The sequence below is a fragment of the Zosterops lateralis genome, assembly GCF_965231275.1.
Source record: "Zosterops lateralis genome assembly, chromosome: 19".
Taxonomy (NCBI): Eukaryota; Metazoa; Chordata; class Aves; order Passeriformes; family Zosteropidae; genus Zosterops; species Zosterops lateralis.
In genome coordinates this window covers 10,216,954-10,505,311 of record NC_139779.1, presented here as the reverse complement: position 1 = coordinate 10,505,311, position 288,358 = coordinate 10,216,954, and the positions used below count along the sequence as shown (strand labels likewise).

Below are 288,358 nucleotides of genomic sequence, written 5' to 3'. Positions count from 1 at the left end.
AACTACTGAACTAAACAGAAGGAAATTTTTACACCAATTTCCACCCCTAGACATTTCATTTCAACTACAATATACAATTTCCACTATCATTCTATTTAACTTTATGACCTGAATACTTGCTTTGCCCGATATTTCTCCCAAGCAATCTTTATCTCAAAGCTGTCATTAGTTGCCTGCATTCTCCACCAAAAGATTCTAAATGATGCAAGCATTTTGTCTCTAGGTACATAAAAATCTTTCGTTATCTGGGAATAAGGAAAATATGCACATATGCTTGAAAAATGTGAACAGGTTTTTGCTTTGTGAAATCAGTGTTGCAGTGTTTTCAATTTGTGTTTAAAGTAAATGGAGTACAGGAAATTCAAATATTGTCTTTTAACTTTCAGGAGCTGATATAACAGATCCTTCACATTCAATTATACCTCCATCTGGAAGGTGAATTTAAAATAATGTAGATTTTTTTTTCTTTAATCAACTATCTATTTTCATGTTCTTATCTTTGTCTTCATGTGCTTTTTCTGCCCAGCTGGCCTTTGAATACTTGGCATTATAAAAAGCATGAAACTCAATCTTCTCTTTGTTTTGATCATTATTTGTGAGGAAACTGTTACAAGTTAAACAAATGGCAAAGTTTCTCCTCAGTTTAATTAGCCCAATAGGTGTTCTTAATTCACAATCTGTTAGTCAGGAATAAATTTGCCACGATTTATGGGAGGGAGAACAGATGTAATGTTGCTTCCTTCCCCCTCCTCAATTTGAAAAAAGTGATTTTATTTTTATTAGTTAATGAAGTTAATATATCTGTAATACATCAAAAATTTGTTCTTGTGAGAACAGGTATCAATTTTCTGTGCTTCTGTTTGCCTCTCATTAAATGCTAAGCATGATCTGAATATTCTGTATGCCTCAAAAAAAAGTAGGAATAAGAGATTGCTGGCAATTGACTTGTGAAAAATCAGATAAGCCAATATGTGGGGTTTTTAAATTTTATGTTCTTGTTAGAAAAAATTCTGAGAGATTTATCTTGCTTAACAAGATATAAAACTTGAAGAAGTTCCAAGAAATCTAAGAGGTTTTTTAATAATGTTTTTCTGTTTGATTTGTTTATTTTTATAGTTGTCCTCCTGTTAAAGTGAAAACGGAATCAAACAAGGATTCTGGTACGTTCAAAATTTTGCCTTAATTTGCAGGGAAAAAAAACCCAACAGATTCTGTTCAGAAGACTGAACTTAAGCAAAGATAGAAAGCTCAAAATAAAAGTAGCAAAAAGACATCATTGGCGAGATGGAAAATCTTTTCTTTCCTTGAAACTGCCCATTTTTCAGTTGGAGTTTTTATCAAAAATTGAACCCTAGCCAAGGACTTCCATTTCAAGAGGGAGGAAATTTGTAAGCTTCTTCCCACAGAATATGAGCAGGAGCTTTTCCAGGGCTTTCAGTACAACGAGTGATAAAATATATTTTTTCCTGTGGTAGGAAGCAAAGAGGGAGGTGCCCTGTTTAAAAATACTCTTCAGATCTCAGAACTCATGTGCAGGGAAGCCTAGTTTGTAGGGAGGTATTTAATCCTAGATCCTTCCTGGGGGTGACCAAACTGAAACATAAGAAAGAAGCAGGTCACTTTGATACCATTGTTTTAACTCAACAAGTGTGTAATGTTTTCTTTTTCTTTTCTTTCTTTTTTTTTTTTTAATAGAGATCAACGAGGATCTTGGTGGGTACTTTTGATTGTTTTGTTTTGTTTTAAGAATCTGCTTATTACTACTTTCCATATTTGATTGCTTTGTTGCTTCTACAGGAATTTCTTCCAAAACGCCATCAATAACAATAAAGCAGGAAAAAGATGATCCTAACTACTATCAAGTTAATACTCCAGGTAATGATACCACTTTTCATATGTGTTTATCTCATGAAAGGATTTGTTGCCTAAGTGTTGATCTCTCTCTGCCTCTATTTTTACTAATTTTTCGTCATTGAACATGCAATTATGTAGCTCTGTTAAGGATACAGCATTTCCATGCTGCCTGTCATTTGAGTTATCATGAAGAATATCAAAAGACCTAAAGAACAACTTCAACCCAAATCCATATGTGTGTGTTTGGTCTGAAGACATTCCAGGAGTCTTTTGTGCTGCTTGATGTATTTTTCTTAGAGTAGATTGTGCAGATTTTATAACTCCAATGACTTTGTTAAACAGGAAATAAACCTTTATAGTGATGCTTTCTATTTTATTTCTATTTCTACTATTGTGATTCAAGCCAAAGGTTGTCCAAACTATAAAGAGCTATAAATTCTGGAGGCGCATAGGTGTTTGTGTGTGGGTGGTGGTGCTGTACAAGAAGTGAACCTTAGATAATTGCAGTTATTCTGAGGGGTGTTCTTGAGAAATGACGTTTTTTGCCCCAGCATTGCCTTTGGAGAGATATGCTACAAAATAAGGAAAATAGATAAGGTAATAAATTTTGCTAAAATAACCTACAGCAAAAGCCAGGCTTGTCCATTTCCAAGAAGAAACAACTTAAATGTTAGAGAACAGCAATCTGCTTCAGGCTTCCTGGAGAAAATGATTCACTGATAAAATTTCATGGTTATATTTTTTCTCTAAGTGCTTCCTCTCAAAGATCTGTAATGCTGATCAAAGTACTGCATGCCTGGGTGGCACACTAACTCTTCCTGCTTATCAAAGAGGGAAAATTACATCTGTAGGTGGATGTTCTTTTCATCTTGGTAGAAGGTTGCACCATTTGAATGTTGCCATGAGTTAATACTGAATTACTAAATTTAAAATTGTTTTAGCAGTACACAGTAAGACAACTGAGAAATAGGGACTCAGCCATCTAAAACTTCATGTGGGGTGTATTGACAGAGAATAAGGAGCAGTTTTCTGTCAGTGGGCACTAGCGCTGTCTTAGGCTACAATGTAAGACGTAACCAAAAGTATCTATTCTATTACCATCTTCATAAGCTGTTAAAAGAGGTGGGGCAGTGTTCCTTATCTCTGCTCCATGACTTATCCCTGATAACTCTGGAGGCTGTCTCTGGTGTTGGGCCATCGAGGCTCACTGTGTGACTCATAAAATTACATCATCCCATTGTGAGATGCTCCACCCAGGGGGGCAAACAAGCATTGGATATAATCTGAGATTTGGAACACCATGGTCAGCCTTACCTACTGGATTCCCATAGGACAAGAGCTACATAACTACCACTGGACCTTCAAAGGAAGACCAGACCCTTCCACAGGATCACCACTTCAACAGAAACACATTTATCACTCCAACAGGACTGCAGCCACCATTTAATGGGGCTGCTACCACCACTCTGACCAACAGGGTGTCAAGTTGTATTCTGACTCTGTGTAATGGTTTCAAGTTTGCCTATTTCTGTTTCCCAGCCAATGTGCCATTTTGTTGTGGTTTAAGTGCCCATTAGAATTATTTACTCTTTTTCTGCTGTGAGGTAGGATTAGGAGAAGAGCAAAGCAGGCTCAAAACTTAAAAGGGTATAAAGATAGCTTTATTAACAAAGCTACAAGAGAGAAAAAAATAATAAGAATGAGAAAGAAACCTTCAAAACACTTCTCTTCCCCAAAACCTTTCCTTTCCCTTCTCATGGACAATGTATAGAGACAAAACTTGGAACCCATGGTGAGTTTGCCACCTATAAAATAGTCTTTCACCAGTTCATTTAGAGAGAGAAGTCTGTTTTGATATGTTATGGTAGCTTCCCCACAAGAAAAGAATAGTTCTCTTGTGGCTTTTTAATTCTCACAAAAGCAGCTGCCCAGGAATCTGCAGTTGTGAAGTCTCTCCCATATCAAGCAGCCTTCCCACAGCTGCTTTATGGGCTGTGTACTCATGGGGTACCATTTTAAAGATGAGCAGTTCCAAAAGCAAAGGTTTTCTTCATCTCTAGGAACAGAGATCCTTTTTCTTTCAGGGGGCAAATCTTCATCTTACTTCTCTCTCTCTCTCTCTGTTCAAGCTTCTCATAAAATCATAGCTATTTCAGTGTTTGCTGAGTCCACCACAAATACCTTTGCTCAGGTTTACAGTTTGAATACTCTTGTCTCCCCAGTGCATATTTTCCACGATTTAAAGGGATATTCTAGTATATCACCGTCCATTACCATGGCTTATAAAAGACTTTCAGCCTAAAACCAGGGCATCTTCTCATTCTCTTCCATCTATGCCTCAACTTCTCCCTTCACTGAACAACTATCCTTTCTCAAATCTTTTCCATCATGGTCTGGTAGTTAAGATTTGGCTGTCTCACTGCTGCTACCTGAGTTTGATTCCTAGACAGAAAAACAGCAAAACACCACCTAAAGAAAGACTGTTTTGAGAAAGGATAGCTATTTACCAAAATTGTTTTGAGAAGAAGCTTTCTTGAGAAATCTTTCCTTGAGAAAAAGTTAGCAGCTGCTAGCAGGCTAAAAATCTCTCAGGCCCTCTCCCGCAGCAAGGAGGGACCCAGGCCCTTGTCAGGCCAGAAGGGAAGAGAAGTTTTCCCAGGATTCCTCTGATTTTTAACCTGTGTAGTCTAGATGTGTATCCCCATGTTTAATTGGTTAATCAATCTGTCAGCATTCAAAGCCAGTCACTAATTGTTTTTTGCCACAGCTTTCTTCAATCAATGCAAAACCAGCATACTCTGCCAGTTTAGGCCAGTGTTTTTTCTTTTTATTTTAATTGTCCTATTAAATGGCAGTTCTGACTTGGAATCTCCCACTGGTGTGCTTTCAAACTAGTACAGGCACTATGGCCATGGGTATTTTCTTCCAGTGTCCAGGACAAGTGTGAAGGTTACTGCAGTGTTAAATTTGGGGGACCAAAAGGCAACCTGTTTTGGAGGAAAGGTCTACATTTTGATGATTAAAGGACTAAGTATTGATCATCAAGACTAAGTGACACATCCTGGAGCATTCCAGCTACGTTAGCTAATATTCTTACATGTGCCTTATCTGTAAGTATCAGTTACAATGGCTCTTACGAGAAGAAACATAACTGAAAATGCTGTTTCTTGGTTTAGTGGTTTAAATACAATTTAGTGTTTTTACTAAAAACTAACAAATTAAATAATCATTTCTCCAGAGTAAGATGTATTTTCAGATTTGAGAATACCCCATTTATCCTATGTAAAAACAAACCTTTGGGGTTCAAAAGTGCCACATTGCTGAGTGAGTGCTGAGTGCCCTGTGCTTTATCATCACAGGACAGGATAAAGCAGGGTTTTTTGGAGGCATAACCTATACAGAACTGAATTATTTGCTGACTTACAACCAAACACTTTGTAAAAGTGGCATGTTACTGTGTAAATTTTGTGAATGTAGGTCTTCACTACCACTGATGCCTTGAAGTTAAAATGAAGAAAAATGGAAACAGAAGGAAAAGGCTGTAAACAGTCTGTCCTGTGAATTGGCTGGTTCAGTTTATAAAACACCTGGAAGTGAGTAAAAAACTGCCTAGCAGCTTTTCTCTTTAAAACACCATGTAGTTGAACACTGCTGTTAGTTTTGTGATTTTTGACAATGTCGATGAGGCAGTTAAAATACGTTGGACATTCATCCAAACCCAAATGAGATTGAACATGTCTTCTTTTACAAAAGAAAAAGCCCAAAATGTGAATGTAAACTTTGCATTTATTCTCACTCTGAAACCTTAAAAGGAATGAATGTCTTTTAGTATGTCTCTAGCTAGAAAATATTTATTGTTTGGAGATCTCTCAGAATACTAGACGTAATGTCCCTTTTAATGGAGCTAAAGCTGTGAAGCCAGGCTGGCATGTAGTGCTGAGTATGCAGATGTTATCTTAAACCAAGAAGTTCGATAAAATATATTGAGCACAATGTTGTGCTTCTTGAAGGGAATTGCTACTATATGGGTAGCCTAAAAAAAGGCCAGAAAAGTGAGCATTGCTGGTGATGCTTATCCATGAGGTGATAAATCCATTACTTCTGCCAAGTGCCACATGTTTGGCTGTGTAGTGTTAGGACATTAGGACATAATCCATTAGAAACTGAGGCTGAAAGGTTTGGAATCAGTGTAAGTAAATGTGTGGGTGGTTAGACAGAAAGAATAGCTGACTTTTGAGGGAACTACATCTACTCTTGTTTTTAATGGAATTGTTAAAATGTGAAAAATCACCTATTTGTAACAGGCAGTTCAGTTTATGTCAACAGTCATCTCTTGCAGAGGTTCCACTGCACTGTTGAATCCCAGACCAAGCACATGCTTTGGGTGCAGTGATTTGTCATGTATTTGGCTGCTCATGAAAGACCAAGTTTTGATCTGAGTGTTAAGAGAATTCCCAAGTGTCTGTGCTGTGTAACAGAGCTGGCTGTTAGCTGAAGAACACACCTCTGCTTTCTCTGCTTCAAGGTGAAACTGCTTAGCTCTGCCTACAGATCAGACATTCAGATTCCATGACATAACCATGCTGCAAGATTTTACTTCTAAGGTGTCCTGTGGTTTTAATAATTAAATCTCCCACTTCTGTGTTTATCCCTTCTCCAACATCCTACCTTCAGAATTTAGTTCTTCTCTCTTGAGTTTTCTTACTTTTCTATTTTGTGATTTTTGTCATATCTTTATTTTTGAATGGAACTTCTTTTGATCTGGTTACCACTGTACTTGAATTTTGCTTTCCTTGTTTATGTCATGTCTGTGTATTTCTGCCTGTTGTGTGCATGAAGGCAGTAAAGTGGAAATGTATTTGTTTTTATTAATATCTCTTGGTGGTAGAACTCTTTTAAATTTAATTTTCTAGTCTTTACTAAATTAAGATAGTAAAATCTATTGTTTGACACTTTTTAATTTCTGAAACATTTTTTTCATACTGCTTTTTCCTTTGTCCAAGCTTTGTAATATTGAAACAATGTTCAAGTTTCATGAAATAATCTGTGTTGATCACTTAAAAAAAATCTTACTACATGTTTTACTACATGTACTGTAGTTTTTATCAGTGTTAAAGATAAAAGGACTGAATTCTCTGTGCTTAATCCCAAAGTCTGTAAGTCTACTAATTTTATATTTTTAACTAGAGAAGTATTTCTTCAAGTTTAAATGTGTGAAACACTTACCATTTTTCCTTTTTTAATTGCTGTCACAACATGTATTTGGCACAAAGATAACGCAATAGAGAGAATACTGCAGAATATGTGGATAAAACAATCCTGTCAGAATTTCTGAATTCAGGAATAAACCCAAAACTTTGTGCACTTTTTGGGATATTTGGTTATAGTGGGATGCATACTTCTGTATGTCAGTGCCTTATGAACGATAATAATTGCATGTTCACAGGAGTTCTTAGGAAATGACAAATCTGACTGGGTGCATCTGCTGACTATGCTAATTTAAATAAAAGTATATTTAGTCCATGGAGACATTTTTAGCACACTCAGGGGGTTTGTGTTCTATTCCCACTCATCCCTAACAGTTGCCGATCACACTACTGATATGAGCATTCTTTCTGGTGGGGCCCAGAGGACCAACAGTGTCTCTGGCTGTGCCTTGCTCCTTTTCCTCCTCATTTTTTCTCATCTTTGGACTATGGTCTTGGCTGTGCCAACACCAGTCTTTGTGGAGCTGTATCTTGACCAAAATCAGGGAGCTCCTCTGGAGTAAACAAATAAATATTAAAAAAAAAAAAGGCGAGGAGTGGGGAAACAACTTCCCCCAGCAAAGAAAAGTGGCAGGAGCAGATCTAAGCAGCACTTGCTGAAAGAAATGTGTGTCAGACAAAGAAGCTTACATAGGTTTCTCACTTGAAATGCTGTTCATTTTAAATCTCTTTGAAAATCTGAAATAATCAAATTAGGCAGAACTGTTGAAGTTAGCATTTTTGAAACCACCTAATTATCATTATTTTAATACTTAAATATTCACTTATTCGATACTGCATATGTTCCTTCAGTTGACTGAAATACTTACAAAGTCTGATTGTGACAATAATCTTTTCTGTATTTTCTTTCTTACTGTGCAGATGAAATAGAGTTTAGAACGTTTCGTTACCTTATTAATTATCAGTAGCTTTTCTGTTGTGGAATTATTAATACTCTTGCTGATACACTTATGAACATCTCTCTAAACAAGTAGAATTTCTGGTGAGCTCTATGAGTTTCTGCAGATTGCTTTTGCAAAAGAACAGAGGAACTACCGGATTTGCACAGAACAATTAGTTCAAATAGGTCAGTTCCAGTTACTCCTGTTTGCCACACAGAGGCAAGTTTTCCACACCTGTGCTATTTCTGTGATATAGAATGGCCTCTTGCTCAGTGTGGTGTTGTTTGTGCTGTAAGCAGCTCACCCTTCTGGCATAGCTGCAGGAGAGCCAGAGCAGTAAGCAGTAGGATTTTAGGAGTGTTAATTTATTATGTTAAGTGTAGTTTCTGTGCTGGTTTCTGCACCAGTCTTCTTTAACTGGTCTGTCTGTAGTCTTCAAAAGAACTGTTGTAATGAAAAGTAAACAGCCTTGGAGTGTCATAAATTACTTTAAGCTCTGTGAATATATGTATTTAATGTAGGTAGGAATTTTGAAGTCAAGAAATACTCCTTAGAAATATAAACTTCAATTAACAGGAAAAAGATCTAGCTGATTGAAATGTCATTAATAAAAGTCAGAAGCATGAACATTTCTTTTTTAAAAATTAGTTTATTAGTTGAAAGCCTGCTGTTCAACACGACTGTTCAGTAGTCCAAGAAATGCACAATGCTGCCACTAACCCCATTTTTATTCTGTTGAACCAAGTAAGTAAGAATTTATCAATATTTAGTATTTAACACAGTCTTTTCAAAGTTCAACATCACAGGAAGTATCAAGCGAGCATGTACTATGTGAAATCAAAAGTTACTTGGTAAATTCCTCTATGCACTGGAAATCTGTGTTTGTTGTGAGACATCCTTAAAAACTGTTCTCTCTGCTCTCCAGCAGGCCCTTCCAAAACATCAGAGCCAGATGACAAAATTGATCCTGGAAAAAACAGAGGTAGGTTTTTTGCTTGTATTTTTCCTCATATCTGTGTTAGAAATTGAATGTGTGAGTTTTGATTTTCACAGCTTTGCTACTTGATTTGCCATAAAACTGAGAGTATTGGAACTTAAGCATGAACAGAAATGAAAATTATGATTGCTTTAATTTCCAGCTATCAGAGTAGAGAGACATGTAGACAGGAACTTAATTTCTTCCTTTTGATCACTCTGAAGGACTAGTTATTTGTATGAGTTGGTGTGTTTCTCAGGAAATTCAGTCTGTTTCATAATGGCTTATAAAGTTTAACAAAACTCTGCTTTATAAATTTACAATCCAACTCAAGTATTTTTTCTGTCCAGTGTGTGGTGAATGAGCATATAAGGAAAAAAATAAATGGAAAGTGTGTGTTAGGGGAAACAGTTCCTTACTGAAACTTCATAGAAGCTCAAATGCCTTTACAAAAAAATTGTGCAATTTTTTTCAACTGTTTAGAGTTTACATTAAAAATACTAGTTTTGCCATTTGCAAAGACTAGGAAACACTAACTTGCATTTAACACCATGAATTTTGTTGTAATGTCAGAATGTTCCTGCTACCATACGAAAACAGCCTTCTGAGTGTTGTTCATGTAAACAAAAAAATTCTGGAATTTGTACTATGAAAATTCTTACTTTATCTAGTAAGGATTAAAAATTGTGAAAATTTTCTTACAAATTTTTTCTGTGATAAGCTTTTATTTTATGTTTGTAAAGGAAACCATCAGCTTGGTAAAATACTCAAGCATAGAGAGATCTGAATGAAGATGCTTTCCAAAATGCAAAAGCACAGCTTTACTCTGCTGGAATAATTAAAATCTGTTCCTTCACGCACAGCTACTTAATTTTGATATAGTTTCTGATACAATTAGCTTCACTTTCTTTAACTGTAGTGCAAATAAATTTAAACTACTCTTTCTCACACCGAATATTGATCAGCTAATCCTGTTTGTCTTGTTCTTGCACTCTGCCTGAACAAAAGCATTGTGACCATGAATTTCCCTCTCATGTTTCATTGTTGGCCTTGTAGCCAAATCATCATAGCGCAGCAACCATGAGTGTGTAGAGATGTAAAAAGACACATTATCTTTGGGGACATGCAGCCTTTGTTTATGTTTCCAGTAATCCTGAGTAAGAGAGGGGAAAATAGTTATGATTGTATTAACCCTACAAAGCCAAGACTATGGAATTTCTTTCATAGCACCAAGTCTGCACTGCTGCATGTGCAGTTTATCAAGTGTAATGCTCATCTCCTTGCCTTAGTCTGGAATTGCTCAAAGGCTCCTGGTACCATATCTTTGGTTCTATTTTTGTTGCATGTTATGAGTGCAAGGGGCTTCCTTGACAGTGTTGGTTTAAATGCAAAGGCATGGAGTGTTTGGTTGAAAATCTTATCTGTGTCCATCACTCACCAGTTCTGGTTTTCCCTTTCAGATCCCTCCCAGCCTGACTCATCAGAAACAAGTGAAGATTCTGAGGCTGAATTCAGTAACGGAGGTCAGTTCTTCAGGTCACTGATTTCAGTCTGTTGGACAGTTTTGTATCCAAAATGTGTTTTCCAAACCCGACATTACTTGACACTGAATGAAGAAAACTGTGTGCCTGTGTTGACTGTTATTTGATTTGTGCACTGCTTGGTAAATGAACCTGGTGGAGAAGTATTAGAAAACCACAATATACTGCTGGATATGGGACTGACTGGGCTAGATTTGAAATGATGGCAGACAGAAATTTGTATCTCTTGAGTAATTTTTAAGCATTGGTAATGAGATGTACTAGTGGAATGCTATTACTTCCAGTTATCTGAAGAAGGTAGTCCCTTTCTGCACAATTTATTTGGTGCTTCCTTTTGCTGTTGCATGGTCATTTTATGATGATGCAATGTGCAGTCATGTTTCAGAAGACATAGTTGTTTTCCTTAGGAAGTAGAGAAGCAGCTTTGTTTTTTGCTGTCTTGTGCTTTGCACAGGCCCTTTTGAAGGAACAAGTTGTTCCTTCACAGGTAAGAACAGGAAGGAGCTTTCTGAAGTTTCTCAGGTGAGTAATTTATTGCAAAATTTGGTGTCCAGATTAGCAGAATTCCTTGTTTGTCTTAGAGTTTTTTAAAATTCAAAGCAATTCCAGAGCTCCCAGGGAGTTTCCTTGGAAAAAAAAAAGTGATTTTTTGTTGTTGTTGTTTCTTAAAGATGATGATGATGATGAATACATGCCCCCTAATGAGCAAATGGAGAGCACTGAGTCAGCTAATGAAGCTGCCAATACTGTGAGAAGAAACATAATAGAGTCCAGTTTTGGTAAGATGAAAATTAAAGATTTATTTTATCTCCCTTCTTTGTTTTATGAAAAGGTTGTGGGTAATTTTGTGATGCAACAAAAATCAGTATGATTGCAAAAGTAACTGTAACATCAACTGATTATTTAGAACCTTTTTGACAGAATTAAGGAAGCTAAACAATAAAAGATACACAGCAATTTTAGGATTTCATTTAAGACCCATGGTCTCTGTGTAGGCAAATTGCTGCAGTATAATCATCATCATAGACTACCTCTTTTTTTTTTTTTTTTTGTTAACTGATTTGACGACGTAAATAGACACACAGACACTGTCCATCATTCAGCAGTCCTGTTTTTCCCTTTCAGATTCCTCCCAGCATATTGTTTCAGCAACTGAGAACCCTGAAGTTGAGGTGACTATTGAAGGTCAGTATTCCAGGTCATTAATTTCACTTTGTTGGACATTTTTATATCCAAAATGTGTTTTCCAAAGCCTACATTAACATGACATTGAATGAAGAGAATTGTGTGCTGGTGTTGAATGTAGTTTGGTTTGTGCACTGCTTGGTAAATGACCCTGGTGGAGGAGTATTAGAAAACTAAAGTATACTGGAGCATATTGGACTTACTGGGCTGGTTTTGAAATGATGGCAGACAGGCAATTTGTATCTTTTGCATATTTTTCAAGTGTTGGTAATGAAAACTACTCATTGAACTGACAAGATGTTGTAGCATTCATTGATTGTGGAGAACACATTGCTTTGTAAATACACTGTAGTTGTGTGTAATATTTGTAGTTCACACTAGCTTCTGGGAAGGATGGTACTGGAACAGAAAGGCTGTTGTTGCAGGTGGTGTAGAGTGAAGCCTCCAGGTGTCTGTGTAATATTGATAATGATGAGATACAAACCTTTGCACTTAGGACCTCCCTTTCTCATCTAAATGGCTCTAGAGCTGCTAACCAGTGTCCCTGGTGTTCTCATGTTAGGATCTTGGTAGGAGATCAGCTGTGTTTCTTGTATTTTTGAGTTAGTGTTCTGTAAGTGCTTCAAAAGCCTGCTGAGATTGGCTTTTGCAGTGGTTGCTTGTGGAATTGGATTAAGAGCACCCAATTGGCAATTTGGAAAGCAGTCAGGGCAAAGTGGGACTTCTGGCATTTGGTACAAAGGGGACACTTGTGGCATTACCTTCCCTGTCTTAAAATGCAGCACGGAAATAATTCCAACACTACCTCAACAGAACAGTCATGAAGTTCTACATATATTTAGAGGCCTTTCCCACAGAAGTAAAAGTGCTGGGTAAAGGTTTCCTTTGACAGAATGTAACAGAGCTGTATAGGTACAAGTTATGTCACTATGTGATATTTATTCTTGCTAAGTGAACCATAACCTTGATGACGTTGGTAAATGTTTTTCTGTATGTGAAATTAGGTTTTTTTGTCTGCTCTAAGCATTTGCTTCCTCTGAGGTTGGAGGTATTGATAATTGGTAATCTAAAAAAGGTCATTACCATAAGGCAGGGCTGGATTGGGGAGTGACTGACTCAGTAGCAGCTCTGACCAATGGCGCAGTTTGCTGTTCTGTTATCTGTCCACCTGTGTGTGTTTAAGGTTGAGTTGACCTGTTTGATGAATTTCATTGGCACCCATTAGTAGTTTTGCTCTGGTTTGAAAGTGTGTTGAAAACATTTGAGATCTCTAGACAAAACTTACATACTGTCTTTTGAGATCTACTAATGGAATGCTATTACTTCCAGTTATCGGAAGACAGTAGTCCCTTTCTGCACAATTTATTTTGTGCTTCCTTTTGCTGTTGCATGGTCATTTTATGATCATGCGATGTCCAGTCATGTTTCAGAAGACAATGTTGTTTGACTTGGGAAGTAGAGAAGCAGCTTTGTTTTTTGCTGTCTTATGCTTTGTACAGGCTCTTTTGAAGGAACAAGTTGTTCCTTCACATGTAAGAATAGGAGGTTTCTGAAGTTACTTAGGTGAGTAATTTATTGCAGAATTTGATATCCTGATAAGCACAGTTCCTTATTTTTGTTAGAGTTTTGAAATTCAAAACAGTTCCAGTGCTGCACATGCTTTCCTTGCAAAAAAACCTTTTTTAAAATATTTTTTTTAATTTTTATTTTTTAAAGATGATGATGATGACTACCTGTCCCCTGACAAGAGACGGAGCAGCACCAAGTCGGGTAATGAAGCTGCCAATACTGGGAGCAGAAAAGGTGAAGCGTCCCACTCTGGTAAGATGAAAATTAAAGATGATTTTATCTCCCTGCTTTGTTTTATGAAAAAATGTTATGGGTTGATTTGTGCTTCAAACAATTCCAGTATGGTTGCAAAAATAACTCACTTTTCCTAATTTTTTATATCCTTTTTGAGAGAATTTGAGGTGCTAAAAAATTTTTAAATACACAGCAGTTTTGGAATTTTATTTAAGAGCCATGGGCTCTGTGTAGATGCATTGCTGCAGTATAATCTTCATCGTGGCCTACCTCTGTTCTTTCTTATTTGGTGTGATGATGTAAATAGATGCACAGAAAGTTGGAATCTTTTGGCTGTGGTCTTTTGTGATCCCTTAAGTTGGGTTCTCCACAGAAATGCATCCGAGGGCTTCAGTTTAGTCTGGTTAAAGATGCTTTGCCTGTGGTATTTTGTGGTCCTTTACCTCTACTTTATTCTGTGCAGTAATTTTCTGCTTTTGTAAGGTTCTGTGCTGTCTGAAATGTTTTTTACTTTATATTTTTGAAGGCATCCACCAGAGTTCATATAGCATTGAAGGAAGAGTTGTGGAAATATAGTCCACAGCTTTGAGGTGGGAAATGTGTTTTGTGAGGATAAATTAACATCATTGGATATTTTTTCACAGAAATATTTGGAAAGATGACCAAATAGCCTGTGTCTATTATTCAGCAGTCCTGTTTTTCCTTTTCAGATTCCTCTCAGCACGACTCTTCAGAATCAAGTGAGGATTCTGAGGCTGAACTCACTAGTGAAGGTCAGTTCCCCAGGTCATTGATTTCAGTTGGCATTTTTATATGCAAAACGTTTTCCAAAGCCTACATCACTTGACATTGAATGAAGAGAATTGTGTACCAGTGTTGACTGTAGTTTGGCTTGTGCACTGCTTGGTAAATGAACCTGGTGGAGAAGTATTAGAAAACCACAATACTGGGAGCATACTGGGCTTACTGGGCTGGTTTTGAAATGATGGCAGACAGGCAGTTTAAATCTTTTGCATATTTTTCAAGTGTTGGTAATGAAAACTACTCATTGAACTGACAAGATGTTGTAGCATTCATTGATTGTGGAGAAGGCATTGCTTTGTAAATACACTGTAGTTGTGTGTAACATTTGTAATTAACAAAGTAGCTTCTGGGAAGGATGGTACTGGAACAGAAAGGCTGTTGTTGCAGGTGGCGTAACTGAAGCCTCAAAGTTTCTGTCTAATTTGCAAATTTCATGACAAAACTTGGGTACTGTCTTTTGATATCTACTAGTAGAATGATATTACTTCCCATTAGCTAAAAAGGGTAGTCCCTTTCTGCACAATTATTTTGTGATTCCTTTTGCTGTTGCATGGTTGTTTTATGTTCCTGGGATGTCCAATCATGTATCAGGAGACACTGTTGTTTGCCTTAGGAAGTACAGAAGCACCTTTGTTTTTTACTATCTTGTGCTTTAAGCAGATGCTTTTGAGGGAACAAGTTGTTCCTTCACAGGTAAGAACAGAGGCTTTCTGAAGTTACTCAGGTAAGTAATTTATTGCAGATTTTGATGTCCTGATAAGCATAGTTCCTTAGTTCTGTTAGAGTTTTGAAATTCAAAGCAGTTCCAGTGCTGCCGATGAATTCCCTGGAAGAAAAAAATCAATAATTTTTGTTGTTGTTGTTGTTTCTTAAAGAGGATGATGATGATGAGTACCTACCCCCAAGCAAGAGACGGAGGAGGACGAGGTCGACTAATCCAGCTGCCAAAACTCGGAGAAGAAAAGCAAAAGGGTCCAATATTAGTAAGATAAAAATTAAAGAAGATTTTATTTCCCTGCCCTGTTTTTTGAAAATATTTTGGGTAATTTTGTGGTGCAGGAGTGAGACATGTTAGTGCAAGCCTTCATTTCAAAGCCATGGACTTTGTGTAGATGAATTGCTGCAGTATAATCATCATCATCACTGGTTGCCTCTGTTGTTTTTCTTACTTGAGTTGACAACATAAATAGACACACAGAAAGTTGGTATTTTCTGGTTGTGTCCTTTCATGGTCCCTTTTGTTGGGTTCTCCACAGAAATGCATCCATAGGCTTCAGTTTACTCTGGTTAAAGATGCTTTGCCTGGAATATTTTGTGATCCTTTACCTCTCCTTTATTCTGTGGTTTGGTTTAGTTTGGTTTGTAGACACATTAATGTGTCTGCTTTTATAAAGATCTATGCAGTCAGAAATATGTTTTTTACTTGATATTTTTGAAGGCAGCCACCAGAGTTCTGATGGCAGTGAAGGAAGAGTTGTTGAAATACAGCTAGAGGCTTTGAGATGGGAAATGTGTTTTCTGAGGATGAATTAATATCGTTGGATATTTTTTCACAGAAATATTTTGGAAAGATGTTGTGTAATATAAATTGTACATCTTCTCCAACCATTCTCTTTTCATGTTTCCACCAGGTTTTTGGGAATTTGTCAATATTATGAAGCAATTTAAAGTGTACAGGGCTTTGGCCACCCTACTCTGCAGGCTTTTGTGATTTTTGTTTTGGTTTGGTTTTAATCTTCCAAATCACACCACTCTGGGGCTTACTATATGCAGATTGTGATGGGAGCAGTCATTATTTTAAGTCATGAAAGGCATTTGTAAGGTGCTTGTCTCCCAAAGTTTAGCGGTTTGATGGGATGTGAAAAGTCCATCATTGTCGGGGTGGCTTTGCTGTGAGCATGTGGCTCTCCAGCCTTGTTGTGTGCTTTTGAAGCCAGGTTTTGCAAGCAGCAAGCTTATCCTTGCAAATCCAATTAGTTTTGCTTTGGAGGCAGCTACCACTATAGTTAAGGGTACCATTACATGAAATTCAACAGCATTTCTCCTAAAAAAGAAGAAGGAAGTGTTGAGATAGTTTCTGATACAATTAGCTTCATTTTCTTTAACTGTAGTGCAGTTAAATATTAATTGCTCTTTCTCACACTATTTGATCAGCTACCTCTGCTTGTCTTGTTGGTGCACTGTGCCCTGCCTAAAGCATTGTGACCATGAATTTTCCCTCCCTTTTGTTTCATTGTTGGCCTTGTAGCCTGTTATAGAAATTGTCGTAGCACAGCAACTATTAGTGTGTAGAGATGTAAAAAGATACATAATCTGTGTGAACACACAGCCTTTGTTTATATTTTCAGTAATCCTGAGTAAGAGAGGGGAAAATAGTTATGATTGTATTAACCATACAAAGCCAAGACTATGGAATTTCTTTCATAGCACCAAGTCTGCACTGCTGCATGTGCAGTTTATCAAGTGTAATGCTCATCTCCTTGCCTTAGTCTGGAATTGCTCAAAGGCTCCTGGTACCATATCTTTGGTTCTATTTTTGTTGCATGTTATGAGTGCAAGGGGCTTCCTTGACAGTGTTGGTTTAAATGCAAAGGCATGGAGTGTTCAGTTGAAAATCTTGTCTGTGTCCATCACTCACCAGTCCTGTTTTTCCTTTTCAGATCCCTCCCAGCATAATGTGTCAGTAACAACTGAGAAACCTGGAGTTGAGGTCACTGTTGAAGGTCAGTTCTTCAGGTCACTGATTTCAGTCTGTTGGACAGTTTTGTATCCAAAATGTGTTTTCTAAACCCGACATTACTTGACACTGAATGAAGAGAACTGTGTGCCTGTGTTGACTGTAGTTTGGCTTGGACACTGCTTGGTATATGACACTGGTGGAGAAGTATTAGAAAACCACAATATACTGAAGCATATTGGACTTACTGGGCTAGATTTGAAATGATGGCAGACAAGCAATTTTTTGCATATTTTTCAAGTGTTGGTAATGAAAACTACTCATTGAACTGACAAGATGTTGTAGCATTCATTGATTGTGGAGAACACATTGCTTTGTAAATACACTGTAGTTGTGTGTAACATTTGTAGTTCACACTAGCTTCTGGGAAGGATGGTACTGGAACAGAAAGGCTGTTGTTGCAGGTGGTGTAGAGTGAAGCCTCCAGGTGTCTGTGTAATATTGATAATGATGAGATACAAACCTTTGCACTTACACTTGTGGCATTACCTTCACTGTTTTACAATGCAGCACAGAAATATATTCCAGCACTACCTGAACAGAAGTGTCATAAAGTTCTACATATATTTAGAGGCCTTTCCCACAGAAGTAAAAGTGCTGGGTAAAGGTTTCCTTTGACAGAATGTAACAGAGCTGTATAGGTACAAGTTATGTCACTATGTGATAGTATTCTTGCTAAGTTAACCGTAACCTTGGTGGCGTAGGTACATGTTTTTCTGTATGTGAAATTAGTTTTGTCTGCTCTAAGCATTTGCTTCCTCTGAGGTTGGAGTTATTGATAATTGGCAGTACTAAAAAGGTCCTTACCGTAATTAAGACAGGGGTGGGTTGGGGAGTGACTGGCTCAGTAGCAGCTCTGACCAATGGCTCAGTTTGCTGTTCCGTTGTCTGTCCACTTGTGTGTGTTTAAGGTTGAGTTGACCTGTTTGATGAATCTCATTGGCGCCCATTAGTAGTTTTGTTCTGGTTTGAAAGTGTGTTGAAAACATTCGAATTCTCTAGACAAAACCTATGTACTGTCTTTTGAGATCTACTAATGGAATGCTATTACCTTCCATTTGCTTTCTGAAGTTACTCAGGGAGGTAATTTTTTGCAGAATTTGGTGTACTGATGAGCACAGTTCATCATTTCTAATGAATATTTCTAATATTTCAGTTAGAGTATGGAAATTCAAAGCAGTTCCAGTGCTGTCCATGAGTTCCCTGGATAAAAAACCGATTTTGTTTTTTCTTTGTTACTTACAGAAAATAATGGCTACCTACCCCATGATGAGAGGCTTAAGAGCTCTGAATCAGCTAATCCAGCTGCCAGTACTGAGAACAGGAATGCAGAAGAGTTCAATTTTGGTAAGATGAAAATTAAAGATGATTTTATCTCCCTGCTTTGTTTTATGTGAATGTTCTGGGTAATTTTGTTCTGCGACATATTGTGAGAGCATGGGGCTTCTTTGACAATGTTGGTTTAAATGTAAAGACATGGAGTGTTTGGTTGAAAATTTGTCTGTAACCATCATTCAGCAGTCCTGTTCTTCTCTTTCAGTTTCCCCCCAGCATAATGGGTCAGAAACAAGTGAGGGATGTGAGCTTGACGTCACTTTTGAAGGTCTGTACCCCAGGTTATGGGCTTCAGTTTGTTGGCCAGTTTTGTATTCAAAATGTGTTTTCCAAAGCCTGCGTTACTTGACACTGAATGAAGAGAACTGTGTGCCTGTGTTGGTTGTCATTTGGCTTGTGCGCTACTTTGTAAATGAACCTGGTGGAGAAGTATTAGAAAACCACAAAAAACTGGAGCATATTTCACTTACTGGGCTGGATTTGAAATGATGGCAGACAGAAATTTGTATCTCTTGAGTAATTTTTTAGCATTGGTAATGAGATGTACTAGTGGAACACTATTACTTCCAGTTATCTGAAGAAGGTAGTCCCTTTCTGCACAATTTATTTAGTGCTTCCTTTTGCTGTTGCGTGGTCATTTTATGATCATGCGATGTTCAGTCATGTTTCAGAAGACAAAGTTGTTTTCCTTAGGAAGTAGAGAAGCAGCTTTGTTTTTTGCTGTCTTGTGCTTTGCACAGGCCATGTGCCCAAGTTGTTCCTTCACAGGTAGGAACAGGAGCTTTCTGAAGTTTCTCAGGTAAGTAATTTATTGGAGAATTTGGTATCTTGATAAGCGTTGTTCCTTAATTCTGTTAGACTTTTTTGATATTCAAAGCAGTTCCAATGCTGCCGATGAATTCCCTGGACAAAAACCCTATCTTGTTTTTTCTTTCTTACTTAAAGGAGATGATGATGAATACATGCCCCCTGACAAGGAACTGGAAAGCACTGAGTCAGCTAATGAAGCTGCTGAGAGTGGGAGCAGTAAAGCAGAAGAGTTCAATTTTGGTAAGATGAAAATAAAGAGGATTTTATCTCTCTGCTTTGTTTTATGAAAAGGTTTTGGATAATTTTGCACTGCAGTAGTGAGACATGTGAGCAAGCCTTTATTTCAAAGCCATGGACTTTGTGTAGATGAATTGCTGCAGTATAATCATCATTATCACTGGTTACCTCTGTTGTTTTTCTTATTTGAGTTGACAACATAAGTAGACACACAGAAAGTTGGTATTTTCTGGTTGTGTCCTTTCATGGTCCCTTTTGTTGGGCTCTCCACAGAAATGCATTTACTCTGGTTAAAGATGCTTTGCCTGGAATATTTTGTGATCCTTTACCTCTCCTTTATTCTGTGGTTTGGTTTAGTTTGGTTTGTAGACACATTAATGTGTCTGCTTTTATAAAGTTCTGTGCAGTCAGAAATATGTTTTTTACTTGATATTTTTGAAGGCAGCCACCAGAGTTCTGATGGCAGTGAAGGAAGAGTTGTTGAAATACAGCTAGAGGCTTTGAGATGGGAAACATGTTTTGTGAGGATGAATTAATATCATTGGATATTTTTTCACAGAAATATTTTGTGTGAAAGATGTTGTGTAATATAAATTGTACATCTTCTCCAATCATTCTCTTTTCATATTTCCACCAGACCAGGTAGAAATGGGGTTTTTTTTTCCCAGGTTTTTGAGAATTTGTCAATATTATGAAGTGAATTAAAGTGTACAGGGCTTTGGCCGCCATACTCTATGGGGTTTCACTGCACATTCACCCTTTTTGTTTTTCAAGGATAGACTTCAGTGTGCCATGGGCATGCATGGCTTGACGTGTAGGGGAGTAAGGAATACTAGTGTGGTGTGAGACACCCCAGATGTATAGAAATTGTCGAGTGTTTTGTGAGACATGTGCTGGGCATTATCAGTTTTGATGGTGGGGAATGCAGCAAAGGCTGGTCCCCAATGTGCGATGGCATCACGGCTTCTTTCTGCAGTGTGGACCGAGGCTCATAGGGCAGATTAAAAAGCGTCTACAGAAACATCCACATATTTTAAATGACCAAAATCAGAAATGTGTGTGACATCCGTCTGCCAAACCTATAAAGCTCATGGACCCCAGGTGTTACCCTCCATCTGCAGTGGCACAGTGTGGCTTTGAACCCCAGCAGCTTCTTCTATTTACAACGTCTAGACCATTGCAGCAGTGCCCCATTCCAGCAGCTCTCCCAGCTGCTCTCCTCCACTGGGCTGCTCTCTCTGCTGCTCTTCCCACAGCCAGGCTCCTACTGATCACGTCGGGGTCACCAAATGTCACAGTTGAGACGGACATGACATGACATGACATGACATGACATGACATGACATGACATGACACACCAAGCTTCATGAGGCAATAGCAAATTTTATTGTTAACAGCTTTCTTTTGTATGGTTTTCAAAGAACCTTGTATTCAGTCTTGATCGGCTAGAAATTTTTTATCACCCACCTCACTGGACAATACCTGCACACGTTCATGCTCCTCAGGGATTGGCTGGCATCTACTGCTTGTGTTTGATCTCGGCCTCTCAGTACTTTATTCATAGAGATGTTTACTTCTTTTCCTTTACTGGTATGGGCTGGTTGACTTATGGTCAGGGTCGACTGTGAGGCCTCCAGGCCAGCTGTTAGCAACCAGTTTTCCATGAACTGGATGATGTATTTGACGTAGTTCAAATATGAACCTCCAGTTATGGTGTCCCACTAGATACAACTGAATTTCTGCTATAGATGACACATATCAAGTGAAGAGAAACCTCTGAAACAGAGATACCTTCAGACTTGCTCCCAAGGTGATACCTTACTGCAGCTTACAGAGATCTGAAAGAAGATACCCTTCCAAATACACAGGCGCAGATTTATTCTGCAGGAATCACTGACATATTTTCCTTCATGCACTGCTACTTAATTTTTATATAGTTTCTGATACAATTAGCTTCACTTTCTTTAGTTGTAGTGCAGTTAAATTGCTCTTTCTTACGTCAAGTTTTGATCAGCAAATCCTGCTGGTCTTATTGGTGTGCTCTGACTGAACAAAAGCATTGTGACCATGAATTTCCTTCCCACCTTTCATTGTTGGCCTTGCAGCTGGTTATGGAAATCATCATAACACAGCAACCGTGAGTCTGTAGATATGGTAAAAGACACATAATCTGTGTGAACACACAGCCTTTGTTTATATTTTCAGTAATCCTGAGTAAGAGAGGGGAAAATAGTTATGATTGTATTAACCATACAAAGCCAAGACTATGGAATTTCTGTCATAGCACCAAGTCTGCACTGCTGCAGGTGCAGTTGATCAAGTGTAATGCTCACTTTCTTGCCTTAGTCTGGAATTGCTCAAAGGGTCATGGTAACATATCTTTGGTTCTATTTTTGTTACATGTTGTTAGTGCAAAGGGTTTCTTTGACAATGCTGTAGTATTTGTTTGAAAATCTTGTCTGTGTCCATCATTCACCAGTCCTGTTTTTTCCCTTTCAGATTCCACTCAACATGTTCCAGAAACAACTGAGAACCCTGAGGTCGAGGTCACTGTTGAAGGTCAGTTCTCCAGGTCATTGATTTCAGTTGGCAATTTATATCCAAAATGTGTTTTCCAAAGCCTACATTACTTGGCACTGAATGAAGAGAATTGTTGACTTTAGTTTGGCTTGTGCACTGCTTGGTAAATGACCCTGGTGGAGGAGTATTAGAAAACCAAAGTATACTGGAGCATATTGGACTTACTGGGCTGGTTTTGAAATGATGGCAGACAAGCAATTTTTTGCATATTTTTCAAGTGTTGGTAATGAAAACTACTCATTGAACTGACAAGATGTTGTAGCATTCATTGATTGTGGAGAACACATTGCTTTGTAAATACACTGTAGTTGTGTGTAACATTTGTAGTTCACACTAGCTTCTGGGAAGGATGGTACTGGAACAGAAAGGCTGTTGTTGCAGGTGGTGTAGAGTGAAGCCTCCAGGTGTCTGTGTAATATTGATAATGATGAGATACAAACCTTTGCACTTAGGACCTCCCTTTCTCATCTAAATGGCTCTAGAGCTGCTAACCAGTGTCCCTGGTGTTCTCATGTTAGGATCTTGGTAGGAGATCAGCTGTGTTTCTTGTATTTTTGAGTTAGTGTTCTGTAAGTGCTTCAAAAGCCTGCTGAGATTGGCTTTTGCAGTGGTTGCTTGTGGAATTGGATTAAGAACACCCAATCGGCAATTTGGAAAGCAGTCAGGGCAAAGTGGGACTTCTGGCATTTGGTACAAAGGGGACACTTGTGGCATTGCCTTCACTGTTTTACAATGCAGCACGGAATAACTCCAACATGACCTGAACAGAAAGGTTTATATGTGAAGAATCATGAAGTTCTTCATATATTTAGAGGCCTTTCCCACAGAAGTAAAAGTGCTGTGTAAAGGTTTCCTTTGACAGAATGTAACAGAGCTGTATAGGTACAAGTTATGTCACTATGTGATAGTATTCTTGCTAAGTTAACCGTAACCTTGGTGGCGTAGGTACATGTTTTTCTGTATGTGAAATTAGTTTTGTCTGCTCTAAGCATTTGCTTCCTCTGAGGTTGGAGTTATTGATAATTGGCAGTACTAAAAAGGTCCTTACCGTAATTAAGACAGGGGTGGGTTGGGGAGTGACTGGCTCAGTAGCAGCTCTGACCAATGGCTCAGTTTGCTGTTCCGTTGTCTGTCCACTTGTGTGTGTTTAAGGTTGAGTTGACCTGTTTGATGAATTTCATTGGCACCCATTAGTAGTTTTGCTCTGGTTTGAAAGTGTGTTGAAAACATTCAAATTCTCTAGACAAAACCTATGTACTGTCTTTTGAGATCTACTAATGGAATGCTATTACTTCCAGTTATCGGAAGACAGTAGTCCCTTTCTGCACAATTTATTTTGTGCTTCCTTTTGCTGTTGCATGGTCATTTTATGATCATGCGATGTCCAGTCATGTTTCAGAAGACAATGTTGTTTGACTTGGGAAGTAGAGAAGCAGCTTTGTTTTTTGCAGTCTTGTGCTTTGCACAGGCCATGTGCCCAAGTTGTTCCTTCACAGGTAGGAACAGGAGGTTTCTGAAGTTTCTTAGGTAATTTGTTGCAAAATTTGGTGCCCTGATAAGCAGAGGTCCTTATTTCTGTTAGAGTTTTGAAGTTTAAAGCAGTTGCAGTGCTGTCCATGAGTTCCCTGGACAAATAACTAGTAATTTTAATTTTTTTTTAATTTTTTTTTTTCTTTTTTAAAGATGATGATGATGACTACCTGCCCCCTGACAAGAGACGGAGCAGCACCAAGTCGGGTAATGAAGCTGCCAATACTGGGGGAAATAAATCAAAAGGGTCAGATAGCGGTAAGATGAAAATTAAAGATGATTTTATCTCCCTGCTTGGTTTACTGAAAGGATTTTGGTAATTTTGTGCTGCAGGAGTGAAACATGTTAGTGCAAGCCTTCATTTCAGAGCCATGGACTCTGTGTAGGTGAATTGCTGCAGTATCATCATCATTATCATAGGCTACCTGTGTTGGTTTTTGTTATTTGACGTCGCAACATAAATAGACACACAGGAATTTGATATTTTCTGATTGTGTTCTGTCGTGATCCCTTATGATTGGTCCTCCACAGAAATGCATCCATGGGCTTCAGTTTATTTTGGTTAAAGATGCTTTGCCTGGGATATTTTGTAGTCCTGTACTTCTCCTTTATTCTGTGGTTTGGTTTAGTTTGGTTTATAGCTCCATATGCTGAGTGTGGCCCTTTGAATCAGTCTAAGGTTTTGTTACACACCTGTTTCTGATACCTGGTATTCTTCACAAGTTTCGGTAAGAGAGGTGTGGAAAGTTGTATCATCTTTTGCTGAATATTGTGAGGTGAAGGTCCAAAGTGACACAAGGTCCCCAGGCAGGTGCAAAGGACAGCTGCTTTATTGTAAAAACATGGCCTTTTTTAAGCAGGTAGTGTGTTATCAGTTTCATATTCTAAATCATAACAAATGTAAATCAACAGGCCACATCATACACGATGTGAACATGCCATGGTTACATAAAATGTTTTTCTACCTCTAACTCAGCTAAGTCACTTTCCCCTAGTCCTTTTCTGCTTAGCAGGCCTAAGCAATGATTTTATGAGGCCTTCCCTTTGTAAGGTTTCGCCTATAGCCAAAATGGAATAAATCTGTTGTGTATGAAAGCTAGTATTTATGAGAAGGTCTAGAGGTAGTGGCTGAAAATTGTAGATCCTGTTTTTCCCTTTCAGATTCCTCCCAGCATGACTCAGCAGAATCAAGTGAGGATTCTGATGCTGAACACTCTAGTGAAGGTCAGTTCTCCAGGTCATTGATTTCAGTTGGTTGGGCATTTTTATATCCAAAACGTGTTTTCCAAAGCCTACATCACTTGACACTTAATGAAGAGAACTGTGTGCCTGTGTTGACTGTTGTTTGGTTTGTGCACTGCTTGGTAAATGAACCTGGTGGAGAAGTATTTGAAAACCACCATAAACTGGAGCATATTTGACTTACTGGGCTGGTTTTGAAATGATGGCAGACAGAAATTTGTATCTCTTGAGTAATTTTTAAGCATTGGTAATGAGATGTACTAGTGGAATGCTATTACTTCCAGTTATCTGAAGAAGGTAGTCCCTTTCTGCACAATTTATTTGGTGCTTCCTTTTGCTGTTGCATGGTCATTTTATGATCATGCGATGTGCAGTCATGTTTCAGAAGACATAGTTGTTTTCCTTAGGAAGTAGAGAAGCAGCTTTGTTTTTTGCTGTCTTGTGCTTTGCACAGGCCTTTTTGAAGGAACTAATTATTTAATTTATTTAGGTAATTTAATTAGTTTAATTTATTTATCAGGGAATTTATTTATCAGGTAATTTATTTCAAAATCTGGTATTCTGATAAGCAGAGTTCCTTAATTCTCTTAGAGTTTTTTAAAATTCAAAGCATTTCCAGTGCTGCCCTCAAGTTCCCTGGACAAAAAAGTGATTTTTTTTTTTGTGTCTTCAAGATAATGATCATGACTATGTACCCCGTCACAAGAGACAGACCAGCACCAACTCGACTAATGCAGCTGCCAATTCTGGGAACAAAAAAACAAAAGAGTTCAATTTTGGTAAGATGAAAATTAAAGGTGATTTTATCTCCTTTCTTTGTTGTATGAAAAGGTTTTGGGTAATTTTTTGCTGAAGGAGTGAGACATGTTAGTGCAAGCCTTCATTTCAGAGCCATGGACTCTGTAGATGTGTTGCTGCAGTATAATCATCATCACAGGCTACTCCTGTTCTTGTTATTCGATGTGACAACATAAATAAACACACAGGAATTTGACTGTGTTCTTTTGTGATCCCTTATGTTGTTCTCCACAGAAATGCATCCATGCACTTCAATTTACTCTGGTTAAAGATGCTTCACCTGGGATATTTTGTGGTCCTGTACTTCTCCTTTATTCTGTGGTTTGATTTGGTTTTTTGACACGTTTTCTGTCTGCTTTTATAAGGTTCCATAATGTCAGAAATATGTCTTTTAGCACAGTATTTGTGTTTGTATTCAGAATCCTGGAAATTTATGTCAATATAAAAATTCTTATGATCTCCTTGTAACATGTGTTTTGCATGACAGATGTCAGTTTTAGCAAATGTGACTGAAATTTTGAGAGCTGTTCTTAAGAAATCATTAATGCCAGTATGCTGAACATGTATCATTCTTTTTTGTTTGGTTGAGAACATCAATACAGCATTACTAGAGGAGACCATTAAGGAGTTGGTGCTGCAGAAGCTTTTGTTAGATACTTTCTCTCAGTAGAAAAATCACCTAAGGTTTGATTTCCAGCAGTGTAGAAGTGAAGAAACATTGAGTTTGAGTTCAGATGGAGAGGAAAGGGAATAAAATATTAGGGTGATAGAAGTTTTAATTGAGGTTGCAATATGTAATCTCCAGTTTTAGACTGTCTCAAGGCTTACCTGCTCAGTGTCATGCTGAGTTGACTTAATTTATCTTCTCTGTGCTGTTTTTTAAGAAAATTTCATTTTGAAATAGCCAGTGTGTAATTAGATTACAGTGATTTGCACTTCACTGATTATTCAGATACCTTTACTTCTGAGCTTCCTAAATTGTATTGAGGATATTGATTCTTATGTTCACTTTGAGGTTCACATACATAACATGGCATGTCTCTATGTTATTGCAAGACCTGGTTAAAATGCAAAATGAATGTGAGAAGTTTTGGGGAAAGACCCTTCATTTGCTCTCATGAAAAAAGAGCAGCTTTTGGTAGTTGTAATGCTGCTGTTTGGGCATTTCAGAAGACTTTGCACCTTTATTATTGAAGTCAAATATTAGATAATGAGATAGGAGAAAGGTGGTGACAAATCTATCATCAGTAGCTTCAGAACGACAAAGATTCATTCATGCACTCAGAAAACAGAACAGATGCTTGAGTGAGAAATCTGTCTCACAAGGACTTCAATATTTTACATAACTGTGGTAGTATCGAGATGTTTGAGTTGGAGGTCCTTCCTGTGTGTCTTGATTGAACAGGTATCTGAAATGGCCTGAGAATAACAAGCTGTTCTCTTAGTTTTTTGGAAACAAAAAAAAAAAGTGGAAAGCAAAATAATTTTAACCAGTCTCTGGTAAAATGTTTGATAGATATCCTTAATCTCTGGAACAACTGGAAGTGTAATAGCTTGAATGGCCTAATTTTTTTAACCTTTGTAGTTACTAGATTCAAGTCTTTGGAGTAAGAAGTAAGTTTTAAGTACACCTGCTTAACTCTTTCTTAGAACACCAGACAACAGCTGGTACCATCTACTAAAGAGCTGTGGGATTTTTGTAAAAGCATGGAAATAGTACAAAAAAACAGTCAAAATGTGTACTCTGTTACAGGCAGAAAATTAGATGTTAAAATTCTGTTACTTAATCCAGCTCTCCATGGAACAAAGGTTTGGATTTGGATAACTTCTGTCTTAAAGCTGTATTTTCTTTCAGAAATAGGATTTATTGGGAGTATTGTGCAACACCAGAACTTGGAGAAATACTGGATAAGGTGAAGGATGGCAGATGCCTCCTGATCCATGTAGTTGTACAGATTTGCACCAAAACAACTCCATGTACTTTCTGTAAGATTTATCAAGCTTTACTAATTAAGCTTTTCAGCACCCAAATTTAGATAACTATCAACAGCAGCTATATACTGCCTTTACCCCTGCTGACAGTAAGAGCTACTGACTGAGCCATCAAAGAGAGAAATAATTTTTGGAAGTTACTTTAACCTGGTTTATGTTGTGGTTTTTTTAACTTCATTTAATATGCAAGTTTGGGACTTAAGCATTTTTCTTTTGTACTTTTGTACTTTTCATTGTACTTTTCTTTTTTTTCTGAATGTATCAGTGCATTTTAAGGTGTAGTCTGTACTGTAGTAGGCACTGGTTTCCAAGTGAGCAGTAGAAGTACACATTTCATATTTAATTTAACGGTAACACAGATTTTACAAGAGATTCTCAGTTTTGTTTGTAGTCTGACATGTCCTCCTGTTTTCTTTGCAGACAAGTGGAATACGCGAATTACAGACTTGAGAAAGGAAGTTGAAGAGCTGTTTGAAAAAAGATATGGTACGTGTTACACACCTTTCCAAGCCATTGCCTGTAGTCCTTTGTCACGGCAAGTGACTGACTGCACTTTGGCATGCATCTTGTTGGCTCAGCACACCAGAACTGACAGCACCGAAGGGCTAAATACTGTTAGAAGACATAAAATTGAGGAAAGTAGCTTTTTTGATGAGCAAAGTAATTTCAATATGGGATATCTGTGTTTGGCTCCAAAGTGTGAAACTTGATTTTATTTTTCAGTTTTGCTCAGTCTCCTGGAGCACCTGCATGCTCACATATTTTGGGCATCCACATTTGAGAGAGCTGTCCTTTTCTCTGCAATTACACTGAGTCCTTAAGTGAAAGTATCTTTAGAATGGCACTGAAGAAATTGATTCATTGATTGTTAATTTTTGATTATGATTGTTTTGCAGTGAAGCAAAAATTACATATGTTAATGGCTCTTGAAAATAAAAAGCAGCAGATGTGTTAGACTTTGGAATTTGTCTCCAAATGCTGCACTTAGTGTGTCCATATATCACAAACTAAAACAGCATCAGCAAAGATTTAAAAATAAATGCTGGTGTACCTCTGCCACAAAAAGTGGAAGTGCTTTCAGAATAGACCTTGTGATTGGGAGTTTCTACACGTTTGGGATGTGACTATCATCTGATGTTTAAAGAGCCCACTGAAAGCAACTTGCACTAAGGTAATACAGTTCAGAATTCACTGTATTTTAATTGCTTTAGAAAGAAGCATAATTTTTAGTGAATTGCTTTAATTTTGGTGTTTGCATGTAGCAAAGTTCATGTAAGAAAATTAAGTCTGTTTAAGACAATTTAAGAGGTAGACACTATGGAATGAGTTACCTCCCCTTATGGTATTAACCAATCCCTTTTCAGCAATACTACACTTACTAATAGGTGTAAGTGAAAAAGTAACAGTCTAATAAACAAGCAAAACAGCAGCAGGCAAAAAGTAAGAGTAAATAATGATTAAATACAAAATTGCTATATGTCTGGAAGTCCATGGCAACAATGGGAAATCAGGAGTGGTGGAGTATGCTCCTCCCTTCTCAAGATGACAGCCACCATAACCAACCTCGTGGCTTGAAACACTGAGGGGTAATGGCAGGAAACCCTCCTGGGAATGGAGGAGCTCATGAAGCAGTTCTAGTGGCAGGTGGGAATCCTGGGGTTGTCTGGGGAACTCCAGCCCTCAGTGTGCAGCTCCAGTTCCTTGTGCGTCCTTCTGCCACCCACTGAGCTGTGCTGGTGTTGGTGCTGCTGTTTGTGAGCTGCAGCAGGAACAGCAGCCTGGCCCGGCAGGCTCTAGCCCCCTGCTGCTTCCAGGAGTTACAAAATTCACACTGAAACAGTTTTGGACTGCTCAGTACAGTTCCTGAGTTGCTACTGTTGCAGCAATAAAACAGAGTCAAGGGGCCAAAGGACAAATGGCAAGAGGGAGCTTCTCTGCCTGAGGTAAAGACCAAGAGGCCAGAGAGGCAAAAGCCAAGACAAAAAGAGCCTGAGCTGACTGGGAGAGCTGACTTTAAAAGCACCCACGGCCAGTGTTGTTTTCTGGCTGCAGGGTCTAAAAGAGACAGATACATATGGAATGCAATAATATTTTGGATTACCCACAACACCAGCCTAAAAATCTCTTGTGGAGAGTCTGTTGAATGCTGAGCTATTCCTGATTTTCCATAGCAGGCCATGTCATATTAAAAAATTATTTCCTTTTCCCTGTGGATGACAACATTTTGTTGATTCACAAAATCATTCCGTATTGGACTATCTTTTTCTATCTGTATGGACATGCAGTCTCCCATTTATAGAAATGAGTTATGGATGTCCAGAATTCCCAGAATGGTTTTCAAATTTGTTGGCTTCTCTAGCTCCAAAGTATTCTAGCATTATCAGCTACTGTAATCTGTTACAACTGACATGTCTGAAAACATAGCTTTGTGCTTTAAGTGACAACTAAGTGGGATTTCCTTTTAGTGACTCACAAAAATAAAGCCTACATTCAGTAGAATTCCTATGTAAAAACGTGTGAGATTCCAAATCTAAGAAACCTCACTGCAGGCTGTGATGCTGATGGTGTTCTTAGGCTCTCCAAACAGTATTGGCTGAAACATTTACTGATTTAAGAGAAATAGAGACTTTAAGAAAAATAGAGACTCTCACAAGTGAAAACTTACTTGTTAGTTACTTATTTAAACAGGCAGGATTTTTGTTACTCTGAAGCTTTTCTTATGGATATGCTGGTATATTCTTAAGTTTATGCTGGGTAAGAATCTGGATTTTAGTGACATTCTTGATCTGTTGCCCTGAGGCTTTGTCTACTGGATTGGTTGAGCTTTTACCACATGCCACAGCAACCTCCAGGACTGAGAAAAATTTTTGTTAATTTCTTGAAAGAGGTACATGACTGGAATAAAAATCTGTGTTGATGAAGGACTGGTGTGATACACAACAGAGCTGTTGGTGATTGCTCTGGAGCTCCTTTGGCGCAGGTTTGAATAGGGTTTTATTAGTGTATTTGTTAAGAGTCACCTTCGGGTTCATGTCCATCTCTATGAATGAGTTTTCTGTCTTCAGTTTTGGCCATCTTATATTTGCCAGTTGAAACCAAGTCTAGTTGAAACACCATTCTTCTTGAAGTTTTTTAAGATTTTGATACTTAATTCTGATCAAAATAGAAGACTAAGATGTTTTTCAAAAAACCAGTGTTTTCAAAGCTTCCCATTTTTGTGACAAAAGTCCCTAGAAATATTCCGCTTTCAGGTGGTTGAATGGGTGTGTTACCCAAATACCTTTAGCATCCAAATTGTTTTATTTCATTTAAGAATTTGCAAGTTAATAAGAGCATTTTGCATAGACAATATCTCAACCGTGGGCCACCTGAATAATATATTAAGTTGCTTGAAAAGGTGCCCTGAATAGTTCTACTTTCAAAAATGCTGCCAGAGCATCACTGTACTCTAATTTTGCCTTTAGTTGGTTTTTCTCACCTCAAATAATTTTTTGCAGCTAATTTCTCATATGAAAACATCAGAGTGTACCAAACTGCAGACCAGTCTATGGTAATAGAGTTCTTGTTGCCTGGCCTACACAATTAACGTACCTTGCGCCTATAAAGAAATCAGCCCTTGTGGTATTTCCAAACTATTGTGTCATTCTCCAGGCTTTCTTGCCAGCCTGATAGGTATATCGATACTAGTGTGATTAAAGAAATAAGTTGAGGTTATTTTCCAACTCTAGCTGAGTCAGTTACTTGCTTTTCATTTTCAAAGATTTCATTATTAGGGCCATGCTTTTTTCAGCAGTGTTAAAAGTGTATTTTTTATTACATTAGTGGTTCTTTGGATTTCTAAAATACATGGAAACTTAAGGAATTCACTGAAATGAAGGGACGTGTTCCCATACTCCAAGGCATTAATGACTTGTAACCAACAGTAGTAACAAATAATATCAGAGCTAGTGAACTGAAACATGCTTGGTTTATCTTTAAGTCTAGATTACTTGATCTTTCAAAATGCTCTATTAAGCAAAACCAAAATAGTGAGAATCTTCACTCTGACAGGTACAGTCACTGTTATTAAATGTTTACATAAAGGGGAAACAGGATGATTTGCATATGTGTGCAGGGCTGCAGCTTGTTTACTGTGAAAAAAAGTGATTTTGCTTTCAAAGTCCCTCACAACATGAATGCTTGCATGTTTAAATGTGCTGAGGGGTTATTGCCTGTATGCTAATTATAATGTTTGCCAAAGTGATATCAAACAGGTAATTGAGTCTAGCTTAATGTGTTTATTCTCCTTTTTCCCTAAAGCTGAAGCCATAAAAGCACAAGGTCCCGTGACTATCCCATACACACACTTCCAGTCACATGCAGAAGACTTGTACGTGGAAGGGCTGCCAGAAGGGATTCCCTTCAGGCGTCCCACCACGTATGGCATTCCCCGCCTGGAGAGGATCCTGCTGGCAAAGGAGCGCATCCGCTTTGTCATTAAAAAGTAAGGGCTTTTGCATTTGTGTCCCTACATTCCTCATTGTTTTCTGCTCGTTCCACTTTGCTTCATTTTTCTTCAAGGAATCCCAAACTGGTTTCTACTGACTTATTAATTTACAGTACTAAGAAGTAGTTTTTAGTTGATGTTCACTGATAAATTCAGTTTATCAGACCAGTGGAACACTTACAGTGGTGGTGGAGTTTTCTGGACAGATCTTTTCAGTATTTTACACTTCTTGTCAGGGGCAGATCTCTTTGTTCTGTTCAGATCTCTGCAGCTGCAATACATGTTGAAAACATTGATTTTGGGATATTTGATCCAATTTGAGGATCCTGGCCTAATTTCAGCTTATACTTTTTTTTTTTTTTTTTTTTTAATTTGCTGGAATGTTGTATGAAAGTGTCTATGGCTGTATTTGTATAAAGTATTTCCCAGGGCAAGCTCGAGGCCAGCACATAGCTACTGGTTCCTGTGGTTTAGTTGGATGTGTGTCCTTGGTGTGTCTGGAGGTAGATTGTGTAGTGTACATGAAGGAGACCTCAGATAGAGACTGATTGAAGTTTAAAGGAAACTTCAGTGAGTAACAGCTGATGTGTTCCTGTGTTCAGTGGTGTAGGGCGTAATCCAAGAGTTTTTGAAATGGACAGGAATCTGCTGATTGCAATGGTCAGGCTCAGAATTGGGGGTAGTGGCAGTCCCTGCCTCTGTGCATGCTGCCTTTACCATGGGTGCTAGTTGCTTATATTTGAGAGGAACATGGTCAGTTTCTATCATCCTAATGCTTGCAGGTAACTAGAAGAGAGGAAGAAGTGTAGATCTACCTTTTGTCTCACTTAAAATCAGATATCATACATAGATTTAATTGTTTACGCAATGCTGGCACCTGATTTTGTCAAATATGTCTTAGTTGTTAACAGAAATTAGTAAGTGGTGTTCATTGATTTTGAAATGTGCAGCTAAAAAACTAGTTTGGCTCTGTGATAAACATCAAAATGTTTAATTTTTTGTTTGTTCAGCTGTGGATAAAATTAGATATATTTTTGGAAACAGAAGCGTCTCCTTTGAAGTTTATTTTTTAGAGATTCAAACTTTAATTTGGATCTTTGTTTCTGATTAAGTGTATCTTAGAACTCAGAGGTAAATTGAATGGAACCTGTATGTTACCATGAAATGTTACTGCTCCAGCAGATGTGGGTATTGGGCACGAAAAATGTTTTGTCAATTGGGATCCAGCCAGCTCTTTAAATACTTGGGTGTTAGCTGGAATTCAGTGCTGGGGATCATGATGTCCCCTGTGAGGTTTTTTGGTTTCGATCTTTCAGTGAGTCCTAACTTGAGACTGTAGCTAGAGGTTAGTTTCTCAAAGTGTCTGCCACTGTTGAAACATGTATCTTAAATCTTTCAGGCCTGAACTTCTGAAGTCAGATGTTCCAGCAAACAAGTTAACTTCAGCCGGTAAGTGTTCAAGTGTGCGAGTTGTACAAGCACAGTATGGTACTCCTATTTGTCAGTCTTAGTGGTGGCTACAATTTGCTTCTACCAATAATACATAAAATAATATAAATTTTCTTTAGCTTCTTTAGCTTTTCTTTAGAGTTTTCCATTGGTTATCCAAGCTAGTGTTACTGTCAGTGGATTTGATTCAGCTTGGCAGAAAGATAAACAATGAACCTAGCTAGGTGTTCATCTTGAGATACAGAGAAAAGGCAAGTGGAATTTTCCTTTTGGAGGTGGATGATGAAAGTATTGCAGTTCTTCAGGCCCATACATTGTGTGTATTTTGTAGGAAGACTGATGTCACTGGTCCAGTGGAGTTTTGTCAGTTTTAATATTCTGTCATTATTTTATGATTATTTTTTCTAGTTCCACATTGAATCCATATTTCTTACACACAGCATTTATGTGTTACCTGAAAATGCAGGATGATTATCCATCATATAAACTGAATAACTGAAAATATAACCAAATTAATTAGGGAATGTTGTTTTTTTCTGTGTCAGCCCCAAATACAGTGAAAGAAGAGTGGTATGTCAGAGTCACCAAACTGAGAAAGACAGTAGATCAAATTTTCTGTAAAAAGTATGGTAAGTACCGTATTATTATTTTCTTTTCTTTAGGGCTTTGTATTTCTTGAACGTTGCTTTCATTCCTTTCTTTGAACATCTGTGTGAATGAGACTTTTGTTCAGATTTTTTTCAAGTATTTAAAATGCTGGAAGTTCAATGAAAAAGAATGTTTTTGTTACTGCTTATACAATGTAAATTCATAGTTAAAAAAAAAAAAAAAAGTCTTACATATACGGCTCCTCTTATTGCTTTTGATTCGTTCCTGTTTGGATTTTTTCCTTTGGTGGTGAATAAAACAGCTGTTCACTTATATCCACTGCAATATCATCATAGTTAGTATTAAAACATTTCTGGGTGAAGTTTTATGTTCTGTCCAATATGAAAAAAATAGTCAACTTCATAAGAGCTAGAATAAAATTTTTCATGGTACTCTATAACAAATTAACAACTTTGAATAAAACAAATGTATTATGCCCCAGTGAGCAGTCCAGTGTGGTATTGTGACTGCCCAATAGCAACATCATACAATATAGCCATTTTTTTACATTTTTATGTGCAGAGTTGGGTTCTGTTTTGTTTAAATGTCCACATTCTGTTGGATTTAAATGTCCATGTTGTTCCACATTTTAAGATCACAATTGCAACAGCCTGTGGAATTGGTATCAGCTAGCTTTTAATGAAGGTTGATTGGCCAATCTCTCCAGTTACTGGATGTATTTTGTTCCAATAGGCCAGGCTTTGGGGTGCAATGAGCCCAAAGCTGTTCCATACAAGAAATTTGAAGCTAATCCAATGGACCTCTGCGTTGAAGGGCTGCCAGACAATGTTCCCTTTAGGAGTCCTTCCTGGTATGGAATCCCTTGCCTTGAACAAATAATTCAAGTGGCCAACAGAATAAAATTTGTGATCAAAAGGTAAGTCTAAAAATGGAGGGTTTTTAAAAAAAGAATCAAAACAAACGCCCTGTGTGTAGTCAAGCACTTGGTTTCATTAAGTCGTGGAGCATTTGATCTCTAGTTACCAAATAGGCAAATTAAATGTTCTGCATCATAAAGTGGGCATTTGCAATCCTGACAAATATTTCAGAATATGTTTTGTGTATGTGTTAGCATGTTGACAAGTGTGAAAAACATAACAGAAAAATTCAAACTCCTCAATTCATGTCATAATAGTTAGTAGTATTTAATTTATGTCAGGACTAAGCAGATTGTTTGTGTCCTCATTTCAGGCCAGAGCTTCTAACTCACACTTCAACCGAAGTTGTTCATCTCAAGTCGAGCAGTCAAGGTAAGACAGGTACCATCTCCAAGTGGAAATGAAGTGTTTGAGGGGGAAATGCACCTAGATCAGTGCAGCATTTTTCAAGAAGTAACCCATGTGTGATGAGTGTGCTGGCATGTGCTGGCATTCTTCATGAGGGTTTTAAGGAATAAACTGATCACTGTGAACATGGATGGTTTCCTGGATTGTGAACTCCTGGTGCATTCCCAGCTGCCTTTGAATAACTGGGACTGGGTCACCTTCAGAGCCCCAGAGAACTGGAGTTTCTGTCCTGGCCTGAATCAAAGGTCTGGAGTCCCTTGGGATTTCACAGCTGACCCTGGGCTCTTTGAGGTCTCTCTTGGTAAGGGATTGTAGGGATTTCTTGAAAGCATGAGGTGCCTTTAACAGGGAGAAGAATCAGTTTGGGGTTTATTTCTGAATGCCCTGAATTAAAGTGTCTTGGTGCTTTCTTACTACAGGAATGTACAATCCAGACCTCACTGGGGTTTTTAGGAGTCTGAATCTGCTTGTGGTAAGAACACAAGCCAAGATTCAGGGCTTCCTATGTTTTTACACACACACACAGCTTGCTGGAGAAAAAAAATTAAAAGAAAGGATATGATTTAATATGATTTACTAATCATGCAAGCAGCAGTCACCTTACATCATCACAATGTGTTACAGCTTTTTTTTTTTTTGTGTCTTAGGAAAAAACTCATATTCAGTAAGAGGGTAGTTAAATACAAAAAGCTGTTTTTCTTGTGGAGCAAGAAAAAGCAGCATCAAGTTTGGGTTTTCTGCCAAGTCGTAACAGCGTGTGCCAGTGACAGCAGTAAAAAAATCCAGCTAATAAAATCCACTTTCTGAAAGAAAAGGCGAATAATGACGATTCTTGAACCTGAGACTGTTGGAATGTACAGAATACTTACTTTTTCTACTAGATATTCTACTGTATTTTTCACTAAGTTATAGGTGATTCTGGAATTACCATTGCCCACCATGCTTGCTGGGGTCCAGGGTCTAAGATCAGAGAGATTAACACAGCAAATGTTCTCCTGGACTGAGAGCCCAGTGAAAACCACTTTCCCAGACAAAGGATCTTATAACTGCAGATACAAACTTAATGTTGCTAAAGAATATTAGACTTTTTCAAGCAAAATATTATTATTTTGGAAAACAGTAATCCTGTGCCATCAACAGATAGTTTGTTAATAACAATTTTTTAAAATAAATTAGTCAGTCTGATTCCTTTGCCACTAGGACTAAAACATGTGAGTAAGTATAAACACACGTGAAGGGTGTTAATTACCTGTGAAATCTATCAAATAAGTGTGCCAGACTGTTAAAAAAAAATAATGCATCTTCCCATGGAAGTATAAGACACTAGAAATAAGCAAAATAGATAATAAATTAATCAAAAGTATGATTTGGAAACAAAAAAAAAAAAAGATATAGCTTTCCTCCTGCATGTCTCTGACAGCTTGGAATCTGTTTGGCTCAGTAGCAGTTAATTGTTATTTGTCAGTTGTAATGAAAAGTAATGAAGTATGATGCCATGGGTTGACATTGGCCAGATGCCAGGCACCCACTGCTCACTCACTCCTCTCTGTTGCTGAACAGAGGAGAGAAAATATAATGATGGGTTCATGGGTTGAGATAAAGACTGGGAGAGATTCCTCATTAAATACCACCATGGGCCAAACAGCCTCAACTTAGAAATATAAGGTGAATTTATTGCTAACAAAATGAGAACAGGATAATGAGGAGTAAAATTAACTCTTAAAACCACTTTCCCCTCACCCCTCCCTCCTTGCAGCTCTGCCTCATACCCCAGCTGTGTAGGAGGATGGGGGCCATGGTCAGTTTATCACCCATAGCTTCTCCTGCTGCTCAGGGAGAGAAGTCATTGCAGCATGGGATCCCTCCCACAGGAGACACTTCTCTGACATGGATCCATCTCACGAGCACCAGTCCTCCCCCAGACTGCTGCAACACAAGTCCATCCCACAGGCAACAGCCCCCCTCAAACTGCTGCAGCATGGGTCACTCTTCCATGGGGTGCAGTCCTTAAAAGACAGGCTGCTCCAGCTTGGGAGCAGGGCCCCTCTCTCCATGGGTCTCTTACAGGCTCACAGCCTCCTCCAAAATCCACCTGCTCTGCCATGGGCTCCTCCATGGGCTGCAGGGGCACAGCTGCCTCTCCATGGACTGCACCATGGGCTGCAGGTGTTAGTGTTGAAACACATAATCACAGAATGATTATATGCAGGTGCTTTTATTGAAGAGCTCAGGGAATCAGGGGTACAGGACACAGACCTAAATCTGATCCGACATGGATTAGAAATGGACGTTTTTATACCCTTTCATTATATAACTATATAATGTTAGTTATTAAACTCATATTGTTCTATTGTATACATTGATGTTATCCAAGCATGAATTTTGTAAATATTGTTTCTCATGATTTTTGTTTAAGATAATAACCATATTTAATTACCAAACAATCGTTACAATTAACAATCATATCATGCATCATATCATGATTATGCAGGTGCAGTTTCACATGGCCTAGTAAAGAAAAACCTAACCTTTGTTTCCAGGGCCTATGTGTTAATTACCAACCACAAAAATCACTCTCATCCCCCCCCTCCTCTGATTTATTACCCAGGCAAAGTCATACTTGATTTGGTTAAGACAATAACATGAAAATACCATCCTGGCTACAGTAAAGCTAACATTCTTTTCTCAAGGCCTTGCTGTCCAGAAATCATTTTAACCCTGTACTATCACAGGGGAATCATGGCTTTGATACCTGGAGCAGCTCCTCCCCCTTGTTCTTCACTGACTTTGGTGTCTGCGCAGTTGTTCCTCTTACATGATCTCATTCTGCTTTTCTCTGGCAGCAACTACAACTGCACCACCGCTTTTTTGGTTCATATTTCTTCTTAAATCTTTTATCACAGAGGCTTTGCCACCATTTCTAATTGGCCCAGCCTTGACCTGTGGCTTGTCCATCTTTGGAGCCACCAGGGCATGGAAGAAGCTTCTGGCAGGTTCTCATGGAAGCCACCCCTGTGACCTACCCTGCTCCTATAAACCAGGCCATGCAAAACCTTTACAATGCAGTTTGTTAGAAAGCAAAAGTGCTTTTTATTGGACATTCTTTTCTTCTCTATCTAAGCTACAAATTGTCTGCACTGGCTAGCACTCCTATAATTGACTTTTATTTACAATAGGGAATAGGACTGAAGATGTTTTTTTAAATGAAGATGATTTTTTAAATGCTAATCAAAATGTTTAGCAAAACATTCTTTAAATCCTCATGTTCTACTCTAAAGAGTGTTATTATACACTATGATTAATTTGTCAAATTCCAGTTTTGTAAGAACCACTAAAATAATTTCTTCCTGCATCTGAATAACAAGATGTTCTGTTAGGGTCAGAGTTTGAAATTTGTAACTACATTTAACCAGATTTTTGATTATGTAGAGGTAATTACATAAGCTGCTATTAATTATTTAAGCTGCTATTAATAATCATTACTCATTGTGTGTCCCTGTCTAATCAGATGTGAATGTGTTGTTAGTTTTCATGTTCTCATGTTGAAAGAAGTACATTCAAATGTACCTCTGTATCTAGAGCTGGGTGATTCTCTGATACCTATTTCTGGTTTTCAGCGAAAGATGATTGGAATGCCAAGATCACAAAGCTAAGAAACCAAGTAGAAGATATATTTCGTGTGAAGTTTGGTAAGTTAAACGCTAAATGAACTGTTCTGTAATGCTGCTGCATTTTAAAACTCATCTGTTAAATGTTACTGTATTACTTAAGCATCTGAAGTATACTAGGACAGGTATAGAAATCTTGACTCCTCTTACCTATGTTTTACTTACCCTTTCCTATAACTGATGTAAATGTTTTTGTAAGAGCATCCTAAGCCGGAATATTTCCAGTTGTGTGATGAGATGACTGTACAAAAGCTTTGGATGAACTTCTCCAAATAAAACGTTAGGCACTGCAGGCCTATATTAGATATTATCTGTAACAAGATGGGCCAAGTTCCCATTTGCAGTTACTCTACTGAAAATAATAGGCAATCTGTTTAAATGTATTTAAATATTTCTATTTTTTTTGCAGGAGGCTTGTTAGCTTTGAGTAGCAGAGTCTTAAAATCACATGAGATAAAATTCCACCCATTAAAGTTTGTAATCTATCGTTTAATCTTTATTTTCAGCCGAAGCTCTGGGATTTTCAGAAGCTTCAAAAGTGAACATTCCCTATGCTGTATTTGAATCAAACCCAACTTCCTTGGTTGTTGAAGGCTTGCCAGACGGAGTCTCCTTCCGGAGTCCTACGTGGTTTGGAATTCCACGCCTTGAAAGAATCATCCGTGGGAGTGACAAAATCAAATTTACTATTAAGAAGTAAGTTTGTGATCCAGTTACTTTTACCTCTGATTTTGAAGTTATTTGACTTCATTCCCAGAAACTCTAGGCTTTAAATGCTACCTAAACTCTGCTTCCATGAAGCACAAAGAATGTTTTCCACATATGTTTGATCTCATACAAGGACATACATTCCTCATTAAATTTCTGTAGATGTATAAATTGTGCATTTTGTACATCAAGAATTGAGGGAGGGAAATGGTCTTGTACCTGGAAGCTTTGTTGCTTCTTTTTCTTTCCTTTTTCTGTATCTTTTTTTGCTTGAAGTAAACCCAGAAGAAAATTGCAGAATAGAAAATACAGCTTTATGTCTTCTATTTATTTTTGTGGTTATAGTAGATGGAGAGTCATCCATGCTTCTAGCAGAATTTCATTATAGGGAGCTGATGTTATGTGCATTGGAACTCAACTGAATTCCAAGAAATTGGTAACATTTTGCTGTATGACTTGTCTTGCAATTGATTGGATTTGTTCTGCTCAATTTCTAGGCCTGAGCTTATCATTCCCCATTTGCCTCTAAGACTGGCTAGTAAACTAAAGACAAAAGGTAAACGATTAAATACTATTTGCTGCTGTCCATTTGTAAATACTTCCCTTCTGCTTCCCTACCAGACTGAGAGATCTTTGTGGTTGAAAAATAGAGGTGTTGTAAATAAAAGGCATTATTTAGGATGATCTAGTGTAGTAGCCTCTAAATCTGCTATTTTTTGAGAAAGACACTCAAACCATAAATGTATTCGCTTTTTTCCTTGACTGTTCTAGTACAGAAAAGGAAATTTACTCAGTTTTGACAGCTTTTATTTCACTTTTAATGGCTTCAGTAATTTTGAACTGAGAGTTGTGAAATGCAGTAAATAATAATGGGTTTTTATAAGAAAAGAATAAAAGAATCTTTTGTCTGTAGAAAATTCAGATGTTAATAATTTTTTGGGGTTTTAGATAATGAAAAGTACCAAAACTATCCTTCACACTTAGAAAAAACAGTGTCTTATGTTCTGAGTTAGTGGAAAATCTAGGTATGTCTTTTTCAAGAGCACTAAACCTACTTTTTAATATTGAGAATGTCACTGTACTGTTCAGGTTTTACTGTGCAGACTCTTCAGTCTGTTAGAATTCTTAGAATATATCTGTTCCTTTGTTAGGTGTGCAAGATTTGTGCTTACACCTTATGTTCTTTTGGCTTCCAGGAATTACTCCAAAGAGTTCCAGAAGGTCACAAAGTTCTTCAGAAAGTTCAGGTGTTCCAGAGATTGAAGTTACTATTGATGACAGTATGGAAGAAATATCCTTAAATATTCTTCTGATGTTCTTTTATTATATTTTTCTGATATTTTCTGTTCTTCTAAGCTTTCATAGCCATTAAGTAACATACATCTCATGTAGCAAACTCTGTTACACTTCAAGGCTCCAGATGCACTTCAGTGTAAAACAACTTTATTTTTCATTTCTGAAACAAACTGGATACTGTGTAGATGATGCTTAGGTAAAATGTTGCAGTTTGACAGCTGGCTTGGGCCATTATTCCAAGCAGAGATGTGGGAACTGATGTAGTCCTGAGCAGAGAAATTATAGATGTGGTCAGTAGCATTAAATGCTTAAATACAACTCTAGAACTTCCTAAAGGCTTTTTAAAAAATTCTATTCTTGTTTCAGAATTTAAGATTTCTCTAGTAATCAAGTTTGATGCATTGTTGTTTTTGTTTGATGTCTTGCTTCTGCTCTCTGAGTTATATGTGTAATGTATCTTCATAGGTCCTAAAAAGGCACAAACAACAGATGCTCAACCGAAGCCTCAAAACAATGGCCCCACGACAAATGCAAAGCAACAAGGAAGAGAGTTTTCTTTTGGTAAGTGTTGGGGGAATTAGCACACATGCATTCTTTTAATGTTGGTATGGAACATCTAGATGACATATCAGATGTATGGATATTCATGTTCTGATGTACAGTTAGTTAATGAAGTTCTCACTTTTGTGTACATTCAGTTCTTCATTATGTGGAGTGATCTGCAGTAGAGAAATCCTGGATGATATGTTGAGTATGCTGATCCATTAGATCTTAGTGATTCAGGTGCAGAGTCAGTTTTAGATTTTTCCTAGTCTGTTACTGTACAATGCTGCAGACCCTTTAAGAGCTTTCCTGGTGCGAAGTGCATAAACACAGCTGAGATGTGATACTGTGCATAAATTTCATAAGCCCTCCACAAATTTGAGATACTGACATCAGTGTGCAGAGATACCTAGGTGGAATGTAGGGACCAGGAAGGATTTGAACTAACAGTAGTAAGCCATGACCTGTCTGAGGTGATTATGCATGATTGCCGTGATTGACCTCTCCAGTTCTGGAAAATCAGTAAAGGAAAAGCTGGACAGGACTGAAAGTCACGTAGTTGTGTTCATGAATGTAGGCCAGAGCTTTTTGGCCATGGAGGTCCAGGCCTGTTAGTGCAGTGCTCTGGAACTGAAATCTCTAATTGAAAGCAGGGTCAATTTGCAATCCAGAAAAATTTTTCATTGTCAAGTGAGATGAGTGACTGCATTCAAAGTAACTGTAAGTAGTTGTGTCTCGGTAAAACTTTTTTTCTGCATACTTACATTCTGAGTTTATTTGCTTATGTTCGTGTAGGAATTTATTGTTATTTGCTTTATCCTTTTTGTTCCCTATGCTTTATTTTTAGCTGTGTGGTCATAAAATATATAAGAAAGGAATTATTTACTCCTACTGAGCCAGTTGAGAATGAATGAGATACTGATTTGGCACGAGTGGTATTCATATTCAGAGTTGCATATAGTTTTCTTGGACTTTCCTGTTGCTGTTAGACCTAGGCTTTTTTATTTATCTGCAACTTTTTTAAACTTTAGACTGAGGTTTTAGTTTTGTAGACCAGCCATGGCCTACTTAGTGCAGCCACAAGTAAACCAAGTTTAGTAATTGCTCTGGTGGCTGTCAGAAACAAAATGCCTGTTTAGATGGACATTTAATTTCACCACTAAAGTAGAAACTGTGCTAGAGATTAAAGTTCTCAGGAAAGAGGCATGTGTTTCAGGGCTGCATCACTGAACATATGAGGAACCTTCTGCCACTATTTTGGGTGCTGGTTCAGATGAGTAAATTTTATGCTATCTGATAGTAAATTTCACTTTTAATCACCTTTGCTTTATCTATTGGCAGTATCTTTCAAAGCTTCAGGAAAATGAGGATTGATGTGGATGTAGTTTTGCAGAATGGAAGCCATTTTTTAAAAAGCACATTTACTGCCATAGTATATTGGTTATCAAGCATAATAATTTACTAAACATTTATTAAAATGTTATTCAAAGACTGATTCATTGTGAGACTGTTGTTCTAATTCTTCCAATTTCTTCCTGGCAGAGGCGTGGAATGCCAAAATCAATTACTTAAAGGAGAAAGTTGAAAATCTTTTTTGTGAAAAATATGGTATGTTTATTGATTTTTTTTTTTTTTTAACTGATATGACTTTCTTACATGATGCCTCTCATACATGATGTATGAGAGGTGCTCATATGTTTATTCCAGAGGTCCTGCAATCCTTGTATACCTTACAGTTTCCCATCTGAGTTCATTCTCATGTACTTGCAATCCAGTGTCACATTTCCACTGATTATTTTACTTGGGTTTGAAAAGGGACAACTTGTAGTTGGATTACAGTTTTTTTAATGATCCACAGACAGAGTGATTCCACATACTGGCCATCATTTTAAGCTTTCATCACTCTGCTTATAAATGGGACTTTGTATGACTCTGCATGACACAAAACAGGTTATGGGTAGTATCTGGAGAAGTGTGCTCCATTATATTCCAGCACTTCTTTTAGTGCAGGCTCTTTGGAAACTAGTGATTTTTGGAAGTAACGTAACTTCTCTTTACTCTTCTGAGTGTGGGTTTTTGAAGAAGTGCACTAATCTCACCTGCCTTTGGTGCTGTTCTCTAGAACAGAAAGAGGCAGAATGCATTACCTTCAACAAAGTGGCCTACAAATAGGATAGCCTTGTATTCAGACCAAGCCAGTGGCATGAGCTGGCTGCAAATTACTAAATTTCAGCAAATTATGGTGAGATTTACTGCAACAGAATGAGTTACATTTGAAACTGTTGATTTTCTTCCTGCATCCTCATAGCTGTCACCAAAAAAGGCAAAATGTGCTGATTCTACCTAATAGAATATGTATGTGCCAATTACTCTATTTCATTTATACCAGAGATATTCTATTTCTATGCACATCAGTTACACACCTGGTGCCTTTCCTGCTCTGTTTCATTTCAGGGGAAGCGCTGGGACTCAGTGAGCCGAGGAAGGTGCCCTATGCACTGTTTGATTCCTCCCCTGATGATTTCTACGTGGAGGGATTACCTGAGGGCGTGCCCTTCCGCCAACCTTCAACTTTTGGGATTCCAAGACTAGAGAAGATCCTGAGAAATAAATCAAAAATAAGATTTATCATTAAAAAGTAAGGCTCCCATATGTCTTTGGTAATCTGTTCTATGAGAATTGAAATGTAGACCGAAAAATGGAATTGTGTTGCCAAGTTGCTAAATTAGTCTATAAAACACACACTGGAATATTTTTAGTACTTGATGAAATGATCAGAAAGCTCTTGAGCAAGTGGAACAAGGTACAATAATCCCTTTGTTCTGAAAGACTCTTAGACTTTATTGTGAGTGGAAGAGCAAGTCCATATTTCTTAATCCATCACAATTATCAATCACATCACTAGTGTAGTTCCTACTGCAAGGAGCACTAATGGGCTACCCATAAAGTTTGCTGGTTGTGTAGTGAGAGCTAGGAGTGGAGATTATTTTAATGAGGGCTCTAAGAATTTTCTTTTGCCTGGAATGGGTTTAGATACTCCTGTGCCAGTGCAGAGACAGCGGCAAGAGAAGTTACAAGGACATGTAGTGATAGAACAAGGGAGAATGGCTTTAAACTGACAGAGAGCAGGGTTAAAGTAGATATTTGGAAGAAATTTTCACTGGGAGGGTGATGAGGCCCTGACCCAGGTTGCTCAGAGAAGCTGTGGCTGCCCCATGCCTGGAATTGTTCAAGGCCAGGTTGGATGGGGTTTTGAGCAACCTGGTCTAGTAGAAGGTGTCCCTGCCCATGGCAGGGGCAAGAAACTGTGTATGGGCTTTAGGTTCCCTCCAACCCAAACCAGTCTAAGATTATGTGAAGTTATGGAGCCTCTTCAGTCATTGCATTTTTGACTGTCTGTTTGGCTGAGAGGATATCACTTAGTTACCGTTCATAGAAAATGGGATTTTCTTTAATGTTAATGTTATAATTTCATTATTGTATGTAAAATGTTCAATCTGTTTGCAGCCCTGAGAAGCTCAAGAAGGCTGACAAAGAAGGTTCTGATTCAAGCCACCAAAGTGAGTTTTGCAACTGCTTAACTTTCTAGATAACAGTTTATTTCAAAGGTTAGATTTTAATTATGAGAGCAGCATGGCATTAATAAATTCCTGAAAGATTTATTCTACGTTGCAGTTGCTTGGTTTGTTTGCTTGTTTGTTTTTAAGATTGTAAAAGCACTTACCAGTTACAGCTTAAATATAGCTCTAACAAGGGAGTATTAATTTTTTCAAGTTATTAACAAATAATTGTGCCTCTAATGTATTCTTTACTACATTCTTTTAAAATGTAACCAGTAATGTAGGATTCACAGGAGTTATTCAGGTGTAGAGATAAATTATTTGCTCCTAGTATGTAGATCATCTAAATGACACATGCACCAGAGACAGGAGTACAGATAGCCAGTAGAAAGTTGTGTCAGGTAGGTAGGTTATGAAATAAATGCTCCCATTTTGAAACTGAAACTAGGTCCTCTTTGAAAATTTTGACAATATTTGTTGTTTTGCAATATTTTCTTTATAGATGAGACTGAAGATTTTGAGCTCTCTATAAATGTTTTCTAAATTAATCCTCTTAGGAAAAAATAATTCCTGCAGTAAAGCCAATACAGCAAGGACCTCAAAAAACACAGTAGTGAACAAAGCTGAAGGTGTTGAAGACCTAAACATCGTTCAAGTCACCATACCAGGTGTGTATACTGGCTGGTTTCACATCAGACTACTTGTGCTTATATTCTCCATGATATCTGTTTAGTTTGATAAAGTTTTTTCCTAGTCAGGCTAGTTTGCTGAAATACAGTCAAGAAAGAACATAAGTTACGTTTTGGTTTTTCTGAGATGTTAATTACCTAACACTCATTAATATATCTCATCAGTGACATCTCTAGAATATTCTTAGTTCAACCACCTGTTAAGAAGTATCCACATTTCTATGATGCAATAAATGAAATACTGATTTGCAGTTCTTGGCAACTTCCAGATGTCAGTACTTGAACTGAACTGAATCACCATGCAAGCTAAACTGCTTTGTCCTAACACCAATTACTGCTTTTTTTGTTGTCTCCTATGGCCATCTACTGAATGATCACTTTGCTTTTACCTTTACATACCATTCTATCTTCCGTAAGAAAGTAAAACACAATTTGTTGGTTTAATTTACCTCACAAAATCATCTCTAGACATCTCTAGATTCAGCTCTAGAAGTGTTCAGGGCCAGATTGAATAGGGCTTGGAGCAACCTGATCTAGTGGAAAGTGTCCCTGGCCATGGCAGGGGTTTGGAACTGGATTATCTTTAAGGTCTCTTCCAAACTAAACCATTCTAGGATTCTGTAATTCTTTAGCAACCAATCTATTTTTGTGTATTTCTGCAATTCGGTGTTACTACTAAAATGAGGAACAAAAACAGTGCTTGTTTAGGAGCTCTTACTTGCTTTGAGTAAACATGCAGGGATAAACAATCTTCAGGGGGGAAAATTTGTGCTTAATTTTCATGCTATTCTAACAATTTCTTCCAGGTGATGAAAGTGAGCGACTGTCAAGAGTAGAAAATGCCAGACAATTGAGAGAGCAAGTAAATGATCTTTTTAGCCAGAAATTTGGTAATTGCTTCTTACTCCCCATTTTTATATAGGTGTGAGTGCAATTAATGTTGTTCATACTGAAGTTACTGTATGAATATTCCCTCACAGTGAATTATATATATGATCATTAAAATGAACAAATTTGAGAATTGTGTATGAATGTTGTGCTTTGACTCCAAAAAGAATTTTTTGTAAGTGATGTAGGCAGTTTGGTGTTTTAAACAAAGTTTTAAGTCCTTAGAGTCTAGATTGCCTCATGGTTCCCCTTCCCTTTTCCTGTTTTCTGTGTCAGCATGGATGAAGTATTTATTTTGCTGGCAGTCCATGGTGCTTCTCAGGGCTTCCTAATCCTGATCTCTTAATACTTGGGATTAGAGTAATTGTAAATATGCTATTTAACCTTTTTGCTGGGTATAGTTTCATTTGTTTTTGTTTTTTTTTTTTACTTTGCATTGTACAGTAGTAATGACTTGGGTTTCCTTATCTGAAATTCTTTCCCTTGTACTGCATTAAATTGTTTTTCATAGCATTGCAAGAAATGCTTTGTTTTCCTTCATGTAGCTATCTCTTTTTTATGTTCTGTTCTATACCATTCTCTAAGACCAGAATCTGTGTTCTTCATATGTTGAACTGTCAGTGTTGGAGTTGTGACTAATGCTCTCATAGTAATATTCATGAGTGTAATCCAAAACCTCATTTATAACACTGTCATTGTTTCATTTTCAAGTGAATTTTCATAGTTTTAGATCTGATAGAAATTGTTTTTCTTAATCATCTGAGGACTTTTTCTTCAGTGTAATCATAAATACGGTAGGCTTGAAAATAAACATGACCTCTCTCACTTAGGTGAAGCCATTGGTATGAATTTTCCTGTGAAAGTTCCATACAGAAAAATCACTAACAATCCTGGCAGTATATTGGTGGATGGAATGCCTCCAGGTGTGGCATTTAAAGCACCCAGTTATCTGGAAATGAACTCAATGAGGAAGATTTTGGAATCAGCAGAGTCTATCAAGTTTACTGTCGTTAGGTATGTAGTTGCCATTAATTAGATCGTGAATACAGCTCCGTAGCTGGAATAAATGCGAGAGAATAGAAGTTGTAGTACATCTTTAAATAGGTGTTGGCTCTTTTTGGATAACAATATATCAGGTCAAATGAAGCCCAGATGTTCCTAGCATGAATGAAGGAGGACATGTCCAATTTAGTATGACAAAAGGCATATAACTAATACTGCATATTACAGCAAGCTGTATTTTGAGTTAAAATCTAATCATAATGTGCACAAAAGTCCTAGTTTCCTGGGCCTTGCTCTCCCAGACATAATACCAAGTTTTGAGACAAGTCCAGAGCTCATTGGTTTCTATTCAATATTTAAAAATAGAATATTGTCCAATTACAGTATAAGGGAATTTCATTTGTATGTGTATATCTCCATAGGCATATATAGACACACACACACATCTCCAGTGTTAATTTGTATGCATGAAGCAGATCAACCTTGGAATCATTCTAATGAGGAGCTGAAAATAAAAATTGATCAGTTCCTGTAACTTCTCAAATCATAGATAACTTCATAAGAGTTAAAAAGTTTCAGTTTAACTTTAGAGAGAGAAATTTCTTAAATAAATTTTACTAAGGGATCTAAATTCCCAACCCTTAATCATGACATGTTCTAACCAAAAGAACTTTGATATGTTTTTGAATTAAACCCTGAAGAAGAGGTGACCCCTTGCTAAGTAGCAATGACTGAGGGAAGGGTTTAGCTCTTCCCATATATGTTACCTTTCAAAATGCTAGTTTTGAAGAGCCGAAGTGCCCTAGAGCTGCTATTCCTTCTGTTTTAATTAACTTTCTTTTAGTTTTTTGGCATGACCTCTGTTATAGAAGATATGGGGAGGTTATATTGGGAGGAAACACCATGCAGTGCATTTTAGAATCTTTTTTTTTTTTCCAGACCATTTCCAGGACTGGTGATTAACGATCGTAAGTATTTATGAGACACTGATGACAAATGTGTTTTTGTAACCTACCAAGATTTATTTTCTACATTGTGTCTTAGTAGCAGAGGCCCCGAGTTGTTAAGGTCTCTGTATAACTCTTGACTATGTATTTCTCATTAGGATTTCCTGACTAAACATGTATGTACAGTTAACTTGAGGGCAGCAGAGTAAATTTACATTTAAACAGCATAAGATTAGCATTGACTTGATATGAAAATGCAGGACTCTGATTTTGTATTTTTCAGCTGCAGAGGTCCAAACAAATTTAGGATCGTTACTGAGCAACACACTTACATGAGAAGTCCTATGTTGCAGGTTTAAATCCATCACAGTAGCAGTTAGTAAGCAACAGCTTTCCAGTACCTGCAGAACCCTGTTCCAGTGAAAAATTCTGCATTCTGCTGAAACTATAACTTTTTAGAGAGGCAGACTGTAGTTAGCTGAAGTGCCATGACCAATTTTGCCCTGACAATGAAATTGTTTGGGCTAGTGGGAGGGACAGGCATAGTATTTTGGTTGCTAAAATAATTGTGACCTGGTTGTTCAATGTAATTTAGGAGGAAAAATAAATGACAAAGACTTGTCACTACAGTGTCCCTTGTGTCATGTTCTTTGCAAGCCAACGTCAGATTAGAAATTCAGAAGCCAAATAACCTGTCACAAACTGGCCTTACCCAGCTTGAGCCTTGGCAACTCAGTGTTTCTTCAAATACATTCAGCCACCAGTGTATTCCAGCTAACAAGCTGAGGTCTATGCACTGCAAGTATGAGATGTTCTCAAGATGGTGTAGCCAGTGACTCCCACTGACGTGCTCACAGACCTAGGTGCATTTCTGAGGTGAGAGAGAGGTCTCTTAGCAAGGGGGAGCCTTCCAGGCAAGTAAATGTGTAATAGTATTTCCAGGGAATTCACGTAGAAATGAAAGAATACATTGAAGTGTTGTCAGTTCAGCTTAAGTTGTCAACTGTGTTGGGACTGGGGGAGCAGATTGGTCATGGACCATATGAGGTTTGGGCATTATCTGTGTTCACTAATTATGATCAAAATGATCTTATACTGATAGATACCAAGATAAATGACTGAAAGGCTCTGAGCCAACTGCATATAAGTATGATGTTTTATTCTTCATCTGAAGAACATGTGGAAGCTTAAGAGGAAATTTTTGGTGCTCACAGGCAAGACAGGGAATGTTTTTCTTGTAACAGAAAAATTGACCTGCATCTCAATCAATTCAGTGTCAGTAACCTGTTCATGTGACAAGTTTCAGGATTTGCAGATTCAAACATTATCCTTGTGTTGCATGTTAACCATTTTCATTGTGAAGTAAAACAATGATCGTGTCTATTCTTAGAGCTGCTAGATGAAGTTGAAGCAGAAGCACCATCATCAGCACCAGCAGCAGCCACAGTACTACCAGGTGATGCAGAGTGTGACTCGTGTCCTTGCAGGAGGGGTGGGGTATGGAGTTCTGCATTTTATTGGCAGATGTCACTAGCAGTCATGTCCTAGGTATAAGGTGCTCATGATGAGCCATTTCATTTTGAGAAATGATGTGCAACCCTTTAATAGCTGTTAAACATCCATGGAAAGTGCCTCTGCTTTCTTCAAGCTGGTGTCATTGGTGTGGTCCTTGATTTGATTTTTACAGATGATGAGTGAACTGGGCAGAAAGATTAGTGGGGGCAATGTGTAAAGGCAATTCAGTATCTGTTTATTAATATAGTCTGCTTAACTCAAATGTGTGCATGTCTGCATGTACAGCCAAGTGAAGTTTGCCTGCATAGCTGGCAGTGAGGTCTGGATGGAATTTCTGCCTGAGAGCAGCAGTCCTATTAATGCCAATTTTATTTCCATTCATTAAGAACAAGACTGCTCTAAGATCCTAAGCTGCTTTACATTGCAGTGGAAATGGTAATTTCCACAGAATCGGATTGCAGTGAATGTGCTTTTATTTATTATTATTAAAATTAAAAAAGATATTAAAAAGATAATGAATGCTTCTCATGTTTTTATAAATTTTTATTTAAGTACAACAGTAACAACATTGGTAGGGAAGTTCCACTTTTTTCATTCACTACTGTTTTTTCTTAACAGATAACACAAAAACAGAAGAAAATTCTCACATAAAGCAAGATCCAGACCTGCCATCATAGACCTCAAGAATACGAGGTAAAAGAATTACACCTGTCAGGTGGAATAATATTTTTATACTTTTGGCTGGGGAAAGGAGAGATGAAGGTGCTAGTTGGAAGGTGCCAGTACTTTTGGTTGTGAATTATTTTATGTCTTAGTTCTCACAAATAGGATATCAGATGTTTTGCACTTTCTTATCCAAAGACAATACAAAGCACACTGTGTTCAAATTTGTGAGGAAGTCCTAGAAAAATGTGGCCTAAAATGTGTGATGGTAATCACATACCTCAGAAGCAGAGCAACTGAAAGCTGAGGGAATTAGTGTTTATGAAAAGCTCTGCTATGGTTGTGTGAAAAAGCATTATTATTCTTGGTAATCACATATATTTCCAAATTATAATTGAGCAGGAAAGCTCTTCACTATGACTGCAGTATTATCTGAACTTGGGATGCTCAGTAAAACTATTAACTGTGATGACAAAACAACCTCCTCTAAAAGTTTTCTTTCTATTCATAAATCAAACTTTTATGAAAAACTTAGTTTAATTTACAGTGCCCAAATGTCCTAGTCTTTCTCTTACTCTATTTTTAATGTCACTTTTCCCTAAAAATTATGATTTGTGATGATTTTGGAGAGCAATTTTAGCAATGCTATCATCACCAAATCTAAAATGCTGACCCACATGGTTTGGAGTCTCTGTGCTTCATTCAAAGAAAATGCTAGTACTTCTTCCCATTTCAGTTTTTTGGTAATACTGAGACCCAAATATCTTCCTCATTATGCAGTGTTTGATACTTCAGCAATTTGATTTGATTGGTATAAAGTAAAATGAATCGTTGGCTAGGGGAGCCACTCTGAGTTTCATTCCTGGCACCATCTAAGTTTTTGGAGCTGAGGGACAGCCTTGGCCCTCCTTCGATAGAGCATGAGCACAGCCCAGGACACAGGAGGTGGCACTGGGACAATAAAATGATGTGGTAGAAAGTTCCATGAACTGACAGGCCAGCATCCCAACTGCCTGTGCCTTGAGCACTGCAGGCACTGCAACAGTGGTTTTACTAAATCAGTGAAGTCTGTGTTGGAGGTGTTTGTCATAAAACTGAATGTGGCAGGATAAAATATACTAAAGGAAAAACTTTGATTCATTATAGGACTCACTGCAGCCAGTGAGATATAGAAAAACACCTCACTTGTCAATTAAAGGTCACAGAAATGTTGTCTGAGCAATGGCTGCACAATTTGATGCTGCCGTGGTTCAGGGTTTTGGATGCTTTAGGCCATCCACTGAATTTATACTAAAATAATTATTTGTTCTAAATTCTGACAGAGACCATTGAGCACACATTTAATCTCATATTTATTGAGAGCAATATTCAGCTTTGGCATGCTTGCTGAATCTAGGCCTGAAGAAAAGGAAAATAGAATACAAACTGCTCATAGCTGTAATAAGACTATGACAAAATAAGGCTTCAATGAAACTAACTTACGTTTTTTAATTTCTCTTACCTAGTCAGAAGCTTCCTGTTCTGAGAAGAGTCTGCTCGGCCTCTCTGGAGCTGTGTAATATACCTGTATAAGAAAATATCTTCTATACAAACCGTTTTGTACTGTTATATAGAAATGTCTACTTTTTCAGCAGTTCTGTGAATTGACTTAAAGCAACGAATGACTGTAGATTTGTAATGTCTGAGTTTACTTTGGAATATATTTTAAGGCCTAAATTTGATGCAGCAATGCTGGGGAGATGACAGGGATTAAAATCAACAGGGACTTAAGTGAGGCTGCTACATTTTCCAATAAGGTTGAATTTCACTGTACCTGAATGCACCCTAACTTTTGTAATGAAAAATTCCTGCAAAGATTTCCATTTGTTTACTTTGGAGGGAAAAACCCTCCACATTAATTTTCAGCTATTACTTTATTGGTGCATTGGACAATAGTATCTGTATATTTGAGCTAATTTTTCCTACTATATCTATGACAATTCATATGTTTTTCCTAAATAAAAGATAAACTGATTTACTTGGTGGTTAGTATGCATTAATGAGATAGACTGAAATGGTCAGTACTTCAGTGTGTGGATTAGGAACCAACTGAAATTAAACCCCATCATAGTTTGTTCTGTTAATTCAAAGAAGGAATTACATGTTATATCAGAGTATCACAGAGTTTATATATGATGGGTTTGGTCTTGTAGTCCTACCACAGGCAATAATTGTGTGGACTTGTGTGAGAGCTTTTCAGCCGAAGGCTCTGGGTGATGTTACTCTGTTCATCTAGAACTAGTTATGCAAACATACTACAGCCTGCTCCAAGTCGCATTATGTCAAAAACTCAGAATATTCTGTGAATACAACAAGTAAATTAAGTCCCCTGTAGTCCTGGTTATCCGTCACAACACATAAGAATCATGTACATCTTTTTATTCCAAATTTCACAAACTATAAGAGATGTAAAGTTCTGGCTATATGGTAATCTCTAAAAATGCAGATTATTTGTAAAGATTTCTCTTTTACTGGCATGAGTGTGAGATGATTGCATTATGCACAAATGGTAAATCATGCTCCCTGATGAAGAAATAAAAACCTTTTTGATGTTTTTCATGACTGTCTGTGCATATACAGTTATGTCTTTTACAACAAATCAAGTCCTAGCAGTAATTCTGTAGGCAGGTAGAATGTGCTGCAGCATTGTTATTTCCTGCCAGCAAAGAAGTATTGTCCAGTCATGCCTTTGAGACTGAAATCTAGCTCTGGGTGGGTGAGGTGGTTGTATCTTCAAGGAAAATTTTGAAGCCTTAAATTCAATAGAGTGCAGTGGCTGTTTCCTGGGAGCAACATGAAATTCAGCAGGTAAATTCAGAGCAGCACATTTCTGTCATTCTGGAGATGAGGGAGACCTGCAGGACATCTGCTTGTGTTTCACAACATGCAGATAGATGTAGGTGCTTTCACTTCAGTACTGGGGCCTTGTGCTGGTGATGTCAGCAGGGGCAGGGTTAGCTCCATGCTGAGGCATTTTGAAAAAGCTCATCCTGGTCCTGCCTTCCCTCTCTCCAGAGAGGAGCTTGTGGTGCCTGGTGCCATGCTGCCTTCCTGCCTTCCTGCCTCAGCAGACTGCTGTTCCCAGACCCATGGAATGAGCCCACCTGCTCTTACCTATTAACCCAGCCATGTGGGCACTGTCCACATTATAACCACCAACACTTTGCCTGCTGCTCACTGGAACAGACACGCTGAGCTGATGAACCTCCAGCAGTAGTTCAGGACCAGCTTTCACACTTGCTTCTGGATATGTTTAGAACGGGGAAATGAGATAATGCAGCTTTCCCCAGGTTTCAGCTGGCTTGACTTCCCCTTCTGCAAAAGCAGGATGGTTCATCCCTTCTTTACTCACAGCCCTCTTTAGGAGGCACTTGTAGCACAGCTGCCTGCCAGCTGTCTATTGCTGGTGGAGTCATCAGTGCTCACTCAAAATGTCACAGCACTGTCACAGCAAAGGAACTGGGAAAATAAATAATTCCAGGGTATTCTCTGGTCAAGTGTGTAACAGCAAAGTGGGTCTACTGAAGCTTTGTATGAAGGAGCTGAAAGAAAAATGAAGTCAAAGTGGTTGCAATGGTTCTGCTGAAAGGACTGGAGTTTTTACATGGTGTGCATGGTGACTAGCCTACTGCTGGGTGGGCAGTAATGCTGATTTGGCAATGAGTTGGCACTCAATGCTGAAGGCTCTTTTTGGTCTCAGACATTTTGAGAGATATCCAGTTGAGAGAAATTAGTCTGATAAAATAATTACCCCAATATTTATACTTCCCAAATATCAATTCTATATTAAGAAATTTATAGTCCTAACAGTAAGCAGACTTTTAAGATGTTGACCATGTATGAAAATCTCACTCATTTTCAAACTAGTAGTACATGACATGTGCCCTAAAAAGCCTTGCTTGTACTAATAAATAAATGCATACATGAAATTCCAACAACTTTTAAGAGCTCTGACTAGATTTGTCCAAACTGGGAAGGTTTGTGGTGACGAAAAAGCAGACAAGTATTTACTTCCTTTGTTTTACTGAACTTTAAAAGCCTATTCTGTGCAGTTGACTGCCTCCTTTCTCTTAAGTGGGAATTTTGGATCCAAGTAGTGTAGGACTCAGGGTGTCCATGGTAGAACTGGGCATTCCTCAGATAAGGCACCCTGGCTTTTCTCACAGCACAACCACCAGCTGAGCTCCAAAATGTCTGTGATGCAGTTGCTGGCCAGTGTTTTTCTCTTGGGAATTGAAGTTTTCCACATATAAAATTTGAACTTCTTTGTTTCTTTTCATGTCTGTCCTGTCAGAGACACAGAGCCAAGGAGGAGACCAGGCTCTCATTTCTGTGATTGTGTAACAGCTGTCTGCTATCAGTGACGTAAGAAAGGCCTCCCTTGGCTTTGTAATGAATTAAGCTGAAATTTAAACTACCAAAAATCAAAAATTCCATTTTGAATAAAGATTAGGGTGGCATTCCTTCCACCTGCTCTTATATTCTGAGAGATTTTGGTACTCATTTTAGGTAGAGCAGTGCCAAAAAGAGGATAATCCATTTGCCTAAGAGACTCTTAACCTTCTTCACCACTCCATCTTCAACAACCTTGATGAAAATCCATCCTTTGAAGTCCTGTGTGTGCTGTTCCCACTCCAAAGCAGGGGGGCCTTGCTGAGAGCACTGCGACCAGCTTGGTCTGGAGGACGTGGATCTTCTTCATCTCTGTCAAAATGGGATCCTATGTTCAGATCCCAGCCTTGTTCCCCAAAACATGAATCAGTTCGTGAACTCAATAAACTTACATTGTGGTTTGACGCTGGCCAGATGTCAGGCACCCACAAAAGTCGCTCACTTGCCCTCCCCTGCCACAGCTGGGCAGAGGAGAGAAAAATTTAATGAAGGTTTATGAGTTGAGATAAGGACTGGGAGAAAACACTCCAAGGGCAAAACAGGCTTGACTTAGAGATACAAAGTGAATTTGTTACTATCAAAATTAGAGGAGGATAATGGGAAGTAAAGTACGTCCTTAAAAACACCTTTTTCCCCTCAACCCCTCTGTCCTTTGCACTGACTGTGCAGGGAGATAGCACATGGGGGTTTTGGTCAGTTCATCACCGAGATTTTCTTCCACTGCTCTAGGAGAGGAGTCCTTCCCCTGTGAGACCATGGGGTGCCTCCCATGGGACAGACAGTTCTCTGAGAACAACTCCAATGTGGTTCCAATCTCACAAGCAGCAGTTCTCCCAAAACTGCTATAATGTGAATTCCCCCCACAGGCACACAGTCCTCCCAAAACTGCTGCGATGTGGGTTTCCCTTCCCACAGGATGCAGTCCTGCAGGGACAGGCTGCTCCAGCCTGGAAGGGGCCCTGCTTCCAGGGTCTCTCTCCGCAGGGTCTTCCACTGGGTCACAGCCACCTCCAGGCATCCACCCACTCCAGCGTGGGCACCTCCCCCATGGCCTGTGGGTGGATCTCTGCATCCCCTGTGGGTCCCCATGGGCTGCAGTGGCACAGTTGCCTCACCATGGTCTCACCACAGCCTGCAGAGGAATCTTGGCTCTGGCGCCTGGAGCAGCTCCTCCCCTTCTTTCCCCACTGACCCTGGTGTCTCCATGTTGTTTCCCTCACATGTTCTCACCTCCTCTGGCTGGGAAAAACTGTGTGCCCCACTTTGTTTTGATTTTCTTCTTAAATCTGTTATCACAGAGGTGTTCCCATCGTCCCTCATTGGCCCAGCTTTGGCCAGCAGCAGGTCCATGTCCAGAGCCATCAGAGATTGGCTCTGCTGGACATGATGGAAACTTCCAGCAGCTTCTCACAGAAGCCACCTCTGTAGGGCCCCTGCTGCAAAAAACCAGACTCTGCAAAACCAACAGAACTCAGCTTGTTCAGATGGGATGTTCCTCTTCTGAGAATTTTCTTCAGAAATCATGCTGCTGGCCACGTCTTAGCTGTGAGACATTTGATGGAATGCTCAGCAGTGCATCACACAGAGTTATGGGTGGTGTTTCACTGTGAACTAATCCTTCACGGACAGCGGCATCTAAAACCTCTCACTTCTCACATCACAAGATGAGGAATGAGGAAACAGGAAGAAACATGTGAATTAGGTGGTTTCCTGTAATGTACTGTCTGTAATTCAGCTTTAATTTTAGTACAAACAATTGTAATTTTGAAATTAGCTTTTATGACAAAGTTTATGGTGTTCTGTATAAGCAGGAGTTACCCGGTGACTAACAGAGCAGAATCCAAACAGCCCTAAATGGATCTTTTTTAATATCTGTGTTTGTATCAGTTTTCCTTGCATATAGGGAAGTCCCCATGTTAAAATAAAAGAAACTAAAAGTAAATTACTTTTTCCTATAACACAGCTGCAAGTACCACAGCCAGGTTCCAGGGGAGGGCTATGGTTAGTATTTGATGGTTTTAATGCAGCCAGAGCAAGCTTTTGTCTTCACAAGCTGCCAAGGGCATTGGGCTGATCCTGTGCCAGGGTTTGCTGCTCCTGGTCAGTGGGGAGAGCCCCTGTCAGTTCTGCTGTGGTTTGGGGCTGCTGCCTGCCAGGGTCAGAGCACAGGGGTGCTGCCTCTGCCTGAGGCACCTCTGCCCCTGCCTAAGTATGGGGCTGGGTTTGCTCTCACACCCAGCCCATGGTGACATGCTGCCTGCAGGAGACGTTGGCTGCACTCGGGCACAGGGGATGGAGCACAGTCGGGGATGGAGCTGGGCTCCTCCAAGGATCCTGTGGACAGCAGGGCCTGGCTTTGTCAGGTGACTGCCCATCTCTGGTGCCCATTGTAAATTGAGGGTGCCCTTGGTGGGGACAAAAGCACCCCTGGGTACACCTTTGCTTGCAAGCAGTGTGGAGTTGATCCCTGCAGCTCTCACATCCCTTCAGGTTTTTCTGCTCAGGGCTGAGGATGGAGAAGGAGGAGGACATGAATGCAGCTGGTGCACTGGCATTTCAGAACGGCTTAGCAAGGGACTCTCCTGCTCTCCCAGTGGGACACAGGGCTCTGTCTCCAGCCCACTCTGGGGTTTCCCTATGCCTAGGGTCCACTCCCATTTAGCCCCGTGCTCAAGTAAGGTGGTGAGCAGGGCTGCGATTGTCTCAGGTCCTCAGGGACCTCAAAGGAACCTTTTGGTGGCAGATTTTGGGGAAGCTGCAAATGACTGAAAGGAAATGGTGATACAACGGGGAGGGGCTCTTGCACACTGAGCCCGTGGCTGCCCCATCGTGGCTGTGCTGTGCCTCACATTCCTCACCTGCCATTCCCAGCCACACAAAGACAGTGCTGCCATTCCTGGGGCTCAGGGAGTGCGTTACATGCTTCATTCAGCCGTTCCAGCTCTGACAGAGAGGGTAAAGGCGCCTCTGGCACCTGTCCTTGACCCTGTGCTGCAGCACCCTGTGCCATCGCAGGGCAGCAGTCAGGGGAGCCCTTTGGCTATCAGGGCCTGGCCCTCATCCTTCACTGTCCTCTGATTCCAGAGGTCCCTCCAGGGTATCCCCAAGGCCTCCCAGCCCATCTCCTCCCCAGTCCTGGAGGCACGGAAGGGGCTGTGCTGGGAATTTGCCACGGGAAACACCGACTCAGTAGAAACCACAGCGAGTAAACAGTTACGGGTCGATTGCAGCCAGAGTTCCGCTTCCCCAGGGCTTTAAGCTGAGGCAGAGCTGTGTGAGGGCAGAGGGGAGGGGACAGCACCCAGACAGGCAGGAGCAGCAATGGGGGACGCCTTCATCCGGCACATCGAACTGCTGGGCTATGAGAAAAGGTTTTTCCCCAGCCAGCACTATGTAAGTACTCAGCAGCATTCAGGCATGTGAGGACTGAGGACTGGTCAGAGTAAAAAGTCTGGGCAACAAATTTCCTTAGATAATTGTGACTGAGAGCCTTAATGCTTCCTTTTAATGGGGTCATGGCTGATAACATGAGCTGGAGGCAGCCAGAGACTAAACTGTCCTGAACACACAAGACTTTGGCCACCTCCTTTGCAAGCCCTGGGTTACATTGCAGTCTTGAAAAGGGCTTTTTCCTCTTTGTTTCCCACCCACCTGCATGTTTCTCCCCTCTGTCCATTCCAAGCTTCCCTAGTGCTCAGTTTATTTGCTGGCAAGGCAGAACTACTTGCATTGGGGTGGTGGAAAGAAAACATTCAATTTTAACTGAAACTGGACCATCCACAGGGCTCACCCCAGGCACAGTGGGGTGTGGTGTCCCACTTCCCTGCAGAACTGCAGCCTCTGCTTTGCTCCTCAGGTCTACATGTTCCTGGTGAAGTGGAATGACCTCACTGAAAAGGTTGTCTACCGCCGCTTTACTGAGATATACGAGTTCCATGTGAGTCCTCCCAGGACACACAGGCTTGGGATGGGGAAAAAGGAGGGAGAATGCCATCTGAAATTGCCTCAGAGCAAACCTGGTTCAAAAGAGGCTCCTGGGTCCAGTCCTCCAATCTGTTTTGCCCCTTGAAGGTGGGAGCCGTTGGCTCTGTGTCCCTGGGCACACAGTGCCGAGGTGTGGGATCCAGCCAACACATGTTGGTGGCAGCAGGGCGAGCACCAGGAAAGGAGTCAAGATAGGGGCAGAGGAGTGGGTGTCACAGTGTTCCCCTGGTACCATCCTCACTGTTGTGCCTGGCTCTGCTCTGCAGAAAGCGCTGAAGGAGATGTTCCCCATTGAATCCGGGGACATCAACACAGAGAACCGGATCATCCCACACTTGCCAGGTGAGGGGCAAGCACCGTGGCCGGGGGGAGGGAACAGAAATTGCAGCTGGGAAATTCCCTGGTGGGTTGAGCTGTGCTGGCTGCCTCCCAGACAGGTGTGTGGTGCAGTATTTGCTGTACACAGGCTTGAAATCAAAACCCCAGAAAGGTCTGAGCAGTGGCAGCAGTTCTCCCAACACTCAGCAGCCCTGCAGACCCCATTCCCTCCTCTCTGAAGGCTGGGCACCCCAGAGGCACATCCAGAAGAATCAGCTGTGACCCCCATGACCCCTGGATGATATAAAGTGTCGGCTTTTGGGGAGGCTGAGCTGAGTGGAGTTGAGCTGAGCCCTCTTTTGGTGACACCATCACTGGCGTTGGTTTAATGCCCTTATGGCACACAGATACTTTGTAAGAGGAAATAATGCAATATATCTTCAATGACAGAGAATGAACTCCTGATCCAAACAGCTGATGCTTTGTCTCTAAGCAAGGTGCACGCCAGAAAACTTCTCCATTTTATTTATTTTCCTGCTTTAAAGGAGACAGAAGGAAGTCTGAAAAAGAGCTGCAGTTGTGGTCAACATCTCTGAGGAGGAGTGAGCCTGCACTGTGCAGTACTGTGGGTGCCAGTCTGGGGCAGGGGGAGCTCATTGCAGCTGGACTAACACCACCATGACGGGGCTGTTCAAAACATCCTTATTCCATTTGGGGAACTGAGAGCACTGGGCAGCAGACAGGTGTCAGACTGCAGGGGGGACATGGGGTGCCACTGACCACACAAAAGCACCTCCCATCATGCAGTTCAACACTGCCTGGGGTCGGGATTGCCAGCAGTATTTTAGGGCTCTGGAGTCAAGAACACCATAACCAGTGGGATAGCAGGATATCTCCTCTGACTGCAGTCTGGTCCCCTCAGCCCCTCCTGGTGCCCCAGTGCATCTGTTGGATGTGTGGCCCAGCAGTTGGGCCTAGTCTGAACACACATGTAGGAATTACCCTAAAACTGAAATAGGGTCAAACAGGATCATTTCTGGGCTTGCATAAGTTGTGTTCCCACAAAGCTTCACCTTATTGGCACAATGCAGCCATGTAGCACCTCGGGGCCAGACCCACTTATTTGCAGGGCAAAATTAATGATTCAGAACAGTGTGCCTGGGCAAGTATTAAAAACAAGGCATTCTGCCTGCTTTTTCTAAGCCCTTTTTCCTCTCCCCCAGCCCCAAAGTGGTTTGATGGGCAGCGCTCAACTGAGAACAGGCAGGGCACACTGGCCGAGTACTGCTACGCTCTGGTCAACCTGCCCCACAAGATCTCCCGGTGCCTGCACGTGGTCAACTTCTTCAAGGTCCGTCATGACGACATGAACCCTGTCACAGACAGCCAGTGAGTCCAGCTGCCTGCTCCTTGGAGGGAAATCCTGCATTCCTGGCCGTGGATGCTGGCAGTAGCCTGCAGGGAGGGTGTTGCTGATGATGGATTAGGGCTGGTTGGCACTGAGCTGCCTTTGCTCTGACCTGTCTAGGATCAAGAAGCCCGAGGTCTTCCTCCTGCCGAAGGATTCCAAGAAAAACCCCACTGGTAAGAGGTTTCAGAGGGCTGCAGGTGGCTGCCTCAGCAGCAGTGAAGGCTGCTGGGGAGAGAGGTTGTCACTCCATGCAGATACCCTCACCATGAGCATGGTTGCTGTGCCAGAGCTGCAGCTGTGGGAAAGCCAAATCCTTGTCTAGAAATCCAATCATTGTCCTGAAATCCAGCTGGTTTGGGGCTGAAAGAGGCTGGGGGGGGGGGGGGGGGGGGGGGGCACTTTGGGCCATCCTGGGGCTGCTTTTGGCCTGCCTGAAATAGGATGTTTCTGTGTTGGGGGCTGAAGGAGGGAACATCCATCACTTCTCTCATGCAGACATCACGGGCCCCATTGTGCTGCAAACGTACCGAGCCATCGCTGACTACGAGAAGAGCTCCACATCTGAGATGGCTCTCAAAGCTGGGGACATGGTGGATGTTGTGGAGAAGAGTGAGAACGGTATGTGTCCATCCCCCTGGAGAGCCCCTGAGGGCCAGCCCACTCCCTGCCACAATTTCAGCAGGAATGAGTACTGCCCTTGCATCTTGTGTCCAAACACAGCATGTGAGCTAGTTATGGCAGGGAAGGCTGAAGGGTGAGGGGCAGTTCTAGAAAACTGTGCAACATCCTGGCCATGCCTCAGCCTGTGAGGTTTCCTGCCCAGCAGGAACAGGATGAAGTGATTAAGTTCTCTGGTTGCACCATGTCAACCAGACTGGCCCCAGCAGTGTCCCTTTGTTCAGGACATGGAGATGCCTGCACCTGCCCTGGCCAGGACAGACCTGGTGCCAGTCCCCACAACACTCTGCTCTTGCCCATGGCTGCTTTCTTTGCAGGCTGGTGGTTTTGTCAATTGAAGAATAAACGAGGCTGGGTACCTGCTGCCTATCTGGAGCCATTGGATGGTCCTGATGAGTCTGAAGAGCAGGAGCCTAACTATGCAGGTAAAATGTTGGGGTGACCAGGGTGTGTGTCAGAGCACAGCCCACTGCAGCTCTCCACGGAGATGCTCACTGCAAAGCTGGGCAGTTCAGACTGAGCAGGGAGATGGTGCTCTAGGAGCTGCCAGGAGGGATTAATCTCATGGCTTGGTGCCTCAGTGTCAACCATGGGAGCTTCCCTGCTCTGGGAAGCAACTCAGCATTAGATTTGTGTTTTGGCTGATCTTTACCAGTGGCCATGCTGAGCTGGCTGGTGAAGGCTGAGGTGCTGGGTTAGCAGAACAGCATGGTGCAGCATCCAAATCAGGAGCAGGTGTTCACAGTGCTTCACCTCAGTGCTGTCCTCACCAGGCCTGGCCCTGCTCCCTGCCCTCTGCATTGCCCTGCCCTGACAGCAGGGCTTCATCTAGTGGAGCAGAGGGAGGATCCTGCAGACTTGTGCCCATTGGTCAACCCACAGGCTTCAGCTTTGTGGGTTTCACAACACTGGAAAAGGCTCTGTTAGCACAACACTTCCTTCTGCCTTATTTCACCACCCGAATTCTGAACATACTTTTGATCAGAGATATGTGTGCTTCCTCTGCTTGCACCCAAAAGCTTTCTTCTGGAGAGATGGTGAAGGGGCCAGGATGAGCCATGGGCAATGACAAGACTGGGGGAAGTCTGAATCCAAACCTGAAGCACCCTGAGTCTTGCCTAAAACGTTGGGTGCCTCCTAATGCTCTGGTGCCTCCTCTTCTCAGTGGCTGGGGAGGTTGGGTCCCCACTCCTGAGGTGTTGGCACATGATGCCATCCCCATTTCATGTGTAGGTGAAGCGTACGTGGTCCAGAAAAGCTACACTGCTGTGGAAGAGGATGAGCTGACCCTCAAGGAGGGGGATGCCATTGAAGTCATCCACAAGCTCCTTGATGGCTGGTGGGTTGTCAGGTGAGACATGGCATGGACAGGTGAGGTGAGCAGCACTCAGGCAGAGGGAAGGGATCATCCATGGTTCTCCACATCAGGGAAAGCCATGGCATCTTTGGTGCCACTGCCCAGCACTTTCTTTTGCAGGGCTGCTTCCCACAGACTGTTCTTTGCCAAATATTAAACATTGCAGCTGGAGATTCCTCTGCTGAGGGCTTCAGAAATACCCAAGGAGGAGGCAGATGGAAAAAAACCACAACCATATCTCTTATTTTGCCTCTAATTGTTCTGGCACATTTTGCTTTGCAAAACCTCAACTTTCATCCTGCTGCAAGGAACATGAGAGGTAACCCACATGTGGGGGACAGGCATGAATCGTGACTCATGGAATGTCCTGAGTTGGAAGAGTTCAAGGCCAGGTTGGATGGGGCTTGGAATAACCTATTCTAGGGGAAGGTGTCCCTGCCTGTGGCAAGGAGTTGGAATGAGGTCCTTTAAGGTCCCTTCCAACCAATCCATTCTGGGACTCTGTGACCACCCACAAGAATGATCAAATCTCTCTCCTGGACTGAGGAGGTGGTTGCAGAGCCATGACTGTGAGTGATGTTTTTTTGTGTTGCACTGCAGGAAGGATGAAACCACAGGTTATTACCCCTCCATGTACCTGCAGAAAGCTGGGGAGGTGAACACCTCTGTGAAGAGTGAGCTGAGGAACCGGGGTGCTCCTCCACGGAGGTAGGAGAAGCTCTGTGTGGAGGGCAGAAGGACATCTCCTTCTTCCTTGAGGGAGATGAAATTAAACCAGACAGGGTGTTGTGGTGCACCAGCTTGCCCTGTCAGTGAGGAACTGCCTGGAGAAATGTAAGCAGGGCACACACCAGGGCTGTCCTCCCACCAGCTCTGTGCTCCCCAACTACCATTGCTGATGCAGGGCTGCAAGATCCTTGCACCAACAGGTCCTCCCATCAGGTGTATTTCTCCTTGTCCTTCTGCAAAGTTTCTTTTCTGGGCTAATCTTGTTTAATTTTAAAATTGGCCATTTTCTTGCTTCCTAAGTGTGTGCACTGAATCTTTCAGAAGGAGAGATTTGACTAAATGGAGCTTCCAAGTGGCCTAATCTAATGGGAGGATTTGAACTAATGCAAGGGATTTTACTTAGATTAAAAAGATAAAAAGCAATAATAACTCATGAATTCCAATACAAAGAGAATGGTTAAAAGGGCAGAACTTGCTGTTCTTTTTTTCTGCAAGATGGCACGTCAGGCCTTCTATAAAATCTCTCCAAATCCAGTTTTGTTGGAGCATGGATTGAATGTGAGACAGTGTAAAATGGTTCAGATCCACGTATTTGAACACAGTTTGCTGGTAGCCTTGGGGGAGATGAGGTGGCCTGTTCCAAGGACAGTGGCTTGTCCCTCTGCCATTGTGACTGCTGCCTCTTGGCACTGGCAGCCAGGCCAAGCCCTGTTGCAAAGGTGGTGACCTGAGATGGGCTATGTGCTCAGACCAGGAAGGGGCTGAAGGCAGAGGCACATTTCTTTGAGAAGAGCAGGAGGATGATGCCATGGGGTGGACATCAGGAGCTACCTCACTGCTGCCATGACAGTGAAGACAAGGCAGGGGCTCTGTCTGCCTGCCTGGGGACAGTCCCTGGTGCAGAGAGCTCCCCTGTAGCAGCCCCATTGTTCCTGGCCTTACACTTCTCTCAGTAGTTTCTCTCCTGTGGGTTCAACACCACACATCCAGGTGCACACTGACATGCCCCATACTCCATTCCCCTGTAGCTGACCCCTAAGCATCAGGGAGCCATGCCAAGCTGCACACTAGGGACCTCAATTTTGTGGCCAGGACAGGTGCTATATGTTCATTCATCAAAGAGGTACAGATCACTTCTGGGGCTTTCTTGGATGAACCTCATTCCCATCTCATCCTTCCAGCCTTTTATGCCCGATCTTCCTCACTAATCCCTATCATTGCCTTCCACACTTGTGCTCAGGGTTCACCCTTCAGTGTTTGCTTGCAAAGCACCATCCAGCTGCCTCTGAATGTACTGAAGATTGTGTCTCACTGATGGCTGCCCTCAAGAGCTGGCATATCCACCAGGCAAAACCCAAAAGCAGAAACTGGGGTTTGGGTGAAGCAGAGGAGGAAGTGTGGGGAAAGAAGTGTGTGGTGTGAGAGCTGCCAGCATGAAAATTGAAAGTTTTGTTTCTCACTCCTTGCAGATCCACCATCCGAAATGCCAAGAGCATCCACAGGCAGGGCCGGAAGAAAATCAGCCAGGAGACCTACAGGAGGAACAGCAAGAAATACATCCAGAACCAGCGGAACGCGAGGGGAAATTCCCAGAACAAGGCCAATGTCATCAGTGAGTCTCAATGGAACTGGAATCTTGTAGGCATAACCTGTACCCCTGACTAGCACTGGCAGCTGGAGCACAGTGGCACACTGAGGTCACACCATAAATGGCACACTGAGGTCACACCATGCCCATCTGCCCTTTTCCCATGGGGAAAGTCTGTGCAGGGAGGTGTTTCTTTCCATGAGTTTTCTTACCCCTGGCTGTAGCTCAGACTGAGCAAAATATGGTCCTGGAAGGAGGTCAGCCCACACTTGGCACCTGTGCTTTCCTCTGTGCACCTAATTTCCCCCATGCTGCCATTACCATTGCAATGACCATGTATGTGAGCTGTCAGCAGGGCCCCCAGAAGGAGGTGTTGCATGAAGAATCCTAGAATTATAGAATTCCGGTTTGGTAGGAAGGAACCTTAAAGTCAATTCATTCCAAGCTTCCACTTGATCAGGTTGCTCCAAGTCTCATCCCACATAGCCTTGAACAGTTCCAGCTACAGGGGAGCCACAGTTTCTTTGGGCAACCTGTGCCTCACTACCTTCACAGGAAAGAATTTTTTCCTAATATTTAATCTAACCTTGGCCTCTCATAGTGTGAAGCCATTCCCCCTCGTCCTACCAGATCACGCCCCTGTAAAAAAACCTCTCTTCATGAAGGAGAGACACAGATATTGAGGTATCCCCTTTAGATCTGGTAGTCCCCATGCATGTGTGTATCCATAACCTTCCCAGAGCTAAAGATGGGCAGACCTCCTGCAGACCTAAAGACAGGCTTCCCTGAGCACAGTTCCCAGCTGGGCACTGGTGACATCCTGACACTGTGACCTACAGGAAGACCACTACATGCAGCAGGACAGGAGGAGAGGCAGGAGCTTTGGTGGCCATTATGTAGGAATCTGCTGAATGTTCATGAGGGTGGTGTGTGGTGGAGAGCTCTGACCCACCTGTGCCTCTTTTTTACTTGCAGTTGAGAAAAATGAGCCAGAGGACAACAAGCCCAAGGCTCAACCTGCTGTTCCTCCCCGTCCCAGCAAAGACCTCATCCTGAACCGCTGCACTGAGAGCACCTGGAGGAAGATCCTGTGAGGATCCTGTGAGCCCCACACCAGGCACACAAAGCTTCATCTCCTCCAGCTCCTGTGCAGCTGGGGCTTGGAGCCAAACCAGGGATCCGGGTGGTTCTGGCAGCCAGCACAGGCCAGGGAGCTGCTGGCCATGGGAGCACAGCCCAGTGTCCATCCTCATCCTCCATCACCAGCCCAAGGTGTCCCGATAGCACTTTGAGGGGGGACCAGCCCTGCTCTACCAGCTCCTTATAACCACCAAAAGTCCTCATCTCTAGATGCCCTTCTATTACCTCTTTGTGTTTTGAATTGTTTTTGTGGTTTTCATCAATAAAGGACAGACACTTGATAGGCCCTGAGGAGCAGTGTGGGCCTGGCGGCAGGAAAGGTGTTCGTCCTGGGGGTATATTGGGCAAGGGTCTCTTGCAAAAGACTCTGGGCATGAGGAAATTTAATTGGGGGATGAAAGGATAGCAGTTTTCTCCTGGAAGGTGCCTTCTTGGCTCCCTGGAGAGGAAATGAGGGCTCAGTGCTGAGACAGGCCTGGTCTCACACGGAGAGCGGTGGGACGGCTGGGTTTGGTCACCCCCACAGGGAGCCCCGCCATGGCTGTGCCGGGCTTGGGGATTATCTCTGGGCTTGGGTCGGCTCCGGGCCTGCGTGTCGGTTTGGGGATGGGTTTCAATTTCGATCTTTTTTTGGGTCTGGGTCTAAGTCCACACTGGGCTCTGGGGGTGTGTTTAGATTTGAGCTCGGCTGTAGGTCCACACGCAGCCCCGGGCCCGGGCGGGCACAGACCCTCCCTCAGAGCCGGGCGCGGCCCCTTTAAGGGCAGCGCATGCGCGCCGGGGAGGTGGCGCCGCGCGGGTCCGCGTGTGAGGGAGCCAAGATGGCGGCGGCCTGAGGGGCCATGGCGGGGGTGGTGCGGCGGCTGCTCTGCCGGGGCCTGGCCGGGGCGGCGGGGCCGCCGGGCACCCACAGGCTGCGGGACGCCGAGGAGGCCGCCCCGGTGTTCCAGTACGCGGGGAAGGCGGCCAAGCGCAAGGACCGCGTGTTCGTGTGGGGCTTCAGCTACTCGGGCGCCCTGGGCGTCCCCAGCTTCGTGAAGCCGGACGAGGGCTGGAAGAAGCCACGGCGCATCCAACCCACGCCGTACCGCCTGGAGACGGAGGAGAAGGTGCGGTGGGGTCAGCGTGTCTCCCCCGGCCTCCGGAGCCTGCTCAGGGCTTGGCACAGCCGAGAACGGCGTCACTGAGTCAGGTTTAAAGGCTTTGCCGTGATTTCACTGTTTTTTATCTATATAGCGGTATTGCTTGGGATGATTATTGTTTTAACTGCAGCGGCATATAGTTTAGACAATTTGTATTTGTAGTTTTGTAAGAGGCATTAGAGAGCAGGGTGTGAAGAGCATTTCCAGATAAAATGGGCCTCTCCAAGTGGCTGCTCCTACCTGACAAATGGTAAACTTGTGTTGAAAATCACTTTATTCTTTAGCCTACATGTTTCACTCGTGCTCTGCTGTCTAGTGCAGAGAAAGTCAGAGCATTCATAGGATATATGAGTTGGAAGGGACTCAGAAGGATCGGGAGTGCAGATCCTGGCCCTGCACGGGACAGCCCAGCAATCCCTCCCTGCACCGGAGAGAATTTTCCAAACGCTCCCTTTGCCCTGACCACTTCCCGCGGGTCCGGCTACCCTCTGGGGAAAGAACCTTTTCCTGATATCCTGTCTCAACCTCCCCTGGCGCAGCTCCAGCCGTTCCCTCGGGTCCCGTCCTTGGTCCCAGAGCAGAGATCGGAGCTGCCTCTGCAGAGCTCACTGGGATCTGACCCGAGTCTCCGTTTCTCCAGAGTGAACAAACCAAGTGACCACAGTCGCTCCTCTTGTGGCTCTTATGCTGGGCTTATTTTGTCAAAAGGAATAAAACATGTTATTCTCTTAATGTCTCTATGTCTTTCTTTGTTTTGTTTTGCTTGTTTGTTTGGTAGGGTTTGGTTGGTTTTCCCTTCCCCCCCCCCCCCCTTTTTCTCCCCCCCCCCTTTTCCCCCCCTTTCCCCCCCTTTTTTCCCTCTTTCCTCCCCTATTTTTATCCCCCCCTCTTTTTTCCCCTCCCCCTTCCCCCCCTTCCCCCCCTTTTTTTTTTCCTTTTTTTCCCCCTTTTTTCCTTTTTTCCCCCTCCTTTTAGACCTGAGTTTTCATCATTCTGCTTATCACAGAAGACTGATAATTTCTGCAGGACCATACCTGCCATGAGCTTGGGCTGCACGTGAATGTGCCTTAATGAAGAAGGAATGCTGATGAACCAGCAGCATGGAGTGAAAGTTGCTTTCCTAAGCCACAGTTTCTAACTGAATGGTTTTGTCTCTCCTCAAAGATCTCCTCTGCTGCCTGTGGCTATGGATTCACACTGCTGGCTTCCAACACCAGGGACATCACCAAGGTGTGGGGCATGGGGCTCAACAAGGATTCCCAGCTTGGATTCCAGAGAAGCAGAAGAGATCAAAGTAAGGATTTAAGTGTTTTAAAGACTTACAGAGTGACACTGCAGCGTGCCTGTGGTACAGGAGTCTTATGTGTTTGGAGCTCTGAGAAAATATCAGAGGCTTTGATGCAGTCCCAGGCAGAGTGTGCTTTATTTTTTAAACAGGTCTGTCTCTGAAATTTATCTGTGTTTTTGTGTGCTTTGTAATTGGTCAGTGTGTGCCTCTGTTCTGTACACTGCATTAATTAGTTTCCTCTGGACAGGAATGCAGCTGTTTATTCTGCAAAGTGTGATGCTGCTTAATGCGTGGCTTTGAATCTCTAATTTTGTAGTGGGCACAGTGTAGTTAATAAAATCATTTTATCAAGACTGTTTGCTCAGTTCTGTTGCCTTTGCACTTAAAAACTAAAGTCCTTTAATCCTCCTTCCCTCCCCAGTTAAGAGTTTTTTTTAATACAGTCTGTGGGTTTTTTTGTGAAGCTGTAGGAGATATTTTAAAATTATTTTAATAGCAAGTTGCTTTTTGAAGGAAAAACATGTTTTTCAGTAATTTTGTCTTACACCAGGCTCTCAAACTTATTTAAGAAGATGATTTCTGTGCAGAACATTGCCACCTACCACCGAAGACAAGAAAAACACAAACTTTCCTCATAGAATGGCTGACTGCATAGACATTCCTCCATAAACAGTTGAGGAAAATCATGATAAAAGCAGTTTTTGTCATTATGGTGTATAAGAGTGTAATCCATCCAGGCAAGGTGTGTTTGATATGGGCAGAAGATTAAACTTGGTGGAGAAGCCAAAGAAGATTGCAGCTACAGTGCAGCATTTTGAGGTTTGCAGTGCTGCTGCTTTGGGTAGTTCTGTAAGAGTGTCCACACAGCAAGTGTATGCTGAAACAGCACCTGCAAAGTGCAGGGGCTGCAGAAGCTTCTCACTTCTGCTTTTCAAGGTTTCAGCTGTTGCTGGGTCTGAGTTCTGTATGTGCTGATGTCTCAGGAATGTCTTGCAATTACCTTGTTTTTCATCTGACCTGGAAATGATTTTTGTCAGAGAATCCAGAAATAGGTTAAATAGTTTTGCAGTTCAAGCCCTGCCAAGTAAGAGAGTGTGTTTGGCAAATTGGTTGAAAATGTAGTGAAGATCAGTGGGATTGCTACTGCTCCATGTTTAATATCCCCCCAGACAAGTTTTCCTTTGGGATGTGTTGCTCATTGCTTTTGTACAGACTGGCTTTGGTGCCTGCTGCTTCCAGCACTGTGTTGCTGTAGATGTTTCATTTCCAAGAGAATTTGCAGCCTTCTGACCTTTAGATGGTTGTATCTAAACTACTAATATTTCACACCCTCTTCCTTAGCCACCTCATTGTTTCTTTTCTCCCCATCCCCTCAATGATGGTTACTAGATCCCAGTAGCATGTGTCTTTCTGCTGGAATGAACAGAGAGAGGAAAAAGTGTTTTTGCTTTGTGACTTCCAAATGTTTCTGGACAGAGAGTTGGTTGCCTTTAGGTTCCTACATGGCAGATGGACCACTATTGCAAACTGCCAGCTGTGCTGCCTGTCCTCACATCCAGTAGTGTCTTGCTGCAAAAGACCATGTGTAGATTTTTTAAATTTAAAAAAAAAAATAAATAGGTGTGTTTTGTTTTTTATTGAAGGCAGTGAGAACCAGTAAAGCCCTGCTGCCTGTGTGCAATATTGCTTTGGGTCCCCCGAGATTTGATTTCACTTATTACAGTGACTTTGATATCAAGGCTTTTTATCTCCCCTTAACCTTTTCCGTGGTATTGATTTATGTTTTGTTGTTCTTCTCCCCCACATCCCAGTTGACTGTAATTGATTACATGTTCTTCAAGTTACTAAATCTTTATAAAGTACACCATGTCATTTTTCATAAATGTTAGATGTCTTATTCCCTATGGATCTAACCTAGCTAGTCTTTCATTCCTTATTTCTGAAAGTGCCTGTAATATACTTTTCTTTAAATATGAAGCCCTAAGATTTTTTTTGTTCACCTTTCCTGACATGTTTTTGTGACTGCTGCTCTTGTACCTTGTTTGCAATATCCCCAGTTGCACAGGATGGTTGTGCATATTAAGCTCTTAGTAATCCAGCTGTATTCACCAAAGTGGTTGAACATGTTGTGGAAAGCCCCAGTTTAACAGTTCTGCCACCTGAATCATTAATAGCATTCACCCTCTAGTTATGGTGGACTTTTATTTAGGCAGTGATTATTGTCTTCAGCTATCTCCATAGCTTTTACCTTCTCCCTCCTTCTGTGATAAATCCCTCTCAACCTCTTTGGTTAGTATCTTGGCTTTCTAAAATGTGTCTGCTTTTATAACAAAGGAGAAATGTGTGAACGTGCAACAGGATCAGCAAATATATATTGAATTTACTTTGTGAAAGCTACTGACTTAAAATTGTTCTCTCTTCCTTAAGCTAAGGGCTATGAATATGTCTTGGAACCATCTCCAATTCCGTTACCCCTGGAGAAGCCACAGCAAACTCGAGTCTTGCAAGTGTCCTGTGGGAGAGCCCATTCCCTGGTCCTGACAGACAGTGAAGGAGGTACAGTGTTACTTGTGCTGGTGTCAAGGAGTGCCTGGCTATACTTTTACTAAAACCTGGAGAAAAAATGGTCTTCTGTCCTTTAGAACTATATCCCAGATGGGCTGTTTGCACTGTAAATGGGATGCAGGCAGCTGTTGGCCTTTGTGGGATTGCTTTGTGAGGGAAAGCCATGAGTTCACTTGGCTCAAGTTGTAAATGTGTTGGGAGCTTTTTACTACAAGGTTTGTTTCCCCAGCCCCAGGCCTGGCTGAGTGCAGCCTGTTTTTCTTGTTCCCTCAGAGATGTGTTTTTGAAGGCAGATTTGGGTGACTGTGCCAGTACTCCTTGTGTTATTTCCCCTTGAAGCCCCAGAGTGCTGTGTTTATGAAAGCAATTAATTAATTAATAGTCCTTTATGGAGAAGATCCTGTTTGTGAATTGTCTCTCAGAACTCTCTGGTGCAGTGGCACCAAGTGACCCAGTGCAGCTTCTTAGTGGGTGAGCTGGTTGGTCCATTGATTCCCACTCCTGTGGGAATGCTGATCTGAGTCTCTTTGACAATGGCAGGATGAACCAGACAGTTCCCAGCTGTGACAGACAGTGGGCTCCAGGTACTGCTGCTGTGCCTGCAACAATACTGCTGGGTGTTTGGTGAAAATGGATTCAGTCATTTTAATTCAAGTGGACTTACTTTGAAAAAAGCTTATACCATTTTTTACATTGCTGTGCTCCACCTTTCAGACTTAGAACTGTGTGAAAATGTTTTGTGGACCTGAAAAGAGCCTTTCAAGGGATTGGGCAGTAATAAAATTAGTGTGTTTTATCATTGTTTTTCAGTTTTCACAATGGGAAACAATTCTTATGGACAGTGTGGCCGGAAGGTTGTTGAAGATGAAATTTACAGGTGAGAATTCAAACATCCTGAACTTTCTTAATGTTGGAAACATAATTGCATGAAAACAACCCTGCAGAAAAACCTGAAGGTGGAAAAGGTCTGGTAGTATGCCATTGAAGATTAAGGAGTCTGAGAACTGGCTTTTGTGCTGCTGGCTTTTAACCCAGGCTGGGCACTAGCACTCTGCTGACCACATTCACAAGAGACAAAAGAATGTCAGCATGAGACAGTTCTTGCAGGGCTTAGTGAGAGAACCCAGCCTTTATAAATTGCTTGAGGTAATTGGTGTTAGTTGGGCTTTCTCCTTTTTGCTGCTCAGAGTACATGTGCTGTTCCTGAGGATGTTAGAAGTGCCATTTAATTATGAAAGAGGCATCCTTTTTTTAAGTCTGTAACTGCCTCTCTGTCTGTAGTGCTTTTCCTTCACTGGGTTTTTTGTGGGTTGCACCGAAGCATATGCTCAAAGTGCTCTGTGTGATAGAGTAAGTGAACAGTGGGAATATGTTGAGTTTCTGATTCCCTAGTAGGACCAAAAATAAATCTTGTTCATTGCTCTGTCTGTGATCCACAACACTTGGTCTGTAAAGTTTGAGAAAATAGCTGTAATTAGCTTTTGTTAGTCTTGATACTGGAAGTCAGTCACTGGATTGTTCATAATTCCTGATACTGTGAAAAAATGTCAGGGTTGTTAGCACTACACTGTGCTCTGGGATATTTGGTTTTGTCTCTAGCTAAGTCTAGTTGTTTGTATGGGTACTGCAGTATTATGTAGTGTCTCTGCTCATTCTAGACTAGGGACTGTCTTTGAGGGTTGCTCCTACCCCCAGTTACCACCAGAGCTTATGTTTAAAAAGTGACAGTTCTTAGATAAGAGAATGTAGAATTATGTTCCTTCTCTGTGCAGGTATTTTGCAATGAAACAGCACACAAACAAATTTCTCTACTTGTGCTAATAAAGTGGCTTTCAGTAGAGGCAGGTTTACCTTTGTGTTTTTCAGTTGCAGTCTTACGAAATCCTCTGTATTGCTTTTTCTCTTCTTGGTGGCTGTTTGGTGTCCAGTGGAAGCCATCTCATTCATCAGCTGAAGGAATTTGACAGCAAAGTTGTCCAGGTAGGAGGATCACCTGAACTGAGTCCTGAGAATGGATTGGAAACCAGCTGAAGAGCCAAACTCAGAGGGTGGCAGTCATTGGCTCAAAGCTGAGTTGGAACCAGTAACAACTGTGGTACCCCAGGGATCTGGGTTCCAATCCTGTTTACATTTTCACTCGTGGTCTGGGTCACAGAGTGTTCCCTCAGCAGAGAGCAGGTGAGGTAAAACTCTGAGGAGTGGCTGATAAACCAGAGGGTGGTGCTGCCATCCAGAGGCTGGAGAAACAGGCTCGCATGAACCTCACCAAATTCAGCACTGGAAATGGCCAAGTCCTGTTGCTGGTGAAGAACAATTTCAGACACCACCATGGGCTGGGGGTGGCTGGGAGGCAGCTGTGCAGAAAAGGCCCAGGCTACACCAGGCTGACCATGACCCAGCAGTGTCCTTGCTGTAGAAAAGGCTAATGATACCCTGGGCTGCATTAGGAGGAGTGTTACCTGCAGGTCAAGGAGATGATTCTTCTTTTCTACTCAGCCACACTCAGAGTACTGTGTCTACTTCTGGGCTCTCAGTCCACTACTCTCTTCCTGTCGTGATTTCTTGTTCCCTTTTGTCACTTTTTTATTGCTTAGGAGCTTTAAATTTTGTCTTTTCACAGCTCATTTTTGAAAAGGCAACCATCCACTTAGACTAGCCAGCATTTCTCTAGATCAGGTTCCTAGGAGAGCAAGGGACTGCAGGGCAGCAGAAACACCTGCCATGGCTGCAGAATTCTCAGGCACAGGAGCAGTTTGTTGGTGTGTCTGTGCCCCTGCAGCCACACTCTGTGGGCAAACATTGCTCCTGTTCCAAGGAAGGGTCATTCATTTACATCCACCTGATGAGACTGTGCTGTGGTTCATCCTAAAACTGTTCTGAATTAGGCTTGTAAACTTCTGTTTGGACTTTTAATGTGTGGGTTTTTTTTTTTTTTTTTTTTTTTTTTCTTTTGTTTTGTTTTGTTTTGTTTTGTTTTGTTGGGGTTTTTTTTGTTTTTCCAGGGAGTTGTATACTTGGTACCTGTTTGTACTTTGATAACAGCAGTTATGTGCTTAGTATTGGTAGTCACTCACTTAACCTATTGATTAAATCCCTTTAATCTTTGTTTAATTCTTGATGGCTGCTTTTGAATGGCTTCTTCCTTGGCTTTAATTTATGCCAAGCCTGTGGCAGACATGATGGTTAGTTCAACATAAATAGAGATTTGAGAACAGCTGTGTGCCTAAAGCACTTACATGGCAAAGAATTCACAGCAGTTTGAATACATAGCAGAATTCATAGCTGGCATCAAGAATCATGTGCTTAGCATCCTGTGAAGGGAGAGCTCATATTTACTCTTTGCTGTTTTATTGTGTTGTACTGCTGAATCCAGCTTTCTTTCCTTGTTTCGGATCTTAGAACAAATCAACTGCTGCATGACTTCCTGTAAAGAAAATTCTGCTGTTTTCTGTGTTGTATCTTGTGGTTCTTGGCCTTCCCTTTCTCTGGAGCCATGTGATCAGGAGAGAAAGGTCAAAATCTGAACTGATGGACATCAGAGAAGTTCATTGCTCAATTTATCTGTCAGTAATGCTTCATTAAATTAAGTCTGAACGTGTGACCTTTCCTGACTAGCTCTGACTTGTTGTTTGTGTGCAGGTGGTGTGTGGGCAGGACCACAGTCTGTTTAGAACCAAGAAGGGCACAGTCTATGCATGTGGATGGGGAGCTGATGGACAAACAGGTAAGAACTCAGCTCAGCTTGCTTTTCAGGGAATTGATGAACGTAGCAAGCTGTCCTAACTGAGAAGTTGTGATGTGTATTTATCACGAATGTGTGGACAGAAATGGGTACTCTTGTGTAACCAAACTGAGACAATCTAGTTCATTTTTTTGAGGGCCTTTAGGATGCCACCCTTGCAGTCCAAGCATGCAGTCAGAGGAGAGTGTATCTGCTGTTTAAAGCTTCTGAGGGGTGTGGAAGTGACATCTGCAGCTTTACTTTTCAGTTTGGTGGCAGCTTTGCTTTCTGATTCCTGTTTCAGGGTCTGTTCTGCTCTTTTGAACTGACGAGTGCTTTGGTAGCTGTTGCATGTTTTAGCCTGGGCTCCTTGGGCAGGCCCTTTTTGTGGTGCCTTTTGCTGCAGAGAACTTCCTCCTCACAGTCATTCCTGCTTTATTTGTTTTGCTGCTCCCAAAGCTGAGTTCTTCCCATGATTCTTCTGTGCCAATATACTGTAACCCAGCTTTCTGTCATTTGCATTCTGGTCTCTTTTCCAGGCAGCAATTTGTCATGTAAAGTGTTTGCTTCCCAGCTTCTTTTGCCATTTCCCCTGCTGTTGTCTGCTTGCAGTGTGCTGTCACTTGTGGCTCTCGTTGCAGAAGACAGATGCAGCCAGTTTGTGAAATTTCATCTCTGTTGGGGTATCTGCCTGGCCCGGTTATTGTTTTCAAACACTTTGGTCCATGCAGACAAGAGATGTGAGACTCTTCAGGGTGTGATTGTATATAGTTGTTATGTACTCCAGAGAGGTGGCTTTGGCTAGTGGAAGTGTTTGTGGCTGCTTGTCTGTTGCAGCTGGTAATTAAGCAGTATGGACAGAAGGATTTATTTCAGAGGAAGGGTGATTTTGTTAAAGCATGACAAAAATGGTCCTAGGCAGGCATTAAAAGTGTGTCTGGAAAAAAATTCTTCATAATCTCTACTTTTTTTTCTTTCAGGTCTTGGACACTATAACATCACCAGTGTTCCTACTAAACTGCGTGGTGACATTGCTGGAGTAAACATTATCCAGGTCTCTTCCTATGGAGACTGTTGTCTGGCTGTCTCAGATGAAGGAGATGTCTTTGGCTGGGGAAATTCAGAATACTTGCAGTTGGCATCTGTCACAGAAACCACACAGGTCAGTTGACCTGAGGGTGTGTTTGTATGTGTTTCAGTTCAGCTGCTGTGCACAGAGTTAAAAATTACATGTTTCTTCCTGTTCTGGGTTCTTTTGACAGCAGATACAAGCACCACTAGCAGGCTGCTTTTACATAAGCTTACAAAACCAACCTGTCTGACGTGTTTGTGTAGCTTTAGGAGGCAGTGTGTTTCCTCTTCTTGATAAGCAAAGGTTTGTGTCACCTCATCCCAGTTTATTAGTCTAAGAACTCCATGTTCTTCTTTCTCCATCCCATGGACTTTTGCACCAAATTGAGACCCAGCTCAAGTGCTTTTGCTAATTTTGGGACAGGAATTAGTTTTTTGGCTGGCTAATCTAGGATTTCAGGTGATCCTACTTTGAGCACAGTGCTAATCCAGATGGCCCTTGGAAGTCCCTTCCAGTCAACCTGTGTTCTGGTGAACTTTTCATGGACATCCTTAGTGGGTTTATAACTGAGTCCTAAACAAATTCCAGTGTCTGACAGATAAAAGGTTTTTTTGAGCAAACTTACATGGGGCATTGGTAAAGTGCTGTTGGTCTCATGTTACAGCTACTTTAGGAAATACTCAGGAAATTAATCCATACTCAGGCTACTCTTGGCAGAAGGCTAAGAGCAGACAATTGTATTAGAATAGTTTCAGCAGAATTTTAAAAAGCTTTGTTTCCTGTGCCTCTCCTGATGTGACCTTAATGTAGGGCTGAATGCTGAGATCCAGGAGGCCTGAGGACAAGGATCAGACTATCCAGGGTAACAGTTTTCCTGCTGGGTGTGCAGTGGAGGTCTGTGGCATCCCAAATGGATGATTGGCATGTTTGCCAAAAAGGAGAGTCTCAGCTAAAATATAGATGCAGTCCAAGGTGTAGAATGGCAGAGCTATGAAATCAAAGATTGCTCTTTACAAATGTCAAGCTGTGTATGTATGTTGTGCTGGACTGTACCAAATGAGTGTGATTTTCTTTAAGTAATTTTTCCCTGGTATGTTCAAAAATGCCACTGCAGACTGAAGTTTAGTGATTTAATCCAGTGTGAAGACTTGAAGACATGCTCACCTATTGACTTGCACATTGTGTCTGACTTTAGAAACCAGGGATAAGAAGGAGTTATTAGTCATTCTCAGCCTTGTTGCCATGCATGTAAGCTTTCCAGTAGATAACACTTTGCACCCTGTCCTCCCCTTAATGGATTTCATGTGGGTTCGATTTTGTTGTTATTGTTGTTGATTATTTTTTTTTTTTTAATTTTGAGACTGGCACTCATTTTATTATTCAGGCAATAAAGGTTGTATCAGGAATCAGTGTATGTAAGCTCTAACCAGAACTGGAGAACAAGTTAAAATGTATGTCTATTTTGCAGTTTAGCTTGTCTCTAACAACTCTGCTGCAATCTTGTACAGGTGAATGTGCCCAGGCATTTGCCATTCAAGATTGGGAAGGTAAAGGAGGCTGCCTGTGGAGGGACTGGCAGTGTTGTGCTGACAGGTGAATTCCCTTCCAGAAACATTCACTTTGTTGCAAGGCCGCACAGTAGGTGCATTGTAACATTATGAAACAAGTATCTTGTTTTCTGGAAGCAGGGAAATACTGTATGTTATGAGGAAAGCTGGGGGATTGAGAAACCTGAACAAAGAATGTGCCGGGGGAGTTGTTTTCACTAGTGCAGAGCATTGTTTCCAGTGTGTGCTGTTGTGAGCCCTTCTGCAGACTAGAGCAAGAGCATGGCAGCTGTTTGCTCTTCTGATCTCTCTTGCTGGTCATACTGAGTATGGGCTCTATAGAGAGGAAATAAGGCAATACTTGAGGGAAAATAGAACCCTTCAGACTCCATATGAATCTGACACGTTTATGCATCATGAACTAGGATGGAAATAAGAATTTTGAGAACAGTTAAACAGTGCAGCAGGTCCTTAGTGATTGTTCTGTGGACTCTCAGTGGCAGGGGAGCATAGCTGGAGGGATGCTGCATGAAGGAATAAGGGAGGGGATTGTATTAGTTTCCTGAAGGATTATCTCAAGGGAGATGTTCATTATTTATAATGGGAGTATTGTGATGACCAGACATTTGAGCTTCTAATATGAAGGGAACAGAGCTAGCTGACATGGAAACTTACTCTTTCTTATGCTGCCCAACTGTTGCCTTTCCCAGGCACCCAGCTTAAGGCAGACAGAGTGACATCTAGCTGCTGGTTTGGGTGTGCATCAAAGAAGAAAACCATGATAATAAACTCTCACCCTCTGTCCCATTAGTCAGTATGATGAAGTATTTTATCCAGCTCACTCTTGTGTTGGCATTCTTTCCACATGAAAGTTTTGCCTAGGAGGTTTGATTTGCTTGCATAGCTTAGGGAAAGATTGAGGCATTTGGATGGGAATGCATTATTTGCAGATTTTAAATAATCAAAAAGTGTTAGACTGAGCTGGAAGAAAGGAAAATATCCCTTTGGCTCTGATTAACTCTTGGTTGTGGCATGAATTTCACAAGCACAGACTTTCTTACCAAATGTGTTCTTATTGTAATACAGAAGAAGGAAATGTTTTTGTCTGGGGATATGGAATTCTTGGGAAAGGACCAAACCTACTAGAGACAGCAGTGCCAGAGATGATCCCACCCAGCCTTTTTGGCCGGTCAGACTTCAGTCCAGACACCCGTGTTGCTCATGTTCGCTGTGGACTCAGCCAGTTTGCAGCACTTACAAGTAAGTTTCTCATCCCACTGTCATGGAGAGGTCATGTTGCTGTGCAGAAGAGAAAAAAACCAAAAAAAAACCCCCAAAAATCCCCCCACCAAACCAAAACAAAAAAAACGCCACACCCCAAAAAGTGACCCATGTTTCTTGAAACTGAAGGCACACTGGAATGCAGCAGCAGGGAGGCAGGACATTTACAGGTGTCAGCATGGTTCCTGGCATATGTTTTGTGCTAACTTATGTTTTAATTAAGAAAGTGTTACTTGTCTTAACACAAAAGTCTTTCCTTATACAGGAAATCCAAAAGATTTTTTTCGTTTTCCTGTATAGAATGAATTGGTCTGCTGCACTTGAGCAGTTTAGAAAATTCATGTGATAAATGAACAAACTAAAATTTAGTCTAAATGAAGCTAGATGTCAAAGTTTCTTGGCATTTCTGGCCAACTGAGTTAGCAGCCTGAGGTGGGCAGACCCAAGCATTTAATATGCAAAGAATATGAAATAAATTTAATATGATGTTGTGCTCTGTACAGCCTATGTGGGTTCCCAGCCTTTGAAATGTGAAAGTCATTTAAGATCAGGCAGTTCAGAGATCCAGCTGCCAGCAGGAAAAAAGGGCAGGGCTGAGTCCTTTGGGACAAGCAGTGTGTGTGACACTGTCAGTTTGGTTGCAGGGTGCTTGTAAGTGGGCTCCCCTTGGTATTCAGAAAGAGTTAGAAACAGTGTTCTGATTAAATTGTACTTAGGTTATAGATTGTGTTTTCGTTGTTTCTGCTGTGCAGCTGATCCAAACACTTCTGAGATCTGTGTGTTTTCCTGAGGAGCTCAAAGCTTCAACTCTGTTGAACACAAATACTTGCATTTCCCTGGCTGTCATTAGAAGGTCTCTTCTTTCAGACAGTCAAATGAGCAGCGTCCAGGTGATGGCTTGGGACAGATCTCACTGCCTTGCCTGCTGGATTTGCTCTGATGAGAGCTGATACAGATCAACTGCAGTTGTCTAACTTTCAGCACAAATTATTCACTTCACAAATGATTCCCTGAAATTTCTGCTGCTGCACTCTTCCTTCTAATAAAATTCCAAAGCAGGTGGTGTATAAGAGGGAGAAACAAAACTTATGCACAGAACTTGATTCTTGTACTACTCATTTGGCATAATTTTCTCCAAATGCAAATACATTTATTGCACCTTGAAGTAAATCTGGTAGCTGTCATACTCCTTGTATAACCCTGTATACTCCCAGAAACACTGTAGCCACATTTGCCAGCATCACAAATAGAATTCTTCCTTTTTAATGACTCTGTTCTTCTCTATTTTTTTTTCTCCTTTTAGACAGAGGAGAACTGTTTGTGTGGGGGAAAAATCTAAGAGGGTGCCTTGGAACTGGAAGAATGGAAGACCAGTATTTCCCTTGGAGAGTAAGGATGGTGGAATTAAGGCCATGAGTATATTCTTTGGATAGTTTTTGTTATCCTGAGGGCAAGGACCATCATTTGCTGTGTGGTTTTGTTGAGTAATTCTGAAAGGAGTGGAAGTCTAAAATGACTGTAGAAGTGCTTTGTTTTTCAGAGGTCCTTATGTAGCATGCTTGGGAATGGAGGTGTTCAGTAAACTTTTTAGTCTGCTATGCCAGTAATGACATCAAATCCTTAAACAGCATCTGGTGCTGTGCCAACACATCTGAACAGTTCTCATCTCCTTCTTGTCCAGCATCATCTGCTTCCTGTCCTTACTGCCCCTTCCTTACCCTTCTAACCTGCATTTCTATTTGTATGTACTGCAAAGAAAACCAAATCATTACCTAAATTAGGTGAACATTGTGGTCTGTAGTGGCCACAGTCCACATAGTGGTGGGCTTCCTTCCCACCTGTGGTGGTGGGTCCCTGGACTGACTGTCAGGTTACAGCAGGAGAGCCTCACTCAGCTGTGTTCATGGCTGTTCCACAGTGCTTCCAGTTCCACTGCTTCCTCCCAGATGGCTCTGGGAGCCAGGCTCAGTGGATGGAGAGGACTCTTTGGTTCTGGAGTTGAGCACTCAGCCTAACAGATGCTCCTGATTTCCATGAAGGCCAGTATGAGGGAGGCAGTCAGCTGGACCACCCTGGAGTCCCTGTCTGTGTGTCTGAACTTGCAGTCAATGTGTTTCTGTAGTATGCTTTCTTCTTTGTTTAAAAATGAACAGAACCAGACCAGCTCTGGAACATTTGCCTAAAATCACAGTGCTGTGGCCGAGTGGAATTTCTGAATTCACTTCCCCAGGTGTGGACATTGGGGGTTGTGCTCTTTCAGACAGCCAGCTCCTGTCTGACAGTGCTGTGGCAGTGTGCCAGGATCCTTGTCTGTGACTGCCTGCCCTAGAACTGAGAACTAGCTGCTGTCCTCTCTCTTGGCTCTAAGGAAAAACTTGCTTTTATAGACTCTGCTTTCCTCAAGTTTGCAGTCAGTTTTAAGTGAATAAGCTTCAGGAGTGAGGAGCTGATCTCTCAGCATCAAAGCACAAACTACCTTATGCTGAGCTGAGCCTTTGCCTTTTTCCAGTTCTTGCTGATGAAAGAAGAGGCAAATCCCCGTGGTGCTTGGGCAGATCCTCTTCCTAATGTCTAATGTCTAGATTATGCTCTGTTCAGTCATGCTGCTTGTGCTGCTGAACAGATGGGCTGAGGCTACAATCTCCTCACTGCTAGTGAGCCTGCTCTTCTTTCTCCTTCCAAAGCTTTATGGGCCTCTGTGAAGGAAAAGAGGAGTATTTCACAGCTCAGTGCACAAGCCTTCCTGGTGCTGAATCTTGCTCTTCCTGTGCTTTCAAGTTGGCACTTGCACTGGTACAAATCCCTGTGAAACTAGCTGGCATGTTGAGCAGGAGGAGCATGAAAAATAGGAAATTCCAGGTGCAAAGTACCAGCTTGATAAATAACCCACTCTGCTGTGTTTATCCAGGTGACAGTGCCCGGCGAGGTGGTGGATGTGGCCTGTGGAGTTGATCATATGGTGAGCATGGTCAGGTCCTTTACCTAGAGATGCTGCTGGCTGTCAGCACTGCACCAGGGAGGTGCAGGGACTTGGTGATCAGCTTCTTGGAAAGGAAAACTCATTTTATGAAACCAAGTGACTGTGAGCAGAGACAGCCATAGCCGTGTCTGGCTGCATCCCTGAAGTGCTCTGGCGTGGCTGCAGGAAAGAAGCAAGTTCCCCGAGGAGTGTGGCAATGCCAGGAGTGCTCTGGCTCCTTCGTGATGAACTCCCAGAGAACCTGAGGCCCAGCCCCAAGCTGCTGAGCCCCTCTGTGCCTGAAGATGAAGAGAATCTCCCTTAAGGAAGACTGGCATGGGATGAAATCTACAGCACAGGACATTGATACATGGACATTTCCTGTCACCAGCTCTGGAATGTCGGTGTTGGGCAGAGCCAAACTATTTCTCAAGGGAAAAGTTGGGTGTTTTTTTATTACTGTTTTGTGGAAGAGAGATCATGCTACGTCTTGAAGCCCAGCACAACTGTCCTGGGTGGCCACCCTCAGCTGCACTGTGCCCAGGCTGTGTCTTGTGCAGAAACTGGATGCACAGCCCTTGCCTGGAGGCAGTGATGTGTCTGTGGGCTGTTGAAGGCTTTCTGTGTTAGTACTAAAGACTGAACACCAAAGGAACACATTCAAAGAGTGAGAACCTGTTTGCAGGGGTGAGTGCTATTAAGTAAGACAGCAGGCTCTCTGTGCTGCAGGACAGATGGATGGTGACAGAAGCCAATGTAGCTTATTGGGGGAGGCTGGAAACAAAGCCCCTGATCAGCTGCCTGCAAAATCAGTGCTCAGGCATGGATGTGAGCAATACTCACTGCTCCTCAGTGCCTTTGTCTCCTTGTGCTGATCACATATCACTGCCTTTGATTATTTTTTTTGAATTCCCTACACTCTGTTTTCAGGGGTACAGTGGCTCAGTTGCAATTAGCTGGGGATTTCAGGATTGCCTAACAGGGGAAGGAGTCTTAATGGGTAAAAGGCAGAGATTCATTCCTTGGTACCTTATCAGTAAGCTGATAGAGATGGGATGCAACAACTGTGTATCTGTAGCAGGCACTTACCAAACTCACAGGCAAGTGTAGGAAACTGTCTCCTGTGAAACACTCCAAACATCAGGCAGAGTTGTGTCTTTTCTCTCTGTGTGGGATACTTCTGTTGTGCCAGCTATTTTGGTGGAATCCAAGCTAGTAGGTTTTCAATAAAGCAATTATAAACTCTTTATTAATAGTAACAGGAATATTCTTGAGCATGATCTGCTCATGCATTGATTGGATCTGCATTTGAGCTGCAGCATTTTGGTTCACAGGTATGACAGCTTCTTCTGTCAGCTGAGCCAGATTCATACCTGCAGGACTGATAGTATTGTAAGTCAGGGATTGCAACCATGGCCCCGTGGGACACCACATATATTGGCTTCAGTAGATGAAATTCTGTGCTGAAACTCAGTGTGTAAACTTTACCTTGATTAAATAAGTTGAAAGGTTTGCATAAAATATAGGAAAGGTGAACCTAAGTACATTGAAAGAGAGACACTTCTCAAGTTGTTGTTGACATTCCGTTGTGACAAGTGTTGCTGGGTGGGTGAGGCAGAACAGAAAGCTCCTATGAAACTGGCGGACCTTCACTGTGAACTCCCATTTGGTTGGCTTTAATTTATACCTGATTTTACATGCAACTTGGACAACTTGTGGTGCCCCAGCATGTCTTGTTCGCCTCATGGGAGTAGGTATGCCCTTTCAACTTGAGGAGGCTCATTAAACCCTGGAAAACACATACAAAAACTCTGGTAGGAAACGTGTTACAAACAATTCCCTTCATGGATGTTGCTGTTGAGGTGGGCTGGTTAGTGCTGGGCTCTCAGCTGCTCATTCACAGCTGTTTCCCAATGCATCCTGGGGCTGGGCTGAGTCCTTGTGTTGCATTCTTGCAATTTGTTGTACAGCAAATTCTCTGTGTTAATGAGATGCCAATGGAGTCTTCAGTCCTAAATAGAAGTGTTGCATGGCTTAATGCAGTGGGGGTGTTTGTGCCTGCACTGCAGTGGTTGTGGGCATTCTCAGACAGGTTGCTTGGTGGGAACAAGGTTAGTGACAGTGGGGGCAGGCTGGCAAGCCCCAGCATTTACTCATGTTTTGGTTACTGTGTGCAGGGAGCATTCTGTCCTTAGCCAGGTGCCCTCCAACCTGCTGTGTCATCCCTCCCCCACCAACAGGACAGGGAGAGAGAATCTGAAGGAAAATGTGGGTTGGAAGAAGGACAGGGGACCTGTTACCGTCATGGGCACAGCAGAGTCAGCATTGGGGAAGTTATTGCCAATGAGACATGATATGAGGTAATGAGGAATTAGTATGTCTAAATAGAATTCTAACAGTGCCTTTCCCACACCTCTCCCTTCTTCCCAGGCTCAGCCCTACTCCTGACTTTTCTACTTCCTTCATCTCCTCTGCTGACCTTTGTATCTACATGTTTGTCTGTCACAGATTCTTGCTCCTTTTGGCTGCTGCTGTTGCAACAGTTTTTCCCCTTTCTAAAATACAGTTCTTCTAAAGCTGCTCCTGCTGTTGCTGATGGGCTCAGCTTTGGCTCAGAAAATGAAAATACCCCGTTCCCCACCACAGCCCTTGTCTGTTGAAGGCAGACCCAGCCTGTGTGGCTTTATGCTCCTCCTGCAGGAGCAGGGCCAGAAGAGGAGCCCAGCTGTGCTGGGGTAGCTTCAGGTCATGGTACCATTGGGAACTGCAAAGTAACTTTGCATCAAATTGTCCTTCAAAGTGTGGCACAGCAGACAGCCCAAAATATACCAGCATCCCTAAATATACCTGCAGTGAGAGAGTGTATGGGCCAAGGATGCACATGGGGAGCAGCTCAAATTAGAACTAGAATAACCTACTTGATTTGGCATTGATTGCACAAGTGATTTGCCCTCAGATCAGCACTCTGCTGGTGTGTTTGCCTTAAAATAGCCCAGAAGGGCTTCAGGACAGTCCCTGGTGCAGAGCCCTGTGCACAAACACCTCCAAGCACAGCAGCAGCTGAACAAGGTTGCCACTGCAGCTCTGAGCTGGAGGAGCTGCAGGAAGGATGGGTGAGAGGTTCAGGCCTCCACCCCCTATCATCCCAAGGAGTGCTGGTAATTCCCTGCTGGAGAGCTGAATCCAGCATGGCCCCTGGGCTTCCCTGCAGCCCCCACACAGCAAGGCTGGTCTCCTCTGTCAGCAGGCTGCCCCACGGGATAAAACACATTAACACCTCTAAGACAAAGGTTCTTAGGCACTTGCTGTGTTACAACAGACTTTTCTCTATAGGATCCTTCAAAAACAGATGAGTCAGAGAGCTAATAATCACCCTTCAGCATTCAAAGTACTCCTGAAACAATATTACTTCACTCTGCTTCATTGTAACTCATAAAAATCTATTTTTGTGGCATTTTTTGCAAGGGGCTGGAATCTCCCCCCATCTCCCTCCAGTGCCCCAACACCTCCTGCTCAAAAGTGTGAGCAGGGTAGGTGAGGCAAGACAAATACTCATGTGGAAAGGCATCAGTGTCTTTGGAGTCTGGACACCAGTTTAACAGCCTCAGTCCTGTTATTTACCTCAAGATGCCATTTGCTCTTCTGGGGAGTTGCAGGCAGTGCTGAGATTGTGTGGTAGTGTCTGTGTTGATTTATTTGGGGTTTTTTACTGGATTAAACCCCTGAGGCAGTGCTCAGTGTTAATTCCGTATTAACAGTAATTTCTTACATGAATGTTTTAACATTTGATCATGAGCGTGAACAGTGGATTACATGACACTAAAAAGGAGATGCTTTTCTTGACTACAGTGCATGTAGATCAGCTGCTTCCCTTTAAACATCCACTCTAAATGGTTAAAACTGTAATAGCATGGTGATCTGTCTGATTTCACTCTTTTTCTTTAACACTTCAAGTTGTTCAGCTTTTTCTTGCAGACCATGTGACAGTGGTGCTGTGCAACCTGAGGCTCAGGACCCACAGTGACTGCCCTGTCCATGAGGAGGCTGAGTTTGCTCCCCTGCCACTGCTGGGATGCAGGGCTCTGGAGTGTCCTGCCAGGATCTCTGTGGGGCTGTCCAGACTCCTGGGCATCTTGCAGGTAAAACTACATCTGGCAAATATTCTAACAGCATCCCACTGACCTCTTATTTTAAGGGAAGAGGATAGGGCAGATTTGGTGGTTTCCAGAAAACAGGTGGAGGATGGAGCTGGTGGTGGGTTCCATCTGTAGGGGTACAGGACACCCAGTGACAGGATCTGGACACCAGAGAGCCTCAGGGATGTCTACTGGCCTTCATAAATTGTGTGTGTGTGTGTGTGTGTGTGTGTGTGTGTGTGTGACACCCAGCATGGCTGTAGGTGAAAGAAATGAGGGTTACATCTTGCAGACAATGCCAAGCTCTGCTTTATTTTCATCAGTTTGATCAGTACAAAAGCAGACAGCATAAGTTTCACTTTTTATTCTTTTTCAGTTTAATTACTTTACAAAGTACAAAATATACTGTCATTTATTTTGGAACATTAGGATTTTTTCTGTTTTGTTTTTTTTTTTTTTTTTTTTCATACAGTACATAAATCTCAGCTTTTCAGCATAAGACCAGCAAAGAAAAGCAGCGTGTGCACTTGCTGGGAAAGCAAAGCAGCCACTTCTCAGCTCCACACAATGTCCAGTGCATGATCCCAAGCTGCTGCCACCACTCCCTGTGCCTGGTGGTGTAACATCCTGCCTCATGCAGAGGTCATGAAGGCAACTGATGCCTCCAGGCTCCCCTGTGCCCTGCAGGAACTGCCCCCCACCCGTGCAGGGCCTGGCCCCACTGAGCCCATGGGCACTGCCCACATGGCAGGTGCAAGAGCCTTTCCATGGCTGCAGCCCAGAGCAGGAGGAGTACCACAGGTCCCTGCATGGGAAGGATTCCCCCACCTGTCTGTTTGCATCACATCTGCTAATTAAAGGGAAATAAATACACGGGTTTTTTTCCACCCTCCCCAGTGAAAGGGTGCATGGGGTTTCTGAGAGGTGAGCAGGGAGGAGAGGCTGCAAGAGTTTGGGGTTCCCAGCCCCATTTCAGCCTGTTTGGTGAGTGTCTGAGGCCAAAAGTGGTATTTCACTTACAGAGCAAATGATACATAAATAACTTATTAAATAAAAAAGTCCTAAAGATTTGTGTTTCCTCTCCAGGCTGCCCAGCACAGCTGTTCTAAGTGGCCAGGGAAGAGAGACAGACATTGATCCAAGCTGGGCAGCCTCTGCACCAGGAGCATCTCTGCTCTCATGGCAGTTGTAGAAATTTGGGTTAGTGTTGTGTAGGTACCTGGTGGGAATCTGCACTCCTTCGGAGTCCATACAGAGGGGAGAAAGGGAAATGCTCAGACTGGCTCAAGGCCCTTGAGGCACTGATAAAGTGGCATTGCACTGTGGCCTCAGAAGGGTCAAACCCTCATAACCAGCCCTGAACCTGCACAGTGCAATGGGGCTGTGACCCTCCACTGTGACCCTGTGGGGTGAGGGCTCACTGCAGCTTAGCCCAGAGACACCAAACTGACAATCTGCCCTAAGCAGTGATGAGGACAATGAGGCTGCTCCTCCCTCTGTGCAGTGCTCCCTCAGAACCAACCCTTCAGCTGCCCCACTGTGCCCAAAGAGCAGGAGAGAACCAGCCAGTGCCATGCTGTGCAGCCACAGTCAGAATCACTCCAAGGTGGGGCTGCAGATGTTCCCTGAGCACTGTGGCACCAAGACCCAAATCCCAGCAGCAGCAGGACCTGCTGGCATGGCTTGGGGCTGGGAGCAGCTGAACATGTCAGGCAAAGTGGGGTGATCACCCATCCTCTAATTCTAATGAATACAAGGGGAGATATAAGGAGTTAACAGTAAGGGAATGAGACAGGCTCTTCCAAAGGCTGAAACAGCTGCTGAAGCTGCATCCTGCTATGAGTTACTGTCTGGCAGCCTCCTCGTCTGCCTGTCCCAAAAGCCACAGTTGTCCTAGCCTGGGTCAGCAGGACAAGTGTCCCCCTCTGTCCCTGCCACCCCCAGCTGCTGCAGAGGCAGTGTGCAGGAGGATGCACTGGCAGAAAACATGGCTGCCACTGTTCTCAAATGAACACCCTGCTCTTCAACTTCATGTCTCACGAGCCCCAAAGCCAAGCCTGGAGCCCACACACAGGACAGGGACAACAGAATGCCCAGCCACAGCCAGCAGAGACGGGACACAACCCTGCTGGCTGTGACACAACAGTCCTGGGCTGGAAAGAGGCAGGGTAGAGTCACTACGCTACACTTCCAGGCACTCACCTGGACACTAATGGCACTTGGATGCAGTTCTCACACTCCTACTATCAACAGCCATTGGATTGGCAGGATTATTTTTAGCAGCAGTTACAGGAGGATTTGGGGTGAGAGGCAAGGGCAGCCCTGGATCCAGCACAACCAGAAGCACCTAGAAAAGACCACCCTGAGATGCTGATTTTCTGCCATGGTATCACTGGAGCAGTTCACAATTGGAGAACAAGTAAAAACCTGGAGGAAGGAAGCACTGACACATGGGCCTGGCAGGGATCCTGGTAGGTGGGGTTTGGGGGAGAATGAGACCATGATTCATTTTTAATTCCATGATACAACTAAAAACTGGCTGAGGTCATTGAGCTGGACTAGACAGTTCCTAATGGCTGAAGGAGAAATGGTGTGTTTCTCCTCCTGCAGAGCCACCTTCTTCATAATCTGAACCTCCAGCATCAGCACCAACTAACTAACACTACCAGAAAAAACAGAGGTTTTCTCCCAGGAAGGAAACATTAAAACTCAGGGATTTCTTCAGGAGCAGGCCTGGTTCAACAGCCTGTCTGTGCCCTGCTGCAGGGGAGCATCCCACGGCCCAGGGCTGAGCTGTGGTGGGAAGGGTCCTGTGCCCTGTGCAGGCTAGTCTTGCCAAGGCAATGCCACCAGGGCCCCACCTCTACCTAAAGAGCACCACCAGCTCTTTAGGTGATTTCAGTGATCTCAAAAATTCAACCCCATCCCAAGGCTGGCATTAGAAATAATTACAAGAAACAGCTACAACAAAGGCTGTAGATTCTTTTCTCCTCTGCTCTATGTATAGGAACCCTTGGCCCCTTCCTTCAAGTGGCTGCTTCCATATGGCAAATGCTTTTGCCACTGAACACAAATCCATAGAGGAGACCATTGCTTTTCTTCAGCAGAGAGGAAATTCCCTTTGCATTCCCTTCCAGCTGATGGGAATGACTCTGTGAGGGCAGCAAGGACACGGAGGATGAGGGACCTCTGTTTAGCAGGGCTGTCTCTCCCCTGTGACCTGGCCCAGAGCAGCATCCTACTAGCCTGAGCCTGGGGCTGCTTTAGTGTTTCAGCTGGCAAATGGGGCTGAACTCCTCTTTTAGGGCCCAGAGGAGCAGTAATGCTCACAGCAGCCAACCTGGCAAGTGGGTGCTTCAAGCAGCATTCCCACAAGGACCAGGGAACTGGGTACCTGTAAAATGTTTTTCAAGTTACCAAAGAGCGAGTAGGAATCCTCAAGTTTTTAACTGTAACTGCAGAAAGCTGGTTTAAATCCTCTGGACACTGAAATAGAAGCAGAAAGCCAGCCAGAGCAGGGGGACTCTAAACAGCAGCCTCCTATGGCATCTTCCCATAGGTGCTGTGCAACAGACACTGCCTCTGCCACAGCCACACAAGGAGGGAAGAAGCCACCAGCCCCCCAAAATGAAGGATGAAAGGAGCCCTGGTTTTGGCATAATCTTTTACAGCTGGGAGGACCCTGGTAAAACCACTGGGTCTGCCTAGGGAGGGACATGGCACCTGGTCAGCTCTCCAATGGTACAGGCAGAGGACAGAGCTGGACAGAGGGGGAATGACATGCTCCTGCTCTGCTCTCAAACATATTTCAAAATTTCAATCCTGCCAGATGCCTCATGGGCAGCTCTGTCCATGTCTGTTCCAAAATCCACCTACAATTATTTTAGAGAATGTTTCAGAAAGCTAAAAATGGATGGAAACAAAATGCCAAGGGAGCCCAGGGCATTAAAAAGCTGTTTTGCAACTCTTCTGATCTGCAGAGCTGGGACAGTGCTGAGCTGGGCTGGCCATGGCCATACTGGAGCTGTGCAGGCAGGGGAGGTGTGTGGCTGCCATGCCCCTGCCACTCCCTTCACCTTGGCCCCAAAGCTCAGGCATTCTCAACTGGGAGGAGATGCCAGGCCCTCCACAAACTCAGAGCATGCAGAAGCACAGGTCATGGCTGCAAGAGAATTATGGAGCAGGGGGAAGCTATCCCATGTAATCTGCAATAACAAGGTAACATTCATTCCCAGGCTTTGAACCTTAAATGACCAGTGCTGTCTAGAGAGACCAAGAAAGGATCTTGGCTATATGTGTTCGAAAAAGGTGCAGAACCCTAAAATTCAGACCCTAAAATGAGAATGTACTGACACATACTTCATCCATTTCCCCTTCATACAATAGGGGCTGTGCATTGCTCTGTGCCCAGCAGAGCATCTGCAGAGGCCATTACTGCTGCAGCCAGGATTTGCTGATCAGCATCCAGTGCACGTCTCACACTGCAGAACCCCTTCCTTTCCTTCACCTTTGCTAACTGGAGCTGGTAGTTCAACCCAGCTGTGCTTCGTAAGGATTAAATAAAGGAGGCAAAGGACAGCAGAGTAACTCAAGATTATCTTCACAGTCAAATGTTTCCCTTGCAGAGAGCCTGGGAAGGTCCCACAGCCCTGCTGAGGGTGTGCACACTGTTCCTGTACCAGTTCAGTGCTGCCAGGAGGCCTCAGAGATATTGCTGGCCCCTGACATATGGCAGGGTACAGACAGACAAGACAGACAGATGCACTCATGGGGAGAAGGGATGGAAATCTGGAGGCAGGTTTGCACATTTCAGCCAATGTAAACACACCCCAGTGCACGCTACAACGTGTAAATACTATTTGGCAAAGGATTACTGGGTTTTGCTCTCCTGCAGATAATAAAAGTTTAATCCAATCCAATGTATGCAGGCAGGACTGGAACAGGTAAGTGAGATGCCTTAAGCTGCTTACTGGAGCTGTCCACAACAGTCAAAGTAACAGAGAGAGAGGAAATCCTCATCAGAAAATGACTTCTTGCCCATAACTGAATGTTGCTGGGGGTCACCTTCTATTGGGAATTAGCAGCAATGCTCAGCCTGAGGCCAAACAAAGGATTTCTCCCTTTTTATTAACAGAAAATACCAATTATCCAGTGCTGATGGGAGCCAAACAAATAACTTCTCCCTTTTCGTTAACAGAAAATACCAATTATCCAGTGCTGACAGGAACATTGCACTCAGTGAGCACTGACTGTGTCAGTGCAGACCCAGCATCTCCTATTCACAGTGCTGACATCTAAATTGAGGAGTTTAGACACCCTGGTGCATTTGAACAGTTGTGTGGGTATATGGATGGGGAAAACCACAAGGATGGGAGTAACCCCTCTGGCCACAGTACCTGATATTACCATTACATCAAAACACACGGTGATGCTTGGGAGCCTTCCTAGTGGAGAGGCTGAGCATCAAAAGATATTTTAAGAACCAGGGGTTTGGACGGGTCATGGTTCCCACCCTTGCTGGGATGGTGTGATCTGTTTCAATCAAAAAGAAGAAGGAAAATGCTTTGGTGTTCACAACAACAAGCAAAACTTCAATATGTTCATATGTGCACAACTAAGAATGAACATATTAATTCTTTTGCATCACTCAGCACTCCACATATCCCTGTTTTTCTCCTACCTTTCCCACACCTGTCACTAAGAGGGATCTCTGCAGACCCTGCACTGCCAGTATGGATGTGTGGGACAATGCCAAATCAGACCTGGATGCCTTCTGGAATAGAGGAGCCTGGGCTGACCCCATGGCTGCTACAAGTCAGCACAGCCTGAAGCCCCTGGTCCTTCAGCAGTCACAGCAACATCAGCTCACACCAGGAATGAGGCCCCTTTGCAAGAAAAAGAATTCAAGCTTTGTATAGCAGAGCTGAGAAAAGATGGAAAACTGCTTCTCAGAGCCAGGCTCTGATCAAGCACAGGCAGTGAACTTTAATGTCCCAGAGAGCTTCCCAACCTTCACAGGATGTCAGAGCACACTATAAACCCTCATCTCACACTGTGAGACTTGTGGGGCAGCTGGTGGGGGAATGTGTCAGCAGCTCATGCCTGAAGGCAGCAAATCCTGCAAATGCAGAGCAATGGCAGAGCTCTGAGCAGAGCTGCTCCCTGCCTTGCCTCTCTCAGGGGTCTACACATCCCTGAAAGCATCAAGAGCACCAGGGAAACAACTGGGTGCTCAGGGAGCTACGCTGGAGCCTGAACAACCTCCTCTGCCACACACTCCCTTATGCTGCACTGCCTTATTTCCTCCCAGTGCCAGCAGGACAGAACATCATGCTTCAGCAAAATAAAACCTGATCCACTTCTGCTGGATGCTTTGATTGGCTAGAGCCATCAGGACCTCCCAGCAAAACCTAAAAGTCCCCACACCCAACTCTGCACAGCACGTCTTAAAAAGTAACTCCCTGCTCAGTGTCATGTGCTACCCCAAAGCAGGACCTGACACCAACAAGCTTTTTGTGAGAGAGGAGGATTGATTCATCTCTGATAATCTCTGTGCCCTGGGAATGGTAACAGAGAACTTGGAGTTTAAAACACATTTCAAAGCAGCAGTATGATGAGTATGCTTTATAAATGGCATTGTCATTAAGTGAGTCTTCATACTTATGTCACCCACTGCAGGTGCCACCATCTCTGTGCTGCAGCAAAACCAAATATTTTCACTAAGGCCTCCCCATGCAAGAGGCTGATACATCCCACCTAAAGCACAGCACTGTAGAAACTCCGAACTGACTTCAATGCCTGGAAAGAAACCAAAGGCTGTGCAAGGGTGCACTTGAAAAATCAGCAACTTCCAAGTGCTGAAAGGTCAGTGGCAAGGCAGCACCACCCTCCACCATCCCCCCCACCCCGGGTTGGTGAAGTGTAACTGAAATAGGAAAACTGTTTCTCTACATGGACCCTAAGAACACTCCTGGTCAGCAGAGATCTCCAGTGGTGAAATGCAAGGAGCACACACTTCCACTGACTGGGTTCAAGCAGCCTCTTCCTTTTAACAGGAAAAGACCCTCCCTCCAACACTTCTGTCTATTTAAAAATAAACCACTGATTTCAGCTCCTCACAGACCAACAAATGTGAATTCCCCAACAAACAGCAGAGCCCTGCACTAGTGGCACTGTCTGCTGAGCCCTGGGCAGACAAATCCACCAGGAAATCTTGTACCTGCTCCCAGACTGGTGCCGAGATGCTGGGGAAGGGCACCAGGAAGCAGCTCCGAGGGAATGCTGGTGCCTAACCCTGAAGCCCTGGCTGCAGGAAACCTGGAGGAGCTCCTGCCTTGCCTGGGGAAGGCAGGCAGTGCTGGCACTGTGCTCTCTGCCTGCAGGAGCTGGAAACCCCACTGGAAACCTCCAGCCAGGGTCTGGGTGGGCACTGTGCAAATGGACCAGCCCTACTTATAGGCTGAGGCAATTCAGGGCAGCAACTAAAACATATAGAAAAAAAAGGAGTGAATTTCCTACAGTCTCTGTGCTTGAGGCACCAAACTGGAGAGGAACAGAATTTTCTGAAGCAGGGAGGGAAATCCAGTGCTGCTCCCAGCAAGCAGAGGAGCCCCACTTTGCTTCAGATCAACTCCACTGCTGCTCTTCACTAAACACACATAGAGAAAAAGCAAGAGTGGAACTAATATTCATATTGCCCATTACCTGAATTAAAAATATATGGTGAATAAAATGTGTGTATACAGTATTCACTTCACACATACACAGGAGTGTGTGCCCAGAGTATACACACATATACTCACACTGTGAGTGTATGTGAACCTATATTGCTTGAGTGCCCACACCATGTGCAGGATACAACTCTACAGACAAACACAGGTGTTTATTTATAGGTGTGCAATGGAGACACACTATGGATTTATATGGAAACACATAAGATGTATATATATGCACATACTTGCTCAGCAGAAAGAATTTGTAGTCAAATTCTAATTATGTTGAGGGAAAAAGACAAAACCCTATTTAGTAACACACAACTTGGAAAGGCTGAGGCTTCTAAGAAAATAAAGGCCTTGGAGATATACAGAGGGTGCATGAGGGCCATGCTCTCCTCGCCTGCCTACCCCTTTCTGCAGGGCTGGAAACACTTTTGCATTTTGCTGTTTGGTGAATTTTTGTGCAATGAGGACAGAGAGCACGGGGAGCAGCCTGCAGCGCTGAGGGAATCCCTCATTAGCAGCAGCCAGGGCCAGGTGGAACTGCCCAGAGAGCAGAGCAGGGATGCTGAGGGCAGCACTGGCAGCTGCAGGTAATCCAGGGACATAGCCCAAGGGTGTCCCACTGAGACATGTTCCTCCTTTACCCACACAGTACTGAATGGCAGGGATGCTCAGACCTATTATCATAAGGCATTTAAAAAAAGGAAAAGACTTTTCAACTTTTTCCCCACCCCAAAGGATGGGTGCCCAGAGAGTGGGAGCTCTGGAGCAGCTTTAAGAGCCCCTTATTTTGGGTTCACTAAGCACTGTGGTGTTAATGGTGCTGTGGTATTATTATTACTGTGAAAATATTTTAAAAAGCCCCTACGGAGCCCTTCCTGCAGTGCACGTCTCACATGCAGCAGTATTGTGCAGGCTTGCATTGATCCTGACTTCAGGCTGGGTGCAGTGACAAGGTTCCACCAATTCTGGCCATATTTGGAGTATCTCAGTTCCCACCAGAAAAAATATGAAGGGAATACTAAAGGGAAAGCATCAAGTTGTCTGAAACAATATTTTTGAATGTTAGGACAAAATAATAAAAGGAAATAAAAAGGTGAAGCCAAGGATGGTGGCAGCATCAGAGTCCTTCAATGGCATTTTACATCCTGTGAATTTATCAGGCCAACTTTCCCATTTGGGACATCAACCTTCCTTTGGAAGGTTTGAAATACCATAAAGCTTTCTACAGATTTCATAAATATATATGGCTGACTCCCTTGGGAAAAAAAAATTAAATTACAAATATCAGCCTCTAAAACAGCCTGAGTGCAATGTTAGAAAATTAAAAGTTATTTTTTATTTTTATTTTTTTTTTCTTTCATTTAAGGCTCAGTAAAGTTGTTGCTTGTTTCAAGTTAATTCCTTCCTATCCATGCTGAAGTCCTTTGGAAGCAGCACTGGCACATGCACAGCAACACACAATACTCTCTGATGCTGAAACTGGCATTTCCCAAAGGTTGGCAAAACCCCAGAGCAAAAAGAAGCCCCTGTCCTGATGACTCTGTCCTGGTGGCACCATCCATGCACACAGCAAAAGCTCAGGCTCCACTCAGCTGGCCAGAAATCTTGGTTGGCAACCCAGGGGCTGTACAGCAACTCAACACCCCTGTGCCCCATCTGCCATCCCAGGGAGTGACCCTCTGACAGTGTATGGGGTGAGAAGCCACCCCTGGCCTTGCTCCTCACTCCAGTCCAGCTCAGAGCCCTCAGCACTGGGCAGAGTCACTGCAAACATCTCCCAGTGCTTTCAACACTGCTCTGTGCACCCTGTGCCTGTGAACTTGCAGCAGGAGACCATCTTTCCAAACAAACATCCAGAGATGCACAGTGCCACACCCAGAATAAACCTTTAGTCCAGAAATCTGGAGTGAACATAAACATATAATGGGAAAATTCTGAAAACCCATGTAAAGGAACAGCAAAACATCCTGTTTGGTAAAGCACTGAACGTGTGGCTCAGTGTTCCTCAGCAGGGATGCTTTAGCTCCAGTAGGACCAACCAAGGAAAGTCGTCCATGTTTTTCCCCATGGATGCCCTGACTCCTTGTGTAGATGCCACAAAACATCCCACTGGTGAAAAATCAGATTTGAAATTCAGTGTTTGAATTCAGCAGCATCAGAAATCATAACTGCTCAGCCCTCCAGTACTGTGAATACAGAACTAATCAATGAGCTGTGTGTGTGTGTTTGTATGTCCTACACAGCAGTACAGACCATGCCCATGGCACAATCCCAGGTGCTTGCTTATTGCCTCCAAATTAATGCAAAACCTGGCTCACAGCTGTCTGTGGCACAGCCTCAGGAAAATCCTGCCAGAGCCTGTCTCTGAAGCATGGCTGGAAAGCCCTCGGGAAAACACAAGATCTGCAGTTTCTTTCTGTCAAGACTCAAGTGGAAGAAGTTAAGAAATGCAAGATATGCTGGGGCTGGTAATCACAAAAGCAAAGTCCTCTGCAGACAGCTTCTCTCAGCACCCCTTGCTGCATGGTGACACATGGGGCAGGCTGCTGGCACCCACATCCTGGGTGATGCTTCTCTGGTCTCTGCTGCTCTCCACAGTGCTGGCAGTGGCCACGGGCACAGCCTGGACACAGGTGCCACCATGGCCCTGATGCCTGGCTCCTGCTGGCCCCCAGCTGTGGTACAAGCCAGAGGAAAACACACTACTGCTGCTCCATGGGAAAAGCCCCATCATCTTCCTGTGACAGATGCTAGCAGGCTTTAGGCATTTTCAACAGCATTCTACTTTCCCCAGTCAGCAGCAATTTCCACCTGTTGATGAAGGAGATGATAAAAAACCAGAGGAAGGGCCCCAAAAGACTCAGGCATCCTCCTGGCCCTGGCAGGGGGAACCTACTGTGGCTCTTGGCCAAGGTGGCCTGGGATGTGGAAGAGCAGCTACCCAGGGACCCTGGGCAATCCTTTTATTTCCCCATGTGTGCACACTGGATGGGAAAAAGCCTGAGGGGACGGGAGAAAAGAGACCTTCCTCCTCCTGCAGGCCCTGGGGAACAAGGGCTGGAGGAAGGCTCTGATGTGGGATAAGGGGACAGCAGCTGTTCTGGAGCAGGAGATATGGCAGGAGAATACTGGGAGCAGTGAGAAAGTGACTGGAAAAAAACTGACCAAAACCAGCCAAGTTTCAATGCAGACACAAGTCTGGGTGACACCACCTGCCAGAAGCTGGGCAGAGCTGAGCTCCCCCTGCCCAAGCTTTTTCAGAGCAGCCAGGCTTTGACTGCAGGGAGAAAGAAAAAGAGGAAATGTCAAACAACACAATATTTTCCCCTTTTCCAACACCAAACTCTTCTGTCAGGGGAAATAGAACCCTTTGCATCCTATCTCAACACAGGCAATGATGGACAGTCCTCAGGAAGTCTGACGTGAGGAGACAAGCCAGCACTATGCCATGTCTCTTCTGATTAATTCCATATTTCATTTTGTTTCTGGTTTTCAGGGCTCTCTGAGCCAGAAGCCTGTCCATCTGCTCTGGGCACATCCCCCTGCTCTCAGCAGTGTGCCCACGACCATCCAAGTGTCCCTAGGCAGCTCCTTCCACACTGACAGCACAGCCAGGGTACACCTCACCTTGGAGCTGAACATCAGGAAACCAAATCAACTCCCTTTCCTCCTGCCCCTCATTCATAAATTTAATAAAATAACAATAATAATAATAATAACAATAATAATAATAATAATAATTAAAACAAAGGCTTATTGGAGCTGCTTCTGCTCAACTTTCCACAGTCTCTTTTCGTGTCACTCTCTGTAATCAGATTTTTCAAGAAATACTGTGAGAAAAAAAGAATAATAATAATAATAATAATAATAGTAATTATTATTATTCGAATAATAAAAAGAATCTGGAACCAGCTCAGAAGATTTCTAATGCTTTTCAGCTTGACTGACTTGGAGTGCATTGACCACACCGTTTATATTTTCTTCAGGTACCTGCAAGAAAACAAAAAGAAAGATCATGTTCCAGCAAAAGGGATGACAAGGAAAAGAGAGGCAGCAGACAAAGCCAAAGCAGTCCCAAGGAGGCAGACACTGCTGGGTTTTGTTCACACCTGAAGTTCACTGAGAAAGGGCTCCATATGCAAGGACACCCCTGTTCACCCATGGCACTCCCAGAGCAGACACTGTAAGGGAGATGAAGATGGTTTGCTGTTGTATGCTGGGTGCTGGTGAACTATTTTGGGGTTTCTCTCTTCTCTTCCTCTCCTTTCCCTTCCTTTTGTTGGTGAAGCACTTGCATGCCAGGAGCTCACCCCTGCAAGGTGCCTGTGCTGATGGATTTATGTGGCTGCCTAAGGGCTCCAGGAGGTTCTCAGGGGCCTCTAAGTGTGGATGAGGAGACCTCTTCAGAAGCAAAATGCTGCTGAAAGAGAGCAAGACACCTGTGAACATGAGGCAGCAAGAGCAGAGTACCTGGAAAGGCAACTCTTCTTCCTTGCTCTCTCTAGAGGGAGCTGGTAACCATGACTCTCTCCAGCCTGACCCCACATCATCCAGGGGACCTGACAGAGACCTCCAAGTTCCCAGCTCAACATTGTCTCCCTAAGGGATTTTGTCTCAAGCACAAGTCCTGATTACCAGGGCAAACATCTACAGCTACAGCATGGCAGGAAGACCTAAGTATTACACCCAGGTCAAATAAAAATTAAGCAACAAAAATCACTTTAAGATGCACAGGAGAAAAAAAAATCAGATCAAAGGGAACAACACATTTTTATACAGTACTCTAAATTGTTGACAAATACTGAACTACCTCAATTAAAGAAAGGGAAAATTTAGAGAAAGGGTTCAAGATACACTTAGTCCTTGAGAAATGTCACTAGAAGTCAAGGTATCTGGGTAGCAAAGTTAGGGAAAAAATGACAAAATCTAGGTCAGGGTCTTGGCCAACAAAACCACCCTAGAGCCAACAAGCATCCAGCCCAGCCAGCACACCCAGGGCAAAGTCAGGGAAAAAGTGCACCTTCCAAAGGATGGAAGGGTTTGACAGCTAGAACAGCACTGTCCAGGTGAAAAGGCTTTTAAAATCATACATAAAGAAAACAGTAATTACTGCTTTGAGTGAGGAAGAGCTGCAGAGCTGAGTGGCCCTCCTGCTGCTTGAGGCAGGTCTGTGGGGCCTGGGGGCAGCAGGATGAGGCTCTCTGAGAAGCTGGAGCTGCCTGCAGAGTCATTGTGATTGTATGGCTTAAGTTTTCAGCTACATATCTATTTTAACTGATAGGGCTGAGCTCTCCAGATATGGCCTGACATGTGGAAGCAGTCTGCACCATGTGCTCTGCACAAAAAGCCCACACCTGGGGCCACACAATGGGCAGAAATGTGAGGCAAAGCTAACAGTATTGATTTTTAAATGGTCTTTTATTAGCTTATCTTATCAGCACAGTTAATATTAAAAAAAATAAGACAAACATATATAACACTTCGACCTCTGCTATCTGAAATAATATTTACTTTTACTCTTTACACACATGACCTATCACCTGTGAATGGTTCACACCAACTGTGAAAAAACAAAGTCATTTAAAAAACCCCAAACCTGCTTTGATCTCACTAAAGCTTTTACAGGTCAAAGGTAGGACCTGAACAGTGAATTTACAAGTGATGGAAAGAGAAGTGTAATGCAATAAAGGGCACATTTAAGAAAAAAAACATGAATAGCATAAAGCCCTCCTTCAAAACCAGAGAAATGGGTTCCAAGACAAATGCATCCTGTTTGTGCCTACAGGCATAGCATTTTCCCTTTCTAGGAGAATTCCTCATATTTGAGAGTGTCTTCTTCACAAAGGAAGAGCAGAGGAAGGCCCAGCAGGTAAAATATCCATCAGTGTGAAAAATGAAGAGAACTCTCCAAGGACGGCAAGACTCTTGTGTTGATGACTGTGCTGCAACTGCTTATGGGCACCCCTGAGAACAAACATGGGAACAACCTTACCTGCTTCAAAACTGCCTTCTCTTGCTGTACTGGCAATTATTGCTTGTTCAGCAAAAATTACGAAGATACAGGGACACCAGAGTTAATAGATGGGTCTGAGAAAGCAAAGGTTAGGACAACACAGGCACCAAGAGATGAAGGCAGGGGTCAGCTGCTGGTAGACTGTCCAAAAAGTTCCCAACACACAAAGGCACCTGTGATAACCCACTCTTAAGGGGAAGGAAGCACCTAAGGAAGCACCTTCCCCTCAAGGGTGGGTTGTCACAGCACTGTCCTGAGAGTCTGGAGCCTGAAACTATTTTTGGAAGCAAATGGAAAGGTTTGTGGCTGTTTCGAATAAAAGATACAAATGCAGTGGAAGAGGCTGCTCAGGGAGGTTGTGAAATCTTCATCACTGCAGGTCTTTAAGGACTGAGACCAGTATTTTTTGAGATCAACACAGACTAACACAGCTTTGCTTTGGGTAGGGCTGGGCTTGGTTCAGGAGCCTCTCACCCAGGGCAATGCAGGCAGGAGGCTGCAGACAGGAGCCTGCAGGGCTACACTGGAGCAAAGGCACTCCAATGAGTAGCCAGATGAGAAGTGACACTCTCATAATGAGTTTTCTCCTAAGGAAAAGATCTCCCCTACTCCAAAGAAACTGAGTTCATACTCACCAAGGCGTGATCAAACTTAAAAGTACTGATGTAGTAGGCTGGGATGTCAGCTGCAGCCAAAGGTTCAGAAATCTGAGCCACAATTCCACATTCATCTGTGGGGAGATAAAAAAATCAAACGTTGTCTGGAGGGGCTTGGAAAAGTCTCAGAGCTCACCAGCTCCATGCCTACACATGGAGAATTTTGTCTTCACAAACTCCAATCAGAAGGAATCTCTGTAGTAAAATGTATTCTTTCTCACAGAATCAAGTTTTTGGGCCACAATAATACATTGCACATTTAATTTCATTAGCTTCTTTCTGCTACAGAGAAATGCACATTTTCCAAAGGCATAAAACCATTAGAACTGGAATGATTTAGAGGTCCAAAGAAAGGCACTGAACAATGTTCAAGAAGAAAGCAAAAGCCCAGCCCCATATATCCTTAACATCCATTTTTCCCTGTTACCAAACATTTGGCCCTGCAACTCTGAAAGAGGAGATGCTGACCCATTAGTCATCCTGGATACATGGCTCCTAGGCTGCAGCCCACCACGGCCCCTCAAACAGGATTTCACACCCATTTCACCACAGAATCATCATAGAATGTTAAGGGGTTAGAGTGGACCTTAAAGATCCTCTAGTCCCAATTCTCTGGGCCATGGGAGGGACACCTCCCACTAGCTCAGGCTGCTCAAAACCTTATCCTGCCTGGCTTTGAACACTGCCAGGGTTGGGATATCCACAGCCTCCCTGGGCACTCTGTGCCAGTCCCACCACCCGCACAGGGAACAACTTCTTCCTAATATCTGACCTAAACTTCCCCTTTCCATTTGTCCCCATTCCCTGTGTCCTGTCACTGCAGTTCCTGATGCAAAGTCCCTCTCTGCCTTCCCTGCAGCCCGTTCAGACCCTGGAGGTGCTCTGAGCTCTGCACACAACCTTCTCTTCTCCAGGCTGAGCTGCCCCAGCTCCCACAGCCTGTCTGCACAGGGGAGGTGCTCCAGTCCTCTCATCACCTTCATGGCCCCTTCTGGACTTGCCCCAACACTTCCATGTCCTTCTTATGCTGGGGACACCAGAACTGTGCACAGAGCTCCAGGTGGGGTCTGACAAGAGCAGAGCAGAAAAGCAGAATCACCTCCTTCAACTTGCTGACCATGGTCCTTTGGATGCAGCCTGGGATTCAATTTGCCATCTGCAAATTTGTTTGGCTTTCTGAGCTTTAAATGAAATTTAAATAGTTTATCTGTCTTATTTTCTCCTGTGGAAATTTCTTGAAATTTCAAATTAAGGCAATTTGAACTTGATTTTAAATCAACATATTTAAACATAAAATATTTAGGAGTCTGGTCAATGTCCTGATGTGCCATAAATAACATAACATGCAATTTCTATATATTTGCCTGAAAGATGCGTAAAGAGAAGATACATGAAAATTTCCTTCTTTCTACTTTTGGTGGTCTGGTATAGAAGTTGCGATTAAATGCAAAAATTGGCCCAGTGTTTACAGAAATGTTCTTGAAGCTTGTATTTTGTAACTGGTTCAGAGCCCACAGGAAGGAGCCATTGCATTTCCTGATGATCAGGCCTTTGTTGCAGTATTCAGATGAGACCCTTAAAATTGCAGGGGACATAGAAATCACAAGAACACTCCTGCAGACATGAAGCATTTGCTCTGTGCTACTTAGGACCAATATTCTTTTGAGTAGAGAAAACATATGCAGGACTGGATGTGAAACACATCTGTGAACAAGACTTCCACTTGGACAGTTATAAATCTATAAAAAGTCTACTAGAATCACAGAATTACCCAAGCACTGCACTGGAGTATGACAGTGCTTTCTGAACACTGATTTCAGTAATCTACAATGAATTTCCATGCCACTTTTTAATCCAGTTTTTCTCTCTAACCAGAGCCCCAGCTGTAGCCACCTCCAAAGTCCAGCAGATCAATACAATGCAGCTGGAACAGCCGAGCATGTAGCACTTTCAGGAGTATATTCAGAAATAAAACTAAATAGGAGTCAGGCTTCTATTTAAAAATCTCAGCTCACAAAGTCACGTTAAGCTGCTGGCTCTGAAAAAGCATCAGCCTCAGATGGATTTTTCCATACCCCTCAAAGGCCCTGAGGTGACTGCACACCAACTGATCCTCCAAATGTTACTTACCAAAGCCAAGAGGCTGCCCACCAATCCTCACCATCTTCCAGAGTTCACCAGATGCACTTGTAAACAACAAATTATTAGGAAATCTGTAAGAAAAAAAAGAAACATCAAACATAGCAATTAAAACACAGCAGTGTGTCAGATTCTGCCTGTGGGGGATCTGCTCTTCCTGCATCCTTGAGATGTTTGAAGCCAACAATAATGGGACAGTAGCTGGGATGAAGTGGGAAAACTCAAGGCAGGTGGGGCAGATGCATCTGCCTGACCCTCCAGGTATCCTATGGCTAATCAGCATCTGCTGCTGGAGGTGGCCACAGGTACCCAGAGAGGCACAGGGAAAAGAATTTCTAAACCAGTTGTGTCCCAGCTTTACAAATGTTGAGACTGTGAAGGTCTGATTCGAGCTGCATTTGGAAACACCCAGGGATGGAATATGTTTCCACACCTGCCTCAGGAATGTGAACGGTAACCACTGGTTTTGTGTCTGAGCACCATCCGTGCTTTTTTCTATACCATCCTGGGAGCTCCCTGGGACCACTGAGGTCTCTATTTCTTAGCAGGGGAAAGGAGACCTGAGGCTAAGAGAGCTGCCCAAGGTCAAGCAGGCAGCCTGTGAGAAAGAAGAATTGGCCCCCCAGATTTCCCACACCCCAGGATGAAGCTGCAGCCCTCTGGCTCCTCTTAAGACAAAGGTTTACTCCATTAAGGTCCAAGAAACTTTCAAAAGGGCAATTTATTAATTTGAAAAACAAGTCCCTGGGGTAGGGGACTTGCCCCCAAGAACCAAACACAAAGTGCACTGTATGTCAAAAGCAAATCTAAGCACTGCTGAGTACAGCATCCCTCTGGCCTGCAGACCTCAGAGCCTCCTGTGCTGCACAGCTGCTGGAGCACAGACACACACACACAGGCTGACTGTTCACCAGCTGAATCCTTCCTTGCTACACAAACAAATCATGGGCTCCTGCTGCACAGTGATGACTCAGGACATTATCCTCATAACAAGACTCTGAACCAAGCCCATCCATGTGTAAAAGCAAAGCAGAAGGACTGCATCACTGACATCCCCATTTTGATTTTGGCCTTTAGCAGGAAATCTTTAAATTACACCTACACCAGGTTTCCCTGTTGGGTTCTGCTCTTAGAAGCACAGCTAATGAACAACAGAATAAAAATCCCCAAATCACTTTGCTGCAGTATTCCTCTTTTGAAAGTGAGATAACATTGATTTGTGATTTCACTGAGGGCTTGGACAGACCAGTCCAAAATTTAGACACTGGAACTAAAATGCCAGATTTTACTCAGAAAAGTGTCAGGGTGCACAGCCCCATGACACTCTTACAGAGATAGTCCAAATAATTAGCACAGAGGAGTCTAAGCTGCTTCTTGCTCCTTTGAGAACATCCCTTTTTTTAAGGTCCAGGTTACTCTAAGACCAAAGCTCACCTCTGCTGTGTCTGGACATCCATGACCAGGGAGATGTAACCCTCAATGAGAGAAAAGGAGAAAAAGCGAATATGTCCCGAGTCTTCATTGCCCACCACTGAGTCTTTTACTCTGAAGAAACAGAAGAGAATGACATTAACTGCAGCTAGACGAGCACAAAAAAGGGTTTTAAAAGCAGATATAGCCAGTGAAACCAGAAATGTTCTTACATTGACTTAGGGAAGTGACACTGAGTTCTGTTGTACTATACTGATCTGATTTTTTTATTTTACAGGTAGAAAACTATCCAGTCCCCACAAGTGACAAAACTCTTCACCCCTGCCTCAAGGTCCCCTCACACGAGGCCACAGGCACCAAGGGGCAGCAATCCCGCCAGCTGTACATGCTCTGGCCCTGTGTGGATATGCAGCATACTGACCACATGGCTACTTTTACCTTCACTCTCAGCTGAAAATGCCTCAGCTTTCCAAAGCCAGGAGATATCTTTGGGCACCCTCAATCACCTGTCAGGACAACCCTCAAGCCTGTGAAACCTCCCTCCCTCAGTGCAGAGCACTGGAGCAGCTCAAGGACACAGCAGATTCCTGGGCACCCCAAAGGAGCAGTGGGAATCTGTCCCTCCAGACACTGGGCACACCTCTCCTGGAATCCCATCTCCCTGCGGGACCTACCCATTGGAGTAAAACATGACATCCATGAGGAGTGTAGCAACAGTGGGAAGGGTATCTGGATCCAGGCTGGTGACACAGAACATATTACTTGGACTGGAAAGAGGATGAATGACAGGCCTCTGAACTGAAAGAGACAAACACAACCATGAAGGCACACCTGCAGCAGGCTCCTGACCCATCAGCTGTGTTATCCATGCTCTGGCAACAGTCACAGAGAAAGCTGACAGGATTTGTAAGGCTGAAGCCCTGTTGGCTCCCAGACAGGGAATGAGGGGGCTGTGGACGATCTGCTCCTGTGTTGGTCTCCCTAAAGTACAGGGTGGTATTATCCTGAATACCCTGCTCAGCTCTCAGTCTGAGGGGCTTTCAGGCCATTGGGTGCATCCACATGAGATGAGGGGCAAGCTAAAGGAGGTGCCAAGAGAAACTGAAAAGTGGAAAAAAATTGCAGGCTTCCACCATTAAAAGGTAGGGCTATAGAAGGCATTTCTCCAGCTGTGGTTGTTGGCAGTCCATCCTGTTTTCCCTCATTTCTGGGGACTTATTTTGCCACAATTTCTTGAAAAATTAAAAACCAGCTGCCACGCAGCAGTTTGTCTAACAGATTGCAGCCAGTGGCTGAGAAGCAGCCAGCATTTAGGCATGCAACCAATAGAGCAACACAGAAAACTGCATACCAGTGCATTATCAATATGTGTTTCACTGTGTGTGCTCTTTCTTGATGCTTTTTTCTTTAAGACTCATTTTCTTAAATTAGGTGATAGTTAGCTCTTGAGTGATGAACTGAGTGGCACTTCATAATAACTGATCCCTGCTTTGTCTGGTTATGGGAAAAATATTACACATATGTCTGTAGGTAAACATATGTATATATGTTGTTCCTTTTCCTGATTGTGTCCTTTGGCTTGATACTTGTTCCCCTAGCCTGCAAACACCTCAAGGTTCTGTACAGCCCTAGGCTCACTGTGGCCTTGATCCTCACTGGCACTGAAGTGTGAAAGCTGAAAAACAATCCTCTCTGCATCACTGCAATACGTAAACAAGCTTTTAGAAAAGCCATTTTCCTTTGGAATGCTGAAGCATGGAGATACAGGCTACAGACATTATTTTTGCAACTGCAGTGCACTATACTTTAACCTTCTGTCCTACAAAAGGCACGTCTTCTCTAGATAAATTAGCATTAAAAGGCCAATATTCAGCCAACCTTATTAGCATTGCTCAGAAAGCTAAGAATCTACTCAAATCCTTGGCTGTACTGGGATAGGCTTGTAAGATTATAATTGTACAACAGGATAAATATTCACCCGAATGTTAAAGGGAGCTTGGAGCCAGGACTTCCACCCCATGTTTCAGAGAGACCAAACCCCTGGCAAGCTGAGCCTGTGCTGGTCCTTACCTAGTTTTGGTTTGACAAATCCATTTGTTACCCCAAAGTCATCGGCAGCCACTGTCTCCCCATTGACCACTCTGAGGATGGTGAACTCGGCCGCCAGTGTGTGCATCACGAAGGGTAGGTCCCGCTCACGCACCTGAAGGGGACAAAAGCATTACCTGGGGATAGTGTGCACCAGAAATGACGCAACACTGCACTGCAGGGTACTGACTTCTAGTGCAGTACAGCACTAGACAGTACAGAAAAGGACACGACTCCTGCTTGAGCCACTGGATAGTTACCACACAGGTGTATCTTAAGAGAAGCACATCTGGTGACGTCATGGTGAGTATCAGTAGGATTAAGCACCAGAGTGCTTTTATGACTGTAAAAAGAATGTGGAGATTTCTAAGTGGGAGATGCTTCACCTCTTTTCCAGCATTCCTTCAACAACTCAGCACTGCCTGCTCTTCAGTTTTGTTTCCTCAGGGTTTGCCGTGTGTGTGTGCACACACACGTGCGTGTGAGACAGAAAGACAGTTTGTCTGCCTATACCCAAAACAACTTTGGCCATCACCAGCAAACCTGACAGCAGACACTGCGTTCCTCTAACTTCCAGAAAACCAGTGTCTGATGATGGTGGGAAGCACTACCAGCACCTCCATTTCAGTAGAGACTGCAGTGTGGGCTCAGCACTCTCATTAAACACCAGACAACCCATAAAAACAAATGCTTCATCATCCCATGGCAAAAGCTCCGGAGATATAAGAGAACCTAACTACAAGGAACAGAGCTCTGGGGAAAGCAGACTTTGGTACTTCTGCCACTCTCAGACAATTTATTCCCAGAATTTCCTAACAGAACTTTCATCTGGTGGCAATAACTCTGCCTGGTCCCCTCATGTCCTCTTACCAGGATGAAGTCCGTCTGATAGGTGGAGAGCATAAACACTGAGATGTTTTGGTCAGCTAGAGGTGCTATGACTGACTTGGCAATTTTGGTCACTCCGATGGGCTGGGAGCTGGAGAAACCACCCCCACCAGACACCACGTTGAGGGCAAGCCATGTTGCATCGGCCACGCTCAAGTGCTCCGAGGAAGGAAGCTCTGCAGAGACAGAAGGGGAGGGCAGAGGTTTGTTTTAGAGGCAGAGAGAGCCAGGTCCACTATGTGCCAGTTTGTGCTTAGCACAGACCTCAATGCAAGGAGTGAGATGAGCCCCCTTATCCCAACCTCCTAGGCTTCCCATGCTGCTCCACAGGCTCTGTGTACTGTGACACTCCTTCATGTATGGACTGCATCAATTTCCATGGCAGGATTCACACAGATTGTCAAGGACAACACTGGGAACTGCAAGAGACTCAGCAATTCATTTGAATGCCAGTGACCAGTTCTGCTGACCTTCCCAAGTGGAAACAGCCTGTGGTGGTTGTCCTGGTTACAAAAGGAGAGTGCCAATGTGGGTGCAAACAAACTCTGTATTCTACTCCCCTCTACCTCATTCCTGACAAACTGTTCATTACAGGTCCTTTGCAGGAGCTGCCCATCCCACACCTGACACCCTAGGGTATAAGCTGGGTGTTTAATTAGATAAGGGAGAAGAGGCAAACCCTTGGAGGGTAGTGTTTCTTCTTCACACCAGTGACTCAGCTGTGCTAACTCCCCTCTGGGGAAGCACCAGCATGTCACATCCATCCTGAAGGGGTAATCTCTGCTAATGGGCACCACCAGAATCGGAGCTGTAACTTCGACCATTAAGAACTCCCAAAACTATCCTGAGTCACACTGTTACATCATCCCATTGTGAAACTCCCTGCCCTAGTGAAGGTACTGATCATTCCCACCCGAACCTGAGCACATTTAATCTCAACACTACCACCACCAGCACTGGACAGATCCAAGGCAGGACCAGAATTTCCACAGGACCATGGCTTTTGACTGCAACCATCACTTGACATGACTGCAACCAGCACCCTGACCAACAGGGTGCTAGGCTGTACTCTGACTATGCCACTGTTCTGTGTATCATTGCATTTATTGCAATCTTTCTATTAAATTGTAACTCCAACCTGAAATCTGTGCTAAGGTTGTTCTATGGGGATTCTCCTGCTGGTTTACTTTCAAAGCAGCACAGTGGTCTTGGACTTAAATCTCTATCATACAAAATCTCCAAACATTTTACTCAAGATGTTCTGGCCTCTTTTGTTTCCGTTTCCCCACTCTATTCTAAACCCAAATTTTGTACTCCTGGACTGGAGATGGAGGTTGACAGAACAGTCTGGGCACTATCCCTAGTCTTTGAGAGGAGGCACCTGGTGCATCTGTGGGCTCCTGCCTCTGAAGCATAAGAGCCACACTGCTCTACAAGGATGGATGGTGTAACACATATAATAGGGATTACAAAGTAAGCACATACTAAGGTAGTGCAAATTACTTTGGAAATGGAAAATACTAAGAATAATTCCATTCCACTTGCTTCTAATCAGTTGTGGTTAAGTAGTTAAAATCTACAGCTAAACCATTTAATATACATTATTAACTGTTTAAAAAAAAAACTTTAATGTATTAACAGCCCAGAAAACCAGATGCAGACTCTGGAATGAAGGCATACACTGCTTCAGGATTCTCTGGATTTTCGATTTTTGTTTGGCAAATGATAGAAACAAACAATTCAGACCCAGACTAACAAATGCATAATCCCAGCTACATCTATGTGGTGTAAGGATCTGATCTCAGATGCAAATCCATCCATCCAGGACACAGCAGGCGTGCCAGGGGAGGCCTACACAGAGCTCAGAGGTGAGATGCAGCCCAAGAGTCCAAAAGCACAAACTCCAGCATTGCTGCTCTTGCAGTCAGTACTCTGGCACTTCAGGCAAGTGCTTGCACGTCTCCATGTCCACACACTCCTGGCCCCTCCATGCAGGATCCTTTCTTTCTCCTTCATCGCAACCTTTGGGAGTTGTTTCTGTACAACCTCAGACACCTGTAATAAATTCCTAACCCCACCCTCTCTGAATCCTCAGGCACCATTTCCCTGAGACACTGACAGCACTGAAAACCCAAAATGATCTGAATAACAAACACATTTTGCTCTCTTCAATAACCTCAATTGTGTGTAGCACAAAAACAACCCTGAGCACACACACTGCAAACAGTGGGGACACTGAGGGTTCTGCTTCTGCATTTTGATGTTCAGCTTCGTAAGCCGATGTTTCTTTTTTAATCATCAGAGCTTACACGGAATGAAAACTAGACACCAGGGAGAGGGGTGAAGTTTGTGCATTAATCAACAGCATGTTATGTCAGAGAGACCTGTGCAAGTTGCTTGAAACAAATTATTGCAGCAAAATACCATTTTCTCATCAGCCCTTTGCATCAGAAAAGCACCTCCAAACCCAAGCTTCCCCCATCACCTGGCATGGAGCAGCCAGAGCTCAAAACAACTCCTGCTGAGCTGCACATTTCAGGGTCCTGTTCTCACCAACTGAACCCACCTGCAGTGAGCACATCCCAGGAGTCCCCAAGTTCACTAATGACTCACTACTGGCCTGAGATCACAGCTCATTTCCTGCTCTGTAAACAGAGTAGGTGATATTCCTGCCTTGTACAGGTGATAAGGACTGCAATTTATTAAATACCAGTTTAAACACAGTTTTGGGCCAGGGATGTGATGGAAGGTGCAGTATTTCATGGTGGACAGAGGCATTATCCCACTTCACTCCAGCAGCAGCTGCACTGGATGAGCTGCCCCAAGAAGACCTCATCAAGCCCTTCCTCAGGGGGAAGGAAGGTTGATTTGCTCATTGCACTTGTAATTACTCGGAAGTGTTAATAATTTCTGGGTTTATGTGGTTAACAGGCCCTATGAAGTGTGACAAGGGCCATTGCATTTGCTTAAGTAACCTGCTTCTCATGATTCAATTAACTTGGAAAAATATATAGGAAGTGATTAAAATACCAATTTTGGACACTGTTTCCACCAGGCAGTCAGACAGAAAAGTACAGCCCAAATTTTAATGAAACAAACCTAAGCTGAAGGCTAACGAATTCATCTAAATAGTGTTAAATAAGCCACCTGGGATGGTGCTTTGCCCAGGAAGCTGTTCAATGCTGTAAACCCAAAGAGAGCCAAACCCACCAGTTGTAACATTAGCACAGACTCAGTTGGGCAGAATAAAGAAATAAAGAGCAAAATGAGGAATTGCACAGATTCCAGTACCAACTCACCATCACCACCACCTTCCCCAAAGGAGAACAGAGCTCCAGGCCCCCACAGCAACAGCATTGCCACATCCCTTGTCCTTCCATTGGGCAGAAATCTCTCTGCTGGGATCTCAAGGTCCTCTTGTAACTGGTTTATCAGAGCACAGTCACTCCCACTTCTGATCATGGGGGACATCTCAACTCTGGCTGAGAAAGACCTCTATAAGGTCAGAGATTCGGGCTTTGTTTATTATAATCAGGGTTTTTGTTTTGACCTTTGATTGGGATGAAGCCTTAAGATTTTTCTGGTTTTGCTGTGTAAGGCTTTGCAGAGTCACTAGCAGAAGGCACCAGGAGCAGTTCAGCTGCCTGCAGGCTCTGTAACCATCATTTGCTGCCCAACATGACAACTACCACAGTCTGGAAGAGCAGGCTTCCAGCCTCAAGCTGTCATTCCATCCATGGTCTCTGGCATGGAACACCACCAGCCTCGACAAGATGAGATCATTGTGATAGTCCAGGATGATTTTCCCTGGCAATGCAGCACTGGGTACCAAGTGCTGGTGGGCTCTAAAAGCCTGTGGGGCTGCTCTCCACTGGCACAGGTATCAAACTAATGCCAGTTCCTGTGCAAACCAAACCAAACCAACACATCAAACAACATTTAGGGCAGGAGTAACTGCTTGTTCACAGCACAGGTGATTTACAAGGTATGGAGTCTGTCCAGAGCCTCACTGGCCCATCTGAAGCAGAGCAGCCACCCTAGCACATCATCCTGGGATGTGAGGTGGTGAGTATCACATTGGCCATAATTGGCTCCTGAGCTCCAATAATCAATACCATTTCCAAGGAGGACAACAAACATTGGCTGAAACCCAAAAACGATTGAATTGCTGCTGCTGGAGCACTATGCAATGCTGTAAGCACTGTGAGCTGCTGCTCCATGTGACACTCCTAAAATATCCTTGGGAAGATGCTGGGATGATGATGAGATTCCAGATCATGTAAGCAGCCAAGGAAGTCACAGAAAGGAGGGAAGGAAGATCTCCCTAGTTTACAACCCTGACTAAAGAGTCAGTCAGACAGTGTAAGTCTGCACAACATTAAAAAAACAACATTCTTTCTGCTTGTATTTTCTATCCTGAAGACCCTCAGTTTCAAACACCCTGCATAGCAGAAGGCACAGCACTGGGAGAGAGAGCCCTAACTCTGCAAAAGAACACTGGAAAATGTGCAAAACTCTTTGAGAAAGGGCAGCATCACCAGAACTTTTTTCCCTTTTCTGTACCTAGTTTAAATGGGTTCACATTTCTCATTAAAAGGTTAAGGGGGAAATAACTGGAAAATGCACAGTTCCACAGAACTGCATTCCACCTACCCACACTGACAGCTGGGTGAGTCCTGTACAAAACTGACTGCTGCTAACTCCCTTCCCCCACAAAGACACACCATGAGCTGTTTACTGTGGACTCTTCCAGCTTTACTGCAATCAGACACCTTTCAGCTTCCAAGTGAAACTGTAGATAAATTATTGATTTATCATAGTGCTTGGAGAGAAATGAATACCCTCAGCTGGTTTCCTCCTTTGGTGTGGTATGCTGGATCATCTCCTAAGCACTCATATTCCGTCAGTATGCAAATTTTTACATTATAGCAGAGTGCTCTGAGTGATGTCCTACTCCCTGTTTTTTCCTAGTATTCTGAATGAACCAATTGCTCATTTGATTCACCATTATGAGACTTATGTTTACAGCCACAGTTAACTCCAAATATTAAAAAATAATGAAATCAAAAAATATTGTGGACTTTCTGACCAGTCTGGCATTAGAAACCTTACACTGTGCTTATTTCACCTTTTAGAGATTCTCTCTCCAAAAATGGCAGGTAGACTCTGGCTTGCATTAAAAAGATAGAGAGAAAGGCTCTGCAACAAGACCCCAGTTGTAAGTCATTAAAAATATAAGTGCTGCCAACTGCAAAAATCATGATAAACTGGGAGAGCTGTTGCCCAATGCCACCAAGTGGCAACACAGTTTATATGTACACATATATATTTAATAGGATCTTTATGTTTTTCTCTTCCCAGTCCCCACATTGCTCTGCAGTTTTAAAAGCCCATCTTAAAATGAAGCGAGGGATTATCTGAGGTTTTAAAGCCTGATCCAAAGCCCAGGCATCTTTCTGACTTCTCTGTTATCAGCACCAGGCTGGAGGAGCTGGAGAGGCCCAGGGTGCAGCAGGTGGTGCTCCCATGGCCCAGCCAGCAGCAGGGAGCTGGGGTGCCCAGGGCCCACTGCCAGCACCCAACTGGTGTGTTCCCCTGACATCTGCATAAAACACACGTCTGACCTGGATATCTCTGCTCAGGAAACATTTCAGGAAACTTTTATTCTTGCAGGCACTGTGGAAACTGGCCATATGAGCTCAAAATCCTGAGGGGAGAGTGGGTGGAAGACAATACCTGAATCTCGTTTCTTTTGAGAAATCAGGCAAAGTGAATATTCCTTTAACGTTGTGAGATCAAGGACTCTGTTTCTCACTTCCAGAAAGCTGTGTGAAAGGAGTTAAGTAAGGATAAAGATATTCATTTATCAGTTTTTATAGTGTACTAAAATCCAGAAAGAGCTCTAAAGCTGGTCCAATGGCCAACTTTGTGTATTCTGGTCTTTATAACTCTGGAAGCACAGAAGTTTTTCCTGCAGAATGCTTTGCTCTGCTGCATGGAGAAGCCAGTGATCCAGCACTGTGCTGCCTCCACAGGAGCCAGGACAGGGCAGCAAAAACATCCTGGGCATGTTACACTGCAAATCAAAGGATGCAAATAGCCTCTCTTTCGGCCTCAAAACACAGGCTGCCAGCTTTACACTTAATAACTGTGAGCAAACATTTTTGCTGCCACGTAAATTCTAAGCAAGATCCCATGGGCAGTTTGCAGCACAGAGAAGTGGCTGCCTGGCAGAAAGTACTTGCTGTGAGTTTGATCTGAGTGCCACAGAGCACTCCCACACCAAGGGACTTATCTAAGCACAAGAGCCAAGAAAGATGAAAGCTCATCACTACGCTTTGAGCTGGGGAACATAATTATTAGGTCCAAAAAGTTATTGCTTATGTGCACAGGAGGAGGAAGAAAATCCCACAGCTCTGATCCAGCTGAAATCATCTCACATGCCAACAAGCTTGAGATCATCCTTAGGAGAAGTCAGCACACCCATGACCAAGCAGCTTTTGCTATTTTTTCCATTTATGCTAATATGTCACCTTCCTCAGAGGACAATACTGGAGATGATCAGAGAATCAGAGAATGGTTTGGGTGGGAAGGGAGTTTTACAAGCCATTGAGTGCAACCTTCCTGCAATGGGTAGGGATGCCTTCAACAAGAGCAGTTTGCTCCAAGCCCATTCCAACCAAACCTTCAATTTGGGGATTCAAGGTGATGCCTTAAGCTTTAGTTTTCATATTTGCAGATTCTGTACTGCCTAGGGATGTATTTCTGAGCCTCATATTAAGTGCCAGTAAGCTCTCTTCACAGAGTAGGTGGACAAAAATCCTTTTTCTGCTGAACACCAAGGACAACTTTCAGGCCCAAAAGCACAAACAAGGGTGGCTGAAGGGAGGAACAAGAAGGATGAGACCTCACAACCTGGAGCTGTAACTGGACAATTAAACTCCAATATGCAAATGGACCAAAACTTATAAAGATGTGAGATCTCATGACAGAGCAGCCATTTTTGGCGACCATTCTTAGGCTACCTTGGGTGTAGCCCTGGCCAGGCCCTGTCCTGCCCAAGGTGAATCCCGGAGGTCTTTCAATAAATACCTACTTTATTCTCCAGCTCTGTCCAGTCTCTGTTTCAGGTCAGCCTTCCAAGGCACCAAAGGCATGGGGCATCCACCATCCCTCTGGGCAACCAGAGAGGTTGTGCCAGAGGCAGGGACAGAGGTTCTCCCTGCAGACATGACTTGGGGCATGAGGAGTGCAGTGCCTCCAGCACCGTGTCTCTGCCTGCAGCCTGCTCAGGCACAGCTCAGGCTCACACACATGAGCCAGCAGTGAGACAGCCAGGGCATGGCAGGAGTTTTAAACCTCCACATGTTCATCAGGTAACAAGTGCTACCAACAAATGTGACAGTAGGTTTCTCCTGGATCACAGCAACAGGGACAGAAGACAAGGGAGTCCTCTAGGCCCTTTACTGGAGGGAAAAGACAAACACATTCTCTAGTTTATAAAAATTAGTAGATTCGAACTTTAATTTCTGTGTCTTTTATTGCTCTTTGTTCATCTCAGATTTGCTCTTGATGCACCTGGGCATCTGTCTGGGCATCTCTGCAGGACTGGATCCATAGCCAGGGAACCTTGCCACCTCTGTATGTGTCTGTGTTTCTGACACTTTCTCCTAACAGAGCATGCAAAACTGAGAGGGGTTTTTTATTCCAAATATCCTCAACAGGGAAGCTGTGAAACCTGTCATCTCATTTTCCTATTTAGGTATTATCCCACTCACACAACTGTCAAAAGAACATTGTTAAGTTCATAAACTCACACATTCTGCAGTGAAGAAGTAACAGCTTGACATTTTATATTTCTGGCCTCAGTGTTTCTGTGCCTCAGTTTCTTACCCATCATAAAGTGGGTACAAATCCCCTATTTCTTCTAAACCTTGCTCTCTGAACCAGCTGACCTGTTCAGTGGAGGTTTATACACATCTCACAACTGAAGCATTCCACAGCTAATGCAAAGCAGTGTGGAAAATTCCTGCACAAAGATTTGAATGTCTAAAAACAGGTTAGAATGGGAGGGACTAGGAAGTTTTGTTCTGACCTCTCTGAGCATCTTTGCTTTGTCTCTGAGGGAGGAAGCTGCTCGTGCTAGGGGCATTCCAGGGATAATCAGGTAGGTTTGAAAAAGCAAAGGTCTCCTAATTTCCAGTATCAAGACCATAAAAGACAGACAAACAGACTGAGGAAAAGAAAGAAAATGAAAACAAGAAGCAAACAGGAATGCACTCTAGGGAAAAGCAAGCACCCTGAGCCTGTCAAAGTCCCACTCTGTGAGCTCTGAGCAGCTGCCTCAGAGCATCCAGCACAGACCAACTCTCCCCAAGCCCACACCTCCTAGGAGTGTTCCCAAAGCAATCTCAAGCAGAGCATCTTCCCTCACTTCTTGCATGACATTTATCTTGTACTAGTCCTTGTCTTACAGATTTTCTTTCAAATTATGGAGTAATTAACTCTAAAGGCTATTTATGGATTTACACTAGAATGAGTGAACATACTCAGTGCAATTTTCTCGTGTTGTCCTGACAATTCAATATAAGCTCTGCCCAGTACAACAACCAGTCTGAATTTTCAACTATTGATGTGAATAGGACAAATTACACACACAGGGAATTACACATGGGACTCTGGGTCCTATGCCCATTTAATGGAAACCACTGTTACTGGTCACACACAACACACACAAGAGAGTCCTCTAAGTCCTCATTACTGGAGAGATGATAAACACATTCATTCCACCTTTATTTTATAAAATTAGTAGACTCAAAAATCTGCTTCAAAGAGCACTGAGGTCACCCAGGGCATTTTTTCAAGCCCTGATCTCAAAGAGAAAAAAATTACTCTTAACTAGACACATCAAGGGATTCAATACTGGGTATTTACAGCCACTTCAGGAGCTACAGCAGACACACTGTATCAGCCATCTTCACTGAAGCTTCACTGTCCATGCAAACAATCTGCAGGGGCAAGTGAATATTCTGAAACAGATGGAAACTTTTTATGCAAAGTACCTACTCTTCCTAAACCACCCCATCCACTATCCTCCAGATCACAACTATTTCTGCAGCCACTATGATCCAACAGTTCCCAAGCAAGGCCTTTATTAAAAAATGTAGGAAAGGGAGACTACACTGCTGTAAAGCTCGTCCACTGTTATATATGTGCCCACATATCTGCATGAGATAGGAAAATGACGGGAAAGCACTGCAGGTGTCACGTTTCAAGATGGAGAAGTCTGTATTTTTGCCACAGTTACAGAGACATCCCAGGCACAAGGTCTATGCCCTGGGATGATGGAGGAGGACAGTATGGGCATTGCTTCTCTTTACCTATCTGGGAACACAGGCACCACTTTCCCAGCAGATGCTGAAGGATCCTCACCTCTGCTGGCATGGACACACAGCCTCCATAAATTTTGAGGAATGAGATGAGGTAGATCCTGAGGTGTGGCACTGTCCTAGAAAGTTCAGTGGCTAGTCTGCTAAAAGCAGCAGAAGTGGGAATGTATTTATGCCAGTTCCAGAGCTGGCAAAGGAGCATGTGCTGATTAAAATGCTTTTTTTCTGCTCAGCATGTCCTCAGCTATATTTGTACAGAGCAGAGATGACGCCATGTGGCTGACTGGTCTATTTACACCTCTGGAGTCCCCTGCTCATCCCCATCCCTGTGTCCCAGTTAAGGGTGCAGACAGGAATTTGGGCTAGTTCCAGCAATCCAACATGCCTGGCACACCACTGGGACTGGACAAACCAGTGACTTTTACCCAGTATAAGCTGTTCAGGATCCTTCTACTGCCTGAATACAGGCAAGCAGAGGAAACTGAAAAGCCCATTTCTGGAGAAGAGCTAAAATACAGTGAATGTTATTGTTGGGAGCCTGTTGTGAAAGCAAAAAGCAGCAATAGCCAGATTAATACTCTCTGCTGCTCTTGCTGACTCTGAGAAGCAGAGGCAAGAAATGTGCTGCATTCACAAATGCACCATTTCTGTGCAGCCTTTCTCTTTCTTCCAGACTTTTTATATTCCTTGCCCAGCTGGCTTCTGGCTTGATGTTTAAGTAGAGCTGCAGGCTGTTTCAGTCAGAGACAATGCACGTGCAGGAATGCTGGGCAGTGGCAATGACTGCAAATGCATGCTGTGAGTCCATCACAAGATATGACTTACCTGTCTTACTCTGACACCAGCTCGTGAGGTGATCTTGAGCACATCACATCCTCTCCCATAACTGTGTTTCCCTTTCATATTAAATATTCAGTTGCCAGAGTCCTTCTCTCTTGCACTAAATAAGTATGTGAAATATTTGCATTACAGAACATTGTGGCTCCTGGGTGTTACAGTAACAGCACCAAAATAAAATTCAGGAGGTGTGATCTGGCCAGCCACCCTTGTGTACTTAAAGGAAGCATATTTGCTTTACTTGTGTGCTACAATTTCCATTTCATGCTGTTTTCCCAAAGCCTCCTGTGTCTGTAGCAGGGTGGCACCTCAGAGCCCCCCCCAGCAGTGCCTGTGACAGTGAGGCGAGGAGTGTCCATGCCTCTCCTGTCCCTCTGAGGGGGGAAACCCAGCAATGGCTGCAGAAATCCAAGCACTTGCTTTTTCTTCATTAGGCTTCAACCTAAACCTGAAACAAGTGACTCCTTTGGTCTTCAACTGGACAGCAGTTGGAAAAGCCAGAATTTTCCAAGGGGAAAAGAATGTGTTTGCAATGCAAGTTTCCCTTGCAAGAGAGAGATATTCAGCCATGTGAACCACAATATATTTCCTTTTAAAATCAGCATATATTCCTCCAAATCTCAGCTTCCCTCACCTTCAAGCAAAGAATTAGCATCCCTGTGTTGACTTGACAAAGAGCTGAACTCAACAAGTACCAAGTGCTGCACTGCTACAGGCAGAGGCCAGAAACATCACCTAGAATCTCTGTCCTGCACTAACCTCATACCCAAGCAGTGGCATGTTCTTCTACCCATCTACCAGACCTGCTCCTGCTGAAGCTACTTCACCAGAGGCACTCAGTACAAATCTCTGAAGACCCACAAGAACTCATGTGCCCATTCCTTTCCCTTCCCTGGCTCAAGTATTTAGTATCTGATGGGTGTATGTGTGGGGTTTTGCAGGGATTTTGCTGTTATTGTATTTTCCTCCTGGCCTTGTGGAAGCCTTCCATCCAGACTGCCTGTGGTGCTTCACCTGGGACTGACATGAAGCCTGCAGCAAGCAGAAAAGTCAGGTGAAGCTGTGTCCTGGGTGGGTACACAAGACTGCTGCTTCTGGAAGTGCTGCTGCAGCCCTGTGTTCTGCCACTGAGAGTCCTGTGAACATCCTGGGTCATGTCCAGAACCAGGGGCAGGCCTCAGGCAGGGAAATGAGCAGGAAATGCCATTTTTAACAGTCATTAACTTTACATGAAAACATCATGTTTTGCTAAATGCCTGACTACCCTTGTTGCAGTTAAAGGATGTGAAGGAGAAGACTTCCCTCCTGGAGATGTTCTGGATACACAACACTCACCACACTGAGTCAGACCAAAGAGTTCAAACAGTGTCCAATAACAGACATCCACTACAGGTCCATTTCTTGGGTGTTCCCATCTTGTTCTGAGACTACAGAATGGATCCACAGCACCACCCAAAGAATGACATCAGTTTAAAAGGGACTTTCAGGGCAGTGCAGACATACTTGCGTGTCTGTGGACAAATCTGAGAGAAATCTGGAGTGCTGGCTGCCCAACCCATCACCACCACAAGAATTACACCTGTTGTCTTCCTGTCAGCTGAGCCCATCATCATAAAAATCCAAGACCCTTTCCAGCTGGCAGCTGTGCAGGCCAGCTGTGCACGATGTGTTCCCACCTCCTGACACTGCCAGGCACACAGGTGACCTGGGGTGGTGCTGGGAGAAGGATTCACAGCAGCTCAGTTTCCAATTTGTGAGATGTCTTCCTGCTCTCCTTTTCCTATTCTACCTGTGAATTTGTGGATGGACAGAGGGAATATTCAGTAGTATTTGAATTGGGAAAATCTTTCCTTGGCTGGGAGGTGCCAAACTATTCCCAAGGTGTCACCAATCTGCTATTTCTGGAAAGCCAAGCACACAGCTGTATGGGCTGCACACACTCACTCAGGCAGATCTCCCTTTTCTACGGATGAAGCCCTTAAAGCAATGGCTGAGTGACTCCAGCCAGTACCCCTTCAATGGCATGGCGTGAGAGATGAACCTTCCCCTCCTGCCAAAGCAACAGCTCTGCCAGAGGGAAAGGATCTACCAGCCAGCCTGGAAAGAGGTAAGGACTGCAAATAATGCCAATGACTCCCTCTCCCCTCTCGCCCCTCTGCCGGGTTACATGCCACCTTAGAGCTGTCCTTCCCCTCTGACTCAGCCTGCAGCATTTCCTCCAAAGGGGTCTGAGGCATGGGCAACTTATCTGAGAAGGGGCTGCTTTTCTGGAGGGAGATAGGTGTCATATTTTTCAAAATCTGCTTATGATTCAGGGGTAGACAACTGCTACTCGTTTCTACTTACATGCACACCCCACCTGCAGACAAGTCTGCCTCCAGAAATGGGACTGCAAAGCTCATCCCACCCCTGCTCTGGAGGGGCTCACACAGGGTACAGCCTTGCCAGCACCCAAGGGGTGCCCCCTTTAGCCCTGTCCTGCTCTCCACCAGCGCTGCCACACCAGCCTTACCCTAGGTAAGAAAAACAGCCACTGATTTTATGTAAAAATATGAAAACAAGTCTTCCAGGTAAACCAAAACAGTGCATACAAGCTGAAGAGAGAAATGAATGCAGATGAGGTTTTTTTTTACCTCACCTCCTCCCACCAGTGCAGGGAGTTGGCAACATTACATCATCCCACACCCCCGCCCCTCGGATCAAACCCTGCAAAGGCACAGCTTCTGCTGAGGCTGCTGGAAGCGATAGTCAGGAAAATTAACTCTCTGCTGCACAGGATGCACTTCCCAGTGGCCTAGTGCTGGATTCTGTGGTCAGCTGTTACAGACAGAGATGTCTGATCCGCAGAGATGTGCAACCCTAGCAACCTCTGCCTCCAAGTATTTATCTAGCCAAACAAGTACTTTTTAACTGGACAGAGTCGGAGTTGCTCCCAGTCTGTCCCAAATGCAGGGCTAAAGACGGACAAAGAAGCTGCCTGATACCTCAATGACTGGGGTAACACTTTTGATAGAGGGACACAATAGGACTGAGCAGGATTATCAATTTCCACCCACAGACTTCAATTACACAGACTCGGGTACTCTGAGTGTCAATTTCCTTGAGCCCCAGTGGCCTTACAGAGCAGCCTCTGGCTGAGGCAGAGGCTTCTTATGGAGAGCAACACAAAAGCTTTTCTTTGTAGGAAATTAAAAAGCAAGGAAACAAACATCAGCACTTGCGCAAGCCTCAGACTGGTTCAGTCGGAAAATTACCTTGAGACTGTTTGTGTTCCAGATCAATGGATCAGCTGCAATGCGGGGCAATTAGCACCTTGAAATTATTCAACAAGCAGAGGGGTGGGAATTTTAAGGGAGATGGTGAGGGAAGGGTGAGAGCAAGTAGGAATAACAATAAATTTTTCTGTGTAGAAAAGCCAACGCCTGGTGCTGGCTGAGCCCAGGCTACAGTGTGAGTGCTGGATGCTTTTGCAACCAGGCAAATGGGGGACAGACCAAGCTGGAGGGGCTGAGGTTACATCCTAGGAATGGGTATATGGCCTGAACATGGAAAGCAGAGCACACTTTTTCTGTCTACAAGTAAAGATATCTCCCTAGTTACACTATAAGCCTATTTTCTGCTCTACCTAGCACTCCAAGCAAGGCAAAAGTACTCTGTAAACAGATCCTCCCTGTGTGAGGTGGGAGGACACAGGGTACAAACTGTCCCTCAACACTTCAGGCAGGCATCAGCTTGGTTAGGGCTGTGTCCAGGTCTGTGCCCAGGCTCAGGAGCAGCTCCCTTCAGAGGAGTGAGCATCCTCACAGGGGCTGGGTGGCTGTCTCCAACCACGGTCTTCAGCAGCCCACAAACCTTTGTCATTTGGGATGTTATGAAGATATTCCTGCCACTGTTTGGAACAGGAAGAGCTCATTCTTTCCTATGTGCTGACATAGTTCTCACATACATGCAGCATGCCTTACAGTTGCTGTCAGAGAAGGAGGGAGGGAAGCAGGGATGATGGTGGCTGCCTCCAGTGTAACCTCTTTCACAGCCCTTCTTTACACAAATCAAACACATCTCCAAACATCCAGGAGAAATGAGACACTGCTCAGATGGGCCTTGTTACCCAGCCACAGGGACAAACAGGAATCCCCTTCTCTTCATGTCGTGGGGAAGCACACATGGCCTTTGCTATGGGACATGAGGGCTTTCTCCACTGCTCCTGAACATGAACCCATAAAACAGATTATCAGAGACACAGCTAGGATTAAAGCAACTACATGAGAAAACCCTGCTCCTTTCCAACAGGTCTCCATGCTTCTATTATTAATCCAGGAAAAAAAGGCATCTCTACCCAAACAGTTTTCTAATATTCAATTTTCTATTATTATTATTATTATGTCTGCATCTAATCTGAGACCAAGGCAAGCTACTGCAAAACTGTTAGAGGCACTGATGTTCTTAACACTTTGAAATCATGCTAATCTGATAAGGCACTGAGAGAATTATGCAAGTAAACAAAGCTGGAGCCGATGAGAGATAGAGCACACCAAGTATTTAGTGCTGGGAGGGGGGGAAGGCAGGAGAGTGCCCAGCACAGCTCCCCCAGCCCAGTGCCAGAGCTGTGGCAAGGTCTGGCATGGGGAGGGAAGGGAAGGCAACCTGCCCTAGCCACCGAGCACTGCAGCCCATGACAAGGAACATTACACAGCAGGATGAGAGTGCTGCTGCTCACAGCTAGAATGTGAATATTAACATTCCATCACAGCGCTTCTTTCACCAGGATACAGAGAGGTGGAGGTAGAGCACAGGCCAGAAACCCCAGATAAAACCAACCAGGATAGAAGAGTTAGCTGCAAATGAAGCAAACAGGACACAGAAGGGTTTCTTCTTGCCTCTGCATAGTTGGATGAGGCTTGGCAAAACCTGAGTCCTCTCTGCATTGCCTATGGATAACACTGGTGTTTCTGAGACAGCCAGGCTTTTCAGTAACCCAGTGCTAGAGTGCCATCAAAACAGCAGCATTTGTAGTAATTAAAAATTAGATGCTTTCAACATCAGGCAGTGTACTTTGGAGGCAGCCAGTTCACCCAAACAGGATTATAGTAGCTCAGGATTTTATATCCTTATTTCCACATTGGGATCAGTGCAAACAGTATTGGAAGAAACAGGCACAAAGTTCACTTACATGAAGATGGTTGTGAAGTGGAAAAGTATTCTTCCCATTTCTCCAGAACAGCCAAGATAAATACAAACATGGAAAGGGACTGACACTGGAAAGCAGGAGACTCTCTTGGAATGGAAAACATGAGCCCCTTCCCTCCAAATTATCATAACTTTGAAATTAAGGGGCTTTCAGGCAAAGATAAAGGTAAAGGAATACCAGTTCCTTACTAGCGTGTCTAACAAGACAAACAAACCGCAGCAGCAGCAGCAGCAGAGCCCCAGCGCAGCTTCTCTGGGCTGCAGAGAGAAGGGCCGGGTCCCCTGGGGTGCAGTTCCGGGCACGGCCGGCAGGGGCGCTGGTGGCTCCCGGCGGGCAGGGCGGGTGCGATGGCTCCCCCCGGCCGCAGGGGGCGCTGTGGGCGGGCTCGGGCAGCAGCGGCAATGGCGGCCGGGCTGAGGGGGAGAACTCGGGGCAGCGGCTGGGGCGGCGGGGCGGGTTGGCCTGGGGACAGGGCCAGAGGCAGCGGGAACTCGACAGCTGGAGCTGTGACTGTGCTGTCTGTGCAGGCGGGGGGTGCGGGCTGCAGTGCAGCAAAAACCCACGGCGGGGACTGGGCAGCAGCAGCAGCAGCTCCCAAACAGGGCTGGGAGAGGCTCCGTGGAGGGAGAAGCGGCTCAGGGATCCCAGGATTCCCCCGAGGCACCGGAGCAGATGGTGAAAGTCCTTTGTTTGGTGAGGTGGGGTGTTAATAAGGCCCCAGTGCAGTGGCTGCTCTTAGGAGCAGAGCTGCACTCAGGGTAGAAGAAAGGGAGAGGACAGAACCCTGCACTGCTGGGGAACTCTCCCCACAGCGACTGCAGCCCGTCTCCTCTATCAGTGCCGACAGAACAGGAGCGGGCTCGGAGCTCCATCCAACCCCCTTTCCCAGCCCAATTCTCGCCATGTCTCTGCTCCTCCAGGAGAAACCCCCAGCCAGGATGGCAGCCAGCCACACCCTTCACGGGGAAACTTGTTTTGTCTCTCCTAAAGTATCCGGTTGTTGTTGTCTCTTAGCAACAAAAAATGGATAAAGTTCTCTAAGAGAAAGAAACAGAAGGAAAGCTCCTGAACCCCAACACAGACCACGAACAAACACTTTACTGCATAGGTGAAAATAACAGGAGTGGTAAAGAACCTGATGCCTTCTTTGTGGAAAATCAGAGATAAAACCAAAATCTAAGAAGAAAACCAGAATGGTTTAAGTGGGAAACCTCCAAAATGGAAGAAACAGCTGGGTTGTGGTGGTCCACCAGCACACAAACACGTTGTGTGTGTCACCAGACATGCTCCTCTAGAGAAGACGTCAGTACACAGCTCTGCTCTCTCCTCCCGACGAGCCCCATTTGAAGGGAGTAACTGGTGTAGGACAGACAATTTGTCTTCAGGCCACACATGTGAGTTGGCATCAGAAGCATCTGTCCCCTTTTTGACCCCAGCAAATTGGTTCATTCTATTTATGCATTTTTGATCTGTAACCCACAACAGAGGTTTTTGGCACTGTTGCTGGAAGGTCAGGGAAGGATCACAGAAGAGCAAGTCCCCGGCACAGAGCACTCACAGAGCATAATCCATCAGCTGCCTCCACCAGGAATTTGCTATGTTTTGAATTCAAAGAATCTCTTTCAAAAACAAAAAACCCACCCAGGCACTCATGCCAAGATGGCAAACTGTCAGCCCAGAGCTGGTGGAACAGAACAGGGAGGATCCCATGTTCAGACAGGGCAGCCAGCCTCACTGAGATGCTCACCTACAAGAGTTTTGAGGAGCTCTTGTGAGAGGAGATGGGATGGGGTAAGATGGAAAAGGCAGATTCACGCATGAAGAAAAACTCTCTGAGAAGGGCTCTGCTCCTGCCTGGCAGTAAGCACACTGCTGGGCAGCCTGTTTATCACCACTCCTGCCTGGAGCAGGACAAAGTGCTTACAGAGCTGATGGGGAGCTATAAACCATTCCCTGGATTTCCTTCTCCCTCCAAGGACTGTATAAGACATTTCAAAACTTCCCTTCTTCCATGAGGTGCCAGTAAACTGATGATTTCTGGCACTGTTTTGTTGAAGGATTCAGTAGGAGAGTCCAGGACTTGTACCAGAGGATAGGAGGTTCAGCCAAGAGGACAACTTTGGTCCTGAGCCATTATGAAACACATCAGGTGATGTTGAGGAACAAGAGACAATTACGTGACAAAGAGCCATGAATATCAACAGTATAGGGAAAAACATACCAGAGGATGCTACCAAATGCACATTCTCTTCAAGATCTCCCAGGTAAACTCATGTATACATGTTGGATATCCAAGAAGATGCTGTGGGAGAAGGTGGAGGAGAGCTACAGGGATGGGTTTTCAAACAATAGAAGAGCACCAAACTGGAAGAGATGGCACTTGAGAGTTTCCAGCAGTGGTATTTCCGAAGACTTAATTCCCAAATGTCTGAAGAATACAGGGGCCAGGAGCTTCCCCTTGCACAAAGTAGGCATATATTTAAAGAAGCAATAGCAGAGAAGAGCTGGGTTGTATATTCCCCACTGGAGACAAACCATGGCATTCTGTTTTTCAGGTTTAAAAAAGGTTTTAAAAAATCTCCCAAACATGACACTTCATCTCACTAGGCAGTAAGTACCAGGGGATTTTATCACTACAATTACTTCATCACAGGATCAGCTCTTCTGCAGCTTCACACCCCATGGTGAAGGACTGCCTTTCCTGGGAAGAGATAATCCCCACAGGATAAGAGCATTTCAGAGAACAGGCACACACCTCCCAGTCTTTTCCAACCACAGTATTGAACACACACAAGTGACAATACAAGAAATAAGTATGATGGTTATTTTCCCTGGATGCATAACAGCATCTTCTCCCCTCTGGAGCCTACCTCCAGGCTGTGCTGGATATAAACAACCAGGTGCTCCTCTGGCCACGGTGGGTGAAACATCATCACTCACCCACTCACATTCTGGCACGTGAATAAACTTCCCTGCAGTTTGTGTTTCTCAGTAACCCTGCAAAAGTAGTCATGGTGACAAAACTGGGGTCCTTGGCAACACACCAATGATGCTGCAAATCTAAGATGACTAATCCTAAAAGCTTAATTTACAGAAATAATTTAAATGCCTAAAGATATGCAGGTCACTGCAGGGGGTGATTTAATGGCCATGGTGTATTTGGTGGTGAAACAGTTGTACAGGAGGAACAGCCAGGGCATCTTCTGGCCATAAAATTACTTGGATTTTTAATCCAAGATGTAGACTGAAGACATTTAAAGGAAAGCATTAAATTTAAATATAGGCTCAATAACAAACCCAGCTGATTTCCAAAGAGCTGGTCAGAGCTTCCAGAGGAAACATTGTTTTAAATAACAATCCCACATAACAGTATCATTGATACAGTACTCCCTGGTTTATTTGTGCCTTTTCAGGATGTAACGAATGCTTTCCTCAACACATCTTGCCCATAAGCATATAAAACCAGATGCAGCAGAGCCAACTCCCCAGACTGGCCCCATTAAAAAGCACACTGAGGACCTCCAGTGCAATGGTTTCCAGCTTTCCAAGGACAGCCAGTGGTCTGGCATCTGCTCCATGCTGGCTGCCTCTGTGCATTTCCCACAGGGGAGCAAGTGTGGGACAGTGGATCTTGTTCCCTATTCAGTGTTTCAGACCTCCAGCTTTTTCCTGGCACTAAAGGATTTATGGTCACGTCTTCAGTTAATATGCTGCTGTTGTCACCAAGGGAAGTGCACCAAAATGAGTGTATTGCTCTAACTGTGCTTGGCTGGACCAGCAAGGCAGCAGTAAATCCACTGCCTAAACTTTCCACAGTTTTTGCATTTTTCTTCTCCAACTGTCTGCCACCTGTGATCCGAAACACCAGGAAATGGAGAGTGGTTTCTATCAACACACACCTCAGCAAAAAGCTTCTGTATAGACTCTCTCCCTGTCTTTATACAAATAAAGGAATAAGCACTGTACACCCACAGAAAGTAAATCATGCTGGCCTGACTCTGTAGAGTCCTAAATCTGTGTGCTAAACAATTATCACTCACCTAATCTGCTGTGGTTTTGAGTAATCATCCACATCGCTCAACCACTACCAGAGACAAGCATCAACACACATCCAGGTTAAAACATCTGATCACACACGATACGATTTCTATGTCCTGATCCACTGCATTAACCCAGTACCCACTGCTCTTCCTACACAGGCATCTTCCTGCATGTGACCAGGAGCTAGGATGTGAAGCACACTTATGTGAGCAGAAAGTAGCCTGCTTCAGTTAAAAGCAAGCAGACAAAAATACTTGTGGGATAAAATCAAGGATAAAAACAAAGATTTCTCCATTATTAAAATCTGACATGACATAACTGCCCTTGTCACTGCAGGTGGCATGTAGCCAATGCATGCACAAAGCACCACTGGTTCCATTAGTCTGTCAACAGTGCTGTTCCTGCAGAAGAAATCAAGTTTAACTAGAAGTTACATGTACTCCTGCTTCGTTCTGTTGCTGTAATAAAACAATAGCAACAACAATAACTATGATAGGTACTAATGACTTCTTCTGCACCTTCAAGAACGAAACATGTCACCTGATGCACATAATGCTTGTGTGGTTGCAATCCCAATATGCTTCTTGCATAAATTCATGCAAAACAAATACTCTAAGTCTTGAAGGCAGACTAAACCTTTGCTCTTCTGAAAAACCCCTTGCTGATCCCATTTGGGGATTGAAACAGTGATTCTGGAGGGCTTGGACAGTTCTCTCCTCACCTGTTAAGCCTGCAATGGAGCCATTAGTCTCCTTGACCACTGTTCATTAACAGGATGTATCTACTGTAGTAACAAACCTGAATATAGATTTATGCCATTGCACAGTCTTAGTGCTTAGGTACAGAACAGTACCATGAGTTCTCAACAATGAAGAACAGAACTAGCAATGCTTTATATCAATTACAGCACAAGATGGGAGTCTAAACCCCACTTTCTGAATCTCTCTTTGTGAAGTTGCTTCACCACAGCTCAGCTTCATCTCTGGTGATAACATGTCTACTACCTTCCCCCAGCACTATCATGAGGCTTCAATTATAGCACTCACACAATTCTGTGATACATTGTGTTATTTACAATATTGTAAGGCTCTGTGCAGAAGGAAATCCTGTATAAAGAGGTTTTTTGCTCATGGATTTTTCAGCCAGCACTACTTAGACTTCTGTTGTTCAGATCAAGAAAACTTGCTGGGTCTCTATCGGTGGTGCAGCTCACTGCTGATGTCTGGGTCACCTCCCTGCTGCTCCTCCTTGGGTCACTTTCAGCCTGTCATGTTCCCTTGTGCCAAGGGGACCACAGCTGTCACACCCACCCTGTGTCGGGCATCACAGCTGATGTCTCTTCCCTCCCCAGAGAGGCTGCCACTGCCCTGAAGCCAAAGGCACTTCCATCTTGGCCCTTCAAGGCCAAGGCACTTCCCTTGTGCAGCACTGCTCAGACTGGGCTGCCCACTCTGCCTCTGGAAATGGTACTCCAGGTTCTGCACAGCCACGTTGATGTTGTGCTTCAGAGAGGAAGGGCAAACCATGGTCTGCATCACACTGGGGACAGCTGTGGGTACCTTGGGGGGCCCATTTCTGCAGCTGGAGCTGGAATGAGCATTTGGGCATGGTGGCAGGTCCTGTTGGCAGTTCAAGGGGAGGCTTAAGGATGGAAAAGGCAAGGTACTTTTAGCTGCAGCTCAGCTACAGGGGAGCAACTCTGTGTAAAACACTACCTATGAAGCTGTCAAGTTTTCAATGTCTGCTGCAAAATCTAATCCCTGCTACGCTTTACGCTCAGCTTCTCCTGAAACCCAGTGTCTGCCATAGACATTTAAAGCTTAGCTGAAAAAAGCATTAGGAGAGAGGCTCTAGGGACCAATGGATGGTCAGTGGGGTGTGCAGAGAGGTGACCTGAAGAGGGATTTACCATTTCTAAAACTCCAATTAGAAGAAAAAAATCAAGAGTGGACAAGAAGAGGGATAAAAGAACGGGTTGCCGTGCTACCTAGGGGACTCATAAGCTCTTCTCAACATCTGCAGAAGAGATTGAATCCAGAATCAGAAACCCTGGGATGATGCTAGTTAAATGCTTCAATGAATTGGGAGTTATCTTCCAGTATATTTTTAGTTGACACCAATAGGCATTACATAATGGCTATTATATAACAGCACTACAGCTACAAATACTGTCTTTTGTGCTTTTTGTTTGGTTGTTTTTCTTTCTCTCACCCTCTTTTTCTTCAAGATCTTCTCCTTAGTGGAGGATTGATCAATAAATGCACTTTCCATCATATGAGGCAGGCAAATCCTTAAGAGAAAAAACAAATGGAGTAAAAATATTGCTACTAAGCCTGTGAGCACTTCTCTCTTGCCCAACCTCAAACAGAATTAACTATTCCCAGAATAGAAATTCCACTAAGGCTTCTCTGTAGTTTAAAGGGACAGGCTGTGATTCTGTGCAGCCACTAAATTTCTCAATACTGTTTTTTCTCTTTCACAGTGATAGTTCAGAAGACAAAAATATGAGAGTGGGGGAGAAGCACTACATAAGAGATACTGAGGAAAAACAGAAGGGCTTTTTTTATCTGCTGGTAAGATCACTGCTTGTTGGTGCTCCTTTAAAATCTTCTTTGGCATATTTTTATCTTTTCTTCTTAACAGCCATACTGGCAGAGCAACAAAGACTTTTGCTTCCAGACTATGTGCTACATAAAAAAGAGAAGAAAGTTTCCAGAAGCTAGAAATACTTCCTTTCCTACACTTCCTATCTCTAAACCTAGAGAGTGCCAAAGCAGGCACACTGCCTTTGAATGCAGAAATAAAATCAGTTCAGTGGCACACCACAAGCTCCTGTATCATGTCATCCTACCAGCTGAGGCAAGGGCCCTCTGTGCTGCTGGAATCCCAGCACAGAGCTTTCCTGACAAACACAGCACTCCCAGCACTTCTGCCTTTCTCTTGCTGGTCCTCTAAAACAAATGAGATGATTCCAGGAAGAGCAAGAGACATAATCTGACAAATAATCTCTTCTTTGCTAGCAAGCTGCTCCCTTCTGTTGTTTCTCTCTTTCACCTCCCTAAACCTGGAAATGCCACTCATGTTCTCCTGACCTATAAATAAATCAAACCCTGGACTACCTAGATGGAAAGGCAGTGTGCTGTGTGCTTCACTGGTGTCACACACAGGAACAAAAACAACCCTGGGAGAGTGAGGATAGAAAAAACACAAACAAATGCAGCTACTTGGAGAGCACTGTTTCAGCTCAGGGAGAGACTTCTTGGCTTTACAAGCCATTGCAGCACACAGCAGAGCCCACTACTCACAGCAGAGCTCTGAAGGCAGAGATTGCAGCCCAGTGTGGAGGCACAGCCTGCCAGGGCTGCTCCTGTGAACATGAATAAAAACCCCAGAAAGCAGGACAAAGAGGAAGCAAAGATATGAAAGTGAATTAGCTGGCATGACAGTGTTAGATCTGGATTAAAGTAGTGCAGTTAGGGGAGAAGGAATAGCATACAAAACTTACCAAATGTACTAAGATATATTATTACATAGGGAATACTGCCTTGTTTTGTGGACTTCTGCCACCTAGCTATTATGATCTTCAACAATTAACTTCAGGAAGAGGAAATTTGCTGGAAAAGCTGGCTTGAGAAGTTGTTTTGAGCTGTGAAGGCATGAATGCATGAGACTTCTTCTGCAAATAGCCCGTGCTAACCACAAAGAATACAGTCCATTTGTCATTCAGGACTGAAAATATTAAGAGAAACAAGTGTCAAAAACAGCAGGCTTACTTGCATTTGTCATCGATTTCTCCTCAATACAAACCACTTAGGGATTTTACAATAACTGATCACTTGTAGCACTGAAAACCAGCAAACACACATTTAACTGAGACAAAGGCTCTCAGGAGAAAGACTCCTAGTTCACTTCAAAGCTCCTCCCTGCTGAGCCTCCAGCTCCAGGTGCTTGGGATAAAGACCCCTGGTAGGGCAGCAGTGGTGCTGCTGCTGAGTGCCCTTCTCAAGATCAAAGCCCTGCAGGCAAACACGGCACAACTGCTAAATCCCTTGTTAATGAACTCTTCGGCATGGCTGTACTCAGAAGCAGCAGCTTCCCCGGGCATGTGTGCAAAGCAGGGGGAAAATGCATCCGTAGGAATCCCCAGCTGAACAGATGGAGGGGCACTGTTTATCCAACACCGACTGCAGTTGCTGCTGCAGCACTGGTGCCAGTGGCAGCAAACAGCCTGTCCCCAGACAGCGCAGCCACAATGGGAGCGCGCCTGGGGGTTTTCCTGCCTCGGGGAAAGAAAAGGATGTTTAATTTAAAAGGAAGGGAGCAGCGTACAGAATGTGTGGACTTCTAAAAATCAGGTTTCACTCTGATATACTCGAATTTTGGCCAAGGGAAAGCAGATGGACTTTGCAAGGTCATCTCAGTGGACCCAAACATGCATTCCCGTTCCCACCCAGCCTCTCTGCACATACCTTTGCGACAGCCTGACATACCAAACCTCTCTCCTGGGAGAGCAGCAGGGTTATCCCTCATAGCCTTGAGGCATAATGCACTGAGGTTCAGTTCCATGGTGTTTCTGAGTTCTTTGGTTTCTTACTTTTAAGAGACTTCCAGGGAAGTGCATACAACGGGATTGTGAAGAATCCTACTAACCAGCTGCATGTCCAAGCACGAGCCTCTGCAAACATGCTGCTGCTGCTGTGCAAAAAAAAAAAAAGCCAACTCCACTGTAAAGATTGTTCCACTGGATTTAAGATGGAATTAAAACATATTTAACTCATATAAGTAGTATGTATTAAATTTAAGAACAAAAATAAAAAGTCTCAGATCAGCAAAATATGAACCATTAATCAAGCAGACACTCTGAAAGACTTCACTGTGAAATCTCTAGTGATTAGCTATGGGCCCTCAGCCAAGGAGGCCTGTGAGCTCTGTTTCACTGACATGTATTTTTAAACAACCTCCAGCAAAGAGGAGCTCCATTTGGGGCACAGAATACCAGCTTTGGGGGCTGGGACCAGCGTCTGCCTCAGATCATCTTGCAAAGCATCTCACTGGATCCCAGTTCTCCATCTAAGACTGTGCCCTGCTCCTAATTCCTGCCTTGCTTTTACAACAGAATCTGCAGGGCATAACCACCTCTTTCCTACACTCATATAGGGCACTGCTGTCCCTGTTTGGTGATGAGAGCTGTGTACATCTGTAACATACACCATGCTGACAAAAAAAACCCCACAGCTGAAAGATCTTCAGGTAGAACACAGCCAGTCTATGGCAGGCAGTCCTATCACTCCCAATTGTACTTAATGCATTATCTGAAATCACTCAGCAATAGAGAGCCTGCAGCCTCTTTAATAGCTTATTGATTCCATGTATTGCACAATCCATGATGCACACTGCTAGAAGCATCTCTCAGACTGCATTAACATCACCTGCAACTCCAGGTATGCCCAAAACTGCCTGGGCTAGGTAAGGAGAGCTGACATTTCGTCAACCTGGTGGCCCCTGATCACTTGTGCTGAGCATAGGATGTATTAACTCCTCTGTTTGCAAATTGCCCAGAATGCTCCAGAGACAAGAGTTTACACTGGTAACAAACACAGAATTAAGCTGACAGTTTTAAAAGATAAGTAAAATGTTGCTTTCCATTCAAATTAGGGGGAATAAATGATCATTTATAAGCAAAGAACTTCTCCCACAGAGTGTTTACTCTATCCTGGAATGCATCAAGAGGTATCTGCATTACTGCAAATCCTCATCAACAGAAATGCAAATGTTTAGAAAGAGAGAGAAGCAGAGGAACAAGTTGGTATTTTCCTTCCAACCCCAACCATTCTATAATGGAAAATAACACCAGTTAAAAGGTTTTCAGATTGGTGTGTATGAAAGAAAATGGGCAAGCGGTGCTCATCTAAACTCTGCCAAAGCAATAACCACTTAAAAGGTGTAAAAGCCCTGCAGCATGGGGGCCAGGACAGGGGCCCTGATGGAGGAGGCTGCCCAGTGCTGGCCCCAGTGGGAGCCCAGTGAACCAACCACTGCTCAGCTGGGAGCAGGCAGCAAACTCCCTCTTCTGTTCTGTCAGAGCCACCACGTCCCTCCCTGACAGTGACCGTGGGGGTTCAACCCCACAGTCACTTCTGCAGCTTCTCGAGATCCTCAAGAACAAGGCACAGCCCCCAGGATGGCTGGAAGGGCCAATTCTTGAGCCAGAAGCACCACTGTGGCTTGGCTTCTACCTGCCTACCCTGCAGGACATACCAGATGGAAAAAAGAAAATCCTGCAGAGGAAGGTAAGGTGCTAATTATATATAAAAATAAAAAAGAGCAAGCAGAAAAGCAGCATCAAGATGTTCAGCATGCCTCACCAACTGAGAGTGGGTTGATATAACATGCAGTTTGGTTTTAAATGCTTGCACAACCTAAGGTTTTAATCTAAGTTTTTCCTGATCACTTGCACCAAATGGAGCAGAAACAAAGGGCCCAGTACTTGTTTCCAAGAGGTGTTTCTTGCCCCCATGAGTTTACATTTCCATCTAATCCAGAGAGACCATGGATATAAGCAAAAATACATTCTGGCTGCTTTCAAAGCATGAGAAGCAAAGGAGAGCAAAGAAGATAAGTAGAAACAAGAATAGCTTAAATTCATTTCTGCAGACATAATCCAAGAAGTGTGAAGTGGAACTTAACTGTGCATTGCAGACAATCAAAAGCAAAAGTCAGTCCCATGACAGGGCTTAGCAGAAACTCAGCACAAGCTCCCAAGCAAAGAAACAAAACAGACATCTTCAGAATAAACACAAGTTCTGAAAGAGCTGACTGAGAGATATGATGGATGTCCCAGAAAAGGAGGCTCACAAAGTGATGCAGACTAACACCCTGCTCCCCAGCTTTACCCTCTCCTTCCCAGCTGGTCAATCCATGGGCAGACAGGCATACAGCTTGTCAGGGACTGAAATGGTTCATGCCTTTAATATTATTAAGAAGGAGTTTTGCCCATTGTAGCAAAAACTGTGTGAAGATGCTACAAACACAGAAGCCTCCTTGAAGATGCCTGACTGGAATTTTGGACTGTCAGTTAACCCAGCTAAATAAGATAAAGGGGACACTATTGTTCAATCATCTCAGGTCTAGAGAGAGACAAACAAGGCTGACGGAAAGGAATGCATGCACAAGAAAACCAAACTCGGCAGCTGCACTGAGAATCATCTCTGGCTGGGTTTGGAGTGGGACTCCACAGACTCCCCTGAAATGAGGTGGGGAGAAGGAGGTTTTGGGTACTTGGTGTAACCTCTGGTCAGAGGCACTGAACACCCACAAACATCCCCCCTTCCACAAACTGCCCCAACCTCACAGGCCACACCCAGAGGACATTCAAGTGAGAGGCAGATAAGGGGGTGTCATAATCCATCAAAGACCCCCCAAAGCACTCCCCAGACTCATTCCTGAGGCTTTGCACCACAGGACTGCAAGTGATGCAAAATGATGCAACAGATCCAGAGTCTGCTGCAAGAGAATGGTCCCTGCCCTGGGGGATGTACTGGGGCATTCCCATCTGGCCTCAATATAAACAAATCCATGGCATTCTGTGCTTCCTGGGAGACCTTCACTACTAAAAAGACCAGCTGCGGTGGATCAATAGAACATTGTTGGGATCCATGGAATAGTGATATTTTCTTTATTCTGTCGCTTTTTCTGTCCCCCCTTTTCTATTTCTTTCTCTTCCTTTTTCTCTTTTCCTCTCTCTCTCGTATTTAGTATTAAATAAAACTCTTTATTTAATTTAATATTAAATAAAAATACTACTGACCTTGGCATATGGTCTTGTTTGCACCTTAATTCAGGCAGAGGCATTTATAACAACTTTGAAACTGGATCACGACGCAGTCCCAGCAGCAACCTCACACCTCAGCATGCCTTCAGTTTAGACTCCTGCCTTCAGGCTTGTCCTCCCCAACTCTGTTCCCAAAGTGCTGCCCTGACACAGCTAACCTCTAATTTGTAAGAATTAGAACTGGATCTCCAAATCTTGGGTCCTAGAAATCAAAGGATAGATCGTTTTTTCAGCTCTGCTGTGCCCCACGGTTGTTGTGAAATGCCATGGGACAGGATAGTATGAAAGAAAGCACAGAAGAGAAGCATCTCGCAGAACAAAGCCACTGTGTTTGTACAGGACTCGTGTGACCTCTTTCTTAGAGTAAACAAATCTAGACCTCTGAACCAGACACAGTTAGAGATGACTCTCCACTCCCAGAACCCCCCAGCTGATCCTAAAGATGAAAGAGAGCAAGAAAACACTAAAGATGGGGTTGTTGCAGCCCAATCTCTTCCAAGTGTGGTATCTATGGCCTTTCAAATACATAAAAGTAATCTGCACTTGAGTTAATTGTCAATAAACTACTTATTTGTTTATTAAGGTTTAATAACTTCCATATACATGTGCTCTTGATGAAAAGGGTGATCCTCCTTCTCAATATAGCTGGACATTACCTGTACATTTCCTCCACAGGGTCAGTTTATTGCAGATCCCATGACAGCCTGGAATTTAGGAGCTATTACCTATGCTTGGGAAGCAACACATTCATCATCAGTCAGGGATCAATGCTGCACAATACCGGTCAGTCCCCAGTGGGAACAGCTCATCCTGCAAGGCTGCAAACCAAGTGAAGCACTAATGCCTGTGCCCAGCCCCTCAATGAAGGTTAAAGACCCATTTAGCACCTGGTGCTGAAAATGGTTCCTTGCTGACAACTCACAAATCATCATCCTGCAGCCTGCTTTACTCAACCACTCTGGCACAGTAACTGAGGAATTATTTTACACATAAAAATGTTTAAAGTGGTGCAATATTGAGTGCCCTGCAGGTGGGAGGCTGCCAAACAGAGGTTGTCACAAGCAGGGACACAATCCAATTTATCATGAAACCATTATTTCTATTCCCGCCATTTGTTTTATTTAGTCACCAGCTTCCCACAGTGGGCAGGACTGGACTGTCAGCAGCCCCAGCCATGTTCACCACTGAGCCAGGTGCCACCCCAGTGCCACAGCTCTGGGCACTGTAACACAGCTCAAAGCAGCAGCCTGCAATGATGCAACTGAATGCCTCATGAGGCACATACAAGAGGAGGCAAATTAGCACAGGCAAATTGAGTATTTTAATAACCACAGGCACTTTTAGTAATAGTTAAACAAAATGCTCAGAAACAAAACCAGTACAACTACCATCTTGGGCACTGAAAGCCGGTGAAAAACTGCAATTCTATCAGAGCTTCATGGCCTGCTGCACATGCTGCTGCTTCAGAGCCAGCCCATCCTCCTGCCACAGGCACTGCAAATGTAGCTGGCCTTTTCCACTGCCCTGAGCTGATCTGAATGAAAGACACTGTTTGTTGTCTGGCAGGTACTTGCTGCCTTGAATGTCCTTGTGGGCAAGTGCTTTAGGTGGTTAGGTTCTAACAACCAACAAACCCAACAACACCCACCAGTCTGTTCCTCCTCCTTCTCTTCACCCCAGTCATCCTCTACTACAGCTCAAACTGCATCATCTCCTCCTATTCTCCTTGTTGCTATGCTCTTTTTTGTCCCTTCTTGTCTTCCCCACTGATTCTGTCCCCTCACCCAACCAGCCTGTCCATACCTCCATCACTGCCACTCTCACAGATTTGTCCCCTACAATCTCAGACTAACTATTTACACCTTTATTCTGCTTCCACCTCTGAAGAGGCAGGTTAACACCAGGGTTAGAAACCTCCCCTACTCCTGAACACCCCATAGGATCTCTGCTCCCAACTGCAATATTGAGGCTTCCCCCACAACCAGGGGACCAGCACCCTCTGCCATCATGAGCTGCACTACAGACTGTAAAAACCCCACCAGACTTGATGTCACTCCTGACATTGTGGCTGAAAAACTCTAGGGTACACAAACCTCCACCTGGGCTGAATGACTTTAATGAGGTGAAGGTACCTTCTCAGGCAAAGACACCTCCACCACCAAGGCATGACAGGATTAGAGCTCTTAAAAAAAAGAAATTGTCAGTATTTTTCAGTATTTCCTTCCAAGCTACTCCTGAGAACGTCTTGAACAAAATAAAAAATACTTGAAGAAAGTGATGGCACAACCTCTCCCAAAGTTACAGAGATTTAGTCAAAGACCATTTTACTGGGAAATGATGGCAAAGCTACCAGAAAGCTGAACTGTCACCCTCACCTAGAGCAAATGTTAAACTTTTGCTGCCACAGTTCATTATCTTGCAAAACAAATTGTCCCAAGTGAACTGTGACATTAACGAGTGTGATGTATAAGATATATTAGAAGTAAGGGTAGAAAACAGCCTTTGCAAAGTATTTTTCAGACCATTAGTTGACAGAATTTTCTACACAATTTCACTCTCACATTTCTGAGTACAAGTGCCTTCTCCTTTCTGAGTGCTTCCTAACCTGCTAAGCAGGATGTGTTTTCAGTGGCTGCACTACTCACACAAAGTACATCCAGTGACTCTTACTCCACTATTTCACCCAACTGGAGAAGATCAGGTCAAATAAGCCTTATATTGACAAGCAGCTGCCTTGTTTCACTCACCTCAAAGGACAAAAGGCCAAATCAGTCTTACTGTCTAATCCATAAGTAGCCAAACTGTTAGAAATGAAGAAAGAAGCTGGGAGAAAACCAATAGATTATAGCATATCTGTCCACTGTAGAAATGATATTATTGTCACTATTCAGCCATTGAATTAGTCACAGACAAATCAGTAATGAAGCCCTTTTCTGTATGGGAAATTGGTCACATTAAGGCTCTCTGCCTTCAGCTCATCTTGGCAATAAGGACCTTCTGCATTTCTGTTCAAACCTTTTTTGCCACCTAGAACCTTTGAGCTGCAACAGCCACCTGTTGCAGCTTGGTAAATACTACTTGGTAAATACACAAGAGCCTTTCAGATTTTTCCTTCCTGGAGCATATGACTATCATTCTCTGTGCTGTGGCAGAGGCCAGGAGACCTAGTCATGGACCAGAGACCAGCTGCCTTGAGCTCACTGCAGGAAAAAAAAATGAAACAGAAAAATTCAAACCCACCTAAAGCAGCAGATGAAAAGCAGTATTTAACTCTTTTCCTTTATCCAGTTTTCCACTGAGTGCCTTCAAAGCATCACCTTTCCATTTTCAAACAAGGAAGCAGACTGCACCCTTATGCCAGGAGCCCAACTAATCAAAACTGACAACAAAAGTGTCCCAGTCTAGAATAGTCCATCAAAACCCTACCGAACTCAAGCACAGCAATCTCTATAGAACAGGTTGGTTTCTTCCCAAGTAAATTTCCTTCCAGAAACTTCTCAGCTGAAGTGACTTTTAAAGGACTGAGAATTAGTGACAAACACCATCTGAAACACTGCAGTGCTCTGCCATGAGCACCCTAGCACAGGCCTTGTGTCCTGTATGGAAGAGATCCCAATCCAGTGCTCTGCACTGCCAACAGAACATCAGCACCCTTTGTCACAGAACCAGAGTCAGACCCAGCCACCCAAGCAGACTCCTGTATGGAGGAGACATCTGCCCATGCCTCCTCCTCCCCACTGTGAAGAGCCAGTCTCATCCAACTGCTGCCTTTCCTCACTCCTATGGAACAGGACAGGAAAGGGTCCCCATCTTTTGTATATTTAAGCCATGTTCAGCCCAAAAGGGGCTTGCTAAAACCCAGCTCAATATGCTTAAAATTAAGCAGGTGCAAATGCCTTAAAGATGCAGCGTTACTCCACAAAGAGCTATTAAAGCTCCTGTTCTCAAGAGCATTTTCCTCTGGGGTTGGTGAAGTTCACTCTGCAGTTGCTTTGAACTTCATGTTTATGAGATACACAAATTGCATTTCTGAAAGCAAACTGGTTTCAGTTTGTGGTCTCCTTTCATCCAAATGGGTGGTAATCTGAGACAATCTGAGCAGCTTTCAGGGATTGTCCTTGATTCTTGGATACATAAATACATTTCCTTGTAAAGAAAGGTACACACAAGCCACTAAAACCAGGCACATTGTGGCACGTTGGGAGCATTCAGCTGGGTCAAGATTTTGTTTATACAAGTTCTAAAAATGAATTTTGGGGGGAAAAGTGATATCTGCTCTGTTTAGAGCATGAAAAGCCACAGTAAATATCCATCAGGGCAGACACTTGTGTCTGCTGCAAACAGCACAGATCTTGTTTAAGAGGCCACTTCGTTTTTGTTTGCTGGCTAAAATGCAAGAACAGGCATCCAACAGAGGTTTATCCACATGATGGTCCACATGAATTCTCATCCCACTTCCCCAAAAGCTGAATTCTAACTTTTTAAAAGAAACAAAATAAACCACCTAATTCATCAAACTTAAAACCTGAAGGATTTCAGCAGTACAACAACAGGTCAGGACACAACCTGTCCTGTAGTTCCTGAGGATTCCCTGCTCTGCTGGCCTTGCCTCATGTATGAATGTCAATGCCCACATGTGTGAGCTGCTTTTTTAACTCACCAGCTACAGAAAAGCTTGGTTTGGTCCTGACAGATATAGCAAAAATCCAATATACTTTTCAGTTTTAAGCCAGGTTTCTGAAAAAGAAGAGCTAAAAATGCTTTCTCTTAAACCTCTTCTGTATCCCTGAATAAATATATACATATACAAATATAGGTATATACACCAACATACACAGGCTTTATATATATATGTATGTATATGTGTATTTAAATTGGAAACTCCTAAGTATACAAGTTCAGCTGAAAGCCTTTCAGTAAATAAACATCTTAACCAAGCCCAGGGAAGCAGAAGAGAAAAACAACTGTGAAATAAATACCTCGCAGATACAGTTACTTTAGCAGGGCTCCAGAGATTAACAGTTACTTAGTGTTTGCAATCTGCTCAGCAATGTGAAAAACACAAAGATAAAGAAATCAGGTTTCTGGGGACCCTCCAAGGGCTTGTCAGCCACAATGCCAGTGCTGCTGACACTCCCAGTCCTTGAAAAGTCACCTCTCACATTTTATCAACCTCTTCAATTTAATGTACTCCAAAACCAACTCAAACAATAAATGCAGACTGTGACTGTGGAGATAGAGTTCTTTCCAACTGTAAAAATTCAATAAATGTGGAAATAGGGAAGTTGGAACTGAAGAGCAGTTGGTAAATCTTGTAAAACAAACATGAGCATGTTTTGGTAGAACACGGTGATGGAAACCCCAGAGAGAGCAAACCCAAAAGAAAAACGGGCAAACAAAACTGGGAACATGTTTATCATCGTGCCTCGATGGTCTGCAGAAATCTTGGAGAGGATTATGAAGGAAAATAAACCTGAGTTTTTACGTTACTGTGAAAGAAAGGTAATTGCATCTGTGATAAATTTAGGGTAAAAATTCGCGTATGAAATAATAATCCGATGTGTAATGAGAATAATGTTAATAAAAACTGTGAAATCCAGTAGAAGGCTAATCGTTCCCCCCCCCCAGCCTGCCAATCTCAGTTGCAAAGACAGGACGAGAATCATCAGACAAGACAAAGACACTGGCCAACCTTGATAAGAATCACTTCCTCGCCAATGCAAGGAGAAATTCCTTCTTGACGACAATGCCGATCTCATCAACTCTCTGGCGCAACAAGCAAAATGAAATCAGCATAAGACTGACCCGTGAAATTGACATAAGAAAAGAGCTTTCCCGGAATGAAACAATGGGACTTGACAAGATCCGGGAAGGCCATCGAAAAGAAATTCGGACTATTCAGCCCATCCTGGACACCTGGACTGCCTAAGGGCAGAAAAATCCTATAAAACTGTGGACTGAAAGCTGCACCAGCGTGGATTTGGGCGTCTTGTACACCGGTGCGGACCCCTATCCACCCAGCGCGGCACTGACATTTTCCTATTTTTGTGGTTTTCTCATCTTTCTAGTGTTCGATATTCTGTTATTAATAAATTGTCTTTTATTAATCCGATATTTGCCATTGCATTTATAACACATCTCTGAAGAAGAACATTGCATCTTACACCTCACTTTGATTCTAGTCAAGATTTAGGATTTATATACTATATGATTCAAACCCATAAGCACATCCATTGAGAGAGGGAGGGGAAAAGAGAGAGGGAGGTATGAACCCAAACACTGTAATTCTTTTGATTTGTCTTCTGAGGATGAAGTGTTCTTATTTTAGAATTTTATTCTTCTCTATCACGAGAAAATCAAGTGGATTTTTTCTGTTAAGAATACTATATTTGTAATACAGCTGTCAGAGATAGGATTGAAAGGGAAGATATATAGTGAAACAGCTCATCAAAAGGCAGAATTTGTGTTAGAAAGCAAAGATCTTCCACTGGACTTTTAAGAAAAAGTAACAGTATGTAGTCAGTTCTCAGTGGAGGAACATTTGCGGATAACCAGGCACGACCTTTGTTATTTTGTTTATTCTTTTTCCCAAGAGTCTTGGAGAGACTGTGGATAGTTCTTTGAGAAACAACAAGCTGGTGATCAAAGATCCTTAAGAACTGCTGGGAGGAGAACTGAGTCAGACCACAGACATCATCAGCTACAGTGCAAACAAACACCTGAAACCCAATGAAATCATCAGAGTGCTGACAGAGGATGTCATGGAGACCAAAAGAATGAAGAGGCTTCCTAAGGGGTTAGACAACTCTGAGGTGGATTGGTACACTGATAGCTATTAAATATGGTAATATTGGACCTGTAAATTAGGAATCTCTCAGTCATTGACTGGTAGTGGGGAAGAAGGAATAAAAACTTGCTGCCCATGTCCTATCCCTGCTGATCTTACACAGGGACAGCCCATGGGCACTGCTCATACAGCCACAGCTCCTTCAAAGAGACCAGCACCTCAAAAGAACTGAGTAAGGCCAGATTATTACAGAGAATGTTTTTTTCACTGTTACTTACACTGCAATTGATGCAAGAATCTCTCACTGGATTATGGTATCTGAGCAGGATCAGTCAGCTAAAAGCAAATGGCTCTAGAGAATCCATACAGAAACCTTCTGAAGAGCAGTGGTACAGGACATAATGTAAGCAGTGCTCAGCTGAAAGGCAGGGATAAACTCTGACTGCAGGTCAGCAAACAATTAAAGCTGCAAAACTTTTAAGTAGGCATGTGATTTATCAGAGGTGCAATTCTGCATCATGGTTATATGAACAGGATCTTAAACAAAGAACTTTAAAGTTCTACAATGGTAAGAAGTGGTATAGGAATTGTCGGAATTGTGAGCTCTGGAAAAGAATTAAAATGGGGAGCAAACCAGCAGAATAAAATTACCTATTTTCTTTTAGGTTCAAGACTTCAAAGGATGTCTAAGAATTAAGGAGGTGACAGACCTCCCAAGAGCCACTTTTTGCTGTCCCAGGAGGCCATTTAGACATCATAAATTCGTACAGCCCAAAGCATAAACTTTCCACAAGCACAAATCATGTCAGGATCTCATTAAGATAACCTGATGCTAACACCCTTTCTAGGCTGAATAAATGATTTAGAAGAATATTTGACTTGTATGTTTATTTCTATCACTGCCTGATTTTGTACTAGGAGCATGAGCCATAAAAGCAACATCAGGGCAGCTGTGCAGTGTATTAGAATGCCCAAGGAGCTACAACCCTCAGCTACAGGTAAATCTCACCTGCTTTCTTCACCCTGGAATGCTCTGTAGCCTCAGCTATGCAAGTCATGTTAGTCCTGCTGTGCTGATAAAATATATTTCTGGAAGGTGGTACCAGCTGCAAAGCAGATTTACTGATGACCCAGCCCAAAACAATGAGAGGTGTTTGAAGTGCAGGGGCCGAGGAGCCTTCAGCATTATCCACTGGGGATCACCAGAGAGACACAGCTCTGCCAAAGGAAGCTGCAAGTCCAACTTGCTCGACTTTCTAATCTCCAGGCTGCATAATACAAAACATCAGTGTCATGGTCAAAATAAAATATTCTACCATTTTAGGCACATTGCCTAATTAGAAACCATTGTTATCTGAGAACTGTTTTTGCAGCTGTCAGGAAATTAAATAACCCAAGGGTAACTTGGAATTAAATAAAGCTGTACAAACACATAGCCCAGCTCTGAAATCCTGACTCTGACAAGCATCCCCTCTGCTTTCCAAGGGACTCAACATTTAACTAGGGCATGCAACTATCATTTTCAATCAGGCCACAGGATAACAAACACTGGTCCTTCTTGAGGGGCTGATGCTGAACTTGCAAATCCATAAATCAGAAAGCTGCCTTCTCTCCACTGAAAGCAGCAGCACCTCCAGAGGGAAGAGTCCATTACAAGTGTCTACACTAACAGAGCAATCAAGGAGTGATAAAAGGAAATGCTTCTACAGAAATCCCTGCCTTCATCTCATTTCAATTATTTCTCCTCTTACAATCCTTCTAACTTGAAACTTGTCAGCAATCTAAAAACTAAGCTAGTTATACTTCTACACTGACTTTTAAAGAATTAAACAAAAAGGAGAAGTGCCTTTCCAGTGAGATTGGTGCAGTCTGTGAAAGGCACAAAAATGCCCACTTGGAACATCTGTTTTTAGTGGTTTCCTTTTTTAGCTTTCTACTTGTGATTTCTGTTGTGAGAAAAAAAACTCAAAAACATCAGAGTAATATCGAAGTCTGAGTTTTAAGAGAAAGAGACAAAGTTCTTGCCAGGCCAGACACTGACCCTGCAATAAAAGGTATTGCACAGGAAAGTCAAGTCTATATACAAAAGCTGTTATAATGTGTCAACACAATTCCCACCTAGCCATGGACACAGAGGCAGGAGGGACCCACTGCAGACTGCCTGGAGGATCATGAGGAACCCAGAATTTTATAGCAGTGTCTTAGAACAGATACTCAGGTTGTTGCAATATAGTGGTAAATAAACTCTGATTTTGAAGTGCTGATAAGCAGATGCCAGTTTGAGTCTCCAGTTAAGGCAAAATCTGATTTGTCCCACAAAGTATGTGTGTGACCTGAAACAAGTAATTTGGTCTCCTTTTTATCAGCTTCCTCATATACGGGAGAAAATAATTCTCACCTCACAGAGGTCTCATAAGAGAGGAAGTATGAATACACTCCAGAAACAAAGCCTCATTATTATGTTTGGCTAAAAATGTGGAACATTGTAAGGTAGATTCCAAAAATAATCATTATGTCCACTCTCACTGGAGAGCTGGGTTGGGAAGACAAATCCAGGTTAGGCTTTGGTCAGTTTTCAGGAAATCCGTCTGCTCTTTCTTCCTCTTACAGGATAGCACACCACTAACAATGAGCAAACCTGGAAAACTAAAACCAGATTCCATCTCCAAAAGCTGACATTTGCTCATGAGAATGAAGAAGGGAGCAAAACCTGGCTTTTTTCTTTATTGATAAACAATGAAGATTAAAAGTTTGGCTCACAATGTGTTCAGAGCATGGCTGTGGGTGTGTCTGTCCTGTGCAGGATTGTTTCCTGAGTGCAGGGACCTTGATGCCATCTCTGTGCTATGATCAAGGGTTAGGTCTTGCCCAACCTGTCAGCCAGGGCTTTTTGCTCCCAGCCAGGAAAGCACTGCCATGCCCAGCCTCTCCTCACTCTGCTTCACCAGCAAATGGGATCCTCAGCCCAAAAGAACTGAGGATTTTGTCTCTGATAGTCCAGCAAGAGGAACTGCAGAAATCAGCAGATTTCCCACTTCCTGACAAAACTTTCCCTGTGTTTCAAAAACTCCTGGCAAAGGCTTTGTTCACAGACTCTGAGCTGGGGGTGGAGAGGACATAGCCTGGACAGTCCAAGGCAATGCTGCCAGCTCTGGTTACTGCCAGCAAGGGGACACAGGCAGTGCACTACACTGAAAAGCCAAACTCACAGAAATAAAGAATATCTAAAGAAGAACCAATGCAGTTGGACTCACATTTACAATTTCTTCTGCATTTTCACACAAAACAGCAAAGAAAAAAAAACTTTTATTTTTTTTTAAAGACAGTGTTTCAGACAAGATTTCACTGGACTGACAGAATAGAGCAAAGTATTATGTTTGAAACAAGACTTGAAGATGAAGCCACTAAATTCCTAACTGTATGACTGTAACATTTATGTTGTGAATCTTAATCCTGTGCAAGATTAAAAGCTAAAATATGAGATTTGAAAAAGATCATGTAACTTTTCCCATAAAGAGTATTTTTCCCCACAATAATCCCCATTCTGTCCCACTACAGATCTGATTTGTTCCTTAACTCCTGCTTTCAGCCAAGTGCACCCATTGTAAAAGGGAATCTTGAGGGACAGAAACTCCCTCAATTATTATTGTTTACAATGGCCCTTGCCTGTTACATTATCAAAGCATTTCCACATGTTTACTAATTAATCTTTACAAGAACCATTATAAGGTGATTTAATTGGATTATCCCTGTTTCTAAAATGAGGAAACTGAGACACAAAGAGAGACTTGTCCAAGGTCAAATAGAAAAGCCTGCAGCAGACCTATGAACACCACCACAGTGCTCTGGTTCCCTGTGTCTTCATCTTGCAATTGCAACAGCAAAGCTGCTCACTTGAGAAAGGCTCGCCTGTCCTGGGAGAAGCCCTTCCACAAACACAAGATGACTGTGACTGCCAGGCCAAAAGCCTGAAGATCATGATGGTTGGCCTGTGTGTCACCATCAGCTTAACACTGCATGCAAAGAAAATAATTCCCTCCTTTGTTTTAACTGCACAAGAATTAGCTCAAAGCACGAAGCAAACTCTCCTCAAAAGAGAGCTGCTAGTTTGGAATAATGCACAAGCATCAGTCTGCATTTCTAGAGGGATAGAAGGATTTCAGCTAATTCCAGTGAAAACCAAACAACGAGACACATTACACTGGGATTATGAGTTACCCTTGATCCATCATTAGTTCCGGAGATTTTGTACCTGGAAAGATGGAAAAAAACCTGATCACTGGCAACAGGAGAAAATAAAGTTGATGAAGTTTTTGGGCACAAAATCTGCAACATCTGCCTGAGAGTCTCTGTCTGGGTAAAGACAGGATTTAAGTTTGTTTGGTTTTCCAATCTCACTTGATCAGAAGAATCCTCCAAGCCTGTCAGGGAGAGAAATTTTCTCACCTTGATGAACAACTGCTGACCCATGGGAAACCTGAGGCATCTCCTGCACTCATGAAAACATCTGGCAAACCTGCTCAGACACCAGCCCTGGGGAGGACTGCACATTGGAATTTTGCAATGATTACCACAAAAGAGATGTTTTTTTTCTGTTCGCAGATGATGACAGACTGGTTTTGTCCATGGGTTACTGAAGAGTCCATTTCTAGACTGAGGCCATAGCATTTAGGAGATGCCAAGGTAGAGGAAATCCACTTCCTTGTCCAAGTTGTGAACTTGAGGAAAGTATGGCTTAAAGTAGAGTCACAGCTAGTAAAAATTAGGAACTGATGGTTCAATGTTTTCAGCCATGGGAAAAGGGACTCGTTTTACTGCTGGCACCACTGATTCTTCAGCTTTCCTTTGCTTCACTCCTCAGCCTGTGACAGAGGGCAACAGCACTTCCCCATCTCTCACAAGCTGCTCCATATAAAATTCACTTAAAAGCAGGGAAAATGACAAATCACAGTCTCACCAGCACTTACAACATATAAATGCTTCAAAAGGTCTTCGAGCATGTGAGCAGCCTTGGCCCTTCCTTGCACATTTAGTGCCCTGGCATGTCTCCTCAGAGCTGGCAGACTACAGCCAGCTCCAGGACAAACAAGGCAAGCCATCCTCTCCCCTTAACCCACCCTTCAGAAAAAAACAGAAATGCACCAGTGGAAGAACAAGCAGATGGTCAAATGCTCTCTAGTGAAAAAAAAAAAAAAAAAAAAAAAAAAAAAAAAAAAAAAAAAAGGGAGGGCTGCTACTTTTCTGTTGAGCTGTACCCTGGTCTTAGAAAGCAACCTAAAATTTCAATGAATTGTTCCATTGTTTCAGTCATAAAAGCTTTGTAGGTCCTGCATTTATGAGAGAAGTTCATAAAAATGAGCCCTGGTATCTATCTGCTCATTTATCTTGGACTTTGGAAAGTACTAGGAAGCAGCCAAGATGTAATAAATTTAAAGGAAGAAATCATGGCCAGTCAAGTGGTTCAGGAAGAGAAGTCTTGGCTTTCTCACCACAGGCTGTGAAACAAAAATAGATATCAATACCCACCCATCTGCTGGAGGAAACAGTGAAAAATATGTATTATTTATGCAGTACTTCTTTAAATAGGAGTGAGCAGAGAAGCTGAACCAAAAGACTTTATGTGGCAGGTTACAAACATAAGGAATAATATATGCTGTCAAAATTTGCAAACCCACTCACATACAAGCTCTAAGAAGAACAGTGCTCCTTTCCCCATCTGATGCAAAGCAGGCCTTGGAATGTTATATATTTGTCATTTTCCTCCCTTCCCTCAAAAGCTTTAACCACCAAACCCTACTGCCTCTTGGGAGAGGGCAGAAATCCAGCATAATCACAGACCCCCAAAATGTTTATTGATCTGTATCAGCAGAGATGCATTGCAGGAAAAGCCTCCCCAACCAAGCACATATTTCTCATAAGGCAATAATCAAATTCTCACATTTTAATTTGAATTTAGGTCATTAATACCACCTTCCTTAAAAACCTGAAAACCCCAGACAAAGCATAGTCTAGCCAATACAGAGATGAGAAGAGAGTGATTGTACAAGTGTTTAGTAGAGGAAAACATGCTTTGCCTAGCAACCACAGGCACTCCTGGCCATCCGGGGGAGGAATCCAGCACCAGAAATGTCAGCAAGCAACTTATGCCACTGTGCCTCAGATACAAAGGCCCAGTCATTGGGCAATTAAAAATTAAAGAAAAAATAGTTATACAAGGAATGTTCACAAAACCAGATGCAACTATTAGCTTGCTTCCCTCTGTATCTATTTAAAGATTGCTCCTAGCTAGATGAGTTCTGTGCTTGGACTTATTTATAAGCTGTTTTCTCACCCAGTTTATATACAGGAAAAGAGAGAGGACACTGAAAGTAATTTACCATTTTGATGTTATTGAAATAGGAACTCAATGTGGTACTAAAGCATATGATGGTCCTGAATCCAAGGTCAGACAGGACTGTCTGAGGATGATGGTTATAAAAACAAAGCACTGCCAGCAAGATGGGGTCTTTTTATTATTATTTTTATCCTTTTCTTATTAGAATGAAATTTTTTCTGCCACAGTAACTAGCTGAGACTTTTCAAATAGTTCCGTTATTTTTAATATATTGGACAATTTACTGTGAAGTATGAGCTGAGACCAAAAATCTCCTCCTAGAAAATGTGTCAATGAATGGATTTCTGGCCTTAGAGGAATTACTAGCCATATCAGGCAACCAAAGAAGGTTTAAGGAAGGACTTTCACACCCATCTTGCAGATGAACCTCAGTGTGAGGAGACCAAGAGTTTTCCTCAGTGTTTATACAGTGGATCTGCACCTCAGAAGGATGTTTCTCATTGCTGCTTCAGTACTGAAATGAAATGGCTTTTCCTCTCTGGTTCTGATCCAGAAGGGATCAGCCAGGACCTAAGGTCTGCTGACTGCAATAATCTACATGAAATAGGAGAAAAAAGACCAGAGTACACAAAGGTGTTTCCCCTACCCCAAATTTCCCTGAACCTAGAACATGCATATTTACCAGTTTGAAAATTACAGTGATTTACTCTTCCCTTGACTCTAACACTTGATTTCTTTTTCCTTTCTTCAGTATCATCAAAGTTCACTGCATACATGAAAGATTGCATGCAAGGGACACCAACCAAGTACCAAGGTCAGGAAGCCAGTAACCTCACCTTGAAAATATTAGCAAAGCTTTGCTTTACAATAATCCATCTTCAGGAAAGCTTCACCTGGGTGGTAGCCTGTCCCAGGCCCCTTTATGCAGATATTCCTGGTGCATATAAACAGGGTTTCCAAGATGACAGCTACCTCCAGGTGTGATGGCATTGTGTTTCACTGTGTAAAAGCCAAAATCTTTGATGAACAGAGACCACTGGGACCAGCAAGACCACAAGCTGCTCTGTCCATGCAGCTGCCCAGCGACAGCAGCCTGTCCTTGCTGCTCTCTAAAAAAGGAACAGACTATGCAGAGAACACAGGGGCTATGGCATGTGCACGTGCACAAACAGCTCCTGCTTTCAGCCAAACTTTGGGGAGAAAAGCAAACCAGCCAAACAAATACTCCTGTATTTCAGGGAGCAGCAGCCGCTCCACCTTTCTGCCATGTGCTGGCTGTGCAGCAGGGGGATAAATTCCAGGAGCAAACATGGCTATCCAAGCACCCCACTGGCTGAGACATTTGTCTTCATGCAGGAGGGCCCATGGCCAAACTTCTCCTGCTAGTTCATCTCAGTATCAGACAGGAAAGGAGCTTTCTGTGCACCGCTCCCTGTGTAATTTGCTGAATAAAATTCTTCCTCATTAGCAGGCCAAAGCCCAAGAAACAGACACTGGAACAAACAAGGTTCTGTGCAAATATAATCCCCACCTCAGCACCAGGGAATTAAAGGCAAGAATTAGGCTGTAGCCATCCCTTTCAGCACAATGAATGCTTACGCAGGTTACAGCTTTGCACTGTGGACGTTTTCTGGGGAGAAGAAATAACAAGTGCTTTACCAGCCCAATTTGCTGCTCTTAGTGGAACAAGCCTAGGGATTATTTTTTGACAAAACAGTTAAGAATAATTACTGTGTGTCAGTATATTTTAAGTGTTAACCTCAAGGACTTATGGAAGTGCTGGTATTTCTTCAGCCTGCCCTCTGCCCATCAGTGGTATTTGTGATGTGCAGGAAAAAGGGCCTGGCTAACATGGAAGATGCCAGCTAACAGGACAACCTCATTGCTGCAGCAGCAAAAACTCATACAGGTGCCTGAGAAAGAAAGGTTCTCAATTTCCACACAGAAAAACCTGTCTTTCAGAGACTTACATTGAGTTTGTTAAGCACTACATGAAAAAATGTTACCTGGGAAGAAAAAGGAAACAGTTTACTGTTGGACTTGCAGTCTGAACTGCTCATCAAAAGTGCAGAGTTGCCCTGTAATTCTTGGGCTGAATTTGGCACTTCACTACTCAGGACATGAGGCAGCTGATGCACTCGAGGCAGACATAATTGGTGCTGTTCTGCAAGAAGGTGGGATGCTACAACTCAGAAATTTTGATTCTGTTCAATCCCATTTGCTGACTACAGGCTATACAATAGAAAAGTGAACTTTCTCTTGCTGAGGCATTTCTAGCTAGACTGTGACTTCTCCAGACTATGAAAAACTTACACCACACTGAATTGAGGAGCAGGGATGGAATTCCACACAGAGCTAACCCTGAGATGAAGCTTTGGATGGTGACAATTCAGAAAGAAGAACATGGGCTGGACACAAACCCAAAGGATATGGGGGCTGTGGTAGGAGAGTCAGCAGGATGTGGTGCACACAGGGCTCACCAGTAGATCATCACATACCAGGGAAAGCACAGAGAAGGTGATGAAGCCAGCAGCCCTGTGACACTACTACCCAGGCTGGTTTTTACCTGGCTTCCACACCACGCTGTAGCAGAGGACAGCCTTAGCACACTCCCTCCTTCTCCTGCACTGTCTGGAAGTTGATCTTTTCTCCTGCAAAGCTCTCCTTGAGCATCCCAACTGCACACGGTGTATTTGATAAAACCAGGGATGTTCTATGCCCAAACCACAGCCACAGGAAGGCATGTGGGCACTGAGACTTTCAGCACTAAGTTTGGGTGGCAGAGAGAGCCAAGGTAACAGAAGATCCAAACAGAGAGGACTGCTGCTTTGAATTGCAGCAGCACTGCCTGATCCACAGAGATAACCTGGGCACCAGTGGGACATGCAGCTTCCTGAGGACAGTGGTCATTCCAGACTTGGGATTTGTTCTGAGCACAACCAGTGGTGCACAGTGCACCAGTCTCTCAGTATAGGTGATCAATCCCACTGCTTCAGCTCACCTTTGCTTCAAGCTACTGTAATTTCCAGAGAGATAAATAGCAGTGTGGCTGCTGTAGACTGTACAGGGCTGGTTGCAATTCAGTTTGGCACCAGGGACTGAACTGGAAAATCTGCATCATGCCAACTGGGCAGAGAAACAAGTGCCATGGATGTCAGACACAGACACAATGCTGGAGATGAGCACATGCCCCTGGCATATCCCACCTGCAGGTTCAGTGACACCGACTCCCTCCTAGGAATGAGAATCTCTGGGTTTCTTGCTCTGCCATGTGCTGTGTCCCTTGGAAAATGACCCAGAAACTTTCTCCTCCTTTAGCGAGCCTTTGCTTAAAATGAAGCTCTTAGAGGGAGGTTCTCCATCATACTACTACAGCAAAACCAAATTAGAATTGATTTTCCTCAGTTACCACTGATAAAAAAAAGCTGATACTACCAATAGTAATAAAATTCTTGTGCATATGCACCTTAAAAATATACAAGGGACACTGGCAGCAGAACCCTATGTCACCTCTTCCGGGAACAAAAGTACATGGCAGTGACTTTCAATCAAACCTCAAAACTCCCTAATTATAACCAGATATAGCTGTAAAGATCCATTCAGCATTCTCAGCCTAGCAATTAATTTACTAAAATCTTCAGGTGCCATTGTACTGGTCTAAAATGCAGCTTGTTCTATCACATGTTTGTGAGTATTCCTCAAGTAGGAAAGGGACAACTTCAGCAAGGCTACTGATCATTAAACTCTGTACTTAATAAAGATGGTGTAATTTCAAATTTTCTCCCTGTGGTTTGGATATCACAAAACTATTGAATATTACAGTGTCACAAGAATGTTCTCAACAGTTAATTCCTATTCAGGACGGATATAATCTTTTTTCATATTTTAATGAATTTTCTCTGACCTCAAAATGTGTAAACTTTTAATTCCAAACACAGAATTAATAATAGCTGCACAACACTTCCTCATTCCCCCACCTCAATAACACTGTTACAAACAAAACCCCCACACATTATAAAGGTTATTACAGACTATTTCCATCTACAAAGCCAAACCATTCTCTACATCAGCACTTGCACAATGCCAATAATCTGCAGCTCTCAAGCATGTTCCAACTACCTTCTGGGAGAGACAACCAACTCCACCTTTGACCCTTGCAGCCACCCCAGGCAAAGATGGAAACATCTCAGTTTCCATCACACCTTTCACCGGGACAGCTGGGTGTAAGAAATGGGGATAAATCACAGCTTACAGAGATGAGCCAAAGGAGCTGAACCACAACTCCACAGCACTGTGCTGGCTGTAGGGAGGACACAAATTATTCATCTTCAAGTGCCCCTTTCAAAGAGAGAGGTTGACAGAAGCTGGAAATGCAAGATGTGGTGTACTTATGGAGGCCTGGGGAACACAAGCCAGCTCACTTTAATGCAATCATACACAGATGGTTTTGCTTTTTCAAACCTGCTTAAACTACTCTTTAAGAGTTGTGTGTGATCCTCTCCCAGCATTCAAATATATTCACATTCCATGTCTGAAATGCCTTGTACAGCATGGCAGCAGAGTCAGTGTGCTTACGTGATCAAAGCACCTTTCAGAGCTGTACTACCAGCCCTGACAAACAGACCTGTTTCACAAATATTTTGGTTTACAATCTCAGAGAGATGACACGTTTCCCTTGTCCATCCCCAAGCTGGCACGTGCTGACACTCACCTAGGAAGCCCTCTTCATCCACTATGATGGTGTAGTCCTCTGGGGTTTCTGTGAGGCTGAAGAACTTGCACCTGGCAAAGGCAAACAGCAGGAGAACATGATTAGCACCTGGACTGAGCAGAGCCTTGTCTTCCACCTAAAATGGAAGTCCTTTCCCATCCAAGCTGTGCTGAAGGAAATAGTCACAGTCTGATGTTTATGGAGAGGCCTGAGGCATTAACAGACCTGCATTTTATTTCTGGCTAGCTCACACTGTGACCCATATTCCCTGCTGCCTGCCTATGCACAATGAAGCTGGTAAAACCCTTTATTATTTTTATGACTTAGTTCTTAGTTACTTTTCTTAATTACCATATCCCTTATGGCTTCCCATCACATCCAGGACCTGCTGTCTTGCACTGGCACAGAGCAAAAAACTTTGCTCACTGACTCTTCACTCCAGCACCCTCCAAAATCATTCCCATGGTTCACAAATGCACCTTTTTGCCCACTGGAGTTTCTTGCCTCATCAAGGTTTGACATCTAACCTCTCAACCAAGCCCCAGTATCTCTTCTTGCTATTTCAGAGGCTTTTGCTACCAGCAGACGGTGTGCTTGAGAGATTTTAGCCTGCTAGCAGCTGCTAACTTTTTCCCAAGGAAAAATTTCTCAAGAAACCTTTTTCTCAAAATCATCTTGGTAAACAACTCTCCTTTCTCAAAACAATCTTTGTCCAGCTGGGGTTTGCTGTTTCTCTGGTTTAATCAATGGGATCAGAGAGATGTTGTTCCTATTCACCAATCACATTAAGTCTGTATTGGAACACCTTTTAAAAGGTAGTAAGGATTTAGACAACAAAACCTTTTTTCTGTGCTCTTTGCCTTCTGAAATACTTAGAGTCTTTTGTGTCCTACAGTGACAAGTAGACAGCATCCCAATTTCCTGTGCTGGTCCCCTCCCCTTCCTGGGGTGCTCCTGGTGAAGAGGAGTGGCAGCAGCCATCGAGCCAAAGGCCACCAGGCTGAGCTTTCCCCCTGCCCGGTGCCCTGTGGCCTCTGTTCTGCTCCACCTTCTGACACCACAGGCCACGTGCAATGCAGCACCCCCAGCTCCTTCACCATTTAACACAATGTCACCTCTAACAGCAGATACAAATCAAATGTGACACGGGATTCTTCTACTGCAGACACACAAACAAAAAAAGCTTCAGCCTTAAGGCTTAACACCACATATAGCTGAATAGGTTGGTTTTTTATTTCCCTGACACACCAGCATATGTACATCAACCCCAGCTTCTATCTAGCTGTTCCCCAGCAATGGCAGGAAGGTTGGCATGACATTTCGCAAGCTCATGTTCACCTTCAGCAGAGCATCAGCACAGTTCTGGCCAGCATCCTCGACACCCACAGGACTCCTGGCCCCTCCAGGAGAATGCCAGAGCACATGGATTGACTGTGGTTGTTACTTAAGAGCAGGAAATATTTTCCCTCTAAACCGAGTGCAGCAGGAAGAACACGTGTCTTTAAGAACCAAAAATCAGGATTTTACAGTTACATTACAATACTCTCAAATTTTTTTGAGACAACCTACAGAAAATATTTTAAATACTGGGAAAAGAGAGATTGTTTTTGAGGCCCCCAAATTTCACAGCATCCTCACAGTGTAATTTCTGCATGAAGCACAGTTCAGCAGGATTCAAGAACCAGGGACTACCAGGGTTTCTCAGCACTGCTGAGCATCCATGTCCAAAAGTCTTCAAGACTTCTGAAAGTCTGGAACCCCACATTGGTGGCTCGAGACATCAAAAAGTGAAAGCTTTCACTTCATAAAGAATCAGGCTGGCTTCAGCACTCTTTTGACTGGCTAAAAAGAACAGACATAGCAGCTATCCCCTCCAAATGCCAGAAGGAGAAAAATGAGCTGGACGCTGCCCTCCTCATCACCTCATCAGAAAACTGAGAGGAAACAGCACAGAGTTCAATTAGTGGTCTGCCATGTAACCAACAGGATTTCATGTACATGGAAAGTATTAGGCAACCTGCCTTTAGAGACCTGTTTTGTTTTCCTGGAAGCATCCATCACAACAATCAAGCATAACACTCCCTCCTAGCACAGACATATCATTATAAAATACAGACGTGGCCCCACCACAACAGAAACCACAACTTAATTATTTTGTGTCATTGGTAATAGCTGCTGTGACAGCCACATTTACCAACTCAACTCTCTTCAGGAATAGTGCCAAAAAAAGCAGAAAATAGCAGCGGCTCGATTTTTTACTGTCACTTCTAAACTGCATGAGGCTGCTACCAGTGCAAGGGGTAATACAAGCTGGGCAAAAAGAACTTCTGGGATGCTGCTTCAGATGGGTTCCAGCAGGCAGAATTATTTGTTACAGTGGATGAATTTCCTAGAGAAGTCACTGAAATTAAACTCTTTGCAAGTACTGCCTGACAAAGTCACATGCATGTTGACTAGGGAGAAACTAGAGGTCCTAGAGGAGAAAACATTAATATTAAAAACCTAACCTTTCCAGATCTGATGGCATTTATAGAAGAATTTTTTATTAGAACGGTAATATGTGTCTGTGTGCACACTCTGACCCCAGCAGAAGAAGAATGATTGTGACAGATGCCAGTTTCTGGGCACACATCTAAATATGCTGATATTTAAGGGATATGTACCCATGAAATCCCATAATTGCTGCCTCAGAAATCATGTCAAAACCTCATATCTCCATATACCATCTCAAAGCCCAATCCCCAGCTCAGTGCAGTTCTGTAAAAGGTCAGGACCACGGAGCCATCTGTATTTTAAAGCAAAGTCTTTCACCAGCACAGAAGACCAGTTCTTGTGGTATATATGCATTTAGTTCAAGCTAATGATGCATTCTTTTCCCGGAGGAAATCTAAACATGAAAAATTGGAATGACAAACCTTGTGTGCCAGGAAAAAAGGAACTCAGTGTCATCTCTCTCTCCCATAATACATTACACATGCCTCTTCCATTCAAGTTATTTCAATAATTTCTATTTCCTTTTAAACCAATCTTTGATAAGCTGAATGCCAACAGCATCATCTATTATCACACCAAAGCCAAGAAAGGAAAAGAATTGCCCCCTTTAATAATTTTGAGACATCAGGCAAACAGTATTTCTCTAAGTACATATGGAAACCCTATATGCAGGAAGACAGTATTTTTAGTTTCCCAATAGCCAAACCCTGGATGGATTATTTTGGATTTCTGCCTTCTCAATGTTTAAGCACATTTCCACTTCAGCACTGTTGCTAACTATGACTGCCTGGCAACATATGCCTTTTTCTGGCAATGCCACAAATGTAGACCAATCTATTATTAGATTAGCTCTTTGAAAATGCAAAGCTTACACTGTGTATGGAAGAAATACTCAAGCTTGCACAGAGCAGGAAGTGCCTATGGGATGCAGCAACAGCATCATTTCAGTCTGCAAACAGTACTCAGTCTCCATGGGAGGAATGAGCAGGAAAGTGGAGTGGTTTGCTGTGCTTGCAGGTCCACACCAGAAGTGTCTCCTCCAGATATTTGGTCTCCTGGGTGTGCTGAGATCACAAGAGTGGTAATATTAGGATGAATGTGACTCCTGTTTGTCCTGGGTCACACACAGAGCACAAGTTTCTGGGAATACTGCTGTGGGTCATTTGATAGTTCAGTACAGACAAGGAAGACCACAAGTCTTACCTTCTAATTTATGAAGAAACTGCTTAATTAAACGTTATCTCAGCAGGGTGAAGTGTTGCAAAACTGTTTACCCTATGGAAAAGATTCATTCCAGAAGCACATGGGCAGCTGGTCTCCCCACATGTAGGAAACCATGGCCAAATGCCATTCAAGGCAGTCAAATGAAAAGACTGGAAATAACACAGAAGTTTGCAAAGAAGCAGTTAAACTGAATAGAAATTTAGAAGCAGCAGCAAGTTCATCTGTGTGAATATGAAAGACATAATTTGTTGAGATTTATTCCAGGCTGTCTTCTCATTTTAGATGAGGGATTTGTACACTTCACTCTGTATGTTATCATGACATGTTAGACTGTACCACGTTCCTCAGCACGTGTGACTACCCAAATACCTCACTAACACTGGCTCTGGCGCACAGGGCTGCTCTCACACGTCACAGGCACTACAAATGCTGCCACAACAGAGCCCACCTTCCTCTTTGGCAGGTGAGTGGCACAGTATAGTGCCAGCCTCTGCTCATCTTAGAAAACTCATTTCTATCATCCGCATAAGTACAGAACACAGTAAGGCAGGAGACAAGGCTGAAGGAAGGGAGAAATGAGAAGAAATAAATACATTCAGATAGATATTATTTTCCCAAATAATATTTGAACTTTCTAGATTGATTATGAGCAAAAAATTCAGATATCAGACTGCTGATGGAACTAGCTGCATTTGTGCTGAAAAGCACTAACTGTTGGAGACAGGAGCAGAGGAGAATTACCAAGTCATTCATCTTCTGTTATTCTCTCAAATTTTGGGAACTGTTGTTTAATACTGCCTGTGATGTACTAGTTTAGCTTCCTGTCATCACACAGTAATTCTCAACTCAAATTCATCAGCATATGGGTGAACATGGATGAAGTGATCTGTCTTTATCCCGACTCTATGGAAAACACCAGCATGCTTGTTTGTAGGGAAACAGCCTTGAAGTCACTGTCAGTTTCTTACTGGAAGTGATTTTCTATTTTTCTTACAACATAAATTTGGCAACTTCAAGTTTTGTGAGAATAATTATTAACTGATTTTGCCTACCTGTCTAAAAGTCAAAATCATGAGACTGCTCTGGTAAGGGCAGGCCAGAAGCAAAGTGAAAGCCACAGCTACCCTTGCACCTCAGGATTTGTTGGTGCATGGCTAGCTACCACTGCAGTCATAAGCTTGGAGGGTTGGGACACCCACTCTTCACTTCAGAACATCCAAGTGCATATTCAGCACTGAGGGGCATCTGGGTGATGAGCACTGGGCACTTGTTTGGGGTCAGTATGGGTTATTAGAGCAAAAACCTTTTTACAGGGAACAAACTGAGCACAGCTCAATATCCCTTGACATAAAAAAAAGCTCTAAGTGGCTTCCTGTCTGCATTGAAGAAAGTGACCTTGCAGAATCAGTGGAGCCAAAGTGCCTGGAGTGCCCTCCTGTCTAAGGAGCCCCACATGGAGCAACACCATGCAGAGCAAACACACATTGGTGTGGGGCCAGCTCAGATACCCAACTCTTCCCAAGTCAAGATTCATCCTGTGCTGCCCCTTTTTACCAAATGGTGCATGAATTTCTACTGATGAAGATGGCCATACACAGCTCTAAGCAAACACTGACAGGGTGATTGTTTGCACTGCCAGAGAAGCACTGAGGCGTATTTGCAACAGAGGCAGGTACAACATGCCAGTGCTGTCCCTGCCAGCTCACAAGTGCTCTCAGGATCTGCTTTTTTCCCCAACAGTTTAAACGAGTCAGGGCTAATGTTCAGCTTTTCCTAGAAGGAACCTCCCTCAGCTCAATTACAGTCCTGTTTGCAACTTAAGTTGTTTGACTTGCAGTGTAAGAGGAACGTAAGTGAATTTAAGTCAAGAAGTTTATTGAGTTCTGTCTTCATGAGTTCATGGGTTTTTGGTTCAGAGCTTTATATATCTGCAGATACATGAACAAAACCAATTTATAGGAATGAATCCAGTTGCTTTTCAGTCACTAAGGACTACATTCCCCAAAATGCAAAGTGCATAAAGAAAGCAAACTTTTGTTCTGAACAATGAAAACACAGATGAGTAAATCTTCCTCTGGCTGCCACTGCTGATTGACCCATATCATAGTAAAGAAACTCAGCTTGGAAAAGATGGCTTTCAGGGAAATTTGAATTTACAAGCAAAACAAACCAAACCAATACAACAAACATGCACGGTTCACAGAAATGTAACTAAAACCAGCCCAGGGTTTATTAGCATGGCTTGATGAGTTAAAAAGAAGCCACAGAAACATGGATTTTCTCCATGCAATTCACTGATCATAACCCTGTCAGACATTTCAACCAGCTCTCTTCCCAACTCTCCTGACTTTCATTAAACTCAACACCAGCTTCACTCAACACACCACGGGTGAAGGGCAAAAGCAGGGGATATTTTTCTTTACAGAAATCTGCTTTTAACACAATTTGAAAGAACAGCAGTAGTGAGTCTCTGTATCACACAATACTCCAATTAGGATTGTCTTACTCTGTCTGAGTTCAGCTTTTCATTATGGGCCTGGGCACATTTCTGCAGCTCCTGCCAGGGCAGTGCAAAGCTGTAGAACACCATCAGGGTGCCATGCAACTCTACAAACCCGGGAGACTGGTAAGAAAATCATCTGCTGCTCTTTATGTCAAAACTAAATACTGGGGACCTCAATAGTAGGATAAAGTGAATTTAAGGCAAGCTTAGGCAGAAGGTGAACCGTAGCCAAGAGAAAATGCCAGACACACACATCATCTGCAGCAGGACATGAGTCTCTTCAGGAACCAAAGCAGCACAGCACTGCCAGCATCAAGTGGTATCAAAAGCCTTAAACATGGACCAGTCTTGGCCACCCTAAGCACTGCTGAGGTGCTGCCTATGCTACACTGACCTATAAAACCATTACTATACTATACTATAAAACCATTAGTGGGAACCATAATAACTATTAACATGCAGGAAGGACAAAGACACACATCCTCTTAGGCCAGAGCACTTGGGAGAGAAAACTGCTCGCAAGCCTCTCAGCACATTCTTCTCTGAGAACATAAACCCTGTATTTAAAAGCTTGTCCATCCTTCTCCTCCTCCAGAACAATTTTATTAGGAACAAATAAATGTGAGAGGGGATGAAGCAGCCTGAAGTGTGAACAGTGTCACAGCCTCAGACCCAAGAGACAGGAGAGCTGGCTGTAACAGAAATATCCAAAAGATAAAGTAACCTTAGATAACACGTTCCTGCAGTCACTGCAGCCAGCTGTGTGAGGACAGCTGCACGACAGGCTGTCACTGCTAAGCCAGATCCCTGCAACTGGTTCTGTTCCCGCCTCTGTGGGATGGGAGCACCTCTGTCCCAGTGCTAAGGCAGACAGTGACACACCTCTCGGGTTACAGGATCCGGCTCCCATGGCTGCCCTGGGTCGGCAGGGGAGGTTACAGCCACTGCTACTGACCCCAGCCTACATGGCAGGGAGGGAAGCTCTTTCTCTTAGGTAAATCCATAAATGCATCAGGAATTACTTCAGTCTGCTAATATAGATTGCAACATCTCTGAATTTACAAAGTGGACAGTGAGGCAGGACTCCTATCCACTTTAAAAAACAACAGGCTGCCAACAAAAACCACCTCCCTCCAAAATTCCCAGAGCCCATCGTTAGCTCCAGAAACTCAGATCGAATGCCTTGCTCCATTCTGGTCCTCCTGGCCAGCCTGTGACTCAGCTTCCATTTGTGATACAGATCTAAACCATCCCTGTTGAGAAGCATGGGGATATAAAACCAAAACAAACCTCATCATATTCACATTTATTGTGCTAATGGGAATTAAATTTGCATCTCAGGCACTTTGCTCATGTTTTATTGCTGTTGTTCTTCCAGGATTTTTTTTAAGCAACATATCAGAAACAGCAGTGTCTTGACTGGTGCAGTATTATCCCAGGACAAGCACAGAGCAATAGCAAAAACCTCTAAATCTCTAAATTTCATCAAAAATTATAAAAACATTTTCAAGATTTTCAAGAAACTATATCTGATGCATTGTACAACACTGCCTGGACTAATTTCCTTCCCAGAGGATAACTGTAAAAGTGCACATCACTTCTTCAAGTCCTTTAATCTGTTGCTTTTGGTTTGAAGCCCATCCCCCTAGCATCTTTAACAATATTGTTTACAGATTTATCATTGTTAATGTCAGGAAAGTAATTTTTCACATCTCCAGAGGGTCAGTGAGTGTTTACATCAAAATGACAAGAGCTCTTTGCTTTGGGAGAGAATGCTGTAATCAAATCTCTGAAGGGGAAGTTGGAGCAATACATGAAAAAGAGGCTTAGTTTGTGTGCAATGGCCAAGAGTATTCATTTATTATCTAACAATTAACTAATTGATCCACACACACCTTTTCCTCTTCTCTCTTTGCTATGCCTGTCTGGCAGCATTCTTGGAGGCCCCTTTATTGTGAGTCAACTTAGTCACACATGAGATTCAAAAGCAATTCTTTCCATTTGAACAAGCCCATCATTTATTTAAGCAGAAGGTAACTGTGCTTTAAAAACTTTGTCTGTACAGCAGTAACAATATCCTCTGATGACTGTCAGAGTTGAACTAATTTTCAGCATAAGACAGAGGTGGAGTACAACACCACATTTTCCTTAACCACAAAATTCTCTTCTACAACCCAAAATCTGAACTGAGAAACACGTTACAGATGTGGGTGTGGGTCCCTAAGGTTTACAGCTGAAAATATAGTATGATTTAATGTACAACAAAGGCTTGTGAACACATCATACCACCTGGATCCCGAAGGATTATCCTATCAGAACAATGCAAACACTGAGAAAGTCCTATTTCCTTTTCCCTTCCAAATCAGGCATTACACTACCACTCCTTCAATGCCCTCTGCTGCAGAATATTGACTTTTAAATCCTACCAACACTACAACATAACTGAGTTTTCATGAAATGTGATGCTGCTGTACATCCAAACTCATATATTGGGGTTTCATAGTAGCTATTATTGTGATCAGCCAAAACCCAGTGATTATTTTGTGGACAGCAATGAAAAACACAGACTGCTGAGCATATGCTTTTTATTTCAAAGATGGGAGCAACTCATGCTCAATACACTGGGGATGAGAGGTTCTTACAATATTGCTCCAAGACACAAAAGATGCAGGAAGAAACAGAAAATCTGTTGTGGACTAGAATGAACTTGTTTTCCATAAACACAATTTCCCCCCTCCCCCCCCCAAATTTCTAAAATATATTTCCAGTGCTCAGTATAGAAAGTTAAATGCACAAGAAGTGTTTGCAGTTTCAATGTAGGCAGTAATTGAGAACATGTGTGTTGGGGGAATTAAAGGAGGAGGAGATTCAGCAAGCCATGCTCCATCAAAATGGAGAGGCAGGAGAAGCACGTTTCAGGCCTCATCATTTTCAAACAATTTCCATTTGCAAGCAGGTCCAACACCTCACATCAAACTGAGGAGGAATACCGTGAGGCTGCATGCCAGCTCCAAATTTAATGCACATTAACAATTTAAGTGCCCAAATAAAAAAATTAAAAAACAGAGTTTCACCAATTTGCCTTTAAGTTCCAAAGAAGCTTTAGCTTCTTGTATGACTAAGAACACCTTTACAGCAAAAGCAACCTCTGTTCTCATTCTCCTGGGCTCTGCTTTTGGGTCTGGCACAAGATGGTACTACCCAGCCCAGTAATGTTTAGTACTTCTGCATATTTTAGCTCATATTATGTACAAAAAAGTGTTGTAAATGTGCCTGTACCCAGCTTCCCATAAACCTCTAATTAACCAAATCTACAACTCTCAGAGGTACCAAAAGGAAGTTTCATTTGCTTCCTTTGCTAATGAAGTCAAAGGAAGCTCCTCTTGTGCCAATTCATTCTTTCTGGATAAAGATCCCTATGTACATAAGCTAAGTGGAAAACGCATTCCAAGAATTTTAAGGTTTCTAAACTCAGTCAATGCTGACTATCCACAAAGTTTCAGCCTTGAAAATTTCAGATAGTATTACTTTTAACAATGCTCTTCCAAAACACTCTTTTTAAATTGGTCTCTTCACACTGCAAAGGAAAAGCCCAGAGTAAAGGCAGAAGCATAAAACTTCTTCCCAGGCCTATCAGACCCAAGGAAAACACGAGAGATTATTCAGCAAGTAAGCATTACGTGGCTCAGATAGAATTCTGCACTTTTGGAATATTGTTCCTAAAATCCAGCTGCCAAATCAACACCCAGAACAAAAGCCAGAGCTCCTGCAGAAGTGTATATGCCACAGATGATAATGCAGAGTGAGTCACTGGGTCCAAACCAGTGCCATGGCCAGCACCAGCCCACAGATGTTTCTTATTGTTCCCCTACTCTGAAGGAACACACCAGACACTCAACAGGACTGAGCTTTGCTGGGTCAGGCTCAGATCCTGCTGGACCATCAGTGTCAGAGATGTCACATAAACTCAAAAGCAGCTCAAATCAAGGCCTCAAACCAATGTTCCAAAAGTCTCCAGAAGTTACCAGAGTTTCCCATTCTCTTGCCCTATTCTGACATTTGGGATATGTTTGCTGGCTGATATAAGTGGCGGCAGTGCCTCCATAATTGGCTTTTGATCCTTTCAGAGTTTCAGCACAAGAACTCTGGTGCTGCCTGTGCAGCACCCAGCCCAATGAAGTGCAGACATTTCTAGAGAGCAAATCACACAGAACATGCTTTGTAAGACTGTTCAGTTTGCTCAGTGAGGAGAAAACAGCTGTTTACAACCAAGGATTCATAAACTCAATTTCCATCAAAGAGCTGGGTGACTGAATAATAAGATGGCAGGTGAAATACAAAGTCAATAAATGGAAATTAATGCATACAGGGGAAAAATAATTTAACTTCTAAATGAAGAATGACAGGCTCTAATTGAGCCAGTCAGGAAGAAGATGTTGGCATCTTCATGGCTGCTCTCCAAAAGGGTCAAAGCTTTCAAAGATGCTGAGAGAACTGGGATAAAATCAGGCAGGGAGGTGAGACCAACTCATTACTACAAAGCAAAATATTCAGCACATCCCCAGCTGCCAAATACTTCATGATCAACCATCCCAAGCTACCAAACAGGCAATTCGGAAGAAACAGATTCAATTGGAAGAAACAGATAAGGTGTCAGTGGTGATCCAAGGTGTGGAAAACTAAGCAGATGAGAACTGTCCAAATGTGGGATTATGGGAGAAATTATTATGGCCAAGGTGGTTAAAAAATAACTCTCTGTTTCACAATGTGAGAAAGTGGGGCATACAATTAATTGATTTGACAACACAAAATTTTCCATTTGAAAACCAACATTACTGTGAAGCTGCATGAGAGGGATGGCCAGCTAATAACACAAAAGCCAACATGCACAGGGAAGAGATGGGTTCAAGCAAGAATTAGAAGATCTTAAAGATCCTTTCCAACTCAAACCATTCTAGGATTCTAAGATGAGCTCACCAGTGAACACGGTGCCTCTGATGGCATCTTCCCTTTAGGAAATCTCTTGCTCCAGGACATGTACACTGGCCTTGTTTTACATCCCTGAGCAGCTCAATCAGTGCTATGGGAGTGATGGTGCTGGGAAGGATGGCTCTTGGCTTTGCCAGCCTTTTATTTCCAAAGAACAGCACAGCTCAAAGTACAGGTAAGACAGGAAGATACAGCATGAAATAAAACCTGCGGGTCTCAAGCCTTTTTTTTTTTCCCTTATGTTGGGAAAGATGGGACAGAAAGAGCTTGCGAGTATGATTGCCTGGTAAGAAATACTTGTGAATGAAATAGAAATGAAAGCCAGCTTTGAGATATAATCATAGCAAGCAAGAAGAAAGTGATTAGCTGGAGAGAAGTTGAAAAACAGAGAACAAATAGACTCAAGGATGTAGCTCTTCTTCACTCTGCTAAGGTATCAAGAAAAAAAGTAAATAAGAAAAGTAGTCTTTAGAGTTTAGAATATAGGATGATATGGTAATATAGTAGTTTTCATAGGTTGATGCAAAGTTTGTAGGTTTTGTATTTCACACTGGTTGGTCACTGTAAATTAGAATATTCAACACAAAAGGAGATGTAATGTATTGTAATAAGGTCTTCACTTTCTTTTATTTCTCTTACCGCCCTTACCCCATATCCCCTCTCTTCCTGTCTCTTTGGGGCTTTGCTTCAACTAAAACTAGTAACTAAAAGCAGGCCCTTTTCACCCATGGCCCTTGCAATAAAACCACGTGTTTCTAGAATATCCCAGGTCTGCAGAGTTCCTTCTCCCTGCCCTCCACGGATGCTCCTACACCCTTAGAAGTTTTATTACTGTAGGGAGTACTTGTGCAATCTGACAATCTCTGACACCTACTACTGTTGAGGTAACTGGCCTCAGGGTCAAACAGCCCCAAACTCATGCAGTCACAGAGCAAAGCCCTCTCAATTGTCATTTCACCCTCCTGGGCCTTCTAAGCATGGATCCTAGAGGGACTTGTCATACTGAGCTGCCACCTAGGGAAGATTGTGTCAGCCCCTTCCCAGAGTGGGGAAGAGAGAATTAGTAGCAGGAATTTGAGCTGGTTGTCTGGCTAAGAGGCTGCTACCTCAGATACAACCACAGAGAACTCCAAGCTTCAAATCCTGATTCTCATATCTCCAAGCCCATATATCAAGGATGGGTGAATGAGTGTGAGCTTAAAGCCAGGAAAAGTCTGTTATCACCACACACTCTCTTCTGACATAGCAATCAGAGTTACTAAAGCAAAGCTTTTTCAAACAAGATGCTGGGATTTGGGAGTTCTCCTTTTGTTTCTTTCTCTTAGGGATTTTTCTCCTATTTTTGTTGCTAAGAGACAACAACAACCGGTACTTAGGAGAGACGAAAGAAGTTGCCAAGCTCAGGGGAGGAGGGCACCTGGCTGCACTCTTATCTGAGGGTTTCTGTCCTTCAGAGATACTGGGGGAATTGAGCTGGGAAAAAAGGGGCTGGGGCAGGTTCTGTCGGCACTGATAGAGGAGACGGGCTGCAGTTGCTGTGGGGAGAGTTCCCCAGCAGTGCAGGGTTCTGTCCTCTCCCTTTCTTCTACCCTGAGTGCAGCTCTGCTCCTAAGAGCAGCCACTGCACTGGGGCCTTATTAACACCCCACCTCACCAAACAAAGGACTTTCACCATCTGCTCCAGCGCCTCAGGGGGAACCCGGGATCCCTGAGCCGCTTCTCCCTCCACGGAGCCTCTCCCGGCCCTGTTTGGGAGCTGCTGCTGCTGCCCAGTCCCCGCCGTGGGTTTTTGCTGCACTGCAGCCCGCACCCCCCGCCTGCACAGCCAGCACAGTCACAGCTCCAGCTGCCGAGTTCCCGCTGCCTCTGGCCCTGTCCCCAGGCCAGCCCGCCCCGCCGCCCCGGCCGCTGCCCCGAGTTCGGCCCCTCAGCCCGGCCGCCATTGCCGCTGCTGCCCGAGCCCGCCCACAGCGCCCCCTGCGGCCGGGGGGAGCCATCGCACCCGCCCTGCCCGCCGGGAGCCGCCAGAGCCCCTGCCGGCCGTGCCCGGAACTGCACCCCAGAGGAAAGTCCTACAGAGCCGGGAAGAGACTTGAGAGACTTCATTGGGTTTGTTTGCCTTTTGGTTTTTTTGTGTGTTGTTGTTGTTGTTGTTGTTCTGGTTTTTTTGTTGTTGTTATTTTGGTTTTCTTTGGGTTTTTTTGTTTGTTTTTATTTCTTGTTGCTGCCATTGTTGTTGTTTGCTTTGTAATACACGTACTTACTAGTAAAGGATTGTTATTCCTTTTCCTGTATCTCTGCCTGAAAGCCCCTTAATTTCAAAGTTATGATAATTTGGAGGGAACGGGGTCATATTCTCCATTCCAAGGAAGGTTCCTGCCTGCCTTAGCAGACACCTCTCTTTCAAACCAAGACACAGGTTGAATTGTGCTGGGGAAGGGGGAATGACAGAACTGTATCAGGAAAAAAGTTGGCATTTCAGCAACAGTTTATAGTTCCAACTACCAGAAATCAGTACCAGCTGTCATCTTAGTCAAACTAAAAAGCACCTAAATGGCAGTGGTCAGCTTGTTTTTTAAAGAGGAATTTTAAGTCTATGGGAACCAATCCAATGCATTTACAATTCTTGGACAACCTTTCCACAAGCTGAGGTAGCATGAAACTAAGACAGTTCGAAGTGAGACCCTGAGGGAACAGACAATATCTATTTCCACTTGTCTTCAACTGGCTAGGTATTTTGGAAGTTAAAGGAAATGCCATGCCCCTGGCAGATTTTAATACTTTAACTAGCAGTTTTTCCCTTGCCTTATGCTCTTTCCTTTAAAGCATAAATGAATCAAGTGCAGCTCTGTTTAAAATACCACTTCTCATGAAATTCTAATCCCCATTTAATTTTGTCTTGCTGCTTTACCACAGAGAAGGGAAGAATGAGAAAAGAGAAGAAGAGATGCTTCAGTAACCAACAGAGTCCCTAAACACATTCTCTGGAAAGAGCCAAAGACTGTAAAATGACCAGGCCATATGAAGGCCCAGCAAGGCTGTAAGCATGGACTTATTTATGTCCTGTCCTCACCAAGTGCTGTGCAGGCTGAGTATTAAAACAGATTGAGAAAATTAAAGTAACAAAATAACAGCTGTCAAAGATTTACAGAAAATTAAAATTGTGAAATCAATAGCTAAGATTAAAAAAAAAAACTAGAACAAAACTACACAATCTTCCTCTTGTAAAGGTTTGGGGAAGAACAAATACTCTCAGAACAATATAAGGCTGTATCATCAAAAGGCACCTCCAAAGTATGAGCATTTAATGAGTAATGGTCTTGGATCTTCCTCTGTGTCCACCAAAACCAAACAAGGGTAATGCTGAGCAATGCCAACACCCCATCCTTCCATGCCTGGAAATGCTCTGACTTCATTTTTCCTTCCAACCAGCAAGGAGGCAAGTAGACACAACACAAAATATGCTGTCAGATGTTGCTTTTAATTTTCATCAATAAAGAAGTTGAAACTATCTAGATGACTAAACTAGATGAGTCAAAAGAGGGAAGATAAGATATTTCCAGACATGTCCAGCACTGTGACACCTGTGTGCTCATGCCACACTGCCTGGGCTGAAAAGTTCAAAGGGGATGTTCCTCTGCTGTGGAAAAATGCAACCAGCTCAGGCATCCAAGAGCTCAAGCATTCAACATCAACAGCGTCCAGCCTGGAAAGAAAACAAGTCAAAACTTCAGTAAGCTGAGGCTATAATGTAAAAGGTTGTCTTATTTCACCTCAGTTCTGCACTTTTAAACTGAATTACTTTAGCAATATAGGATTTCAGGTTAACAGAGCTGTGTAAAATGTAAGAATCTATAGATCTAAGGGAAAATACTGCCCTGTGAACTGAGGGATATGCTTGAAGTATGTCAACAATCTGCTTCCCCTAAAGTCAGGATTTGAAACACTCTTTTTCAGCTACAGACCAGGGTTCTCATTCATTGCCTGCATGAGTCCTTTCTGTCACTGCTATTTCAAAACCCATCAAAGCATGATCGTCAGAAAAAAAGCTCATTTATTCATCTTATTCATCTGGGTGAATACCATAAATTTTGTTTAATGCTTCATAGAGACTCCAGTGAAAAGTTTGTTTTACTAACAAACCACAATCAGAACAAATGACAAAACTTCAGGTGAAATGCAGTCGTGGACTTTGGGTAGTGTGAGGCACAATGCAAAGTGCAAACTCATAGCCTGACTCACCGAGTACAATTCTCCCATCTCCAGAGCCAGCAAATACCAGTGACCATCAGCACAGAAGGACAGAATGGTTTGGCTTGGAGGAGACCTTCAAATCTCTCCTCTTTTAGTTTAAAACCAGTCCCTCTTGTCCTATCCCTATATGCCCATGTAAAAAAATAACTCTTTTTCATAAGCCCCTTTAGGCCCTGGCAGGGGCTCTGAGCTCTCCCTGGAGCCTTCTCTTCTCCAGGTGAGCACCCCCAGCTCTGCCAGCCTGGCTCCAGAGCAGAGGGACTCCAGCCCTTGGAGCATCTCTGTGGGCTCCTCTGGACTCACTCCAACAACTCCAAATCCCCAGACCTGGACACAGCACTCCAGGTACTCACATAACAAGGAGTAAGAATCCTTGACCTGCTGGACACACCTTTCTTGATTCAGCCTAGGGTAGGGTTGGCTTTCTGGGTTGCATCTGCTTGTTGTTGGCTCATGCCCAGCTTTTCATCCACCCCAAGTCCTTCTCCACAGGGCTTCTCTCACTGAGTTCCCTCTGTCTCACTATCAGAAAATTCTGTTTTAAAATATACATTTAGGTCACAGAAAACACTTGAATACCCTACAAAAACATACAAAACTGAGTAAAAATGTTGAACTAAGACAATAACAGATGGAATAAGAACTAAAGAACACAAATTCTTTAGCTAGGCTGTGGACCTGATAGGAAGGTGAAAAGACTCTTAGGCACAATTCCACTTGGCTTCTGTTTGCTGCTTTTACAAGACCTCAAAGCACTTTTTAAAGAAAGACACTATCAATATCAGGTTTGATTGCATCTCATCTTTACAGGACACAGCACAAAAGTAGATGTTCACTCTGGCCTCACACAGCCCAGACAGGTCTTAACATTTACTGCTCTTTTGGTAAGTTCTCTGGTAAAATAAACAGTTTGTAACAGTTAAAGAATATTTTTAAACTCTGTTGAGGATAAAGGGAGTACAGCCTTCAGCAATATATAAGACTTTGCTTTCAAGCAAACATTTGGCTTTTTTCACAGCACAAAACATACAGAAACAAACCCACCAGGTATTGCCTGCACACTCAATGCAGTGAGGAGAGAAAAGCACAGGCCCACAGGACAGCAGGATCACAGTACCCTGCCAGCTTCATCCACAGATCAATCCAAGCAAGAGCAGAAAAGCTGGCAAAGGAAATAATGACCTGAATAAGACTCAGTCCTGTACAGAGGATGAATGTGAATAAGACTTTTGTAGCATAACTAGGGATCTACACCTAATTTGGTCTGACATGGTGCACAGGTCTCCAGCAGGATCTCACTTGCAGTAACCAGAGTCCCCAGCAGCAGTTCCAGGAGGTTTCTGCAAACAACTGCTGCCTGAGCTTCTGTCCCAGAGAACACTTGGAGGATTCGTAACAAAACTGTCTAAAACCAGGACTTGACTCTCAGGGGAAACAGAGAGTGCAGTACAGCCTGGGAAAGACAGGATCTCTTCTTTCTATACAGACAACTTGTGTTTTGCTGAATCCAAGGCTTTACTGTCAAGTCTTATGCTTGGAGATACAGCCTGCAGGCTTTGTTCTGGCAGAAATAATTCACTAAGTCACCTTTTTTTCCCCTGCTGACATATATCAGTAAATAAATAACATGGGGTGGGGTTTGAACAAGGGGTGAGGGGGTGAAAGCTGCTCAAAGAACAGAAAACAATCATAAATGACCCTCTGATCTTCAAAGCTCTTAGAAATCCAGAGGGGGAGCAGCAGACAAGGTATTAGGAAATCCAGTGGTTATTGCACAAGGTCTCCTTCACTCAGTGCCAAGATTCAAATATCACTGGAAGAAGCTAAAAAGCCTTCTCCTCTGGCTATGACAGTGTGCCCAGTTGCCAAGCTGAGAGTCTCCTTTGTTATTCCAGTGCATTATGACAGACAAGACCTCAGACTCCAGTATTGTCCATCTTAGTCCACATCCCAAGTGTTTGTTATTATTCTTGATGCAGAATGTCTCCATACAGAATCCTGGTCTGTTTGGCCCCACTCTGATGCACCTTCTCCCACTGCCCAAGCTCTGCTGAACAGCCCTTCCTTCCTCCCCACATCCCCCTGTGGGGATGGGGAATTGCTCAGATGATGGAGGCTGCTAAGGAAGGTGACGCAGTTCAGATGTAATGTCCTTGGGGCACACACTATCTGTAAACCTCAGCAGGATCCTGTTCCATAATTAAACACATCTGATCTTGTGACAGTAAGAGAGATATCAAATTGGAACATAACAATACAATGATTAAAATTCGGGTGTGGTACAAGTCACAGTAGTGTGGCAGTGATGAATGTCACACCAGTGGTGTTTTGGAGGGATGAAGTAACTTATTTTCACATATCTGTACAATTAAATTTTCCTTAAGTAGTAACACAAAAAAACATAATTAAGTGCTTCTGTGTTAAACCATATCCTATTTTTCCCTCTAAGTTTTTTTCTAAAACCACTTACACAGAGCTTCATAAAGGCCTGCTGAAGACATCAACCAGGCTTCCTAATGCAGAATGACTGATTTCTCTGGCCATCAAGAACACATTTATACCTCAAAGAACTGAATGAATTCAAGAGAGGGAAGTTACCATTCATTTCTTTGCCAGCAAGTTCTTTGCCTTTTTGCTCCACTGCTAGAAGAAGCAGTTCCATGAACTGCAGAATGATCCTCTGATGTACAAAACAGTCAAATCCCATCAAATTACCCAAAGAGCATTTTGCACCATAAACAGCAATTTCACCCACAGATTTAGGTGCTGTTCCCTGTGAATGTGGGGTCAAGAGTCTGGTCCATGATGGAGCAGAGACAAGAGTGATAGGAATGTCTACCCACTGCTGTCTCCTGCTGATCTGGCACAATGACCTGAATGTTTTGGGAATGTGAATTTTTAATTTGTCTTCCCTATAACTACATTCTCCTGTTTAACCTCAACAGAGGGTTTGGATGCCCAGGAGGCTTTTGTAGAGATTGTCAGTATTCTCTAGCAGCTGAAGCATGATCAGGGTCACACCCCAAGGTGTTCCTCTAGAAATGTGGCAATTGCCCAGAACAAAAGTGAACAGGCTTTGAGCCAGGGAGCTTCTTGCAGGCAGGTGGGCCAAGCCATGAGTCACTGAAGCTGCCTGGAATGGAAGAGGGAACAGTGACCTACTGAAGAAACTAAGATATTATTAAGATGAGAAGACTACTTGGGGGTTTTTTGTTGTTCAATTGCTCAGCAACAAGTGAAGCAAGCAGGGAAGACATGAACACACACTCAGAGCAAGGAAGATTTGAGAAAGAAGTGCTAACAGATCCCGTATTTTGGGCCTAGTTTTAAAGTGGAAGGCAGTCTTAATGAAAACACACTATGCTGCTTGTTCCTTCTGTGAAAGTTTTTGACCTATCACCCAATTTCTGTTAAATGTCAGAGTTGTAGATTTCAAAGATACTAAATTCAAACAAGGTTCACTAAAATGGGTCCTAAATAGAAGAGGAAAGACTGTCTGCTAGAGCTATGGGGGAAAGGCCATAATGTAAGCACAAACCTTATTAGATAGCAAAGAATCACAGCATGAATTAGGTTGGAAAAGACCTTTGGGATCACCAAGTCCAACCTATGACCTAACACCTCCTCATCAACTAAACCATGGCACTGAGTGCCAGGCCCAGTTTTTTTCTAAATTTGTCCAGGGACGGTGATTCCAGCCCTTCCCTGGGCAGACAGTTCCAGCACCCAATCATGCTCTCAGTGAAGAAGTTTTCCCTGATGTCTAACCTAAACTTCCCCTGGCACAGCTTAAGGCTGTGTCCTCTCATTCTGTCAGTGGTTGCTTGGGAGAAGAGACCAACCCTCACCTGAGCACAGCCACCTTTCAGGAGGCTGTAGAGAGTGATCAGGTCACCCCTGAGTCTCCTTTTCTCCAGGCTGAACAACCCCAGCTCCCTCAGCCGTTCCTCACAGGGTTTGTGTTCCCAGCCCCTCACCAGCCTCGGGGCCTCCTCTGGATGTGCTCAAGTGTTTCAATGTCCTTCCTAAACTGAGGGGCCAGAGCTGGACACAGCACTCAATGTCCTTCCTAAACTGAGACACCCAGAACTGGACACAGCACTCAAGGTGTGGCCTCACCAGTGCAGAGCACAGGGGCAGAATGACCTCCCTGCTTCTGCTGGCCACACCATTCCTGATCCAGGCCAGGTGCCCTTGGCCCTCGTGGCCACCTGGGCACTCTGCTGGCTCATGTCCAGCTGCTGTCACCAGTACCCCTAGGTCCCTTTCTGCCTGACACTCTGTCCCCAGCCTCACTGTTGGGGGTTGTTGTGGCCAAAGTGCAGAACTCAGCACTTGGACTTGTTCAACTTCATATTGTTGGACTAAGCCCAGCAATCCACAAGAGGCATGTCCCAGCCACAGGAAACCTCAGAGGTCACTAGACTCCAGAGAATCTCAGTACAAGAGAAAGCAAGAGCAAACCAGCTTTACTAGTTTGGCTGCTCATTTTCAACAGAGAAGTACAGCCTGGGCAGGCTTTGTGAGCCAGAATCCTGCCTGATTTAGAAATCCCACATAAAGCTGTGATGTTTCTTTAAATCAATTGTCTGAAGAGGCTGGAAAACCCAACAGTGTCACCAGCCAAGGGAAGAGTACCTGGATGGCTGCACTGGTGGGAGAGAGCTGTTACAGAGCATGAGCTGGGGACCACTCTAGAAGGGAATCAGACCAAACGCAGCAGCCCATGTATCAGGAGCCCAAATGTCCATGTGAGAAAGAGACTGGCATGACTGAAGGGCATCTCTGGCAAAGGACACAGCTAAGCCCACCCTCCTGCCCTGCCAGGTTACAGCAGGCCTTGCTTTGCTCCCAGAGCTTCTCATTCATTCTGGAAAAAACTTTCCTCTGCTAAGAAGCAGGGGCACTCAAAGCCAGCTCTATGAAAGCAAGCCTGGATATGAGTTTTTGAAGGTTGAAAACTGCCAAACTTTCATTAAAGCAGTCCTAAAGTTTTCAGTTACTTCAACATCTGCCTGTATAAATAGAACATTTTTCTCAAAGTCAGCAGTGGTCTGTTTTTAACTTCACTATCCTTTGATGTCTTTGCCCAGGGGGCTGGAAATGCTACTTTGCAGCATCACAACAAAAGCGTAGCAGGATCTTCTGCATCAATAGTTGATGAGTCAGGAATCTGATATAATTCAGCCTTCACTTTTGGCTGTTTCTGTTAACCTGGATTTGCACCACACTGCTCAACCTGTACAGAATGCTCAGTATCTTCTCCTAGGAAGTGGCCATCTGTTAGTCCTGACACAGCTGAACTAATTTCAGGTTTCAGCACTGTGTATGAGCTGTAAGGCACCAAGCAAACAAGGCTTGAGGAAAACCTCCCAGAAATCAGACTGGGGGATGCTACATCTTAGTCACTGATATAAGGGAAAATCAACTTAGAGCTGCTGCTTCTGCCTCATTGATGGCAGGACTTTTCCACCATTACTTGCCAGCCAGACAACTTCCACATTAAAATTCAGCAGCCCAATTTTCAAAGGTAGGCAGGGTTGATTACTGTGAGGTTTCCAGCACTCCCTGCTACAAGAGAAGTGGAAAAGGAGTAAAGCACTTCAGTACCTCTCAAAACCCCTACAGGTAACCAAAATGAACTCAGCTCCTTTGCAGCTGGGTGCCAAATCTCACCCTGTAAGCAGAGGGAACGTCTGCTCTCCATCCAAGGTGCTACTGTACCATGGGATCTCTTCCTCAGCAAGATGAGAAGGGACTTCACAGGAGCTGTTCTGATTTCTAGACCCAGCGAATTACCGAGCACAGGCAGTAGGTGAGGGAAACTTCATCTAAGCCATCTAACTTCATCTAATCCTTGCTTTTGTGAAGGTTAAACACATTTGATAAACTCTGAGTAAACCACAGATCATTCATGTTGAGTTAATCTCATTAAGGCTCACACTTCTAGCTCTTTTCTAAGCTGGTAGGAGGCAGAAGAAACAAGAAGTGAGATCAAAATGAGCTCATGGTGCCAAATGCTTTCATGTTACACATGGAACAATGTCATCCTGCACTAATTTGTGCTGTGGTTTCTTATTCCTCTGCATCCATTTTCTGATATATTCAAGATGGACTAAATGGACATGCTAAATATAAGTTACAAAGCTGACTAACAGTTTTGTTTTTTAATATATTTAAAGAAATGACTGAATATAGTACTGTTAGCTTTCCCTCAGCACTCTTGTTCATCATGAGCAATTCCATTCCAGAACAGGTAAGAAAAATTTCACTCATCTTCCTAAGAAAAGAATTCACTTCTGTCTTAGATAAACACCATTTACAACCTTCTATGTAAATTCACGGGTGCACCACTACACAGATCAGTCAAACTAAGGCAAGATTTAGAATTTTCCTTTTACTAGTTCTGCAATGTTTGTATCCAATCAGCCATTTAGTAAAACTCAGATTCCCAAGAAAGGGCACTCTCTGCACCACTTATGGGCAGTATGGCAAAGTCAAGTCTTTAGGAATTATATGTACAACTGATCATGAGGAATCAGCCAAATCAGTCTCACTGTTTTCTCCTGTTAGTCTACTAAGGCTTTGGAGAGGACAGAACTTACACAACTTAGAGCATACAGAGACTCTTTTCTAAGGTATTTGTCTAGAAAAACACCACAATAAAAGGAGACACCAGAGACCAGGAACCTCAAAGAAGAGAAAATGGTTTTGCTCAGTAAGAGACATGCTTCACCCCTTGGATCACACAGGTGCTGTAAGTCCAATCTCCTTTGTCACCAGAGACCAGCATTCTCTTTTACTACCCAATGCAACAATGCACATTTATTTCAGGTTTCACTTAGAGTGCCTTTATCTTCTAAGCTGTGTACCTCAGAGAAAAACACAGTATCACAGCAGTTTCACCAACACTAGTCATCCAAAAATTGGTTTTGAGGGCTAAAAGGATACATTGTCCTGACTGATCTCTGTCCTACACAACCTCAGATTTTGACATCAGGTCCAAAACTTATATATAAAGCAGAACCTCAAGTGTGGGAAAGCAACTGCACATACAGGTGCTGACTTCTGTGGAACAAAGTCCTGTGGCTTAAGTGAGGAAAAAAAAGGTCAAGAAAGGTTTTCTTCCATTTTAAGATGCTTTAGTGTGTGAGAGAGCTCTTGTTCTCAAGAGGCAAATGTGAAGGGCAGCCTTGTTCCCTTGGGAAATGGTCAGCTCCTCTAAGAAAACACCCCACAAAATAAGAATTCAGAGCTTGCTCCTGCATTTCTCCCCAGCTTTATGACTGGAAAGGCTTTTGTCTCTCAAGCACAGGAACAGGCAGATTACTACATTCAATATCTGCCTAGATAAAAACAGCATGTCCCAGAAAGCTGGAGTGAAAACTGAAACAGCCACAGGAGTAGAAGTGTGTATGTAGGTGCTCATGGTCATCCAAACTACCAGGACAAGCCTGGATCTTTACCTGCAAGTAATAGAAGAAATGGCAGTACTGGGGCTTGGGACTCCTAGATGCAGCTTATGGCTTCAACATGCATTCAATGCAGTATTTTGGGCTGTCTGCCATCCATTTTTTCCAGTGAAAAATTCAAGTACAAAAAATCCACATCAGCATTTCAGGTCCCTCAGAGCTTACCAGCTGTGGGGAAGCACTGTAAATTCACAGGCAAGTCTTTCACCCAGCATCAGGAAATGAGCCAATTTCTTTTGTTTTTTTCAGATGATTATTGATGATACCACCAATAGAAGTGGCGAAGCACTAAAATCATGGAGAAAAGCCAGAAAACATAAAATATATGCAATTTGAGGCAACGCATTATTGGTCCTGCTATTACTACTACAACTCAGGTAGTAGTTTCTGACAACCTATCTGTTCAAGACTTTAATTTAGTTCTCATGAATTTTGCAATCATCTTTAAAGTTCAATAAAATGAAGCACGTTGAAGGCAAAGACATGGGGAAAGTGATAAGGAGAGAAGTGTTCAGCAGTGGGCATGTGAGAGCTCATGTACATGCTACAAGTGTTCACATACCTGTCCATCAAGATTCTTTATTTTTATCTGCCATTTAACTGGAAGCTGTAGAATATTTCATTTCAAACACAAGCAGTTGCTGGTGCATATTAATGAATATTAGCACTTACAGCATGCTACAATACTGTCAGAAAGGGTAGCTGTGCAACTTGCTGGTTTCCATGATTTTAGAGCACAGAGGTAGGTGGGTTTGTGCACATATTATTCAGCTGTCCAAGAAGAAAGAACAAACAACCCATTATGTCTGTCTGAGAAAAAAAAAACAGTCTGCTGTGGCAAAGACAAATCAGATTTTAGTGATGCTGCAGGGACACAAATGCTGGATTCTGGCTTCAATTTGTGGGGTGAGAAGATTAAACGTGCTCTGCCATTTAATAAACTTTACACTAAGCTCTGCTTTTCTCTGCCTCACTCTTTTATCAAAAGCATGAAGCCACTTATCAGATATATTCCAGGCATGCTTCAAATATTATTACCAACTTAAATAATATCAATTGCCTCAGCTGCTAGAAAAAGAAATAAAAGGTGGGGCATAGGTCAGAAGCCCACAGTTTGGACCAAATACTGTCCCGAAGTTAATTCCTGTTACAAACACAAAGACAGGATTACACATAAACGATTATATTTTAGGCATCAGTCAATTTCAACACGCAGAGAAGAAGCAAGAGAAGCATAGCCTTGGTGTATTATTAAACAAGAACCAAATACAAAGCTATCCAGTTAATCACAGAGACTGCTGACATTTTATTCACATTCCCTTGTGTGTTCAGACAGCTTCCATCCTGTCCCAACAACTTAGAAACTGCTGGCACAGAAGTGAGGAAGCAGCAGTGAAAGCAATGCTCCTCATGGCAGCAATTTGCTGTTGTGCCATACTATCAGATTTGTATGGTTTTCTGATTATCAAATGACTGCCTTGATGCTGATGTATCTAAAAACAGAAGAAGTTTTCATGTAATCACATGCCATTTGAAAAAAGAAAAAAAACCCCTTTTTAAATGCAGCAGCTCAGCTAGACTTCACAGGTGTGGAGAAGGGTTCTGAAGCATTACTCCACAACTCAAAACCAGGATGCCAATTGCTGTGTGTATGTGGAGAAAACTGCTTCTTGTTTGTATTTAACTAGAACCTGAACTAGAAGTCTGGTTCAACAGCCCTAATTCGTATCTCACACCAAAAAAGAAAAAAATATTGGAAGATCAAGGAGGGGAGAGAGCAAATGCTGATATGTCCCTATGGAAAAAATTAACCCATTCCTGTGCTTGAACACCCATAAGCATTTCCACATCCACAGCTCTGCTTTTATCCTTTACCAAATAATTCCTAGAGGGAGTATTCAAATAGCAGTGAAGATTTTGGAAAAGTGCTTGAAGATGTCTTTTTTCTTTTAAATGACCTGAAGATCTATGAAGAGGATGTCTCTCTTGATGGAAGGAACAGATCTACATGAGCTGAAGTATTTCCCTGGGTAAGAGAAGATTGATGTGCAGGCCAACTCACAGCTATATGTGCTGAAAAAAACCTGCAGAGAGAATTATGCCCCTGTTTGAAAAAGCAGAGCAATGGGAGGAAAAAAAACAAGAAGAGGAGAAGAGATAATCGCAGTAGATGCAGTAAGCATTTACAAGTATATTCAGTTATGGCTTTAAAATGTAACTATTGCATTTTTAAAATAGAAATTATAATGCTCTGTTGTACCTCAGTGTTGTGCCAGACAACCTCCACACTGAGAATCATTGTCTTGTCCTCCCAATACATCCAATTGTCCACCACTCAGCTTTCAAAAGAAGAGGACAATAAGGCATTTCTAAAGAAATTGCTGCTTCAGAACAACACATATTATACTATCAAGTGCCCACCTATACACTTTCTCCCTCAGATACACCAGGAGCAGGTAATGCTCTCTAAAACTCCAGGTTTCCTGCTCATAGTTGACACTGTGCTGGCACACATGACATTCCCAGCAGGGCACTATCAAAGCAGTCTCCAGGTAAAAAATCTGATTACTTTTTACACTGAGAAAGGTTCACTGCCCTGCAAGCTCAGAACTGCCCCACTCCTGGAAAACAACGTTTTTTCTGCAGATCTGTGCTTTGGGCGAATTCCTGTCTGACAGGGAAAGTCCTGTCTGACACAAGGGACCAAAAGTTGGGAGTCTCTCCCTGTTCCCCACTGCAAACTCAATCAGAACAGTTCTTGCAGGATAACACAAATATAAGAAAGGATACATTCTTAGTAACTGTATTGTGCATACGGAGAACAAGAATTTTGTCACAAATGAGAAGAGGATTAGGCCATTGTGGAGGTGGGGTGCTGTACTTTAGGAATGGTTTTCCCACTGGAACCCATGCATTGCTTGCTCACACCTCCCTCCCCAATCCTACAGGGGGCTGGAGAGAAGAATTGGAGGCACAAAAGGTAAAGATCAGGGCCTAAGATAAGAAAAATTTACTAAAAACAGTAATTAAGTAAGGAAATTACCAGTAACAGCAACAATATTAGTAACAGGGTGCAAGGGAGGTGAACACTTCACCTGCAGTTTGGTCACGGTGCCCAGCAATCCCTGACTGCTGCCAGACCCCTGAGGACCCCTCCCACCTCCCTAGCAATGGTAAGGTGGTATCAGAATAACCTTCAGGTGCTGACCATGCCCCCTCCTCCCTACTGCAAAAATTAACCCTGTCCTGGCCAGAACTGGGACACGGGGGTAAATCAGAAGCAAAAGCTTGTGATTCACTGGGCTGGAACAATCCCATCAAATAAGATCAATCCGACACCAAGCTACCAGCCAGCTGCACTCAAGTCCCAAGCATCAAATCACCATGAGTGATTTAACACCACTGCGAGTTCACACTGGCTGACTTGCTCCTCTAAGGACAGCTATGAAGAAAGAATTTCCCACAACATTTATGGCTATCATGAACTTCTTCCTCTCTCCATCCTGCTTAATTTGTTGCTATTTATCTATACTCCTTTGCCATGGAAATTCAGGCCAGTATTTTCCACTTCACTGCCCAGAGGCAGTCATCTACATCTGCCTGCAAGTCCTTCAGCAGCTTCTAAACTGCAGAGCTACTGGTAATTCCTGTTGCAAGCAGCTGGAGCTGCAATGGCTCAGCACCTCTGTAGAGAACAGCCTACTCAGTGTTTCAGTGCTAACTCGGTGGTAATTTGAACATTCATATGTTGGAATTTTATTCCTGATTTCAAACATTCCAGTAGATAAAGCCACATGGCACAAAGCCACTGCAACCCAGCCATGGGTGGCCTGGTTATCAACGTTCCCAAATAACTCCGTGCATAGAATGGAACAGAGGAGCAGTTTTCATGTTCCAGGCCTCCTAGGGCTCATCATAAACAGGATTTAACTGTAGCATTATTCTAAACGGTGCAACGGATCTCCCTGTAACTGACAGGGAGATCTTTACAGAGGAAAAGGCTGCTGAACAAGCCTTTCCCTCCACCCCCAATCACCTCAGAGAATTTAATTAATTTTTTTCCTCCATCTCAGATGTAGAAATCAAGCCTAAGCTACAAAGTAAGCACAAAACTTCAAGGTATTGCATACCCTCCTCCAAATTTCTGCTCTGCACAGACTCAGAAGACAGTTTTGGTAGTGTGCTTAAAGCAGTAGCTTCAAACAAAACACATTCTTAAAATCCACCTTACTCTGTGATTGCAGCTACAGCAGACACACAACAGTTGATCTTTTGAGGTGACAAGAATTTGGGGTGTCTGTAGCATCCCAAGCCTGAAATACAATGTGTTTACATGGTCATCACTGAAATACTTTATTCTCTGAACTGCCCTTGATGCACTTACCCTCACAAGACTCAAGGAAGAGACTTCCCCCACCATGTTTTGCAGATCAAAATTGAGAATTCAAAGCTGCCTGCAGTATTATTCTAGGTTTTCTTGTGTGATTTTAGGCCAATCTCTGCTCTGTGAGCTCCCTTTCACATCTGCCTCAGAAAAAAAAAAAAAAAAAAAAAAAAAAAAAGTCTGAGTAGGACTGGCATTATGACAGTGCCAAAAAGCACAGAAGCTGTGGTGCAAACTGAACAGGCTGAGCCTTGTTAAGGATGGGTTCAACAAAGTGAAGCACAATCACTAGAAAACAGTCCAGAAGATGCTGAAGTTTAATTAAAAGAAAAGGCAGAGACACCACAGTGCAGAGAAGCATGTATGTCCTGCTGGGCTCAGCCCATGCTAACAAGCCCATCAGCCTCGATTTTTCCAGTGAGGAATTGCAGAGAAGCCAGACAATGAGGAAAGCAGCAAGGACCAATTCAGTCAAACCAGACAATAATTCTTATAATCACTCAAAAGTCCAACTTATGCAAAAAAACTCCCATGGTAACACAGTAACCCTTCCCCCAAGCCTGCAACTCAGACTGTGGAGCAGAACTGAACCCACTGACAGTCTTCATCCTTCTGCCCTCCCCGCTCACAAGGGGCCAGAGTGAAAACTGACTGCCTGAATCCCATTAATGACAGAATTAAAGCAGGAGCCCAGATCTCTGTAACCAGCTCCTTCCCCACATACTCACCTTTCACAGCTAAAGCCACTGACTTAAGGAACAAGACTGCCAAAAGCATGAAAATCCAGGTTAGGCACTATCATGCACAGAAAACAGAGTGTCTGTGTTTCCATGGGGACAGCGGTGAGCGCACAACGAGCCGAGTGGGCAGAGCCGGCACAGCACAAGGAGCACACACACAACACACACACGCCGGACAGTACCGCACCCCACACCCGGCACAGCCACACGGGACACACCGCACATCTCCGGTCTGCAGCGCCAGACGGGATTCTCCGCAGAGCAGGGGCCGCTGGAGAAAGGTTCCTGCTAGTTCGTGTCTTCAGATCAGACCAGCAGCGCTTTAACTCCTCCCCGGATTTGCTGGTTATAGAAATCCCGGTGGAGGAGGCCTGCCACATCGAAGAAATACAAGTCCCCTGACTCCTCCCTCTCAGTTTCGGAGTGGCAGGAAGCATCACTGGGCCTCCCAAGTTAGATGTCAGGAAGGAAGGCAAATCACAGGGGCTGACAGGGGGACACACTGCAGGGTCATGTGGCACACAGAGAGGAGCCCAGGGCTGTGCAGGAAAGGGGGATGCAGCAGGGGACCAAGTGCTGCTTGCAGAGGACTCTGCATTGCACAGCACTGGTTTTTTTGGGTAAGCCCTCCACACTAAGCTGGGGGCAGACCCCAGATGAAGCTGACACCTACAGAACCAGCAGGCAAACCTACAGAGCTGAGAAGTCTTGAAGTGAGAAAAAGCAAGTGAGTTTCTTGCTGACCAAAAAGCCTGATGGGACTGCAAGGCAGCAGCAGCCACCTCCCAGCAACAGTCAGCATGGCAGGAGCATCCCCAGAGCAGCCACTAAAACCTTCTGTACTGTATTAGACCTCAGGTGTCTGTTTATGCTCAAAAGTAGAATAAAGGCCTGCAATAAAATTAATAAAAATATTCTATCAACTGCAATAGTTAGAGGCCACTTCTGCCCATGTTTATGTGAATAAGCTTGGGCACGCTGAGCAGTGTGGGGTGGGGATTGGGGGCTGGCTCCTTACACAGCTGCACAGTTGAGCTAATTCCTTTATGAAAGTGAACGAGCCATTTACAGGCAAGCCAAATGCACACAGACACAGCAAAAGCATGAAGCTATAGAGGGCTTGATGAAATTAAACTCCCCAATGAATTTCAATTATATTCCTTCAACAACTTAATAAATGGCAAGCTTAAATTACTGGAAAAACAAAGTCATTTGACTGGTCATTGAAGTACATTTCTATGGCTTATGTAATTATAACCCCATGGCAAAACTGCACCATTTGAAGTACTGTTTAAAAAAAGGAAAGAAATTAAAAACCAACCAATTACTGCATGCCAGCCCAAAGATTTCAGTACAAAGCTCTATGCTGGCAAATATCCTGCAATCACCAGAGCAGGGAATAATTTGTGTCTGTTGTTGCCAGGAAAAAAATGGGGCTCCAAATGCAGACACCTCACCCTCCCACTCCCTTCCCCAACAGGAGTGCAGCATCGTGCACTAGGCCTTTCACCAGCCTGCTTCCATCACCTCCTGCACTCAGCAATTCAGGACTGTCTGCAAACAGATTCTGCAAACAGATCTTCTCATCTCCCTGAAGCAAACAGGAGTAAATTGTCCTTAACTTCATCACTTTCATCTTTCCACATGAAAACAGGTGTAAAGCCTACTTCCAGAGACCAGATCAGAGTTGGGTTTAACATTATTCTAGATGTCACATCCCAGCTCAACTCAGACATCCCACCCCTTCACCCCTATGTCCATTCCACAGAGTACAATGCTCCTAACCATGATGCTGCACTCCCACCACTGGAAATGGAAAGGGGAGGCAGCTATCAAGTAAATTCAAGAGCTCATGAATTGGGACAGTGACCCATGGAGACAGAGTCATAAGACTTTATTTTTTTGGTCATTTAAAAAACAAAGCAGGCTTTACTGCAGAATCTAAAGGGTGATCAATTGTCAAAAGCATTCTGAAATTCATAGCCTAAGGTCCAAAAGACCATTTCATCACTCAGTCCAGGTCTCTTTTAGTGCCAGCATGACACTGGAGCTGGGTCTCAGGAGATGGAGGATTCTCAACAAGAAAATTTCTGAAGACCATTTTCTGATGGTCTCCCACACTGGGCACCTAACAAGTTCCTGTGAAACCAGCACACCCAGAAACAGATGTGGGAAAACTATGAAACACATTTTGACACAAAACAGGCATTTTAGGACCAGGAGTCAGGACAGTATCACCCACCCAGAACTGCCCAAGCATTCACTTTGTGGGGGCTTTTCACTATGGCAGATCCCAATCCTCAGGGAAGCCCTTCTCACAAATTCTCAGTTATTTGTCAGGTAGTTCCTGCCACAGAAATCAGGTAACCGCCTTTTTTTTTTTTTTTTTTTTTTTTTTTTTGTGCACTTTCAAGGTGTTATCTAGTGGATAACTCCAGCCAACCTACCACCTTTTGGTCAAGTGAAGGCAAAGGTCACACAGCTCTCCCCCAGCTGGCAAGAGGCCTTTGCTGACACCTAACCAAGGGTGTCAGCTGCAGAGCCAGCACTTACCACTCTCCTTCTCAGACTACAGCTGCTGAGCAGTAAATATCAGCATAATTAGAAAGAAGGGGAAAACACACAAATAAATATAACTGACCAGGGACGTTAGCAGCGCTGCAAGAACCCTGTCCTGAAGGCAGCTGCCCTCTGGGCTTGCTGTTGATGCTCTAAGGCTGGAGGATTACAACCTGGCAAACTGGGAGAAGAGCCCCACATGTATACAAAGCCATGACTGTACCACTAGCAACCTTATCTAGACAGACTCAGAAGTAAACAGTAAAGATTTATCCTGCTTTGCAGATAGGAAGTCAGAGAAATTAAGGTCAAAAATACCACTACTTGGCTTCAAGAAGATTCTCACTGCCTAAACAAGGGCTGTTGCTCTTAAAATCTGTGAAGCAGCTGTGGCGGTACCAAAACCAAACTGCAGAAACCAAGCCTCAGCTCAAAGACCAACCCAAACCCTCCCTTTACAACCTACTTGCAAGTCCTTGTTTATAGCGCAAAGACAAAGCCCAGCTGTTGCCACAACCATTTCTCCATTCAGTCTAGACAAGTTCCTTGTGCCAAGGCTGCTCCCTCCAGGAAGGATACACAGACACCTCCAATCTCTCACAGGGTGGTATCCGCTAAGTGCATCGTCTGTTGTGGAAGTAAAAATTTAAAGAGAGATAAAAAAGAAGTCCAAATTCCCATCCCAGGGAATGCTGGAAGTGTCTCACTTTTTGCTGGTGGACAGAGAGGAGCAGCAGAGCCTGGCACCACCCCCAGGCTGCTTCACTCCAGACTCCAGGGATTCTGCCTCCTGTGCTGAAAGAAATCACAGGCATGACAGAGCCACAGGCATCTCAGTGCTGCCTTCCCACCTCCAAATCATTATTAAAGCTCCAATGGGAGAAAATGGCTACTTTTTGGTACAAAATTATTTAGTTATGACAATAAATCCCAGCTGGGCCACAGAGAAGACGCACCAAGAGAGCAATTTTTCCTACCTGTGTAGTGACTGAACCATGTAATTCTCACTCCCCCCCATAGATATGTTGTTACATATTAAACCAATGTTGCTACAGTCAGTGATTATGTCTCAAATACAGTATTTGTTTTTACTGGGGCACTTCCAGAAGCTGCACTGTAATACTCTCTGATAGGAACACCATAAACTACTCTGTGATTCAATGCACACAGCCTGTTTATCCCCTGCACAGTCTGCAGGCCCTGCGGTGCAGCAGATCAGAAGGCTGCACTCTGCTTTGAAGGATTGTGCATTTGGCATAACTGCTACAGACTGCTTAGTCTGGGAAACAGAGAATGTAACACCATAGCAAAGGGAAGGGATCACTTCTTAATATTATCTGTATGACATTCAGAGACTTCCAGCCATCATCTGTGATGCATCTGTCTGCTTACACTTCACACCACTGTCCCCAGCAATAAATACAACAGCACAGGAACTCAAATTCTCTTGCAATTTGATCTATTAAAAAAGCAGCTGGCTTCCTTTCCCTCTCCCAACATTACCCTAGGTTTCCTGATACTCTTGGAAATCTTACACAATTTTTATCAAGCAAGTTGGCACTAGGTAGCTGTAAACACCAGTTCTAACCATACCTCTCAAAATGCCAACATCTTTCACCTATCCTTCAGCCTGCCCTGCAAAACAGATCATGAGCAAACTTTCTTTAGCCTCTTTGGAGTTTTTGGGAGCTACTAACCATAAATTTAAGACACCACCTAGTTATATACTCTGCTTAATTGTCCTTGGCTCACATGGAGGGAGAGGGATCATATTCAGTAGTCCCTGAATGCAGTGTTGTCAAATAAAGGCAGACTTCCCACCTGCAAGCAAAATAGGAGCAGGCCAACATGGAAAATTTTTGATTCTGACAAACAGATCCTTATCCTCTTCTTCTCCTTCCCTGAAATGGTGCTTGTAAACCAGATAATTGAAGGCATCCCTTTTGGAAACCTCATCCCATATTTCAGCAGTTCTCTATCTCGAGATGCCTGGGATGCAAGAAGAGTGGTCACACCTAAGCCCTACACCCCACTGCCAGTCAGACTGGGAGACATCTTAGAAGCCAATAGGGAGCAGAACAGAAGAAAAGGAAAATTCTGCAACAAGCAAAGAGATGAGGGGTAGGATTAACCTAAACCCAACTCTAATTGTTGGAAATAATGAAGAAAGAGTAGATTTCAGTGCCAAAGTGCCTGGCTATGGCTCAGCTCTGACCCAGACCTTCATGCTCTCTGCAAATCTTAATGCTTACTCTGAGGGGGAAGGAAATCCCATTACAACTGCAAGATTAAGTGAACATTCTCATTTTCCCAGATTTTGTCACACTTTCATCTATTGCTGTGTTGCTTCCTTTTTCCAGCACCTTCCAATCTCCTCAGACTAAGCTTCTCCTCAGTTTGTCCTGGCTCTGGCCAGGATGGGGTCAATTTTTGCAGTAGTCAGGAGGAGGCATGGCCAGGACTCCAGGTTATTCTAGAGGTTATTCTGTACCATCCCCTGTCACTGCTAGGGGCTGAGGGGAAGGCAGTCTTGTGGAAGAGGAATCTGTTGTAGGGGGTTTTCCATGTGGATAATTTGCCTGTTGTACCCTCTGTCACTAGTATTGTTGCTGTTACTGCTCATTTTCTTATCTCATTGTTGTTTCCAGTAAATTGTTCTTATCTCAACCTGTGATCTTTACCTTTCATGCCTCCAATTCTCTCCATTACATCAAAGGGAAGGAGAAGGGGATGATCAAGCCAGTGGGAGCAGTAAATTGGGAAATAACCATTCCTAAACCACGGACAGTTTTAGCCCATCTTCTACGCTAACACCAAGCCTACTGGAAGAGCCAAGGATCTTCCTTTCAAGTCTCCTAAAAGCTGCACCATGCTAAGAAACCCAGGTGTCCTCACCACACTCTGGTCACATATTCTGGCAAGGAAAGGGCCAAGCACTGTTCTCTGGTCCCTTACATTGGGACAACACCCCATGAAGGGAGCTCAGCCACTGTAGAGCCCATGCCCAGCTCCTGGGCCATGTCAGACTGCACAGGCCTGGCAGGAAGAGTCTGTTGTTCTGCAATAGCTTTGACCCTCCTTTGAGTTCATCCATTGCCTTGGTTTAAAAAGTAGAGAACATCTTGTGTTGGTTTGGTGAAAATATAGTTTATTATTTATGGCATGTTTTTTCAGGGAAATGTATATTTAGGCTTCGCTATGACCTTAAAACTGGGCTGAGAGTACATCAGGGAGTAAGAATGAGTTGAACTAATGAGTTGCTGTATTAGGTCTGGCTGAGATGGAGTTTGTTTTCCCACAGCAGCCCTCACTCACAGTGCTGTGCCTTGCAGGGGACATGTGCTGAGGACACACCAGTGTTTTGGCTGCTGCTGAGCAGCACTGGCACAGCATCAGCACTGTCCCCTCAACAAGGGGCTGTGGCTGGGCAAGATCCTGAGGGTGACACAACCAGGCCAGCTGCCCCAAATTAACCAAAGATATATTCCAGACCATATGACATTAGCTCAGATATAAAAGCTCAGAAAAGGAGGAGGAAGGGGGCGGGGGGGGGCATTCATTATTTAAGATGTTGGTCTTTCCAAGCTACCACCACATGTGCTGAAGCCCTGCTTCCCCACAAGGGGCCAGAAAGCTCTTGCTGATGCAAAGTAGGGAATAAAACTGATTTTACTCTGCTTGTACACAAGCAAACCTTCACTTTAGTAAACTGCCTTATCCTTAACCTTATGCCTTAACCTACGAGCTGTCTTCTACCTTATTTTCTCTGCCCTGTGCAGCTGGGAAGGTGAGCAATAGAGGGGCTGAATGGGTACTTTGTGTCAGCCAAGGTCAGCCCAACACACTTGCTCAGATTCAGCCTCTGCACTGTTTGCTGTGGGAATGTGAGTTGCTCCTGCAGCACAAGTGAGGATCAGACCATTCACCCTGTACACATCATCGCCCCCCTGCACTTCACACACAAGTATTCTGGGATTTGCACATGGCTGTAATAAGAGGGAAGTCATCAATAACCTCTCCCTCCCCGATCCTCAAGGAATATTTACCCAACACTCAGATAAAAGAGGCAAGACAGCATTGTCTTGTTCTCAGAAACAGCCCCTCTCTATCAAGCATTAGACACATCTGCTAAAAAAAACAATTAGAGCATGTTAAAACACTTCATTTAATTAAAAATAATCCTCACAGTATCACAAAGGTAAAAGTAATTCAATGTTTTGGTTAAACCCTGAAAATCGAATTGAAGCTTGTGAGGTAGTCTGTGCATACCACATAGTGCTTGATTTTTAAAGGATACTAATGGAGACTTGAATTGGCTTTTTGATTACACAATTTATCCTGTAAATAACTATCAAATTCATCTGAACACTGCCAAAAGCCAGTATAGAAAACTTATTTTCATTGTTAAAAACTGGTAAGATGTGTCATCAATATTTTGAATTTCAATGAAAAAGACAAGAGCAGAAAATTTCAAATTTCTTCCATCCTCCAGGGCCTATCTCTTCTCCAGCTTTACAAATAATACCTTTAGTAAATACCTGGCTCCTTGCACAAGCATGACAGAACAAATCCACCGCCTTTTACAAAATGTGGATGAACTATTGATTTGAACTACTGCCTGCAGGTTGTCAGTGAGCCCTGTGGTTCTCCAGCAGGTAGTTCATACAGATCTGTTGGGCACATCAACTGCTGGCTGTGAGAAGCTGAATGGAAAAGAGAGAAAAACCCCAACAAAACGAAAGAACAGAAGAAAAATACGGAAGGAAATTTGTAGTAAGCCTTTGTCATTTAAAATTAAGTGTGGCAGAATAAGCTATCACCATGACTTTCTAAAACTTAACTGCTTTTTTCTTTTGGGCTCCTTCAAAAGGCTTTCCAGAAAAAGGCAACACACAGCTTAACTTTTCCAAGACTAGGCTTTAGTTCCAATTCTCTTAGGAAGACACATAAGAAGTTATTCATAGGAACAAAACAGAAAAACCAAAACCAAACCAAATTACTCATTTCTTGGCATTCAGATAATAGAAATGCTCTAGGGAGATAAAAACAAAACTTCATTTTTTCACCAATGTGCCCCTGTGTAAGAAGGTAAAGTCCACTGCTCTGGACACCTTTTATTCACTTAATTTTTACTGTTACAGTTTGATGTCAAAATACAGTTTTCTCAAAGAAATATGCACTTGGATCACTAAAGCAAACATAATTTTTACCACTGAATTCAACAAAAGCAAGATTAAGGCCATGGTGTGGAGCATATCTATGTCCAGTTATTTTGAGAACATAAATTAACATTGAAGCATCCATCTGGCATAGCAGATTGTTTGGTGTACTTCATCCCCTGCTAATTAATGATTAGCTCTACTAGGTAAAAAGAGAGTTTCCCAGCAGGTTTTCCAGTTTCAAAGGACAGGGAGGACAAGCTGCCTGACTGCAGACTTGACCAGTAAGGGATCACACTAATCTCAGTCCTTTGAAAATCCATCAATGAAACTGGATTCACTGTAGCAGGCAGCAAATTCCTTGGCAAAAAAATATTTTGGAAAGGAAAGTTGGTTTAATTTATGGGTTAAAAACTGTCTTTTTTGTGAAAGATTTAAAGGTGTCAAATCTCTTCTGATTTGAAAACGTGGAGAAAAATAAAAGAACCAACAAATTCCACAAATGCCCAGAACCAAGCCCAGAGAACAGCACAGTAAAAGGCTGAACACAATGATGCCCAGACTCAGCAGTCTGGGTCCCTTGGACCAGATCACCTGGCAGCAGAGCCCCTGGAGGCAGTGATGGCAGCCAGGCACCTTACCCCAGCCCTCTTCTGAGGCAGCAATGCTTGAACGACCTTCCAGGGCCTTCTGCTTGTAAAGCTCAGCCTCATCCCCAAATATAAGCTCCCAAGAGTAACACCTGGGATGGAGCCAGGTGGGTCAAGCTGCAAGTGCAGAGTGATCACACCACAGGGCCACAGGGTGGGCAAGGACAGTCCAGTGTTAGCCTCACTTCTTATCCCAGCTCCCAAGAAAACTTGCTGAAAGCTGAAAACAGAGTTCCATGATTCTGAAAATGCAGAAGGCTCAAGAGATTTGTTTGATACAGCTTTGTATGCAACATGCCCTGGGAAACATTTCAATAGGAAACAGAAAAGAAGTTAATCCACTGGAGCTCCCATGCCAGTGTATTTCCTACAGTTCTGCTGGATTTAACCACTGCTACACGTTCATCTGCAGCTTTTTCCATCTGCTAACTTGTGCTGCTGCAGGAGCAAACACAGCCCTGGGGGAGTTGCAGAAAAGTAGAGTAGAGCTTCCCTGCCCCAACTCACTGGTCATGTCTGTGCCTGCACCCACAGCACTGCCTGGGCCCAAAGGGGAGCTTTTCCAACAATCCCAGGAAGCCAAAAGTGCTTGTGTCAGGAACTGGGGGCTTAACTGACCTGAGACACTAACAATAAGGAAATTATTACACATGAAAAGGTTCTTTAAGTTTGGGGTTTTTTTTTTCTTTTTTTTTTTTTTTTTTTTTTTTTTGTATCTCAGTGCAGCAAGGTAAAGGGACATGATGATTTTACTCCTCTGTCTGAACTGGCCTTTTTATAAGCTAACAAGGGAAAATTCAAAACAAGCTTGAGGATTAAGAATTTTTCAGCAAAATCCACCCATGTTTCATGGTTTAACCCTGGACAGCAACTCAGCCCACAGCTGAGTGCTTCCTCCCCACACAGTGGGGTGGGGAAGGGAACTGAAGGGTAAAAAGACAAAACTCATGGGCTGAGATAAAGACAATTTAATAGTGAAAGCAAAAGCCACACAGACAAGAAAAGCAAACCAAACCTAGGAATTCATTCCCACTTCCCATTGCAGGCAAACGTTTGGGCATTCCCAGGACAGCAAGGTTCCATCCCGTGTAAAGATGACCTGGAAAAACAAATGCCATCACTCTGAATGTCCATCCTTCCCTTCTTCCCCCTGCTCTGTATGCTGAGCATGACACCACACTGTCTGGGATGGCCTTGGGCTCAGCAGTCCCAGCTGTGTCCTCCCCAACTCCTTGTGCATCCCCAGCCTTCCCACTGCTGGAGAGAAAAACAGAAATGGCCTTGGCTCTGTCCAAACACTGCTCAGAGGTAATGAAAACATCCCTGAGTTATCATCACTGTTTCCAGCAGAAATCCAAAGTAGTTCTATGCTGGCTGCTGTGAAGAAAATCCATTGTATCCCAGTCAAGACCAGCACACCACATCATAAAAACATTCCAAATACACTTTTTAGGAAATACAATGTTCATGGAAACTACCTTTCCAAATTACATTTATCTCCTCATCAAAACTGCATGCTAAGACAGGTCTCGGTGATCTGCACAAGCATTTTAGGGCTGGGACCATCTCTCCCAAATCAGGCCTTAAGTTCCTTATCACACTTTGGCGTGGTACAACAACAACAAACAAAAACCAAAATCTGAAAGACACACAAAACTCCCACCAAACAAACAAAACAAAACAAAACAAACAAACACCAAAAAAACCCCCTTAACAACTCCACAAAACCTCACAAGTTCAAGTGATCTGGAAAGATTTCTTACAAGCCAATGAGATATTCCTCAAAAAAGGAAGTTGATTATATACTGCAGTAATTAAATAAGCAGCCCAGTTCTTTGTCACAGGGCTCCCAATTCATTGCATAGGATTGACTGTTGAGAGGGATGTAGACAACTGTTCATTTTTGAGAAAAGGGAGCTGCTCTCTGTACCTATTTTTTAAATATCTGACGTCAAAAAACAAGGACTTTTAGTCCCTGGATCACCACAAAGCTGCCTCAGGCTAACAAGAAGCCTGTATAGTGCAGGATGTGGGAAAGAAGTACTGTTGGCTTATATGTTCACAAATAACAGACAAATGAATTTTAAATCTCTCCTACAGAGTGTGAAATCATGGCACTTGAACAGAACACTCTGATATGTGAACTGTGGTCAGCCTGGCCTCTCACAAGGAAAACAAGGCATCAATACTTACACTGGGTCACCTGCAACAGGAACCAAAGCCCAAAGTACAAGGGAGAGGAGTCATATCATATGTGCTGGCCAGCCACCAAATCAGGGATGTGGTGCAGAAGGTGCCAGAAGGATTGAGTATAACTTTAAATTAAAAGCCTGGAAAACAACTACAAAACAAAATGCCTTCATCACCCAACCCTCCTGCCTGTGCTCAGGCACTGAGGAATGCTGAACCTCAGCTGAGCACAGGGCTCCAGTCCAGTGATCCTTGGCCATGAAGTGAAGCCTCATGAATGACAAACACTACCAGCACACAACAGTGGCCACAAACGTGCCCCCAGCCCCAAGAATAAAGATAGATAATGAGGCTTATGTGGCCTCAGTACCACCCTAACTCCTGAATTCTGTTTCCCCCCCTGCAAACACCAGGCAACACAAGCTTTGCACAGCAGCACCCCAGCTCAGAGGAGCATGACATGAGGAAAAGATCAGTCACACTCTGCTATAAAGGGATGCAAACTATGCCCCCCTTTATGCTGAGGCAAGACAAGCCTGCTGTGACTGTCAGGCAAAATCTCCTGGAAAACAGAAATGTGAGGATCAAGGTCAGGAAAAAGAAATGAAGTGTTGCAGAAGGGAGGTGGTTGCCCCAAGCAGCTCCAAAGCTATAAATAAAATAAAATCTGCACATGTATCACACATTCATGTATCTGCTGGCTGGAGAAGATCCTGATGTTGGTTGAGAAAATGTAGAAGCCAGCCCAGCACATGGCATTTACAGAAGGTGCAATCAGTCCACCGTGCTGAAAGGTTTATGAAGGGCTCAGCCTGGGAGCTCTTCAAACAAGGATTTAATGGAAGTTACTTGTTGATGGCACTATAGATCTTTCGTAATACAAAGGTGTGCAGCCATTTATACATTCAAGCACCAGCCAAAATGACAAGAGCAGTTATAATCCTTTCACTGCTCAGGCTCAAAACTTGCAAAAACGGCTATTTCAAAAGCAGAAAAGGAGGTTCCTTTCTCCATCATTTATTTACTTGCTGTTTCAGTGTCTTCTGCTCATTAACCAGGACCTGCCACTGTTCTTCCAAGAAAAGTTTCCAAGAGATGCCCTTTGTTATTGAATCAAAGTATTGCTCACCATGTTGATCCCTTACCACACAGCTACACACCTCCAGTCTCCCATGCAGGAAATTCCAGACTTGTCAAAAATTGGCTTGAGACAAGAAATAAATGCTCTTGATATTCAGATGTCACATAGGCCTTATGACCACTATTTATACAACCATGAATATTTAGTTTAAATCTCTATTGTATGAGAACCACACCTTGATTATTCCTATCTCTAAGTCAATCACACAATGCTTCTCTGGTATCCAAAGCCCACATACCAGTTGTCTTCAAAACCATATGGACACCTAGAGTTTACATCGAAATCTTTTGGGCAGTGGAGAAAGCAGTGGGAAGCAGCTTGAGAAAAGGAAGAACTTTTTTCTGCAAAGGCATGGAGTTGCATTCAGGTGAGTGATTTCCATAAAACTAGAGAGGTCAGGAACTCTAAGGTCCTGCAGCTTTGAGGCAAACCTCTCCCCTCATTAAGCCTTCTGCATAATCCTGAACTCTCACTCATTGCAACATGGTTAACAAAGCAATTCTCTTCTCTCCAAATCTCTACCTCAAATAACATGCTTACACAAGAAAAACTAATCAAATAAATAAATAAATAGGCTTAGGCTTGTTTGCAGACAAATCTAAGCTGAAAGCCTGGATACAAAGCACAGAAGGAAACTTGCTTTTTAAAGCCAGTCTTCCTGTTTCTTAGGGCCCAGCCTCAGGGGATTTTGGCTATTTGGGTATGTTGGTGCTGAAAATGGAATGTCCAAACAACACCTACCTCATGCAGGTGTCCACAGGTTAACCACTCTTCATGAAATGCTACTGCCCCTTTGACAACTATTTCTATTCAGAGGTTGTGGTAACACCACTTCTGCAACAGCTGGCCAGCTATGAGAGGTCTCTGAGCAGTGTTTTCTCTGACTGTGCCTGGCTGTAGTGCAGCACTGACCTTACACACTTGGCCAAGTAACTCCAGCCAGCCCACTTCACCACATTCTTCCCATCTGGCCCCTGGCAGGTCCCTGACTGTTGAGCAGATGCCATCAGCACCTGCCCACGTTGTGCTGTGCTGTTATCTCTTATCACACCTTTCTCTTAGAAGTACAAACTGGCTTTTACAACCTGAATGGCCAAATATGGAAAAACCTCAAACCAGAAGTTTCCCATGTAGATCCTTTAGCACAAGCCTGCATTTCAGTGTTGTCCCCAGCACCAGTGACACTGTGCAATTACACTGGTGAAGTCAGCAGCAGCTGATCCAGTGCTCAGGAGCAATGTTGAACAAACCTGCCCTTCACTGAGAATGTGAGTAGGATTTGCTTTTCAGAAGTGCAAACAAAACCCAAAACCTTGGCTGAAAGTCATCTGAGAAGCCCTAAACAGGCTCAGTCACTAATACAGATCTCATCCTATTCAGCTGAAGATACAGTTAGACACTCATCAAGATTTAAAACCCAGTAATTTCTGTATCTTTTCTTTTAATTTCCAATTTATGACCGTCAAGGTGCATATGACACTGTTTGTGATTCCACCTGCAATAGAATCCAAGACTGATGATTTTTTTACAGTCACTGATCCTCTGATATGAGCCTTTCTTAAAGCTTATAGCAATAATCATATGAAGCCCAAGGATATGTACGTTATGCACTTGAACAGAAAAAGCAAAATAAACACAATGCCTACGTAACTGAAGAAGCTTATACTTCTTAACATAAATAAGAGTAGATTTTTTTTAATGTCTATATCAAGGTTTCAAAATTAATTGCTTTTTTTTTGACAACGTATGTATATCCGATCTGGCTGAAAAAAATTATTTTGTATTTTTTTTTTAATGCATGAAAAATAGCCACAGGTGTGTGAATTCTCCCTTTGTATAAAGCTTGTAGGCACACAGCATTATTGTTTTTTAATATATTCTTTGTGTATCTTGTTGAAAAAGTCTTGAGAAATATCATAAGCACTTTCAAAAACTTTAGATCTCTGTAAAACATTTATGGAATTGTAATCCCTCTATTTCAAATGTTTAAAAGGGTTCAGACAGCCATGTTTCACACTCCATAGGAGAGATTTAAAATTCATTTGAATTCCTCTTATGTTATTTGTGAGCATATAAGCCAAATAGTACTTCATTACCACATCCTGCACGATACAAACTTCTTGTTGGCCTGAGGCAGCTTTTGTGGTGATCCCAGGGACAAAAAGCTGTTCTTTGTGATGCTCTACAGAGCTTAGTTGCTTATAAAGTAACTTTGCTGCGTTTACTGCCTTTGAATCCCACACGACCATCTTCAAAAGAATCACTTGACTTTTCTTCTGCCAAAGGGGTCATGGCCAGATGAGACACCTGGAGAACACTTCCCCAGTCCCAACCGACAACTTGCATTCCCAATTTATCAAGTTACTTAACCATATACCTGGCTAATAGCATTTAAATGGAGCAACTAACGTGCTTAAGTTTTGCATGGCCTAAGGCAGCCTGATGAACTGGCAAAGCTTGGGAACCAGCATGCTGACCCTTGAGCAAAACCAACCACCCAACAAAAACCAAGCTTTTATAAAAGCATACTTTCCTATCAAGACTGTTGGTAAGAGAAAGACATTCCCAAACTATCTGGGATTTACACTGCATTTTCTAATGCAGGGCTCCAATCCTTACTGCCTAGACCACATAGAAGTATTATATAAAAGTTTAACGAGAACTACTTTAATCAGAAGTGAAATATGATTCCTTTCAGCTTTGTCAGTCTTCTGTTACATGAGTGAACCCAAGATCTGATGTTCTCCTGGTTGTATTGAAGTGGCACTTGAGGAGGAGCAATAACCTTTTCCTTCCTATCCTGCGCAGCAGCCTGCCTTTAGGTGGGAATCTCTGTGAAACACTATCACACCCTTTTCCATTGAAAAAATCTACTAGTGTTCCAAAGTTTCCTGATGTAGTTTCTCCCTATCTTATCAAATTAAGGCAAGAGAGAACATGAAGAAAGAGGGAGGGAGAAAATATACGGTTTAATTATTTAGAAGATAATGGATAGTCAAAGCAAGTCACAAGGCTGAAACAAGACAAATACATACTTTTATATAAACAATAAATATCCATACCCCTAATTACTGAACATCCTCAGGCACAGGTTAAATTTTAACTGCAAAACCCAGTGAGGACAAACGACCAAATAGAAAATTGTGTCCACACACACAGACCTATGGAATTTAGGGCTTAGCTCCTAATATTTTGTTCTCATCACACTATGAAGAATAAATTCAAATCTAGGGACTTACCAAACACTTCTAGGCATTTAAATTTTTTCCTTGCTTTTCTCTTTTTGAAAGATTAAGTCCCATGCTTTCTTGCTGAGACGATGCCAGAAGGAAGTAATTAGCCTTCATATCATGGCTGAAAACAAAGCCCTAAATCACACAATGCTCTAGTGTTAACAGAAGGAGATTAACGCAAAATGACCAAAAAACTGCTTTATGGCTGGAACCTTAGTAAAACTAATGGAAAAAAACTAGTAATGTAGAAAGGAGTCAAAGAGCCTCCATTAGTTTATGGGCTAGTTTTAATAAAAATACTAAAGTCAGCCAGTGCACAACTTAGTCAACACTGGTCTACATTTAAGCTCACCTTGAGATGCTAGTCCAGCATCTTGGAGAAGACAAAGCAAAAGTTTTTTTCCTGGCCCCTTTCCTGATGCCAGTTTTGCTGGGGATGAGCCTTCCTGTGTTTCAGTGGTGAGAAGTACTCAGGGTTGCCACCTTCTCTACCAACAAGATGGGAAGAAAACTGAAAGTTCACCATTAGTTCCAAGTCCTCCCAAGACAAGCAAACCAGCCAACTTAACCCAAAACCCAAAACTTATCCCATGCCTTGGCCACAGGGGTACTGGTGCCCTCAGGCAGAACTGCACCAAACATCAGACACAGTTCCCCTTCAAGGCAGGAGGGCTCTAGGAACTGAGAGGGAGAGAACAGACAGAACAGCAAGAGACTCCTATTCTTTCAGGAAGAAAAAAATACAGTTTTATAAGCATTAGAACAATGTGAGGAAGATCTCTTTAAAATACAGGAGACTGCTGAATGAGGGCTCCAAACCACAACCATACAGTGACTGCCAGGAACAGTGTGATAGATGGTATTGTTGTTGTTATCATCATCATCATTTGGGGGAACAGACCCAGCCCTAGTGCATCAATCTCAGAGTGCTGGACGTGGGCACTAACAGGTACACCCCTTGGTGAAATTCCATGAGGACCAGGAGTTGTTATCACTGGTGGCAGCTCCAGCCCACTGCCTCAAATGCAGACAGAGACAACAGAAAAACTGTAACTCTGGAGAGACACCAACAAACTAATATGCATATTTAAAGGTACAGGCATGTAGCTCCCAACAAACTAGAAGCTTCTGACCATGGGCTACCTGTGATCTTTGCACCATTGCCCCTCCAGCTCCCAGAACTGACTTCCTGTGGGAGACAGGATATTTTCATTCACTGAGGAGAGAGGAAAGGAGACTGTTGTCCCAGCCCAAGTGGCACAGAAGGTAATAGTTCTGTTCTTCTGTCTCTTATTTTAACTAAATAATTCATTCAGCAAGTCATGCCTATTTTTAAGCCCTATTTGTCAAGTATCTGTGAGCTCTGGGACAGTCCTGTCCCTTCACAGGCAAGAGAACTACACTAAAACACTACCTACCTAAAAAATCCCCTACCAGGCTCTGTGTTTAAGAACTAAGTTTACAAAGAGATCAGACTTTCTGTAATATCACCAAAAATTCAACTGACACAAAAATCAAGTTGTGTTTTCTTCAGGCTGATCTCCCCTCAAAAGCCTACTAATGGATTTCTGCCGACAGCTCTGTAGATTAATCCACCTCTGTCCCTGCAGCAGGCAAATAAAGCTTTACACAAATCAGCAGAGCAAGATGCTGCACTCAGCAGATACCAGAACTGCACAGGCTACAAAACAGAGCACAGCCAAATGTAACGGCAAGGAGGTTGCAGATTAAAGTACCTTTCTGTTATGCCTTTTTATCTTACAAGGTACTCCTGAAATTAACTCCTAGCCCAGAATGTTTTTTACACCATTTCATTTTCAGATTGCACCTCAGATTATTTTGAAGCAAAAGTACCACAGAAAAATGAGCACTGCCATTCACCTTTGCAAAAGGCAGAAAATTAATTTAAGGTCAATAAAAGCAGAGGTCTCTGTAGGTATTAATTTCCATCTCGTGGAATTTATCAACAGTCCTAGAATTCCTCAATTTCTAGCTGTGCCAGCAGCGTAAAGAGAGAAAAGCAGCAGCACTTATCCTGGCACACAAAGCAATTGAGTGAGGTCCACGCTACATTGACCTTGCCATCTGGACAGTGCAGAGGCATTTCCAGCATTATCCTGTATAATCATGTAAAATTGTATTCTGATGAGAGAGGCCAAAAATCCTGTGCTCCAGAGATCCAGCTGATAACAGCAATCAATCAATCTCCCTTTATGGATGCAAGATCACACAAATCACAGAGTGATGCCCACGTCACCGCTTCATAAACATGAACAAATTATCACATTTTATTGCATATTTTTCAATTCACTGATCCTTCAGAGTGCGAGAAAAGGAGAAGTTAAGAAGCTGACCCTTTGCCCCCAGTGAAAAACAGAAAGGACTTTGTTGGGGGCTGCTGTATGTGCAGGATTAGGCCTGAATGATTTGCTGAAGGCTTTACAACAAATTGGTTGCTGAGCTAAGAATAGAAGCTGGGAATCCTGGTTCCTGGTGCTGTAGTTGCTACACAACTCCTGCCTTCTCCCCCCAGAGAGGGCACTCGGGCACACAACTGCACTTGGATGCAGCAAGAGGACACAGTGCCCTTGCGAGGCTTCACTCAGGAATCTTCCTCCAGCTAAAATGCAAGAGCCCTGTGCTGGAAACTATTAAACAGCTGTAGCTTCAGCTCCTGCTTCAGCATTACACACCAGCGTTATCAGCTTCTTTCCTCATGCCAGGAATGCTGCAGGAATTTGCCTTCTGCAGACTAAAGAGAAAGAAGAATGAAAAAGATGATTGTGTGTCTGTGTGTGTGCGAAAGAAGAGGAGGGAGAGAGAAAGCGAGAAGATTAAAGGCTTTGTCATTATATAGTTTAACCTTCTGAAAACAGATTTAGTAATCCTGTATCAAAACTGTGACTTGATGTACGTTTTATCATGGCATTGAACTTGCCCACAGTCCTACCACCTGTATTTCACGTTCCCAGCCTGCATTCCAGCTCCTTGCACAGTCTCTGCCCCAAGAACTCTGGTCCGCTACATCTGACAACCTCAGTGCTCCAACAGCAAAGCCTTCAGCCAGCTGAGCACTTCTTCCAAACACCACTTTTGGGAAGAACCGAATACCTCAAAGACCTGAGATATAAAAGATAATGGATTCAAAATGGGATTCCCTCAACAACAAAAATATATACAACCATCTCCCACACACCCTGACATAACAAGGCTCTACAGGGCTTGAGGGAGCCAGTTGAACAGTTTTGATATGTTGAAACAAGTACAAGACAAGGAATGAGTGGCAACAGATTGAGGAACCATCAGTAGAGAATCTGCAGATTCTTTCAAAAGGCAGCGAGCTACAGACAAACAGTCATGAAGGGACCAGAACCGTAATCTGAAAATGAGCAAATACAATCACCAAACCCTCAAGCACTTATTTTATTTAAGGACCAACTACTCAGACAAAGAAAACCTGGTTCATTTTGAAAGAAAGTGACCAAGGGACATTATGAGGTATGGAGAAAGCCAGCAATGAACCAGTTAACTGAAATGTCAGATAATTCCACTGAAGCCAATCTCCCACAAAGACACTTCCCAATTTTGGATGCAGGCATTTCATTCACTAGTTTGGTGCCATGTAACTATTTGACACCGATTTTCTATAGTGCATCAAGAAGGAAACATTCTCCCAGCCAGTAACCTGCAGACTGGGGAGGACAGAAGCATTTCAGGAGGAGTCTCCATGTGGCCATACAAACGCATGGGTAAAAATACCAAAAGTAACATTACAGAGCCTGTTGCTTCAAATCTGTCAGAATGCAAGCCTGGACTGAAGCTTACTACTGCTTTCATAGCAATGTTAGACATAGTGAAGGTATGAAAGTCCAAGGTGAAGCAGTTTTGACAGATTTCCTGGGAAAGCTCCAGTGCCAGGACACTCACTCTGTGGGGAAAGGTGTTACCTTCATGGGAATCAACCCACACAATGTCAAAGTAATAATTCTGTGCTGGGGTGAATAAATGGCAGGGGAGGGAGGGGAAGGGAATCTTTTAGATTAAATCATAGGCAAGCTTTCACCACACACACAACAGTATGCCAAGGTTTCCAAGCAAATCACAGCTGACCTGTCCAAAGAACAGCTGAAGCGTAATTTACTGGATTTTTGTAAAATTTTTGACTGAGACTGCAAAAAGCAAAGCTACAACTGCTGTGGAGTTTCAGTTGGTGTGTGAGGCTTCATTCTAGAGCTGTGTGAACAGTGGGCAGCCTCCTCTGCTTGAAGAATTGAACATAAGTGTACTGGAAAAAGCAAGTAACACTTGAATCTATCACCAGATAGGTACAAAGTCTGTCATTTCCAAATACATTAATGTCAATGTGGCCACTGCCTGTGACTGACTAAAGATTTCTCCTGTTTTATAGGCTTAGCTTCCTCACTGTCTATAAAAAAAAATCTAGTAATGGGCCATGCTCCTGTTAACTTCTTCCTCAAATGAGAGTATTCCCTGAATTACAATGAGCCTGTATCTGTGCCAGCTGTAATACAGCCATACAGGTACCTGGAAAAAGGACAAAATGAGGCTCCAAAATGAGCCAAGATCCAATAATTTAATCTTTATCAAATCCTTGCCTCCAAAATGAGGCAAACATTTGGTGAAGATAAAATGACTGGATGATTTTCCCCACAATTATTTGAGCAGTAGCAAAGTTCAGACCTTCAGTATGAAGAGGTCAACCCTATTGCCACCTGTACCAAAGGAATCAATCTCTTCACCTGGGCTTAAACAACAGATGTCTAGAGAAGATAATTCTTTCAATTAAAAAAACAAACAAACAAAAAAAACAACAACACCAAACAAACAAACAAACAAACAAACAAAAAAAAGAAAGACTCAGCCCAAATCCAAAATTTACATGCAGGGTTTTTTAGACCCCTGCACCCTTTCTGCCCTGCATGGCAGTCCACTATTGCTGAGCAGTCTGAGAGCTGTGGCTGAGGTATCAGGGGCTTTCCTCTGTGTGAGGCATCAGAGCTTCCTCCTGAGCAGCACAGACAGCTGTAAACAAAATATCAATGAGGGTGCAGACCCATGGCTTAAGTGGAGTAAAAATTTCTCTCTGGCCAGACTCCCAGGGCAAAGGAAGGCCTGTGCCAGTTACACTCTTAACCAGCATTTTCATGTCCAAGGAACAAAATAATTTCTTCTTAAATCTCTCCATCAAGAGCCTGGTGAATAGCTGTTCTTCGAAATGATGGCAAAGAGCCACCATGGATTTTTTTTTTTCTTCAACAAACCAGTGGTGAACAGAATCTCAAAACCACAGAGGCAGCAATAGAAGAGGAAGAGGTAACAGAGCAAGGCTTAGGCAACCATCAGCCAGATACCAACAAACAATGGCTTCAAACCATGGTGGAGCTGCCCTCCAAAAAGATGGGAGCACTGTAAGCATCAGTTAGCCAGGAGAACAAAGAAATGAGAGAGTCTTGGTAAAATAAAAGCTAAAGTAGCAGAAACCATACATGTGAGTCCAGAAGATGATGCTGGGGAAAGAACCATCAGTAATCTTGTCACTTGCTGATTTTCCCAGCCTGAGAAACCAACAACAAAATGCCATTTTGCTTCCAGTCTGCTCATCTAGATCCAAATAGGATGTTTTGTGCAGTTAGTACAGGACTTTCACTATTCACACGTTTCACAGCAGATAATCAAGACCTGGTATTAATATAACATGAATTATCCAAGGATCCCAATGCATAGCACACCAAACAAAAAAAGGATATTTTCCCAGAAACATCAAGTACACTGATGTCCAATTTGCATGAACAGGGTTTTACACAAACATTCCCTCTAATGGGAATAGTTCTGCCTGGGCTCTAACTCACCAACATCAACACAGAGAAACTTGTTGACTTTGCTACGCAGAGAACTGGGTTATCAGGGCATCCCAAGCAGATTTGTAACAAAATCATTGCCTTGAATATTGACATTTCCACTTTTGTATCTGCAGACAGGGCAAAGAAAAAAATACTTCTTGCAAGAGAAACCTCTGGTCAAGCATAACTACCAAGCCAGACACATTTCCAAACACACAGTAACGTAAATCACTGCACAGTCATTGTGTTGTATTAAAGAACAGGTTGGCATTGTTTATAGGAGGTTTTAGGCTTTCCAATTCAATTCTATTCCATTCTATTTTTTCATCTGGCAATGCTTTTCAACTTGGTACAGTGCAAAATACAGTGAACTGGTACAACCTTGGAGTTTGGGCTGAATGCCATTTGCTGGCCCTACAGCAAATGAAGCCAATAAAACAGGACTGACTTGCAACCTGAACAATTGTTTTCAAAGGAAGATGGTAAACTCCTGGAGAAGTGGGAAATATTCCCATGGAAAAGAGAAAGCCACACCTGTAAGCTTCAGGTATTTCCTTATTACAGAACTTACCTTGGGGACATGACATACCTAGTCAGCATTTTTTTCACTTCTGGCTGCCAAAAGTAGGTGATGTATTTGAAATATATGCAAAGGTTAGTCTCTGTAGAGATCACCATTTTGTAACAACCTGATCTTTTCTGTTTATTAACAAAGGCTAGATCTACATTTTTCAATATGATATACAAAGACCTATATAATTTGAGCCAGACTATTGCCATAATTGACAAGAATAGGTGTGTTTTCTCATATGGTTCAGAGATATCACAGTTAGACAGCATCTTCTCAAAACATGAAAAATGACACTTCATCAGACAGAGATGTGCCAGACAGTAAATCTTGGAGGAGAAGGGTACTTATTTTAATTCTAGTTGTCACTGATCAAGAGATACAATTGCCTTTCCAAGACAGACACGGGAGAGATAAAAACAAAGCAGACAATTAAATAAAACCACAAAAATGCTCAGGGTTTCATTTAAATCCTAGTGTACTTGTTCTGGTCTAATAAAAACAGCCAACCCCACAGTCTGCACAATTCCTGAGATCAGGAGATACTGTGCCACAGCTGCCTGCACTACTCAGAGCAGCAAGGAGGCCTGTTCCAGTTGGGCACACACATCTGCTTTCCCCTCCCCTTTTAACAGACTCATCATTTCAGTCCTAAGCATGGAACAGGTGGGAGATCTGCTCATGGCCATGTCTGTGCACTCCTGACCACAGAGAGGTATCCCAACTGGGTTTGGTACTTTGCAGCATTTTAGGATCTTTCATATCAATGTCTGCAAAAGAAACTGTGGCCACTCTTCCTTCAGAAGAAATACTCCAAGGCTCTTCCAGTGCTGGCAGCTCAGAACTCACAAATAACCCTTCAGTAAGAAGGCAAAATGCATTCAGCAGGATAGAAGGCCCACTGGGATCAGGACTCACACCAGCTTGCTTCTCCTTCCTCTTCTTCTACAGCTCCCTGCATGGCTCTGGGTAAATCACACTATCCTTCTGTGCCTACATTCTACATTTGTCTAAGAGGGATAATCACTATTCACTACTGAAGAGGGGCATTCAGGCTACACTTACTAGTGATTGACAGGAACCCAGGTACTACAGACAAGCACTATTAAAAAAATCACCCCTCTGCAACAAATGCTTTATGAAAAACAAATGTTCCTTAAAAAGCAGGTTTCAGAGTCAGTTCCCTAGTAGTTATCACAAAAATCCCACAATTTCACATAAACTCTATCTATCTAAAAATATCCCAACACAATTTGACTATGTCCTTTCAGCCAGACATTAAAAAAAAAACCTACAGGCACAATTACATATGACAAAGATAATGACAAAACAAGGGAAGAAAAAAGGTAGGCAATATTGTTCCTTCTAGCTTAGGGGAAAAAAAAAATTATAGTGCACTCAGTTTGCTGGTTTAATAGGTGATGTGATGGGTCCTTAGTGCATCTTGGGATAATTTAAGAACAGAATGATTAGCAGTGTATGATGACAGTGATCACTGGCTGGTTCCTGGAGAGCTGATAAGTTATTAAGCTAAACAATGGATTGCTATTATGAGCAAGTCAGTGCACTAACTGTAATTTCCTTGAAAGCTGAGTGGTGCATGATTATACTTGTCCACTCCGACTGCCTGCTGGCAGCTCCATATTCTGCTATTGTTCTGAGCTGTGGAGTCTCCCCAGCGCCCAAGATACAGCCACAGAAAAATGTATTCTTCACATTCAGGCTTCATTGTGGCAGCTGTCATCTGAAGAATAGTGGAAAAGAAACATTCTCTGTCCTGAAGCATAACTATTAGGGCTCCTAAAAACATGTGGTTTTATTTGTCAGCAGGAGCTACCTCTACTTTCTAACCGAGGCAATTTCCATTTCAAGAGAACTCTGACTTTGGAATTACACATGTATACAGCTACAGACATATTGTACACATATTCATGTATATGTGTGTTTATGTGTATTTAAAAGCCACACATACACGTGAGTACATTCCTGGTAGTTTTCTTTGTGACTTTCAGGAAGACTGCTGTTACTACTGGAAGCTCATCCAGACATCTTCCAACTTATATTGCCCTCTCAAGCTACAAGGAAAGACAACAGAGAACAGATCTATTAATGAGCCTACCAAAACTAAGAAGGAAAAAAACCACAAAGGAAAGCAGCAGCTGGATGATGAGGACTTCAAAATGGCTAATATACACATGGACTGAAAACATGGCCTTCATCTGTCCTACTAAAAAGAGGTAATCCTAGTCATGAAAACTATGGGATCAGGAAAACAAGAGTGAGGTCCTACTGGAGACCTGCTGAATGAGAGGGGTAAGGTGCTCCCCTCCTTATGTGCCTCAGTTTCTTCCTCTGCAAAACAAGCCAGTAACCCCTGCCCAGCTCCCAGAGGCAGAGCCAGCACACACTGTCCTGGGTGACCCTGGAGCACTAGGTGACCCTGGGACTGCAGGAACCACTGCTGAGGCACACAGAGGCCAGATGCTGATGGAGACGTGGAGTGAAGCCAGCCCAAAGCCCACCTGGCTATGAGAAAAGAACAGAGATCCCCATTTTTGATCCCCTATACTAATTCTCAGAAATATATCTTCGCTCTTGCCCACATGAGCAGCCACACTAAGCCCTTCCTTCCCTTTGGTGTGTTTTTTCTTCATTCCTGTCCTGAATGTTACCAGCTAGTCTGAGCAGGAGGCAAAATTTTTAAAGCCCTAAAGTGTCTCCTCCTCAAAGAGCAACAGCCATTTTTGAATCCAATCCCTGTTGGCTTCCAGTGAGTCTTGGGATACCCAAGTGCTTGGGTTTTTTTAATGGGACTTAGGTGATTCTGAAAGTATTATCATGCACCTCTCATTGATTTGATATATAAATTGAACATTAAGTGGGAAGAAAACTTGACAAGAAGATTTGACAAGTGTTTAAAAGGTAGGTCCTAATTAATTTTAAACTTTGTTTTAGGTAAGGCTCATTTAACGAAATTCTTTCATTGTCCTTTTTTGCTGTGCTGATCCTGCAAGGAATATATAACCAGGAGTATGTTTTAACAGGCCAAGGAAGAAGTATGAGTACCAGTTTTGAATTCCGGAACCATTCCTGTCACTGAATTTTTTCAAACTCAAAGCAAAAAATGATTACTGTAAAAACACAACGTAAAATGTAATATTCAAAGTGGGATTATAGTAACACATATAGAAAAAGCCTCCCCTATAGTTATGAAGAAAGGTTAACACCATTGCTAGTCACACATCTTATACCTATATAAATAAATAGTTTTTCTCCCTACAACAAGATCTAATCTAATTCATTTTCCTGCGTAAAGAAAGGTTACAAGTCAACCATTTCCACTCCAACTCTGAATTAACCAGCCCATAGCCACATTACTCTGACTGTGAGTTATGTTTATGTGAGTACCATAAACATTAACAAAATGAGGTGGCTTCAAAGTGTAGGGGTGTCAAGTGTCCTTGTCACCCAGCTGCTGCTTTTGTGGCTTTTTTTCTTCCTACTTTAGGTAGGCTCATTAATGTCTGATGTTTGTTTTTTTTAATCTCCTGAACTTGCAACACACACAACAAGTTAACAGCAACTTCCAAAACACTCGAGATGGAAACTGTTGAATCAGGGACAGGCATTTCATCAGCTGCTTTGCTATGATGCTCCAAGTACACCCTAAGTTATCCAGCCAACCAAGACTGCACCTAAAGACAGCTCCATTAACTGTTCTGTGTAGTGTGGCCATCCACACATCCCTAAGAAAAGCACATGATTATGGCAGTAGGAAAACTCAAAAAGAGATAAACAGCAATAACTTGCCATGGAAGGCTACCAAAAATGGTTTAACAGCCAATTATGCACCAGTTAAAAGCCTCAATGCTATACTATAAACAGAAGAAAATTAATTTCAAACGTATGCTCTTGTACATCTCAGAAGGACGCAAATTTTACATGAAGCATATAATTTATACATGTATATATTATTTAACATTTCTGACTTTGTTCCTCTTTTTTTCCCCTCCACCAATGTCGTTAGGTTGTTATCACCATTATAATGACATAGCCATTCACAATACACTGCTTTCTTTACAAGATCATTAAAAGCCAATAGGTAACTATATTGTTTCGGGACTACTTCATATTTAAATCACTGCCTAAGATTACAATTCAACCACCATCTGAATGAACAAAGCTATTCAAATGGGTACAGAACACATTAATTTACATTTACATTAATCATTCTGGCCTGACTTCACACTCCTGAGCAAACAAGAAGGATTTCTGGCCTGTCACAGCACAGGAGCTACCAGCGGATAGCTCAGCAAACCCTTGCCTTATAAACTTAACCTTCCTCAGACACGAGGCTTTCCCTATACACAGACACAGAGCACTTGTCCTGGGATCAAACCTCAGCAGTCCCTGGAATACAGCAGTGGGATGGGAAATGTGATAAGGCATAAAGCCAACAGCACGCCTGGACGTAAGGAATTATAAGAACCACTCAGAAATGCTTGGAGTAACTTGATACCCATAGGAAGAATAGAGAGAAAACACTTCCCTACAGTGAGGCTCCATCACATGATCACTCCTACAGTGGGATTTCAGACACTGCACAATAACCAAAGCACAACACTCACTGCAGGGCATGCACCACACAATGCTGCACATTTAAGTCAAACTAAGCCACATTTGGACTTCATTTCATCTAATACTTTCCCTTGCTTAGGTCAAGGACACGAATGAAACTTCTGTGTAGAGAGCTTGGGTAGCTTCATTAGCCTTGTGCATCTATCCAACATCATTACAAATTGTAATTAAGTTGTCTGCACCAGAACAGAAGTGAGTACATGCCCTTTCCCAAGGCAAGCTTTGCTCTTACCAAGCTATGGAATTTTTTGGCATCTAGTTTGTTTCAGGTAGTTTTTCACAGTTTAAAGGCAATAAGCAGTTTCACCTGAAATGCTCACAAAGCAGCACAAAGGACCAATGAATTACTGCAGTAAACAGTCTCTCATTCATACCAATAGTCCTCTTCATAGCCAAGAGGTTGCACAGTTTCACTTTAAAGTTTAAAAAACACTTTGTTGTGCTGAGACGAGACATTGGGTAAGTAATGCCAAATGGAGCAAAGCATTACAATGTCAATGAGGTCAACTACATGTTAACACAGCAGAGAGCAAAGCTCCATGCATGGCCTTAAGCACGAGATCCCAATGGACAAAATCCTGAGCAAGCTGCTTGAGCAGCCTCTGCCTTGACCTGGGGGGTTGGGCTACATGATCTTCAGAGATCCTTCTTGACCTCATCCATTCTGTGATGATTTGCAGTTTTCTAAGTTTGTGACAGTGGACTGAAAACTACACAGGAAGCTTGAGGCTCCACTATTGCAGTAACCATTAGTTCCACCCGCATGAGGCTCCTGGGCAGTCATGCCCCATCCATGCCCATTCACAGGGCCAGCTCTGGCCTTTACCACTTCCCTTCAGTTTTCTCACCATTAAACCATGAAGCCTGCTCTGGTCAAGCCAAATTCTTGCTTATTTTTCTGTGTTTAGCCAACATCACCACACTGGTGTAGCAAAGTAGTTTCTGGCAGTCATCAAAATACTGTTACACCGTATGCCAGGAATACTGACAAGAAAACAACCATTGAGAAAGAAAATCAGTGTTAAAAGTGATGCTCTGTTCCTTAGGAATCCAGCCATTCTGCACATCGGTACCTATGGTTACCCTGTCTGCAATGCAGGTAACTACATCCATTTTATTTTCCATAATGAAGCATTGATTTTGTTTGCAAAAAAATTGCTATAACCACTCTGCATTGCTGGCATTTTACTGGAAGAAAAAAAATCTCTTAACAAACACAATCTGTGTCAATTTGTGACCACTTAATTTGTGAGATGGACCTATTGCAAAGCACATAGTCCCACCACTCACAGCAGAAAACCATTCACTTACTAGACTTACCTGCAGTAAGCTCAAGGGAGACTGAGCCACAAGTGTGTGGGTTTCACACCTCTCTGGCTCAGCAGATGCAAACAACACATAATAAAACTCTGCTTGGTTTCCAAAAATGCCAAATGGGTAATAACATGCAACTCACAACACATCATCTCAGTATATCATGAATTGCCTGAAATCTATCCCCACAGCAGTGCAAGGCCAATTCTAATACCATCCTTCTGCAACCAAGTAGTTTGGATATGAAAACAATCAAGACCACAATTTTATTTTAACATTTGCTCATCTGAGATAAAGATACCTGAAATCCAAAAAATTTTTGCAGTGACAATATAACCTTAGGTATAAGTGAGAAAATTTAAACAACATTTATCAAAATATGTTTGCTGCTCCAAACTCCAAAGCAAACTAAGTCAGCTGAGGAGAAATCACCGACAAAGCCACCGTGACCAGTCCACTTATGCAAATACAGCAGATTTTGACAGCTTATTATCTTCCACAAGATGGGTGAACATTTTCCTCATTTCAAATTACTCAGTTTAATTCAAAATGATCACTAGTTAATTCCAGGTTGGGAAACAAGTTAGGAACTGAAAAGGCAAGTAAACTTGGTTTCCTTCTTCCAGCCTCCAAATAAGTAGTAGATGTGGAAGGCTGAGACCTCCCAGCTCCAATGTCTTGCCAAGCACAGTCTCAAGTCACCACTGGCTTCATTTGTTTAGTACAGGTCATGCTACACTGCTTAGTTATAAACACAAAATAAGCTGAGATTTTTTCCCCTAAATATTTAGCACATTGAATACTGTGTAGTAGTTTAAAAAGAGCAAATGAAAATGTTTGCAAACATTTTCAGCTAGATTTCTACCCAAAAGCAGCTTGAAAAATATCACAACTGAAAGACCAATCACCTGATAAGTCATCCGTCATTTTCAAAAAAGCACAAAAATGAAGACTAAGTAAATCTATGTAAATGTATACAGTTGCTTAGATGCATGCAGAGTATATCCTTCTCAGTATTAAGAGCTACCTTTTTTTCTTCCTGCCAAGACTACATTTATTTGCAAGTGAGTGCCTTAAAGGTTATCAAGGGAAAAGAGTCAATCTTTCTTTAGGAAAAGAAATAAAAGCTACAAATGTTAAGCAAGATTAACACGGGCCATTTCAGTAAAGGTCTGACTTATCAACTTCCACCAAGTCACCCTTTAAAAACATGCATGGCATAAGAAAGGGCTGAATACTGATCTTTTAACCACAGAATTAGGATAAATATTCAGATATTGCTAAAACCAGTGCATCTTATTACCCAGATTCTCTCCATGTAACATTCTTAAAAGATCTGAATGGAAAAAGACAGAGAGAGCCACACATACATTTCTTAACAGTTCTACCCATGTCAAAACTTGTAAATTTTCCCCTCTCAGGTTCAGAAATTCCCTCAGTATCAACTTTTTAAATTCATCTATTTGAATAGTTTGTAAAAGACCTAAAGGTTGCATTTTACTCCTAAATAGGCATACCTTATGCCATGTCTAGTATCCCCTATAATAAGAACACTAAAAGTTCACACAAAAAGAAGATGAACTTCTCCTTTACAGTTACATCTCAGTCAAACATACATTTACACTCCTGAGAGGGTTTCGTTCCTATATTATAAACAATTTGTATTGAAAAAATTTGGGTCAAGGACAGCTTACCATCAATAACAGCCTACATCTCTCTACAATTACTGACCAATAAGTAGCACAAGTATCTTAAAAACATGTATTTCATCACGTTACCAAACATTAACTGCACCACAAAATTCTGAAAAAAATCACTTTGCCTACCCAGGCATCCCCACAAAAGCAGACCCCAGAGGTCCCCAAAGGATTAGGGAATGGTTTTCTGCCACCAAGCAAACTTGCCACTTCTCTCTTCTGTGTGCCAACTCTGTGCTAAACAGCAGCTCTGGTATCTGCTGGGAGATCTGGTATCTCTGGTATTACTGCTGGGAGCTTCCTAAAGCAGGCTGCATGTCAAATGTAGGCTTTTTATTTTAATCTCTAGTAAGCCACATTTAATAGACCAAAGTAAGGTTGTTATGGTTGGTGAGAAAGTTTAGGCGTTCACTGGATTTCTTTGGATGTGGAAATAGAATATTAATAACCAGTACATAGTGTTATTATATATCAGACCACAAAAATGAGATCAGATTCTTTGTTTCAATGGTCAGCACAGTAAAACTTTTTGCAGTAAGTCTGGGACTAACCAGGGCTTGTATGGTCATGAAACTGGCTTAATCAATCTTCATTTCTTTTGTGCCATAATAGAACATTTTTGCCTGTTGTTTTCCTTCTTAACAAATATATCTTATCTACACAAAACTAAGCTGAGCTGAGGGTGGGGAGAAGAGACCTTTTTACTTCGAAATGATAACAGTAGCTTAGAGACTTTGCTCTGCTGATTTTGAGCTACAATGAAGGGAGATATTTCCTTACATTACTGTTGGATAATTCTTCCTTTACCAGCCTTCAGTTACCAGCAGATCAGAGCTGGAGTTTACTCTTGAGCTGGCAGTAAACAAAAGAACAAATCTGTACTGTTTCTGCTGAGAAAGAAACTGTAGGCCTTGTCCAAATATATTAAAGCTCTAACATGCAGGATGATTAAGAAGTTGTGTATTGGATAAACGAAGTGGTGTGCTAAACAATTAAAAAAAAATCAATGGAAATACTTACATGTTTACAGAGAATGACCAAGGCATTGTCAAAGAATTCAGCCATCAAATCGAGCCTAATTTAAGTAACAGTTTAGTGGAGGGGTAGACTGTGGATTCAAACTATTGTGTAAATTAACAATTCAGCTGATACTTTGAGATGACAAATGCACAGTATTCATACTTTCCCTTAACAGACCTGAACTGGCTCTACTGCTGAAGCATACCAGTACCAGCTTGCAGGAAGAACCATCTAACTGATAAAAGCCACATTTTTAATTTAAATACTGACTTTCACCTCAAAGTAATTAAAAGAAAATATGATCTGAGGGGATCTTTAATGAGTTACATGTTAAAAGATGAATATTTTTTCCTTTTTTCTGTTTCTCAGCTCAACATGAGTGGACACCATCGATGTTTCTTTTACGTAACACAGGTGATGCATCTCATCTATGTGACAGCTTTCCCAATGAACTGAGGCATGGGAATTAAGGATAAACAACTATCCCACTACAAACTACGGGCAAATATTTATCTTAAAAGTAAATCTAAATCACCATTTCTCCAGCACATAGTGCTGCCCAGCTTTACACTCTGGGTTTGATCTAGCACTTCCATTCAACCTTTTGAAACTCATTTAGTTTCTAAGCACTCCTGTCAGTTTCTGACTTGGCATCAGCCTCAACCTGATGGGACCACATGGTAGGTTGAGGACTGACTGCATGACAGAACTGCCAGGAAAAGAAAGAGAAAATTGGGCAGTGCCCCACTGGTAAGCCATGTGCCAGAAGCAGAAAATAAAGGGAAAAAATAACATTTGTGGATAAACAGTAAGAGACCATCGGGAAGGAAGCCTGTTCCTCCCAAGGTTTAACATGCTAAAACACTGCAGAATGCTCTCACAGCCCAGCAGCAGCTGAAACACCCAGCAGCCTTAAATGCAAACTGATGACATCCACAATTAAAGAGCTTATATACCTCCTCAGCCCAAACAAGTAAATTCTGTTCTCTCCACCCACTCAGTTAGCTGATTCTCACTAGCTCTACTCATCCTGAACATCCACCAGCAAGTTCAGCACCACGAATGCCCATGGTGACGCAAGCAGGGCAGCAGAGTGCCCTGGGGAAGGACAGGCAGGCAGCTTTAGCCATGAGGTTTCCCATCACTCCAGCCTCCTGTGGTGTCTGGACATCAGTACTCAGTCCTTCTGTAACAGATGGTCACCAAATCAGACTGAAAAAGAAGTCCCCAAACCTCAGATATCACATGCATGTATGCACCCAGAAAACAAAATAAAATATTCAAGGCATTTGGGAGTCTTTGCCACAACAAAAGAAAACATGATCAACATGTTTTAGATGAGTAGATATGATCTTACAACTGGCAGAAGCCTTTACTCAGTGGTCTTCCTAGGACGCACAGGATGGCAGAAGCCATGAGAGATGAAAAAAAAAAAAAAAAAAGGTTTTAATGATAGGAGTAACTTGCCTTTGCCAGATAATCATCCAGTGTTGCAGGTCGATCTGTTTCTCTTATAAGGGCATAAACAACATGTGTTTGTCTGAGTTCATACCAAGGAAACAGACTGCTGATCTCAATGTCCTCAAATGATGCATGGATACATTTTAAGCACTTGTTTGTCCTATTATATTCTGAAGTCCAAAATAGACCTTTTATTACAGTATCTCCAATTTCAGGACACATATACAGTAAACAAGTGATTGGGGAATGAGAAACACTTATATTAATAGCAACAGCACAGTGTTCAAAAGTAGAGGTGTCAATTATTACTAAGCAAAATGGACAGATTACCAAAAATACCACCACAAACTTTAAGACAACAAACCTAGCTTTATTTTTTGCTCAAAACCCAAAGAAAATTCAACTTACTCTGTACATTTTATCACCATTCATTTCTTTCTACATTTTTATTGGAATGAATATTTTTAAGGATCTCTCCACACTAAACAGAATCAAACCCAAAGCAGAGCCCAGCATAGCTACACCATCCCATCCAGCTTCTCTGGGAAGCATCCCATTCCCATGGACAGCCATGTGTATGTAGTGCCAAACCTATAAGCTGGCAAAGTGTCTGTAATTCTGTGTCAAGTCACCAATAAACAGAAACTGGAGCATTTTGAACAAGAACCCAGAGAGAGATGCTTTTGGAATGTCTGCCTTAAACATTTCAGGTGACCAAGGTCTCATCCCTTACACATGCAGGACTTACTCCTTTCTCTTCAGCATTCAGAAATAATGACCATCTTCAAACCAACAAGTATCAAAAAACCCCCAGAGATTTTAAAATTTGTGATGCTAGACATGACATACAATTACTTTAACCACCCAGCCCTGAGTGGTTAAACTAACTGCTCAACTTCATTCTAGTTATAATTTAATAGCTTTACAATTTAAAAAATACTTTTCTCCCTCAACTACTTCACAGCTTACCACCAAATCTTTATATCAGGTACTGGAATAGACAGGAAAGATTATTTGTTAGCATTGACTCCAGATGTTCAGGGGTCTACTAAAGCATTACCCAGAAATCAGGCTAACTGCATTACATAGACCCAGTGCTTGGAAGAATCCTGACCCCACTTTATTCTCCTGGACCCTCCATATATTTTTATATACTCTCAAAAGACAAGGGTAGGCTCACCTTCCTACTATCTATTGGTGCTCAATGCCTGCATTCTCCCAAACTGTCCTCCATCCAGATTTAACTCCTATGCCCTAAAAGGAATCACAGAATATGCTGAGTTGGAAGGGACCCATGAGGGTCATTGAGTCCAACTTGTGGCCCAGCACAGCACCATCCCTAAGAGTCACACCCTGTGCCCGAGTGTTGGCCAAAGGCTCCTTGAGCTCTGTCAGCCTTGGTGCTGCATCTGCTGCCCTGGGGAGCCTGTTCAGTGCCCAGCCACTCCCTGGGGGAAGTACCTGTTTCTAACATCCAACCTTAACCTCCCCTGACACAGCTTCAGGCCATTCCCTCAGGTCCTGTCACTGTCACACAGAGCAGAGATCAGTGTCTGCTTCTCCTCCTCCCCTCACCAGGGAGTTGCAGACTGCAAAGAGTCTTCCCTCAGTCTCCTCTTCTCCAGCTGACCAGACCAAGTGCCCCCAGCAGCTCCTCACAGGCTTCCCCTCAAGGCCCTTCCCTGTCCTCATGGCCTCCTTTGGGCACTCTCTAATGGTTTAATATCTTTCTTTACACTGTGGTGCCCAAATCTGCACACAACTCTCAAGGTGAGGCTGCCCCAGAGCAGAGCAGGACAATCCCTCCCTGGCCCCACTGGCAGTTCTGGTGACCCCAGGACAGGGATGTCCCTCCTGGCTCAGATCCCACTGCCCATCACCAGGACCCCCAGGGCCCTTTGTGTAGTGCTGCTTTCCAGCATCCCCTTCCCCAGTCTGTACCCACATCCAGGGCTGCCTCAACCCAGGTGCAGAATCCAGAACTTTTCGTTGTTGGATGCAGTTACAAAATACTTTGCAATTAGAGGAGGAAGGAAAAAAAAAATCAAGACAGGAATGTAGCAAAACAGTATTTGTATCAAGTCCTCAAGCAGGTTACTTGTGGCACTCTCCCAGTAACATGAGACAGTTTAACCAAGGAAGCAGAGACACTTTGTTTTGGTGTGAGGGAAGCTGCTCATTTTGCACACAGGGAGATGAAGGCTGGAGTTTTCAGATGAGCACAGTTCTCTGCCCCAGAGATCAAGCATTTACAGAGGCACATGCAAAAGAAAAATAATGCAATGGTGAAGCCACACACAGTTGTTGTATTTACATGTATAAACACACTGCACAGCTTCTGAATAGGTGAGAATCCTTGGCACTAAGGAACATTCCAGTCAGACACAGAGACACAATATGCTGAGCTGGAAGGGACTCACAAGGATTATTAAGTCCAACTCCAAGGTGAATGGTTAGTACCAGGACTGAATCCCCAAGCCTGGCACTATTAGGACCATGCCTTCACCAACACAATCAATAAAACACCAGAATGGGGATGACAGCAACAGCAAAAAGATTAGACACATGCAAATCTTCAGCATGCAACTAAAAAAGACATGGATCACTCCTCCACTGGGGTGCCTGGCAGAGCCTGCTAAAATCAGTAGGCCCGCACTGACAAAAGCAGAACACCAAGAACACAGTCCTCAGTGGAACTGCTTAGCAGTTCCACTATTATTTATTCCTAGGTGACCTCTCTTAATGCAACTTTGCATAAAATACCTCATGCCTAACTTAAAGTTATGATTAATAGTATTTTTCCTTCAGCTCAGTTCAGCCCACTATTTTATTCACTCCTTGTCTCACCTCTTCACCACATGAGCTGCTGCCTTGCTTCTGGCCATCAGAATAGTCTAAAAACTGCTGTTTTCTGTACAAGAAAATATTGCTATTGTAACAGAAGTTAAATTAATTAAAACACTTGTGTCATGAACAAGGGCAAGAGTGTGAGAGAGTGGCAAAAGGCCAAATAAAGAGGGAGATTCGTTACTTTTCCTTCCCAAGAGGATTAAGAAAAATGTGCAAGATTTAAAAAAAAAAAAAACTGTTCCAGCCCTTTCCCCTGATGTATGACAACATGAAAGAGACCCTCCAAATCACTTCTCACAGGAGGGTATGTAAAACCTCCAGTTTCTTGCATGACTAACGTAAGAATACTGATGATGTCATTGTCACCCCTTTGGATCACATCTGTCCTGCAAACCATTATTTCTTACTGGCAGCCTTGCAGCACCAGTAAAACTCTGTTTAAGGTCTCCCCGGGAAAAATGTAGGTGATGTAGTGACTGTTATCTTTGCTATCTCATCAGAAAGGATTAGCAGGGATGTGGACCACCTCCCTCTTTCATTCCCCTGAAGGGTTCTTTGCAGATGGGGTGTGTGGGAGAGGAGATTTGTCTCCCACCCCTATAAAAAGTTGTTGACTTTCGGGCATATTCACTTTTTAAAGGAGGAGGAAAGAGAAACAGTGGGGTCATAAATTTATAGAGTTACATCTTCCAGAGACCCTCATCTTTCTTATACATATGATGTTCATCAGAGATCTGTGGGCCAGGGACCTCGCTTGCCCCAGGGCATGCAAAAGCACACAGGAGAAAGCATTTCAGCGCTGTCAGTTGTCTCAAGAATGACACAAACAAGCTTGCCCTGCATCTCTACTGTCTGCAAAAATAGCAAAATGAACAAAAGGGAAATAAAGAGAAGTTTCCCTTGCCAACAAATCATTCCACAAACATCTGTTGTTCCTGATCAGTGAGATTCCATGGAAGGTAAGGAAAGATTAATACTCAGGGTGTAGATATTAAAAGACAACACAGGAACCAGAGACAACACAAAACTGTCAGGTGCTGCACCCAAATGCCCAAGTACCAAACCCCAAAGGGGTTCTCCTACTGCCCTGACCATTTCACAGCTCTTTAACATTGAAAATGTGAAATGCAATGTGAAGCAAAAAGACAACAGGACCATCCTTGAAGTTTAAAAAAATAAAAATTAAAAAAAATATAATTCCAAACAAACAGAAAAAGCCCCATGAAACTCCAGTCTATGCATTAAGAGTAACAGATTAAAGACTTCATTGTTGACAGTAAGAGTGACATTTCAAGCATGGGAGAGGAAGCAACAAGACCTTCAAAAAATCAGCAACAACTTTCAATTACAATGAAACAACACATAAAAATAGAAGCTTAAGACTGAGGACCCTTTAATGCCCTGTGGAGTATTCAGGGACAGCAGTAAACAAGGTGCTGATATACTTTACACTGCAAACAATGTCAGTGGCAAGCCAAATGGGATGAGCCCCAAATCAGAGTGAAATTTCAAGGCATGAAGTTTAAGATAAAGGGCTGTAATCAAATTACACCACAAATGGGTTCATTCATCTGTAAGCATTTTAACAGAGAGCATTGAATTACAGTTTGAAATAAAACAAATTAATTTGCTTTCTATTTCTTAAATATCTATTCATTATTTTTCCACTGCCAAAAAAAATTCCCACCTTAATACGAGAATGAATGTGGGGAGAAAACTGAAATACTAATTATCAGGCAGGCAAAACTTGAAGAGTTTGAATTGTGTTATTTACATTCCCATTCCTCTTTCTGAATAGCGTGAAGTCAACAAACTAAGTGAAGACAGAAGAATCTGCAATTGCAATTCAAGTTGTTTTGTGCAAAAGGCCTAGCACCTTACACACATCCAAATAAACTGGCCACAGTATTTTCTTTCCTCTCCCTAAATAAACAAAACAAAAATACTAATTCTCACAGTGCCTTCCACTACGTTTTTCTTCTCCCCGAAAACTATCACAATCCAAATTACTTAATACCTCAATTTTTAAGTGCAAGGCATGCATTGCCCCCCGTCCTCCCCCAATTCGGCAGCACTGGAAAAGCACCTTTTAAACAAACCCGCCTCTTTTCTGTAAGTGCTGCAAGGAACAACACCCCGGGGGGGGGGGGCAAAAACCCCAACAAAACAAAAAAAACCCCACAAACCCAACAAAAACCAGGGAGAGCGAGAGAGGAAAAGAAATAATAAAAAAAACCACCCCAGCACTCCTCCTCCTCGGGCTGCTGTTGTTGCCTTTGTTGTCCGGCGGCCGCCCCGAGGCTGAGCCTGCCCGGCCGGGCCCCCCAGCCCCCACCTGTTCTCATTCATCCGCCGGGAGCCAGGGCTGCCCCAAAGCCGCACGGGGACATCCTCAACTCCAGCGCTGATCCTCGTCACCATCTCACAGTCTTGGGATGGGGGGTGGGGGGGGTGGGTAGGGAGGACGCAGGTGTTCCTCTCACCCCCCCAAAACACCCTGTCGTCTGGCGAGGAGGGCGTCCCTCCCCAGCCCGCAGCCCGACTTCTGGCAAGGAGGGTGCCATCACCCAGCCCAGCACCCTGCCCTTTGCAGAAAGGAGGTGACCCCCACCCCAACCCTGCCCCCTTGCAAGGAGGGGTGTCCTCCATCCCAGGACCGTGCTTTATTTATTTTATTTTTTTTTAGCCCAAGGAGGAGAGCACCCATCAACCCTCCCCCTGTCCAAGGAGGCTGCGCTGCTCACTTGCAAGGCAGATCCCCCAGCCCAGCCCCTGTGCGAGCAGGAGGGTGCCCTGGCAGCCCCCGGTCCCCCTGGGGCAGGCAGGGGCCGCCCCCAGCACGGTGTCCCCTGGCAGGGAGCTCGCCCCCCGCGCTGCCCCAGCCCCAGCACCTACCTCGTCTTAGAGGACAGGAAAGCAAGTTTGATTAATCCATAGGTAAACAACTGGATGCTCTCCTTGGCTATGCTGGCCACTCTGAGCCTGTGCTCTAGGATGTGCAGTTCCATCTTTTCCTCTTTCTCATTTGTAGTTCATCTATCCCCGGGGTTTATGTTGTGTTTTTGAATGGGGAGGGGGAGGGGGGGCTGTTATTGTCGGTGCCTTTTTTTTTTTTTTTTTTTTTTTCCCTCTCCTTCCTTTCCCTCCCCGGGTTCCGTCTGTCCCTTTCCCGGCTCCGGAGGCGGCAGCAGGGGATGAAGGGGCGGAGGGTGCAAAAGTTGTATCGGCGGGGGGAGGCCGGCGGGGCGCGGAGCGAGCGGAGCAGCGGAGCCCGGAGTGCCGAGCAGCTGGTGCTCGCTGGAACAAACAACTTGCCACTCAAGCCCGGGCCGGCGCGCCTGCGCCGCGCCCCAAGGTATGCCGGGACTTGGAGTCCGCGCCGCCCCTGAGGGCTCCCGCCAGCCCCTCAGGGCTCCCGCTGGCCCCGCGCCCACCCGCCACTTAAGTAAATAACAGCGTTAGAACGGCCATCGACTCTGTTATATGGGTGTTATGGTTTTGTTTTTATTTTCTCTGTGCCTTATCGGCTTGCTGGAAAATCTTTTCCCGACCTCAGAACCAGCAGGAAGGAGAACTTTGGAAGTTTTCATTGAGATTTGAAATGCTCAAGTCTTACCTTGTTCGTTCCTTCGTGCAGCGGGTGGGGAATCCTTGTCTGCTTCTGTGCGCAGCAGAAATTATGTGGAAAAAAGCGTTTGTGTGAGTGTTACAGAGGTAAAATCAGCCGTCAGGAACACAAAACTGGCCCTGGGTGTGTGTACTAACACTGGAAGGGTGAATGGCTGGAAGGGTGAACGGCCTGTTTGTCCCCATTCTTGCCCCACTCCCTGGCACAAGGAGGCTGAAGGGAGGTGGGCAGGGATGGGCCTCCAAAGAGCCCCCCAGACATGGGACAGCTCTGGCAGGGCCCTGGGGAATGCCAGGACTCCAACTCTTTGAGCCTCTGCTGCTCTGCTCCACACCCACCACCACCGTGCTGACCAACACAGGGTCGAGGTATTCATGGAACTGGACTTAGGCAGTAAAACTGATCCAGGCTCTGTACAAGGATCCTTCTGACTTCAGATCGCACTGATTCTGCCATGAACACACCATCAGCATCTAGTCACTATGGCCCTTTTCACCAAAAAGATTTCAAATAAGCTTTAGAATGACTATAAAGGGAAACCTCTGATCTACACAGGAAAACTAAATCATGGGATGTGTTCAAGGGCCCAAGATGAGAGCTCAGCCAGCCAAGCCCCACTCCAAGTGACTCCTCTCCCCTGCAGAGCAAGAAGAGTTTCTGCAGTTTTACATTAAGTTTTTTAGGGTCTGTCTTGTTGCAGAAATCCCTTGTCTGGAGACAAGCTTCCAAAACTAGGATTTCCAAGCCCTTTCTGTTCTGTTAATTCCCATGGGATGGCTGTATTTTTCCCCTGGACATGTTGGTTCTTCCTCTGTCTGTGGCCATACTCCTGAAAGGCTGTCTTGATTTTGTTATAGCCAAAAAGGAAAAACTTGCAATTAGAGGCATTCATATTGACAATTTGTCAAAATCATTTAGAGGAAAAGCAACCAACATGAAGTACCAAATCTCTACTTCGTTTTTAAAAAGCCTTTGAAAAACTAATTTTCCTTCATGGTCTCACAGTTCAGATGACTCTATGCATTGCATTTTAGGAAGCTTAAGAGGATTTATAATCTGCTTCCGCTGCCAGTTGAAGGTCTTGGACTTCAAAGCTCTGGATGAGTCTGTGCCCAGCTACAAAAAATGCCTGCACCTGAATCTTCAAATCACTGAGATACCTGTGTTTTCTGTGACAATGCAGACCACAGAGTCCAGAAGGAAGCAGCCAGGGACAAAATATACACACATCTTGGTTGCTGGGATCTTCCAGAGGAAATCAGACAAATGTAACCTGAATAATTTCTAGGAAATGCTGCAAAACTTTCCTCTTTTAAGAGATTTTTCCCATCATAATCAGCACACCATTCATAACATCAACTCTTACCCTTCCCACTTAGGGAAAAATACGTTGCCCCCCAGCAGAACTTTCTCAACCCAGGGAGTCCAGACACTCCAGGAAGGCCACCAGGGATTATGCTATTACAGACTAATTACCACAGAAAATGCTTACATGAAACAATGAGAAAGTTAGAACAGACCCAAAGGTAAAATCAGTGGGAACCTTTTGAACAAGCAGCTCATCAGAGACTTTGTTCTGTCTGCAGGGAAGGAGAAAAGAAGGCCCTGAGTTAGTCATCTATATTTACTAAAAAGAAGAAGAATCAAGCCAACAAGCAAAAAAAATCCCACCCCCCCAGCCCACAAAACACAAAAATACTTCTTCATTTTGTGAGTTTACATCTGGTGCTCTCCAGAATTGCAATGTCTTTTCTGGGCCTGTTCATCTGCTATAGTTTTCCAAGTCTTCCAAAGAAGGCCTAAAGGCCCTTGAGCTAGAAACACTGACCTTGTGGCTACTGTGAACCTTCACACAGTTGACTGTAAGGAAGCATTAGGAAAATATAAAGCCCCACCAACACTCAATAAAATTTTCTACACATGAAAAATATGTCTAACTCAGCACAGGCAAATTTTTCAAGAGCAGGCAACCTGGCAATTAGCCAAAATACTAATAAGGGCCCCCTCCTCCAGCTGACATTAGTATTCAAATCTCTCTCTCCCTTGTTGCCAGGTACATCTGGGAAATTCTATGCAGGGAGCAGCCTAGAATGTGTTGTTAGTATACATAACATACTATAATGTTTTTTTGATTACTGCAATTTCAAGTTTTCCATATTTTTGCAGCTTGGGAGGACTCAATTGGCCCAGTTCAGCCACAGAGCAAGGATCTGTTGTGCAAGACGGTGTAACTGCCCATTTTTACTAAAACCAAAACTCATTGCCTGCCCACGCAGCTTGCAGTGTCAGTTACCACAGCACATGCTGGGCAGGCAGAACACAGGAGTGGGGAGCTCGGACAAGAGCACAGGCAGAGGAGACAGCAGCAAAACAAATCTCACCAGGCTCTTTGAGTCATCTCCTGCCTGGATGGCAAGCAGAGCACTTAGGAGCTGTCATATGTAGATGAGATTTCTAGGTGCTCTGTGTCAGATACCGCCCATAACACTGAGCAGAATTCGGGGGTTGAAGCCTTGAGGCCAGAGGTGGTGGAGTTTCTCCAGTAAAAAAATAGAGACTGTAATTGGACCAACAGGGACTTCTCAGGTATCTTGGCTTCTGCTCATGATCATAAGGACCTTCTAACTGATGAGCAGTGCAAGAGCCATCTCCTGCTTGCCCTGGAGCACTGTTTATCTGGAAATGAGGTCCTCAGAAGGAATGGATTATTTTATGAAAAACTTGAGTTCAAGGAGATGGTCTGCATTTTTACCTTGAACATTTCTCTCAGCGGCAACCAAGGTACAGTTCGCCAATACTTCTCTGCTCTTCTGGGTCTGAATTTTGTCTGAGAGCAAAATTTCTCATAAAGTACACTGAAGTTCACCACCCAACCAAGTGTCTGCATGCAATTTGCATCGAAACCATACTGAAACACTCAGCAACAATCAGCTTCGGCAAATAGAAATTGAAAATATGTAGAAATAGTTTAGGTGAAAGGAATGTAATTACGCACTGTGACAAACAGTTCATGAAGATCAGCACTGCACAGGGAGGGAAAATAAAGGAGAATTTCTAATCATGCGAGTCATCATGTTTTATGCAGTTACTACAAACTACAGCAGATATTTCAGTATTATTTTATTTAGATGGTGGAAATTTGTTCTTAAATCATTTGTAGTCTTTTCTGATATAATGAAAAAGTCCAAAATTACCTTATTTGGTTCTCAAAGATGAAGGTATGGTAGCCTTTTCCAGACGGAATTTAACATGCAGTATCTTACTTTTTGGCAATTAAATGTCATTTTAAAAAAATAAATATAATTTAGATTAAATTATCTTTCATAATTTGCATGACTTGCATTGCTGCAAATCTGGCATTGTTGTTGGTAGAATTATGCTCTTCTTTTAAAAAATCTGAGGTTCAACAGCATCTTGACCTCTGACTAGATCTTATAACAGCTGCTAAGACCTAAAATAGCAGATAATAAAAGCCTAATGTGAATGATGTAATGGCAATACCCTGGATAAATATGCCCAAGGCAAGATGAATCCAGTGTCACAGTTGTTTGTACTAGCATTTGCTTTCCTTCAGTAGACAGAACATATTAAGTTCTCAGCACATCTGTAGCTCTGATGTGAAACCAGGGTCAGTGTGCATTTCTGGGGTCCCTTTCAGACCCCGTACATAAGGGATACAGCAATTTGTTCCAGCTTCTAAGCTGTACTTTTGAGTGCAGACTCTGGTTAAAGGTTTGAGAACTGGAGGTACCTTCAGGTCAGTTGCTGATTTTGACCAAAAGGGAAGCCACAACATTTCTTAGCAGCTTTAACCAGTTTGCTCTGAGATGGAAGTTACTAAGTAACTATAATTATCTGGGAACTCCTTGCTTAAGTTAAACAGGCCTATTTGACCCAGGGGCGGTAAGGCTTCTTTAGACAAACAAGCAAACAAAGGCTCAGAAAGCCAGGCAATGATCCGAGGTCACACCATTAGTTATTATCATTTTGGAAGTACAATTCATAGTCCACTGCTTGATCATGAGACCACTGCAACGTTGTCTGAGGCAGATAGACAGGATGGGTTTACAAGCTGCTTATACTTCAGTGACAGTTAATCTCTCAAGGCAAAAAAAATCAGTTCTTTAAGAACAATCGAGTGTAATATATTAAAATGAAAATAAAATTTTAAAAAAGGGGATGGGGAAGCTTCCCAAATGATAGTTTCTGAGCTTGCTTGTTGAAAATTACTCATTTATTTAATTGAAAAGAGCGATTTATCAGACTAATTTCCTTCTGGCAACCAGAGACCTTTCAAAACTTGATTGCAGTTAATATGCCAGTGTTTCAAAGCATTTTATTCAACTATCAAATAAGATAATGAAGCCTTTAATTTACTGTTGAGGTACAAAGTGGGCTGAGCAGGTCAGACACTTCATGCTTCCAGGGCAACAGGGGTGCAGATGAGACTGTGCTGTGCATCATCTCCTCAAAGAGGCCAAGTCCTGCAGGAGAGCTGAGGGGAGCCACAGCAAAGAATGTTCAGAGGCAGCTCTGCCCCTGCACAAAGCCACATTACCCCTAACCTGGACAACAGCAGAGAGCTCCATTAAATGTCCATCTAAACAGCTTGGTCAGGGAGGACAGAATGTCACAACTCCCCCACTTATGCTCTATGCTTTGGTGATACCTCACAGCCCTAGAACAGATCACAATGGGACTCTCAGTACTGGCCTGGGAAAAGGAAGCTTTGGCACTTGTAATCAGTGTCATGTAGCCTCTGGATACAAGGGATGAAATTGCATGTACCTGTCATGTCTAGCTGGACATAGCAGCTCCCAGATGCAGGACTCACCAACCACAAAATACCTTGCCAAAACTCATATACCATAAAGTGGTAGGTTTGTACTGTCCCCCTCTAAGGTAAGCAGTATTTACTCAACTTTAGCCTGTGAGAAGCCAAGCATAAATATTTAGTCTTGGTATTTTTATTCAATTCCTCCTTCTCTTAATTGATGTTTGGCAAAGCTAGTCCCCATCCTTGGAGATTACTTGGATACAGCCACTCCTGTGAAGCCCTCATTTTCATTTAACACCTAGATGCATTAAGAAGTTGAACCTTGACTTTGCTGGAAACATTCAAAGTCTAGAAGGTAAATTGATTAGTGACAGAAAGGGGAAAAGTAGTGCATGTGTTGCTGAACTAAAACATCACATGAGACAGGAGCTGGTAGTTTCCCAGCCAAGATGCTGATCCCGCTGGTTTGATGATCAGGTGAGCCACTTACACCTGTTTGCTGCAATAAGCATTATTGAAACAGACCCAGTCCAGCTCATTGTCTCTACACAACTCCAGATGAAATTACTAAGGTCATGTCCACTTTGTGAACGCTGACAATCATTGTCGACACAAAGCTGAGAAAGCGTGGCCCAGGATGTGGTAAAGGCACCTTTGCAGCTATTAGAAGGTGTTAAAGATGACCTCATCTTCTCATATACTGAAATAAGCACTTGAAGAAAATACTCCCTCTCCCCCTCCCAGCTTCCTGAAGATCAACACATCTGCAAACACATTCTGCAAACCTCAGGGAAGAAAGCCAGATTGCAGCCTGCCTTATCTCTTCTGTCTGCCTGAATGTATTTCAGGCCTCAAGCATCACATGACTGTACATAACATGTGAATACAATAACTAACATGGCTTTTATAACAGATCAGCAGGGATCAGCACTGTTGAACAAACACCCTTATTTGCAAAAGCACCTTCCCGGCCCATGAAGCGGGTGACCTTGTCTCCCAAGGGTTACGGTGCGGAGTTAATGATCCACAAATTAAGGATTTCAAATTTATCCACAGCTCCCCTCTTAACTGCACCATTTTGCACCAAGTCAAATAAACACTGTCACTGCTCTATAGAAACCCAATGCTGTAAGAGAGGCCAGAGTTCAGGAGGCAGTGGACAGTGCATTTTCTGCAAGAAGGCATCTGCTGGTGGGGACAAGATTTCATGAGAAAGCATAGATCAGTATCTTGCTCAGTGTCCTTTGTTGTACCTCCCACTGAGGAACATAGCTCATATCTCACAGTCTACTGTGTGACCAGGTAGGGCTCCACAGTGGCCTGGGGACTCCTAAAGACCAAACCAATCTATAAACCATTAGTATTTTCCAGAAACAGGTTTATACACACTGGAAAGATCTGATTGTACAGGACAGAATCCTTTATGCTCTGCTGGATCACGAGATTCACAAGATTTATTTTCACAAGAAATGCCTTATGGAAAATCCCCTGTATATGGAAAAATCCCCTTGCCTCTTGCACTCTCAATAAACTACATCCCATATCTCAGTGGTGAGAAGACCTTATTTGCCCATATATTTATAGAGTAACCTTATGTGCACTGAATGCAGTACACTTCTGACCAGACTACGCTTCTTTTACAACTGGTGTAGCTAAGTTGAGCTCACAGAGTCTTGTCATTGCCATTTGCAGACCCCCTGAATCTGTTGGTCCATATAACCTCTGGATAAATCCTGTGGAATTTTGACTTTGTGGGCCTGGAACACCATGCTCTTTCCTTGCTAGGGAGTTTTTGGCTGTGGCAGTGCATTTACTGCTGTTGAAGCTGGATTTAGAAGTTGCAGCCTGCCCTAAGAAACTAATTCCTACACATTTGCTGTGCTAGTCAAAGCTTTTGTCTGGTCACAGGACTGACATGGAGCTCTGTGGTAGAAATCTAGAAGAGGAGGAAACGGAATATTTTAAATCCACTCTATGGCCTGCTGTTGGGAAAGATGAGACAGGAAAAGCTTACAAATATGATTGCCTGGCAAGAAATACTAAAGATATAAAACCTGTGAGTGAAATAGAAATGAAGGCCAGCTTTGAGATATGATCATAGAAGGCAGGAAGACAGTGATTAGCTGGAGGTAGGTTGAGAGATAGAAAACAAAAGGACTCAAGGGAGTAGCCCTGCCAAGGTATCAAGGAAAAGGTAGATAAGAAAAGTAGTCTTTACAGTTTAGAATATAGGATGATATGGTAATATAGTAATTCTCATAGGCTGTATGCAAAGTTTGTAAGTTTTGTACCTCATGCCAATTGGTCACTATAAATTAAAATATTCAACACAAAAGGAAATATAATGTATTGTAACAAGGTCCTCACTCTCTTACCTCCCTTACCCCTGCAATCTCTCTGATCTCCCTTACCTCACACCCTCTCTTTCCTTCTCTCTTTGGGGCATCTCTTCAGCCAAAGCTGGTGGCTGAAGGCAAAGCCCTTTTAACCCACGACCCTTGCAATAAAACCAAGTGTTTCTAGAATATCTCAGGTCTGCAAAGTTCCTTCTCCCTGCTGTCCATGGATGCCCTTACAGCCCGCTCTCTTTATGAGAAGCTGAGGCAAGCAGGCAGGAATCACAGTTAGACAAGGTGGCTTTGCTGGGACAAAGTAGTGCCTGTTGGTCATTTGTCTGTAAAAGACAGCAAGCCTGAGCCAGCATGTCCAGGTCTCTCTTGGCAGAGGTTTGAACAGGGAAGCAGCTTAGTCTGTCTAACCACCTCCATTTCCTCCAGCACTTCATCAACATCCATTCTCTCCTGTTAGTCTTATTCAGCAGGGTCATTTTTAGATGATTGTTTTGATACAAATGAGCCCTCCTGCAGCAATTTAGAAGATAAAGCCCAGTTGTCCTCATAGTTTCTCGCATGGGGTCTTCCTTTAAACATCTCAACCCCTTTGATTCCAGAGAGCAAATTCCAGCAAATACTTGAAAATAGTCTGCTCCTCTTGTTATCCCATTGTTATCCCTTGAAAATAGGATACAGCATCATGCACAACTGTTCTCATGCACTTCATGAAATTTAGTAGTAGACACAGACCAAGACCAAAACAAAGGGTATACTAAAGACACATTAAAACAACTAAACAATTAGGAAATGGACACATATTTGCCTACACAAGACCTGCTTCTGTAACATTTGGGCATCATGTTAGTTTCAGGTTCCAATTTGCAAATGCAAGAACCCTAGAAATGTCATATCTGTCAAAGGATACCTCTTCAGAGAACTAAAAATGTGTTTTCACATCTTCAGATTGTGTGTTTCACCGTGGTGACATAGGAATACTTTATACTTGGATAATACACCATTTTTGTATGTTCACAGATGCTGCAAGGAAGGAGTTGCTGCAACAAATTCAGTGGTGAATGTAATGAGCTGTAGAACTGGACCATCTTGCCTTGAATCCTGTTTCACACAGTAATTCATGGCAGAATGTAAGAATAGAACACTTTTGTAGCCCCTCCTGCTGCACTCAGTCTAACACAGAAAAGCTCACATTCTTCTAAACCACTCAGTCTTTATTTTAAGAGCAAAACCTTAGTAGAAATAACCTGAGCCCCCTGAAGAACTAAATCTGACTTGAAGAATAAAGTCTGTTAGACAGAGAAAAAAACACTGAAATATTTTAAAATGGAACATTACAAACACTGAAAACAGTCTAAAGAAATGGTACAGCAAGATACACAAGAAAGCAAGTAGAAAGAGGCAGAGTCAACTACATTTATCTGTGTAGAAAGTTTGCTTTAGAAGAAACAGTTCACTGCTAGGTTAAATCATGGCTTTCCTCTGCCACTTGCCACAATAAAAAACAACAGCAACAGCATGAAAAATCCTGGCTTTAGGGATCAAAGGAGAAATCCAGGCACACTGTTGTATAATTTGGTCACACATATCCCCTTTACAACTGTTTTCTCTCCCCCGTTATAACTGCCCATATCTTTGTCTTGGGAGCTGAGAGGTTTGACTAGTGCTTATAAAGCTGGCTGTTTTCAAGGTCCCACTGCTGCCTGTATCAGCCAGCATGTAACACACTTCTTTACACTCAGAGTCACTTTTCAAATCTCAGTTTTGATTGCTTCAAGGCTGTGTTTCATGCTATGCTGTTATTTGTTTTAATGAACTCTTCCTACTCTATCATTTGGTTCAAACTAGGAGATCTTTGGAGCTGTTATGCTACACACAAATACAGGATGATACAGCAAAGTAACCTAAATGGAATGAGGCCAGGCAACATGCAATCATGTCTAACAAGGAGGGAGGGGAGAAAGTGCGAAGGGGGATGGGTGGAGAGGAGTGAGATGCAATAAACACTGTGTGAAGAAAACCCATTTTTCTTTCTATGCATGAGGCCTGGCAAATAAACAGGAGGACAGTTTTGGCTGAAAGGAAAGAGGAGGGTCTGGCAATCATGTGAATGGACAGTGAAAGCCATTTACTGCATTGGCAACTGATTTTTTTTTTTCCTAGTGGCCTGTTTTCACAAGGGGGCAAACATAGTTCTAGAGAAAAACACCTGCAAGAAATTGTTCTTAATTTTTTTTTGTGTTGCTGTTCATGACTTGCAGAAAGCAGAAAAGGAAAGAAAATACAGAGGTACATCAACAAGAATCTCCAGACAGCTATCTGCTTCCTAATCTTCTTGTTACCTGAAGACTAAGTCTTCTTAGTTCTTTGTATTAACTAGAGTCTTCTTTACCTCTCTTCCCATAAAACTCATATTAATTTCTTACTCTTTAAGTGGAGTGAGTAGGCAGTGATTTTATGATGTGCTTCTTGGGTAGAGCTAGAAACAGGATAAACTTCTGAGGCAGAAATAACACAAAATTTGTTTCCATGTTTGCAGAACAAATAGATGAATTGAAGGGAAGGCAATATAGTCACAAGAATATTTCACTGCCTGGGCTAAATAACAGGAAGGTGTCTGCACTGGAATAATTTGTCCCAAGGGGAAATTGTAATGGAATAAATACTACACACTATTTGTTTAACTCAGGAACATGCAAAGAGAGAGAAAAGCAGATGATGAAGCATAAGGAAGAGCTGAAGCCCAAGAAGTTTTTACTCCTTCCTCATAACCAACTACAGTCATGGAAGCACTTTATCTTGTTCCCCGAATTCTTGGACATGAACCTCTAACTCAGCATACCAGAACTCCCTCTACTGAGGAGCCATCACAACCACAACTAAATACTTGGGGAATTTCTTGGGCAAAAGACTTCTCTGTTGGAAAGTGCTGATTTGTTGAAAACAAAGCTTTCCATGGAAAACTGTCATCTTCAACAAAGTATTAGCTGGAAGATGTTTCTCTGCTCACAGTGCAATTGCTTAGCAAGACCAGGCTGATCCAGCACCCCTTTTGGGGTCCTTCTGTGCCAGCCACACACTGCATGGACAGATGGACATACATACATACATACATACATACATACGGACAGACAGACAAGCACAATCCTCTTTAGTGCATAAGGACAGATTTAGAAGTGTTTGATCCTGGCCTTTCCCACTGGACTACTATTGCACAGGAAGTGAATTGGTTCCTATTGCACACTCTTTCTCCAAAAGATAGGCTTTGTCACTTAGTTCTTTTTCAAAAAGAGAAGAAACAAAACCACAAAATCATTAAACTTTTCATAAAACACTACTGTTTCCACTCTCTAGTTTTAACTCAAATGATATCATTGCACTCACACTAGGAATTGATAATTATTTTGGCTAAAGGAAACTAAACAACTAAACTAAACCTTGTAAACCTTGTGATAGCACTACATTTAGAAAGATTAAGCATAAGATTTAAAATGAAAGAAACCCTCCATTGTTCTCTACCCCCCAGCCTGAGACTAGATCTCTTTGCATGCAACACTTTGTTGTCAGCACTGTTTCAACAAATCAGTGGAACAAGGTGCAAGCTGGGCTTCTTGACTAGGGAAACTGTTTTCTGATGATGTTTAAGAGCCCTAAAAGTCTGTCTAAAAGTGCCAGATACTCCTTTTAAATGATGTGGCCACAGTAAGATTTTGTTTCCAATAATATAACTGCAGGATTTTTTTTTTTCTTTTAAGCTCAGAGGGAAGACAGAAAGGCTCTTTCTGGTTCTTGAATCTTTCTGTGCTATCACAAGCAACTGCATTGTTTAAATCCTTTCTCAGAGATCTCAGACCCTGTATATGCCAAGAACTCTTAAAACACAGCTCAGCTGCTTAGCAGATTCTTAGTGAGCTCAACCTGGGTGTGTGCCTGTCCATGCTCATGACTGCATGGGAGCTGTTGCTGTTGGGGCCCAGGGCTGAGGAGCTCACTGTGGTGCCTCTGCTCCAGGCAGGTAATGCATGTTTCACTGTAGTTGTCCTGAGCCCAAAAAGAACTGTGCCACCCCCTGATTCTGTATTTCCAAGGCAGCATCCTCATCTAGCTTCAAGTCCCTATCAAACTCAGACAAAAAACAAATGAAAGAATCACCTTTTGAAAAAAAAATATATGTGCTTCCAAAGAACATGCAATTTAAAAATATTTTTGGTTGATTTTTTTTGGAAACCACAAACCATGGAAACAGGATATAGACAAAGTCTTACAGACACTACTTGCTGGAATACAACTGAGTGTAAATTAATTGAGATTCTGAGCAACAAGGAAGGCCTGTCCACAAACTAACTCACAGCCACCTTGACCCAACTCTGCAGTTAGGATTAAGAGCTGAACCACAGACATTTCAAACACCATGATATTATCTCACCTTAGGTCCTTTTGCTGGTCCAAAATAAGGTTTATTTGTGGATTGATACTTTGTGTCTGACATTTTTATGTAACTCATTTTCTGTTGTGGTGACAAGTGATAATGCCTTGTACTTCAGAGTTTGTTGGTGTATAAGGCACTCCAGAGGCAATTGCCAAGGGAGAAAGCAGCAATGAGCCATCCATTAGTCATACAGAGAGCAATGAGAAGAGTTAGAGTGTGATGCTGTGGCACCAATCTTCTTCACCAATTAGAAAAAAGAAAGGTTGGCACAGACACTTGGTCCCCGGTGGTGTTTCCTGTCAGGTTTTTGAGCTGTGAAACTCAAGGGCTAAAAAAAAAAAAAAAAAAAAAAAAAAAAAAAAAAAAAAAAATTCAAGAGCCACTTAGTGAGAGGAAGGGGCCCTTTGCCAAAGCATGGGTCACTGGAAATCTGCTGTGGACAAAAGAATAAGTACTACAGAGATTGCCCCCATGTCACAGTTCTATCAGCATAGTGACTTCCAGCATCCACATGACACATGACCACTTCTGTCTGACAAGGTGACCATGATTCCATCAGCAATGTCTACACACCATGTTTGGTGCTGTCACAGATGTAAAAAGGTACATTTAGAAAGGGAATAGCAAACCTGTCACCCAAATAGCATAAAGAGATTATTTTCCTAAAATAAAATGCTGAATGTCAGTTTGATGCCAATCACTGATTTTTAATTTTTTTTTTTTTAATTGCTTCACAAGAGTTTTTCATGCAAATGCTAAGTGTTCCAATTGCTTAGATAATCCAGTCTAAATATATATAGACTTTGTAGGAAGTTATGGCTTGGTAATAGCTTTTGACTAATGGTAGGAGAAAGATCCATAATATAATCTTGTAATACTTGACTTAGTCAGACTTCCGAATCAGATTTTGGCACACTTGTCATCTCAGTATTTAGACTCTTTGACACAGATTTACAGCCTTTTAAATCTGTTTCTTCCCAGCTTTCAGTCTAAACATTTCCTTGGATACACAAAAATATCCCTGACAAATTAAAATACATGCATTGACTAGCTGATCACAGAAGAGTTCAGCTTGTAGGCAAGAAGAATATTCCTAATTACACTAGTGTTGACAAATACAGAAGCAAAGATTGTTTATGAGAAAGATATGTCACTTGCAGTATGGGCTTGTCAGAAACTCAAATTCTGTGAACATAAATGGCTTGATACTGTGGAGAAATAACAGTTTAGGCCACTATTGGAAAACTAGAGTGTTGGGTTTTTTTCTTTTTATCACTCAAAAAATGAAAAAAGGAACTTCTAGTCAAGTGTCTTTGCTGTAAGTTATAAGACTATTACAAAGAGTTTTTAGTTAGGTTTCTTTTTGTTTGTTTGTTGTTTGGTTTTTGGTTGGTTTTTTTTGGTTTCTCCTTTATATGGAATCTATCTAGAGAGAACAGCATTGATAAAGCATTGAAAAAACAGAATGCAGGCTGCCTCCCATTGTCTGTATATTACATCTGCTTTTATCTGCTCTGGTAGCAAGAGGAACAAATTCAGGGAGCCAGGATAATATCACTGTCACTTCCATGGTAAGGTCACTTTTGTGCAAGTCCCTCTTTGAAAGCAGGTACATATGAAATACTACAGCTCCACCAGACTTCACTGGGTAGCTCCAGTTTACACCAGCTCTGATTTGCAGGCTTATTCTCTAACTACCAATGTGCTATGTAGAAACAATGATAAGAGATTTAAAGAAAAGACCAATGATTTTCTGTAGTCATTTCAGGTTTTCTTGTACTGTGCTTTTCCAATTTACCAATGACTTGCTTATTAACCCAGTTTGCCCTTACAGTTTCACAAATAATCGAGGTGCTGTTTCCTGCTCTGCTGATTTACCAGTGAGTGCAAAAGCTGCATCTGCAATTGGATGACAAAAACAAATTTACTGCAGAGTAGCAGCAAACAATCCTTAGTATTGACCCTGCAATCTTAACCAAGTTGGAATTCCCATGGAATTTTGATTGAGGTGTGCAGAATTCACCTTTAAAGTTCATACATGAACAGAAACATTGTGAGGACAAACATGAGTAGGGACTCTTATAGTCCTGAGAAAGGTAAAATGTAACATCATATGCTAATGCAAGGATATCAGGAATTAAAGTCCTTCTACAAAGAGGAGACATTAACTATTATTTTGTTCTTTTCATTTATTTTCAACTAGGTCTTTCCCCACCCCTTTATTTTTTTAGAATATAATGAGAAACACTCTTCCAAGCCTATATGAATGTGATGTTTCAAAAATATTTCCCCCATGTAAATTAGAACAAAAATATTAACTTCATTGTTTAATTGCAACTATTCATTTTGTCTTTTTTTTCAGTTTAAGATCCCATTAATGTGTTTCAAATACTACAAATTATAAAAGAATTGTTCAAAGCAGATGTTTCAATGTCAAAACCTTCCCTGTAACAATGATTGTAAAAGAAAAAAATGTGATAGGATAGGCTCAGAAAAAGCCTTCTCCTGAAAAAAAGGTCAGATTTAAATGAATTATCATTTTACAACACAGACATTTCAATAAGAAATTTGTAATTAATTCCTTTCAATAACCCCTCAAGAAGGAACATCCTCTTACCATCTCTAAGCCTGGAATTACTATGCAAGCATGCTGAAGAGTGCTAGAGACAGGTATGTACTCAAAACCACCTGGGTACTTCTCCTTCATGACTCACTCTGGGAACCTCAAAGGAAACTCAGAGAGAGTGTTCCTTTCCAAATGACAATAGAACAATGCAAACCCCATGCCCTTGACAAATCAGGTCAGAACAAAGTAGGCTGCTTCATTTTCACTTGTCATTCCAATATCCTTTTGCATGCTCTTCAACAAGGAAGGGAAGAAAAGTACATGAAGTAGCTTTCCCCATTCCACATTATAATTTTCTGCATCTGTATTGATGATACATGATGATGAGTTAAATTCTTTCCCTAGACCATGCCTGTATATGAAGTTGTGTTCTCCTCTCCAAGAATGTGAGCAGGAAGCACATTCTGAATCTTGAGATTCTAATCATCAATGGAGTATTGCCACCACTGTAGCACTAAGCTGCCACAAAAATAATAGCTTAATTACATTTTCATGTTGAGACGTTTCCACTAAAACTGATTCAGTAATGCATTATACTATTTTCCATGCTTATGCCAATGACTCGGAAAATTGTAAAATTATAAACTTTTGTGTAAGAGAAATAAGCCAGACCTAATTGCAATGTCCAAGTTCCAGCCCTGCATTTTATTTTCTTCCCTTCCTATCCCTGCAAATTTAAAATCCACAACCAGTGCCCAAATGTAAGACTTATTATTCCTTCCTGCACTTATTTGTTCATTCTCCAAGCAGGTGGATAAAAGTCTCTCTCTGTGGCTTAAACCCTCTCTCTCAGTACAGGCTCATGGACTTCTGTCATTTCTCATACAGCAGCAAATGATATTGAAAAGGTTTTGCAGAGTACGGATGCCATTAATAAAAGAGTAGAGAAGGAAAAAAAAAACCATACTGGTAACAACTATGATTATGAAATTACAAAACTTTGCTGGATGAACAATGATATAGACTCCAAAGGGTCACTTTTACAGTTCATTCTTGAACAGAACTGTCTTGCTTTGAATGACAGCTGTCTGTCAAAGAAGAGAGGAACCTCCCTGGGAATGTAAAACATGAACCCCTTCCCTCAGAATTATCATAAGTTTAAAATTAAGGGGCTCTCAGGCAAAGATACAGGAAAAGGAATAACAGTTCCTTACTAATATGTATAACAAGGCTGCAGGCACTTTCCCCTTTGGTGCAGTTTGGTCTATATTTTTGTCTATCTTAAGTACTAGCTGTTACTGTCTTTTAGAAAATTGTTATTGTCTTTTAAACAAATGGGAGAAAATTCCCTGAGAGAAAGAAACAAAAGGAGAAATCCTAAGCCCCAACAAGAGTTTTGCATGGTCGGATGAAAATAAGATGAACATATTTAAAAGGTTAATCTCTATAATTAAGTAAAAAAGTATCATCCTGGTTACCTTTCAGATCTCATGTTTATCACTTCTAGTCATCTGTGAAGAGATAACTTTCTGTCTTCCACAGCTAGCACACCTTGTAAACAAGACTCCTGTCAGCTCCACAGCTCAGAACCAACAAGGGCTACATATTATACTCTGCTGTTCATTTAAAAGAAAAGGGAAGAAAAGCATGCATGACTCCATGGAATGAACAGATCAGACAGAAAAGGCCACAGACAACAGCAGGGATAGAGTTGCTTCCATGGTCTGCCATGGTCTGCCTTAGAAAGCATGTTAGGAATACACATAAGGAAATGCTATGTGCCCACTCCTATTGAATGTAAAAGTTTAGCATTTCTTAGGGACAGGCCTTGAAGACTATAATTTCTCTAAAGGAGCAATGGAAATCAGTTATTTAATTTCTTCAACCTCAGTAAAATAAATTACTGTTTCTAGTACCACTCAAATTGGTGCAGGTCAGATTCTCCTCTCTCTTTTGTTGGGCAAAAAACAACCCCAAAAAACTAAACAAAAACCAGCTTGTGGTGATTTCTGCAACAAACTAACAAGATACTGCTTAAGTTAAAAGTATACGTTTTCCTGTATAACAATGCAGGTTTTTCCTACTAGTGCTAATGCAAATGACTGTTGTGGGTCAAACATACCCTTCTATGAAGTGTGTTTATTTTGGAAAGGTGTGAGTAGAGATGCAGATGGATCAGCAGAGATGCTGTGCAAGGTAAACCCTCAGTCTTGTTCTAATAGCAGCAGAGGAAGGCTTCAGTGAGACTAAGAACCATAGGCTTGGTGTCCTTTTGGCATAAATATCTATGCACAAACATCTTTCTTTCACACAGATGTCAGGATTTGCCTATAGAGCATAATGGTGGGTTTTCTCCCAGCCCAGCCAGATCTGCTGGATACTCACAAGTAGTCAACAAAAAGATAAGGCAGGACTGGAGCCCAATAAATCCAAGACCATTTACAAATCACTCATTCCATTGCTTCCAATCTTACCTTTCCTCCCATTTGCCTGGGGCTCAGGCTCATTTCATAGATCAAGAAAAAGGGAGTGAATTCTATGCTGCAAAGACCACATGAGTAAAAACATCACACACAAAGAAATACAGCTGGTTGGAAAGCTGAAGAACAAATACCCTTCCTTTCCCTTCCTGCAGAAAGAATATACCCCACACATGCTCCTATCAACAAAAATCCAACATCGGCCAAAGCCAGTGTTCCCAGGGAAATGCTCTGCTCCAGGCACAGCCAGCCAGGTCACATCCCTATCTCTGCAGTCAAGTTTTACCTAATTGCAAAGGGTAATATTATCTTTGTAAGTGATGGACACAAGACCTGTGCAAATGCAATAACTGGCTTTAAAAATCCCTCTGTTGAGATTATATAATCTACAAGTGTAAAAAACAAAACACATGCCCCACCAACCCCATGAAAGTTATATTTAGAAGGAAATACAGAACTCTGGCATTGTATTTATGATGCTGTCTAAATCTACTGGACATTCTCAAGGCCAATTGTAATCCTGGGACCAGTACTTAGCTCCCAGAGCACAAAGTATAAAGTTGCAGCCAGGCCACACTGCTGCAAGCTCACACAGCAGAGGAAACTCAGCAGCAGTACTGCCAGTACTTTGCAGAGACACTGAAGGTCAGTGTTCCACAGATACGCTCTATGTATAGACATGTGTGTGTGCACTTGCAAGAGCTTGTTCCCTCCCCTGGTGTGCTACATGTTGTTTTGTTCATACACAGCCCTCTGTTTTTTGATGGCAAGCATTAAGGAAGTACCATTGGAACAAGCTCCCTGGATGTATGTGAAATTGTTTGACTTGTCCATATTCTACTTTTTCAAGATTTGACACACGAGTTTCACTTCCAGAAGAAAAACAAAGGGGGCTAAGACATAGGGAACTGATTTGGACCCCTGTTTTAGTTGTCAAGACACTGTTAATGCCTATATCTGGTGCTGCAAAGACTTGTTCCTGTCACTTTCTACAAGAAAAGCAATAGTCAATTTGGCATGAGATTCCCTATGTCATTGACAATTTCATAGTACTGAAATCAGGTGGACTTTTGTTTCATCTCTGTTCAGTTGTTTGCTTTGTAATCAGTCTATTTTTAAAACCAGAATCATTTCTCATGGATATTTGGCTGTGTCTGAGTGCAGTACATGAATTAACCTTCAAATGCGCAAATGTAACAGCCTGCAATGATTGCAGTCATCTTTCATTACAGACCCTCTTACACAAAAAGGTTTTTTCCATGTAAGATAAGCTTCCTCAAAATTAGCAGAACCAACACCACAGGCATCAAAGGAAGGAGGTAGCAGAGGAAGAAACCAAGAAACAAGGTGAGAGCTATCTCTCAGCCCAGGGACAATGTGACTATCCTCACTGTCCTCCATTGAACTCTGCCAGAGGTATCATCTCTGTGCTGGCCCCAGAGCAGATGCACATCACCTCTTAGCACTTGACCTTGAGCTGGCATTACAAACATCTTAGTTTCCAGCTATGGCTCAGGGCTCTGCACACAAGTGGCTCTCCTGCCATTCCAAAGGATTAGCAGAAGCATCTGGCCAAGAAGTACAACTAAGAAAGGTCATATCCAAAAGTGTGGCAGTAATAGTCATCTGCTTTCCTCTACGAGAGTGTTTAAGCATATTTAGGCCCTCACTATTCTTAAAGCCTTCCCAATATTGGAGGGACTTAGCCTGTGGTTGAAGACTGCCAAACACATGAACTGAAGCACCTGCCTAAAATGGTCAGATGAACTGCAGTCTCCAGAGACTGAAGAGTTATTTTAGAAGGTGGCCATGAAAGACAAGGATTTTCCAGAAGGCTTAACATAACCCCTTCAAAAATAGGATGTTTGGGGTCACTGGAAATGCACCATGAACTTGAGATTTACTGGGATCATATTTCATTAGAAATCAGGGTGTATGTGCAGGGAAAGAAAGCTGGCAAAATACTTTGTAGAATTTAAAGACTGTTTTCTGGTATCTAACATAAAATAGTTTTAGATTTCATGCTTCATCACAGTTTTGACTTTTTGTTTTAAAATGTGATTACAACATTCTCACTACTTTGCAAAGAGGATTCATAGCACATCTTAATTGGTACTCAGGCATACTTTTTGGTTTTGATTCTTTCCCCAACGTGCAATAGAAATACATATCAAAGTCTCAATATAGGTGATGAAAGCTCCTTCATGGCAGTTAACTGCTTTAGAGACAGCTTCATCAACATATTCTCCAATAAACTAATTAACATATTTTTAAAGAAACTCTTTCCTCTCTGGAATCTGGGAAAGCATTTCTCTTCTCATACCTAAATATACTAAAATGATGGAACACTGCTATCTCAGCTTCTAGACACAAATAGCATAGCCGTATTCTCTGGTGGGCATGTCCCCAGTTTGTTTTTATTTGGTTTAAAACAGAAAGCTGGAATTTGTTCTCCTTTACACAAACCGTAGTAGATTCTCAGATAGATGTTCTCCTCAAGACAAGAGTAAAGAAGTTTATTCAGGGACTATCCCAGAATTATCAGCCTGGCACGTCACTGCCTGTGAACTCATCTCAGAGTTCAGGAATAGCTCCAGAAGCCCAAGACTATTTTTGCCATCTGCAATGCTTGTCACACACTGGCAGCTGAGAGGTTCCTACGCTGCTGCTTCCTCCACTGCAGGTTTGGAGGCAACACAGAGGGAACAGAAGGAAGCACTAAGAACATTTTGTATTCTTGTGTTTGTGCTCTGCAGACTAACAGGCTGTTTGGTGGTTTGTTTCAGGCACCTGGAAAGCAACCACTCGTGAGCTAGTCCAGGTTCTCACATCTCTCTATTGATAGAGAGAAGTGACTGCTGGCACTAAAAAGGACAGGCTATATAGCCAACCTCTGCTGACCTAACAATCTTTTCTAAGCTGACAAATAACAATACCAGCAGGCATTTCTGAAACTGTTCATGGACCTCAGTGATACTAAAATATTTTGTTATACTCACCTTGGGGCTTGTAGTGTCACCCACATTTAACTGGATGCCCCTTAACAGACTGAATTAAGAGGGGAAACAAATAATTTCTCCTGTAACATGACAAACAGCAAGAGAACAGATTGCTTATTGACTTTCCTTTGCTCTTTGTCTTTCAAAACACAGGAGCATGTCATGTGTGTCTGTCCCATTGCTTTGTACCTTGTTTAACCAGGGGCTGCCCTGACACCCTCTTTCTAGTGGTCAGGAACAGTCAACAGCAAAGCAGACAATGGGGTTCCGTAGCCCAAATCTGCTTTTCCTGACCATGCATAACAAAACCTTATTGGGAAAATGTCCATTTGCCCTCCACTTGGCTGAGTAACCTCTTATTCTAAAGAAAATAATTTTAACAAGCTAAGTACTCAGACAACCTAATCTCTTAGTAAATTATATGAAAACCCATTGTTTTCAATCCCTAAACTGAAGCTTAAGCCTAGCAAATAAAGCTCAAGATTTTAACTTCAGTATTTTGTGCAAGGAACTGCACTGAAGAGTAAGGAGAGAAACACTGTATTCCCAAGGCTCTCCCTCTCCAACACGGTATTACAAGAAAATAGCACCCCATTTTCAGTGTAAGAATCAGCTGCCCTTTCAAATGCTCAAGGCTGAAAACTGTGTCAGCTTCCATCTTCTTATCTGCTAGTGCTTCCTCCTCCTTATCAGGTGCTTACAGACAGCAATAGTATGATAGGAAGCTGCTGTCTGTGCTGCATCAGAAAGCAAAAAGCAGCCTGGATGTGTACAAACACAACTCAACCAAGCCAGGCTCCAGGTCCTCATCTGCTTGTATGAGGCTGATAAATCAAGAACCACTTGGGAATACATTTACCTAAACCTTCGCATTTAAATTGTTCTCCTGCCAGAATACACACCTACTGAAGACTTGATTAGCTCCCACTCCAAAAAGGGCAATACAGTCTTTCAACACCTTTTTAGTTAACGAGGACAGGTTACAAAAATACTTTAAACGATATTCAACCATGAGATGGTGCTTCCCTTTCTCCCATTTGTAGAACATACTTGTCGAAAGAGAGGTCACATATCGCTTAGAACGGTAAAACAGTTCCCAGAGTGGTGATAATTGAAAAAACACAATCTGCGCATGCAGCTTCAACCACAATTTAATGTGTGACCACCTTAAGTCTCAGAAACAACATATGTAGACAGTCAGTGTATCGGGTTTGCATGGCTGGGTTTTGGTAGTGGGGGAGCTACAGGGGTGGATTCTGTGAGAAGATGCTGAAAGCTTCCCCATGTCCAACAGCTAAGGCCATCTGTCTCAAAGATGGACCTGCCACTGTCCAAGGTCAAATCCATCAGTGACAGTAGTAACACCTCGAGGATAACAGATTTAAGAAGGAAAAGAGACAATTATTGAGCAGTTGTACCTGCAGTCAGAGAGGACAGGAGTGGGAGTATGTGGGAGGAACAGCACACCCAGGGCAGTGAGGCAGGAGGAGGGACAGGAGCTGCCCCAGGTGCCAGAGCTGAGGTTCCCCTGCAGCCCATGGTGCAGCCCATGGAGAGGCAGCTGTGCCCCTGCAGCCATGGGGGGCATGGGGGGCAGAGATCCCCCTGCAGCCATGGGGGGCACGGGGGGCAGAGATCCCCCTGCAGCCATGGGGGCAGAGATACCCCTGCAGCCATGGGGGGCACAGGGAGCAGAGATCCCCCTGCAGCCATGGGGGGCACGGGGGGCAGAGATCCCCCTGCAGCCATGGGGGAGCAGAGATCCCTCTGCAGCCCCCAGAGGAGCCCACACCAGAGCAGGGAGATGCCTGAAGGAGGCTGTGAGCCCATGGGAAGCCTGTGCTGGAGCAGGTCTGTGGATCCATGGGGAGAGGTTTCCTGGTAGGACTTGTGACCCTGTGAGGGACCCACACTGGTACAGACTGCAAAGAATACTTTCATACACAGATAAGTTTCTCCAAGAAAATGAACTTTCTCTTTACGGGAAAGGTGGCAAAAGGTGGAGTCTAGATCAAGATCTACTCATATGCATGATAACAGCAGGAAGACAAAATCTTACTTAGCCATGTTAGACAAAGTCTAACTTAGCCCTGAGTGCACAAACATTTGCTGTAAATGCAAATATTTTTGGTTAATTAACATGCAAAAAAGATGTTGGCATACTTCCCCATAAAACAAAGTTTCCATTGGAAGCTTATCCCGATGTTTACATATTTGTCAAAGAAGTTGTGGTGTTTTTTTTTTTTTTTTTTTTTTTTTTTTTTTTTTTTTTTTATGTCCGTTGCTAAGCACTAAAGCCTGTCTTAAGCCTTGGAATTGAGGACAGATCTTACAAACCAGCATGGGCAGAGAGGAGCTTGACAAAGCATTCAGCCACTGCCTCAGGCTTAACAGGCCCATGTCCAGGGTAGATTTAATGTGGTCTCAAGGCTGGTTGGAATGGATGGAGAAGGCAGGTGTCCTGTGTTTCTAAATCAGTTATGCAAGAGTGTGCCATACTTCCATGGTAGACAAGAAGAAATCCTGAACTGGCATCCTAGAGTCCTGACAATCATCCTGGCAATGAGATTCTGATGATGCAAAGATTATCTGTATTATCCATTATTTTCCTGTTTGCACACAAAATAATCATGATCCATTAAACATCTATACAGATTTTATCCATTTCCTGTTTGTCACGAAAACTACCCTGAAAAGAACCCCTTTGAACTTTCTCTAGGAATGTGCTATTTGGATGAAAGAACAGATTTCATAGGCATTAAATGGAATAATCTCTTTGCTTTTGAATCAATGAAACTCTTGACAAAGCAAGGTAGAGTTCAGGGGATCTGAAAATTATTCAAACCTAGTCCATAATCCTTCTTAATTGAGTGAAAAAAAAACATTGAATGGTGTTCTGTGTCCAATCTGATTTTATATGGAGCTTGCCATGGCAGTCTCCAACACCATTTTATATGGAGTACAGACATAATCTCATGGGTGAGAGGTGATACATTTCAATGTATATTCAAAATCACCACTGTGTTTACTTTAATGTTGTAGAGCATCCTGTACACAGCACTGTGGGAAACCTAGACTGGAAAGTATTTGTTCTTTCAGAACAAGCATATTTGTTAAGGCCCACTCCTTCAGTTTACACAGGAAACACCTGAAGTAAACACCCCAACCTTTGAAAACCATCTCCGGGTTTTAATATTGTTATCAGCTCATGGAAAAAGATTTCCATGGAATAGGAACTCAGAGCATCCATAACATCATAAATAACACTCCTCAAAACCCACACACCACTCCACACATTTATAAATAGTAGACCTTATATTAATTAACATGTTACCTAGACCTTGCTTGTTGACATTGCTACAGCCCAAACAAGTTGCAAAGTGGTCTTTTTGCCCTTTAAAAATGACAGAAAGTATCCAACAATCAGAATTCGGTGGTCAGTTTGACCCACAAGAAAGTAGTGCAGTTCACTGCTGCCTACAAAGGTTCAAATGATCAGATCAAAACAGCATCTATGACAGCTGGCTCACTCATTTGAGCCCAAACACTCATTTGAACAGTATGAGTGGGACCAATCAAATTCTTCACAAACCAGTTTTTAGTAAGGATAATTTGTCTGTATTATTTCAGAATGATACAATAAGTGATACCAATACAGAGATAATCATAAGCATACTTAACTGCCATTTTGCAAAACAGCACACAATTTTTATTAGTAAGTAAATATTGGGATGGGCTGCACTTGTCATTAAGATGAGTGAAGATACTAGAGATTTAGTTTTTAAACTACTTCCCTGATTAACTTTTGCACTATGAAGCAGTTCTCAGATCTATGAAACTATTAACCACTAGCAGGAAACAAGGAGGTCAGAGGAGAGCAGGAGCCCCTTGAGCCCCTTCTGTCTTTGAAGAGACATAGCTGTGGTCTATCACAACAGGAACCTGCTGAGAGAGTCTCATTTCTTAAAGAGATTCTAATCTCAAAGCTAGAAGTATCCATCCTTTCTGGAACCCACAAATATGCACTACTCTTGTAAAATGCACCATGGCTTATGTCAGAGGATAGATTGTTAAAAAATTTTCAAGCAAAGTGCATGTGGAGGAATCAGACTGGGCTGGGGAGAAGCAAAAGCAGAACTTGAAATGGTGGCAGCTGAAATTAGCTCAGCACAGTATCCACAGAAAGAGTTTCTAGTCACTATGACCAGAATTAGGATACTGCAAATAAACAAGTTAAGTTAGATTTCTAATTACCTGAGTTAAAATGAGTAGTACCACCCCATATGACATACACTTTTTGGGAAAGCTCACAGCTATCATTTAGATTTCTTCTGCATTTGTGTAGACCAGATTCTCTACTGCATTAACTACTCACACACAGCTCCAGTGAGGTCAGGGCAGTTAAAACAAACTGAATTCCAAGTAGCAGAAAGAAAACGTAGACACACTTTCTTCATAATTTTGAACAGTCATCTGACCCCTTATCTATAACTTGTACCCTTACAACTTACTGAACTGAGGAGAAAGATCTTTGGTGCTTTAGGTACTCATCAGTTGATAAAGAATGTCACTATTGTCCTGTCCTGCTCTCCATACAGCTCCAGAAAGAGGGTTAAAGGGAAAACCAGCAAAGGGTGCAAAGTGCTGCTGGAAAAAGTGAATAGGTAAATGAAAAAGCTTTGAATTTTCCTGTGTGTGTTTATTACTTTCAAAGTAGCTAACAGTGTATTTTAAACTGTTTCATGAGCTTAATGAGCCTGGTATTTGAGGAATGAGACTGTTCAGCATAAGGAAATTACAGTGGAGACATTAGTTACAAAACACTTGTAAATTGATGGCATTTTACAAAAACAAACAAAACAAGAAACAGAAAGCAAATATTGCAGACTTACTGGAATATTCCCCAAAAGAAATAAAAAGGTGATTTATCAAATTTGAGATCCCTATGAAATTCTAAAGAAAGCTGCAATTAGAGAATTAATGATTCAGCATCCATATTAGCAGCTGTCATGTTCGGTGTAGTAATTAAGCAAATCAAGCCTTTTGTTAGAAAGGTGTAAATGAAAACACCAGTTTTACAGACAGAAAAGGAGTGAGAAAGTTAATCATTGTCATCATCTAAATATAAACTCAGAATGATATGAGACCAAGTTTTGTTCTCATTCCTTTGAATAATGCTTAATAGATCAATTCCATTAAATCTCTTTTACATTCAGGACACACAGAAGAGCAGTGAGCCTGCAAGACACCTGACTGCACAGTTACTGCACAATGCACCCTGTGGGTACCAAAGGGAAATAAACAGGAATTCTATCAAAATACAACATGAAAACATATAAGAAAGTAGAGTATATTTACCAAAATCTTTTTGCTAAATTCAACAGCCACTACATTTTCTGCACTTAGCTGAAAGCAATCCCATTGTTCTAGAAGAAGTCCATCACATTTTCACCTGACTTCCTGGCCTCTCAGGATGTGGTGGGATGGAAGCTGTGAATTCATACATGAAGAGCAAAATGTAACAAAAGCTTATTGATAACAAATAGGCTAAATTGACTAAGGAAGTACACAGAAATCAGGCATTGTAAGGTAAAAAAGAGATATACAGCTTTAATTGTAGCTCCTATAATATGGGCTAGATAAATTTCTTTCTTTGTCTTGGAGAAGCATCCATAAAAACAAGAAACAATTTAAGTTATCATAAAAAATAAAATTAGAATTAATGATGGCACAGAATAAATATGTAATTAATTAAAAATGTAGTACCAGAACCATCCATACCTGTCTGAGCCATCTAAAGGTAGAAAAAGGGATTTTACAAATGCTTAATAGAACTAAAACCTGTGACTTTTTTTCTTTAAAGTATGGTTTATGCTGCTACTCTTTCATATGCACAAGAAAGTCTAAAATGGATAGCATCACTCCTACAAACTAGAACAAATACTAGAAAACCTTCCCAAAAAAACCCTATCTACAAAAGAGATGAAATTCCAGACTCTGGTTCTGTTCTTGCTGTCACACTATACAATCCTGACATTCAACACTGGGAAAGAACATGAGGGTGGTCAAAAGCTTATTGTTGTCATTCTTCCTTATAGAGACATTAATATACATACTCACATGTTTATCAACTGTTTCATCCAAGAAACCAAACGTTTTAAGAAAAACACCACTAATTTAAATAAAGCAAGGGACTTGGGCAGCCTTATTCCAATAGTTGTGCATTCTGGTCAAGAAACTCTGATGTTACAGGTCTAGGCACAGACCAAGGGCTCATAATTAGCCTCCTAAATCCAAATGTATCACTAAAATTAAATTAAATCTACAGGTATGCACAGAAGACCAAGTTCTGTCCAAATTTAGTCACTGATAAAAGAATTATATTTACCAATCTGTGGCACACCTGGAAGAGTTACAGCCACGACCCAGATGGGGAGTAGATCAGGACAGAATTGGACCTCTGGAGTGCACGGCTCTATGGCAGCCAGATGTGCTCTCTGTCAACAAAAATAATCCCTTTTGAGTCACTGGCTCCTTCACCAGCAGAAAGAGCATCATCAGCCAGGATGGTGCATGGAGCTTCACTAATGTTCTCCCTTGGTTTCAGGGATAAACACGTGCAGAGCCCTGCAGGGCACGACTCCCCCATGCTCACAGGGTGAGGCAGACTGCTCAGACCACCCAAGCTGAAGGTCAAACAGTGTAACGTGTAAAATGTCCAGACTGCAGTCCCTCCATTCACACTGGGAACAGGCTCCTTGTTTCTGCTTCCCTGAGTCAGCCTGCAGGTGTCTGCTCAACAGAGGATTGGCAGCTTTGCCTCAGAACAGCACAAGATATTTTTATCTTAAGAAACACAAAACCATTGCCATAGTATATTTGACAGTAAACTGAGGCAAAACAGACCGAATTCATAACTAGAAATGCCACAAACATCTCAGGAGATTTGCTTCTGATAGCTACCTGCCTCCAGACTGCAGAAGATATTTGCAGAGCCTGGACTATGTTTTGAGTTTTCTGATGAAAAGAGCAATGACTCTTCTCCAGAAGATGGTGACAGAGCAGATGACCCAGCAAGCTCTTTCCTAGTCTGTATATGGCTTGATATATGCTACTTACAATTTTCCATGGCTACATAATGCATGGAAAGAAGTAAAGTTTTACTACTCCATATGGATGAAGAGTAGACCAGTGAATTCCTAAGGTCAGATTCCCTACTGATAACCCAGTTAGTCAACATTTCACTTATGGCATTGATGTCACCAGCACCATTCACAGAGGAGCCCTGGTCTGCCTAAGGATGACAAAACATAACTCGTGGCAACTTAATACAAGTATCCCTTGCACTTTGAAAACAAAATAATGTAATGCAAAACTCTTTTAATAAAGGAGGGCAACTTTAAAGCTTCTCTACTGCCACTCTATGTCTGTGGAGGCAAGGACCTGGAATGATTTGCTAATTGATAAAGAAAAAAAAGAAAGCATCAAAGCAGTGAAGTAAATTAATGTTCCTTGAAAATGACATCGAGGAGGGGCTTAGAAATATTTTAAAGGTGTGTTATGCTAAAGTGACTAACAAACATTTTGTACTGAGACAGCAAAAAACCCCAAACCAAAACCAACAAAAACAACAACAAAACACCCCCCCAAAAAACCCCCAAAACAAAAAATCAAAACCTCAAAAAACACCCCCAAAGCGCCCCCCAAACAAACAAACAAACAAAACCAAACAAAAACCAAAAAACAAACCCATTCAATTGTCTGCCTTTATGGATAGGACTTTCAGTCTAAAATTAAAGCAGTGATAGCTGTTCTGATACACATGAAGATTACCTAGGGAGCATCAGAGATATAAAATGTCTTAGTTTATGAAAGGTCACCACTGTATCCACAGTAGGTCATACTATATCCACAGGAAAAAGATGAATTATTCCTAAGTAGGTGAATTATGCTGACAATTTTATTTATTAGTTTATTGGAAGAGATAAATAGTTTTCTCAACTGATGTAGAAGAACAAGCTTTACCATTAAAAGCTGAATACATCCTATATTTCCCTAGGCATTAAATTATTCTTGGTTTAATTCAAAACTAAAAAACCTTTACCATTTTTCTTAATAGGAGAATTATTCTCATGTGTGTTGAACAGTGTGTTGCACTAATAAGTACTATGAAACTTTGGTTCAGGACCAGAACACTTGTGCCACAAGCAGTGAGCTCAGCACTATCTGCAGTTCCTGAGCCCTGCTCTAGCAGTCCAGGGAACTCGTTTGCCTCAGGATCCTTATGAGAGTGAGGCTTTAATCCCTGAATGTTTGCAAACTCCTGACTAACAACAACAGCCCAATACCTTTTCCCTCCCTAACAGACATTATTGGTGTGATTGAGGCATTATTATTTAATAGTTTATAAAGAAAAAGCTAACCACAGCACTTGAAAAAAAAAAATCAATATATTTATCTATATAGCTGGCATCCTCTTGAACTAAGAATGATTTTTGAGTTTGGGATTCACCTTTCCTCCTTGATATTGGGAGGAAAGATGTGCGTTAATGTCTTTACAAATAATTTAATGGGTGAAGGTAGGGGTGTTCATGTCTTTGAAATGGGTTTAATGTCTCTACTGACTTTGGGCAGCAGGTTTGTTGCAGAGCCAACACAATTTGGTTCCTTAGATAGACAAGAGTCTGCACAAAAAGAGAAGCCTGAACTTCTGCACTTTGGGGTAAAATGACAGGTTCAAGGGGGAATATGTGGAAGGTGGTTCAGGAAGGCTGTACCTTCCTGGTATCTCGGCAACGGGAAAAGGAAGAGGGCAACACGAACCCTGGAGTTCAGGATAAAAGGGAGGCTGTGCCCTCTGAAAACCAGAGGGAGAAATCTCTGTGGGTGTGTGCCCCGATGGCCTCTCTCCCATTATTAGAATAAATCTGAAGGACTCCTCTGTTTCCTTTTTGGACATAAACCTCTGATGTTTGTGGATTTTCCTGACAGTACTAACAGCTGACTCACCTGCTGAAGCAAAGGATTTCTGCCATTCCAACTGCTGTACCCCCCACTATACATAGACAACACAACCCACCTCGTTCCCGAGTTTCCTCACAGTGCCAAGAACACAATTTCAGGATTTGGTGCCTTACGTGGCTGGTAGAGGAGGAGGCAGAGGTCAGGCCTGTCCCCAGGCATGGCTGGGCCAAGGAATGAGGCTGAGGGCTCCAGCCCAGGGTCCTGTCCCACCGTTCCCAGCCTGTCCCAGCCCCACACTGCCCAAGCAGTGCCTGTGTGCCTTGCTGAGGTGTCACTGTGACAGAGAACATGGGTTGCTCTGGTTTCTCATTAATTACTTTGTGGATGTGGGTGCTGGAGTTCATGTCACTGGGGAGGTAAGATGTGCTCAGGCCTCTTACTAAAATGGCTTATGAGGGAGTCCAGGGTGTTGTGTGCCTGGGGGCTGAGTGGTTTTGTCTCCCTTGTAGAGAGTCGTGTCGCTGGGGAAGAGGAAAACCCTGGACTAATCCCCTGGGAAACCCATTTCTAAGTACAGTAAGCAAGAGGCTTACTCACATGGTCCCTCAGTTCCAGCATACAAATTGTTGCTAGAAAGTTCCTTGTTCTCTATGTTACCATAGGTTGAATTTTGGTGCAGAACTTTTAATATTCCTAATCTTTCTCCCCTACTGGACCCTTCCCTCAGACCCTGCCTTAACTCCTCCTCACACTGGGATGTATAAATACCTGTCTGAGCCTGGCTTGGTGCTTTTTGCCACTTGTTACTGCCTTTTTCCAGTTCATTCCAAATATAGCGAACACCTTCTTGTTTGTTATTTTTGCATTATTAAAATTCAATTTCTGGACAATTGGATCAAGGCTGTCTCTCTCTATCAAGTCACCATCTAGGCAGAGTCTAGAGGAAACCCAAAGGGGTCTGATTGTCCAGGCTCAGACCTCCAGAAGTCTCACTCCATCATATTTTACATGCTATTGTTTCTAAAGCCAGCAGACCTTTTTGACAGGCCAATGTGCTTATGGCTGTGCCAGAAGTGCTGGTGCCTGGGGTCAGCCAGAGGCCTTGGAAGATGCAGGCTGAGGATTCATTGTCAGGGATGTTCCATCCACCTCTTCCTTCAGAGGATTTGGTTCTGGAGTCACTCTGTGAAACCTCTATTTTGACATCTTCCTCTGTTCTGCCAGTCAAAGTAAGGGAGGTTTCAACCTGAGGTAAATGAGAGTGGTTGTTTAAAATAAACACGGGGGAAAAAAGAAAATCACCTTTATCAGGATAGTGAAACTTAAAAAAAGAAGTTTGGAAAATAAGTCCCAAATACATCTACTTTGTCACACCGCATGAGTTAGCATTGCTGGATTTTGCAGCATGCTGCAATCTCCTAAGCGTGGAAAATCATGCTGTGAAAAGCCAGTGGCCACAAAGGAGACAGAGGAGTCCTGCAACTTTATTTAAATAAAGGGAAAGAGTCCACTAAGCCATACCCCTGTGAGGTCTCTCTCTCAGTTTTGGAGGATGCAGCCTCCTTCCATCCTAAATTAGTCGTAGGTTACCATAGTATTTATTTTGTGACTTTTGAGCTGCAATTCAAAATTGAAGCAGTCTCACTTTATTGCATTTTCTTCCTCTTAGAATAGAACAATGTAATATTTAGAAGTATTTTTCAGTTTCTGTATTTTTTTTTAAATCCTGCTCAAGGTTTCTGTTGGCATCCTGTAAAACATTCCTTGCAGTATTGTGTTGCTGATGCTGCTGGTTGCTGTGTAGAACTTGTGTTGTTTTGCTGCTAACACAGATATCCATTCCTGTTTCTGTCTTCCTATCAATTTGTGGTGAAAGCTTGCTGAATCAGAATGTTTGGCTGTCCAGGTTTAATTCCTTGGAGTTTTAAAGATGGATTTAATATTGGCACTGTGTGACATTCAACCTTAACCCTTCTAAGAGATATTGAAAAAACTCACCAAACAAACCTAAACCAAACATCTAGTGCTAGATACTTGCAGCCCAAGAATCCTCAAGACATACTGGAGGAACACTGCTTCAGAGAGAGATGGCAGTACAGGACAAATAGATAAGAGTTTGGTTGCCAGATGAAAGGACTAACCTCCATGGGAGCAGAACAAATTGATTTACCTTGAAGTGGAAACTTCAAAATAAGTAAAATGCAAATACGAAATTGTTTTGGCTTCTACTTTATTGCTTCTCTTCCCTTTATCCAGAATCAAAAAGATAACACTGTAGACTTTGATTATTATTATTTTAAATTTAAGATTTATATGTAGTTCTAATGACTCTTTAGCAGTTACTTGACCCACAAATTACCATTACGATTTTATCCTTGAGGCATTAATGGAAGGAAGACAAACTATCTGGTGGACATAACCATATCTTAGCTTGGTGATTTTATTTTTTGGTAAAGTATATATACAGAATTCTTAAGAAGATGGTAATTTGAGGGGAACAGCAATAGACTTGCAGGTCAACTCCTGATGTTAATCAACATAGCTTTCCAAGGGTCAGGTTCAGGCAGAGGGAACTCCATGGTCAGAATGGTGTGATATTAATGGTTTATATTTCAAATGTATAGGTGTATACAGTTGTATGTAGCTACATCACTTTTTGGGGAAACAGTTTGGAATTAAGAGCAAAAACTGCCTGGGCACTAACCCCTTTGGCCCAAAGCTAGAATGGGTTTTGCATAATACAGTAGGTTTCACAATGCTACAGCTGGGTGAAGCCCTTCAGACTAATACCAATTTGAAAGAAGTTGGCTTCAAGTTTCTATACTGAATGAAGTATTTGAAACTTGAAGTACTGTTTCTGCTGCAGGATAAGAAAAACGGTGAGACTTGAAGGGAAACATTTCCTGAAAGCATTATAACAGGCCTGCTGTTTTTCAAGTTGTAATTTTTTTTTGCTATTTGTTCCCCTTAAGAGAGTAGTTAGAACAGCATAAGCACCTTTCTAGCCCTGTTCACAGCTGTGGGAGGGGTGGCAGAGCTGTACTGTATTATTTCAAAAGCTAGGGCACTACACCACTGTAGATCTTGATCAGCGTGCCAAAGTTAACCTAAACGTTTAGGATGAGAACTGTAGTCTCACTCCATTAAAAGTTTTGCTCGGGGTGCATATTTCTGTCTGCAGGAATCCTGCTGGGTTTGTCTGTGTGAACAGATCCACCCCAGAAACCTGGGGAGATGGGGATCTCACCCTGGGGAAATGGGCTCTGCCCAGTGTGTGACACCCGTGAGTTGGGCTCTTCACAGCTGAGGCAACTTGTGACCTGTGTACCGTTTACCCTGAGAGCTCAGCTGGAGCTTTCTGCACTGAAACCACATCTGTTTTGTTTGGAAAGATGAGACAGGAAAAGCTTACAGATATGATCGCTTGGCAAGAGATTCTGAAAATATAAAACCTGTGAGTGAAATAGAAATGAAAGCCAGCTTTGAGATGTAGGCATGGCAGGCAGGAAGACAGTGATTGATTAACTGGGAGATGGGTTGAGTGATAACAAAGGGACACCAAGGCACCGAAGAGTGTAGCCCCACCAAGGTATCAGGGAGAAGGTAGATAAGAAAGTAGCCTTTAGAGTTTAGAATACAGAGTGATATGGTAATGCAGCAGTTCTCACAGGCTGTATGCAAAGTCTGTAGGTTTTGTATCTCGTGCCAGTTGGTCATTGTGAACTAGAATATTCAACACAAAAGGAGATATAATGTATTGTAACAAGGACCTCGCTCTCTTGCTTGCTCTTGCTCTTACCTCATCCTCTTGCTCCTACCCCTTGTCCTCTCTTGCCCTTGCCCTTGCTCTCTCTCTCTCTCTCCCTCTCTCTCTTTGGGGCTTCCATTCAGCCGAGGCTGGTGGCTGAAGGCAAAGCCCTTTTACCCACGACCCTTGCAATAAAACCACATGTTCCAAGAGTGTCTCAGGTCTGCAGAGTTCCCTCTCCCTCCTGTCCAAGGATGCTCCTACAGTGTTTGAGCAAGACTCAGAATGAGCTGCTTGCACTGTGGGAAGAAGCAGCTAAGGCAAGGGGTAGGGGAAAGACATAGTCATCATTGGTGCTGATAGCCTGTCCAGTTTCCTTGAGTTCTGGAGAGAATGAGGTCAAACCAGATTTTTACCTTTATATTTAAGAGCAAAAGAAGCTTCCAGGAAGGTAGAAATTGAAGAAACATACTACAAGAGGTAGAGAGTGCCAGGAGGATTTTGTTGTACAAATTAGTGTGTAGCATAATGGAGGTTAGATGACTTGTAAGGGCTTTTTGAGGCCCAGACTACCCTATGGGAAGCTCCCACTGATTTTTAACTGATTTTGGGTCATGTTTCTATAGACCAGAATTGAGACTTCTTCTAATGAAGTCATGCATTTTTAAAAGTGATAAGCATATATAGAAGCTCTTCTGTGGGATTCTTCCAGGAAGAAGTAGAAATACAGATCAAGCTTTCAAACCAAAGCCATGTAAAAGTCACGTCATGTAACATGTAAGAATTGTGTATGAGATCTCAAATATACATATAATTATTAAGCCGGTGAGTGTATGCTTGCTGAAACAGGAGCAATGTTAAAAAAAATCTGTGTTTGGACAATAGCTAGCACAATGGCTCATTGGTTCTTCAACAAGATCTTACTTAATGTGCTTAATAATAAATTAGCAAATTTACTTGAAGAAACAACATCCTTCAAGGGCTGAACTAGCAAGGCATCCTTGAAAGTATGTGAGGTTTATATCATTGCTAAGTTCTGCCCAACAGCTGGGAGCAACTGAAGTATTTCTGCTAACACACAGATTATATGCAATCATCTCTTTCTGTCCCTGTGTTGACAGGACAAATCTGCTTGAGAAGCTTTGCTTTAATGGTGTCATCATGCTGGCATAGTTTCCCTGTTGTGTTGATGTCCTGGGTTGACAGTGCTCTCTATCCCATAATCCCATATCGTGGACTCCCTTGTTATGTCTAAGAAGGTGTTCCGTCCCCTTTAGGGGGGGGCGGACACTGGCTGCGGGCTGGCTCCGCTGTTGCTTTGGCTGCTTCTGCTTCTAGGCGCTTGCTGTCTCGCAATTTTCCTGCTAGTTTCTTGCCCTTTCGTTCTTTTGGTTTTTTTTTCCTTCCTTTCTTTCTGCCGCCTCTGTGCTCTGTTTGTTTTTTTTTTCCCTTTTCCTCTTCTCCCTTTCCCCCCCCCCCCCCCCGCTTTTAAGATTTAGGACTGGCACCCGGAGCTGATCTGGCTGGAGGAGTCCGAGGAGGATCGCCGGGGCTTGTAAAGGAAGCTGCGCGCCCTCCCCCTCACAGTAACCTGAGCTTTTTCTGTTCTTTTTTTTTTTCCCTTGTGTCGGGGGGTGTTTATTCATTTGTTAATAAACCGGTTTTTTCCACTTTGTGTTCAAGAGATTCCTTCCCAAACCCAGGGTTGGGGGGAGGGGTGGTAGAGGTTTTGTTATTAGGGGATTCCTTGAAGGTTTTCCCCTAATTCAACCCAAACCAGAACAGTTGACCAATGCTTTTTACATTCTGTTCCAGCTCTTTTTTTATGTGATCCTGTTTTCTGCAATTTGTGTGTCAATTGCTTGCAAACATAGAATATGTAACTGTCACCAACTACATTAATATTTGCACTATATTGTAGTGTTCTGCCCCCAATGTGTAAACACGAAGCCAACTCCACAACCATTATTTATATGTGGGCAAACAGGATGGGCCCAGATAGATGTGTGACTTCCAGTGATGAATTCCAGGGTTCGACTACAGGAGACTCAGGAATTCAAGGAAACTGTCTGATGCACTGAGAATTACAACGGTGAACTTTAAAGGCAGAACAGTAGCAACCCATACCTTTTAAATAACATTTATTTAATCTTCAATCAGATCTTTAAAATATGCAGTTATTTCCCCCTTATTTTACAGGTAGAGAGACTGAGGCACACAAGAGTGACAAGCCTTGTCTACTGCCATGCTGAAGGGGCAAAGCTGGTGAAATAATGTGGAGTTTTGAGGTCTTAAATCAGAGATTTCTCTGTCTTTGGGATATCACAGTGGACTCTTGGAGCCTCTCCTCCAAATTAGAAGGGACTTGTGTGAAATTTTTATGAGCCCATAAATGGTTTGCTATAAGGTGTGCAGAAATCTGGTTTTCTCAGTCACTCTTTGTGAATATCTTTCAAATAGTTTGTGGTCCCCCTCCCTGCCCCCAGAGGAGTGTGAACCACAGGATGGAAATTGCTGATGTATGAGTGTTATTAGCCATGGGTGTATGGACTGAAGTGTGAAGGAAAATGCATTTGAAAGCAGGTCTGGACTCGACAGATTAACACTGTGCTTTGCTCCTCAGAATAGCTCCAGCTAGAAGAAAAGCTTAAGTGAAATTCTGCTGTTATATATATCTGATTTGAAGATAGACCAGAAGTTGAAGTTTTTGAGCTTTAGTTTGTGGATGCCACCTGTGTCACCATGAGTAATGCAGGTTGGGTCAGGGATGGGGGCTTCATGTGAAGCAGATGTCTTTGCTACAGGAGTCAAAACTGGGAGGAATTTATATAGTAGAAGGCAGACACCCCCTTAGTGTTTTTTTTACTCCAGTAGCAGTTTGCAGTTTATGTCCAGGAGCAGCTTTATCCAGCTTGGCTGCTGCTGGGATTATCAACCTAGTGGAAGGACTGACAGAGAGCTGCCTGGCAAGTGCCATGAGGTTTAAATCTCTGTGGGGTGTTGTGGAGTGAAGGGCTGGGTAGTGCTATGTTGGCTTTATTTGTTGGTTGGGTTTTTTTAAATGCATTTTCTGAAAGATGAAAATAGCTTTTGAGGTAAGACTTTTAAACTCTGACTGAAGCAAAATCATGATGGTGCTGCAAGGATTCAGACTATGTTGGATTTATTTTTCTCCTTTTGGAATGTAATTTATTTTTTTTTTTTTTTTGTAGGTTCTATCCTCTTCTAGCAGACTGTTTGATAGCCTCAGTGAAGGACCAGAAGACTGCATTGAGAGTGTAGCTCTCTTCCTGGCTGCTTCTGTGTGTTTAGATGAGGTCAATGGGACAAAAGTTGGTTATGAAATGAAGAAGCTCCCTCTCAGGGTTTTAATCTAGTTGTTTCTCACCCGAGATTCCAAAGCTGGCTGGTGGTTCGTGTGGGCACAAGCGGAATGATTTTCCTTCTTGATCTTTGAAGGATTTAGGGTCTGCTGTCTGACTCTGTGTCTCTGTGTTCTGTGCTGAGCTCAGTGCTCAGTGCGAGAATGAAGGGAATCTCAAGGTCTTGGTTTTCTGGTTTCTCGTGTTGTTTATTAGTTCTTATCTTACAATTCTCTGTGTCCGGCTAAGATGTTCTCAGCAGCTCGGACACAATGTGACTCCCCTGTGTCCGGCCAAGGTGTTCACAGCAGTCTGGATACGAGGCGACTCCCCCCCTGTGTCCGGCCATGGTGTTCACAGCAGCCTGGACACGCGGTGACTCCCCCTGTGATGGGAGGTCGCTACCTCTTATACAGATAACTACATACCCATTGTTTACAATTCTATGCCAATGTCTATCACCTGTACTAACAGGGTCATGTCTACTTTGATCCAATCCACTGAAACTACTTTGTGCCCATGTCACTGCAGAAGATGGATGCCAAGGGAGAAAAAGAAGAACCCAGGGCACCGCCCTAAAATCACCATCTTGTTCCTTTGCATCTACATTCTAAAAATCCAAAACCCCAAAATCTACTGCACAGTGATAACTACACTACTCTCAGTAACACCTTTGTGACTTGCAATTCTTCTCTCTGTTAGATGTTTTTCTCATGGACCAAAATCAAAGACTGTGTCTTCCTGGGCTCTGTGCCAGGCAAACTCCCCTGCACAGACCCCAGACCCTCTTTCTTGGGTCCCAGGCCTCTCTACCGAGGTCTGTGACTTCCCAGGGCACCCAGAGGGATGCCCTGGACTCTAACACTCCCCATGGGAGGGGTGGCACCTGAGTGTGTGACCCTGCTGTGTTTGTACATTTGCTGTTAAATTAGGCCAAATATAAAATGGGAAGAGCAAATAATTTCTTATTCTTAGATATCTGCAGCTGGTTCTCTTTGCTCTGATGTTGGAAGGTGGGAAGTGCCTTAAAAACCTTTGTCTAAAATGGTCTCTCATGATTCTCAACAAGCATGCTGTGCCTGGCCAGTGCAGAGCTGTTCCTGGTGATACCTGGCCTGGGCCCAGGGCAGGGAGCAGAGCTTGTCAGTGTGTGTGCTGTATCCCACTGCAATAGCAGAGCTGCCATCTGCATCTGCCTGCCCTGACCCCAGACCCTGCTCCAGCTCTAGGGTTTCCAGGCAGTGCTGCAGTGCAGAGTGCAGGCCAACCTCTGCACTTCTAACATCAAAGCTGAGCTAAACCAGTCCCAGACTGCCCAGAATCACAGCTTTAAAAACCACTTCAATTTGAATAGGCTGTTGGGGTTCTCTTGCATCCCAGAGTTCAGCAGTTCCCTTATGTGTTAGTTTACCACCAGCAGAAAATTAAACTCCAAGTAAATCACTCCTCTTCCCCCCCACCCCTTCCAGCAAGGGAGAGAAAATAAAGGGGACACTCTGGGTTGAGGTAACATTTTACTAAAAGCTCAAAGTAATGGAATGAGACATGCATTAACAACACAATAACAACAGCAGTGTTAATGGCAAAAGTATACTGAAAGAGAAGATGTTTTACCCACAAAAAGTGGTTCACCACTAGCACCAAATACAAGATGACAGAAGCTTCCCATAGATCACACCTATATAGTTTCCACGGACAAAGGCAATGCGGGGATCATTTCTGTCTGCTGTGCCACATGATCACTGCAAACGAAGGAAATATGGTGGGGGAGCTCCACACCTAATGTTTCCCACACCCTCAGCCCAAACTCCCCAAAAGACAAGGGCAAACGCCTTGGAAGCTGGGTCATCAGAGTAGGGGGTTTACAGCTGGGGCTCAGTTCTGCACAGGTGCCTGTCTTGGTGTTTCCACCACTTTCTTGTGCTGTAGGTTGTTGTGGTGCATTTTGAGTTTTCTAAAGTTCTGTATGGTTTTTTATTATTAAGTTTCTGTAATAGTTCATCCCTACCCCCATCCCCCTTTCCTTAATCCCTGTTGTTATCCCCTCAATAGGCCTCTCCCTCCCCATGGTATCTTCCATTGTATCTTATCCATTGACACACCCTGGTACTTAATGGCTCTGGCAGAGCCAGGTGGTTCAGCCAAGGCTTCAGGTGTCCTCACTCCCCTTTTGGCCCAAAATGGCCGTGTCAATGCCCCCTGTACCTTAGTCACTCCCCCTCATTTCCATCAGTAACACCCCCATATTTAGGGGCAGGTAAGAGCCCCAAAGCTCACTCGCACCCTGGGCTTTGTGCCTGAATAAACCCCAATACCACCACGTGTGAGTCTGCTCCTTTTCTTCCAAGCAAGGTCCCGTCTCAGTCTGGCATCTGGACCCAAAGATAAAACTTGTTTATATGGTATCTGAAGAGCAAGCTGGCTGGGAAACCAGCTCAGAAGAAACCATAGTAGGTTAATCCTGAAGCTTGCTGCTACCTCCTTCCTACCACTCAGCTGCACTTCCCTCAGCTTGGTTTGCCTGGGTTTGGCAGAGCTTCTTTCTTCTTGTCCCAATGAGCTCATCTGAGTGGGGTTTGCCCTGCCACCGGTCCATCCCTGCTGGCAACTTCCCCTCTGGAGTTGTAGATTCAGCACCACAGCCGAGCACACCTTTTGCTGCTGTCCCTTCCAGAAGCACAGGCCCATCTCCAGTCATGCTCCAGAGAACACAGAGGAGGGGGAATCAGTGGGGTGCAGAGGGACCAGCTCTGCCGGGGTGATGGCAGCAGTTGCTCTGCTGGGGTGATGGCAGCAGTTCCTCTGCTGGAGTGAGCCAGGCAAGATGACTTTTCGTTTTCCCTGCCCAAACCACTCCCCTGCAATGATGTGGGTGGTGTAGAATAAACAATTTGGCCACCCTGGCCTGTGCTGAGCTGCCCTATCCTCCTCTGCAACCAGGATACCTCATCTGCTGAAGATGGAGTGTGCTGGAAAACTATTGAATTTTATGGCAACTGATGAAATAATGTTAGAAGTGTAGCCTCCTGAGGTGCCCTGACCAGCTTCATTCCTGTGTTTTATTCTGTGTGGAGACTGACAGCCTGTATTTATCAGTATAAATTACTGTTATCTTCATGGGTCCTCTCCCTGACCTACAGTATGCAAGACCATGGTCCAGAAAACCTTCATTATCCGTTCCAAGTTTGATGTGAGGGAGTAGATTTAGATTTGCTATAAAAGCATAGTGTACTTCAATGCACTTCTGTTAGAAATACTGGATTTTTTGCTTCTTTGCTTCTGTGATTTCCAGTGCCTAGGGCTAAGCTACATCCTCACACTAAATGGCCTTCCTGAAGGCCTGAGAGTGGCTTTAACTCCTCATTGCTGACTGAAACTCAAGGGAACCCAGCCTGACATATGCTGGTGTGACTGCCCTGTAATCTCAGTGTCAACTGGTATCACATTATCATTACAATTTATTCATCTTACTGTCCATGTGCTTTAGGATGAACAATTTCCCACCGTTTCTCTGTGACAGAAATGATTGGAGTAATACAATTAAGTTACAGGGACCACATTATGACCCATGACTTTTCGGGACAATTCATACAAAGGATGGCTGTGCAGACTTGGGCACTTTTCCCCAGTTGTACCCAGTAAAATCAACGGATAAAATGTTTGTTCCTGTATCCCCTGATACTACTCAGTTGGAGTTAAGGATTGTATTCAATAGTTGTTTGTGAATTTATGACAATGATTGAAATGGGAAAGCAGAAGTTGCCTTTCTTGCAATGAAAATCTGTATTATGTCTGTTAGAGCTCACTGGTTTGTATCCAGAATTTAATTTCTTTTCTACAGAAGCAAATCAATTTTAAGCACTAAGATATTTTGATGTATTCGTTTATCTCTGATTTATTTGTATAAACATGACAAATTTAAATTCTAAACACCTTCAACCCTTCACCCCTCTGATGGTAATTAATTCATAGTGTGTTCCAGTACCACTCAGTGCAGGCTTAATCAGATCACCACTAGTGGATGTTAACCACAACATCTGTGACATTTGCATCAAACCAGGAGGAGCCTGGTGCTGTATGAAAACACTCTCATGACACAGTTCATTTTGAGATTGTAAGTAGCCATGCTGCTTAGAAAACAGGATTAGATGAAGTATTCTGTTAGCACACTTAATCCATAACTAAAATAATTTTCATTTCTCTTATCCCATTGCAGGAGACAAATGTCTTATTTAAGCTCAGAATGCCCTATATGAACAGGACCTATGTAGTTACATTATAAAACTGAAGTCTGTAATGAAAAAGTTCGAGTTGTAGCACAGCAAAATTGTGTATCAGCTAGGACACTGCTGTGCCAGAGGTGCCACCACTTTGTCAGCATTGCTCCTTTGCAAGTGCCAAGGATAAAATTATAATTTTTTCCTTTAGACATTGCACTATGATCTATATTGGAGAGGTCCAACCACTATGCCTTCCCTGGATATATCTGAGCAAAGCATTAACTTTTCAGACCATTAACTGTCTGCTGGTATTTCCACAATGTCTGTGTTGCAGCCCTGGTTTTGGCTCACACTGCAGGGCTGAAGTGGAGGACTCCAGACTAAAACAATGAGTGCCGACAGCTCCAGTGAGAGAGCCAAGCTCCTGTCGTGAGTGGCTGTCAGAACACATATGCTTTGTGTGTGCACCAGAGGATGAGCTCCAACAGCAATGCTGTGTTTTCCTCCAGACACCAAGGCTGTCTGTAGGCCCTGTCACAACTACTTCTTCTGGACTGGGAACAGCTGCAGGATCTCTGTCAGTGAGCATGCTGGGGAAGTGTCATGCTGGTGACTGCCTTTAACTGAAGGGAGGGTGAAATAGCTGCCTGCCCCTACACAGAGCTGCAGCCTTGTGCTGAGGAGAGACAGCTCTGTATGCTCTTACCTTGTGCTACTTGCCCTAACTCCAACCTTTTCCTATTGCTACACCCAATTTGGAATAACAAAGAGTGTTGGAGTCCAGGGCATCCCTCTGGGCACCCTGGATGGTCACAGACCTCGGTAGAGAGGCCTGAGACCCAAGAAAGAGGGTCTGGGGTCTGTGCAGACTCTGGCACAGAGCCCAGGAGGACACGGGCTTTGATTTCAGTCCATGAGAAAGACTTCCAACACAGAGAGGAGTTACAAGTCACAAATGTGTAACAGTCAGTAGTGCAGCTAATCACAGGGTGGAAAATTTAGTAGTTTTGGGGTTCTTAGAATAGAGGTAAGTGGGGGGACAAAATGGAGGAATTAGGGTGGTGCCCTGAGTTCCTCTCCTTCTTCCTCCTCCTCCATCTTCTGAGGTGGTGATGACACAAGGTAGTTTGAGGGGATTGGGTCAAAGTAGAAATGACCCTTTTAGTATAGGCACTAGGCATTGGTGTGAAATGGTAAATAATAAGTACATAGTATAAAAGCAAAGTGACCTCCCATCATGGGGGGAGTCACTTCGTGTCTGAGCTGCTGTGAGCACCTTGGCTGGACACAGAGACTTGTAAGATAAGAAATAATAAACATGTGAGAAGCCAAGAAAAAACAAGACCTTGAGAATCCAGTTGATTCTCGCGCCAAGCAAGGATCCAAAGCCTTCAGAGGGCAGAGGGCAAAAAAGACCCACCAGAACCACCAACCTGACTCTTAGGTCAGAGAGAAACTAAAGCCGAGAAAAGAGGAATTAAATTTGTTAACAGAGTATTGAAAGTTTTCTATGTCTGGAAACATTTTAACAGCCCTCAGGTACTTTGATCAATTCGAGACCGTCTTGCTGGAGCAAAATGAAGCTCTATGTCTTTCATTCTGCTTTGGAGAAGTGACAATGGGTTTGCGCTGGGGACAGGTATGCACATTTGTGTCCCTTAGGGGATAGCCACAGCATGACAGACTGGGGTGTGGGATGCTTTGTATTTACTTTTTCACTGATTCACAGTAGAGTTTTTCCATCCTGCATCATTTCAAACGATGAAGTATGGACTAAGATGAGAATTGCCCTGGGCAGTACATCCTGATTCATTTTGCCCAACTCCGCTTGCCTGAATGCTGTTTAGATGACACTGAGGATAGCACAGAGGGGATGGTGGGTGGTCGATAGGAATAGAAAAAATAATGGTGAATTACTAAACTAGGTAAAATATAGAAGTAGCAAACCCAAAGTAAACTAATTACTGGTTGGTACAGATTTTTTTAATATACGTAAACTCTTGCTGAATGACAGTGATTAGCACAGAACAGGGGAGGGGAGGTAAACATCAAACAATTCTGTAACAGTTTCTAGATTTAGGGTTGTTTGGTATTTTTAATAGTTCTAAGAAAGCCAAAGCAGCAGAGCAGCCCTGAATCTTCTTTGGATAAGGAACATATCTGAGTATAGCAAATCTTCTGGACAGGTAAGACAAACCAAACTGTACATAAGGGGATGGCCAATTCTATGAAACTTTCTGTGACAATGAATGGAGGAGCCTTCAGGTTTTTTTTTTTTTTTTTCTGATAAAGATATTTTGAGGCAAGAACCAAAGTGGACAGCCATAAAGCCAGGTTTTTTATATGCTTTCCAATGTCTGTTTGGAGTCAAGAAAATCTGGACGCTTTTTTGTTGCAGACTTTTGGAGTGGTTAAGAAATGAAGGCCTCTGTCTCTCTGAGAAAGTTTCCTTTATTTTCTGGTTCACCACTTACATTCATTTCTGTCTATGGGATAGTACTTCTTAAAGATTTAAAATATATGAAAACATGTTTGCATTTTTGGACAAAGGTATAATTTTTATGTTAGCTCTCACTGCTGTAGGAGAAAATCACTCATATATTTTTTAGATTAGTTTTTAGTAAAAATTGATCTCCCTTCAAACATCTTTCTCAGAAACCAGTGTCACAAAAATCTCTCCATAAGAGTATGCCTTTATTCAAAATGTGCTTGAGCATGGAAACAAACCCAAACCTTGCCAAACTAGCAGTTCTTGTAATGTAAGCCATAGTGTGTAGTGGGTTTCAGCCAGAATCAAACTCTCTGATTACTGTCAATAAAAAGTGGTTGTGTGGGCTGCTTCCCTCAGGTTGAGCAGGTCAGTGACAGTTACACCACCTTGTAAGTATTTGTGGTGAACTTCCTCTCAGAAATAAAAAGCATGGACAATCTGTACCACTGGCTAGTGATGATCAAGGGAGGTGCCAAATCATTGATGCCTTTTGGTTAATGGGGACTGGGGAGACCTGACCCTGTAGGTGCTGTGTCTTGTGAAAAATGAGGTTCACTCTTCTGGTAAAATTTAAAACTTTAATGAAGGACAATTGGAGACAAAGATAATAAAGCAAATTTTAACAGCCAGGTGCTTGTCATTCATCCAAGAGCACACCTGCTCTTTTGGAGACACCTTTACATTCTATGGCATCATCCTATTGCATATTCATAAATCATTATTCATATTTAAACTTTTCCCCAAACTAGTTTCCATGTTCCAAGAACTGTTTAGCCTGGCTCCTCCTCTGGTCTGCCTTTTTAGAGCATGTACATTTCTTGGGTGTAGTTTTAGTCTGTTCTTATTCTCACCTCCAGCTTGGGCTTTGGTCCATGCTTTGTTCAGATGGCAGGTGCTGATAGTTGGCATATCAGTAGCAGGGATCTTCATCATATGTTTACTGGATGTTATCCCAACCAAACAGGCAGTTCAATTACCAAAGCATGACTACATCAGCTATTTCACTGTTACATCTAAGTTAAGTTAATAACAAAAATAAAAAGCTTTATATTTATGGCAAAGTTATTTTAACATTATACATATAGCATCCATTCTAATATTTATGAAAAACCAGTATTATAATATGTATTTATAACAGTCTGCAGCAGTACTTGGCAGAGGGCAGAGCCAGCAATGCATTTTGGGCTGGGCACTCCAGTGAAAGGCAACTCTGGCCCTTTGCAGGGGAGACAATGGCTTTGCTCAGCCTTTCTCCTGAATGTGCCAATGTAAGTTCTGGTTTTGTGGTTTAAAAAAGTAAGACAAAAAGAAACCCCTTGATTGCAGGTATCTCTTGTAGCACAAGGTGGCAGCAATGCTCTATTATTATTATTTTGCATTCACCCTCCTGCTGCTGAACAGATGAAGTTAGAGCAGCAGAATGCAAAGCTGAGGTTTTTTTTCCTGGGATGTTACTTTATCTCCCCCTTTTCCTCCAAGTCCAATTTTTCCCTGATGTCTGGGAGTAGATGAGGTGGAACAGAATGGGGAAATGTTTGTGCATTGAGTTTCAGTCTGGGACCTCCTGCCTCAAAGACACAGAGAATGGAATCAATTAGAGGTTGGTGCTGTAGGAAAATGGCAGGGATTGAGTTCATTGTGTTAGTTAAATTGTGCTCACTTACCCTACCACCACTGCAAAGCCTGTGCTACCTGCAGGGCCCACAGAGCCACCAGGAGCAGCACTGTGCAGCTAGTACAGGTTGAGACCTCAGGATAAGGAATAATCAGTCACACTACAATATAGAACTCATTCTCCGTTACTTATTGCACAAAATGATGAGTTTTTTTATGAACTTTCTAGAAATCTTCAGAACAGATGGGGATATTGAACTTGTAACCTTTTCCCAAGACTGGCCCAGTATTGAACACAAGCACATCATTTTCAGCCGATGAAAATTCCAGCAGTTTTTATTTTCCTTGTTCTCTGTTTCACTCTTAGGGTGGAATCACTGTCCCTGAAAATCATATAGGACAGGTGTGGGAAGGATTGCAGTGAATGCTTTTAACCTTTCAATCTCTGCTTTTTGACTCCTTTTTGTCTACTAAAGTGGACTCAGTTGTCTTTTATTCCTTTCACAAACATTAACTGCTCCTTTTTGCTGCACAGTTTTGATGTGGTGTGCCATTGTTGTGTTATGTGGTTCATCTGGAAGCCTCTTGAGTGTGTGGATTCCTCTGAAGTGTAGGTAGTGGGATGTCTGTGTGTGCATGAAGAGCTAAAACCATCAGTGCTGACAGTCAGTGCAGTCAGGGCTCTCCTGCCAGGCTCTCCTCAGTTCCCTGAGGTGAGGCCAGCCTGGTTCCCAGCAGGTGTCACTCTTGGCTCACAGGAGAAGCCATGTGTGAGCACACCTCACTACCACAGAGCTGCTTCTCCCTGGTGTGCTGCTCTGACCTTGCCTTCCTGTGGCTGCCCTGTGTTCTGGTACAATGTTCTGCCTCGGCTGCTTGTGTTATGGGAAACAGGGATGGTGTTCCCATGTCTGAGTGTGCAACACGTATCTGCCCAACATTCCTGCCACTGGGGAACACTAATTCAGTACAGATTGTGGATATGGCTGTTTAGGATGCAAACCCACAGTTAAAAAACATCTGTGATTTCCCTGTACCTGTACTTTTAGAGGAAGCAATTAAATTTCTGCAATTGTTTTGGTGCACTCACAACAACTTGATGCATTTCAGTATGCAGCACCTTCCAAATGATGTCACCCTCACCCTTCTGGGTGTCACATATTGGGGATTAGAACTTGCATTTCTTGTGTTATCACTAAGTGTTTGCCAATCCTGCCTAGTCAGTGACAGCTTTTGACTGAAACACAGATGAGAAATTGCCCCTTGTCCTGCTGTGTCCCACAGATCTTTACATCTGTATGAGTGTGAGGGATGTCTGGGTTATGGGGTGATGTTACAGCCATACTAGGGAAGGACCAGAGGCTTATTGGACTCTAGTTGATTGTGGAAGAATGTCTTTCTCATAACTGTTTTTGTTTTTTTTTTTTTTTTTTTTTTTTTTTTTTTTTTTTTTTTTTTTGTGGGGATGGGAGGGGTTTTTTTTAGGATTTTTCTAGGTTCTGGGGAACTGGGACCAGCTTTTTACCAGCTTACCTCTATGTTGTTTAATACAGCCTAAAGTACAGTTTGACCAAGGATGATATGTGTTGTTGATTAATATGAAAGCCTGCATGGGTATTTTTGACATACATAAATGCATCCATGTGTGTTTTTCTATACAGTAGGAAAGCCATATCATCACTCAAAAAAGCACACTGTAGCTATTAAACACATGCTAAAGCTCAGAGTTTCCATGAATTTAATATACCATGAGTGGCTGGAGAATAGACTGTACAAACAGGAGATGCCTGCTCTAAGTGAAATAAAGATTTGGGATCTCATATGTTTTGTATCATTTCCTCGTCTTGACTCCAGCTTAAAAGTATTGATGTTCTTTTTGATGAAGTCCCCTAAGTTGCTTTTTTGCTTCCTCTCCAAATACTTTCACAGATTATTAGTTTCAAAATTGATAGTATGGTCCTCCTAGTGCCAACTGAAATGGAAAAATGAGATACTGGCACTCCAAGCTGTTGGAGTAGTTTGTGCTACCTGTGCACAGAGTTTTTTGGTACGCAGTCTGACTTGTACAGGTTCCTGAAAGGAAGACCCTCCTCAAAGCTTTGGTTTTTGGACCAGGTCCTGTGTGGGTGATCTGAGTCGACAGTTTGGAGCTGTGAACCAGATAATCATTCACTGGGGTGAACTTTGGGCACGAGCTGAGGCCTCCCTGGTATTGTGGAGCAGGCTGGCTCACTTCCCCTGGAGCAAAGGCATCACAGCTGTGTCTGTGCCTTCAAAGAAGAGTCAGACTGCAGTGAGCAGAACGCGCTCATTAACCAGAAAATGGGGGAAGGACATAGAGGAAGGTACTTCTGATTGTTTTAGGGAACGTGTGACCAGGCTGTTGGCTTGTTATTGTCTTGTCTTTTTGCTTTATTGTTTTCTAACTCAACTGGTCAGATTACATGGGTTAACATAGTAAATGAAACATTGTTGGATTATACGTTTTCTGACCCAGAGATGGGGCAACTGAGAGGTGTTTTAAAACTTTTACTCCATTTTCAGTCTCATGTGAAGGGTGAGACAGTACAGATGTTATAATTCACACCATCACAATCAGAAGCCAATTATTTCCTAATTACAATACATTACAAGTGTTTCTTGACCTATCAGCTTTTGCCACACAATGCTGTTGATGCCTTAAAGCCAATTATCTAAAAATACCCCTCGTGGTTGCTACTACAATGCACTTTTCATAGTTGTATTTCTCCAAAGTATCTAGTCTTATTTGCAAGGCCATCCTTTGAAACTTGTTTCTAGTTCCATTTCTCTCTCAACAATGTCTGTCCTATTCCATGGCATTTCTAAGTCAGCATTTCTTATCTCAGAGTTTGCATACAGATGCACATTATGTGAATCTTCTGTCAGGCTTTGAGAATTCTCCAGAAATCCATTTTCCACAAACCATATGCTAAGAAATCTATCTGCTTGAGGCTATCACCACACCTTTGTTTCTTTGTGAGGACATACCCTGGGAAGTTACTGGTCAAGGAATCTTCAGGGATGTGTGTGGTCCTTTGTACCCAGCATTGTCATTAAATTGAGCCTTTTAGGTCTGAGAGGTATCACAGTAAGCCTGTTTCTTGTACATTTGACAGGAGATACATTTTCTCTCATCCCTGCAATGAATTGTGACTGTTGCCACCTAAAATGCTTGCACCATTCATTGAAGATATAATTACTGAGCAAGTTGTTTTAGATAGATATCTTCTGTGTCATGCATTGTCAGGACAAGGCAAACTGTGTTCTTTCATGCATGCAGACCTAAGCATCCATTCCACCAAAACAATTAAACTCTAGAACTATATCACAACTGTGGCATCAGTCAGCAGTGTCAAAATCTGCTTGCATAGCAATGGGTAAACTGTTCATTTCTTTTGTGACTTGGATGTGTGTTCTCTCTCCATTTCCCTTTTTCTTGGTGGAGACCTAGAGCTGGCTACTTGTCAAATGCAATGATGTGAAGTTAATCGTGTGACTTGGGGAGAATGACACATTGACACTTTTCATAATAATTGCTTCCTACACTGGAAACCTCCAGCTGTTTTGATGGAAAGAATGTGATGTGACTGTGACAATACAGTCCCAAAGCCTGCAGACTGAAAATTTCGGTCCAATTGAAAAGCACGTTTTTTAACCTTTATGACACCAATCATCGATGACTACATATGGAAATTAAAGGAAGTCCTAGGAATTTCTTCTAGTTGTTGGCAAACATATGTAGGTGTTTGTTGAATGGCTTTATGGATAAGGATTATATTTATGTCTTTGCAGCAGTTGGGTGTTAGAAATGCCCTTTGAGGAGGAATGGATTTTTGTTTCGGAGAGTTCAAATAGCAAATCCGTACTGCAAGATCACTCTTTTCAGTTCTGATGCTATGCTGGTGTGGGCAGCAAAGGAATCTCGGAGGCTTTTTCCCTTGGAGGAGAATGTGTGACCAGTCCAAGTGGAATGGAAAGTCATGTAAAGGTTAGTCTATAGTTGCAGAACTCTGGAATAGCTCTTCATCCTATAAGCAAAACTGTTGATGTAAATAACAGTCATTAAAGTTAGAGCTGGAGCTGGGGAATACTTATTGTTAATATTTTTTACCCACATGAAACATTAAAGATTGGACAGTAAGTATACTTTTAGTGAGACACATAACTATTCTGTGAAAGCGTGAGTATGGTGAACTATATTTCATTTTCTATTTCTTTGGAATTAATGATTCTGTATCTCCTCCTTCCCCCTAATAACACTAGGAAGAACATACATTTGAATTTCAGGTCCTGCAATCTTGGGACATGCTGCTGATTGAAGCTGAAGGTGCTGATTATCATTATATTTTTTTTCTCCCCCTCATGCAGCCCCAGGATGCAACAGATAAAACTGCTGTGATACTACAGGAGATCTCACTGCTGAGATCTCAGCATCAAGAGAGAACAGGCTCTGCTTAATTGTGTTCTAAAGGGAATGTGCAGTTATGCATCTTTCTTTTTGATGATAGTTATACTAACCAATCATCAAAAAAGGCATTTCTTGAAGAGTGTGGAAAGGCAGGTAGGCCACAGTGCAGTAGTAGTCATTGCCCATTGTGTTTAAAAAATGATCCCAGAAATCTTATCATTTAACTTTATCAAGAGATGGATTTAAAATCCCTTAAGTTCCTTGTGTTTTGTCATGGTGACAGATCCATTGATGGAGCAACTGCTGAAAAAGACAACTCATGGGACTGAAATACGTTATTAAATCACACTCTGCTTTTAGAAAATATAAAGTACAGGGACTTGAGTGTAATTGAGGCTGTGTGAATATGGCACTCAGAGGCACCTCTGCACAGAACAAGTTACTTTTTTAGCCTGTATCATGCTGAGGTTAGTTATGCCAAATGTCACTAAAAAGTACCAAATCCAGGGATAGTTTTACAGTAGCCTAGTCTGGATTGAATTCTCTATGTCTGTCTGAAGAAGACCTGGAAGGTAATTCACTATTACAATTGATTTATTTTGACTCATGCCAGTCACTGGGGTATATACCCTGCTTTCAGTTTTCAGTAGTAGATATTGCAGTTTCTTTTAGTAAGCTTTGTGTGAGGTACCTTAAAAGGATGCTTTGTCTTGAGGCAGGAAAACAGGATCGTAAGCCATTTGCAAAACTGTAGTTATTTACTTCTGAAGGTCTTATCTTCTTGTAGGAATACCCATAGACAGTGTGGTTGATTAATTTTTTTTTTCTCCCAAAGTAGCAGTTTTTATCTTTCTGAGCAGTGCCAGATTCTGCCTCACCTTTCCTGAGAGTTTTTCCATATTATTATGTTATGTTATGTTACACTATACATAAAACACATTTTGTTATTTTAGACTCATTAATGTTGAAAAAGACCACTAAGATCATCTAGTTCAACTGTTATTTCTGCTCTTTCCTGTTTCAATGAGTGTAAAGCCATTGAAGACTGAAACTGGTACATATCAAAAATAAAACCTCTGCTCTTATTTAAAGGTGGAACTAGATACCAGATAAATAGATACCAGATTTCAGAATTTGCTAGTTGTAATTCAAAGAATGCAATAACTATAATATATAATGATAAATCCCCAATTTCCCAGCTTAAAAAGTTAAGCTGAAATGAGTACTTTCCTGCTACACGGGATTTTTTTTATGGTATGGTGATTCAAAACTCTCAATAGCTTTCTGTATTTAGACACAGCATTTTAAAGTGCAATGCCAGCTTTCCTCCAATCCTTTTCATCTCGAGGAAAGATACCTGTTATTTACTGCTCAGCTGTCATTGTCACTTCCAGTTATCACTGTTCACTGTTCACTGAATTACTGCAGGAGGACTACAGGCAGACTATTCAAGCACCTCCCTCACTCTAGTGGATCCAGGGGGATGCTGAGCTTGCCAGAGAGGTCTGGGGTACTTATATGCCCTTGTGTATATGCTGATTCTTAACCCGCAGCCTTGATTTTGCTGCCAGTGGCAGGAAAACGGTATGTCTGTTGGATTCTGGCAAGCACTGATTAGATATCCTTAGGTATGTCTGCTTTTCATCCCTTGAGAAACCAAGACTTTCTGTGTGATGGCTCATCTGCCCTGTGGTGGATAGAAAGCCCATGCTGACATCTGTGTTGTTCAGGGCTATGAAGTGATCTGACCAGCAGGGAATTTGGATGCTGTAGAGCTCCACTTCATTTGTTTTGTTTGACTCATGTGTTGATGACACAGATATATAGGTTGAAAGTGGCCATCTGCAATGTGGCATAGAGGGAAGAATTCAGCAGAAATGGTCACAGTCATGAAAGGCATCTGCATTTTCTCACTGTAACTTAAAATCTGGTGATTCTTTTGTGGACTGAGGTGACTTGATGGCACTCCAGCATACCTCTTCCTCTCTCCAAAGATTTGTGACAAACTCACTATTTCTGCAAGATGTAAACTGTGTTTGTAATCTATACAATATCTGTTTTGCAACTCCCATTGGATTTTTACATTGCAGTTTGCTTGCAATTACAGTTTTTTGGCTATTGTGTGTTTTAATTTCACCTGCAGTTAAATATCTGTCCAGTTTAGCATGTAGCTCTCCTTGTGCTCAGTGTGAGTCCTGTTCATGTACAAGTATGATGGTGGTGGTCAGGGTTTGATGATGTATGATGTGAGATTCTACCACAGGGACGAGGTATTAAAGGTGATTTTGAGGGTGTTCTGAAGAAGAATAGTTGGCACTTTATGAAGACAGAGGTTTGTTAAGGTGTCTGACTATTGACATGAGAGAATCTAATAGTCCCTGGATGAGTGTCACTCCATGTATTTCATCCCCATTAAAATCTTAGGGACAATAAACATGCTTTTCACACTGTAGATCTTTACTCTTAATAATGGTAATGTTGACTTGCTTTGTAAAAGAACTCACTTTTTTCCTCATACAAGACTAAAGGAAAAAGTGTTTTAAAAGAATTAATAAACAGAGGCCAATGATCTCTTAGTGTAGTTCTGGTTAACATTGTCTGCCAGTTTTTCTCAAATGCATCATCACTTCCTCATTAAAAAAATTCTTCACATCTGAACAGCAATGCAGATGAAACAAAGACCATTTAGTACAGGAATCTGATAGTTTTCATAAATTTTACTGCTTGCAGAATTAACAAAATATGGTCAGCAAGACCATATGACTCATCTATTTTTCATGTCGTTTTGTGCCTCTGTTTCTATAATAACGTGGATTTGATATACTATAGTCCATAGTTCAGTACTTAAGATAGTCACTTTATTATTATTACTGAGCAACTGTATTCCAGAGGGTTTCTCTGATGTAGTACATCTTGCTCAGTCAGTTAAACCAAGACCTTCAGAATGCCTGACCACAGTAATCACATCATTTTTTCATCCCTGCTTCCAATCTTTAGTTGGTGACTCCTACCATACATCATCACCATATATCCTCATTTGAACAGTCCAATTTACATATTGTTGTGATCACACTGAAAGTTCTAATAAATTTCCCTTGGTGGCAGAGATCCACGTGAATAATGGCTGTGCCTAAACCTGCCATCTTAATACCTTTGAACATGCCCTCCTCCTGGAGCTTATTACTCAGATCTCAGATTTTACCAGTGCCCTGTAGCTGATGTGCTGCCTGAGTGACAGTCTTTGAAAACACTGTGAACTTTCCATTGCCTGTGGTGACACTTCAAGTACTTGCAGTCCTTTAGGTCTTATGTAAGCAAACTGAAAATGACTCTTCAAGTGTGATGAAAAAGGTGCTGATCACTTTCTTCCATGCCTTCATGAATCTTTTCACAGGAGACAGATTTTGATTTTGTCATGGATTTTATTACAAAGACTGTCTTGGAGCACCATATAATTTACAAATCATTTATAAATGGGATGACATCAGGTGGTGACTGGTCACTAGTCAGGTTTCGTAGGGCTCTGTCTTAGGCCCAGAGCCCTTCAGCATCTTCATAAATGACTTGGATCAGGACTTGAAGTGACACAAAGTAAGTTCACAGATGGTACAAAACTGGGAGGAGCTGTTGACTCCCTCAAAGGCAGAGAGGCCCTGCAGAGAGACCTGGACAAAGTAGGGGGCTGGGAAATCACCAACTGTATGAAGTTCAACAATGGAAAATTCTGGATTCTGCACCTGGGTTGAGGCAGCCCTGGATGTGGGTACAGACTGGGGAAGGGGATGCTGGAAAGCAGCACTACACAAAGGGCCCTGGGGGTCCTGGTGATGGGCAGTGGGATCTGAGCCAGGAGGGACATCCCTGTCCTGGGGGCACCAGAACTGCCAGTGGGGCCAGGGGGGGATTGTCCGGCTCTGGTCTGGGGCAGCCTCACCTTGAGGGTTGTGTGCAGATTTGGGCACCTCAGTGTAAAGAAAGATATTAAACCATTAGAGAGTGTCCAAAGGAGGCCATGAGGACAGGGAAGGGCCTTGAGGGGAAGCCTGTGAGGAGCTGCTGGGGGCACTTGGTCTGGTCAGCTGGAGAAGAGGAGACTGAGGGGAGACTCCTTGCAGTCTGCAACTCCCTGGTGAGGGGAGGAGGAGGGGCAGACACTGATCTCTGCTCTGTGTGACAGTGACAGGACCTGAGGGAATGGCCTTGTTTTAAATGCATATTATAAAGTTGGCTTTTCACAAGATGTGTACTATATGATTGATAACATTGTGGTAAGGATATAAGTTTTTATTTCTGCTATTAGTAAAGAAAATTAGGCATGGTGGTAGTAGTTGATATAGTCTGCTTAAACTGTCTGTTTGGTCAAGATAACATCCAGTGAACATGTAACGAAGACCCTGCTATTGATACACCAACTATCAGCATCTCCCATCTGAAGAAAGCATGGACCAAGGCCTGAGCTGGAGGTGATAATGAAGACACAACCACAAAACACACAGGCTCTAAAAAGGTGGGCCCAAGGAGGGACCATGCAAAACAGTTCCTGGAATATGGAAACTACTTTATGGAAAAATATGAATATGCAACAGACCGATGTGACAGAAAGGATATTTAAAGAATGTCTCTGATATAGCGGGGTGTGGACTTGGCTGAATGTCAAGTCACCTGGCTGGCTGTACTTTGCTTTTTTATCTCCTAATTATCTTATTTTTTATTAAACCTATTTCTTAAAATTTACCAAGAAAGTGAACCTTTTTTTTCACAGCCTGAAGCTATGTCAGGGGAGGTTAAAGTTGGATGTTAGAAACAGGTACTTCTCCCAGGGAGTGGCTGGGCACTGAACAGGCTCCCCAGGGCAGTGGTTGCAGCACCAAGTGGGCCAGAATTCAAGAAGCATTTAGACAATGCTCTCAGACACATGATGGTACTCTCGGGGTGTGCTGTGCAGGGCCAGGAGTAAGAGTTGGATGATCCTTCTGGGCCCCTTTCAGCTTGGGATATTCTGTAATGCTGTGTGATCCAAGCAGTTGTCAGAGAGATTATATTCTGGCCTATTTATTTTCTTTAACCAACTTTTCCAATTCAATATTTATCTATATATTTTGTATGAAAGACAGTGGAAATACTGATGATGGGGGGAAATAACTGGATTCACATGGAAGAACTGAAGTGCTGTTTAGGTTAAGGTTTGCTTTAGCTAGGCAGGGGGAGATTCTAGGAGATTATGAGTCAGTACTGAAAGTGGCTGAAACTGTTGGGAAACAGCAGTTATGGGAATGTGTATGTGACTGGCAGTTGTTTCAGGTTCTCTCTTTTAGTCAAATGCACTGTAGGTGCAATTATTGAACAAGAAGTAAATAGCTGTTTTTTCTTTATTTTTCTTGTAAGTATGCAATTTATCTTAGACTCTTCTGCTATGTGGCCTTTTTTTGTTTTTACTTGCCACATTTGGATGTGCTTTTCACCCTCTGACTTGACTGATTAGAAGAAGTGTGGAGAAAATGAATGTTGGGACAATTCATTGCACTAGGACTGTTTTATGAAGACAAATCACTTGCATATAATAGATGGCTTGAAGTTTTTCCTGTTAATGTCCTGGATGAACTAGCTACTCTATAGCCAGAAAAAAGGGCTATTTTCTCCTGTGGAAGGAATACAGTCTTTGAATGGATCAATACACAGAGGCATAGGGAAAATGGATGTGACAGAGGACAGTACACTGCTACAGGGCTGGTAAGATCATTTATGTGGCAGTGCCATAGTTGGAGGAGTGTAGAGCATATCTGTTGCATGTGGAGTGTAACTATTACTAGAATGTGATGGTGATTTTAAAGCTAAATAGTCTCTAGGATCATGAGTGATTGGGGAAGTTGAGCGGGTTTGGTTTTGGGTTTATCTGTTAGTTTTTCCCTATTGAAAAAAGAGTGTCCAACCTAAGGCAACAGCTCCTAGACCAGTGGTCTTTTTCAAATGCTTGGGAAAGCTGGTTCAAGACCCTGCTTCAGATGAGTGAAAACAGCAAGTGAAATTGGATTTCCTATCTCCCAGGTTTGTATCTTACCCAGGAGCATTTAGAGAGAGGCTTCTCCTCTGCTTTTTCTTGTGTTTTTAACTTTTTCTCTGATGCAGAAAGAAAGCAAATATTCTTTCTTGCAGAATGGCTCTCAGATTTTTTTTGTAAGTGGTACAGGTTAGGATCTAATGTCGTTAAACAGTAGGGATGTGGCCCTTTCACTGAAGGCCACTTTTGGTATTAAGGGACTGGCCTAATTTCTGGTGAAATTGCTGTGCATTTGGCCTAGGTAGCCAATAGAAATAAATACAAAACATGCTGGGAAAATATGTGTCTTGTTGGAGACTGGGAAATTGAGTTCAGCTCCGGCTTTCTCTCTTTTCTGTCCCCAACCAGAAAATGAATGATTGCATGATAAAAATAGCCAATATGTTTTTTTAAAAAATAGATTTTAAGATTGTGCTTATTATGAAACAGTTGCTCAGGCTGCCACCTTAGGTCTTTGCAAAACTGTGGAATCGAAGCGAGAGCTCACTTGGTGTTCAGGTGCTCAAATCCTCTTCATTTCTTACAAATTCCTTGATTTCAGAGGAAGTGAGGTGGTTTCAGCAGTTCTGACTCTTGCTCCAGATGAGAAAATGCCTAGTTAAGCACACAGGTGGTCTCACTAACGTTTCAAGTAATGCCTTGACGAACACACTATGCAAACTTGCTTTCAGGACAGACAAGGATTTATGGGGCTTTTGACCGTGCTGATGGAGGGCCTGACTTCCCTCCTACCCTCCCCCAGGTATGCTGAAAATAAGACTTCTTTAATGCTCCTCAAATTGAGCAGTTCTGTATTATGTATTAATATGGAAAATTGTATTTAGTTTCACTGTTTATTATTCATGAAAGATGGATGCAGACTCCCCTACAGATAATACATTCACAGTACTCACAGACTAAAAACAAGTCTAGAAAATGCCAAGGCCACTGCATATCTCTTCATCTCCTCTGCCACTAGGTATTGTTTTTTAAGTTGCATGTAGAATTTTATTTCCTAGATGTAAATAAACAGATGTCCTGGTTTAGGACAAATTTGTGAGGAAACCTCCAAATGGGGTCCCTCTGGGAAGCAAACCCAAACAGCCCATCCCCAATTGGTCTGGGAAAAAATCTCCTTAGAAAAAAGTGGAAAAAGCTGCTTATTCAACAAGTAAAGTCCCCACAAGCATAAAGAATGAATAACATGAAACAATAAAACCTCTTGTTGTTCTGAAGTGAGATGGCAAAATTGAGAAAGTCCTTGCCTTGGGTTATAGCCCAGCTGGCTCAGTCTCTTATCAGTCCCTCTGGTGATGGAAAATGCCAAGGTCCAGGCCCTGGTGGGCCTCAGGCACGAGATCTGGGTGTCTCTTTGGGTTTTTCAGTTCAGGACAGGTTTAAACAGTCCCAAGAAAAAGGAAAAAAAGACCAATCCAGGGAACTTCTCTGCCTCAGCTGGCTAAACTAACTACAAGCAAAGAGATCTCTGTCCCACTGTCTGTCTGTGCTGCAGATGACACAATCCAGGAGCAGAATGTGGAGGAGTGACAGCAGTTTCTGAAAACAAATTTGGCACTGCTCTTTTCTCCCCCCTACACTCTCAGAACCAGTCTGAAAGGTACAGAACACAATATCCAACCCAAACAGAACAGATAGTTGGGAATACAAGTATCATAAAGTCACCTCAGGACAGTTTGAGAGACAGGTGTCTGCTAAGGAAAGCAGGAACCTCCTTTGGAATGGAAAATATGACCTGCTTCCTTCTGAATTGTTATAATTTTGAAATGAAGGGGCTTTCAGGCAAAGAGAAAGGAATACCAGTTCCTTACTAGTCTGTCCAACAAGGCAAACAAACCCCAGCAGCAGCAGCAGCAGCAGCAGCAGCAGCAGCAGCAGCAGCAGCAGCAGCAGCAGCAGAGCCCCAGCGCAGCTTCTCTGGGCTGCAGAGAGAAGGGCCGGGTCCCCTGGGTTGCAGTTCCGGGCACGGCCGGCAGGGGCGCTGGCGGCTCCCGGCGGGCAGGGTGGGTGCGATGGCTCCCCCCGGCCGCAGGGGGCGCTGTGGGCGGGCTCGGGCAGCAGCGGCAATGGCGGCTGGGCTGAGGGGCAGAACTCGGGGCAGCGGCTGGGACGGCGGGGCGGGCTGGCCTGGGGACAGGGCCAGAGGCAGCAGGAACTCGGCAGCTGGAGCTGTGACTGTGCTGTCTGTGCAGGCGGGGGGTGTGGGCTGCAGTGCAGCAAAAACTCCGAGTAGTGGAAGAAAAGCTGAGGGGGCCAGGCCGGGGCAGCAGCAGCCCAGCTCGTAGCAGGGCAGGGAAGCTTCCAGCGTTTCCCCTGAGGGACCGGAGCAGATGGTGAAAGTCCTTTTTTTGGTGGGGTGGGGTGTTAATAAGGCCTCAGTGCAATGGTCACTCTTATGGGCAGAGCTGCCGTCTTGGGTTGTAGTGTAGGATGTACACAAAGTATTTATTCTATCACCATCTCTATGAGCTGTTGGAACCAGGTGGGGCAGTGTTTTTCCAGGCCCCTCCTTTGGGCTCTTCTGCTCATGGCCCATCAATGCCTTGCCCAGGACTCACAGGTAACTCCCTTCAGGAGCTCTCTCTGTTTAATGGGCCATCAAGGACCCACTGCACGACTCCTCATCCCATTGGGAGATGCTCCGCCCAGGGGGAGGAGCCAAGCATTCCCACCTGGAGAGAATCTGGGATTTAGGACAGGACAAGCAGCCCTTACCCACTGGATTCCCAGCGGACCAGAGCTACCAGACCTTTCTGTGGGATCACTGCTTCAGGGAGAGCACCTCACCTGGACTGCTCCCACCATCCTGCTTAGGTTGTGTTCTGACTCTGTCAGTGGTCTTTTGTATTATTGCATTTATTTTATTTTACTTTACCTTTTTACCTTTCTTCTTATTAAATTGTATTTCTGACTTGGAGCCTCTCACTCGTTTTGCTTTCAAACCACGACAGCTGCACTCACAGCAGAAACAAAAAAATGTACAAAAAAACAAAATGGGGGAAAATTCCTAAGAGAAAGAGAAACAAAAGGAAAAATCCTAACCTCTAACAGCAGACTACCTCCCTGTAAGATATTCATAGCAGTTTGTTACTCTGTGCATCATTCCAGTACCATGGTTGTACAAACACATGTACGGTCTGACAGGTGGCTGCAGTGTCTAGTTACAGAAGAGTAACACAGGTTTATGTTGTACATACATGTAAACATCAAATGGGCAAAAGAGAATGAAAAAATATTCTTTGTCCAAGTCATGCTGCAAAACAGGAGAAAGAGCTAGGCACTAATGACTTCGCTGAGCATTCCCACTAACTTTGCAGGATGTCTTCTTGGAAGCTCTAGCACATTAGTCTGTTCAGCTTCTTACATCAGATGTGAAAAAAGCCAGACTTGTGACCTACATTAGGAGGTGGACAGAGGTGGAAAGTAACCTTTTCTCTCTCACATGTCTCCTCAGCTGGTGCTGATAAAGATCAGTTCATTCTGGTTACCTTTGCAGGTTTCCTGTTGGAAAAATGCTGTGGCAGGTATTAGCTGTGTTACTGCTGCATACATGGAAGGAGAGGTTACAGTCATCCAGCCTTTTGAACTCTGTGTCAGCTGGGTTTTACTGAATTCATACCACATACCTGCTTTGGGGCAGGGGATATCAATGAATCAGCTGCAACCTCTTCATGTTTGACTCTTATTCTAAAAAAAAAAGAAAAAAGCTAATTTTTTTTATATGTCAGCTAACTGTAGTAGGAAAGGCAGTCTCTGGGTTACTAACTGCTGTGTGAAATTTGTGATTTGGTAAACTGTTCCCAGATTAAACTCTAATTTGTTGTTTGTATGACACTAGTAATTTGAGATTCCAGTGGAATTGGGATATTTGCTGCTGTGGGCACTGCAGAGCACAGACCGAGAGCAACCTCTCTGCCACTAAAGAGCTGCACTCTGATGTCCGAGATAAGCAAAGGACTGGAGTCTATAGCTGGTCAGATGTCCAGCTGGACACAGACCCTACAGTCCAACACCTCATGGGGTGGATTGTGTTACCTTCTAACTGAAGTAGTTGGGGACAGCCAGTGATGCACGGAAAATCTGTCAGATCAAAGAGTGCAGAAGAAGACAGCTTGGCAGTGTCCTGATGATGTAAATTTGCTCCACATGAAGGGAAGATCTGGTGTAAACAACTGGTATTCTTGGTGCAAGTACAAAGCCAGCTGCCTTGTATATTTCCACATTTGCTTTGCTCCAAGCTTTATGCAAGACAAACCAGAGTCTTCCTGCTCAATAAAGAGGGAAAGAGGAGGAGGTGGAAGGAATCTATATTGTATTATTGTATAATTTGGTTTGGGCTGGTACATTGGAGGATAGTACAAATGGAAGTGTCACCTTTTCTAGAGCTGCTGGTAAAAATGATGGCATCTATTAAAATACACAGCTTCTGAGATGTCTGAGGACTGTTTTATTTCAGGTTGAAATCTGGCACTGGAAGTGCTAATGAACATTTTTCTTCTGCTTTTCATCTGTGACTAATTGGTGAATAAATAATTTTATTGTTAGCACGGAACTGTGTTATTTATGTTTCTGGGTTTTTTTGGTAAAGACATGAGTCATGAACTGATAGTGGTAATAAATTTTGGTTGGTGTAAAGTCAATAACTAACTGAAGTACTGGAGCTAGATGATTTTAAAATGTGCCAAACTAACAGGAGTGTGTGTGTTTTCAGGCAGGAAATTGCTTTTTAAAAGTACCTGATAAATTTCAATGCATCATTGAACCTTTTTGACCCAAGAACTTGCAGAAAAATGCTTCCCGTTTTCAGGAAATCTGCCTACATTCACAAAGATTGTGAAATTACCATGGAGAAACCCACTTCTTTTTTTTTTTTTTTTAATCAGACCTTCAAATGACAAGATGTCTCTTTGATTTCCACTACCCTTCCCCATTTATTATTAAAAGGAGATAGCTAAAATACATGCCAGTATTGATATGTATTGATACAGCTTTCCAATTATAAAGATTTTTTTTTCATTAAAGCCATTTCCCCACAAATATGTGAAAAAAAAATTAAAACTGTATCTGTGTTATATTTCAGAAGGATACCAAGTTGTATCAAAAAACACTGTCCTTTACAGAGGGAGTCCAAGTGGAGAGGAAATACAGAACTGTTTCCCTGAGCTGCACTTACACTTGTCACAAGTGTCACCATGAGACCTTGAAGAAGCCCTGGTGGAAGTTTCTCTCAGCTTCTTAGCTCTAGTTTTGCTGATACCTGTTTAGGTGGTAAATATTCAATAAATGTTCTGTCTAGAGATATATACACCAACCTGATTCTTGCTCTCAGGGCACTTTGGCAATATGAATAAGAATCTGCAGCCTAGGAAGCAAGGCACATTTCCCCTTTGCAGCATAACGGCACTTGAAATTCCTCAGCTGTCCTGGGTTAGATGCATGCAAACTCAGCAGCATGAGGAGGTGCTGCAGAAATGTCTTTATGTATGCTAAGGGTTTGTGACTGCTTCCACAGCCATGTAAATCAGAAGTAACTTCTGAAATCAGCTTTATGTACTAGTATATTACTGTGGGAGAGAGAAAAAGATTTATTTTGAAAAATGGGAATGGCAGCTTGCTTAACGTTTCTTTCCTTGCCTTAAAAAATAAAATGTGTTGATGATGTTCTTCTAATGGGCTCTAAAGGCTCAGCCCTTAAAATTAGCAAGTTCATCAATAAAAAAATTGTTCCTAGCAAGGGAGAACTGCCAAAAAATATGCTTAATTTATGGCACAAAGAAAGAAATACTGTTGTAATAAACAAATCAGTTTTTCCATTCAATTATGCAGCTAGTGTTATGGGTACCATAATCTCAAAGTTGTTTCTAGTTTATGTTTTGTTTCCTTCCTGTTGGATCATACAAATGCTGCAAAATATTTTTAGTTTAAAATGGGTGAGTACTGTGAGAGTAAAACTTCCCTTCAGTCTTTCTCCTGTTAACTTTCACAGTGCCATGTGAATGCAGCTGCCTATCAAACACATCAGCTGCCAGCACACTGACCTCCATCCTGGCTGTCCCTTCTCATTAGATGGTATGGATAATGTCTATGAGGGAGAAGCTGCATCATGCTGACAGGTAGCCTTGTAAAACATTTCTCTAAGATATTACCTTCTAATCATGAAACAAGAACATTCTCTGGGTTATGTTTTTCCCATCTAGTAACTTTTTTCTTCTGTAAGGTAGAGAACATTTGGTTTTCATATTTTGACAACGTAAAAAAAGTGTTTAAGGGCTCAGGGTTGCTTCAGACTTTGTAGTCTGTACTGCTGTGGGTCTGGACAGTCAGCATCTGTTCTTGGGTGCCCCAGAGCAAATGCTGGAGTCTGTTCTCATTTTGAAAATTAGAAAACAGACAAGTTGGACCAATAGGTTTTATGATTGTTATAAAGCTGTGACTGAGAAAACAAGATGCCAAGCTGGTCATTACTCTCTTTTGTTTTATTTTAAATTGAAGTGCAGTGATTATTTACCAATGCTTTGATGAAGTGTCATCCACTGTGAGGTGTTGATTATCCCTTTGTACTAATGTAATCTTACTATTGTGTAGTTCTCAAAGCATGCTATAACAGAGTTATATTTATCTCCATTTATCATCTGGAGAACTGATCTGAGAAAGAGGAACTGATGGCCTCCCTGAGTTTTAAAACAGTGTTCTAAGACAGAATTAGGAAAGACTAAGTTTGCAGGCAGTGCTTTACCCACAAGACATCATTCCTGATTCAACAGTTTGAACACCAGTTGAATTCTCACGCCTGATATTATTGTCCAAAGTTCATTGTATTCTTACTGAACAGCAAATAATAGCTGGTCACCTAAAACTCATGGTGCCAAAAGCTGCTGGAAATTGATCAACCTTTTTTCTCTTGGGAAGTAATATGGGTGCAGATTTATAGAAGTGGGCTAGTTTTGCCAATTAGAATAGGAATGAAGTTGGGACTTGGAAGAGTGGGTTATGCTTTCTTAGATCTGCCAGGAATTGCTTGAGAAGCAGTCCCCAAAATCTTTAAGATGTTGACACTGGGATGTAGGCAGAATTTGGGTGTCTAAGCCTGGAAGCACAGTCCTTAAAATCCACTGTGTCAGTTTGCAGGCAACTGTGGTCATCAAGGAGTTTCCACAAAGCTCTACCTGAGCATGTGCTCTTAGTGCCTTGAGAAGAGTGCAGTGGTTCTTGTCTCTGCCTCATGAGTCTTTCACTAAGTTGCTTCCAGCCTTTCTATTTCATCTTGGGGGATATGTTTTGAACATAGCAATGGATACTACAAGATCAGTCAAAACTCAGTTCAGATCTGAAAAAAAAAAAAAAAAAGGGAGGTGAAATGATGGTGAAATGATTGTAGGCGTGGTTTAGCTTTTAGGGCATATGGAAAACTGAGAATTTATTTCCCTCACCTGCCTGTCTCCTGCTTCAGTTTACATCATTTTCTGCTCAGGGTTGACTGTGAGTTCCCAGACTCCGAGGTTTCCTGGCTGGTAGAGTAGTAAAAGGTGCTAGTTTGACCCTCCTTCAAGTAGAAGAGGAAACTGAAATTGGACTTCCTTCATCTTGGACACATCTGTGATCGCTGGGGCATTGAGTAAGAGAGGAATGTCACTTCATTTTATGTCAGCCATGTTTCAGACAGAAGAATCATAGCTGACTGGTTGTCAGTAGAAAAATTTTCAAGTGGACAACTCGCAAAGACATCAGGTGGGTGAAGTCCAAAAGAGGAAAATGCACTCCTGCAGCAAAAGTAAGATGCACCTTCTTCTGGAAGAGATAATTTAGATGACATTTACCTTAGTGAGAGCATTGTGTGAACACCACTGGTATATGCTGACTTCCTCTGTTAGGCATTCAATAAGCTTGAAATCCTCATTCACTGTGATGGATGACACTGGTGAGAATGGCTTAGAGATCTGTGATGCTCTTCAGTGCAAGAAGCAACTCTTTTTGTAGGGCTGATCCTTCACTTCTCTGCCATTCAATTTCACATTTACGAAGAGAGTAATCAGGGCAGCTAAATTGGAGTGTTCTGCATACCCAGGATGAAATAGGCAGAGAATTTTGAATCAAGCAGACCTAGACAGTTCTTTATGAAGCGTAAATGTCAAGATCTGTTGTTGGATTTATTTGTAAAGGTATGTCTGGAAGATGTGATGAATGTATTTATCTGAAGCTGTGGAATGGGAAGCTAAGGCCTTATATTAGGTCTTAAAATCCGTTTTTTGTGATCAATTTACTAGAATTTCATATATGTGTCATAAGGGTTATTTTAAAGTAAAAAATGCAGACAACACTTGTTTTTTCTCCAAAATAATATTCTTCAATTAATTCTCCTGCAATTCCCCTATAACTTCTACTATTATAAGCTTCTACGCATAACATGAGGGATAATTTGTAGGAGGGTCCCTGCTCCTTTTAGTCCTCAGGTCTTTGCTTTTCATTCTACTGGTTTATCTTCTGATTTCCTTTATTTGTAAAAGGAGATTGAATGGATGAGTTGAGGGCTTATATTTGTAAAAAGAGCGCTATTAGATTTCTAGGGAAATGAGGATTTATAGTTCATTCAAATGCAGAAATTATTGAAATTCCTAATAAATTGGGATATGATTAGTCTTTTGAGAGTGTCTGTATGGTCCATTACTGTCTGAGTCTCGTGTTGGTTTGAGAGACAGCTATCTGCTAAGGAAGGCAGGAGCCTCCCTTAGAATGGAAAATGTAACTCCCTTCCCTCCGAATTGTTATTATTTTGAAATGAAGGGGCTTTCAGGCAAAGATAAGGGTAAAGGAATAAAAGTTACTTACTACATAGATATTTTGGAATTAGGTTTGAACTATCCCAACCTGGGCCCCACACCAAGGCCAACTGTGAAGCCAGTGGCACAGCTAAAAATTAGATGTTAAGATGTTAATGGGAGATAGTGGGTTTTCTAAGTGTTAATAGGTATAGTTATTAGTGTGAATCTTTTAGCCACCTTAAGAAACAAGTGAAAGAATATCTATTTACATTCTTTTTGTGCTGTGTGCCAATGGAAATGGCACACAGTGTCTGCATTTGTAAACTCTTTAGAAGAGTATATAACCTGCCATTTTAGATGAAATAAAGGGAGAATGTAGCATTAATCATAGTGATTTGATCTGTGTTTGCTCACGTCTAGCTTCCCATTTATTTTAAGGGTCCACTCACTTTTTTACTAGTCTGTCTAACAAGGCAAACAAACCCCAGCAGCAGCAGCAGCAGCAGCAGCAGCAGCAGCAGCAGCAGCAGCAGCAGCAGCAGCAGCAGCAGCAGCAGCAGCAGCAGCAGCAGCAGCAGCAGCAGAGCCCCAGCGCAGCTTCTCTGGGCTGCAGAGAGAAGGGCCCTGTCCCCTGGGTTGCAGTTCCGGGCACGGCCGGCAGGGGCGCTGGCTGTTCCCGGCAGGCAGGGCGGGTGCGATGGCTCCCCCGGGCCGCAGGGGGCGCTGTGGCGCAGGCAGTACACGGCAATGGCGGGTCAGCCCATGGAGAACAGAAAGAGAAGAGTCTTTCCTTCACAAACCTCCCGGGGCAGCCGCTCTCAGTGCCCGTCAGGATTGTGAAATGGACTGTAGCAGGAACCTCAGAGCAGCAAGCTGGAACAGCAGAGGCAGCACACCTGGGACGGCAAATAAAGTGTAGCAAAAACTCCAAAGCTGCGCCAGGAGCTGTGGGACTTCAGGCGGACATGGGATGTTGGCTTAAATTGCAGCGAAAAAGCCCTGAAGCAGTGGCAGAAATCAGCAGGGTTGGGTGGTGGCAGACAGGCTGCTACAGACAGCCAGGAGATGCTCCTTCCAGGAAGAGGAAGAGGGTCAGGATCCCCTTCCCACTGAGGTCAGGAGCTGAAAATGTCCCAGTTCAAGTACCGCTCTTGTGAGCAGAGGCTCACCCTTGGTAAGGAGAAGCAGTGCAGGACAAAACATCCGCAGTGGCAGCAAACCCCCTGGGCAGCAACAGTCCAGCACCAAAGCACCATCTGTCCCCACTCCAATCCTCAGAGCCAGTGAGCGAGGACCAAGCCCAGCCCCTCACCCCCAGCTAAATCACCAGTATCTCTGCACTATCCAAGGGAAAGTCCCCCAGCTCAGAGACAGTAGCAAACTGTCCTTCACCTTCACCTTCCTCCTCCTCCCAGCCACATCTTTTGTCTCTTAATTTTGCCTAAGGAACTCTGAATTCAGAACGTTTTTATCTGCATTCTGCAAAGCAAGTGTCTTTTATGGCTGTTGTTTTCCTCTTCTGAAGAAAATTCAAAGCTATTACCCGGTAGTGTAAAGAGGCAAGTGGATAGTGCATTCCTTATATTGTCTGTGCTTGTGGTAAATATTCTTGAGGACAATGCAATGAATAGAAAGCCTGAGCTTTAATTGACAGACTCAGACATGAAAAGAGACCTGTTTGGTGCATTTCTCAGTACTGGGGAAACAAAAGGTCAAGCTAATTAGTTCTCTTGATAACCTCCTTACTCTGCTGTGGGAAAACTAAAATGTGTGAACAAAACTGGTTTGTAGTGCAACAGAGAATTACCTTCCAAAATCATTAAAGAAACATTGTGGAAATCACAAGTGTAATGCACCTGAGTAGATTACAAGGTTTTGTTAAGCCAGTGCATATTTAAAATTAGGTCTAATTTCTGTGCTCATTTAATGCACCTTCATCTCTTTAATTCACTCTTGTGAATTCTAACCAAAAGGGAGCTGAAGGTGTCTCAAGATGGCACTGGTTTTTGCACAAAATATTCAAAAAGTTGTTTTCTGGGCAGATTTAATGGCTGACAGTCTTTCATCTAGTTGGTTTCCAAACAGTGTGTGCCCGCCCTAAGGCCAGTTTTATCTCAGGTTTATCAATGTATATCTCATAATTATTTAAGGTCAATACCATCCTGGTAAGGAGAAATAATTCAAATTAATGTATTGCAGACTAAAGAATGTTTACAGAAACCTTGTGACTTGAGTCATCATGGAAATTTGATGTGATATACTCCAATAGATCAGTGAATGAGTATTTATTGTCCGGGATAATAACTCTAATGATTAAAAAATGTTGTAAGCTTTTTGTTAAAGGTTAGCACTTTGTTTCCCTGTTCCATATCCTACAAACTTAGAGGCCAGGAAGGCTGTCTCTGCAGTATGATCTGGTGTAGCTGTAGTATGCTATTTCTCACCACCCCAAGCTCTCTGGTTTTGCATTCTGGTCTAAACAGTGGTGGTGTAAACCCAGTTTTGTGTCAAATAGTTTTCTTTTAACTGATAGGGTTTTAAAACATATCGTTATTAGCATGTGTCAATGGGAATTAAACAGGATCAGGATCCTGGAGTGCTGCACATATGTCCTTTTAAAGTCTCCACACACAGAAATCCAAATCAGCAGGTACAAAGGAGAAGAAAAGAAACAGATTTGTTATCTCTGGGAAGTTAAGTCTAGGGAAAATCAAGTAATTTATTGTAGCTCTCTTGGGAGAGCAAGTCTAGGGAAAATAAGAGGTTACAATTCAGATTTCCTAAATGTGGTCTGATTCCCCAGCAGCAGAACTGCTTTGCATATTGATGCATCTGGTCTAAAAACCAGAAGGTTTCAGAACTGTGGGTTTAACTGCTTTGTGCAGTGTAGGAATAAGCCTCTGAGAAAGTGCTCTAATGCTTTCTACCAACAGTTTTAGTGGTAGGCAGTCTTTTTAAACAAGTTGCTTGTTTCCTTAACGCTGTTCTGTAGTTCAAACCCTAAGTGGATACAGATTTGGAAAGTAAAAGTAATGTGCAGGTAAACTCATGTTAAAAAATGGGAAGTATTTAAGTGTATTTTTGTTGGCTTTCTCTACCTAAAAAGGGCCCATGTTTTAGCAGAATGTAGCAACATTCCGAGTTCTGCTGAGTTCTAAACTCAGCAATTAGGACTTTTTAAAAAATTTTGAGGGAGGATTTTGGGTATGAATGCTGTAGGAAGGTGTGTCTAATTTAAAGTTTCTCTTAAGTCTGTTTAAAGCCTAAATGCCAGCTCTTATGTAATCATGATCATTCCTGTTTACAGTGCAGTTTTCTGTTCAACTTCCTGTGTTGGTTTGAGAGACAGATGTCTGCTAAGGAAAGCAGGAATGAAAATGTAACCCCCTTCCCTCCGAATTGTTATAACTTTGAAATGAAGTGGCTTTTAGGCAAAGATAAGGGAAAAGGAATAAAAAAGGCAAACACCCCCGCCCCCCACCCCCCCCCCCCTTCCCCCCCAGCAGCAGCAGCAGCAGCAGCAGCAGCAGCAGCAGCAGCAGCAGCAGCAGCAGCAGCAGAGCCCCAGCGCAGCTTCTCTGGGCTGCAGAGAGAAGGGCCCTGTCCCCTGGGGTGCAGTTCCGGGCACGACCAGCAGGGGCTCTGGCGGCTCCTGGCGGGCAGGGCGGGTGCGACGGCTCCCCCGGGCCGCAGGGGGCGCTGTGGGCATCTCTCCCACGTTAACAATGGCAGAGCATCCCAGCAGAGGGGATGGGAAAGGAGCTTCCTTCAAAAACCTCCTGGGGCAGCTGATCCCAGGGCCCTAGCAGGTACCTCAGGAGGACCTGAGGAGGAACAGAAGGAATGAGCAAAAATCTGGTGGTAGATGAGATGTGTCAAACTCCGCAGCTGTAGCGGGAACCACAGCATATCTTGGCAGGCAGGGGCTGTGGGGCTCAGTGTAGTGAAAACACGGAGCAGGGCTGATGGAATGGGGAGGGTGGCCTGGCTCCAAGCAGGGCAGGGAAAGGCAGGCACAGGGATCCCAGGATTTCCCCTGTGTTGATGCCTGGGGAAGGCTGACCTGAAACAGAGACTGGACAGAGCCAGAGAATAAAGTAGGTATTTATTGAAAGGCCTCCAGGATCCACCTTGGGCAGGACAAGAGCCTGACCAGTGCTACACCCAAGGTGGACTCAAAATGGTCACAAAATGACTGACTGGTCACGAGATCTTACATTTTTATAAGTTTTGGTCCATTTGCATATTGGGGTTTAATTGTCAAATTACAGCTCCAGGTTGTGAGGTCTCATCCTTCTTGTTCCTCCCTTCAGCCACCCTTGTTTGTGCTTTTGGGCCTGAAAGTCTCCTTGGTGTTCAGCAGGAAAAAGATTTGTTTTTTCTCCCTACTTTGTGAAGAGGCCTTACTGGCATTTAATATGAGGCTCAGAACTGCATCCCTGGACAGAACAGAATCTGAAAATCACGAAAGCTAAAACTTAAGGCATCAAGGCACCTGAGCAGATGGTTAAAAGTCCTTTTTTTAGTGAGGTAGGGTGTTAATAACGTCCCAGTGCAACGGCCACTCTTATGAGCAGAGCTCTACCTGTGGTAGTAGAAAGGCAGCAGGAGATGGAGCCCCGCAGTGGTGAGGAGTTCTCCCCACAATAACTGCAGCTTCTCTCCCCTCCAAATGCTGAGAGAACACGAGAGATAGGGGCTGCACTGCACCCTGTTTTCCCAATACAAAAATCTCTTGGTATCTCTGCTCTCCGCGAGAAACCTCAGGTGAAGAGAGAGGCCAGCTGCACCCCTCACCTGAGCTGTGACAAAGTCTTTTGTCTCTCCTAAGTATCCAGACATTATTGTCTCCTTGTAACACCTATATTGTCTCCTTGTAACACCTATAAGGGAAAATTCCTTAAAAGAAAAAAAAACCTACCAAACAAAAGGAGAACTCTTAAAACCCCAAACACTTCCCTCTTGAAAGAGCAGAGAAATATTGTTTTTATTGGTATCTGTGTAGCTAATCCTTCTCTTCTTACACTTTTCTGTGGTGTAATTCCTGCTGGCTCCTTCTGTTTTGCCGTGACATTTAGACTTGAATCCTGCATAAACAGCACCTGATGGTGTCAGTGGGGCCACTGCATACATGAGTGTCCTCACAGTAGTGCCCTGCCAGCAGTGATGACATTCCAGCCCTGAGTTTGACATTGATACTTGTTCCGAAGGCCATGAGGAATGTTATTGCCTGCTTGGGGTTAAAACCACATGTATGTGATTTTAAAGTGTTTTCTTTTTTACTTAGTATGTGTGCAAGTCAGCCTACTCCACCCCACACTGTTGGTTTAATTCCTGACTATGAAACCATATATATATATATATATATATAATTGTGTGTACATATAAGAACAATAAAATATAATACATATTATATAAAATATAAAATAATACATAAATTATTATTTTAATATTTAATATCTGCATTTGTGTGTTGCTAAACTAACCTTTGAAATTTAATTTGGATGCATATGCTATTTTGATCTATCTGCATTATTTTGTTGTCTTTTCAGATGAATCTAAAGAAATAATTTTACAGACTTTTTTTTATTGAGACCTTAGATACTTTTTTTTTTAGCTGTTGTCAAGAATAATGAAAGTTTCCATGTACCATCAAGAGATTTCCAGTGAAAAGCTCTTTCCTTTGGGTCTGTGTGAAAAAAAATTGCCCATGTGCATAAGTGAAGTCAACTTAAACTGTATTACTGTATTTTGCTGAAGTTCTAGTTCTTGATGGGACTTACTGTCTGTTGAATCTTGTGTTTCATCCATCAAGTTCTGTTGTAGGGCATCAGTTTAACAATTTTGTTGAGAGTGTGAGGTCAAGAGGATGGGATTAGGGGTGAGAGTAACTCAGTTGGGCTGTTCAGTTTATTTGCAGCAGAACCTGGAGTGTCAGAGAGGGAGTGGTGTGTGCTGGCTGTCTTTGAGTACATTTGGATGGCTCATTTCTTTGTTGGTTTTTAGCCTAGTGGAATTTCTGCTCATTCTAAAGCTGCACTTTGGGGAAAATGTATGTACTGTGTCATAAAATGAATGAAATTTGACAATTGGCACATTCTCCTGTAGCAGGGAATAACTTCACAGTCTCATTCAGGTGGGGCATGTCTCCTTTCCTTCTCTCTCTGCTGGAAGAGGCTGCTAATGAATAATATACGGTTTTACTGTTAACTGTAAAGTCATAATGTTTTGCTGAAGTTTTATAAGCCTTAAATATAAACTATTTTGAAATTAATTTCTTAATATAATGCTCCCCCTTGGAGTGTTAAGAATACTCTTGGTTCTGGCTTTTCTCCTCCTGGGAAGATGAATACATACTGGCTACTCAGAAAGGGGAAATGTAAGGTAAATGTGTTTGCCCTAAAGCTGCTGCACTTGAGTAAGATGCTGCTAAAGCTTTTTTGGGCTTTGTTACTACACTATATCAAGTTTTAAGTTTTTAATAAACTATATAATAATTTAAAATAGGAAAATGAATTCCTGATGCAACCGCACCCACTTCAAAACTGGTTAAATTTTGGACATTATTGTTTGTTGGACTACAATTATTGAGTAATGAAATGGTTGGTTTGGGTCCTATTTTAGTACTTTCCTCATGTTAGAAATACCTTCTTTTTCAAAAGAGTAAAATTCTTCCTTACCACATAAGCCCATGGGAAGAGCACTCACAAATCAGATGAGCATTATGATAAAATCATGAGTCTGGCTGCAATGTGTTTTTGTAAGTCA

The 288,358-nt window shown here is 42.7% G+C and overlaps 4 protein-coding genes and 1 long non-coding RNA gene across 8 annotated transcripts in view; 3 read left to right on the top strand and 2 right to left on the bottom strand.

Annotated features, from left to right (window-relative positions):
• Nucleotides 1–53,502, top strand: part of GTF2I (general transcription factor IIi) — an 80,287-nt gene extending 26,785 nt beyond the window's left edge. The window contains exons 7-46 of one of the 2 annotated variants that reach the window (XM_083875224.1): nt 387–435; nt 1,117–1,160; nt 1,696–1,713; nt 1,798–1,875; nt 8,931–8,984; nt 10,439–10,501; nt 11,191–11,298; nt 11,645–11,704; nt 13,421–13,525; nt 14,218–14,280; nt 15,187–15,294; nt 16,972–17,034; nt 18,294–18,395; nt 18,589–18,651; nt 19,329–19,433; nt 21,930–21,989; nt 23,694–23,798; nt 24,702–24,764; nt 25,457–25,561; nt 27,993–28,058; nt 31,872–32,055; nt 33,458–33,507; nt 34,053–34,136; nt 34,849–35,032; nt 35,347–35,405; nt 39,059–39,130; nt 39,616–39,805; nt 40,315–40,373; nt 41,014–41,097; nt 41,579–41,674; nt 43,199–43,264; nt 44,111–44,294; nt 45,164–45,216; nt 45,774–45,884; nt 46,712–46,795; nt 47,624–47,807; nt 48,735–48,763; nt 50,133–50,198; nt 50,876–50,950; nt 52,426–53,502. In XM_083875224.1, the coding sequence (XP_083731350.1) occupies nt 387–435; nt 1,117–1,160; nt 1,696–1,713; nt 1,798–1,875; nt 8,931–8,984; nt 10,439–10,501; nt 11,191–11,298; nt 11,645–11,704; nt 13,421–13,525; nt 14,218–14,280; nt 15,187–15,294; nt 16,972–17,034; nt 18,294–18,395; nt 18,589–18,651; nt 19,329–19,433; nt 21,930–21,989; nt 23,694–23,798; nt 24,702–24,764; nt 25,457–25,561; nt 27,993–28,058; nt 31,872–32,055; nt 33,458–33,507; nt 34,053–34,136; nt 34,849–35,032; nt 35,347–35,405; nt 39,059–39,130; nt 39,616–39,805; nt 40,315–40,373; nt 41,014–41,097; nt 41,579–41,674; nt 43,199–43,264; nt 44,111–44,294; nt 45,164–45,216; nt 45,774–45,884; nt 46,712–46,795; nt 47,624–47,807; nt 48,735–48,763; nt 50,133–50,198; nt 50,876–50,934 (3,380 nt within the window). In that variant the 3' untranslated portion in view covers nt 50,935–50,950; nt 52,426–53,502. Of the gene's footprint in view, nt 1–386; nt 436–1,116; nt 1,161–1,695; nt 1,714–1,797; nt 1,876–8,927; nt 8,985–10,438; nt 10,502–11,190; nt 11,299–11,644; nt 11,705–13,420; nt 13,526–14,217; nt 14,281–15,186; nt 15,295–16,971; nt 17,035–18,293; nt 18,396–18,588; nt 18,652–19,328; nt 19,434–21,929; nt 21,990–23,693; nt 23,799–24,701; nt 24,765–25,456; nt 25,562–27,992; nt 28,059–31,871; nt 32,056–33,457; nt 33,508–34,052; nt 34,137–34,848; nt 35,033–35,346; nt 35,406–39,058; nt 39,131–39,615; nt 39,806–40,314; nt 40,374–41,013; nt 41,098–41,578; nt 41,675–43,198; nt 43,265–44,110; nt 44,295–45,163; nt 45,217–45,773; nt 45,885–46,711; nt 46,796–47,623; nt 47,808–48,734; nt 48,764–50,132; nt 50,199–50,875; nt 50,951–52,425 lie in introns of both variants that reach the window. The other variant, XM_083875223.1, reaches the window with a different exon arrangement.
• Nucleotides 53,503–58,637: 5,135 nt separating this feature from the next.
• Nucleotides 58,638–66,819, top strand: NCF1 (neutrophil cytosolic factor 1). The gene is made up of 11 exons (XM_083875366.1): nt 58,638–58,744; nt 59,208–59,288; nt 59,602–59,677; nt 60,877–61,042; nt 61,182–61,237; nt 61,560–61,682; nt 62,060–62,167; nt 62,976–63,093; nt 63,700–63,807; nt 65,298–65,440; nt 66,392–66,819. The coding sequence occupies exons 1-11, from the start codon at nt 58,673–58,675 to the stop codon at nt 66,508–66,510; spliced, it is 1,170 nt and encodes a 389-aa protein (XP_083731492.1). The 5' UTR covers nt 58,638–58,672; the 3' UTR covers nt 66,511–66,819.
• A 566-nt stretch (nt 66,820–67,385) lies between these two features.
• RCC1L (RCC1 like) lies at nt 67,386–86,695 on the top strand. Its single transcript, XM_083875405.1, has 11 exons — nt 67,386–67,665; nt 68,863–68,992; nt 71,414–71,542; nt 72,362–72,428; nt 73,480–73,531; nt 75,191–75,275; nt 76,253–76,434; nt 77,853–77,937; nt 78,978–79,151; nt 80,476–80,561; nt 82,081–86,695. Exons 1-11 carry the CDS (start codon nt 67,399–67,401, stop codon nt 82,156–82,158), a joined length of 1,335 nt encoding a protein of 444 aa, XP_083731531.1. The 5' UTR covers nt 67,386–67,398; the 3' UTR covers nt 82,159–86,695.
• A 3,692-nt stretch (nt 86,696–90,387) lies between these two features.
• Nucleotides 90,388–218,111, bottom strand: CASTOR2 (cytosolic arginine sensor for mTORC1 subunit 2). 3 transcript variants are annotated; one of them, XM_083875406.1, is made up of 9 exons: nt 217,617–218,111; nt 152,322–152,392; nt 107,186–107,379; nt 106,298–106,430; nt 104,902–105,025; nt 104,231–104,341; nt 102,788–102,870; nt 100,637–100,731; nt 90,388–97,978 (listed from the first exon to the last, which is right to left on the bottom strand). In XM_083875406.1, exons 1-9 carry the CDS (start codon nt 217,727–217,729, stop codon nt 97,913–97,915), a joined length of 990 nt encoding a protein of 329 aa, XP_083731532.1. In that variant the 5' UTR covers nt 217,730–218,111; the 3' UTR covers nt 90,388–97,912. The 3 variants fall into 3 exon arrangements, with proteins under 3 accessions (XP_083731532.1, XP_083731533.1, XP_083731534.1); XM_083875407.1 differs by lacking the exon at nt 217,617–218,111 and adding an exon at nt 217,057–217,118; XM_083875408.1 differs by lacking the exon at nt 217,617–218,111 and adding an exon at nt 192,821–192,958.
• LOC310917299 lies at nt 167,003–180,708 on the bottom strand. Its single transcript, XR_014591427.1, has 3 exons — nt 180,599–180,708; nt 179,641–179,780; nt 167,003–167,236 (listed from the first exon to the last, which is right to left on the bottom strand). It is a non-coding gene; the product is annotated as an uncharacterized lncRNA (long non-coding RNA).
• Nucleotides 218,112–288,358: the final 70,247 nt, after the last annotated feature.

Coding starts and splice junctions, on each gene's coding strand:
- RCC1L (XM_083875405.1), top strand. CDS start 67,399: ATGGCGGGGGTGGTGCGGCGGCTGCTCTGCCGGGGCCTGGCCGGGGCG. Junction 71,543..72,361: donor CCTGACAGACAGTGAAGGAG/GTACAGTGTTAC, acceptor ATTGTTTTTCAG/TTTTCACAATGGGAAACAAT. Junction 76,435..77,852: donor CTGTCACAGAAACCACACAG/GTCAGTTGACCT, acceptor AATCTTGTACAG/GTGAATGTGCCCAGGCATTT.
- CASTOR2 (XM_083875406.1), bottom strand. CDS start 217,729: ATGGAACTGCACATCCTAGAGCACAGGCTCAGAGTGGCCAGCATAGCC. Junction 107,380..152,321: donor GGATGAAGAGGGCTTCCTAG/GTGAGTGTCAGC, acceptor CTGTCTCTGCAG/AGCTTCCTTCCTCGGAGCAC. Junction 105,026..106,297: donor ATTTGTCAAACCAAAACTAG/GTAAGGACCAGC, acceptor TGTCTCTTTCAG/TTCAGAGGCCTGTCATTCAT.
- NCF1 (XM_083875366.1), top strand. CDS start 58,673: ATGGGGGACGCCTTCATCCGGCACATCGAACTGCTGGGCTATGAGAAA. Junction 58,745..59,207: donor TTTTCCCCAGCCAGCACTAT/GTAAGTACTCAG, acceptor TTTGCTCCTCAG/GTCTACATGTTCCTGGTGAA. Junction 61,683..62,059: donor TGTGGAGAAGAGTGAGAACG/GTATGTGTCCAT, acceptor CTTTCTTTGCAG/GCTGGTGGTTTTGTCAATTG.